The 288,358-nt window shown below is 37.3% G+C and overlaps 1 protein-coding gene across 2 annotated transcripts; it reads left to right on the top strand.

The window, feature by feature from the left end:
* The first annotated feature begins 170,779 nt into the window (after positions 1-170,779).
* LOC130836584 (cadherin-6) lies at positions 170,780-287,725 on the top strand. 2 transcript variants are annotated; one of them, XM_057708861.1, is made up of 12 exons: positions 170,780-170,906; positions 236,770-237,126; positions 261,395-261,689; positions 264,661-264,780; positions 266,780-266,947; positions 269,195-269,382; positions 271,469-271,722; positions 277,299-277,435; positions 280,339-280,460; positions 281,501-281,618; positions 281,745-281,996; positions 287,190-287,725. In XM_057708861.1, exons 2-12 carry the CDS (start codon positions 236,899-236,901, stop codon positions 287,678-287,680), a joined length of 2,373 nt encoding a protein of 790 aa, XP_057564844.1. In that variant the 5' UTR covers positions 170,780-170,906; positions 236,770-236,898; the 3' UTR covers positions 287,681-287,725. The 2 variants fall into 2 exon arrangements, with proteins under 2 accessions (XP_057564844.1, XP_057564845.1); XM_057708862.1 differs by lacking the exons at positions 170,780-170,906; positions 264,661-264,780 and having other exon boundaries at positions 236,907-237,126.
* Positions 287,726-288,358: the final 633 nt, after the last annotated feature.

The following is a 288,358-nucleotide window of genomic DNA, read 5'->3' as shown; positions in this document are numbered from 1 at the left end:
GAGACATGGAGACTAAATGCAATGTGGAATCCTGATTGGATCCTGAAACAGAAAAACGATATTCATTGAAAAACTAGTGAAATCCAAATAAAGTCTGGAGTGTAATTAATAGCAATGCTATTAATGTTACTTTCTTAGTTTTGACAAATGTACCATGAGAGATGTTAACCATATGAGAAATTGGGTGAGAGGCATATATGAACTCTCTTAGCAACTTTAATGTAAATCTAAATTTTTTCAAAAGTTTATTTAGAAAGATAAAATTATAATGATATTTATACTCTTTCATTATATGAGAAGTTATCAAGTTGTCAACCTATAAAGATAATCTGTTCTAATTAGAGTAATAAAGGATATTTACCCCCTCTCTTTATCCAATGGAGGTGTTTCCTTCCATAAGGAATATAAACTTGAGGTAGCGGCAAGATTATAATATGCAAATATTGTTGATGACATATATGTATGTTCAAAAGAGGAACTGCACAGGTAGTTGAAAACAATGCACAAAGCCCAGATTTACAAGCTAGAAGAGCCATCTCTGGGATCTTCATTCCACATTATAGACCATGACATTTCAAGTGGGTTATTTTACTTGGCTCAGTTCTTTCATCTATAAGACTGGAATATAATATGCCTATATGCAAAGTATACAATGGAGATTAAAGAAAATGTACATTCTTGCCAAGTGCACATAGATGCTGGTTGTTTTTGGCACTATTTGTAGAGAGAGAAAGGAAGAAAAAAAGTACTACAACACTGCAACATTGGCAGTGTTCAGTGTTGATGGTGCAGGAGTGATGACAGTGAAGAGGCAACTACCTAGATACTCTCCTTCAGAGTGACAATAACTGAGCCACTAATGACCTTTGCAAACGATTACTTATCCATGTAGCACCCTCCTAGAAATTTCCCAATATCATAACTATTATATATTACATTTTAAAGTTACAGATGCATTGTCTAATTTCAAAAGAAAAAAGAAAAATGGAGTTTTTTTATTTATAAGGTGCAAACAATAGTTGTTTCCAGTGACCAATGTTAATTTTCACAATTCTTCACAAACTATTTCTATTGATCTGTTCAAATACCTTTCTCAGGATACATGTCAAAAATTAGACAGCCTATGAGAAGGGAATGGAAATTATTTCAGTCATTCCTATCATTAGTAATAATATCTTAAATAGCATTAAAAAACATGGGGTTCAAGCCAAGTTAATTATACACTTGAATTAATGTATAGATGAACTTCAATGAACGTGAAGAGAGGGTGTGATAAGAGGCTAGAGAGTTGGAATGGAGACCATAGGGAAACTACCTGTCCATCTCACACACTCACTTTTTCTGGGTTCCCCATGTGGACAAGTCTTTGCGCTTTCCCTCTGCGGGCATTTAGTTAACAATCATCATTCTTCGAGTCTCAGCTCAGAGATTTCATTATCAAGGATGGGTTCCCTGTCAACTGTGAGCTCCTTGCAGGTGGAGACTGTTTCATTTATCTCTAAAACACAAGGTCTAGCATTGGCACATATCAGGCAACAGATTCATCTTGGTCAATCTACAGTGAAACTTTGTGAGGCATTGGTAAAAGGCCAAGTGCTGACTCCTTACCACTGCAGAATTTTATTCTATTTTTCCAACATTTCCTTTCGTGGTTTTGTCTTCCTCTATTATAATCTCTTTGCTCTGCTGTTTTATTCTTACAAGCATTATAGATAAACTTGACCCAATACAAGAATATATAAGATACGTTCCCCACTAAATAAAATAGGTATCCATTTAATTATGTCTTCACCCTGTTTATTGCACTCTGTTGTGATAAAACAAATTTAAACAAAGTAGTTCTATTTCCCAAGATTGCTCCATAAATTTATGGTTAATTTCACTAATTTAAATTTATCTTCAAATAGATGTGCAATGAAGTACCTGTAGGTGAAATATACAGGCATGTGTAGTTGGGGAACTACCTTCACATTCTGCATGAGCCCATACTCTTTTCACTGAGGCTCTTCCAGCCTCTCAAAGAAAATAAAAGGGGGTAGGGAAAATCAGAATAAGGGCAGGCTTTTAAAGAATCTAGTGGGTCATGGATGTGCTGGCCTTCCTGGAATGACATATTCTTAGTTTGCAAAGGATATGAGCGGTAGGTAATTTGCAAATGAATGCATCTGCAAATGAATGAATGCATCAAACACAATGAAAACATTGTATCCAAGATTATGCCATATTGCTCATTGCAGCCACTTCCACAGAATTTGTTTCTCTACCATCTGCACCAGTTCTATTCCACTATCAGACATGAGGCCCAGAAAAATGCAAGCCACTAAGAATATATTGTGAAAGGAGCTGTGTGAACAGTTATTATGCTTGTGTTACTTCCTTAATATCCTTTTTTAATGAAAAGAAGAAACCTACATCAGAAGCAGTTCTTAAAATTCAGTTTGGAGAGGCTTCTGGCCTCTACTGAGTAGCTTTCCCCCTTTATCTCTTTCTTCTTTTTGTTTGCTATCTTAATAATATGTTTAGGATAAAGGGAAGCTAAATTCTCACACCCTTGTCTCCAGGGAAGAGACTACTTTTAAGGGAGTAAATGGATAACTTCATCTAGATTTTACAATGGATATTTTATAAGCATGATATAGTAATATCATTTTAATACTGACATATATTATCCAAAATACACTTTTTTCATTCCAATAAATTACTCTCCTCCTCCTAATTTTCTTATTTACAAGCAACTTAATTCCACTTGTAATTTGTTAAATAATTGTATTTCTTTTATTATTCATATCTAATTTGACAACTATATATCAAAACTAGCCCTAATAAGGCAACTAAAATAGGACTGAATTTCAATCTATTTTGCATAGCCGAGCCCAGATGAACTATATCAGCAAAATGGGAGGAAAGCACCATTAGATGCCATCATGACTCTCATTTTCAGAACTTTTAATGTTTGTTTGCTACAGAACAATGCATCTTACCTCAGCAAACTCCTGGGCTTCAAATCCTGAACTTACATCCTGGGCCCTGAAGGTAAATTTTTTATGACATCTGTGTATTTCTGTAATTAGATCCACAGCATCTGCAACACATTCTTTCCCCTTTGAAATGTGTCTTCGGAAGAATGAATAATACATTGAAAATTAAAGAAAGTATACAAGCATGTCCTGCCATTGCTTTGATAAAACTCCTCCAGGAATCTGGGAAATGGGCTTGACCAATTCATCACAATACCCAATCAAGTCCATGAATAGGCTGAATTTCTAGAAAATTTTCAAAAGTGTCAAAGGGTTTGATGATTTCTAACTGATGCTCCAAGCATTTCCCACTGTTAGTCATTCATTTATTCCTTGATGCTGTCAGGAGACTGGTTATGCAGTGTTCTAACCAACTCAAAACTGTCTCCAGTTATCACACTAACCAAATAGTGTGATCAGAGCATTCATTGAAACATGATTTGTGAAGATGTCATCACCACGAATTTATCCAAGAGAAGTTTATGTTTCTCTGCTATGGTACAAAACAAACAGAGGAAACCCTTGTAAAAAAAAAAATCCATCCAAAGAGACCAGGTCCCCTTTCAACATACGTTTCCTTCCTTGTTGCCAGGTATATTTTCAATTATTTAATAAATGAGTTGCAACCCATGTGCCCCAGTTTGGGTACAGGACATTTCTTTAAACTTTTCCCAGTTTGCTGAAACTTAAATAACTTACACAAACAATAATAACAAAAACAGAAAATGCAGGTAGAGCTGACATTTTCTGCCTTAATCTCAGTTAAGTTTTTTTTCCTTCAAATTCAGTTCAAAGTAGATCCCACTGGTAAATTTCACCAACTCCATAAGAATGAATAATTCTAACTAGGTAGAGGCAAAACAACCTAACAAAAATGTGATTTATCTTTGCAAAATTACCAGTGTGACATAGCATTACTTTATCTAAATTAAACAATTATGACATAATGACTAAAGAATGCTATAATAAAAAAGTCATTCATTCCTGCTATTCTGTAAACACAAGAACACTTTTAAATGCACCCAATATACAATGTTCTAAATCTGTCCAGAGAAACAATTGACCAAATTATGAATTAATTTTAAAATAATGTCATACTCTGCAGTAATGAGGTGCTCATAGAGGTAAACACATGATTAAACAGTAAATGGTCTACTAATTTAGCTCAATTGAAAGAAGTCATATTTTGTGTATCTTTTATGATAAGCAAGTTATAAAAATAGTGTATTTTGTATCACATTAATAAAGCCTCTCTTAACCAAATTTTTATTATTTATTAGTGGAAGGAATTATATAAATTTTACTTGAGAAATCAGGGATCATGTTAAAACAACATTATTTTTAAAGTAGAAAACGTGTGATGAGTGAGTTTAAAAAAGAATGAGAAGGGGGGGAATTTACAATATAAATATGATACTTGTTTCTTACTTTTCCTGTCCATGAAACTAATAAAGATGCTGTGAAAAGGTTAAATTCTCCTGAATACTTAGAAATTATTTTTAAAGTGAGCTAAAGGCTGGTATTTAAGGTAAAATGCATATCTCTTCTTTTAATGCTTTAACATTTTTTACTGACTGCTGTGAAATGAAATTAAATGTTTAGAAGCAAACCCTTTCTTAGTTCATAAATATCTGAAAGTTAAATTTGCTTTGGATTTTAAAAAGTGAAATATACTGTCCTTTTATTTCCAACAGATGTTCTGTTGACTCACTTGGGAATGTGATCAGCACATCTCCATTTGATCAACTTTACATGGGATTTCTGATAAAATCCGGTGGAGCTACTGTTGGATTGCACACTGGAGACGTGGAGACAGACACACCATGCACTGCAAAGGATGCAGTGTCTCCTCCCTGCACAGATGCTGGGACTGTCAGGCACCCAGAACAAGACCAAGGGATCTATCTGTACCCACTGGCTCTCAGCCAAAGAACAAGTCTGGTGTCGGGAGTACATGTGTATCCATTTGCTGTTGTAGCTCCTAAATGAAAAGTTTCACTGTCATTTGCACTCTCTTTATATTAGTTTATATTATGTAAAGATTCATCTTTTTTTTAGCTCTTTATCAGAAAATAATTGCTTTACACTCTTGTACCAGCTTTTGAGGTACACCAAAGTGAATCAGTTGTATTTATACATATATCCCCTCCCTCCCCTGACTCCCTCCCACTCTCCCTGTCCTGGCCCTCTAAGGCATCACCCATCATCGAGTTGATCTCCCCTTGTTATACAGCAACTTCCCACTAGCTATCTGTTTTACAGTTGGTAGTGTATATATGTCTGTGCTACTCTCTCACTTCATCCCAGCTTCCCCTTCACTCCAACAGTAAGTGTGTGGCTCTAAGAGGAACTCATCTGGAAAACCAGAATCCAAAAAGAAACATGTACCACAATGTTCACTGCAGCACTATTTACAATAGCCAAGACATGGAAGCAAACTAAATGCCTATCAACAGATGAATGGATAAAGAAGATGTGGCACATATATACAATGGAATATTACTCAGCCATAAAAAGGAGTGAAATTGAGTTATTTGTAGTGAGGTGGATGGACCTAGAGTCTGTCATACAGAGCGAAGTAAGCCAGAAAGAGAAAAACAAATACTGTATGCTAACTCATATACATGGACTCTAAAAAAATGGTACTGATGAACCCAGTGACAGGTCAAGAATAAAGATGCAGATGTAGAGAACAGATCTGAGGACACGGTGGGGGGGGTAGCAAAGGGGAAGCTGGGACGAAGTGAGAGAGTAGCACAGATGTATATACACTACCAAATGTAAAATAGATAGGTAGTGGGAAGTTGCTGCATAACACAAGGAGATCAACTCGATGATGGGTGATGACCTAGAGGGCTCAGATAGGGAGGCTGGGAGGGAGTCACAGGAGGGAGGGGATATGCGGATACATGTGTAGATGCAGCTGACTCACTTTGTTGTACAGCAAAAGCTAACACAACAGTGTAAAGCAATTATATTCCAATAAAAGGCTTAGGAAAAAAAAAAAGAGGAACTCATCTGACCCAAGTGATCTGGTAACCCAGTGATAAAATAGAAAGAAGTTCAACAAATGCTTCATCCATTACAGTGCAGTGTGTGGAAACATACACAGCACAGGTTCAGTATAATCTGTCATCCGGAATAAGTTCTCTCATGACCTAAGTTGCCCTTAAATAAACCTGCTTAATACAGTCAGGAACTAGGGTAGTGAAAATAGTGAGAACATCAGATTTTCTAACTATAAATTTCAAGTGTCAGCAGTTTAATGCTTTCCCTAAGTTTTATTATAGTCCTTATTAAATCTGACAGGAATAAAGAAATACTAGCAGAGGAATGATGAAGCCCATTGTGTTCCAATGATCTTACTCTTTCTAAACAGTAAGCTTAGAAATGTTTAAATAAAATTTCATCAGTTTTTACTTTTTATTTTATCCCTTTTGAAACAAAAAGAAAAAATCATCTATTCATTCAAGAAAGATGTGATGCATGCCAACTATAAATTTATAAAATGAGTGTCACAACCTCTGCCTTCAGGAAGTCCACTTTTGGTCATCATGATAATGATACGGGTGGTTCCTGACTTCAGTCCACCTCACAAGGAGACCAACTAGCCATGGCCCATTGACAAGACAACCAGGGTTTCTTCTCTAACACAGATAGAACATTCACCAGGATAGATCATACATTAGAATACAAAAAAAGTCTCAACAAATTCAAGAAGATAGAAATTATATCAAGTATTTTTATGACCACCTTGGTATGAAACTAAAACCAATAACAGGAGAAAAGCTGGAAAGTTAACAAAAATATGGAAGTTAAACCACACACTGCTGAACAACGAATGGATCAAAGAAGAAATTAAACATAGAACTACCATACAATCCAGCAATTCCACTTTGGAATGTATATACTTGGAGTCTATATCTGAAGGGAATGAAATCACTGACTCACAACATCTGCACCCTGACCCAACCATTCGCTGCAGCATTGTTTGCAATAGGCAAAACATGAAAACAACTTAAGTGTCCACTGATGAATGTATGGAGAAAAATAAAGTGATATATATATTTTAGCCATAAAAAGGAAGAGAATTCTGCCATTTGCAACACAGGTGGACTTTTGGAACTTGGGGCACTATGCCAAGTGAAACAGTCAGACAGAGAAAGATAAATATTGTATGATACAATTTATATGAATCTAAAGAAATCAAACTCATAGAAACAACAAATTGGTGGTCACCTGGGGTGTACATATTACTGGGAACATATTACTGGGTGTGTGTGTGGCAGGGGGTGGGGGGAGAAGAATTGGTAAAGTTGGTCACAGGAGATAAAATTATAAGATGACTAAGTTCTAAGGATGTAATTTGCAACATGGTGACCACAGTTAACAACACTATATTGCATATTTGAAAGTTGCTAAGAGAATAGATCTTAAAAGTTCTACACACACACACACACACACACACACGCACACACACACAACTGTAGCTATGTGAGGTGATGGATGTGTTAACTAACCTTTCACAGTAATTATTTTTCAGTTTATACATATATCAAATCATTATGTTGTACTCAAACTTACACAATGTAATAGGTCAATTATATCTCAATAAAGCTGGAGAAAAAAGAAAGCGTATCCTCTGGTGATTAAAAACATCTGGAAATATGTAGTTAGCACAGCAGAAACTTCTGTAACATTTTCTATGTTTCAGGCACTGACCTAAGCGCTTATCATTTATTCACTCATTTATTCCTCACAACCATCTGTGACACAGATCCTGTATTATTCGTATTTTACTAGTGAGGAAAAGGAGGCCAGAGAGGTTGTTAACATTCTCAGCGCCATACAGCTAGTAAGTAAAATTCAAACCCATAACTAAAATTCAAACCCATAACACGGGCTCCACAATGGTGTACTGCCTGTCAATGATGTCAGAAACTACAAATATGACACAGCATTATGGGGACATATTGCAGATATATTTGATTCAGGTTTGTTAGAAAAGGGTTGGAGAAGTTATTTTAACAATAATTAATATATACAGTACTAATGCAGAGGGTGCTTATTTACTATGTTCTAAGTAGTTTTGTGTGTTGACCCATTCCAACCTCACAACAACTCCACAAAGTCAGTTCCATTATTATCCCCATTTTACTAAGGAAGAAAATAAAGTTTTGTAACTTATTTAAGGTTGCACAGCAATTAAGTGTTTGAAGCTTCCTTAGTAGACAGAGTAGACCTTAGTCTTAAAAAATTAAGTGGCATTAGCCAAGCAACCAGGTAAGTGACCAGGAGCACGGGCAATGAAGACAACCTATGAAGGTATGTGGGAGCAAAGAGGGACATGAACCACGCAGAACAGTGCAAACGTTCCCCACAGAGGAGGCGCTGAAGTACGAGGGACGGAGTGGGAAGGAAGAGGGCAAGCAGACCAGGCGGGAACGGTGTGCCGTGCTTAGATTTTGACCTGTGCCAGTAAGGGGCTTTCAGGCCTCTTAGACAACGGACTGACAAGACCAAGTTTTGGTTTTAGATGGGACCATGATGATTGTGGATTAATTTGAAAAAACAAAGCCGGAGGCCATAGAGGTTGTCCAAGAGAGGGATACATTTCTAAAGTATGACAGTCGTGGTAGACAAACTAGAAAACTAGCAAAGAAGTAAAACCAGAAAGGTTGCCACTGTCAGTCTCTCCTCTTTCTGAGGAAGAGAATAATGCTTGATTATTCACACCATCACCCACCTGCAGCCATCCTCTTCTCCTTCCTTTCTAATAAATTGGAGAAGTCAGTCTGTTTAAAGCTGATCTCCCTACCTTGAAGGGTTCTCTGCAACTTCTGGTTATCAGGAAACTTGTACTCAATTACTATTTTTAAGGGTTTCACTAAAAATTATTACACTTTTTACAAAAAAAAAGTTAACATAATCAAAAGTTTGAATAGTACAAAAATGGCAAACATTTCCATGGATTCTGTAATTCCCAACTCTGTTTCTTATTCATGTACAAATCAGAGAACGAGTTCTTGCTTTTTTCCCAATGTGTGTAAGGTAGTTTGGGTACAGGAGTAAAGAACCCAACCTCTGCATTTAAGGAGTTTTCATTAAAGTGAGACATTATGTTAACTAATAACTAAAACATAATACAGAAACAAATTTACAGAATACAAAAATACTAAAAAAATTTAAAACATTTTAAAAACATAATACACAGGCAAAGATTGGCATGATTTGCTTCAGGCTGCAAGTAAGCAAAAAAATCATATAGCTTAACCAAAGAGGGATTTATTTTTATGACAAAATGAGAGGTCCAGAGGGAGGTAGATCAAGAAAGAAATAAAGAACCCATGATCTGCCTGCTTTGCTTTTCTAAGTCTCCTTGGCTTTGCTTTTCACCCTCAAGGTCACAAGTGAGCTTGTCTACCTTCAGGCATCTGATGTGTATGCTTTGCATTCTTGGCAAGAATAAGGGGAAAGGACTGGGGCAGGGAGGGTGGGGGGGACTCGAGGGGGGGGAGTCGAGGAAGGGAGGGAACGCGGGGATATGTGTATAAAAACGGATGATTGGACCTGATGTACCCCCAAAAAAATAAAAAAATAAAATAAAATAAAAAAAAAAAAAAGAATAAGGGGAAAGGGAAAAGGTAAATGTCCCTGTCTATCTAGAAAACAATAGTTTTTCCAGAAGCCCACCCCTGCGAATTTTTTATTGCATCTCACTGCCCAGAACTGCTCTTAAAAGAGTCTGGAAAAGTGACTACATTTACCTGTAATATGGTTTGGCCCCATTAAAATCCAGAATCCACTGGTAAAGAAAAAGAAAAAAATGGATATTGAGTAATTAGCAAGATCTGCCACCATGAGAAACACACACATTTGAGGGATGGACAGTGAGAGAACAACACATGAAAGGAGTAGAGAGGAGCATTACAAGAAGCCTGTGAAAGTAGAATGTCACAGAAGCATCAAATGCAGCCTCAAGTTCCAATAAGACAATGACAGAAACACACCCACTGCATTTCACAATCAGGATATCACTAGGGATGTTTGAATATAAATGGAACTATCCTAATAAGGGAAGAATAAAGCTGCGGGTATTAAAATAAACAGCAATTAATATTCCTGATAGAAGGATGTACAAAGAGGTTAAGGTGCTAGTTTATCCCAGGAGTACTGGCAAAAATAACTTTATGGTTCATCCCAAGAGAGTCTGATGTGATGCTCCCCGGGCTACTCTAACTAAGTTTATCAAAATGGCCCCTGATTTATGGGGCTGATAAGAGAAAATAAAGGATGCTCTGTTTCCTTTACAATTTATTGCCCCTAAAGTAGTATCACCATCTCCTGTAGTAACAGAGAATGAGAAGAGGATTTCCCTCTATCAATTATGTATTCTGTAGCCATGTTCTCATCTTTTTGCCTCTGGATTACAGAAACCATATTAACAGCTACAATTGCAAGGCAGGTGGTCAACAGATCAGATAGGCTGCTTTTACAAAATGCACAGCCTGTTTCAACTAGCTCTCATAATTTGTATCCTAAATAATTATTTGAATTTTTCTATCATAGTCTAAAGTAAAAGGCATTGAGACAGTATCACTCTTAGCTCCTGTGAGCATACTGGGAACAAAAAAAAAAATGCTTTTGAGTATTTTAACATCTCCTTTTTGTGGAAAATGAGCAATCTTTTAACAAGGAGAAAATATGCAGAAATATTATACTAATTTTATTCAAGTTATCCTGCATAAAGTATCCTAGCTTCCAAAGCACAGAATACTTGCTATGTTAACCAATTATTCAAAGTCCAATTTGTCACTTCAAGTATATTTTGCACCTAGAAATCCTACTAAAGTTTCATGTTAAAGATAAAAGTAAACTTGCTTTTTCAGATTCTGCTTCAGTACAGAGGCTCAAATATCTCCCCCAATTTTGAGTCAATTAAACTTTATCAAATGTAGAGTATAGGCTTCTTTAGCCCCAAATAGTAGCTAAAATGGAAACTCTGTCAACTAACTGTTTTAAGGAATGCCTATGATATCTGCAATCTGCTGGGTTAAAGCTCTTAAAGTAGCTTTCTGCCCAGAATATATTTTTCCCCTTTACCATATTTAGAAACAAATATCTTGGGACTTCCCTGGTGGCACAGTGGTTAAGAACCCGCCTGCCAATGCAGGGGACAGTAACCACAACTACTGAGTCCTCGTGCCACAACTACAGAAGCCCTTGTGCCTAGAGCCTGGGCTCTGCAACAAGAGAAAGCAACAAGAGAAGCCACCACAATGAGAAGCCTGCACACTGCAATGAGGCGTAGACCCTGCTCGCTGAACTAGAGAAAGCCCGTGCATGCAGCAATGATGACCCAACGCAGCCAAAAATAAACAAATAAATTTATATTTTAAAAAAAGAAACAAAAAAAGAGAAACAAATATCTTGAAAGACAGTATCTTTACAATATCACATTCAACAATTTAGTAGTCTCTTGGGTAAAAATAAATCCAGTTATGAGAAAACAAAAGCTTTTTAAAAAATCTATTAGCTTAAAATCTAGAGAAGTAAGTTTCAGCTCTGTCTCAGCTCAAGGGGCCTTTTAGGGGTTCTAGATACCTTACAATGGGAAAAATAATTACAGAAAAGGTGAACATATCTGACAATGTTCAGATCCTGTAGGGCACTATGTTTTCTCCAAATATTTACAGTATTAAATGGAAGAAAAAGAATCAAAAAAGAAAGGACAGATTTTAGTACACTGAAATTACTACCATTAGAAAGATCCAACCTCAAAATTAATTAAATAGTGAATTCCTTTTCACTTGAAGATTTCAAGCACTTGAAAACCAATTTAACAATGGTTGGTTAGACGATCCTCTATAGGAGAGCCACCTCTGCATAACCCAGAGGGTGCCATTCACATTTCTTTTTTCTGTCTGAACGACATCCCACTGGCCCATCTCTATAAAATAGTTTAGAAACTTATGTCTTTGTTGGGTGAGAAGATAAAGATAATGTGAGTCACAGGAATGCAAATGATAGGGTTTAAAAAGGAGAGTGAGGGGAATTCTCTCATGGTACAGTGGTTAAGATGCTGTGCTTCCAATGCAGGGGTTCCAACCTTGGTGGGGGAACTAAGATCGCACATGCTGCGTGGCCAAAAAGAAAAAAGAAAAAGGAGAGAGTATTGAACAGGGAGAGATACCACTTGAAGACCTAGTAGACTCAGGGTATAAAAGAAAAGAGGTTAGCCTGATAGAATTCCAAGATTTCAAAACTGCATAAACACACAAATAGTGGGCTTCTTACAGAGAGGGGATTTGGAAAAGGCAATTTGTGTTTGGAAGAAGCCAATAATAAATAATGCTATTGGATGATGGCATGAAGTCCCCATGGAAATGTGTGTAACTTTTATCACCCTAATAAGACTTCAATGTTATTGAAAGTCCTGACTCTCTCATACTTTTTAGTCTATCCTCCACCAGTGCTGAAAAAGAGTTCTCACAGATTAGAATTCAAAACACACTTGCTGAGTTAAACTCATCGTGTTTTACATCATGCATTGGTTTAATACAACATACATCTAGCCAGATTCTCAGTGTGTAAATTGTACCATTGGCATGAGAAAGGGACTGGAAACCTGCATTAACTTTTGCCAGCCACTAGCATACCATTCAGAAAATTATAGCTTCCGTGGCTGAAACAAGTTAATATCTTGCCAAATAGAAAGAAATGTGTTCTCTCCATGTTGCCAACAGATTAAGTTAAATGCTTGTGGTGAAGACCACTGAGCCCATTCAATCAGGATTATATTTGACCAAAGTTGAAATTTCATCAAGGGATATTGTAAACAAGAGCACAAGCAAAATTCCTATTAAAACATAATTATAGGTATGCTTAGAAATGAAACTCAGATTATACAAAAGAGAGACTGCAAAGCTTGAGCTGAGTGTGTAATAACAGATGCTTCGAATTTTAACCATGGAATTGTCTTCACTGAAGATATTTGATAGATTTACAAAACATTATTATTGAAGTCAAGTTTGTGTACTAATAGGTACCATAGTTAGTGTTCAAGAAGTATATACTAAATGGATGTATATTTATTCATTTAGCCCACAAATATATACTGCCGATCATGAAGCTTACTGCTTAGGGAGGGAGGTAAAAACCAATCCCATAAATTCATAAATATGTATAGTTACAAATTGTGAAAGGGTTACAGGGTTAGAAAGAGTTAGTATTAGAAGCCAAGTTAGTTTATATCAGGTGTCTGTTCTAGACTTAAAGGGTAAGAGATCAAAGTCTTGTCTTTTCAGATCACAATTATATTTGAGATCACAGCACAGTGCCAGGCACACAATATTGGACTTTGACTGAAACATTTGAAGAGTAAGTAGGAATTAATCAGTTTAAATCTAGTGCTGGGGGTAGGTGCAGCTGAAGAAACTTCCAAGCCAAAGAAATATATGAAAGATTCCAAGATGGGAGGAAAATGATGCACTTGAGGAACCTTCAGAACACCAGAGTTGCTGGAAGAAAGAGCAAGGAGAAAAACAGTAAGAGATGAAGGGATCATGCTTGGCTTTACAGCTCATGTTAAACATTTGGATCATTACCTTGAGAATAATGGGAAACGCTTGAATATTTTTAAAGAGTAAAGAAGCATTATCAGATTTGCTTCTGTAAAAACACCACTCTAGTTACAGGGCAGAAAATACGTGGGTTGAAAGGTAACTAAATGGATGTGGTTAGGAAGCTATCGCAGGCAAGAGATGATGGTAGCTCAGACTAGGTGGTGGCAATGGAGATAAAGAGAAATGAAGCAATTTTGGGACTAATAAGTAAAACTGACTTGTAGTATGTGGCAGACACTATTTTTGACAGTTATGAACAACACAACAAAGTAATTTCCCTTAAGGAGCTTAGATTCTAGTTTGGAGAAAATGCAATACACTTATAAAATATAACATCATAATAGATACTTATAAGCACAAAAAAGAAAAACATCAATATGTAGAGAACAACAGGAGTGGGTGAGCCACTCCTTTAGTTAGGATGCTCAAGGAGAGCTTCTTTGAGAAGGTACCATTAAAATGAGAATTGAATAAAGAATAAGATGGAGTCACAGAAAGCTTTAGAGGCAGGACATTCCAGGCAGAAAAGCAAATGCAGAGGTCCTCTGATAGAAATTATCTTGTTTATTCAAAGAATGGCAGGCAGGCCAGTGTAGCTGGAGCACAGCACAGAAGAAGGATGGATGAAATGTGGTAGAATTCACTGTGATAGGAAATACAGGAGAATAATAAGTTTAGAACAGAAGGTAATGGATGAAATTTTAGACATGTTGAGTTTAAGGCACCTTTGAAACATCTAAAAAGAGATTTCAAGTAGGCACAATGTATATATACAAAATTGGAACTAAGAGAAGTCTGAGATCAAATTACCAATTTCAGAGTCCTTATCAAACAGATGGTAAATTAAACTGTGGGTGTGAATTATATACCCTAGAGAGAATACACGGAAAACAGAAGGGAGCAGTCTTGAGGAATTTCAGCATTTAATGGCCAGGTAGAGGAAAATGAGCCTGTAAAGGAAAGGCGTAGCCCAAAAGGTCAGAGGGAGATCCACATAGCTGAAGTCAAGGAAGTATTTCAAGAAGAGTGGCCAAAAGTCAGCTGCTACTGAGAAGTGAAGTATATAAATAGATTTAGGGATAAGGATTTCACTAGTGGTCTTAAAAGATAACTAATTTGCTGAAGTAAAGAGAGAAAAGGCCAGATTAGAATGGACTGAGGCGTGAATGGGAAGTGATGAAACGCTGCCACTTGGGTAAGAGTCTTGTGAGAATTTTGGATCTGAGGATAAAATTGAAAAAGGTAGACGCTAGAATAGAAATTGATTCTGAGACAGTGTTTTGGGTTGGTTCAGTTTGGTGCTTTACTATGTCTTTGAAGAGGAAGATATTTATGCGTGTTTAAATGCTGAGAAGCGTCAGAATATATGACTAGAGAAATTAAGGCAAAGGTCTTTTACTGATATCAAGTCTTGTCATTGATTAATAACTTTAGCAATTGTTTACACTGACTATATACAAAATCTAGACAAAACCATATTTTATATATCACAAATTCCTATTTGCTTTCATCATTGTCATGATTTAATTTTCTTCTTTTCAAAATATTGTAACAAAATAAGTGAAAAATGTTCACATTCAATATGTACTATAATTATATATACATACATAATGATTCTATATGTATACTTTCTACTTCCTAGTTTCTCCTTTTCTTCAGTAATTAATTTCATCATAATATTTAACATTGTGTATTCATTTTATTTTTAATTAATTAATTAATTAATTAATGGCTGTGTTGGGTCTTCGTTGCTGTATGCAGGCTTTCTTTAGCTGCGGCTAGCAGAGGCTACTCTTTGTTGCAGTGCACGGGCTTCTCATTGCAGTGGCTTCTCTTGTTGCGGAGCACAGGCTCTAGGCTCTTGGGCTTCAGTAGCTGTGGCACACGGGCTCAATAGTTGTGGCTCACAGGCTCTAGAGAACAGGCTCAGTAGTTGTGGCTCACGGGCTTTTGCTCTGTGGCATGTGGGATCTTCCCGGACCTGGAATCAAACCCATGTCCCCTACACTGGCAGGCAGATTCCTAACCACTGTGCCAGCAGGGAAGTCCCTGTGTATTCATTTTATATGGTGAAATTTTATTTAAATTTGCATTCACTTTTTTTCTTTCCTTTTAAAAAGTTGAAAATTATAGAAAAAAAAAAAACAGGGAAAAAATTCTAAATGCATTTCTGCCAGCAGTTTTCATCAAGGAAATTTGAACTAAAAAAATCAGCTCATAGACACAGTTACTACATCTTCATAATGGTTTTATGGTTAATATTACTAAAAATGAATGAATAGGAAAACCAATGAGAAAGAAAATCTCATTCAGTTGGTTCTCAGCATTAAATGTAGTCTGAAAAGAGCTTATATTCAAATATTTATTTACTTATTTATTTATTTTGCTTTTCAAATGCTTTATTTCTGAGTAGTACCAGAATATTTTTACAAAAATATATGTTACTTTCTATGAGGAAAATTGGTAATTTTTTATTAAAGTATAGTTGATTTACAATATTATATTAGTTTCAGATATACAACATAATGGTTCAATACTTTTATAGATTATACTCCATTTAAAGTTATTATAAAATAATTGCTACATTTCTCTGTGCTGTACAATATATCCTGTTGCTTACCTATTTTATACGTAGTACTTTGTTATCTCTTAATCCCATACCACTATCTTTCCCCTCCCCGCTTACCTCTCCCCACTAGTAACCAGTAGTTTGTTGTCTATATCTGAGTGTTTCTGTTTTGTTACATACATTCACTTGTTCTATTTTTTTATATTTCACATATCAGTGATAACAGAGTATTTGTCTTTCTCTGTCTGACATGCTTCACTAAGAATAATACTCTTCAGGTCCATCCACTTTGTTGCAAATGGCAGATTTTCTTTCTCATGACTGAGTAATGAAATATAGATATTTGTATGTGTGTGTGTATATATATGTATGTATGTGTATATATATATAAAGCATCTTCATTATCAACTCATCTGTTGATGGAGACTTAGGTTGCTTCCATATCTTGGCTACTGTAAATAATGCTGCTATGAACACTAGGGTGCATGTTCTTTTCAAATTAGTGTTTTCATCCTCAAACATATGCCCAGGAGTAAAACTGCTAAATCATATGGTAGTTCTATTTTTGGTTTTTTTAGAAACCTCCATACTGTTTTCCATAGTGTTTGCACCAATTTACATTCCCACCAACAGTGTACAAGGGAGCCCTTTTCTCCAAATCCACATTTGTTATTTGTGATCTTTTTGATGACAGTCATTCTGACAGGTGTGAGGTGCTATCTCACCGCAGTTTTAATTTTCATTTCTCTGATGATTAGCATTGTTCACTATCTTTTCAGGTGCCTGTTGGTCATCTGCATTTCCTCTTTGGAAAAATGTGTATTCAATTTTCCTGCCCATTTTTAAATCAGGTTGTTTGTTTTTTTGATACTGAATTGTAGGAGCTGTTCATATATGTTGGATATTAATCCCTTATTAGTCTTATTATTTGCAAATATTTTCTCCCACTCAGTAGGTTGTCTTTCATTTTGTTGATGGTTTCCTTTGCTCTAAAAAACCTTTTAGTTTAAATAGGTCTCATTTGTTTATTTTTGCTTTTATTTCCTTTACTTTAGAAGGCAGATACAAAAAAATATTGCTGTAATTTATGTCAAAATGTGTTCTGCCCATGTTTTCCTCTAGGAGTTTCATGATTTAAGTTCTTACATTTAGGTCTTTAATCCATTTTGAATTTCTTTTTGTATATGGTGTTAGAGAATGTTCCAATTAAATTCTTTTACATGTAGCTGTCCAGTTTTCCCAGCACCACTTATTGAAGAGACTGTCTTTTCTCCATTTATATCTTGTCTCCTTTGTCATAGATTAATTGACCATAAGTGTCTGGGTTTATTTCTGGGCTCTCTGTTCTAGTCCATTGACCTATGTGTCCATTTTTGTACCAGTACCATAATGTGTTGAACACTGTAGCTCTGTAGTATAGTCTGAAGTCAGGGAGTATGATAACCCCAGCTTTGTTTCTTTCTCAAGTTTGCTTTGGCTATTTGGGGGTCTTTTTTTGGGGGTGGGGTCTTTTGTTGTTCCATATAAATTTGGGGATTATTTGTTCTAATTCTGTGAAAATTGTCATGGGTATTTTGATAGGATTATATTAAATTTGTGTAGTATGGACATTTCAACAATATTAATTCTTCTAATCCAAGAACTCAGGATATCTTTCCATTTCTTTGTACCAAGTTCCTTCATCAATATTTTATAGTTTTCAGAGTATAGATATTTCATAACACTCAAATATTTAATATATTATGTTCAAATACCTAAACCATCATTCAAAAAACCCCACAAAGAGTGTGCTATATGTATACGATTCCTATGTAATAAGTATATGACTCAGTATTAGCGTGAATGATTTTTTAATTTTCTCTCTTGCATGGACAAAATGCAAGATAAGATTGAAAATACATATGATGCAAATTATTTTGAAACTTGACTGACAAGATAAGGAGTTTGAATTTGAGACTGTATCACAGTGAAAAACCTCTGAAATGTCTGACCAGCAAAGAGAAGATATATGATAAGGTGTGAGGTTGACTGGCACCATTAAAGATTAATTCAATGTTCATTCATTTAAGAAATATTTATTGAGTGTCTCCTACATACCAGACAAGGTTTAAAAAGATGATTCATGGGCCAAGTGCCCGAAATACCTCTATTACAAATCATGAAAGTCAAGTCAATCCTCTGCATTATAATTTCTCTATCCAAAAAGAAGTGCTGTAGGTATTTCTTGAAAACACTCTATAAGACTGGGATTTAGCAGAAGTGGAAACAGCAGGGAGTAAATATAGTGCACTCGAAAATAAAGGAGTTAGTAAGGCACTGGAGAGTCAAGAAGTAAATACATGACACAAGGACAGCAAAGACTATGTTTGTCAAAGAAACCTGTCAGATTCTCAGTGATTATGTGTGTGCCCTCACAAACTCACATGGCCACTGCTTTGGTTATGATAGCCAGATCTGACCAATTCAGAACTTTATGCACGTATACCACTGATGGGCCGATGTTAAGTACTAGAAGAGCAACTGGATAACTGACTGGAGACATAATAGTGATTTCGAGCAGCCACGGCTTGTATGCCTCACATTCTAAAAGCGACAAAGAACTGTCCTTGAAAAGACCAATCAGGAATGATAAACTCACAGAAGAGAATAAACCTCAGATTCACCAAACCAAAAGATGATTGAGCAGCTCTGCCTACTGAGACTACTATGTGGGTGGCAGTCTGGCCTTGAGGCAAGAGTAAACCGCAAATGGTTTAATGTCTAGTGCCAGAGAGTATAGGGAGAATTCCCCCCTTTCAGGTCTAACATGTTTCCTGAACTATAACTGAGATAAATCTAAATTTGAAAGAATAATTTGAGCTTAGAAACAGAACCTAAATAATTTTTAAATGATGTGGATATAAACAATGAGTGAGTAAAAACTTAACCAAGACCCTTAAAAAAATCCACATATAAAATATTCTTTAGTTGTGGGATATCCTCTCCCAAGTCTGAACCTAGGCAATACAGAGAACGATAGATAAAGATTATCTATCATCATACACCACAGTGAAAATTTTCATGGCTTCCAAGTATTTTTTGAATATTTCTGAAGGATTGAACTGCTTGTCACAGTGTTGACATGAAGTCATTCAAATGTTCTTCTGTAGTAATGAATACTGGCAAAAGTTAAGCACAAAACAATGAACTGACAGAGCTGACATTTCTCTATAAAACTTTCTATTAATCATTATTTTCCTGTTATATATATATACTTATAACTCACCAGTCCAAAAAAAAAATGCAAGCACAACCACAGACACAGGTGATTAATGATAAGCTCAGATATGTATAAGGCGAGAGAACAAATGATAAACCACTTCATCATTGCCCCACTGATTTCGAGAATCATGTCAGTAGGCAAGATTCTCTGAAAACAGACTAGCATATCATCAATTGGTTTCAGGCAAGTTGCGGTCCTGATTATTGATATTTTTAAAAGGTATCAGGTCTAACAAGTGACCTCCAAGGACTCAGTTACTGTGAACCATAGTCTAATTCCCAGAGTGATCCAAATCAGGGAAATGTCTAAACTCTTGGGTAATCTCCAGTGACAAGAGTTGATTGTAAAGAGTGTACAAAGTGCCTGACCTCAGACAATGATTCTTGTTTATAATTTAAGTAATGCAGACATGACAGTTTCTGATGTCAGTGTGTAAGCAAAAAAGAAGATGGAGCGTACTTTAAATGTACTGAGATATAAGATGAAAAAAACAAAAAAAACAAAAACAAAAACACAGCAGGTTTTATGTCTACGGAATTCTAAATGTTCAATTGTACTCTATGAGAACTTTACCGGTCTTCCATATCCAATATGCGTCTGTCTTTGAAATAATCCCATATATTCATACTTTCTCACATGACACTTTTGTGCTATATGCTGTGTATTTTGCTTTCAACTGATTTCACATTCTTAGTTTTTTATGTTGAAGATTAAGACAAATTTTTAAACTAATTGCTACAAGTACAAATTCTAGCCATTTTCAACACAGTCATGCAAACTTTACCAAAAACTTACAATTAATCATACTCTTTGGCTAATATTCTAATGTAGTCTTTCAAAACACTTTAAAGTTTAAATTGACTAGTTACTTACACCAAAAGTTAGTAATCTTCTAGGATAAGATACGGCCAAATTTTTATAAAAATTTTCCCCAAAATAAATAATATACAATTTTTCATTTTATTCCAAGGCTCTAAGTCTGGCCAAAAAGTCAGATTTTATACATCTCTTAGTTGTTTTTAAAGTTTAAAGCTCTTTATCTTACACATAGTTCATCGTACTAGGCTGCCATCCTCCAAGACTGGAGGGTTTTAAGAACTTAACTCAAAATACTTGTGAAATGCTTGGGATTAACAATGATAGCTTCAGACAATAGGCAGAGCGAAAAGGCATAGGAAATAATTTTATTTATGTTTTTATTTCTGTATATACTGCCACCTGGGAGCCCTGGCAGAAGAAAGGTGTTATAGAAATACAATTTATTAATAAAATTTTTTTATAACTCTTTACAGAAAAAAGGGAAAAGGAAAGGATCTGTGAAAAGCCACAAAATTTCCTGAGAAGGTGACTCACTGATGGTGTTAAGTATTCACAAGAATAAAAGGACAGCTCTTATAATTGTTCTTATGACCAAAGAACTGCATTGGTAACTCACAGCCAAGGCTGACAGCTTCTACAGAGCAGACTACACAATTTTCCATAGTAAAAGTTCACTAGACAAAGTTTCTACCTCGCTCAACAAACAACTGCAGATTACCACAGGCCCTTGTCTCCTAAATGCCTTACTCTCCCCTTCACCCCCTACTCATACAATTTCTTTTCAAAAAAAAGAAAAAAAAAAAAAAGAGGCAATCTGATACAAGGATGACTTAGAAATAGTAATCTGAACTTCAGAAACTCATTTATTTGAATAAATCATGCAAGGACCAGAAAATACTTATTTTTTACCATATCAGAAGTCAGTCAGAACTTTGTTGAAGTAGGATATTCAGACTAAAAATGATATGAGGAAGTTCTCGCTGGTCCGTAGATGAATGGCTAAAATGTGAAAAATATTTCCTGGGGGAAAAATTTAAGAGAATTTTGGTGTTCAGCCAAGAGAAGAAAATGTTAAGAATTTGCCAAATTTAAGCATAGATATCATTTTAATTTCTGGGTGAGGGAAGGGGCATTGCTGATTAACTTTTCTTAATTTTGTAGTATTAAATTAGACTTGTTTCTCAACCCTGCCAGCACATCAGGCTGCCAGGGAGACTTAAAACTCCCCTCCCTAAAGCCCATTCCCATATACTCACCCTAAGTCTGTGAAAATGAGAGGTGCCCAGGCATCTACAGTTTTAAAAATCTCTCTAGACGTTTCCAATGTGTAGATAGGGTTGAGAACCAATGAATTAGGGAATATTTACATAGTTGAAACCAGCTGATATTTTTAGGGAATTAAGGAAGACATTTTAGACTAGTTTTTCTTAAGTCAGGGCATCCATTAACATCAAATTCATCTGCAGAGCTGTTCTGAAATACATAGGACAGGCTCACTTTCCCACACCTCTCATCTAAACCCATAACATAACATTTTGACAAAGACTCTCTCTTTGACCAAATGTTAGTCAGTCTCCTCTGAGCCCTGTTCTTGACTAGGCCTTGACCTTGGCCATTGCTGGGTTTGCATAGCCCAATTTTATCAGCAATCCTGTTAAGCCAGTTCAGGGAGAATCCACCCATGTTTAATACCTGATCACCCCTACTCTCTGATCACCCCAGCATGTCTTCAGTAAGAAGCGACTTAGGTCAGTTTAACAAGAAGTTTCCCTATATTTGATGTCTCCTCTTAGTAATTTTCTATCCACCAATTCCCCCAACTAACCTATTCTTTGGCTAAAAAAGCCCCACTTGTTCTTGTATTTGAAGTTGAGCTTCATCTCTCTCTCCTCTGTTTCAATAGTCTTGACACCTATCAGGATAGTAAAATAAACTTTCCCCGCCACTTTAGCAACGGTCAGAATGTCTTTTTCTTTAACACATGACATTCTGAGGTCTTCCTCCTTCTATGCCCAAATTGGGAACCACTCCAGTAGACTACTGAGGAAACATCATTCTAAGATGGGCTACCACACAAGGATTCCAAACTTCTGCTTCGGGTCCCAAGGGAAAAGTGCAGTAGAAAACTATGTATCTAAAGAAAGGATAACTGATTTTCTCCTCAAAAAAGATAAGCTGAATACATGTGGGCCCAGTGGTAAATACTGTAGGAATAAAATCCCTTTGGGATAACAGAAATGCAGAACTGTAAAAATGTATAAACAGTTTGATTGATGGTTTTGTTAGTAGTAACAAGGTATGTATTAAAAAGAGAGAAAAAAAGGCAACAAAATAAGAAACAAACACAAACCAGCACTTTTAAGAGAATACAATTACAGAAAGGGAAAGGAATATTAAAGCTCATTTCCAAATCCATATTACCAGGGGATAATATGATCTGTGGAGAGGAAGCCAGGTGACAGATACATGAATCAGGACATGCAGGTACTAACAGCTTTAATGAAAGTGGATTACCCTACTTTAAATATGTTAACGATTGACCTTGAAATTTAAGATGCAACCAAGCTGTGCTGATAAATACATTCACCTCTGTGACAGACATTAGCTAGTGTTGCATTCTTCCCACACTATGCGCACATAATACATGGAAATCACTTTGTACTGTTTTTCATATAAAATTCTATAAAATAACATTAAAATACATTAACCATTTTAAAATTTTCAAGAATAAAATAGAGAAGGTGACTGTCTATACTTATGAAATTAATGCACCTGAAAGCTGGGGACTTAACCAGGTAAACTTGCAAGGTTTTTTCCATTCCTAAACCTATCTTTCTTTGGTTTGTCAGCAAATTTATGGAAAATCTATTTTTAGACTTATTTTTATAGTTGGAAAAATAAAGGAAGTAATGGCAAATGGACTTCCCAAGGTGTGAGAGAGGATGTCTATCTGAGTTAAAATTATAATTTACAGTCCCTTAATTGCTCAACTAATTATTGAGCCTGCTGCTAAAAGCACTAAGTTATACTATGAATATAAAGTTTGATGCACATTTCCTCTCATATCAAGAGAATTACATCAAATAGAAAGCCTGCTCTACTTTTTATGGGTATTTAGAATTGAATACTGAATCAATTACATGTGGTTTTGAGAAATAAGCTGCCCATAATATGTAAGGTAAGTTGTACAGGACTAATGGACATAACTGTGAATTTCTGGATCTTTGATCTTTATGCGCCAAATTCTATTTCGGATGCATTAAACATACAGAATATACCTGCATCAAGGTAAACCAAGAGCCCTGGAACACCAAAACACATGGTTATTACATGCATTAGATGGAAAAAGTGGACAGAGCTACATTTTATCAAACAGGTGTTGCAAAAATTTGAAGTTTTGAAAGGACACAAAACATACATTCATTCAAGAAATAGGAACTGAGTGCTTTCTCTATGCCAGGCACCAGATGGGAACGTGCAAGAAGACAACTTTGAGCTGAGAAGCAATTCAATCTGACTTGTGTTCAGCAAGGATCACTCTGATTGCTGGCTTGTGAATAGGTTTTAGGGGGTAATATGAGCTAAACTGTATGCCCCTGAAATCCATATGTTGCAGTCCTAACTCCCTGAAGGGAAGCAACAGAATTTGCCACCCCAAAATATGCCTCTTTGGCACATTATTTTGTGCTGATTATCTTAAGAAATAGCAGACACAGAAGCTCTAAGTAGAAGTTACCCTTTTGTAAGAGAAATTTATATATTATAAGGGAAATCTCTGTTTATAAGGATTTAATGGGATCCCTATCAAATTACCCATGACATTTTTCACAGAATTAGAACAAATAATCCTAAAATTTATATGGAACCAGAATTGCCAAAGCAATCCTGAGGAAAAAGAACAAAGCTGGAGGCACAATCTTCCCAGACTTCAGACAGTACTACAAAGCCACAGTAATCAAAACAGCATGGTATTAGCATGAAAACAGACACATGGATCAACAGAACAGAATAGAGAGCCCAGAAATAAACCCATACACTTATGGTCAATTAATCTCAACAAAGGAGACAAGAATACACACTGGGGGAAAAGACCGTCTCTTCAGCAAGTGATGTTGGGGAAGCTGGACAGCTGCATGTAAATCAGTGAAGTTAGAACACTCCCTCACACCATACACAAAAATAAATTCAAATGGCTTAAAGACTTAAATATAAGAAATGACACTATAAAATTCCTAGAAGAGAACATAGGCAAAACATTCCTTGACATAAATCGTAGCAATGTTTTCTTACGTCAGTCTCCTAAGGAAATCAAAATAAAAGCAAAAATAAACAAATGGAACCTAATTAAACTTACTTGCTTTTTCACAGTAAAGAAAACCATTAACAAAATGAAAAGACAGCCTACAGAATGGGAGAAAATATTTGCAATGTGACCAACAAGGACTTAATTTCCAAAATATACAAACAGCTCATACAACTCAATAACAACAACAACAACAACAACAACAACAAAACCCAATTAAAAAATGAGCAGAAGACCTACATAGACATTTCTCCAAAGAAGAAATACAGATGGCCAATAGTCACATGATAAGATGCTTAACACCACTAATTTTTTAGAGAAATACAAATCAAAACTACAATGAGGTATCACCTCACACCAGTCAGAATACCCATCATCAAAAACTCTACAAATAATAAATGCAGGAAAGGATGTGGATGAAAGGGCACCCCCCTACACTGTTGGTGGGAATGCAAATTGTTGCAGCCACTATGGAAAACATTTTGGAGGTTCCTAAAAAAACTAAAAATAGAGTTACCAGCAATCCCACTCTGAAGAAAACTCTAATTTGAAAAGATACATGGGACTTCCCTGGTGGTGCAGTGGTTAAGAATCTGCCTGCCAATGCAGGGGACACAGGTTTAAGCCCTGGTCCAGGAAGATCCCACATGCCTCGGAGCAACCACTGAGCCTGCGCTCTAGAGCCTGCGAGCCACAACTACTGAGCCTGAGTGCTGCAACTACTGAAGCCCACACGCCTAGAGCCTGTGCTCCAAAAAAAGAAGCCACCACAATGAGAAGTCTGCGCACCACAATGAAGAGTAGCCCCCTGCTTGCCACAACTAGAGAAAGCCCATGTGCAGCAACAAAGACCCAATACAGCCTATAAACAAATAAATAAATAAATTTATTTAAAAAGAAAGAAAAGATACATGCACCCCAATGTTCACTGCAGCACTATTTACAATAGCCAGCACATGGAAGCAACCTAAATGTCCAATGACAGATGAAGAAGATATGGTGTGTGTGTATATACATATATGTATATATATATCAAGAGAGAGAGAGAGAGTGGTATACTACTCAGCCATAAAAAAGAATGAAATAATGCCATTTGAAACAACATGCATGGACCTAGAGACTGTCACACTGAATGAAGTAAGTCAGACAGAGAAAGAGAAATATCATATGATATTGCTTATATGCGGAATCTTTAAAAAAAATGATACAAATGAACTCATTTACAAAACAGAAACCCAGACCTAGAGAACGAACTTTTGTCATTAACTGGAGATGGTATTTAAGGTAATGATTAGACACGAACATTCACAGAAGAATACTCACAGAGGAAAGCCCATGCAAAGACAGAGGGAGAAAACTGGCCATCTACAGGCCAGGGAGAAAGGCCTCAGAAGAAACCAATCCTGCAGACATCTTGATCTTAGAAGTCTAGCCTCCAGACTGTGAGAAAATAAATTTCTTTTGTTTAAGCTCCCCAGTCAGTGGTACTTGGTTATGGCAGCCCTAAACTAATTCAGGAGCCACTTAGTGAAAGGACAGAAAAGTGAAACTGTCTAGCTATTCTAAAACTGAAAGGGTAGATGTGAATTGAGAATGTGGCTTTCTTTCCATCATTTCCTTTATTTAAAATTCTCTAAATTAAACAATGATTATACTATCTAAATAAAGTAACAGCAAAAGACTCTACTATGATTATTTTCTTGATCTGATGTATTTTGTTTATGGGATTAAAATTTTCCATATAATAAACATAACAAATGTTTTTGAGTAAAATTTTAAAACCAAGGGAAGAAAATGAGTGGAAACAAAAGTCCTGCAATGAAGAACTACAAGGAATTTCGAAGAAAAAGTATAGAAATGTAATTTCTGAATAGGCCTTTCAAGTACCATGCCCCAGACACTGTCAGTACAGTTGTAGCTGGCAGTGTTACGTTATCAGTATTCTCATCTTTGCTACTTCAGAATCTACCCTACATCTAGGGCCATGTTGTTTATTAATTTAAGAGGTCAGTGGATTACTGCAAAGAATGACTGCCCTAGCAGTTGGTATGGCTCCCGGTTTTCTCTCTTACCTTGATGTGGGCTTAGCTTTTGTCCATGACCTTTTGAATTAGGAGTTTAAAAATTGGGGTTATAAGGGGAAGGATTGGGAAAGTGGGCCCTAGAATGACTCTTCTCTTTGAAGAACCAAAAACTCAAAATCTGAGTCTCCTTTCTCATTATTCGCATCCCTCCCAAATCAACTAATAAAGAAGAAGGGGGTGGGGAAGACATATCCCACACAGCTGGTTATATATTGATAAATAAATCCAATTTTTCTCGCATGCCAGAATGTGACCACTGGGGATCTTCCCAGTAAAACATTAACCAACTCTGTCCTTATTGAAACAAGGCAATGAATAACAAGGGAGGACTTTAGCTCTAATCTGAAGCCATAAAACAAAGTGTATGAGGCATGATAACTCAACAGGAAGGAGATTACTGACCCTTCATAGACTGGCAGCTCTTTAAATTAAGACGGCTCCTAAGAGAAAAGGTGAGGTTTTTACAGGTCAGGCAGCAGGCTGTCTCATTAAAATTAAAGTTGAATATTAGTCCACTGAGTTTATAAGAAAAATGAAGCAAATATAAATAAGGAAGAAAAGAATTTTTAGAGTACTAAAAATTTTGTGGAGTATCACAAAATCAGACAGACTTATGTACGAAGCTGAGCTCAATCACTCTTCAATTGTCAGACAATGGGAAATTAACATTTTTGAGCCTCTGTTCCCTCATTGGATAACATCCACCTCTCAGAGATATCATGAAGATAAAATAATACAACATATAGTGTCTCATATAACGTGTGGCACACAGAAGATACAGTAAAAACTGTCTTTTTATTTCTCTCCTATCTTTACTATGAATCTATTTATAGTATTGTCTGTTATCAACTAATATTTATTGAAAAATATGAAAGCCAGATACACTTTTAAGTTTGTCAAAGTGTTCTCCAAACTCTGCCTTAGGAGGCCAGAGTGACCTGACAAAGATTTCAAATAAATACTTTCTTCTTCCCACTCCACCTTCCTCACTGTTTCTGTCTTTCCTATTTGCTATTGTAGTTTTCTAGAGTAGGAGAACTGGGTCATTCTAGCGGCTGGTAAGAAAGTATGGAAGAAAAAAGAAATGTGAGTGATAATATTTGAAACATTGATATTAATTTCATAAGAAATATGCCTAATCGTCAACTGAACATCAAAATTAAATATAAACTGAATGAAAAGTGTTTATAGCTTATATATTTTTCTTCTATAGTGGCCCTTCTGAAAAATTCTAAGGAGAGAATTTTATATGTACATTCCCAGGCCCCAGTGCTGGGCCTTATAGACTGCAGGTAATCAGAAGCTACTTCAAATGAAACCAAAATTGAGACCAGCAGGAATAGAGTGAATTAAAATAGATGTTCTCCCAGATTTCAGGGGACTTATATGTTGATTTGGGCAAAGCAATTAACATAAGTCCAATGAACAAATAATGACATGTTGAAAAATGCCAAAATGAAAAATGTCTTGGGAAAGAATAAATACTAAAATTCCACCAAGTTTTAGGTCTTGTAGAAGATAACATTAAATCTTACCACTGGAAGAAACGACTATGCAAGTACGAAGAATAAAAGAATGGAACTGGGAGACAGAAAAGTCTAAGCGAGGGCAGCCTATAACAGAAGGCAAAATGTATGTAAATAAAAATGTCAAAAAAGATGAGTTATGTAGGAAAGAATCCACTGGGTAATTTGGAATGGGGGCTGGCAATAAAGATAAGTAGAAAACTTTTTGAAGCTGATAATAGTAGTCAGCTCAAAATATTACTGAGAATGAGAAGGAGACATTAATTTCAGGAAGTTGCTATGGTTGTGCCCAGGGTACCAGTCTGAAAAGCAACAAGAATTCCTGACATTCCGTTATCTCCTGGCAATAGGAAGACAGAATCATGACCTCAGCAGAAAGAGGAGCGTATCCAAGGATATGTTGGTCACTGCTTTACATGAAGCTGACTTCTAGGGATGGCTACATAATTTGCAGGGCCTAGTACAAAATGAAAATCTGTGGTGCTGGGAACAGGGAAGTTGACTTTTCCTTCCCCTGGCCTGCAGCCCCCACCCACAGCAGATAGGTGTACCCCAGTGTATTGCAATTTTCATGTTGTGTTGCACTTGGTACCTGGATGGAGAATGGGAAAGGCTCTGTTCCAGTCAAGGGCTGCTATGACAAGTTACCACAGACTAAGTGGTTTAAATAACAAATATTTATTTCTCACACTTCTGGAAGATGGAAGTCTGAGAGCAAAAGGCCAGCAAGGTCAAGTTCTTCATGAGTGCTCTCTTCCTAGTTTATGGAAGGCTGTCTTCCTGCTGCATCCTCACATGGTACAAAGAGAATTAAGTAGCCCCTGGTCTCTTCTTAAAGGGTACTCATCCCATTCATGAGGACTCTACCCTCATAACCTAATTACCTCCCAAAGGCTCCACCTTCAAATGCCATCACTTTAGGGCTTCAACACAAGAATTTTGTGTAACACAAACATTCAGTCTATTGCAACATTCTGCCAAGATGCCTGCAGCATACAGCAAGGCACTGCAAGCCTGGGACACAGATGGTCATACCCTTAGCCCACTCTAAGACACCAGGAGACATTTGCCAAACCCCCACCTTCCCCGTAACAATGCCTAAGTCTCCCCAGAAGCAGAAGGCAGCAGAAGAATGCAGACATCTCCCACCAACAAGACCCAGAGGGCAGCAGTCTTGGAGAGGTATGCAATGGGAAGGCCAAATGGAGCCCAGAGCACCTACTGGCCAGGATCAGGAGGCCAAGTACCTGTTCCAGGTGGGGCGAGGAGGCAGAGAAAGGGAATCACACTTGAGTCAAGAATCCAAGGCTCCAAGGCTCAGAGCTCCTGACCCACTCTATTATTGCGTTGAACTTCATTTACAAAATACAAATTCAAAAATAAAATGATTATCTTAAGACTGCCACCACAGAGCATTAAACCCCAAGTACATGATGCTGCTGAGCATGGGGCCTTGAGCAACTGCACTGGTCCTATGCTATGAAGCCCAGCCTGCTTGTCACATTCTCCTCGGTGCAGGAACTAGATGCCTGACCATAATCCATTTTGTTTGTAACTCTTTCTAATCTACAGTAGTTGTTTCAGTCTCTAGTCCCCCTTGCATTTATCCATTTCTATTCTCTAATAATGCATCTTTTTATCATTTGCCTTGATCTCTTTCAATTCTGTATGAAAGCTCTGAAATATCTATAAAATTTTTAAAAGAGAGAACTCGATGTTGTGTATACACACACACACACACACACACACACAAATCCATGAGTAAACCTGTGAGGTGGCTACTATTAATTAAAGTCACTAAGCCATGCCTTGGCAAATGTCAATGCTTGGGTTTGAACCTAGGCTACTGACATCTGTCCCTGAGACTTTAACCAGAATAGTAATAGCTAATCCTATTGAATACTTTCTCCATGTTAGGCAGAGTGCTTTCTTTGACCTCACTATGATGAAGAACATGGATTTTTTTCTTTTGGAAAATGAGTTCTTTTTCATCATTGTTACCATTATGAAATCATACACTTGCATAGTGATAGCATCACTCCAATTCTATCTGCTATCCTCATGCAATTCCTCAAAATGAGGTTTTGTTTTCCAATCAATTTTGATTTCATTCTTTCAAAAATATAATTTCTATCATTGCAATGAGATCTTTGGCAGGAAGTGAGACAGATGGACATGCTCAAGTTATGGTCTTGAACCTCCAACTACTTGATTAATTTTAATGTTAATTGGCATAACACCTGGACCTAACTCAGTGCCCCTTTAACATTTGAGTTTCGTAGTTGCCACAAAATCCCTATCAAAATTTTCTCTATTTCAGGCCGGGAATGAGATCTAGTTATAGCTGTGACTTAAATATTATACTTAATTTATGTTAAAAAAAATCTTGAAAGGTTGCACAGTGAAGAAAACCATCAACAACATGGAAAGGCCACCTACTGAATGGAAGAAGATACTTGCAAATGACATATCCATTAAGGGGTTAATAACCAAGTTATACAAAGAACTCATACAACTCAACATGAAAAAAACAACCCGATTAAGAAAAGGGTAGAAGACCACAATAGACATTTTTCCAAAGAAGACCTACAGATGGCCAACAGGCACATGAAAAGGTGCTCAACATCACTAATCATCAGGGAAATGCAAATCAGCACCACAATGAGCTATCACCTCATTGATGATGGGTATTCTGACCTTTTTGATGTCAGAATACCCATCATCAAAAAGACAATAAATAACAAGTGTTGATGAGAATGTGGAGAAAAGAGAACACTTGTGCACTGCTGGTGGGAATATAAATTGATGCAGCCATTATGGAAAACAGCATGAAGATTCCTAAAAACATAAAAACAGAACTACCATATGATCCAGCAATTCCACTCCTGGGTATTTACCCCAAGAAAACAAAAACACTAATTTGAAAGATATATCCACCCCTGTGTTCACTGCAGCATTATTTACAGAAGCCAAAATAAGAAAGCAACCTAAGTGCCCAACAATAGATGAATGAATAAAGAAAATGTAGGATATATACATATATATAGGAATATATATACAGGAATATTACTCAGCCATAAAAAAGAATGAGATTTTGCCTTTTGCCACAACATGGATGGACCTAGAGGGTATTATGCTAAGTGAAATAAGTCAGACAGCAAAAGAAAAATACTGTATGATTTCACTTATATGTAGAATCTAAGAAACAGAACAAATGAAAAAACATAAAATAGAAACAGAGTCATGGATACAGAGAACAAACATGTGGTTGCCAGAGGGGAGGGGGATATGGGAGGGAAAGAGAGAGGTTAGGGAGATTAAGAGGTACAAACTTCTAGTTGTAAAATAAATCAGTCACAGGTATGAAATGTATAGTGTGGGTAATATAGTCAGTAATTATGTAATATCTTTGTATGGTGGCAGATTGTAACTAGATGTATTATGGTGATCATGTTGAAATGTATAGAAATATAACTGTGTTGTGCAGCAAGAACTAACACAGTATTGTAGGTCAATTATATTTCAAAAACAAACTCACAGAAAAAGAGATCAGATTTGTGGTTACTGGAGTGGCGGATTGAGGGGGGGAGAACTGGATGAAGGATGTCAAAAGGTACAAACTTCCAGGTATAAGATAAAGAAGTTCTAGAGATGTAATGTACATGATAAATGAAATTACTATCGTACATTATACACATGAAAGTTAAGAGAGTAAATCCTAAGAGTTCTCATCACAAGGAAAAAAATTGGTTTTCTCTTTCTTTAATTTTGTAACTACATGAGATTACAGATGTTCATCAAACTTACTGTGGTAATCATTTCATGATGTATGTAAGTCAAATCATTATGCTGTACACCTTAAACTTATACAGTGCTGCATGTCAATTATATCTCAATAAAACTAGAAGGAAAGGAAGTATAGACAAACAAAAAAAAATTGAAATGTCTCATTTTTGGAAACAGGCAAAGATGGAATGTGACCAATAAAAGACAGTGACATAGGTTAAACTGACATGGGGGGAAAAACTCATCTTTACTCAGAATAAAAATATTAAAATAAAGTAATTATCACAAGAAATGGAAGACATTTGATTGACTCTAGATACAGAGAGCTAAACAGAGAGGTGGGATAAGAATAAATTATGGAGAAATAGTGATTAAAGCTCTGTATATGTGAAAGTACATTCATAACTGATTACTGTTCAAAATGCCAGACACTGGTATAAAGCAGTTACAATTAGATATAGCCTTATTAATTAACAGCTTACATTTTCAAGGTGCCTCATTACTCTAATTACTCACAATAGATCAGGAAAAAAAAATTCTCACATCTTATAGTGAATCAGCATTAGAAACATAAATTTGAATCCTCAATTCTGTATTTAGTACCATGAACCATTTTGATCCCATATTACTTGAATATACTTCCTTAAAAAACCCAATATATTTATACTTTAGGCATAGAGTTTATATTAATTTGAACATGATCCACATAATACAATCTAGTGTTACAGTTTCGAATGAGTGGACTAATACAACAAGTGAAAGAATACATAGCTTAAGTAATAAATTAATAGGCTAAAAATCAGCAAAATTCTTAGGAGGCCTGTCATTCACTGAGTATTGTAAATCAATGAAATGACAAATATCAAGCTGTTAACATAAGAAAGTTAATGTCTTCTATTACATCATCGTGGGAATTGGGTCTGTCAAGTGTCAAGTGTCTGTGAATTCAGAATTTTTTAAAACCTGGAAAATCTCACAGTTGTGTGTGTGAGGGGGTGTTTTGGTTTGCTTTGTTTTGAGTCAAAAAGCATAGCATCCTACTTTTTAAATAGGAAGTATTCCTTAATAATGAGTACAGAGTCTGGTCAGCATTTGATCTCCAACAAGAGACACCACGACTGGTAGAGAATGAAGCAAATAGTACTTCTCACCACCTTCTACCCAAAAGAGTTTGATCTCGTTTTTTGTTTAAATTGCTAAAGCCATACTTTCATCTTTCTTTGGTCATGTTCCCAGAAAATTCTGATGTATTTAAGCAAATAAGCAATTTGCATCTGTTGTTTCAGAGGGGAGAGGAAATGGCAAAATTAGTCTTTTCCTCTGGGTCAACATGTGCTCTGTGAAAATGGGATAAACAGAAAATGACCTGAACAAAATTTGAGGGTAGCCAATGGAAAAATTTAAAAAGTCCTCTCTTTGATATATCTGAACACTCATTAAAGAGAAAAAAGAAGAAGCACAATGACTAAAAAGTAGCTTGCCCTGCTTCTTCAATACCATGTTTCACTAGGAAGAGATGAATTCTTCAGTGATGAAAATGATGATCCCTCCCATGCCTGAAATATGGAAGTTTCTAAGAGATTCAAGATTTTCAGAAAACCCATTTTAATCTAGTACTGAAATGAGGCCCTTCCTCAACCATAATTATACATTTTTAACTGTGTTAACATCTCAGAAAGACTAATTACATAAAATCTGCCATTTTTGGAAGATTGCTTCAGAATAAGTTTAGATTTGCATTGGTTTAAACTTCACCATGATAGTATAATTTTCTTTGTATTTTTTCAGCTTGTTCCATATCATATATATGGTTAAAATGACATAGTTATTTTACTGGCAATTACTTATTTCTTTTAATATGGTAAAATAGAAATTATGCTTCCAATGATATAGGTCAAATTACTTTTTTAAAGGGTTCTGGTCAGTAGTTAGAATTATTTTTTCTATCTAACATCTACTATAATTTATTTTAGATGAACTTTCACGTGGTAAGGGAGAGAGGAAAATTCAATGCCAGCAGATAGTCCAAGTAATCTATACACATCCACAATTAAAAATGATTTCAGATGACGTCTTAGAATTTAACCTTTTTGTTTTACACATGAGGAAAACTGAGGACCAGGGAGATTATGTAGTGCAACTTAATGTCTCATATCTATTTTATTTAGTTGTAGAACTGAGACTAACAGTTTTGGTTGATAAGCCTTTCCACGAAATCATACTGCACCCCCTTAATTTACAAAGATTAAAAATATATATTAATTGAGATGGAAAAAAATTCAAAGTAACTCAGAACTTCTAAGAAAGAGGTAGATCAGCTTTGAAAAGGAAGACTTTTTACCCACTATATTTCTTATGAAGTCATGTTTTAGATTTTAGATTGAGTAGTTTTTTGTTTTTTGTTTGTTTGTTTGTTTCCCTATAAAGGGTCATGATCAAATTGGTAGATATGCACCATCTAGAATGATTAAGTCCTAAAAGTCAAACTCCTTTGTTTTTGTTCATGGAATGGATGCTCACATTCTAATTTTTGTGGTATCCCAGTTTCCAAAGGATGCTATGGCCATAAATAGATCAATAACCCATTGTAATAAATCATTACCAGGTTTCCAAAAAACACATCCCCAAAAGACCACAGAACCATAGACTAAGAACACAGTTCTTGAAGAACTAGATACAAGAGCAGCAGATGAAAGAAAAGTCCTTCCTTGGGAACATTAAAGAGGCCTTGTCACTGGCAGAACTGCTAGTTGATAGGAGACAACAGGTATTTAAGATAAAGATTCCAATGGAAATGACATACGACCAGAGTCCAAACAAGTCATTCAGCTACAGACAGAAAAAGGGAGCTTACTAAGATTCTGAGCAAAAGAAATTGTTTGGATAAACAATGAGCAGCTGAAAGGCAGTTTACAGAAGAGAGTTCACAGAGAAAGGGGGTAAGGATTAGAAAAATGGCTTGGGACACCTGGTATATCTGCTTTCCTCTCAAGAACCTGTTTTAAATCTCACACTCAAGCATCCTTGTTTCAGTTTTTACTCTCTGCGAAGAGATTTTTGGAGAACAGGGCTCTAATAAGTAAATAAATAATGCAGTGGCTGCAATAGAGACAAAGATCAGCGTGGAGAACAGGAAGCCACGGATTCACTGGAGGAAAAGCTAAGAGGGTCAGAGACCCTTTCCAGCTTAGAAAGTCTATTCGTTCAACTTCTGAAGGCAAGGCAAGATTTTGTGAAATCTAGCAGACTTTAAACCATGAAGAAAAAGAGAGTAATAGCAATAAATTTTATCTACTTTGCCCTTACTGAAAAACCCAAAAGTAAAAACATAATAGAAGAATAATCATGGATTTAATTCAGGAAATCTGTGTAAGAAAAAATATGACAAATATAAAGATAACATCATAGAATATTGTCTTGAAACAAAAATTATCTCTCACATACCTATGATCTGATGAAGATAATATAATTTTTAACCATCCACCAGTTTTTTTGTTTTATTTTTAACCACTGGTTTATGATAGAAATAAGCATTGAGGAGGAACCTCAAACAGTATCTTTGTTCTTCAGGTTTCATTTGAGCAGAGAACTGTGATTTTAATCCCCTTCCCATCTGTCTTTAATATGTAAGTCAATAGAACTAAAATCAAAATTGCTTTAAATAACTGTCTGAACTGTCTGAAGCAGCATTCACAAGCAAAGTGTTTAGCCAAAATGTAAATTAAGTCAATGCAATATCACCATTCTTTGAAATATCTTCTTTATGAGTCATAGTAACCAAGTAGAAAAGCATTTGCAAAATAAAAAAAATAAACACAGAAAAATAAAGAAACTTAAAGGAAGATGATTTTTCCCTGAAATGAATTTATTTCATAATATTTAAAAACATAGAAAGCAGTAGCTCCCAACACACACACAAAAATAACTTTTATTACATAAAAAATATATAAAATAGTGTTCAATGATATAAAAATAAAATAAACACAAGAAATCACTTAAAGAAACAATAAAATTTGATATAAAGTGAGAAAAAATAACGTTTCAACAGTATGAGAAAAACAAACCAAGAATTAGGAGGAGAAAACCAAATGGAGTCAAAAAATGAGAAGAAAGATACCCAGCATGGAGAAGAGAGAAAACAGATATGCAAACTGAAAATAATACACTTCCTTAGAGAAGTTACAAGAGTAAATAATTCAGATGTGATAGCCAAAGACAAAGATAGAAACATTCCACATTAGAACAAAATAAAGAAACTGAATTTTTGCTTAGGCAAATTTAAAAACAGAAGTCAATGATAAGAAATATCCCAATGAAAACTTAAATTTCAAGGATACTTAACTAATTCAAGAAGCATTCTAGAAGGAAAATAAATTAAAATAATGCTAGCTTCAGCCTTCTCCTATGCACAAATAAATCCCAGAATGCAATTATATCTACAAAACCTTCAATTTCACAACAAGTATTTTACTGATTAATTTTATGCTAGCTAAACTGCCCCTTACCTCAAAAAGCAACTGGAAGGTATTCTGAAATCTGAAAGATTCAGGATATTTATCACCGAATTATTTTTCTGGACAAAGCATAATTTTTAGGATAAATATGTTCTATACAATATTTGAGACATACTTATGCTAAAGTAAATTCATTGTTTATCTGAAATTCAAATTTGACTGAGTATCCCGTATTTAATCTGGCAATGTAGATTATAATAAGAGAATTAGATTGGAAAAAGGAAGCAAATTGGTTATGTTAGAGAATTTTTAAATAGCTATGAATTTCAGCTACTCTGTAGAAACCATCATGTTGAAGCCACCATGATGCTACCAAGCTCCTGTTAAATAATTCCAAGCCATCTAAATCCGCTCTATGGTTCCATTCTATCTGGAACTTTTGAGCACTTACAGTTTTTCTGACACATCCAGGGACTGATTAAAGCTTATTTACTCTTATGTCATAATCAGATATCTGAAGCCATGTTCGTAATTTGTTTTACTATCTATGAGACTCAAGCTGTGTCATTGCTTCATTTCAGACAAAATTCCTCAAAGAATCTACTTCTTTATCCAGCACGAGTCATCTTTACTCTAGCAGTTGAAAGTAGAGCCTATACCCTCTTTTCAAGTCAAATATTCCTGAAGTGTTAATGCCTAGCTTACAGTTGAACTGATTCTGCATCACCGGGCTATAACTCCTTTCCCAAAGGACTGAAGTTTTTGGCATCCTTCTGCTTCCTGAAAACTCCCTCTCCCTAAGCTTGAACTCTCTTTGTTCCCAGCATGCACTGAAACACATTATCCTTGCTGGGTGGAACAACTGCTAGACTACAGAAATAAACAAATACAAACTCCAACCAACAACTCAACTACTGCAAAGCTCACTGTGGAATCCATATCATAACAAACAGCATCAAGCATAATGGCAGCTATGAGTGTGCATTAAACCAAGAAAGTAAACCAAAACTAAATTACAAGAATATCATTTAATTAATGTAAAACTAACCTTAGTATTCATACTTTGTTGTACTGTAGGAGAAATAAAGCTCTAATATCAGTTGGTATTTGTATGTTTATTCCGAGATCCTGTTAAAATTATAACTTGAAGCTTTTTGAACTTATAGCTATAATTTAACAGGATTCAAAAAAAAAAAAAAACTCAAGAAAATCAAGGGCTTTCTATAACACTGTACACTGCTAATTGATTAAATAATGATGATACAAAAACTCTAAAATTTTGAAGTTTAATTCACTTGACATATACTGATCACCTGTACATAGAATTATGCTATATTTTAGGTTATCAATACATGGTGCTACAATATAATCTTCCTACAATTACAATCTAATTATCAAAATAAGAGTGTATTACATGATACGAATAAAAAATGTTAAATGTAAAATATCTTCAATGACAGCGCAACGGTTTCTAAATTCTTCAGCTAACTCCAGCTCAATATCTCCTATACATGTGCTTAAAAGGTGTTATATGAGAAAAATTAATTAAGGATGGAATTAGGAATTCAGCGATACACTTGCACCCTGCCATGTTTTCTGCAATGAGCTCTTCCTAATCCTGCTTATGCTTTTCCTCTCACTCCTCTGCATAACCAGGTTTGCTCAAGCCTTAATTACTGCAGAGTTTGCTACATAGCTGCTGTATCTGTATGTACCATTTTTTGCAGCATCTCTCACCTTTTTACAGCTGATGAGTTTGTCTTCAAATGTCTACATTCTCTATTCTGTTCCGTCAGATTCAATTAACTACTGCTGGTAACAATATTCAATCTCATGACCTAGTTGTTTCTCCATCTCCTTAGTGACTGACAAATGGAACAAATACACATAAACAGAAAATAAAGACTAAAGAAGCTATTTGAGCAGAGGATAAACTAAGGGATAATCAACTGCCAAACAGGGTAAGGACAGCATCAGCATGCAGAGAATGCAATAATCCCTCACCAGAACTCCCTTAACCTTTTCTACAGCTTACCTGCCCTCCATGTGCCCATAAGGACCTTCAACATTTTCATCTTAAGAAGCTGCTTTGAGTCTTTCTTAAAATTGAGTGATTCTTTTGCTTCCATCACATTGTCTTTCATCCATATTATCCACCCATAGGTCTATAGAAAAAATTTTAATTGAAAAATCTTCTAGAGAAAAAGGGCTATTGTGAATGAACTGAGTAATTTAATTCTTCGATTTCTGGAAAAGTTTTAACTTTAAGGAGAAATGGAAATGTGCATATGGTGTTTCATGGTGTGATAAGGGACATTTGTCTATGCCCTTCAAAAGTATATGTTTTACAATGAAAAAGAATGAAGCTTTTTCTTAATAGGTCACTTTTATTGCATTGTCTCACTGTGCTCGAATCACACATTGGTTGGTCCTTGTGTAAGTATTCATAGCCAGAAATCCACCTGTCAAGGTTAATATCCCAAATCAATTAAACTGTGAGTAAAACTTGGGCTACACCTTCCTGTGAAGCAGAAAAATATAATAATTTAATGCAATAAAAACTTCATACTTAGCTATAAAACTGCAGAATTTTAAAGTCCTCTAGTTGTTTAATTAATGTAAATAATCAAACGTAACTCAGGGCCAAGCTCCCTCCTTGCTCAACAGTATGATTTTTATCTAAAATATGGTATAACTCTCGGTTCCTCATTTCAAAGTGCTGCTACAAAATTGTATTTAGAAAGTCAGTTTTCACAGTGAGAAAATTTCTAAACTCCTTTGTCCATATTTCAAAGCAAAAAAAGTCAATCTTCTTTGAGAATAACAATTTCTTTTTTAATTTCACACCATTCAAATAAAGAATCATTTAATTTACAGATACATTGATGATATATCAATGTAAAGAGATTCACAGTTTTATGAAAAAGCAAACAAAAGAAACAAAACTAAATAGTTTGCATATTTAAAAAATTATATTTATGAGAGAACTTAAGGGTTATAGACAGAGTCTAGGTTTTGTCCTGACACAAAAAGTTTGATGTAGATTTTTATAAAGTGACAATAAACACAAAAATTTCTACACAGGCCTTTATGTATTATAGTAAAGCCCAAGTGGTTTTAAAAGAAGCAAATCCAGGACTCTCAATCGGTGAAACATTTCTGTTTTGTAAATTTGATCTTTTATTTTTTTAAACAATGGAATATTACAAAGTTCACAGGAGGAAACAAATGGTATTTGAAGCCCTGAACGTCTTTGAAAAGTCTCCCCAGGAGCAGGGCAGAGAGGCACCTGCAAGTACCAGTCAGAGATACCATCCTGCAGTAATGTTAATAAGATGAAAGATACTAGCACAAAAAGACACCGTAATTACGAGAGGAGGTAAATACTTTTTTTATTTCAGGGACTGCCTCTCCACACAGCCTGCACTTTAAGGCAAGAGCTTTTGTTATACAAAATGCACATTCTAGGTAAACACTTCTTTAGAATTTTGTGCTTCACTAACAACTCAGAGAAGAGCTATGATAGGAACAAATCACTGTCGATTGCATGAGATATTAGAAGATGACTGACCTCTAACTTCCTAATTCTTTTGTTCTGGCTTTCAAGAAAGTTGTTTTGCCACCAATTTATCAAATACCTATCACACATGTCAATGCCAAGTGGTTGCCAGAAACAGCATGTAGATTAAAGGGGTAATAGGCTAACTGGACATTTTATATGCACCTGGAAGTAAAATAAGGAATATGGAAACAGAATATACCCAGGGTATTCCTGTAAAATTCGTTTGGCTCTTCATTGATTCTCTTCTGCAGGAAATTCATGTCAGACAAGACATGGAGACAACCCTGGCAATCAGCCAAGTATGAAATTCTGTATTTAGTAATTCTAAATTGTCACAATAATTACATGATTATTTAGCTTATATGGTTTCTTGAATATATAACTGAAAAGGAAAGAAGTGTATTCTGATTTGCTGAATCCAAGAATGTCTGAAATTCTCAAGTTCTTGTGCAGAAGCTTGGCATGAGTATATTTCCCTAAATGTATAAAGTGAGAAGCATAGGGATTGTCAGGAAATAGGGATTTTTTTTTTTTTTTGTACAAAGAGCAAGCGTATATTTAGATCCATGGTTAATTTAACTAATTGGTGTGGAGTGAAGTAAATTAGTGGCCCTAATGCAGACAGTTCAAAGCCTGACAATATGGGAGCATGTAGGTTATGATCTGATGCTACATAATAGTGGCTGTGCCCTAGACACACATTCTGGTAAGAAGTTAGATAAAACAGGCTTGTGTCCCTGACCTTAAGAAGAATCACTTCTAGGACACTGCTTCAGCCCTCTGCATATATGATTTACTTAACATTTGCCTGCTTTCCAGAACTTCAAAAATAGGGATTTTTATCTTCAATGATCGAGAAAGGTTGAACCACAAAGATATAATCTGCTCCAGCTAATAAGTGAAAAGAAGTGCTAAATATGCCATAGACTTTCTCCCACAATTCTTCAGGAGTGTGCTCTGTGATTTATAATTGCTTCAGAGAGTCAGGCTCAAAGGAGAAAAAGGGTGTGTGTGGGGAAGGGGTACACTCAGGGAAAAGAGGTCAAAGGGAAAGCCATTCTTATGGCAAGCTTCTTATTTCACCCTTATAGTAAGGAAAGCACACCCAAACTTAGAGACATAGAGTATGTCCTTAGAATAGAAAATCTGAAAATTGGAAAAGAAAGCAGTGGTCATGTAATGTAATCCCGCCCATGAGCAGAAAATGCCTGGAAAACATCCAGGACTTTATAGCACTCAACATTTCCAGTGATGAAGAGCTCTCTGCCATCGACAGATCCAAACCATCTTTGGACAACTGTGACTGTGAGGAAGTGCTACCTTTTAGAGAACCAATATCTGCCTCCCTGTGACTTCTCTCCATTGGTTTATTCCCTGGGACTTCATCCAAATTGTTGATGAAAGTATTGAACAGGGCAGGGTCAGTGGCCTCCCTCCAGATATGCAATGATCACTTGGTCAACATTCATTTCTTAATCACCTAAGGCTCACCTAATTGTACTGTCCTCTGTGGGAAAGTGGCTCCCTGAAATTCCTGAGCTGCAGCGTAACAACCCAATCAAACTCAAAAGAGGGATTTGGCAAGACCATGCTGAGCAATTTCACTTTAGCTGTGAGTTATTAGCACTTTCTCTTTTAAGTACCAGCAGACCATCTTTTCTAGAATTTGGCTGGGGATAAAGGAAGGGTGCCAAAACTGATTCATACACATCTCAATGCAGTCAGGGCTAACCTTAGGCCTACTTTTTTAAAAAGTTCAAATCTCAACGTCCTTAAAAAGTTATAATTATGCCATAGAGTGAACATTCAAGAGGAAAAACTGATTTGACATTCAGCATCTCCATGGGACAAAATCTCTTATGAGACCATCTACATTTTTAGCGATATCTTAGAACTAACAACAATAACCAAAAAAATGAAAATAAAAATTGTGCTGGAGGACCAACATTTTAAGATATTGTTTAGATATATTTCCCCAGAATACACATATTGATGAATTTTTCTTCAAGCTCTTCCTTTAACTTCAACATCTCTGTTCTCACTTTTAAACTTCTCTGATTTCTCTGTTAGTCCCCTTCACTATCTTCTCTTCCTCCAACTATCCATTATTTGAGGGGTTTTCCTTACTGTCTCTACATTATTTCCTTCAATTATGTCCTCCCATGGCTTCAGCAACTACCAAAAGCCAATAACTGCCCAACTTTATATTTCCAGCTGACCTCCCCCTGGAGACCTGGCTACATAAGTCTGAAATCTCATGCTCTCTCATCCCTGCCTTCGAATCATGCTGGTCATCATGCTGGCCTCTTTATGGGCAGCCCTTTCCTCCTAGCTTTCCTGCTAACATAATTTCAGTTGCTCTTCGTAGTGCAGCATAACTATCCCTTCACATGTGTTAATTGGCTAACGCTTATCTCACTGCACTGTATCTGTTATATGGATGCTTTTCTCATCCCTAAACCATAAACTGCTTGAGGCCCAGAAGTCTATCATATTCATCTTTATATTTCTAAGACTTAGAACAACAAATGAATTATACTAGGGGCTAAATAAAATATTAGTTGAATGAAACGGAATATGAAATGATTTTCTCATGAAGCAGATGAAGTACTGGTGCTTACAACTCAATCCCTGAATACATAAAGCAAGTGCTTTTTCATATGAGTATTTGGTGTGCGTGCCTACAAAGCATGCATGGTTTATCCCGTCAATGGCCTGTGCTTAATGCTCCCCAGGTCCCCTGAGGCATGGTAATTTGTGAAAGCACTACACCAAAGTTAAAATCCTAGCGAGCTTGCCCAGATAATGGCATTTAAAGCTAGACCTTCGCCTTTCTTTTAGAATAATCTGACTACCACATTCTCCCAGCAGAAAAAACAATATTTGTCAAAGTTCATACAGTTTTTTACTGAAATTTTCTGCAAGCTATGAAATCTAGCCACCTCTAAATAAATAAATCATTGCATAGCATCCCAAAGTAAAACTAAGGGAGAACCAGTATCTTTTTAATGCAAATTAACATAGAGCATCTTATGTCCCCCCGTACTTCTTGTGCTTTCTAAATTCTCAAGATTAAATGCTGCAGATGTTTGTTTAGACTGCTCTAGATGTTAGTGACAGCTGTTATAGCAAGAACCATGGTAGCGCACGGAGGATTCCAGGTCCTAAAGGGGTGACAAAGAAATGTGTAATGAGAGTTACAGGGACAAGCTGTGAGGGCAGACACTGAAATAACAAATGGCAGAGATTTTCCAGTATAAAGAATGAAATCAGAGATTTGTGGTGAGAGGACAAGCATAAAAACAAAGGAAACCCATAGGATATAATGGGAGAGAATATCCCTCCTGGGGCATATTATATGTCATAATGGGAAATACATTTAATTTAAAAAGGATAAAAGGACTAGGAACCAAGAACGACCATGATTCAGCTATATGCTGGGCATGGGCTGGGTGCTCTATACACAGGCTCCATTTTTTAATGAATATATTTATTTTGAGAATAGCCATTTTCTCTCTAATAAATTTTGTTATGGACTGAATGCTTATGTCCCATCAAAATTTATATGTTGAAGCCCTAAGCTCCAATATGATAGCATCTGAAGATGGGGTCCTTGGGAAGTGATTATGTTTAGATTAAGCCATGAGGGTGGAGCCCTCATGATAGGATTTGTGCCTTTATCAGAAGAGGAAGAAAACAGAGCTTGCTTTCTTTCCCCTGCGTGAAGACACAAGAGAGAAGGTGACCATCTACAAGGCAAGAAAACGTCTATCACCAAGAACTTGACCATGCTAGCACCCAGATCTTGGGTTTTCCAGCCTGTAGAACTGTGAGAAATAAATGTCTATTGCTTAAGCCACCTAATCTATGGTATTTTGTTAGAGCAAACTGAGCTAAGACAAATCTTATGGATCCTCTTGAATGAACAGCATTCTTCTATAAATGAAAGGAGACAAACTAGTGTTTCTCTGCACCCCCACTTCCAACATGGAAATTCTTGAAAATAATACCCAAATCATGTCATTACTTGTCTTTTCTTCAAATTATGCATGTTTGGATATTGGACATGGAAAGTAAATATGCATAACACAGCAGAGGATGAACATATTTACATGTGAGTAAAAAACATATTCATTAAGAAAAAAATATCATGTAGAATCAGCAATATTAGATGGGAAAATAAAAATGAACATGTACCTACATATAATTAGAGGAAGTATCTCATCTTTCTCCATTCCTTTTGGCACTTACATACACAAGAAATATTCTTTGAAGTCAGTGAATACTGTCTACCAGATGTGAAGGCCATGATGTTGAGAACAACTCAAAAGGAGGTCTAAAGTATAGATGAATGTCTTAAGAATTAATAATACACCACACAACAGGTAAAATGCACAATGTAATAAAAACAGACTTGAATGTGCCATCATCCAGCTTTGGATTTCTAATAAGAATGTTCTTTCTCCAAACCTCCACAGGGCTCAGGTGCAATTAAAGCAGTACTTACCGACAATAGCAATATCTTCCATCCTAGACATAAGAAATAACTAGCAGCAACATAGATGAGGATAAATGTAAAGATTATATCTTAAAGTTTCACATAATGCTTCCCAGAAGGATAGCTTTTTAAAAAATATATTTCAGGATATATAATATGCAAGTGCGTAAACATAAAGCTTTCTGTTTAAGAATGCTCCAAGTGATGAAAGTCAATGCAGCCATCAGCTGTCTGCTCCCACATGACATTAGTAACCCTCTGAAATCTGATGGCGCTGGATTTTTAGAAACTCAATTTTGCCAGCTTTTAGTGGTCAGAAGGGAAGGAAACCCGCATGCCCCCGGACACCTTGCTCAGCCACTGTCATGAGGTGATTAATATGCTCCACTATATTCTCTCCATCCTACCCGTTTCCCACTTCTAAAGAGGAGAGATATAAATGTCCAAGACCAAAGTGAGCATGTCACCTGCTTCTAATCAAGGTGCTTATGGCTTTCTGAAACAAAGACTGACCCCAGTTCTCCCTTCAAAGTGACACCTTTCCTAATCTGCTTGTCATTGTCGAAGGCACCACCAGCTTCTACTACCCGCATCTTTCCTGCACAGGCTGACACCATCTCACAGATAGCACAGCACCAAATCCTTTATGGATTTGCAACAAACATTAAAGAATAATATTCCCATGGCTGCAAGCACAGTGAAGAAGTGCAGATGTTAAATCTCCAGCCCATTGCCATTTCCTTTTACAACAACTTGCAGTTGTGCAAATTAGTATAACTCCTGAATGCCTTGAAAGGAGTAGATATGAGTTTAGTGGGAGTTGTGGCTCATTGACTTTAGTGAGAGCGTATGACTCAAATCCTCTGAGTTTTATAAGGTGATGAGTTAGGTTAGGTTAAAGCAAACCGTGGAGCATAATTTGATTGGTTTTCCTCCATCAGTGACGGATGCTTGATAATCACTTTCTGCCTATTATATCAATAAATCAACTGCAATTCAATTTTAATCTGTAAATAAAGTTAAATCAGGGCTATGAGGATATTACACGCTTGCATTAGCTACTTAGAGGTGTCATTACTGTCTGCGGTTATCGAGCCGAATGTAGACGTTTGAGATTTTAAGTTCTAGTTTTTAAAGAAGCTGAGACGAATATGCTGAATGTTCATATGAGAAACACCATACACTCTGAGAAATTTGTACCTGCCTGAAATTACAAACATAAATTATTTAATATCAGAACAAATAAGGATTTCTAGCTTCAAGCACCAAGTGATATTATCTTCACGTTGTCAGTAGGCATGCAGGGAACACAATACGGAATAAAGTTAAATGCTCCTTGCAAATGGGGGGGGGGGGAAGTGGGCCAATATTCCCTTCTCAGCCTGAGAAATTAAAGCTAGACAAAAACCCAGTCTGTCAATTTGTCGTGCTGTACTGTGCTCACAGCTGGATCCCATCACACAGGCAGTATTACAGCACCTAGCACATTATGGGTGCTCAATAAATATCACATAACACCGTCAGCCAATCCATACACTGGCAAGGCACTGCAGGAGGTAAATCTCTGACATCACGGGACATGTCTATATGAATGCGAAGCACATCAAGCTGGATGAAGGCTAGTGTCAGCCCAGGAGACAGAAAGAGAAGCTGGCCAAATGTGTGTGAGAATGGTGAGAGAAAGGACAGCCCCAAGACAATGGACACCACTGCATTTAGCTCTGTTTGGGACCGCAGATTGATTCCTCAGCCTCCGGTGGCCAAAATCAACTAACAAAATAAAATACCGGAGCATAATTTATACCAGTCATGCTTGACTCACCACACTCTTATGTCGAATTATTAAGAGGTAAATATTCCAGAAAGGTAAATATTTTCCATTTCAGCTGGGTTATAGAAAGTCATGCATGTACATTCTGAATAAGAATATATGTAATATATATATATGTAATATATACATAATATATTCCTATATATATATAATCATACAAATAAAATATATTGAAAGAAATCACCCATAACACCGGTTCAAAAGCTGAACTTAGCACACTTATGCTCCAAATTGAACAAGACTTCATACAGATTAAGATATTAACCAGAATTTACATTAAAAAGAAAAATAAATCTGGACAGACATTGGAGTTTTAAGATGTGTTAACCTTCCTATCTCCTGTTTAACCCTTGTGTTGTCAAAACCACTTCCTCTTCGAATTAATTATTTAAATTAAATCACCAAGCCTTAAACATGTGTTTTACAAGTTGCCTTGGTTATATTATGAGAAAAAGTTATGGAAACTGGGCACCAATGTCAACATACTTAACATCTAATTCCACTGTTAAAGCAGCAAAGAAAACACTGACTCTCTTCTGCAGAGTCCATAGCACAGGACAGGAGAACTAAAGGAAATCAAGGAGTAGGCTTAAAAGAAATTCACATCTGCATCTGCTTTTCTGGATTATGTGTTAATTTGGATTCATGAGTAAATCCTGAGCGCATCTGTTGCAGACAAGTGCTTCACATCTCAAGGTATGAAAAAAAAATAGTGGAAAGAAATGAAAAATCTCTCTATACATATATAAAAATTCAGTACCTGGGTTTTTATGAATCAGTAAAAAAGGAGACAAAGAATGCCGAGATCTATCTATCTATCCATATATCTATATATGAGAGCGAGAGGAAGTATGTATATGTGTAAATGTATAAATATCAATATGTTATATGTGCATATATATGGAGAAGCAGATATATATATGTAGAGAGAGAGATAAAGAGGGAACATAAGCATCTCAGATATAATGATTAAGCAAATTACAAGTTTCAAGTGGCACACTCCATAGCATTTGGGACAGCGTATTAGAAATAGTTGCATCCAGCTTACTCCACAGAAATTCCTGGAGTTAATACCACTAAGTTCATGTTCAGACTCAGTTATAAACATGACCCCCTTTCAAAATTCAATCAAAATAGCCAAAGCCCCCAAACAGCATTTTAAAGATAAATTAAAAACATGATCATAAAAAGGATCTTGAAGCTGTGCCTTCCAAATTATCAAGGTCACATCAGGTTATGAGTTGGTACTGTTTTTAATATCAGGTATATTCAGTTTCACAGACTGGGACACACTGTTAACACCCAAAGCTTTACTAAGCCACTAGTAGGGCGTATGAAACGCCTCATTGCCATTCATCGGTTGGAAGAAGGCAAAGCCCACACACAGCAGAACCACCCCCCCAGCTCCACTCCCTCCAATAACATCCAAGAAATGCATATTGTGTGATTACCATGCGTCAGACTCGGTGCCCAGCACTGTCCACACCTCTTTCGCCCACCTGCAGTCTTAGTCAGCTGTCAAGCCCATCCTAAGATCCCCACCTCTCCACGGTGATGCCAAGTTACGAGAAAACATACCATTCTTCAAAATTAGCCGGGGCCCCTTTGCACATACGGTGATTTTAGTTAACTTTGCCAGAAAACTCCATAACTAACTAATTTTGGAAAACTGGTATTTAAGAAATTCATTCCTATTTTGCTTATCTGGCGTCCCTTACGCTTATGAGCAACCGTAGCTTATATTCAAAATCTTCCATTCTCTTTTCTGGGAAGAGTGCCATAGAGAAAGAATCAATGTACAATCTCCTCTCGGAGGAAAGAATATGATAATGCCCTCTGCTTCGTGACACTAGCCACCAATCTTTGTCAAGTGGGGAGCATTAACGAAAGTGGAAATGTCATGTTCCATCTACAAGACAGAACAAACTGAGAAAGTGTTCTAATTTCTCTTTACCATTAGACATGTGGTCTCTGCCCTGATATAAGAAAGGTAACAAGTAAAGGATATGGAAATCTCTCCATGTGAGACTTCTCTGTTGCCCAAGTGTTTCAGCACCACTATGAATGATGATTACTTGCTTATATCATTAATTTTTCCTTAAAATAATAATAGAACTAATTCATAAACTGAGTAATGGCATCAAATCTTAATTTTTACCAAAGTTGTGGAATTTAACCATTGGAAGGGACTGTAAAAGGGCATCTTTTTCACTCGAATAACCCTGAGTTGTGATTCAACTTGCCTATGGTAGGGAAAAACTTCCCAGAAAAGTCAGTTATATCACTGGACAGCTTTAATCATTAGAATTTCTCTCCTTTAACCAAAATATTAACAGTAGTTACCCCTCGGGAGGTGGGATGGGAAAGAGTTGTAAAGAGAGCTTTCACTTCTATATTAATTGAATTTTTCAGAATGACAGTATTAGCTTGTAACTCAAATAAGAAAATAACAAGTGATTCAAAATCTGACTTCATTTACTTTCCACTGATTTATCCTTGTTTTACTCAATAGGGCCTTCTAAGGAGCACAGATGAAACTCTTTCCATCTGGTTGCATGAAGACAGAGATCCCGTTCTCCTCAGTCTTTGCTTCTTTATATAGACAGCCTCAGTTCCTCCGCAAGACATTTTGCTGGGTGCTGTTGGGAGACAATTCTCTGGAGGTCTCTAACATTTCTGAACATCTTGTGAACAGAGGCCCTTGCCACCACTGTTCCAGACAATTTTTTCAACAATGTTGTATTATGAGAAGCCTTGGCGGTAGAAATAATGTCTCTCTCTGCAATAAAAGGTAAGCATACCTACTACCCATTATAAAAGATTTGGGTTCCTAAGCGTAGGATTCTTCTCCTGTAAAGCAATCCACTGTAAGTGCAGGTGTCACCTGATCCTCTTTGCATTGCCTTGTGGGACATTAGGCTTAGGGAACAGGTGCCAGAAAATCTGATATTCTGGGTACTACTATTGCTTTTAGGAATAAAGTCTTTAACTCTGGTCCAGCATCCATGAAACTGTCAACCTAACAAATGAGCTTGCAAGAATGGTAAAATCTCAGGCCTTTCCCAGTTTCTGACAGGTATCACACACAGCTGAGTTGAAAATATGTTCATATTCACTAGGAGAGTATAATCTAAAAATGTCAAACTTGTAAATTTTTGAATGAGATATAATTGGAGACGCTTAAAACTGTATTTGAGCACTTTAAAAATAAGGTATAAAGAAGGAGCAGAGTTATAGTGGTCAAAAAGTCTATTTAGCAAAAAGTAAAACAGAATTATTGGATATATCAAGGAAAGATGGAGTGTTCTGTGATTGTGACAGGGGCATTTTTATTTCAATTATTTAAGACAAACTCGAAGGGCTTTAGAAACAGCAACGATATTTTATCCCTATAACCTGTAACTAAAAAGCTCCCAAACATCTTGTCTTTTATGTTTGTCTATAGGATTCTCATGAAGCATATCATGAAAAGCTCTTTCTCACCTGCTCTCTCGCTCCACAATCCAGTTACTGCACAGTGGACTGCGCTGGTCTTCCAATGTTTGCTTACAGAGCTCCCACCAGAAGCCATTCCTTAGGGTCAATGTAGTGAGGTGGATATATGGCAATAGTTGATTCCAATGACTTGGAAGACTTAAATTTCAATCACACTTTGCCACTGCTGAGTCATTTCCCTTCTTCATCCAGCACTTGGGGAGCTCAAATTTCTTAAACTAATTGAGCACTTAATATACAGCTATAAATTAATCACATTGAAATTGTGCTAATTATTTCATTAACTCCAAATCAATCCAATCTAAATTGTCACTTCTTTAGAGCTCAACTGCTGAATGTCTTCTGTACTTATTGATTTAAAAATATGCCATGAATTACATATGCAGATAAATAAAATTAAGTTTCTGTCTAACTTTTTGGAAATTCAGCTGAGGGAAGTGTGTGTGTGTTTCTAATCACTGTTTTTCCCTGCAGCATATTCACCAGTAATGGTAATTTGTATCCATGTGAATAAAGTGAGGTCAGAAAAAGATTTTCATCCCACTGGTCCCATGGCAGACTGATGAGGGAGACAGCTCTTTTCTTTCCCTTTTTTCCCTTTCCCCTGAACATCTTGACTGGCAGGCTGGTAGATAATCCTGTTCAGAGTTAATGTGTAGTAACAGGATTGAGAGGAACTGACTTAAGAGGCTTTCATCTGGGTCGGGACATATCGATGCCATATTTAAAGATGTTCTCTCTGTTCACCTCTGTGAAGATAAATGTCTGAACATCCAGCTTAAAAGCAAAAAGGAGAGAGGCACTCAGAGATGGCTGATGAATTGTCAAACTGTGGGAAGAAGCTTTCACCAAAGAGGCATGTTTTCTTTGTAAAGATGTGCAGTGTAAAGGAGAAATGGAGAAAATAATTAAAATGTTCTTCCTTCTCTGGGCTGTTAGCTGGAAACCAAATTCTTAACGGGTATAGGGGAAGCTCAGCTATTCTAACTCATGAAAAGAAGCCCCCTTGAGCAACAAGGATGATAGAATTCATCCTCCTATGCCCAATAAAATGGGCCAGAGACCTGGATGGGCAATTCATTTGGCAATTCATCAGCTACTATCCTGTGAAAAAAGCATCTACAATCATAAAATGCTATTTCAATCTTTTATCAGCATTTAACCTGATAGTTGCTCTTATCTCAAGAGCCATAATATATGAATCTTGAGAGTAAGAGACTGTCTAATGCATCTTTGTTTTCTTTTCCATCAAAGCCTTAGCCCAATATATTTTCATTAAGACGATCTCAACCAGTACATGTCTGTGTGATTTTCTAGTGTCATTTGAGAGTTTGCATGGTGGCCCAATGGTGAGATTTAAGCATTCAATTTTAAGCAGGAAAATTTATAGGTGAGGATATACCCTTCCCTTAAAAGCCTAAAAATTATCAATTATCCACTTGGTTTGTCCAACAAGCCTGGGAGACAGACAGCAATAGGGTGTTGGGGGTTGTGGAAGTGAAAGTGGAGGGGCACCAAATCAATACTCCCTAGTTTCCTTGAGGTCTGGATTCCCTGTTATTCTGACAATACATTTTTCAATCCTACTGAATTAGAATGAAATGTGTTTTTTTAATCAGTAAATAAATACATTAACAGTAATCTTAAGAAATTTCTCCATGCAATAATCTGACCTACTGCATAGTCAGGGTATGTACGAATTTCTCGAATTCTCTAAATCTTGCCATTTTGTAGTTCTCTCACTATTAATATTTGCTCTTAACTTTGGTGACTTTTTTCAAAGAGATATCACTCTCCATTTTAGGAAGTGCATTTTAACAGTGATAATATGCATAAATGTGCAACCGGCTAATGTGCTGCCAATGACATGAGACAACAACTTATCATCATCTTTTTTCACAGGATATACGTTGATTGTACCATAAGCTTCATGAAAACAAGAGCACTCTATTTCTTGTTGCCTCTTAAGAACCAAGCACCTAGAACTGTACTTGAATCATATAAGGCACAATAAATATATACATGAATGGATAAATGAATGAGTTAAACTGACATGACTATATTTGTGATTTTAAAAACGCTGAATTAGTCTATTTTACTGGATAGACTTTTACTATATCTAAATCGTCTTGGGAGCATTTCTGTATAAGGCATTTCCTTCCTGGAATTTCTCCAAAATGCAAGCTCTCTGATTCTGACAACTTCAAATATCTTTAATGATTTCTTTAAAGAGCAATAAAACGGCAGGCTACTAAAAAGGAGATAACTGTACCATCCCTGCTCGTGAATGGACTTAGCAAGCATTTAAGGAGCCTTAACATCAATCTTCCACAGCTAGATTTATAACGCATCCATTTTATGAATTGCTTTGACTTGAATCCTAAAGCCCCTAGGCACAATTTTGCAGGGAGTTCCTATGACACACATACATTAAACTGAGAAGCAGGAAATACGATTCTCCTAGAGGCTGGTATTCACCTACTTTGATTATTCTGCATAGTAAGTCAGGCTAGGTTGGCAGGTCATTATCTGATGGATATTGCCAACTATAGGAGAAAAACAGGGCAAAGGGGACTTAAATCGAATAAACTCAAATGCATCCAAGCCATGGCAAATATTTTATTAAACAAAAGGCAAAAATTAGGGTTAGTGTCTTCAACATTTATTCTGGCTTAAGCACTGTATATTCATTTGTGACTTTTTAGGATATTTAATGAATTCATGCTGTATGAAGAAAATAACACAGTAAAATTAGGTAATAGACTTTTCATTTTGCCGTTGAGATTGCAGATTGATTTGTTAAGGTTCTTAGGTCTCCCTGAATAGGTAACAATTTCTAAAAGACACAGAAGTATTGCCCAAATATGACCTTAAATGAGTTACCTATCACAGTTCATCTCTTAATAGTACACAAATCAAATATCTTTACCACATCTGTACAATTTTTAAAACACGATTTGATACCTACTCCCTGATATGCATATTTGGCAAACCCATCACCACTCCCTCCAAAAATGCTTTACAATTAAATGTAATTGTAAATGAAATCAAGGGGTCATAGAGGTTTATAGTTGGTAGATACCATGTAATCATCTTGCCAATCATTCCTTCCAATGTATCTGTCATTACATAGTGCCTCTGACAATTTCTGTTTTAATTTCCTCATAAACAGGAAAGTGACTAGCAAGATAGTCTACTCCATTATTAAGCAGCAGAAAATAGAAAATGTAATTTCTTATTAAAACAGACTTCCACTTCCACTGCACTTTATGTAGTTTACAAAGTGTTTTTATATCTATCGTCCCATTCTATCCTTATGACACTAACGTCATACAGGAATTACTAATCCCATTTTTCCACATAAGAAAACTGAAGCTCAAAAATATAAAAGTATGAAATAATAGCATGGTCTGACTTTTAAATTTCAAGCTATGTAATAAATCAGCTTACAGATCTGATAAATACATGCCTTTGGGATCTGTCTTCATTTTCTCCAAAATGCACCCCTTGAAGTAAATATTGCTTATTTTGACATTGATGAGGCTCCAGAATTAGCACATCCTTCTTTCTACAGAGCTCAGGAAATACAGTTGGTACCACTGGAACAAGAAAAGTGTCAGAAGAGTTGTTTCTGCAGAGACCAATATGGATTTGGCATGTGTATTTAAGGTCCACAGAGAACATATTAAAGACTTCTGTCTTCTCAACTAAGGATGCTATATGCAAAACAGTAAGCTGAGTAACAGAAAATGCCCTTTTGGGAGGCCCTTTCCAATAACCTTTAAAGCAACAAGCAATAAATAGTATCTCAAGTGCAATCACCATTTTAAAGTAAATCTCAAAGAGTAGATTCCATATTTTATACTATTTTCCATTACCATAGGTATTCCTGAATGTGTAAGTACTGTTCTACCATTCAACCAGGAGCTAAGTATATGAAGCCCAGTCATGAGCTTACTGATTTTCCATCTCAGGATACAAAAGAAGTCATTTCTTCAATTAGAGTACAATGACACTAATGAATGCACTCTGGTTGTTCCCTTTCTTACAAGACTTTCTTATCTGGCAGCTCCAGTGATGTGATGAGAAGCCGATTTGCAAGTCTGATTTGGAAGGTTTTGATCATGAGAGACTAGAGAGTATAAAGTTTCTGCTTACAGTCTTACGGACATTACAGAAAATTAGCTCTAGTAACATACTGAAAGTATTCAAATAGAAATAGACTCTTAACTTTGTGATCCTGCCTTCATAACATGCATAAGGACTGTGATGTAAATGAAAACACTTATGGTTATTCTCTAGAGATTTCTGTTTAGTAACTAAATCTCTTAAAATTTTGCATTATTCAGCTCTCTGGTCAGTGGGCAGGTATAGAAATAGAGATATTTTCAGAATTTCAATATTCTATCCCCCCTCTTAGTGAATTTGAATCAACAGTTCTAAACAAGTTTTAATAATCAATAGCAAGATTTTTAATGCAGAAGAATAAGCTGATTTACTGTATCATTTTGTGCACTCACATAATGGCTTCCATCGTATTTCTCTCCCATATTGTCTTGATTTTAAGACAATGAACATCTTGGAAGTAAAATAATCACTCACATCACTAAAAGAATTGTTATTTCTGGTCCACATATATTAGAAGATAAAAAAAAAATCCGGCTTAAAATGCTATATTAAGCAAGCTATAGCACTAAAGTATTATTCATGAAACTAGACATGATGATAAAGGCAATCTACTGATAATATTATGGGTAAGTAAATGTGGAAACAGTCAGGAAAATATTTCTTTGCTTTATGGTGCAAAACAAGAATATATGCAGCCTATTGGTCCCTGAAAGACAGATGCATATAATGTAGACTGTTCCACTATAGAGCACATTCTATTAGACCAGTGGTGAGGCTGAACCTCATCAGTTTTTGGAGGGGTCACCTAAACTCCCTTTCCATCTGGGTGATTGAGAGCACTGCCAGGTGGAGATTGGCCAGGTGCACTGAAGGAGAATAAGATGTCAGAAAGGCAAAAGGTAATTTGTTTTCTCCTCTGGGGTAACTTGAATATGTTCTTTTTTCTCCAAACTGTTAAGTTTCAAGAAAATATGTCTACACCACATTTTGAATTATTAACAAGTTTAACATCCATGTGCTACCTATTGTAGATGCATTTGGAGGTAGGGGAAGATCAATTTTCTGTTCCTAATTTTTAATTGAGTCTAATGACCAGAAATGACCTAGAAGGCCTTCAGCCTCAGGAGGAAAAGCATTAAGCAGATCTGGGGAATGAGGTACTTCTACTTGCATGAATATTTTTTATTTCAGACTCTGTCCCTGAATCTGCCAACATGACAATGCTCTTCAATAATAAAAAAGACGTGTTCCGGGCTTTTGCAAAGATGACACCTGCTTGACTGACAGCCTATTCCTGCATGCTAGTTCCTCAGCTCTAGTTACACAGCAATCTGTCAGCCACATAGATGACATGGACTCTTTAAGCCATTAAAGAGTTAACGTATTTATATTTTTAATCTCTCCATAATTCTTGGGGTGGCAAAATTGCTCTGCAAAATAAATAACACTGCGTAAAGGTTAATTACTTGATTAATGTTTGTCTTCCTATGACACTTGCTCTTTATTTACACAGACAGAAGAATCTCCCACTGTATATCTTGTTTTAAATCTCTTTATTCACTTCCTTTGTTTGATTCAACAGATAATTTTTCATGAGTTCTCAATAAAGAAGTTAAATATTATCCCACTTTTCTGTTATTGTTGTTTAAAAGATCTGCTTTTATTATTGAAATACAAAGAACTTGATGACTGAAAATGGATGAGCCATTTTTCACTCCCCTCCAGGTGGATAGAGCTGTGAATTATTTCTCATCATTAGGTAAAAAACATTTTACTTTTGGTTGGCATGACAATGACATAAGAGCTCTCCTTGGCTCTTTCTGAGGCAGCTGGAAAGTGAAAACCTTTCAGCTCAAGACACAGAGTCAATCTTTTACATGCTCATTAACATTAAAGGAGACCATGTGGGCAAATCTACATACATAAGAATATGCTTCATTTAGAATCAAATTAATAACTAGTATTGTGTTGCTTTTTCCATAGCAAAAATAAAAACATAAAATAATGCCACAAACTCAGGTTGTATGTTTGGAGAGTACTTACGGGCATTGAAAGCATGATATCATCTATTTATTCCATCTGATGATTTTTACAGGATCAGTGGTAACTCTATGGAAAGACTCAAGATTGACTGTTATATTGTAATCTATAAAATCCTTAAATAAAAGTGGTCCTCCTTTGTCTTCCTCCATCTCCAAAGGTTCTGAAACTCCCTGAAGAGACGGACAACACACATGGTGGTATGAGCAATAAAGGATTGTATTTCTATAAAAAAAATGCTCTATATCACTTGTATAGGATGGATCTTCCAACTAACTGTGGGCAATGGAATAGAATATGGTTAACTGGGGACAAGAAAAAAAATAGAAGAAGCAAAAGATAAGAGGGGAAAGAGTAAAATGAGCAGGAGGGTACTGGACATATTTCCAAAGGAACCAGCAGAATGCGATCACTCATGATAGTGATGCTTTCTCTGTTTTTCTATAACATCTACAAAGCTTTCTCTCTCAGTCTAATAAATCCAGTGATTTTTATTTGCCTAAATATTTTATTTCCTTTTTTTATTCCTTTAAAAAGTAAATAAACTATGTACAACTAAATAGTAAGAAATGAGGGGAAAACCTACCAGCCAACTAAGAAACAGAAGATACTCAGAAACATCTTTTGTAAATAAATATAGAAAAATTTGAGATAATATGTTATCAGGTATTTTAGAAGGACAGAACCTGGGAAACTCTTTTAAATTCGACAGACTAACATAATTTGCATCCATTCATCCTGAGTCACTTTCTAGAAAGAAAAAGAAAGAGAACCAAAAGAATAGGCCACTGATCCTGTTATATTAGTTTTCTCTTGGTGTCACTTATCATCTCAGAGTTTCTGTGGGTCAGTAGTTCAGGCACAGCTCAATGGATTTCTCTACTCTGGGTCCCACAAGGCTGCAATCAAGGTATCATCTAGAGCTCAGGGCCTCTTCCAAGGTCATAGGGTTGTTGACAGAATTCAGTTCCTTCCATATGACTAAGTCCTTCAGCTTTTATAGACCATTAACATGTTCCTTCCACATGACCCTGTCTCAGTCTGTTTGGGCTGCTATAACAAAATACTATAGACTGGGTGGCTTATAAACAACAGAAATATATTTCTCATAGGTCTGGAGGCTGGAAGTCCAAGATGAAGGTGCCAGCAGACTTGGTGTCTGGTGAGCGCTTGCTTCTTTTTTCATAGATAGCCACCATCATTTCTGTTTCCCTATGTCCTCACATGGTAGAAGAGTCAAGGGATCTCTCTGAAGTTTCTAAGAGCACTAATTCCATTTAATCACTTCCCAAAGGCCCATTCCTTTACTTTGGGGGTTAGGATTTCAGCATATGGGTTTGGAGAGTATACAAACATTCAGTCTATAGCAGACTCTCTCCATATGCAGTTCCTACCATAGCAGCTTGTTTCTTCAGAGTCATCAGAAGAATATCTCTACTGTATGCGAACAAAATAGAATTATATATGCATGTGGATGAGACAGAGTGAGAGAGAGAGACAGAGAGAGAGAGAGAATCTAACTGTGGGAATAGCATCCCATCACCATTGCCATATCCCATTGTTTAGAAGCAAGTCACAGGTCCTGCCTACACTCAAAGGGAGGGGATTATACACAGCATGAGCATGGAGCTACCCTAAGGTCTATCTGCCATCTGCCACACCTGTGAAATGAATATTCCGCAAGCTCATTCTACAGAGAGCATTCCTATACGTCCAAGGAGTCATTTCCTGGCAAACAACATCCTAGTTAAAAGCCAAATCAGTTCCACAAAAATACTTACTTCTGGTTCTGACCACTTCCCAAAAACAAAATGAGAAATATTCTAGTGTTCAATGGAATGTAGCTGTTCATCAATGCATAACATTACCAAACAATGGCACGAACCTAGGTGATGACTGTTTCCAAATCACTGCTGCTTGATGATATTCTGAGATATCCTCAGAATGACTCCCTAATGTTTCCTTTCTCTGATAGAAATGGTTTATTATGTGAAGAGAGCTGTAAACATGCAATAAAATGGCCTTATGAGAAAGTTAATGTCTCTATTCAGGGCCAGGATGGTAAAAGGCTAGAACCCAGTGGTGTGCTTGAACAGTTATTAAGGAATGTCCATGCCTCTGTTTAAGTGCTGATGCAGACTTCCTTAATATATGTTGCTCACAAGAAAAACAGCAATGGCTCTCTTATCCAACTCATTGAAACTATCAGTTGATGGACTATTCAAAAGTAAAATTGGCTAAAGCAGGGATCTTTAAAATGATGCATATTTTCCATAACTATTTCATTTAATCTAAAAATAAGTGGGACTTCCCTAATGGACAGCGGTTAAGCATCTGCCTGCCAAGGCAGGGGACAAAGGTTCTATCCCTGGTCCAGGAAGATCCCACAACTAAGCCCATGAACAACTAAACCCATATGCCACAACTACTGAGCCTGCACTCTAGAGCCTGCAAGCCACAACTACTGGAGCCCGCCTGCCTAGAGCTGGTGCTTTGCAACAAAGAGAAGCCACTGCCATAAGAAGCCCACACACTGTAACAAAGAGTAGCCCCCACTCACCGCAACTAGAGAAAGCCCGCGCGAACAATGAAGACCCAGCAGAGCCAATAAATAAATACATAATTAATTAATTATAAATAAATAAATAAAAACAAATAAATGAACATCTTTTTTATTATTTTGATATAAGACGAAGACAACTTTTACTGTATATAAGTCTACTGATTGGAACTTTCCCGTTGTCTTTTATCAATAAATTCATCAATAATGCATTACCTATTATTTCTAGTTTATTTTAAAGCAGAGCAAGAACATAAAAACATTAACAAAGTACAGATTTTAAAGCAAATCATCTAGATTTCACTATTTATTTTATATATATTTTATTCACATCCATTTGGATAGTAATTTTCAGCAACTCACATCTACTGAGTCTTTCAAATGCATTTGATATGATTTTCAAAGAAATCATCTCCCTTACATTTTATATTCATATTTTATTAGTACAATGTAATTAATTTTCAAAACCACCAAACCAATTCACCACAAGTTCAAGTAACATTAACACATTTAGGACCAATCCCAACTAACTTTTGTTAAGGGTCCTATGAGAGCAAGTGGACTAGAGAGTAGTCTACTACCATAGCATTCACAGTGCTTTGGGCAGCAGTCAGCATGCTTTAAGAAGGAATGAAGAGTGTCAGTTAATCCAGAAGACTGCTTAAGAGAAAGTAATCGAAGTTATTTAAAAGAGCTTCTCTACCGACTGTCAAAGATGTAATCAATATGCACACATTCAACAATATTTGTTGAACTCTTACTACATGCTATATTATGGAGGTAGATGCTACCTACCCTACAAAGAAGAAAAAATGTGACAGTTGCCCTTGAAAATTCTAATACAATTACTTTGTGAGGTGCTACTGCATTTAAGTAATGTTTGTAGCATATGAAGCGTTGCTATCTTCTTTAACCCTAAAAAGCTTTGAATGTTAGCCTGGAGTCTGACAGGTACTGAAGAATGGTGAGAAATTCACTGAGTTCCTAAGGTTATTGCTTGATGATTTATGACTCATCAGTACTTAGATGAAAGTGCCCTGTCAAATTCATTTTTTAACACCAACAAATATGAGGTTGAATTGTAAAATAGGTTCCATTTAATCCAATTTCTTTCATGTAGTTATGCTCAAGGATGCATGAAGGGGCCTGTGTTATATGAGAAATTTTTCCAAAGAGTAGCAGAGATGAAAATTTACTCTGGAAAAGCCACAAGGGAATATTTAACTCTCCCCTCCTGCACCCCATATACAGTCTGTCACCAAGTCATGGCACTCAAAACTGTCCATTTCTCCCAACTTTACCATGTCATCAGGTTAGTTTATTCCTCTTAATCTCCCGAAAAATTTCTCTATCTGTTTTCCTGAAACTAAAATTCTACCTCCATCCCATATACATACTGCTTCCAAAGATCACAAATCTGCTTGCATGACTCTCATTTTTAGCACCCACTTTGGATCTCCCAAGAATAGTGCCTAAGCTCCTTCAAGTGGAGCCAAACAGGTCCAAAACAATCTAGATATACCATATTTTCTCAGCATCATCCATGATGGGTCCCTACTCATATAGCCTAGGTCCAGCATCATAAATTCATCTCCATTCCTTCTCCGAGTAACCAAACATTATTGTGTAAGTCTGTATCACTGCAATTCTGTTCTGTGTTTCTGCAGTACCCTTTTTTCTTAAAATCTTGGCAAACTTCCACTCATCCTTCAAGATCAACTCTTTAAACTTTACCCAACTCCTCCACGCAGAGTTTGTCCACGATATTTCAGGCAGCTCTCTTTTATTGTACAAATATTGTTGCATGACTATTTACTGAATCCCAAACACTGGGTGGGGTCCTATGGAGACACTGGTTCACAAGACCATAACAGCATACTGTATTTTTTGTTCATTTACTTGTTGTTCCTATTATGCTATGAACTCCCTGAAAGCAGACACCATATCTTATTCATTTGTATATGACTCCCAATATCTAATGCAGTGTAGACATATTATCAGGCATGTACTTAAGTTTACTGAATGAATGACTGACTCAATTCAATACTATTAAATATAACAATAAAGTAGTTTAAGAAATTTGGTTAGGAAGTTTCCCACACACTGCCCTCGGGGTTTTAGGAAATAAATGAGGGCAGCATTCTAAGTTGAACAGCCTCCCACTACCTTGGACTTTTTGTTGTAACACAATTTTTCTATTCTTATAGAATTAAAATTATATGCCCTTATTAATTTAAAAATCTATGTGAATAAATATGTCTTCATGCTCTTCCCACAATGTGTGGAAGAGCTGGAATATAGTAATCAGTCCACCATTTGGTATTGTGTACACTTGGTAAATAATCAGGTTGACAAAGATTTAAGATGACTTTTTTTTTTTTTAGCGAGCACTCTTATGAGTCACAAATATGCTTCCTAAACCTCCTGTCCAAGATGGGGTAGAAGGCAAACTAATTCCATCTCCTAATACAAACATGAAACTTTTCGTATAAACTTCAACTCAAGAACACACCTAATTTCTTTACTTTTATGCCATGTATCAATTTTACAATATCTAGTATACTGATGGTATACTTGATATGTAGTCAGAACTTGTCTGCTCATTTTTCTTTTAGTCAATTGAGGTTTACATCAAAGCTTTTAAAGATAATTGAAGATCAGAACTTTGTTTACTCAATTTCTTGAAAATCTCATTTACCTTTGATTGTTATCTGGCAAACATTTAATGATAGGTGTTAATTTAATTGTATGTATTAATACCTTGCCATGAGTGCAGCCAGCAGTTTTAAGACAATTCTTTATCTTTCAAAAAGAATAGAAATGAGAAGGGGTAAAGAGCCAATATTCCTAAATTAACCTATTATAAAAATGAATTTTCTGCTACTTGTGAACAATTTGGCAGAAAACTGCAGTGAAACACTAGCTGTGAACACTTAAGATGTTTTATGGACTTGGAAATATATAGTTCCCAAGACCAACCCTGCTCATAAAGTGCAATTCTTCAGGATGCACGGCTTAAATAACAATTTGCTGACTGTTTGGTTATTAAGTTAAATTCCTGAAGACGTTGGGACATTTTTATCATAAGATTTTTCTATGGGCTTCCTAGGTGGCGCAGTGGTTAAGAATCCGTTTGCCAATGCAGGGGACATGGGTTTGATCCCCGCTCCAGGAGGATCCCATATGCCACAGAGCAACTAAGCCCATGTGCCACAACTATTGAGCCCATGTGCCACAACTACTGAAGCTCACGCGCCTAGAGCCCGTGCACCACCACAAGAGAAGCCACAGTAAGGAGAAGCCTGTGCACCACAACAAAGAGCAGTCCCACTCACAGCAACTAGAGAAAGCCTTTGTGTGGCAACGAAGACCCAACACAGGCAGTAAATAAATAAATAAATAAAATTTATAAAATAAAGTTATCTAGTTCTTTAAAAAAAAAAAAGATTTTTCTATGGCTATTAATTTCCCACAGCTTTCCAAATAACTGAATCAGTGTCACATGGACACTTTGAGAAGGAGGATTATAAGAAGATCTAGGATTTTGTTGGGGGCAATGTAAATAATTTGGGAACCCAAGTAGTATATCATGATAGCTATTTGGCAACAAGGGACAGGGTGATTTTTCTAAAAACTACTTTTACCCTGATATGAATAATGTAGTTTTATCTAAAAATTGAAATGCATAAATTATCCTTGTTGAAGATCAAGAACTGGTGAGTCAGAACTAGAACAAGAAATCCTACAATTTGTATGGAAATGCAAAAGACCCCGAATAGCCAAGGCAATCTTGAGAAGGAAAGACAGAGTTGGTGGAATCAGACTTCCTGACTTCAAACTATACTACAAGGCCACAGTGATCAAGACAGTATGGTACTAGCACAAAAATAGAAAGGAAGATCAATGGAACAGAAGAGAGAACCCAGGGGTAAACCCAAGCACATATGGGCACCTCATCTTTGACAAAGGAGGCAAGAATATACAATGGAAAAAAGACAGCCTCTTCAATAAGTGGTGCTGGGAAAATTGGACAGCTACATGTAAAAGAATGAAATTGGAACAGTTCCTAACACCATACACAAAAATAAACTCCAAATGGATTAAAGACCCACATGTAAGGCGAGACACTGTAAAACTCCTAGAGGAAAACATAGGCAGAACACTCTATGACATCCATCAAAGCAAGATCCTTTTTGACCCACCTCCTAGAATCATGGAAATAAAATCAAGAATAAACAAATAGGACCTTATGAAACTTAAAACATTTTGCACAGCGAAAGAAACCATAAACAAGACAAGAAGGCAACCCTCAGAATGGGAGAAAATACCTGCCAACAAAGCAACAGACAAAGGATTAACCTGCAAAATATACAAGCATTTAATCTCCAAAATATACAAGCAGCTCATGCAGCTTAATAGCAAAAAAGCAAATAACCCAATCCACAAATGGGCGGAAGACCTAAATAGACATTTCTCCAAAGAAGACATACAGATGGCCAACAAACACATGAAAAGATGATCAACATTGCTAATCATTAGAGAAATGCAAGTCAAAGCCACAATGAGGCATCACCTCACACCAGTCAGAATGGCCATCATCACAAAATCTGGAAACAACAAATGTTGGAGAGGGTGTGGACAAAAGGGAACTCTCTGGCACTGTTGGTGGGAATGTAAGTTGCTACGGCTGCTATGGAAAACAGTTTGGAGGTTCCTTAAAAAACTAAAAATAGAACTACCATATGATCCAGTCATTAATCCCACTCCTGGGCATATACCCAGAGAAAACCATAATCCAAAAAGAAACATGTGCCATAATGTTCATTTCAGCACCATTTACAATAGCCAGGACATGGAAGCAACCTAAATGCCATCAACAGATGAATGGATAAAGAAGATGTGGCACATATATACAATGGAATATTACTCAGCCATAAAAAGGAATGAAATGGAGCTATATGTAATGAGGTGGATAGACCTAGAGTCTGTCATACAGAGTGAAGTAAGCCAGAAAGAGAAAAACAAATACTGTATGCTAACTCATATATATGGAATCTAAAAAAAAAAAAAAATGGTACTGATGAACCCTGTGACAGGGCAAGAATAAGGATGCAGATGCAGAGAATGGACTGGAGGACATGGGGTTTGGGGGGCGGGGGGTGGGGGGCGAAGGGGAAGCTGGGACGAAGAAAGAGAGTAGCATAGACATATATACACTACCAACTGTAAAATAGATAGCTAGTGGGAAGTGGATATAACAAAGGGAGATCAACTCGATGATGGATGATGCCTTAGAGGGCCAGCACAGGGAGGGTGGGAGGGAGTCGCGGGAGGGAGGGGATATGGGGATATATATATAAATACAGCCAATTTACTTTGGTGTACCTCAAAAGCTGGTACAAGAGTGTAAAGCAATTATATTCCAACAAAGAGCTTAAAAAATAAAACTGGTGAGTTGATGGTACCAAATGGAAAGAAGAATGGAAAAATATGCCATGGATTATTCCCGTAGCATAATGCATACATGGTAGAAGAGCAGGAAAGAGACTGTACATATGAAGGAAGGACTGAGAAAAGCTGACAGTTTCCACGATAGACTGATTATTTAGTTGCATTTAACATCTATCTCAATCTGCCCCTTGGTAGCCATGCAAACATCTGTAGCAGTTTTTTTTTTAATGACTAAATGAAGGACAGCACAAATGAAAGAGATCTTTGAGCAGAATGTTGACAGAAAAAACAATACATACAATTATACCCATATAAAAATATACATATTACATACATTTGTACTTAGCACCTATCCATTATTCTCTAATTAAAAAGTAAAATAATCTCAGAGAAGCTATTCTCCCTAACTTCTTCTTCATGTAGCAGCCTTGAACTATACTCAGATGTTCAAAGAAAATGCAGCTTCTTTCTTTCTTATAATGTATTTGATCATCCCCACAAACTGCTGGACAGTTGGGTCTGGGGACAAACTTTAACTTGCCATTTATAATACCACAAAGAAATCCCTTCAGGATAAATGCTTAGGCTTTTAGATTTCTGTTCCTCTCCCTTACTTTCACTTGTTCCTGTTCAATACGTGGGAGTGGGGCAGAGCGTGATAGCTGGATTTTCACTGGTCCTTAAGGGAGAATGACTAGTCTAGTCTACTTGAAAGACTGGTGGCCAGCCAAGTGGCTGGCCCCACATGAGCAGGGAACATCACATGTACCCAGAGCCATCGTTAATCCACAGTCATGGCTACTTGCCCCATGCAACTTGCCCACACTCTGGAATCTTAAGCCCTACCCCAGGTCTTGCTGGGCCCCTGGCCCTTCCATCAGGCTCATCTATCTCACTGTCTCCTGCCAGAACCCAGCCTTCCTGAGATGCTGGAGAACTGTGAGAGAGCTGCTGTTGAGAAAGCATGCCATTGTCCTACCCAACCTTCAAAAGTCTCACCTTCCCTCCTACTTTTCAAAGTAGTTTAAGCACCCCCATAAGCAAAGGAAAGTGGGGCTCTGTGAGCCTGAGATCCCCTTATTTCTGGTTTTTTTTCCTCCCCCCAATTCTCAGAATCAGGTAGGGAGAAGGTGAGCTTCTCCTTCCTCTTCGATACCTTTAGTTCTTTCTACACTATAGAAGAAACTCTGATATAAACACTGCCTAAGGGAAACATGTCTTGGACCCATAGATTCTTCTAAAATTGCCCTTATTGCAGTCACCATCTTCTGGTCCCCAGTGCATGCCCTAAGTTGTAGCCACCTTAACCCTTGCCTTTCTGTTTGTTATTCCCCCCCCTTTGGGAACATGCCTGTGCAATGCTTTCCCCCCTTGGAATGACTGTTGTTTGTCCTCTGAGACACATCTGAAAGGGACCTCTCCCAGACAACTTTTCTCACTCTATGCAAGCCCAGGCCAGAAGAGCAGCTCCTGTCGAGGCGTCCTGTACTTGCTCTCACAGTGCTAGGGCTGCTGTCTATGACAGTACTGAGCAGTAGAAAGTGTAACACAAGCCACAGATCCAAGCTGCATATGTAAGTTTACATGTTGCAATAGCCAGATTTTAAAAAATTAAAAAGGAATAGGTGAAATTAATTTTAATGATATATTTAACTCATATTAAAAATATTATCATTTGAAGATGTAATCAATAAGAATATTATTAGTGAGGCTGTTCTTGTTGTTCCAAATCTTCAAAATCCAGTGGGCATTTACATTGACAGCACATCTCAGTTTAGACCAGCCATGTGTCAGGGCTCAGTAACTACATGTGACTAGTGGCTACCACACTGGACAGCTGACCTCTATGTGGTAAGAGTCTGGGTAAGCTTGCCTAGCATCAGTAGGCACTCAGGGCATGATTATAGAATGGAGTGTTAAGAAAAGTTACTTTTAAGAAATTTGGGTGAATATTAAACACTTCTGGGAGTTCTAGTTCAAGGAAAGAAAACTGATTCAGTGTTAAGTCATTCATGAAAAAAAAAGTGAGAGAAATCCTAAAGAAAAATTGCAAAGTACAAAATGAGGCTAATATGGTACCTTCACCACTCAAGAAATGCTGTTGAAAAACATTCCGAACACTGAGAGGCTTGGTCTGCTCCAAAGAGAGAGAAGGCTATCTTGTTTTCCTTCATCTTTCTGTTCTGAATTAGAAGAAGAGGAAAATTTAGTGATGTGGCTGGCAAAAATGTGTAGCAAATTAGAAATCTTGCTAGAACTAGCAGAAGACAGTTCTCCAGAAAGGTGTTAGCTCATGTGTGGGGTAAGCTCCTAATTACGGATCTGTTATCGGAGGGAACACACTGGAGCTAGCACAAAAGTCTCTGAACACATGGGAGTTTTCAAGAGATGCATCATGGCCTCTCAGATTTTAAAGTTGTTTGAGGCTATCTTCTGCCCGAGTTACATGAGTGAAACTCTTTGAACCTCTGGACTTAGGAGTGAAAGTGATTCTGACTCTGAAATATTATAAATGATGTGGTCAAATTTCAGTTAGGTATGAATGGAACAGAAGCGAGATGTGATATTAGGGGAGGAGACATTTGTATCTTGGTTTTTATTTTATTGTTCTTACTTTAATGTATGAATTTCTATAACATTTTCCTATTAATATTTTAAAATACTTATGGTATGCAATAAAGTCATACTTTTGTATATAAAAACAAAAAATGAGCAGCATAGAGTGGTTTTATCTGGAGTAGTTTGAGTCTTTTATTTTAAATTCTTCATATAAATAGGAAAAGAACCAGTGAATATGGTGAGTACCCTACTACCTGCAGCTATAATTCTTTACAAGAGTTTAAGGGAAGTCTTAACAAATTGAACCCATTTCACTTCTGGATAACATCACAGAATTTTCTCTAGCAAATGCCCTGCTAATTTTAGTGAAAGTGTTTATTTACTTTGTTCACCAAATGCCAACATTTATTCAATTCAATGGAGGGGACAACAGGCTATTGTTTGAGTATTATGCATTCATAAACAGTTTGATTAAAGTAACTTTATTTTCAAAATGCAACAAGGCCCTTATCTGTTTAAGCATCCACCTTTAAGTTGTTGAGAAAAAAATGAGAACTGAAATAGCATAGTACAATAACATAGTCCAAACAATCTAAAACTTCTCTCTCGCAAAATGTCTGCCATCACTACTAAGAAGCAGCAAAAAGGACCGATTTAAATTCCACCATGGATTTCTTATGGATGCCATTACCCTTATTATCATTGTCCCCATTAGTACAGATAATTGAGAAGTATGTGCATCTCGCTACTAAATGATGAAATCTCATTCTTTACCTCCCACCCAGCACAAACTGCTGCTCATGCTTAGTAAACAGCTATTTACAAAAATGATTTACATGCTTATGCACAAAGCTCCATGCTCTATATTATGGTGACATTCTTTTAAAAATGTTTTTTAAAACTAGTGATATGGAAACTGAAGTAATGAGATTCCTCCCGAATTAGAAGGCTAACTGTTTAAGGGAGATGCTCCCTCGGAAACACGTCAAGGATTTGTATTCCATAAGGCATTTTTATCTGGGATGCAAGGTAATAAGGAATGCAGGACAAAGGAGCAGTATTTGAGTTCCAATGGCGTCCGTGGCAAAAAGGGGTAAGAGGAGGAAGCAGTTAAGTTAGGAAGTTCCTTTACTATGTCGTTCATAATTTTTCCCTAAAAGCTAGCCAACTTAAGTGGTCTTCTCTGCACTAGATATTAGACATGTCCTAGGAATGACAGTTTGTTGGAAGGTCAGGGAGAATGCCAAAAGGTCATCCCTGAGGAGCAATGCCAGAGCCACCTTCTGAGGAGGGGTGCCACACAGGAGTATGGCAGGTCATTGGTGGCTGACAAGACTCGGTTATGAGTGTGTAACAGATGGAGAATCGATCACTTAAGTTCAGGCCTTTGGAGTAACAATAAATCTAGAATATTACTACAAAACATAGGGCTGGAACAGAGGAAATAAGTGAAGAAAAGCTTCCAAGAGACCAGCAAACTAAGGGTCTTACGTAGAAATAGTTTAATTCTTTTTCTGCTGTAAATAACAGTTAGGATCTGACTATCATGATAACTGTTCAAATTTCTTTCAATATTTTATCTACCCACATTCTCTCTCTGATGCTCGTCTTCGAGCTACACAACTGCCATGTCTGACTTTGCCAGAAAAGTTAGGTTGGTATGGTGAAATGAGGCTAGGCTTTGGAGTCGACCTAAAATCCCATCCCAGCTTTGCTACTTACTTGTTCTGTAGAGACTTAAGGCCTCAGTACTGTCCTGTGTAAACTAGGGATACTAATATCGATCTCACAGGATTGCTGGTGGGTTTAAATGACATCCTGCTTATAAATTTCTGGCCTACAGTAAAGGATCCAGAACTTTTTCTTCTCTTCCTTATCTGGTTTATCTCTTTGATGCCTCTATCCTTGTTCTGAGTTGGGATTTTCTACCACTTCAATATCCTCCCAAGACTTGCCCTCCCATCTTTAAAGCAATCCTCCAAGTTGCACGCATTCAGTCCCTAAGGCTTTGCTCAATTAAGTAGATTAGGACCTAGGACCACAGACATTCCTGTCCCAGCACAACCAGAGCCTCCAGGAATTAGTGTCGCCTTTGAATCAAGTGGGATGGTGGCTCTTTCCCTCTGAGTCCTCCCAGCCAGATTAGGACCTTTAAACAAGTGAACCTGAGTAGAAGGTACTAAAGGCAGCAGAGTCTGGGTAAAGGCCAAGACTTTTAATTTTCCCTCCCTCCATATGCTTCCAGCTGTTGACAGGAAATACCTAGGGGGAGGAGTTTTTACAGGTTTTACTCATGAAAATACAGCTTCCCTCTAATAGAATTTAAATTTTTTTTCGGGGTCTGGGGGGGTATGGATAATTTAGCATGTTAACCCGTTTAGGAAGATCTGTCTGCTGAAAGAATTCTTGTCCAGAACTACACATTTCTTAGTGGAATTTCAAATGAATTAGTTCATTGAGTTTTTAGAAAATGCCTGTGTAGGTTTTAAGACTCACAATTTCCCATTCAGATGTTGTGCTAGTTTTAACCTGTCAGGTTATAAATATCCAAGTGAGCTCTTCTCTATTTTTAAATGGAATTTTTTTCAATCAGTTGCCCTAAAAATATAGTATAGTCAGGATACACAGCCAGCAAATCTAGTAAATTCTTCCAGTTGCAGTTTTTCAGATGTCATCTCTTTATAGCTTTTGTATCCATTGTGAATCTGAAATAATCATAAATCCACATAAATGGTATAACTAATGGAGGGTAATTAATTAGATTCATTGACTTATTCATTCAGTACCACATGACGCACCTTTGCAATAAATACTAATTGCCTTCAGAACGTATGCTAAGGGCAAATGGCAAAGGTATAGCTGAAAGTCACTGACACACAAATCCTAATCCTTCACTCCATAACTGTGCTCCTCAGAGTGTGGTCCCCAGACCTGCAGCATCAGCATCACCTGGGAACTTGTCGGAAATGCAAATTCTGAGGACCCAGCCCAGACCTACTAAATCAGAAAAACTCTAGTGGTGGTATCAAGCAATATAGTTTAACAAGGCCTCCAGCTGATTCTGATGCACATCAGAATTTCAGAACCAATACTCTTTTCCTTATTAAAAGCATTTTACTCCTTTTTCTTAATATCCTTCAACTAGATGATAACTACATTTGCGTACTTACCAGAATTAAACTACATAACAGTTTAACATTTCTCTGGCCTCCAGGTAGAACTGGCACGACACCTTCTTCATGAAGCTGTTTCCCCAAGGGCAACTCTGGCACATACCTAAAATCCTGCGCACTTCTCAGGGTACTTCCAAGGAGGCATCCTCACCCCTGATGGACTCTATGGAGTCCTCTTTCCCTGCATTCTTTTACCACTCCTGTATTCATCAAATCTTGGCAGTTACTGCAATTTCTGTTAACTTCTCTGTGCGGATTCAAACTATATATTATTCCCCATTGCATCTCCAGTGTCTACTGTAGTGCTTAACCTAAGTGATCAATATATATTTAATGAATAAATAATGAAAAATGATATAAGCAAGCAGATACAGTCATGAAATTTATAATTCAGGTACAATATAAATGATATAAACTGTTTTCAGAAATTCTAGGATAAGAGGAAATAGAGACTGATTTCAGGAAGAATTTTAATCTGTTATTATTTTCTCTCTATCAATTAGCTGTTTTGTTACTTTTTTATTTACTGTGGCCAGCATTCAAAGATACATTTATTTCAGTGTAATATTTAATCTTGAAAAAATTAGTTTTCCTTGTGGACCTTCAATAATAATTTGAACTAGGACATGGTTTGATTTTATCAACATCAAAAATGTAATGAAAGTGGTACGTATACAATATTTTAAAAATAACACTGGGCTTAGATCCCAAAATACAGATTTCAGTTCTATTTCTAATATTAATAATCTGTCATTACTTTGGGAAAGTCAATTAACCTCAATTATTTCATCTGCAAAATGGGACTCGATATCTATCCACAATAAGAGTTTAGTAAAAGAATCAAAGTAAATGATAGATATGAAATTGCTCTGCAAATTCGAAAGCACGAAACAAGCAAGAGGCATTATTATCTGTTGCCTTTCGGAAAATGGCCTAGTTGAGCAAACCAAAGCTTAATTAGCTTATTAATCAGTAGATATGGAGAGTCAAGACTCCAAATAAAGACAGATACGTTTTCTCTGTAATGCAAGTTATAGCTAGTAAAATGTACATTTGAACTATTTATGTAGAAGACCCAGTACTTACCACGACAAATATAACTGGTCTTCCACAAAATGACATTTTTTCCAAACTTCTAAGTATTAATGTTACCTAAACTTTTCTAACAGTCTTTAATTAGTAACCATAACCCCCTGCTGAGTTTTTAATGAGAATTCTAAACTAAACTAAATAAATGAGTTTTCATTATACTCTAATTTTTTTAAAAAAATCAAGCAGTATAAGTCAAATTATGTCTGAAAGTTATATAGAAACAAGAAAATAATCTGGAATTAAGCCAGAATGTAATTATATTTTAGGTCAAGAAATGACTGGAATCGCTCTTCTCTCCTATCTAAATTCTAACCTTATTTCAAGTTCAGTTTGAGCCCTATTTCTACCATAAATGTTCCCCCAACTCTGCCACCTCATAATGACATTTTCCTTTCACTAAGTCCTTAACGTTTTGCAGCTGAAATTGTTAATGTTCTCCAAACACGAACATTCACCCCATATTTCCAAACTTCCTCGGAGTTAGATTACAGTCAATGAACTCCAAGAAGTGACATGTGGGATATTAGGCTTCCTGCTCTTCTCTCCTCCCCTGATAAACTACCTTGGAAGCCATAGATGGAGTGTCCTCAAAATATCAAAGCAAACTGGATTCTGGAAATCTGAGCAGAGGATAAAAGCCCTAGAAAACTGCCCCAACATACACGGAGTAGGAAACATACTTTATCATGTAAAGCCACTAAATTTAGGGATGTGTTTATTATCACAGCATAACCTTGCCTATCCTTAGTAATAGAAGTGTATAATAGGCACTACACAAAATTGAAGTTAATCATATGTTATTCTGCATGGACTCAATTTCAAAACTTTGACAAATGGATAGCTCAATGTTTGTCTTCAAGGATCTATAGCCTAATAAAGGAAACAGATTTATAAATAAATGGACTGATCATTCAATGTTATACGTGACCATATGATAATAAAAGGAGCACTATGAGAGAGCATTTAACTTTTGCTATAATGGGGAAGGGGATAGATTCCAGAAAAGCTTACTAAAAGAAGTAATACTAAATAAATATTCATTCCATTTTATGATAAAATATGATGCTCATTTGCTTTGTGCCAAATACTAGGCTAGTTGTTAAAATGTGAAGATTAGAGGTTACCAGAAGGAAAAAAGCAAGCAAGCAAGCAAGCATACTAAGCACAGGGATCAGTATGCATAAAGATGAGATCAGAAATAAGCGGGTTTACTCAGAATCTATATACTATATAGTACTGACAGAGTATAAAACATAATGGTAACAGGAAATGAATATGGAGAGGCAACCAGTTCGAGAAGGTTCAACCACAATAAGGATCTTTTATTTTAAGCTGCTGCTAATAGAAAGAAGCAAAAAACATATCAAGTCTATATCTTTAAAAGATCACAGTCTTGTCATTTGTGTTTAGGAGGTGATCATGAAATGATAGCTCCAACCAGGAGGCTATTCTGAGAGAAGATGTGTGAGATTAAGAGATGTGAATAGTATGCTGGCAGTATTCAAGATCTGGCTCTCCAGGGGAAGGAAACTCTGATTTGTGGCCATTTTTAAGCTCCAGTATGATGTCACTGAACAGTGAGTAGGGAAAAGATGCTCATAGTTGTACAAGATTCAGCACAGCTGACACTGAGATAGCACCACTGTAAATTATGAACAAGTGTCTTTCATAATAAACATACTTGTTGAACAAATGAAGAAACAAATGCTTATGGGAATAGAAATAGAAAGGGGAAAGCATATTACAGAAATATTTATAAGTAGAACTGAAACAGAAGGGAAGGGGACAGGAGACAACCTTTAAAAGAAAAACATAGCCAAAGGACACGACAAAAACTGGTTAGAACCACGTAGGTCCAGAATGGGAGAAGATTCAACCTCCAGTGGACCTTGAATCTCATTACCTGCTCACTGTAATGCATCAGCATGCTAAATGACACATCCACAGGTGCCATGACAGTTCTGAGGCCAACCATAAAAGCTCAAAAAGTGGGCAGTGGCCCAATGCCTGGATATCTCCACCCCTTCCCCGAGACAATTGGAATAATCGTCTCACTCATTAACCTATTAAATTACCCAGCCAATAAAAACTAACCACCCCATATTTCAGGGCCTTTTGCCTTCTGAGATGGCCCACACTCTGTCTGTGGAGTGTGTTTCTCCCAAGGCTGTTCTCACCTTTCGAGACGGACCACATTCTGCATATGGAATATGTATCTCTCTCAATAAATCCACTTCTTACTATCACATTGTCTCTCACTGAATTCTTTCTGCAATGAGACTTAAAGAAGCTGAGCTGCATTAAGACCTAAGACCAGGTGTGATCTTAATTAAAAGACCGTGAGTTCAAGTCCCAATCTGGGTTTAGGTCAGGTTCAAGTCTCAGCCCGGGGGTTCAAGTCCCAATCTGAGTTGCACGGTTCATAACCATAAAGAGCAACATTCTCCTAGCATCAACTAGACAACTCCTTAAAAGATAATATTCCTTCTTGATCTCGTAAGGGGCCACAATGACGCTCAGATCTGGATTGTATAAACTGTTAATAATATATCATTTAACATACAGCCCTCTGTCTCAAAAAACATATAACTGTGCCTTGACTTCTAACTGGTGGAACAGTTCTCTGAGCTTTCTGAGATGCTCTTCCTAGGTTATAATCCTCAAATTTGGCTTTAACAAAATTTTCCATTTCTTTCTTGGATCAGCTGATTAATTTTTGGTTGACACATTAAAGAAAATAAATTATCTAAATACTCAGTTGAGTTACAAAGATGAAATTGGGTGAAAAGTCCTAAAATGTCTCTTCACTCCTGTATTCTTCAATTCTCATCCTACCTTTAGAGGAGACTAAGGGAGCCTTCCCATATTTGCCTTCTTCACATAAGAATAGAAACAGTTTTAGAGATAATAGTTTCCTGGGTAGCTGTTCAAAACCAGAAAGTGGGGCAGCGGAGATCCAAGAGAGATTTTTTTTTTAAACTATGCTTATTATAGCCCACCAGGGATGTTATCGGAATGGTAGCAAAAAGTCTTTAGAAAGCAGAGAAATGTTCATTGCTTATTTTATAAATCTCCCCCAAAGTTCCTGAAGGCTAATTCTATTCTCACCCAGAGTTCAAAGTCTGACCACCAGACAGTGTGGTTTGAAGTAGAAAAGTAGGATGGAACAATTTCTATACTTTGAAGTCCAGAGAAAGAAGGATCATTTCAGGGGCTTGAAGCACACACACCAAACACTCTTTCCATCACCACTGCTTTCAAAGAGTAAGGTTGAATGGAACTTTGAAACCTTAGAGGAAAATTATCTTACTGCTTTCATATCTAGATTTGCTTCCTCTCAAATTATAAATTCTTTCCCAATATGTAAGGCCCATTTTCATTGCCCTGAAATATATTTGAGTCATAAAAATGAGTAACTACAAAACATTGTTATTCCTTATACCTGGAGAAGCTGAAATATTTGTGTTGTTTTGTTTCCAAAGGAAAAATAAATAAGAATATATTTTAAGCCCAAGAGATCTAGAAAGTTACAAGTTATAGGTAATGTTACAAAAGACCACAATAATGGTATCACCCTGCAGTTATCCTTCCTACCCTCCCCTGCCACCCCATACAATGCATTGGATTATGTGCTTATCACCCACTATACTGCACAAGGTATCAAGGTCTTCCTGTTTCTCCTCTTACACTCTCCAACCCATCTTTTTAAAGGCAGCCAGAATTATTTAAATTGCACATCTTTATAATTAATGGTTTTAAATTGACTACCAAGAAATTAATGGCTTTCTAGAAACTGAGCGACCATGGTGGGGTTTCAAAAGAATACCTACAGAGACTTCCCTGGTGGTCCAGTGGCTAAGACTCTGCACTCCCAATGCAGGAGCCCCGGGTTCAATCTCTGCTCAGGGAACTAGATCCCACATGCATGCCACAACTAAGGAGCCAGTGAGCAGCAACTAAGGAGCCCACCCGCCGCAACTAAGACCCGGCACAAACAAATAAGCAATATTTTTTTTTAAAAAGAAGAATTTAAAAAAAAAGAATACCTACAATGTATTTGATTAACAGGGTTGGTGGTTTTCATATAAACATATTTGATAGCAGGAATCTGACTGCAGTTTCTTGGATCCATGATATCGTGAAGCCAAGTGCCTTGCACATAACTGACACTCTGTCTTTTAAAGAGATTTGATACCACCACTCAAAACATGACTATGCATTCTTCATTAGTTATTCAGCACCTTCAAGTGCTCACTGCTTATTATTTCAAAAAAAAAAAAAAGGAAAATGAAAAAGTTACTTTTGGCATTAGCATTTATGGCTCCCGGGATCAGAAAATAAAGACAATGACTGAGTTGATAGCTGAGCTAGGAGACGGGTGAAACTAAAAGAACTGTGAGATCAAGTGGACATTAGCACAAAACTTTCAAAGGAGGATGCAATGTTTAAGCAGCATGTGAGTGAATTGTAAGCCTCTTGTGATACATGTTTCCAGAAACCCCACTGATCTCAGCATGATTGACATTTATGAGGATGACCTTAAGGTAGGTGTGAGGCTGATGGTTTTTTGTGGTTGCTTGCTTGCTGCTTCCATGACTTAAAGGAAAGTAGTTTAAGGTGTCAGCTGCTGCACTGCTAATCTTCTCCAGGCCAGCATGAACGGAGCACTAAGCTTGAATTCCTACCTGTCTGACAGATGACTAAAGTAGTCGGCTACACTGGAATGCTGGTGCTTTCAGGTGTAACTTACTCATTTACTGTGTCCTCCACCTTCCTGCCCAGGTCTGCCACTTTGCTCTTCAGGACTAGTGCCAGAATGTTAGCATCAGATCTGCTTAATGTCACCCTCCTGTAAATGGACCACAGTAAACATATTGGGCAGTCTACAAGAAACACTGGAGATGAACAATTTAGACTTACTGTCTGTCAGCGAGAGCCAGGACCATCTGGACGGGCAGTTAATGATCACCATTAGAGCAGCATGCACTGCTAGGCTCAACTGTAATCTCTGGGCCTCAGTTTAACAAATGTACAAGAGCTGAGAGAGGATTTGAGGTCCTGAAAGAATGAGATGAGATTGAGTCTCACCTGGCAGTAACTAGAATATCCATACACGGTCACTCTAGAACCACCACAGACAAGTTTTTTAGGGCAAACATAGAAAAGGATTAAGGTAGCTACAGAAAGAGAGAATGAGAGAGAGAGAGAGAGAGAGCGCGCGAGTGCACTTTTGCCTGAGCTACTCAGATGCCAGAAATTTGCTCTTGACCACAGAGAATCCATAAATCCTTATATGCTTACTGTGGAACAGGCTGGAAAAAGAATCCCTAGTTATAATATTTACTAGCCTCAGCTTTTGGATCAGCTCTAGGAAGAAGAGTGCAGGAGGGGCTGAAGCTTTATCCAGACAGAAAGGAAAGATTGAGAGTCACTGCAAATATTCCCACAGGTCAAAGGGAAATCACAAAAATCCATTTCTAAAAAGTACATTTAATATATCTAAAAATTAACGCCACAATGGAGTTTAGCAGCAGGTTGCTTTATTTATTATGCTGCAATTGAGTTTCAAAAGCCTTTTCTATTTAGGTTTTCTTCAGGCGGAGGAACTGAAGAAGTATCAATAGACAAAGTGTATGTATATCCTGAAAAACAGAGTTTGTCCTTCTATGGGTAATGACAACCCAATGTGGGCTTAATATTTTGGTGGCTTTGTTTTCTTGAAGATTTTAGTTATCAGTATCTTAGTCTAAACAACAACAAAACCCCATGATTTCAAAATTAGGCCAGTATCCTTGGGCTTGAGATGAGGCCTTAAGCTCTTGTGTCTATATTTAACAGAGTGCTGCCTCTGGAGCATTCCAGGAACATTTGTTTGAACTAAACAGCCACATGTCATCTACATGCATCAAGGCTGAAAAACACATTGCTTGCCGGCTGCCACTGTCCCCATGGCACTTCCATCGCAAATTTTATTGACTATAGCCTCTTTCTCAATGAGCTCAGACAGAGCTTCACAATCTTTCTTAACACAGCCACTTCTAATCATTGTCATGTGAGTTGAACATATTCCACATAGGATTTTTGTCAGAGATAGTTTAAGTTCCAGGAAAAGTACTTGGGGGGGGGGGGGGGGGGCGGGCGGGGGGCGCGGATTACTTAGTGCCTGTTATATATAGAATGCATACTTTGTAAATGTTGACAAAGATATTTTGCTTGTACAAATTTTAATCAGGCTCCTACACTTTCTCCTGGGCCCATCTGTGTACTCCCTTGTAAAATCCAGTTTTAGCAAGAACAAGTCAGTCTAACCAAATCCCCCACCCTTCATTGATGAATACACTGCTGCCCAAAATTGCTCCAAAATGAGAAACCCCAGTTCTAGCACAGACTAAGAGCTGAAAACACTTCTTCCGGATACCAAAGAAACTGAGTTTCTCCTTCACATCTTACAGGAGTCAATATCCTTTTCTTTTAAATTTCCTACAATTGTGCCATTTAAATGGAGTGATGTTTCACGAGGTTTGTGCCTTTCACAACAGACGTATGCAAACCTTTACCAGTGAATTATTTTTACAGGTGAGGAATGGAATCTCAAAGAAGTAAGATAGCTTACATGTTGGCTCAGAATTTAAACCCAGATTTGCCCATCTCCAAAAAAAACACATTTTTACTTACAGAATGGTGGCAACCAGACCTCTGTGAACTTTAGAGGTGGACTTTGTCAATTCAAAGATTCTTTGGACTGCCATCTGGTAGCTGTGCTTAAATCTACCCCTGATCAAGTCAAACAAAAGTTATGATTTCAATGTGCCTGCCTTGTTGTACCTTCAAATATAGCTTTAGTACCATAACCATTTTCTGGTTCCTCAAGTACTAACAAATCACATTTGCAGTACTTCATAACTTAATAAAGAAATCTAGCTACCTTATTTCTTAAAAGTGAGGAATAGTACCAGTTTCTTACTGATCAAGAACAAATTAAACATTCCGCCCAAGATTACAGATAAGGAAAAACTAAGACTTGAACCTAAACTTGTGATGACAATTCCAAACTCTCTTTTATTAAATTATGCGGTAAGGTAGAGCTTCATACATGCCAGAAGAAGGAAAAAGATAAAGGGTAGTGAGAGTTGAAAGGGCAAGTTGGGAAATAAGTTATTGATGTGGTGGCATTTGAACTGTCTTAAAGGATGAATAAGGTTTTAACAGATGTGAAAAAGAATGCCAGGTAAAAATGAGGAAAAACAAAAAGGCTTAACAGAAAACATTTTCTGTTAAAAAATACAGAAAAATGTATTTGAGAAGGGACTGGCAATTTCTATGTGTTTATAGCATACTATACATGATAATGTTGGGCAGAAAATTAGTAAAATAAAGTCGTTTGGGGCCAGATTATAAAGGAGCACATAATCTATGCCAAGAAATTTAAATATTTTTTGAGTAAAGGATTCTGAAAGGACAGTATAACGAACAGATTTGTGTTTGGGGAAGATGTCTTATTTGAAGCAGTGCAAAGAACATGTTGGAGACAGCAAAAAGAATGAGGTGTGTGAGCTGTTAATCGGGTAAGGAATTCGAGAGTCTACAACGAACCAGAGTCCCTCTGAGAAAGGAGACACTGGGAAGAATAAACAGTAGTGAAGATGAGAGGACCATGAATGAGTTTAAGGTTCTTAGTTTGAGCATCAGAACGAATGACAACGTAATTAGCTCAAGTAGGAGATTTAAGCAATTGGGGGAGATAATTAGTCATCTTGACTCTGGACTTAATGCATTAGGGGCTTTCATCCCAACTGGTGGTTGGAACCGTCTGGATCAAACGAGAATAGATACATTCTGGAGTCATCACTTAGAGGTGTTAGGTACAGGTAACCAGGAGTAGTGTATTTCACTCTAAAAATGGTACACAGAGGGAGAGCTTGTTGAAAACTTTGAATGTGAAGGGCTCTTTTGTCTTAAAGACCTTGTATTTTTTATCATAGGGAGCCAGTAAAAACAATATTTGGTTGTGGCATTTGGAGGCCAAGCCAACAGTAACAGCTGGAAGAAAGTGGGTTTGGGAGCACTGTGTGAGCACGCATATTAAAACAAGTACAGAAGGTGCCGTGGCTGCTGGCCTCATGCGCAGCCTGCGGGTTCTCCTTCTCTGTTATAATAACAGCACTCAGCCTTGTGGCACGTTTCCATTCTTGGAAAGAAGTTTATTTCCAAAATTAGGTTCTTCATCTGAAAGGTTTTTGAGCCCTACGAGATAATTAGGAAGCCGTGCCTCAAAACAGAATCTGAAGTAACCCACTTTGTTTTCACTTTCAAAGGGTGTTTTTTCAGAGTTTGTCATATTGTCAAACTGTGAGGGCAAAAAAATAATTTTAAAATTTTAAAATTTCAGGGTAAGGACAAATGGTAGGACATTTTATTTCTTACGGCACCTAGCTCAAAACTACTTATGCGTATGTTAAAGAAAGACAAGACAAAGTCGTGATGTTGTTGGTGATGATGAGGGATGGGGAATCTGAAATACCACTGGGCCTTAACAGGGAAACTAGACAGTTAAGGACTAGCTCTAAGACAGGTTTTGTTGATACTGCAAAATGTCCAATTGCTAGAATGTATTTTTTTTCATCTATTTGAAGCAAATGCTAAGTGAAAAGTGACAGGATGCTACGCCTTCTGAGACAAGTCTGTGCCTGTTGGAGAAGAGTCTGCTATTACGGCGAAGACAGCACTTCACCAGCTGAGGCTGGCACAAGAGAGGAAAAGCTGGGCCCCACCTGGAAATGAAGAGTGTGTTTCTCATTAAAATCTCAGAGAAAAGAAAAATACTGCGGTGACCTGCCCTCCAATTAGATTATAAATGCACATTTCCAGCAGCAAAACTCAGGACTCCTCTCAATCTTTGGGACATGACGTGCTCATAATTGCTGTTGACATCTCCTGGCGTCTTGCACTCTCACATTTCTTCCCTTTAAATTCTTAAATCCTCCCCATTCTTCAGAATCTAACTCAATCCCTTCTCATCTGAGATTTGTTTCAACATCTCTATCTATCTTCTCTTGCTCCTTTACCTCTTCATCATTCACCGGATATGAGACCTCATGCATTTGCGCTTTATGAACTAGGCTTTCCAAAGCTTTTACATTTTGCCTCCCCAGTAAGGTTTGAAATTGCTTGAGTGAAATATAACATCTCATCTTATTGTGTACAATACCAACATCCCAGTGAGAACTAAGTGCTCAATTTCTTAATCTCTTTCCTGAGAATACATCAATTTATAAAGAATCATCTATAAAGTTTTTAATTCAGCACCGATGTAAAGATAAATTATTTTTCCCTTGGGCAATAAATCATATAACCACTTTCCAAAATGAATAATTTCTAAAATCAGGTAGAAAAGGGGAAAGAGTCAACCCTCAATGGGCAGCAAGTGGAAGGAAAGCATTTTTTGGAATCTGCATTTTAAACTTTGCCACATTTAATATTTTAGGAAAGAGCTTAATAAAAACTGAAACGAGCTACAAGTAACAGGTAAAATATAACCACAGGAATTGCAGGCTGATTCTTCAAAGAGTCCTGACTACACATGGAAACAGGATGTGGGGTCTATGGGTCCCACCAGCAACTGACTGAGCATTTTTCCAGATTTATTATTGAAGGTCCTAGGAAATTCTAGGACTACGGTATCTTTAAAAGTCCTTTTCAGCTTGACCCTGGCCAAATCTAAAAAATGCTCAATTATAAAATGGAGTTTAATTCTCCCTTTAACAACTAGAATTCACAACCACTTAAGTAAAGATAAGGGGCAAAGAAGCTTCTTTTTTTCCTGTTCTCTCTTCCAATTAATTTGTAACAGAAGATTTTTGTTTCCCTTGTTGTGTTTTGGCCTCTAGCCTCACTTCAGGCCATGCAGGTGAAATGGCTCTGGGACAAAAAAGGGGCACTTTCTATGCCTAATTGTAAGTGAACCTACAACCCACTTCTCCAATCTCTGGTAGCACTAACTAGTGGAGGCCAGCTTCCATTTCCCCGCAGTGTTCCTTAAAATTCATAGAAACAAGAAGAAAGCACAGTATCACTGAAAAAGCCTCAGAGCAATTGTAAAAATTGGAAGTTTACTCTAAAGTTGGTAGTGTTTCTAAGAACTCACAACTATCCAAAAAGGAAAAAAAAAAAGATAAAATGACAACATAATACAAAATTTGTCCAGTTTGAATGAGAAATAATTGATGTACATCACTGTTTAAAGTATAGCATGATGGTTTGATTTACATATACAGTTAAATGATTATTACTACAATAGATTCAACTAAAATTCATTTCATGTAGATACAGTAAAAAGAACAGATAGAGAAAAAAGAAAAAAGGACAAAATTCTCCCTGTGATGAGAATTCTTAGGATTCACACTTTTAACAACTTTCCTACATATCATGCAGCAGTGTTATAGCTATAATCATCATGGACATCTCTAGTACTTATTTACCTTATAACTGTAAGTTTGTACCATTTGACCACCTTCCTCTAACTCCCTCTTCCTCCACACTCTGCCCCGGTATAATCTCTTTTTCTATGAGTTTGGGATTTTTGTTGTTGTTTTAATTTCTTTAGATTCCACACATACATGAAATCATACAGTATTTGTCTCTGTCTGACTTATTTCACCAAGCATAATTCCCTCCAGCTCCACCCATTTTGTTGCAAATGGCAAGATTTCATTCTTTTTGTGGCTGAATAATATTCCATTGTAAATATGTACCATAACTTCTTTATCCAGTCACCCATCGATGGATACTTAGGCTGTTTCCATATCTTGCCTATTGGAAATAATGCTGCTATGAACATGGGGGTGCAGGTATCTTTTCAAGTTAGTGTTTTTCTTTCCTTTGGATATATTCCCAGAAGTGGAATTGCCAGATCCTGTGGTAGTTCTATTTTTAATTTTTGAGGAAACTTCATACTGCTTTTCATAGTGGCTGCACCTACTTACAGTCCCACGAACAGTGCACAAGGGTTCCCTTGTCTCCACATCCCTGCCAGCACTTGTTAGCTCCTGTCTTTTTGATGATAGCCATTCTAACAGGCGTGAGGTGATACCGCATTGTGGGTTTAATTTCAATCTCCCTAATGACTAGTGATGTTGAGTATCTTTTCACGTTATCTGTTGTCCTTTTGTATATTTTCTTTGGAGAAACGTCATTCATGTAATTTGCCCATTTTTTTAATTGGGTTATCTGTTTTTTGCTGTTGAGTTAGATGAGTTCTTTATATATTTTGGATATTAACCTCTTATCAGATATACTGTTTGCAAATACTTTCCTATTCTGTAGGTTGTCTTTTTACTATGCTGATGGTTTCTTTTGCTGTGCAAAAACTTTTTGATTTGGTGTAGTCCCACTTTATTTATGATTTTGCTGCTAAAACAAAGGTATATTCTACTAAAACATGTGTTCTAGTATTTGAGAAACAGAAGCGTGTTATTTCTCTTGTAGATGCTCATTGTGAAATTCAGTTCTTTGATAACTTAGGAAATTAACTGTAATAGTCTCCTATTGCCACTGCAACAAAGTACCACAAATGTAGTAGCTTAAAACAGCACAAATGCATACTCTTATAAGTTGTGGAGGTGATAAGTCTAAAATCAAAAATATCAAGCATTGGCAGGGCTGCACGCCTTCTGGAGGCTTTAGATGCGAATCGGTTTCCAGCTTCTAGAGGATGCCTAGATTCCTTGGCTCACGGTCTCTTCTTCCATCGTCAAAGCACACTATTCCAACCTCTGATTCCATCATCAGAGGTTTTCTTTTCCTCTCTGGTTCTAACTCTGCTACCTAGCTCTTATGAGAACTCTGGTGAGCACATTGGACTCACCAGGATAGGTTTTCTCCCCACCTCAAGAGCCTTAACTTAATCACATCTGCAAAGTCCTTTTTTGCCATGAAAATAATAAAGGATCCAGAGATTAGGCTATGGCTGTCTTTGATGGCTACTTCTTCAGGCTACCACTGTAACCAAATGTAATCTGTGATCAAGCATAGGTAAAAAGAATCCATATAGTGTACAAGTAATCAAGATTTGGGTATAATTAATAATATAGGTCTTCAAGAAAGTACATTAAATGACACTTTAAGTTGCAAAATAAATGCAGCTAGACAGAAAATATCTTAAATATACTCTTCTTGCTAGCACCAATTTTTTTTTCTTTTTCTCATATGTTAGTTTAAGTACAGAAAAATAGAGTATGAAATATAAGGAGAATTGGTCATCTAAACTGATGGTTTGTATGTAGAAGATTCTTCTTCATTATGACTGAAAAAAAAAAGAAAAGAAAGAAAAACAAACTTTCTAAAAGACTTTAATGAAATGTTTCAAACTGCAAAAGCGAAATCTATTCATTTTTACAGAATTGAATTCTCATATCTTTATGTCCTGGGTATTTATTTTTCTAAACACACTGTTGTAGTGGAGATATAAGCTCAGGATACACTAAGCAAATTCCAGCAGATTAGCAAAGGTGATTTAGATATATTATGTTGATTTAGATATAAATGTGCTATGAGAGATTACCTCCACTGATCACAGCAGCTAAGAAGACTGCGTATTAATCAGCTAATGTTTGTAGCTCTTGGGGGGAAAGAGGTAGTAGATAGAAACTAAGAATTATAAAGAGAACAAAAGGAGCATTAGCCAGATAGGTGGGAATAAGTAAACATCATAAATTAGGTTAATAGCAGGACTCTACATCTTCCTTTTTCCTCCTACCTTGAAAAAACCTTAAACTGAAGCTTAATACACTCTGTATATATTCACATATATTCATTTAACATCTGCTGTATTCAATATTAACTAAATCAGTTTCTGCAGTCTTTAAATAAAGTCAGGAAACCTGTTTAAAATGCTTGGCCCAAAAGTCATCATTAGGCGGGAAGGGATAAATTGGAAGACTGGGATTGACACATACACACTACTATATACAAAATAGGTAACTAACAAGGACCTACTGTATAGCACAGGGAACTCTACTCAATACTGTGTAATGGCCTATATGGGAAAAGAATCTAAAAAAGAGCAGATATATGTATACGTATAAGAGATTCACTTTGCTGTACAACTGAAACTATCATTATAAATCAACCATACCTCAATAAAAACTTAAAAAAAATTTGTGGCCTGATCTTTCTGAACTTGTTCTAGTCACTTAGAAATCAGTGTATAATCATGGGAACAGATGGATACCAGAAGACCAGGGCTGTAGGCCTAGCTCTTCTGCAAACTGCTTCCAAGATTACAAACAAAACTTTTATCACAATATGACTCAACAGACTTCTATTAAAATGAAAATTTTAAATTAGTAAAAAATTACATTATTTAATAAGTCAGAAATTGAATATGCATCGTTCTCACTGTATAGTAAATATAATTTCTCCATTGATGCCAATTATACCATCTATTCCACAAAAAAGAATTGGAACATGGTAAAAAAAAAAAAAGGAATTCACTTCTAAGAAAATATACTTGCTTTGGTCATGTAGGAAAACATGAGATGCCAATATAAACATACTAGGTCCCATAAACACGTTACCTAATAACAGAAGTTGGCAAACTACAGCCACTAGGTCAAATCAGGCCCACCACCTATTTTTGTAAATAAAGTTTTATTGGGACACATCCTTGCCCATTCATTCACATTGTCTATGGCTAATTTCTGGCTAATGTGACACAGTTGAGTAGTTGTTGACAAAGATTAGATGGCCTGCAAACACTAAAATATTTATTATCAGTTTATATACAAAAATAGTTTCCTGACCCTATCTAATAAAATAAAATGACAAAGACCAGTGATAAATTCCATATCACACCTTTAAAAAATTTAAGTACAGTTTGGATATTTCTTCACATGGTATATAAAAGGTGATGTCACCTTAGCAAATAGTTTGTGATATATTTCTTTTAGTTGGTTTTCTTTTCTGGGATAGTAGCTAATTTGCTGTTACTTTTATTATTGTTAAATTGAGTAAGGATAGCTAGCATTATGCTGCAGCAATAAACAATCATCCAAATCTTAATGCCTTAAAACAACAAAGTCTTATCTCTCATATCCACTGGGTCAACTGGGGGGATCCATGTGCCCTCTCTCTGGGAATCAAGCTGACAAAGACTCAGCCATTCAGAGAGGTGCCCATCACTGTGGCAGGAGGAAAAAGAATACAGCAAATGGAACAATGCCTTTTAAAGCTTCCACCAGAAATGATACATCCCCTCCAAGCACATTTCCTCCTTCAAAGTGAGACACATGGTCACGTCTAACTTCAGTGGAGCGGTGTAATTCTACCACAGGACCAGAAGGAGGAGAACTAGAATACCTGAGGCAGACTCATGACAGTCACGGTAACTGCCAAAAACAACCTGAAAGAGAGATGATGTTAAATGCCTCTTGTCTGTGGTGACTCTGCATCAAATAAGGCACCACCATAGAAAGTACAACATTTTAATTCCACTGTAATTTACTGAAGTCTAGACTTTCTGACTTTAAGTTCATAGAGTACTGGTAAAAATGCTATACCATTTTTGCAAATCCTATGACAAAGATTTCCTTAGCAGTGTGAAGAAGTATTTCTTCAACTAAAATGTTGTAGTTTTAGTTTTCTAAACTCTTGAGGATTTCCAAATTCCATTTATTTGATATTCAAAGTAATTCCTCGGTCCTTTCCAGCATTTAAAAATAGCAGTTGAAGTTTAGTTGTGAATTCTCTTAATATCTATAGAAATTTACTTGCCACACCGAGCAAAATGTACTTTTTAAAAAATCATTTTCCCACTAATAAAAAGAGCATTTAAATCATGGTCTATTTTAGTTTCTAAAATTACTTCCCTGCGTTTTTTTAAAGAAAGCAAACAATCAAAATAGAACTCACAAGTGATGTACCACATTCTTTTCATTTAAAAACCTATTAAAAGGAAATGAACTTGCTTTTATTTAACATATTATATTTACATATTAGCTGTTTAACAAAATTTTACTTTCTTAGAATGGTCAGACATAATCAAGGAATTTGTGCCAAGCCTCCCTTTTGAAAGCTACACCTTTAAATCACAGTGACTAATAAAATTCCCAATGCTGCACAGTAGAAAAAAAGGATATAAAAATTATAAACCATTTTTAATTTGAAAAAAAGAGAAGGTTTTCATTTAAACTTAGCCAAGTATGGGGCACACAGAATCCATGGCAAATCTCTTATATTTAATGTACACTCTTGAACTCTTGTTACAACGTAATTAACGTTTAGCATGTAGGCATGGAACTATTCTGTACCTTCAGTACACAGTATTTTCTGCAATAATGGCTTAAGGAAAAAAGTGTATCTATAAAATACATACTGCTTTCTTGGTCAAATATAAGTTGATTTTACTTAACACAAGATTATTTTCAGTCTGGGTGTCTTCACTATTGATAAAATAGACTGCGGATGGGCTTCTCTAGCTGGAGGGACCATATGCATAAGAAAATGCTTGCAGCAAAGATGACATATGTCATACCATGTGCCAAATACCATCCTAGATCTGGAAGTGACAATTTTCTCATATATACTGGCACTTGGAGCTCTCTAGCTTTGGATTTGTTCCTTCTCTATAAGAACTCAAGTGACATTATGTGTGTTTCTGAAAAGCTTGGTAGGAGGTTTCCTGGCAATTAGTTATATTACATTTTATATTTTTTATCTGATATCCTTTAATTAATATGCTTTGTGAATTATTTTGTTGTACCTCTTAAATGTCAGACATGAGCTTGCATAATCTGCTCTATAGTCTTTAGGTTTCTAAGGAACATGCAACTATACCCTTGTACACATAAGACAGATGAACTTTGCTCCTTTTTCTAAGAAACTAAGTTTCTCAGGAAAATGGTGTAATTCTACTGTTGCTATGTACCTTACTATTCCAGTCAATTCACAAAAAATCAATATGCTAAATGACCAACTGCCATATTTACTAATGTACCTATTTCTCCAAATATTTGTTTTTAAAAAGCAAATAGTTATAAAATGTATAGCAATTTATATAGGATGGAATGCCTTCTGACATTGTGAGGACTTCTGCAGTTTTAGTTGACTGATTTTTATTTCAGAATTTCACATGGAAATTTTTCAGTTTATGCTAATGTCTTTCCAATTCTCTTCTATGTCATTTCTTCTTTTCAAAAATTTTAAGGTTCTCTTACCAATTTTTCAAGTAATATTTCAACATTAGTATGTGATCTCTAGCAATTAGTAGCCAAAATGTAACAAGTAATGTGGTTGTTCTTGTCTCTGCCTCGTTCAAATACACCCATTTCTTAGCATGTTTAAGGTTTTAATGTTTTTAAGATTTAACCAAATGTATGCTTTTTTATTGTTATTGCTCTTTCTCACTTGAACTTATTGTCTTGTCAATGTTACCACACATGGAAATGATACCTCCCATGCATTCTCACTTCCTTTCCATCACTTTGAATAATTTGTAGGTTTTGTGTTGAATATCTTTTCAAGTCATTGTTAGAAACCAAAAATTTTTGTGTGACTTGATTATTTTGGCCACTTCTTATTTCTATCATATGTGTTTAAAAGCTATTTACTTCCTTTATTTAATTTTAGGTATGTTATTCCTGTGTCAATTCCTTAAATTAACACATAAGCCTTAATTTGTGTTTCTGAAAATATATTTTTAAATTTCAATGTGATGTGATTAGTTTTACCCAGTTTTGAATACCCAAATTTCTGGTAAATGGATAAAATTAGAAAAATTGGCAAAATGGCTATTTGAAGAACTGGCCAATCAGTTAAATGATTATTTATTGTACTGGTTTTGGGTGAGTTGGCCTGCTGCCCCAGATCACAGGTATTTGTAATGATGAGAAAACTGGAGGATGCAAACGTTCTATACACACACACACACACACACATACACACACGAGTTATATTTTATTGCCTATACAATTCAAGCATTCACCCCAAGTTTCAAGTATGATCTTTCTTTAGTACATACTAGGAAAGCAAATTTCTATCTCATTTTCCTACTAGTTGTTCCCTTGGAAGTGTTTCCTATAACAAGTGTACTTCTCCACCACACCCAGTGTCACCTCAGATCATGGCTCACCTCACCACTGAAAATTCCTAGACCCTAGCATTCCAGTATGAGGCTTTTTCTTCTCTGAGAGCTACAGAGATGTTGTGTGGGACAGACAGCACTTCTCTCTACAAGCCATGTCCTTCACCAGGTAAAAGCAATTGCAATGTAGGATGTAGAAATGCAATGCTGGTGAACAGGTGACTACTCTTACATTCTGGGGGTAAAAGATAAAGATAGGAAACTCTTCGGAGAGAGTACTCTTTGGGAATCACACAGTCCTAACCTGGATCCTCATCTTTTAACCTCAGTCAAGTTCAATAACCCTACCCCACTTCCCTTCCAGGTGTTTCTTTAGCCCACTCTTCATCTTCAATATCCATTCCTCTAGTCTGAATTTCAGTCCAGAGCAGTGTTACTCAGCCCTAGCATCACATTCAAATCACCTGGGGAGCATTTTTTAAATGTCAATGCTCAGAACTCACTCAGAAATTCTCATTTAATGGTCTATGGGACTTAGAAATGGGTTTTTAAATTTAAAGTTCCCCAAGTGATCCTAAAGTACAGCTAAGCCTAAGAACACTTATCTAAAGAGAGCTTCCTGAACATTTCCACATCATTTTATATATAATGATATTTGTGAAACACACTGTGGTAAATCTGAAAGGCTGACGGAGGTTGCAGATGGTGTGGTAGTATGGAGGGACAGGAAATAGTGGGAATCTCCTGCCTGACCAGATCACATCCAGCCACCTAACCAAGAAAGATGTAAGGGCTTTGATCTCCATACGTAAGCCATTTTGGGCATCCTCTTTTTTTTTTTTTTTTTTCTTGCAGGAAAAGGGATGCTGTGATATACATCAATAATCAAGGCAGCTTCCACAGGTTAATCAAGGATGGTTATTGGCACCCCAAGTGCTGAGGACTATCCAGCCCAGTACATGGCCCTCCTAATATGTTTCATTTGGAAATCACCCACTGGTGTGAATTATATGCACACACTTTCTGAACTGTCCATGGACTTATCATCAAAGCAAGAACAATCTAAGTTACTTACTATCAAAGGCAGGAACCACGTAAGTGCTCTTACTACCTACCCCAAAGATAGAGCCACAGTACATTTCTATAAACACTGGTTGACTGATTAAAGGCTATGTACCCTGATCAGCTACCATCAGTGAAAGGCCATAATCATACCCCTCAAGCAGTAAAATTTGAATAACAGGTAAAAGACTAGAAGATAACAAGCAACAAATGATTACTTTGGGGACCTGCTTTCTTGCTTGGATGGGCAAGCAAAGCTCAGTCACTCCTCCCTCCTCAGATCAGAAATAGGACGGAGGAATGAAGGTCCAACATTGAAAGCCCAGACATCACCGTTTCACCCAAGAGGAGGGTAAACTAACAGCGCAGTTTAAGAAGAATCTGCAGCAGATTGTCCTGGATTTAAATAAATTGGCTCCATGGAGAGCGGGAACAGCACAAGATCACACATGTGTATGCCAGCACAACAAGCTGTAGAGCTTAAGGCAAGAAATAAAGTAATGATAGTGAACGGACTCAGTTATGTCCTTTTCCCTTAGCCAAGGTTGGGAGGGTAACTTCCTTTTTGTGTTAGGTTCTTGTATATGGTTTAGATACTAACACATGCTAACTGTGTAAGCCAACTCAAAGACTCTTGGTACTAACACTAACCCTGACTTCATCTAGTTTTTTTTTGTCTGACCCATATTTTTACCTATGAGAATGAGTACTCAAAAGATTTTCTGTATCTATGAAGAATTATGATAATTTTTTAACAGTGATGGCACCTGCCTATAGGTACCAGCAAGAAACAAAAGACTGAGAATGCACAGGGTAGCCCTTTTTGCAAGGGATGTTTGACAATGGAATGCATGTGCATCTTTCCTCCTGTGATAAATTCAGAATTTAGTGTCCAAATAGTGTTACCCATATATGCCATCCTAACTTCTAAGTAGTGAAATAATCAGAGCTGGGTTTAGCTGATAAAAAGCTCAGATGAAGAATGTAGCTTACTTGGAGTAGGCAACACCACCTATCATTTTCCTGGTTTCAAATGTTATATAGTTTATTGAAAGTGGAGGGGTCATGAGTCTTGTTCAATCAGGATATTGATCCAAGAAATCGATCCTCTCTGTTTGTTAATGTTGGCCCTTGCCCTGTTTTTTCTAATGGAACTAATGTGGCTCTGGTTGAAATTATTGGTGAATGATATGATAGAAGCAGAAAAACTTTGGTTACTCTGCTACAAAATACAGGATTTCCTGGTGGGATGGAAGTTGATAGCTCTGCAGGATATAACAAAGGTCAAACATGAGACTATCTTAAAACAAACAAAAAATTAGGTGAGGAGAGTGGTGGTCTATGCAGGCTGGCTTAGTCTATTTTTCTTGAGTTCATCAGATTTCAAAGAGAGCAGCATAATGTAAACTGGCATTCTTTTCCAACAGGAAGAAGCTCAGGTTGTAGAGAGAATCAAAACTGGACCTGCATTTGCCCAAGTATAAGAATCCAACTTGGGAAAATGGAAGCAATCCCATGAAGCAGGAGCTCAAGTGCTCAATGATACCTCTTGAAGATGCAATATTATACAACCTAGCTTTTTTTATTCAATTGTTACAATTATTTGATGCGGTTCTTCAGAAAATACTTCTATATTATTATATTTAAAAATGAGCCTAAGGCAGAGGTGGGATAAAATGCAATCCAATTCTGAGTGCAATTATCAGAAATGTGTGGTTGTGATTCTGGTTTCGTTAGCAGGAAGAGCAACTCATCTTACAGAAAGTTGGAATAGTGACCTTAAACATTAAATCTCTGATTGCTCTAGGAGGCTCACAATGCATAAATCTGAAAGACCCCATGGAAAAACCTCTCATCCTAGGGGGTGTATGAAACAATCTCCTCTGAGCTCCAAGGGAAAGGAAGGTAAATTAGAGGTAACGATGGGTAAGTGGCATATCAGAAGTTATCTACTGCAAGAGCAGTACAAATTTACAGTTAAAGGAGCCAATGAATCACAAAGAGTTCACACCACAGGCTGCTTACATTCTAACCAGGTAGCTCAGCCTCTTTTAATTGTCCTGGTCAGAACCTTACTATTGACACTCCTAGTATGCACTGAAATGAAATGGGAACCAGGAAATTTGCCTTTAAATCCCCTGATAGTAAATGGCAAGAAAGTTTAATTTTGGAGGAGCTGTTACACAACTAAAAATGCATTAGGGACACAGAAAAAAACAGGCCTCTTTACACAAGACAGGTACAGAAAGTTCATTGAAACACAGTCTGTATTAATTCAAGACTGGAAACATACTAATTGTCCATCAACTGGCAAAATACATTGTATGAATATTCAATAGAACATGATATAGAAGTTAAAATACACAAATTTGAGCCATGTTTTTCAAAAATCTTAATATTGAGCACCCCAAAAAGTTACAGACTAGCACTTCATAAAATGCCACTTGAGTAAAACACTATATTTTATTTATAGATATATACATTTAATAATGATAAAAAAAAAACATGCTTGGGAAAAATAATAAATTTAAGATGGTGCTTTTCTTAGAAGAGACCAAGACGTGAATAAGAAGAGGCACACAGGTGACATTAATTTTTCCTGTAGTGTTTATTTCCTCAAAATAACTGAAGCAGGTTTGGGAAAAATGTCAAGATTTGATTGAACTTGTTGGTGAACAGGTATTTGCTACTATTTTCTATATGGTTCTGCATGCTTGAAATATGCTGTATAATGGACATAAAAGGAAAAACAGACAGCAATACAATAGTAGTTGAGGACTTTAACACCCCACTTATATGAATGAATAGATCATCTAGACAGAAAAATCAATAAGGAAACAGCCTTAAACAACACATTAGACCAGGTGGACTTAACAGGTATTTACAGAACATTCCAAAAACTATCAGAATACGCATTCTTATCCAGTGCACATGGAACATTTTCCAAGATACATCACATGGTAGGCCACAAAACAAATCTTAATAAATTCTAGAGGGTTGAAATCATATCAAGCATCTTTTGCAACCACAATGGTATGAAATTACATACAGAAAATTGGAAAATTCACAAATATGTGACGATTAAACAACATGTGACTAAACAACCAATGGATCAAAGAAGAAACTAAAAGAGAAATCAAAAAATACCTAAGACAAATGAAAATGTATGTTACACCAAAATGATATGTAATGTAGCATACCAAAATTTATGGGACACAGCAAAAGCAGTTCTAAGAGTGAAGTTCATAGCAACAAATGCCTACCTCAAGATACAAAAGAAATCTCAAATAAACAACTTAACTTTACACCTCAAGCAACTAGAGAAAGAACAAACAAAGCCCAAAGTTAATAAAAGGAAGGAAATAGTAGCAAAGATTAGAGCAGAAATAAATGAAATAAAAAGACAATAGAAAAGATTAATGAAACCTAGAGCTGGTCCTTTGAAGAAATAAACAAAATGAACAAACCCTAAGCTGACTCACCAAGGAAAAGAGAGAACTTAGATAAATAAAATCAGAAATGAAAGATGAGATATTACAATTTATACCACAGGAATATAAAGACCCATAAGTGACTACTTTGAACAATTATATGCCAATAAATTGGACAACTCAGAAGCAATGGATGAATCCTAGAAACACACAACCTACCTAGACTGAATCATGATGAAATAGAAAATCTGAACAGATTAATTACTAGTAAGGAGATTGAATCAATGATCAAAAATCTTCCAACACTCAAAAGTTCAGGACCAGATGGCTTCACTGGTGAATTCTACCATACATTGAAAAAAGAATTAATACTAACCCTTCTTAAATTCTTCCAAAAAGGAGAAGAGGAAGGAACTCTTCCAAACTCATTTTATGAGGCCAGCATTATCCTAAAACCAAAACCAGACACAGATACCACTAGAAAAAAACATTACAGGCCCGTATGCCTGATAAACATAGATGCAACAATCCTCAACAAAATATTGGCAAACTGAATTCAACGTTACATTAAAAGGATCATACACTATGATCAAACGGAATTCATGCAAGAATGGTTCAACATCCACAAATCAATCAATATGAAACATCCTATTAACAAAATGAAAGATAAAAAAATCATATGATCATCTCAATAGATGCAGAGAAAGCATTTGATAAAATTCAAAATCTATTTAGGATAAAAATTCTCAACAAAGCAGGTATAGAGGGAACATATCTCAACATAATAAAGACCATACATGACAAGCCCACAGATAACATCATATTTAATGATGAAAGGTTGAAAGCTTTTCCTCTAAGTTCAGGAACAGGACAATAGTACTCACTGTCACCACTTTGATTCAACACAGTATTAGAAGTCCTAGCCAGGGCAATTAGGCAAGAAAAAGAAATAAAAGGCAGCCAAATTGGAAAGGAAGAAGTAAAACTGTCACTATTTGCAGATGACATAAGTATAAGATCTCTATTTGCAGATGATATGAGATAGATATATATTATATGTATATATATTGCCCTAAAAACTCCATGAAAAACTGTCAGAACTAATAAAGAGATTTAGTAAAGGTGTAGAACACAAATCAATACACAAAAATATGCTGCATTTCTATATACTAATAATGAACTATCAGAGAAATTTAAAAACAACTCCATTTACAATTACATCAAAAAGAATAAAATACCTAGGAATAAATTTAAGCAGAGAGGTGAAATATATTGAAAACTATAGAACATTAATGAAAGAAATTAAAGAAGAAATAAATTAATGGAAAGACAATCCATGCTCATAGATAGGAAGAATTAATATTGTTATAATGTTCCTACTATCCAAAGCAATATACAGATTCAATGTAATAGCTAATAAAATTTCAATGGCATTTTTCACAGAAATAGAACAAACAATCCTAAAATGTGTATAGAACCATAAAAGACTCCAAATAGCCAAAGCAACCTTGAGAAAGAAGAACAAAGCTGGAGGAATCACACTCTCTGATTTCAAGCTACATTACAAAACTATAGTAATTAAAACAGTATGGTATTGACATAAAAACAGACACATAGATCAATAGAACAGAATAGAGAGCCCAGAAATAAACATAGGCATATATGGCCAATTAATTTTTGACAAAGAAGCGAAGACTATATGAGGAGGAAAGGACAATCTCTTAAATGGTGTTGTTAAAATTGGACACCCATATGCAAAAGACTGAATCTGGACTACTATCTTATACCATACACAGAAATTAACTCAAAATGAATTAAAGAATTGAATGTAAGACCTGAAACCATAAAACTCCCAGAAGAAAACATAGTGGTAAGCTTCTTGACATAGGTGTTGGTGATATTTTTTTTGAATCTTGCACTGAAAGCAAAAGCAACAGAAGTAAAAATAAACAAGTAGCACTACATCAAACTAAAAAGCTTTTGTAGATGTAGAGAACAAACATATGGACACCAAGTGGGGAAGGGGTTGGGGTGGGATGAACTGGGAGATTGGTACTGGCATATATACATTACTAATAAGAAAAAAAAATATCAAACTGTACACTTTAAATACATGCAGTTTATTGTATGTCAAAAATAAATAATAAAAAGCTTCTGCACAACAAAGGAAACCATCAACAAAATGAAGAAGCAGCCAACTTAATGGAAGAAAATATTTGCAGGGCTTTCTAGGTGGTGCAGTAGTTAAGAATCCACCTGCCAACGCAGGGAACACAGGTTCGATCCCTGCTCCACGATGATCCCACATGCCGCGGAACACCTAAGCCCGTGTGCCACAACTACTGAGCCCACGCTTTAGAGCCTGTAAGCCACAACTACTGAGCCCATGTGTTGCAACTACTGAAGCCCATGCGCCTAGAGCCTGTGCTCCACAACAAGAGAAGCCACGGCAATGAGGACCCCATGCACCACAACAAAGAGTAGCCCCCACTCACTGCAACTAAAAGAAAGCCCACACACAGCCAAAAAGACCCAACACAACCAATAAGATAGATAAATAAATAAATAAATAAATAAATAAATAAATAAATAAATTTATTTTAAAAAAAAGAAAATATTTGCAAATTACATATCTGATGAGGGGTTAATATCCAAAATACATAAAGAACTCACACAACTCAATAGCAAAAAATAACCTGATTAAAACGTGGATAGAAGATAAGAATAGACTTTTTTCCGAAGAAGAAATAGAGATAGCCAACAGGTACATGAAAAGATGCTCTACATCATTAATCATCAGGGAAATGCAAATCAAAATCACTACAAGAGGTATATCACCTCACACCTGTTAGAATGGGTATTACCAAAAAGACTAGAAATAACAAGTATTGACAAGCATGTGGAGAAAAAGGAACCCTCATGCACTGTAGGAATGTAAACTGGTGCACTCACTATAGAAAACAGTATGAAGTAGCCTCAAAAAACTAAAAATACAACTACCATATGATTTAGCAATCCACTTCTAGATATTTAGAGAAAAGGAAAACACTAACTTGAAAAGATATCTGCACTCCCACATTCACAGCAGCATTATTTACAAATAGGCAAGATATGGAAACAGCCTAAGTGTCCAATTGATGGATAAATGAATAAATAAATTATGGTATATGTATACAATGGAATATTATTCAGGCATAAAAAATGAAATAATGCCATTTGCAATGACATGGATGGACCTCAAGGGCATTATGTAAAGTGAAATAAGTCAGACAGAGAAAGACAAATACTGTATGATCTCTCTCATATATGGAATCTTTAAAAATAAATAAATAAATGAAAACACTAAGTTCATAGATACACAGAACAGACTGGTGGTTGCCAGAGGTGGGGGAGTGGAGGACGGGAGAAATGGGTGAACTATTTTGTTTTGGTTTTTTGTTTAAAAAAATTGATTACTTTTTAAAAAATTTTACACAATCTATTTCAGAAAATAGTGGAGGGAGGAGCACTTCCCAACTCATTTATAATCCAGTATTACCTTGATTTCAAAACCAGACAAAAAATTATTTAAAAAGAAAATTATAAACCAATACCTTCTATGAATTTAGATGCAAAAATTCTCAAAAAATATTGGCAACTGAATCTATCCGTATGTAAAAAGAAATATACACCATGACCAAATTGGATTTATTCCAGGTATGCAAGGCTGGTTTAACATTTGAAATGAATCACTGCACTCCATCATGTCAATAAGCTAAAGGGAAAAAAATTGTATAATCTCATCAACTGATGCAGAAAATGCATTTGACACAAAAAAAGAAAAGAAATAATATGCTGTAAGAAAAATAACAGAAAATAGTATTGTGTTGGGGAAGAGAAGATTGCAGTGAAAGATGGCAACATTTTTAAAATGGAGCAAGAAGCAGAACAAAGTTTTTGACAATGGAAAAAGTATCTTTTTCTGGGTTTAGCAATCAGACCTGGTAGATATGTCACTTTTAGAGGAATAAACTGGAAGAACTGTACTATTATAATAAAAAGTCATACTATTATTTTTATTATTATATTTTAAAGTGCAGTATAAAATAAAAAAAGAAAACAAGGACCAACCAAAAAAAATGTGTTAATGGCATCTTTTTTTTGTTTGTCTCTTTCCATATTTTGCTCTGCATATATAATTTTCTATACATCTTTATTGGCGTATAATTGCTTTACAGTGTTGTGTTAGTTTCTGCCGTACAACAAAGTGAATCAGCTGTATTTACACATATATCCCCCTATCTCCTCCCTCTTGAGCCTCCTTCCCACCCTCCCTATCCCACCCCTCTAGATTGTCACAAAAGACTGAGCTTATCTCCCTGTGTATGCACCAGCTTCCCACTAGCTATCTATTTCACATATGGTAGTGTGTATATGTCAATGCTACTCTATCACTATAGAGCAATCAAATCAGGAAGACCTGTAAAAGTTAGAAGATGTTTCACAGATAGGTTGATTAGAGAGGATTAGAGAGAAATGTATCAGAGTTACTAGAATATAAATGTGTGAAGTTAGTGAATTATATAAAAGTGTATAGCCATGAAGATCTTTCAGGAAAATAAATGTGTGGAGAGAAAGCAAACAAAAGTGTGTAAGTTTTGCATTTGTGCAACCAGGAAAATGAGGTGAGACATGAAAGTAAGGCTGGACACTAGAGGTTTAACTAAATCAGATTCCAGTTTCCCTAAAGGCTATTCTGTGCCTACAACCCTCCTGCTTGCCCTGGCTGGACTTCTCTCCCCCTTTCCACTACATTTTACTAAGAAACCACTTGAAAGGCAGTAACTAATTATACAAGCCACAGAAGTACTTGTTTCAGTTGGCACCACGTTGGAGGAAGGTGAGAGAAACCATTAGTGGGGATTTGTGAGGAGGGCCTTGGCTGTGGGAGCAGGTCATCACAGTGGTCAGAGTTGCTGTTGAGAGACCCTTGGCCTGGTGAGCAGTCACACGTTGGAATCCAGAACAGAATGAGACTTAACATCAGCGCTTCCGCAAGAACTCACATCAGTCCACATCATGCACTCAAATACACGCAGTTAGGAGGGAGAGCCTGTAAAGAAATAAAGAAACCATACTAATCTCTAAGGAAGGGCCCACATCAGTTCCCCCATCATCTTCTCTACTCACTGGTCTTCACTCCCCTTTTCACAAGTAACAGAGCAGAGTGTGAGACAAGAGTCATAGACCTTCATTCCAGCTCCACTGCTATGTGACCCCGAAGCCCAGAAAGTGAGTGACTTGATCAAAACTTCACAAGCAATTAATGGTGGGTCTCTTGTTAGCATTTCTGTAGATATAGATACAGTCATAGACATAGATCTACAGATATAGATATATAGGTATATACACAGGTATATAAATATAACACTACCCCTAAAAGCATCACTGAGGTTTTTTTCTGACACAAATTGATCAATAATTAATTGTCCCCTTCTCTTTTAGGCAAGTGAACTAACTAAAAATAAGTTTTAAGGGTTTTGTTTGTTTGCTTGCTTACTGAATTAGCAAAGAGTCTTTAGGTATATTTTGCCTTTTTTTCTCCTGATGAACAAATTCCATGACACTGCAAAAAACAAGAGATTTTTCTAGAGTATAAACTTCATATCAAGTATATTTTGAAAATTAAAAAGCCTTCTTGAAAATGGCCAAAATATTTTAATTGCATTCAGCACAGACCATAATATGTTATCACATGGCAAAGGCCAAAGTAATTAGGATGGAATAAAACAGGATCCTTACTCTATTCTTTTAATAAAAGATACACCATTGAAAATCTTTAAAAGAATAGAATATTTGAGTCAGGCATTGTGGTAACAAAACACTATTTTGTTTTAGCATTTATTTACTGGTGGTCCTTAATGCTGACTGTATACCAAGGGAACTTTTAAAATATTCTGATGGCAGGGCACTGCCCCCAACCAATTAAAGCAGTCTCTCTAGAGGTGAGGACTAGGCATCTGCAAATTTTTAAAGCTCCGTAGGTGATTCTAAAATGCAGTCTGGGGTGAGAACCACTGATTTAGACATTGCTGTCCCAATTAATATTTAAACAGTCACAGCCCATTGGCTTCACTAATCCATTTGCAATACAACTAGCATATAAAAGATTATTTTTTAAATACCATATGAAAAGGAAGATCAATGGGCTTTTGAGGTACAAGTTACTCTGTAATCCTTCTGATGCACTGTCCGTTCTGGTAGTCCTCTAGTGTTTTAATTCATCACCTGTGTTTTCATAGAACTGAAAGTGTTAATCCTTTCTCACAGACTCTAGTGCAAACCTTAATATTGAATAATCCACTGAGTTGTGTGTTTAAGATCTTTGCTTCATTAAGTCACCAGATATTCCTGGCAGCAGAAGAATGGCAAGATGTCAACCTGAGCTTTGCTGAGCCAAAAGAATTAGCTTTTACCGTACTTCTAAAGATGAATATGCTCTCAGAGCATGTCCATTAGCCCTAATACTCTAATGAGTGTATAGCTTGACAGACACAATAATTGGCATAGTTCAGAGTGTAAGAGAATCAATTTGATGAATCAGAATAAGGTCAAGTGAAAGAAGAAACAAGGATTTAGTTTGCACATATTTCTAACCATAGCAACAAGAAAGATTAAATAGTAAAAAACAAGATTAGGTAGACATTGATAATCCATCAATGTGGGTGGGGTTCCCTCATCTCATTAACACTAATCAATAAAAAGGTGGCTTTGCTATAAACAGTGGCACTTGAGTTCCATAGAAGTCACTGCGTATCCTAGCAATGTTTTTGTGCTGTTTTTTTTTTTAAAGTCTGAGGATCTTATCTATTGTGGCTAATCTCTGGAATTTCTGGCCTTATCTCCTGATTACTACCCCACGAGAAAGCTCACTTAGGATAGTCTGGGATTTTATTTCCCCATGGGTTTACCACCACCAATTTCCCTTTAAAATATCAGCTGTGATCTTAGATGGAGCAGGGCTTTCTCTATTGGCTCTGGAAATATTTATAGCACTCAGGTATAATTCTTCTGATTGAAATATGTTTTGCTTCTACTCTTCAGTGAAACAATAAAGGTAGATTGCAGAGCAGGCCCTTTTATTCCTCCTGAAAGGACCTGCTGTGAACTACAAAAGGGAAATACAAAAGTAAATTGCTTCAAACTAACATGAATGCTGCTCGCTCATGCTGGGTCATACTTAAAAGAGACTTCCCTCTGTTCCAGCAACAACGAAGGGGAGTCTAATTCTTAACCAAGCTTGACATGTGTCTGGGACAAGATGTTAGTCATGCTTGGCTTCATCTTCTCAGGAATCTCTTGTTTAATTTAACTCAGTGACTTTGGACTGTGAAGGAGGAGTTGATCCAAAACTTGAGTTAGACAAAGGAATCTAAATAGGAAACTGAAACCATTTTTACCTCTTCTGGGTTCTGACCTTACCATAACGAAGAAAAATAATTCAAGTTGGGAGAATGTGATCTCTTTCCTTGATAGAATCACAGATTTAAAGGTCAAAAAATGGAATGCATTGTGATAAGCTATTTGGAATTTATGAAAGACATTTCTGATAACTAATAAATTCAAAACAGATTTGGTTTGAAAATATATGCAGATAGAAAATTGATGTATATGCTACTGACAGACAGGGATGGTGGGCAAAACTACTGGATTATAATGCTGCAACAGCTAAAATGATGCAGATTATATTTGATCTTCTTCAGTTACTCACATTTTTATTTTTCGATGGGTCAATTAACAAAAATGTTTTATTTGACTACTATGTTCTCAGCATTACAAGACACACAGAAGCATTATATGACCACTTCTGCTTCAAGGAGTTTAACTTCTAGCTAGGAAGCTCAAAACACCACTAAACAAGTTATGAATTATCGATGGGCAAAACAAATGAGGCTGTGTTTGAGGGAATTATGAATTATGGAGTCTTAACACATTCTATTCTGTATTTCATCTGTTTTCTATTTCATGCAGTTCAGTGACAATGTGACCTTGCCCTTATTTTGGGAAGGGTCCTCATGCACTTGGGAAAATTCCCTCTGTAAATTGTTCTTCATTTTATGTTAGATGAACCCAGTCCAACCCAATCCAATATTCTCTGGTGGCTTTCACAGATTTTTTAACCCATTCACAGCGAGAAATGTATTTTACACGGTGAGAGCAAACACAATGTAGTCATAGAGCTGATCAAAAATTTTATGAATCTATTACTGTAAGTTTTACAATGTGAGACATCCTCTGATACTTTGTATTTGATTCAATTCTATTATATAGCCTTTTTTAAAAAACTGCTGATCATGACCCACTGAATTGATTTTACACCCACCTAATGAGTCTCTCTGCTACAGTTTGAATGGCATCACTTGAATCTAGATCTTTATTTTGAAAGGACTTGGTGAACTAGATCGTGGATTTAAGGTCACACACTTCATATATAAATTACAACTGGCTTTCCAACAGGGGCTTTAAAAACATGAGTTGGCATCATAAGCACCTGTAAGCATGGGTGATAGATATTTGCTTGAATCAACCCTAAATCCATATGTCATACCTGGTGCTTTTTGAGTGGGTCAGAAATTTGTTTTCCCAGCCTCATCATCTTCTGGGTACTACCTCCAATTTCTAATATTGATATTAAACCTGAAGCTTCATTAGGCAAAATTGTTTTGATATCTGGCTTCCACCACAGTTCTGGTGTTGTTACTTTGGGTCCATTTTTTTTTTCAAATGCTCCTGGGCACGAACAGTCCCTGCTGGCTTCCTTTCAGACACCACAAATTCAAGGGCAGACCTCATTGATACACTTCTCCAACATAAGAAGATCTTTAAAACATTTGACCTTAGGATTCTAAAATTACAGCTGTCTATGATTGAAACTAAAAGTGGAGAGATAGAGATTATCTCTATCTAAAGACTGAATATAATACTCAAATGCATAAAATTCATAATGAAAAGGATATCAAGTTACTTTCAGTTTAAGGGCAGTAGAAATTCATTGTTTTAAACAATAGAAGCACATTATACTTATTCTGTGTTATTTCAGGAAAGATACATTTTACCACGATTTACATAGGGGACACAATTAACCAATTTAATTAATGATAGTCCTAGATCTGTTACAATTTGTTTAGCCTCATATCCCAAGTAGAAAATGTAAAGAAGGTTACAATTCATTCAATAAATATTTATTAAGCATGAAGTACATAGCAAACACTATCCAAAGCTCTGAAGAAACAGATGAACAAGACAGGCACAGTCCTCAGTTGTAAAGACTTGCATTTTATTGGGTGCAGGTGGCCAAAACACAACAACAATAAATAAAGGAGATGAGCACCAGAGAGTGGTAAGTGTATGCAGAGAATTAAAAGAGGTGATATGATACAGTGTGGCGCCTTCAGATGGATTGGTTAGGGTAAGCCTCTCTGCAGATGAGACAGTGTGACCAACAGCTTAGTGCCTGTAAGCGGCAGTCCTGGAATGATAGGAGGAAAGAGCACTACCCACCAAGGAATAGGCCTGCTGGAGGAACTGAAAGAAAGCTGGTGGTCCTGGGGTGTGGCGGGCAAGAGGAGAAGCAGTGTGAGATGAGGTCAAGGAGGAGGCAGGGACTAAGTCATGTTTGGATTTTATTTTAAGTATCATGGAAAACCTTCATTGTGTTCTGAACAAATCTGACTCATGCTTTTAACAGGCCATTCCGATTTCCCTGTAGATGGTGAACTGTGGGGAAACAGTGGAAGCAAGGGAGACTGATGAGAAAGCTACTTTGGTGTCCAGGAGAGAGATGACATTTGCTAGAGTACAGTGACACTGGTGAGAGCTTTATTACTTGGCGATAATGGACGATGCAGCTGGTCTTTGGGTAAAGGTAACATGACACTGCATAAAAAGTGATGTGTACAACATGTCCTTGTGTAAATGCCTCAGGAATAAAGCAGAAAACAAACACAAGGGTAGAGGATATTTCGCCTCTCATTTCTGTGTACATTTTCAAGATGCAAATGATTGAAACTCAGGCACTGTCTGCACACTGAAAGTGTAAAGTGTCATTGCCACCATTACTCCTGGGACTTTGTTAAAACAGGGTATCATCCATGCTATGACTCGGGATAAGAATCTTCCACGAAAGGAGAGACTTGGTTCCATAAAGAACTCACTCACCACAATAGACCAAGAGGTTTTAAAAAAGACTGGGAGAACTAAGAGAGGAAAATAGTTAAAAATAAATAAATAAAAGTGTCTAGAAAGTCAAATGGGGGGTGGGGAGAAAGTAAGAAATCAAAAATGTATCCAAAAGCACTGATCAAACCTCTTCTTAACCAAGTAGGCAGCAAATCAATCTATGATTTCTACAATTCAGGATGATACCGTGAAAGGCCTCAGAGATCATCTGGCCCTCAAAAATATTTGAGGAATTGAACTGAATTTTACAAAGAAGAAATCTTTGCCTTTATCCTCCCTAAAAGCTTTATTAGAGATTTCAATTCCATGTTAATCATAAAATTTGAAATATTAAAATAATTTAATTTCAAAAGTGCCTTGAAATATGTATCTGCCATCCACTTGTCTCTACAAATTTATGCTCTGGAAATTTCTGTTTGTGCACTTCTTTTGTTAGTCAATATATGGAGATATACCTTCTTGTTATAAATTAAAATACATTCAGAGTTAAATTTTCACAGTTGGAGGGTTTTGCACCTTAGGTTACTTTAGAAACCGTTACTTAGATTAGGTTTAAGTTTCAATACTGAGTCAAATAAATCATCCCAATTCCCTCCTTTTCTAGACTCACAATTTTATAGTCTGAAACTGCTCTTCCTTAAGGCGTATACTTCACTTTGCCCTAACTTTGGCTGGCTGCCTTTTACCTTCATAGTAAGAGGAATTAATTTTAATCAGAATTTCTCCTCTACAGGTTTTCATAACATCAACATTGTAGTAATGTAGCTTTTTATTCTAAAAAGGAATGCAGTTAAGGTTCCTTAGGCCATGATGTACATAATTTCCTTAAAATAAGCTTTTATAAAAGGCAAAATATTCTATGTCTCTTTTCAGAACTCACTTGATCAAACTGTATAAATACTTTCAGGTCTAATACCATTAATATAACTACATATTTCTTGCCAGCTTCAGCCTGATTCATTGCTCTTGGCTTGTACTTGGGAATAATACCAAAACTTTGAAGAAAGGCATCTTGTTAACACCAAGAGCCAACCTCTGGTTCTTCTCAGCTCTGCTGTGCTTAGTTCAATCAGTATCTCAGGAATTACACATATTAGTTTCAGACCTCTATTCATGTAACTATTCTTAGAAAAAAATCTCTCCCACCTGTTCTTTATGACTAGATCTTCAAAATTCAAAAGTTAAAATTACATAGGGTAAGCCAGAAAGAGAAAAACAAATACCGTATACTAATTCATATATATGGAATCTAAAAAAATGATACCGATGAACACAGTGACAGGTCAAGAATAAAGAGTCAGATGTAGAGAACAGACTTGAGGACACGGGGTGCGGGGGGTGAAGGGGAAGCTGGAACAAAGTGAGAGAGTAGCATTGACATATATACACTACCAAATGTAAAATAGATAGCTAGTAGGAGATTCAACTTGATGATAGGGGATGCCTTAGAGGGCCAGGACAGGGAGGGTTGGAAGGCAGCGTGGGAGGGAGGGGATATGGGGATATATGTATAAATACAGCTGATTCACTTTGGTGTACCTCAAAAACTGTCACAAGAGTGTAGAGCAATTATAAAGAGCTTAAAAAATAAAAAAATAAAAAAATTAAGATATTGCCATTGTATTCAAGAGGTTTATGAGGTAATGCAGACAGACCTGTTAACAAATAATAATACAAGGCAGAATACAATATGTGCTCTAATACAAAAACTAGTTTGTGGCACATGGACATATTTTACCCAAACTTGACCTATCTATCTGAAATGGCCAATTGTGCTTGAGATATATAGATACAGAGATTCCATAGCCAAAGAAATTATTTAATGCATATCAAACATTATTGAAACCTTTTAATTTGATAATAATCTGTGTGTATATGTGTATATACACATATACACACACACATATATGCACATATATATACACATATACACACAAAATTTTTGTATATTTTTTTTGCTTTGAAAGGTGCTCTGTGAAATTTAGAAGGCAGAGGTCCAGTCATAGACATCATTATGAACAGTCCTTGGTGAATGAAAACTTAGAAAATATCCAACTCATTTACTGCTATAGCTGGGGATGATCAACTACAGACAGAGGCTATTGTTATTTTTTTAATATTTTTTAATATATATATATTTAATTTTTGTTGGAGTATAGTTGCTTTACAATGTTGTTAGAGGCTATTGTTATTTGCATGTCAAATAGCTTGCTTGTCTCTTCAATGAGAACCATTACTCTTTACAAGTGCTGACAAAAAATGCACAACGTGAAAAAAAAATTACATAGGGCAAGGATGCTATTCTATGTATAATTTAAAATAAAGGGAATTTGAGACCTAAGTTATCCAATTAAGTGCTTAATTGTTCACTTTCAACTGAGACGGTGACAAAAGAAGAGGGAGGAGGAAAGAGGAAACTCCCGTAAATAAAATACAATTTTTTTAAAACCTGAAAGAGTACTTTCAAAAATAAATCCAAATTTTTTAATTGTCTCAACATCTTGCCAAGAGTATAACCCAAACAAAAAATCTGGAAAAGGCTTTCCTAGCTATACTATAGTCATTCCCTCCCATTTCATGGTCAAGAAGACCTTATCACCTTTGTATAGTTGACCAATGGCAGGTAAAAAATAAATAAATAACCAAAGAAAGTAAAACAAACAAGCAAAAACAAATAGATAAAATCTAAACTTCACCTGTGCTATGGTTTCCAAAAGCATAATGCGAGATTTAGCCTAAAAAACAAACAAACAAACAAAATGACTGCTTCTTCCTTCTAAGGAAGGTTAATTCACATCAGGGAGAAATAACTCACCTGATTACTTCTTTCCCCTTACAGATGGTTGAGAAATTGTCAAGAGCCAGAGCTGATGATCCATTGTCAAGCACAGGGTATGGGTGAGTTTTCCATATGCAGGGCTAGGCTTGGAGAGACCCAGAATGCTTCTCTTCATAAAGTGGAAGAGATTTGGGGGTGGGGGTGGAAGATATGATTCCAGGGGCAAAGAGAAAGGAGAGATGAGTGAGAGGCAAATATCTTGGCGGTTAGAGACTGAAGAATAGTTTAGAGGAAAAAATGAATTGTCTAATAATCAGAAGTTGTTCACGTTACAATGCTTCCTACATTTGCTTAAACCAATAATAAAGGCCACGTGGACTTGTTAGTGAGGAAGAAGTGTGAGGGAATCGAAGAAAAGGAACCTTGTGACATTTGGAACGCCAAGGCATATGATAGGACAACACACTCAGAATGGTAAGATGACTCATAAAGTGACAGTTGCAGCGGAAGCCAAAGGTGAATAAAGAAACATAAGCCATCCTTCAGGATCCCCAGATACCTGAGAAGAACGCTAGAGTCCAATGACATGGGTTGGGGTTAATCAAGCCAACTTCGCTTGAGTCTCTATATTAGAAAGAAAGAAAGGAAGGAAGGGAGGGAGGGAGGAGGGAGGAAAGTGAGAGGAAGGAGGGAGGGGGCAAGGAGAGGGAAAGGAGGGAGTGACAGAGAGAGGGAGGGAGAAGTGGCAAGGGTACCTCTCTGAAATTTGGATTTTATTTGTCTCTAGAATCTCTAGATGGAGTTAGTCCCCTTATAAAATATGACCTCTGTGGCAAGACATCTCACTAAATCCTCATACAGCATTAGCCCAGAGGTGGCCTGGTCTGTTTTAGTTGGTCCCACTTTAATAAGTATTATTTAGGCAAATTGTATGAGTTTTAAATTGTTTTCCAATATACTATTAAAGCATTTCTTTCCACATATTCATTGGTTTCATAACAATAATTCTGTTCTTCCCATTTGGTTTTTCTTACTTTTCAGTAAACGCTGCATTGGGCTTTAAAAGTATGTTAAAAACAAAGTCACTCTCTTCATTTAGCCTATTGTTGCAATAACGGAGTTGAAACGACAAAAAATAAAATTCACAAATCCTACTGCAGAATGACCTTGATTTCCTAAGCCTTGATAGGTGATCTGTATATATACATATAAAAGAAATGTAACATATTTTTCATTTATTTGTTCTACATTAGCTTTGCGGGTTGGGGGATCAATGACGATATAATTTAGCACATGTGGTATGTAGTGTCGTGTTTTCTAGTTTAGCACATGTGGTATGTAGTGTCGTGTTTTCCTATAGCAGGGAAGCTGGCAAACTGCACCCCTTTGAACCAAAATATATAATAATAATTTTTTTGGACTATAGCCAATTCATCCATTCATTTGCTCTACAACAACAGAGTTAACTAGTCTCAAAAGAGACTAAGGGGCCCACAGAGGCTAAAATATTTGCTCTCTGGTCATTTATAGAAAGTTTGCCCACACCTGCTAAAGCACTGTTAAATTAATTTTAAAAAAAGAGACCACTAGACTGAGTTGGCTCTAATGCTGTGGATGTCAAACTAAGCAAGCCAAAATCCAAGCCTGGAAATGCCTCAAGGTTATGAAATCAAAACGCTCAGGACAACCACTCACAAACAGCCAACTAGGCTTTATGCTATAGCCAATCAAATAACTTCCTTTCTTTGCTTCCACTCTTTCTCAAGGTCGCTCTTTCCATGGCTCCTGTTGGTACAGTGCTCCTAACTACTTCTGGATCTATAGTGCCCAATTCAAATGAATAAATGCTCAAGTAAATGCTTAAAATTTTAATATACCTCAGTTTATATTTAATAGCACATCATTACTAGTAGTTATTGTCACAGCTCATGTAGGGGCTCAAAAACATTTCATAAGATATCTTAATTTCAAATTAGTACACTATGTTATATTATAGCATTAATTCTCAACCTGGCGTAATTTTACATCCCCTCCCCTGACTATGTCTGGAGACAATTTTTTATTGTAACAAAACTGAGAGGTGTGGGCGTATGCTACAGGCATCTAGTGAGTAGAGGTCAGGGAAGCTGCTAAACATGGTACAATGAATAAGGCACTCCCCCAAAACAAAGAATTTTCAAGTCTAAAGTGTCAATAATGCCAAGGTTGAGAAACCCTGCACTCTTTACAGGATGATTTGGGGCTGCCACTTTGGGGGACTCAGGTGAGCGAGAAGTTCAGCCAAGTTACATTCCACACACTCTCCCATTTAGAATAAATATTCATACCATGTGGGTGGGGGGGATGTGTTTTCCTACCATTTCAATACTAAGAGGAAAGGTTTTTCATAAATAGGCACATCCTAAATAAGTAAAAAAATAGACAACCATTTAAAAAATTTAAGCAAATAAGTCAAGTTTCACTACCCACTAAACACGAAAGTGAACAAGCAGTTCCAACACCCATTTTAATAATGTAAAAATGGAGAAGAGCAAGTAAGCACACTGTGTTCACCATCACAAAAATTAATCATAACAGAAGTAGCCTCAGTGACTCATTTCATCTTCTTTCCCATCCCCATCCCACTCTCAGTGGCCTTTTCCCCTAAATCCTATAGCACAGGGATGCATTTCTGCTGAGCCATATCACTTCCCACTTTGCCCCACAATTTCACACATGGGCCCTTGCAGCAGTCAGTCAAACAGCAGCAATTTTTGGTTTTTGTGTTTTTGTTTTGTTTTGTTTTGTTCTGTTTTGTCTTTTGCAAAGTGGGTAGACATTCCTCTTCCTACTTTTTGTGTTACATCTATTAGTGTTAGTACCAAAACAACAGTGTATGAGAGAGTCCTAGTCATTCAGCTCTTTCAGCTTTTATTCAAAGTTGTGCTTCCTCACATGTACACCTAGGCTTTTTACACACACACGTCACAGGTCAGAACCCACAGGAACGAGTCCACAGGAGTCTAGCCTGCAAAACAAATCAGCTGCAAACAACAAGACTCCATGCTGAACTCAAAAATCCCTGCTTCCTTCGGAAGAAAGCAAGTCTTTGTTATTGGGTCAAGCTTCACTGTCTCCCTCCTTTCCTCAGAAAGAAGGCATCCTCTCCCAGGACACTTCCTCAGCCCTCAGGCACCAAGTGGACAGTGCCCTGCCGGGCTTCAGACATGCCCAGACATGTCTGCATCCAAGGGGTTCTGCTCAAGCAAGACCCCAGCTATGACAGCACTTATTGTATAATACTATCACCTGACAAATAATCCAAGCCATCAGCTTCAACCCTTCACGACTGGGGAAAGCTGGGTAACAGACCGATGCTCTGGTCACCAAACTCCAGTTCTTTTCAAATAATCAGTATCCAAATATTTAATTATATAAAAATTAGTACTAGACTAGAAATCTCCCAAGTGAACATATTCAATGGAAACTATGGAATATACTCAGAGAAACTAGTCAGATGATTCTGCAGGTAAGTGTCTTTATGGAAGCTGATACTTATTATGCAACTATAGGGGAAAATACAATAAAACCCTATTATGAGATATCTTCCTGTATCACTAATCCAATTATACTGTGGGACAAAATTGTATTTCTGTGTTAAAGTGAAATATATTTTGTTTCTCCTCCTATGATATAGAAAGTATATCGAGTTATTTTCCTTGGTAAAAGTGACTTAATGGTGATGAATCACACTTGACTATCTTAAAATTAATTCCTGATATATTGCATTATTTTTAAATATGTGAAATAAAAGCAAAAACCTATTTTTTACATTAAAAAACTCTTACTTCCTATTACTGTGTTAATGTGCAGAGCAAGAGCAATTCATGTATTATAATTACATCTTTTTCCTCCCTAGTTTCAGCAGAGGATATGCTAAATTTTAGAAGCTCAAACAGAAAGACCTGTGAATAGGTTTAGAACTGCAAAGATGAAATACAGAACTGAATATACAAAGAGGTAAAACTCAGGGTCGTTCTTGGGGTTTGTCCCCTGGGAGTCACTTCCAATGGCACCAGAAAATTTTGTATAAAGCAGTACATTGCACACAAGAGCAGGGTGACTGTCTATGATCATGGAATCTTGGAGACAGTGTGCTGCCAAGGTTCAAAGAACACAGAAAGAGGGCTGTACAATGGCTTACGTTCTAAGAAAGGATGCTCTGCTATACACAAATGTGGATTGAAGAGAAAAGTGGCATTTCAGCAATTTTAGGAAAATGGGACGTATTTAGTAAACTGAGCTCATGTTCTTCTCAGGGTCAGCTAATGTGACTCCAGAAACCATTCTGCTCAGTTAAACATGCATGAAGGAGTTATATTTTGTGTAAATGTACTTCCCAGCATGATTAGAGTTCTTTCAAGGAGATACCTTATTGAATAGGTTTTTCAGCTTCACATGTTCACATTCTTGAAAGACTAATGGATCCTTTATTAAAGAGATCACAGCTTTTCAGGTGTCATGCTTGAAGACACACAATGAATTGGTCATTAAGGAAATTCAGCCATGCAGAAAGGACAGGAGAACAACTGGTTGACTCTTCTAATGACTCAAACAATGTTGGCAGAGCTGCTTCCACTCACAGGCTGGTTTATAGTTGCAGAACAAGCATTAATTTTTCAGACATAACAACGAGGTGAAAGAATCAGCCACCTCAGGAGCAAGTGTCCACCTTCCGGAAAAACAGTTTATATACCGGGGTTTTTATAATCAAAACAGATCTATTTGCACCTACTGCTGTCCCATACTATTTGCCCACAACATGTTACACATCTTAGACGCAAATCAAAGTAATCATACACAGGTAACTACTTTCTCGTTAGATCATATGCATTCAGGAGAGCACACCTTTAAGATTATTACAATATTTTGAAATAAAAGTGCATTTTGCACTTTCTTAATTGCTTCATGTGGATTTGTTTACCTTAGGCTGAGTCAGTTTTGATTTTCTTACAGTGATGAAAGACACGTGACTTGCCCATTGTGTCCAGTTATTCAGGCCTTACCTTGAAACTCTAAGGAATGAGTAGATCTGCATTCCTTCATCTGAGATTATCTAAATATTTGAACTCAAGATTTTTCTGTGCCTGGCTGAAAGGGAGACAGGATTAGGGAGGAAACCCAGTCTCTGGCAGCAATTTCACAATCCCCTTCTCTGACCCTCTGCCACTGTCATAGGGAAAAGATCCTGGTGGAGGCTGTTCTTTCAAGGATAAGCCGACAATTTGCTAAGCCTGTGTAAAAGCACTCTGGTAACTCCTCGATTAATTTTGAGATTTTTTTTTTTCACCTTGTGGTGCTTCAAGGCCAAATGAGCCTTCAAGGAGGTCATAGGAACCTAAGAACATAAGAAATGCCATAATAGGTCAAATTAATGAGCCAGTTACTCTGATAGACTTTCTCTGAGAGAGGCAACAAGGTACATTTTGTGCATGTTGTCAATTTCAAAATATTTGAGGCTATAAGCAGGATTGTTTCTTAGAGCAGATATCTACTTCAAATGTCCACATTCCCTTTATTAATGTGTAATGCATCGTCACCCATAAATTCATTTAAACCTGTCTAAAAATATTTTAATCTTGTACTGCTTTTTATATAGTGAGCTCTATAAATCTGTTAAACCTTTAATTTGGCCTAAACTACCTGCTTCACATTTCCAAGGGTTTCCTGATTGAAATACTGTATGCTGGGAATTGGTAGACCAGTAACTGTGATTGTGCGCACTTCATCTAATTGAGGTCTCTATAATGACTCAATTAGATATTTAAATTCTCCTAAACAAGTGGTCACCAATTGTCGATCTACAACTCTTAGCACTTCTTGCAAGCTTTTTATTGCCCAGAGTCAATAAGTTCCTTCCTATAGCCTATTTAAATATTTTCTGTTGTTTACCCTATTTCCTTCTTTTTACCAGAAAGAGCAAATGATCAAGATTCTCCTCACGAAAAGTAAATAAATAAATAAGCATTGTTTCGCAGGGCTTAACAACAGGAGCTTGACCGCCAAGGAAACAGGACGTGCAGCTGACATGGGTCCATGAGCAGCTGGGCTTGTGAAGATGTACTTTTAATTGACAACAAAAAAAATTAGCAATCCAAAAACTCATTGAAAAGGCAAGAATAAGGAACAAAATCTGTATTGTATTCTTTTATCCACAAGAGTGAAATAACTTTGGTACAAGATCTGTGGCATGTTTCCCATAAAAGAAAACACAATGAAGCAAAATGACATTTTATCAGCTTGAAAGGAAGCAAGTGTTTGCTATAAAACGGATGGGAGGGGCCACCCGTGTCTTGAGTTGCAGAAAGGTCCACATTATGGTCTCTCGGCCCTTGCTAAACTGCCTTGTATCTTGCCTCACTCCTATAATAATTTTTGGTTGGTCTAGAAGAGAATGGCTCAGTCAGAGCGGGAAGGAACCTGAGAGATTTTTTCTTGTTTTATGGATAAAGAAACAAGCCTGGAGAGTTTAAATGGTTCTCTTACAGCCATAGAGCTGTTTTTTTGGCAAAGCTAGGTATCAGACGCAAATGTGGCTGCCACCACACAGCCATGGCTAGCAGGGCTGCCCCTGCTACAAGGGTATGGATGGGACCTGTTTTTTCTTGGGACCACCTAAGGTCACTACAAGGATAATATCTTCTTTTCAATAATACTTTGTTTTCTTCTAAACTCACACATGTGCTTATTTAGTAAGTAATTAAAAACAAAAGGCAGACCAAATACACCCAAATCCTACCTTCATTTCTTTACCTCCAATAAATTATTTACTCTGGGATTACTTGGGTTAAACAGCATTCCCTGCATACTGTATGAGATGTCTTTGATTTCAAGCTTGTTTTAAATAAATAGTTCTATCAAAACAGAATGGCCTTAACTTTCAGCCCTGGGAATAAACAAATAGTTTCAATCAATGACGCTGAGACAACCATTTAACATTTTTCAAGAGGCTAAGAAAAGAAATATTTTCATGCCTACAACATTAAGTCAGAAATAGCCTTTGGCACATATATAGCTTGGTCTTTTCAAAGGTTGTGGGAAAATATGGGGAAAAATATAAGCAAAATTAGCAAGGCTACCATGACAACAAGCAAGTCCTCAGAGGCAGAGTTTAAACTCTGGAAATCTCAGAGGGAAGGAAAGGAGGGTCCCTAGGACAGTTCATCAGGGAAGAGGAAGCAAGCATAAGGAGAATTATTGCTAAATGAACAGATACTGGAACAGATATTTACTGTAATGGATTTCCTGTGGTGCAAAATTTTATCGAAGAGGCACTGTTACTGAGGAGAGACCATTTGCTTGAAATTATGTGTTTTTTGCAGTATTGAACTCAATGTGGAAATATATGTCCTACATCTTTATTTCTGTGGGCTGTCATTTGTTTTTGTGTAATGGACACAAGAAGCTGCATCTTTGGGAGTAAAGAAAAAATACATGGAGAAGTTTTTTTTTAATTGAGTTTGCCAAAGTGGCTGAGTCAGAACCCAGGAGTGGTCATTGAGACTCCCAGTGCTCTATCACAGCATGGGGTTTTTTTCTATTTAAATTGCAAGCCCTAATACATTCTTTCATTCAATCAACCAATATTTACAGGCAATTGCTGGTCTTCGATAGCTGTTGGGAATACAGAGTTGAACAGGAAAGAGGATGTACATTAGTTACATTCTAGCTGAAGGGAGCAAGAAAAGAGAAATAAGTAAACCAATACATAAACAAGAAAATGTCTAGACAGGAGGACCATCAAGTGCAAAGGTCTCGAGTGAGGAAAGGGTCTGGCATGCATCAAGAACAAGAGAAGGCAAGTCTACCTAGGACATAGTCAGCCAAAGGAAAGTATACTTTGTGATAATATTTGAGGTAGGGTTCAGTGCAGTGGGAATTTTCCATTCTTGTCCCCAACTATCTGTTTGTCACACATCTGTCAGTATGGTATAAAAACATAATCTCTCACCTGGATTGTTGCAGTAGAGATAGATTCTCTATTCACAACGAATAACGAAGACAAAGCTGTTAGGACATGATGTGATAAATATCTAAAAGGTTCTCAAAGTCTACCAAGTTATACCAGGAAAAAAAAAAAAAATAGGTACAGACCTATAATTCCTTAGTTGAAATTCCCAAATCCAAAAAGCTCTGAAAAGCTTCAGGGTTTCTATATTTTTGGTTAAAAAAGATCTGACCTGAACTGAAAACAAGCTATTGATTTATTTATCTTTTTATCTTACTCTATTTATCTTACTGACTGTGAACATTCATACGTTTGCTGGGAAAGTATTAATCTGATCTTGGGGGTTTCCCCCGGACCTTGCTAAAAATATTACATAATATATAGTATGTGCACAATATTACCTTTCTAACACTGAGGGGTGGGTGAGACTCTGAATTCGTAAGCATTTTCGGCCCCAAGAGTCTTGGATGGGAGATTTCTAAACTTTTCATATAAATAAAAAACATAGTATTTTTGTGAATTTAAGACTACTTAAGCATTTAAAGAATCTGAATTTATGGAATTCAGTATAGAGCAGAAACCCTACTTTGGAGAAATAGTAAAAAGACCTTTTTTGTAACCTTGTCTTACCTACATCACCAATAGCATGCAAAGACTCCAAGGAGCAAATTAAAGCAAGATATAGTGCCCTCTCTCCAAAGAAAACTGAGCTTTTCTGCTAGCTTCCTTATTTCATCTGGCTTACAACATTAAGCATGGTAATAACCAGAGCTCTTTTGAAAGTCATTTGACCAAGCCAGCCTTCAGATCCCTGGAGTTCAAGCAAAACTGCCCAGTAAATCTATTGTAGTAATTTGGAATATGGATTAAAAATACAAAGGGAATCTACATTTAATCTATCTCTAAAAACCATATCTTAAAATCACTGGAAAGGAGGATAAAGTTTATGGTGCATAATCTTATCCTCCTGGAATTTTGACCGACCATCAAAATACCTTTTGATACCACAAATCTGCTTTAATCTTTAAAAGTTCTGCACTTGACCAGAAAGGTTTTTACGAGCGATGGTGCTGAAACTTGCTGTGCGGTCAACCATTGTATTTGGAGTTCTGCATCACTCACTATGTTATCACCTAAGGAAGATAATGCATTCTAGTCTCTGAGAATCATGACCACGCAAATGTCTCATATCCTGTGTGTTAAAACTGACTCACAATTAAAGAGAGTAAATATAGACATGCACAAATACTAGATATTATTTTTCAACCTGAAATGTGGAAAGAAAAATCTTTTAAAACCTCTTAAGGACAAATAACCTATTAGAAGAGCTGAAAATCTACACATTGCAACTCTGTTTTATTCATCCTTTTGGAACTTGACTGTGGTGAAAACAGGATTAAAAAATAATATTCAATAGTAAAAATGTGGTAATTTTGCTTAGAAATTATTAAAATTTCTAAATTGTATTAGAATTCATGCCAAAGCATCAAATATACTGTGATCAGCCTACCTTCTAAAATATTATAAGTACAGAGAATAAAATATAAGCTTAATAGAGGGCTATGACACAGGGGCTAATTATATTCCCAGAAAAACAAGGTCATAGAGACAGCTCCCCATGAGAATATTCTCTTGATGTCTGTATCTCTACTGTGTGCAAAAATATTATTATAAGGTAATTGATATTCATTTAGGTTTTGTTTCTCAATTTTATTTTCTGCATGAATTTCTAGCAATTACCATTACAGAGAGAAAGGAGGGGAAGAAGGTAGAGGAGGAGAAGGTATCAAGAAGAAGAAAGAGAGCCAATAAAACTCTCCAATTACATACCCTAATCAACCAACGTAAATACTAATGACTGCTTTATCCTGAGATGCTGGGGTTTTTGTTTGTTTCCTTCATCTCACGTTCTGTTTTTCTTGGTTGTGTTGTTGTTTAGTCTACATCTTTATTTTATTATAGACTCTACATCTTCCTAAGAGTAAGCATTTCATCCTGTTTTTTGAATTTCTGGCACTCAGAATCAATAAAAATAAATACCCAAAGAGACTTAGGAAATAATTTCCTAAATATCCTTACCAAATAAGGTTAAAAATAAACAAAAACCAAGAACTCATCAAATGAGATGATGTGTAGTTGGCATTAAGTTTTAGACTTTCAAACTCTTAATTCATTTTTATTAAAGTATAAAATGACCAAAGGTACTAGGGTAACAGGAAGACCAAAAGAAGCTGTTGTTCAGAGATTTACATTTTCCTAGGAGAAAAACATTTGCTTTTCCAGCTCTTCTCATCCAATGTCTTGACAAAATAATGATATGATTTAAGAACATAAAGCTTACAACTCCATTGTCGCAATTTCTGTTTTCATAGTCCTGAGGTTAGATGGAGCTGCCCAAGTTTGCACTGAATGTTATAAAGGACAGTACCCCTGAGGTCAGAGCTATTGCTACAGTTCTATTTTCCAAATTAAGTGGGAAATGCTTGTTTCAGTTAAGCTCACCAATTCTGGTTTCCAGGATACTATCCTTTCATAATTAGACATATAAAAAATTTAAAAATTAAAAAAGCAGAACTAGTAGAAATAATGAAAATATCAGTGGTGCTGCCCCTTTCTGGTTAACATGACAAAAAAATCTGGAGCTGTCAAGAGGTACTATACAGACATAAACGTTTTTTCAGTCCCCAGATAGGAACAGCAAGCAACCTCTCTCACACCCTTTCTCATCCCTTTTTCTCTGGCTACAATACTTTCCGATTCTATTTAGGAGTGTGTTTAATACATTCTTCCAGCTTAGCACAATTTGCCCGAGTCATTTCCTACTTCCCCTCTTGCTGTAAGCAGAGACACACCTCTGTAGGAGTCAGTTGGTCCCCGTGATTATCTCCTTGGAGGGAGCATGTGCAGGTTGTGCTCTGGGCAGCCAGGAGGATGTCTGCTCCTGCTGGGAGCAAGCCTTAATAGGGTGGTAATAAACAAACAGAGGCGGTAACTCAATAACAAAAAAGAATACCTCTCAAGCTTCAAAGTCTTTGAAAAACAAAGGCAACATTTATGAGACAATCCTATTAGAAACTTTTTTGAAGATTTTTGATGACATTTTATAAAGCAGAAGTCTAGCCTAATGCCCTTTGTCTACTGTTTAAAAATCTTTACTGTTGAAATTAAAAGAAACTGGAGAATAAAGGTCAGTTCTTTTTTAAGAAAATAATTCAGAGTACATCCATTTCTTGACTCACTATTCATTATACTTCCATTAAGGGCATTACTTTCCACTTGGCATGTTAGTCACTTTAACGCTAAACTTTTGCTCAAAAAAGCATACGCCCACATTCTTTTTAATTCACACTAAATGAAAATTATTTTATTTTGGCTTAATTTCCCTAAACCGATTTTGAAAATAGGCTTTTTGATATCTACTCAGTGCAATAAAACCTACCTTCCAACCCCGGGTCATTCTAATCCCTTCTCGATAAACTCTCTTAATTGCAGCCATGAGAGTATTGTGGTTTCCATTTTTCTTTTATTCTCTTTCGTTTTTAAAAAAATTTTGAAATCTGTCAGTGAACTGACTGACACCAATGGCAAAATACGAATATATCAAGTGATTATTAAACACACTTAAGATGATGTGATTTTTATTTTGTTGTTATGATTTTTAGAATGTGCAATCAGTTCAAAAGCGAATAAGCATACATATTTTCAGAAGAAGTCAGAGCAGATATGGGGGTGGGCTGTATCTCACTGATTATAACTGAGCTAGGATTATACTGTATCATTCAATCACAGACAATGAAAGCAACAGATACTGATATCCAAAAAAAAAATAAAAGTCCGTTTGACTATCTTAAATTTCACACATGTAATTAAAGCAAACCATTCACCTAATGTGTACAGACATCTCATCGTTCTGTATGCAATAATCATGTATTGCTCTGCAAACAGAGTTCCACATTATTTAGACTTCCCGAAGAAACATACATGTAGACCAAAGGAGTAGCTAGTAACAAATAAAACTTCGTTCTTCATATTCCCCCATCAAGCCTTCCAACTGAAAAAAACCAACCCACAGGAACAAAATAAAAGTTGTTTGTGTGTTTTGCAAACACAGCTTCAGGAAATGGCTCCTAACTTGCCTTTCTAACTGCATTTCCAGTTTAGGGCTATTCGCAGAGACTCTAATTCTCTTTCCAGCCCTGTGGGAGGGTTGTACTTCCTGCCCACCTGGCTGAAGTCTGTCGTGTCCTATGCCTTGCTTTGGCCGATGAAAGATGAGCACAAAGGAAATGTGTCACTTCTCAGGAAAAGTTTTAAGAGCCACATCCTCTTTTCTTTGGGAAGTTCTTGTCCAGGTGCAGCCTTCAATGGCTTTGACCCGTGAGTGACAGTGATGAACAGTGCCTCTAATCTGTCACTCCACAACGAACACACAGCCTGAGCAAGAAAAACTTGGGTGGTGTTAACCTACTGAGATTTTAGGGTGCTTTTTTATGACAACCTAACTTAATGTACCCTAATCTCAGAGAGAAACAAGAACACCCTAGACAGGAGACAGCACAGTCAGCCAACACCATAACAGGTTTATTCAAAATAACATAAATCAAGTTCACAAATCTGTAAAAGGCCACTTGTTCTTTCATTTTAAAATCCAAGTCTTGTGTATTTTAAAAGATGCATCGCTTTCCATTAAAAAAAAGAAAGCTAGGGGCTTCCTAGGTGGCGCAGTGGTTAAGAATCCGCCTGCCAATGCAGAGGTCACAGGTTCGATCCCAGCTCCAGGAAGATCCCACATGCCGCGGAGCAACTAAGCCCGTGTGCCACAAAAAAAAAAAAAAAAAAAAAAACTTGAAAAAAAAAGAAAGCTATATTTTATTATTGTGAGGGTTTCAGCAGTCATAGGGGTTCAAAAAAGTAGTCAGTAGTAAAAGTAATAACATTTACACAGCACCCTAAAACAGTTTAAATCCATGTTTTATGCTGATTTCATTATGATTGAGGGAGGCCTGATTTCAAGTTTCTCAGTTTTATTGTGCATGTCGTATAGGGGATAATATGGCAATTCATATGTCAACACTGATTGAAAATGCACTTTGGAAAACAACAGCAGAGTAAGTGAAAATATTAGACAAATGTTTAAAAGGAAATTAAATACTATCTCTATCAAACAGAGAAAATGGTTTTATTTTAGATGCTTAAATGCATTATCTATAAAAGAAAAAAATAGCTGTGTGTTAAACTCCTTGTCAGAATCCTAGAAATGTCTCAGAGAAATCATTTGGAAGTTAAAGAGCATTAGCTCAAGGTCTCAGTGTACACTCACAAGAGATGACAGCGTTGTAAATCCCTGCTGAATGGTGTGGCTTCATCAGGCCTCTCAGGAAAGTAAAATCACAAAGGAAGTCACCAAACACTATCACCTGTGAACCACGAGGTATGAGAGTGTCATGAAGTGACTGAGCATTCTGCAAAGCTGGACAAATGACACTTCTCAGATGGTTTCGGGCAATCTAATTAACAGAGAAATGTGTGAGAAATACTAGGACACAGAATCATCCAATACCAGTGAAAAATTCAACAGAGGCAAAAAAAATCATACATTCTTTTGGCAAATATTAGTCCTATAGAAATGTGTTTGTGTGAGTGTGTGTGTTTGGGTGTTGTGTGTTCTACTGTATTTGACAAGTATTTATCTAGGGCTTACTGTGTAAAAGTATCTAGACTTGGCAGCGTGGACAATACAAAGGTGTTTGAAAAACAGCCCACGGTCTCCAAAACTTTACGATCTATGCCATGCCAAGGATTCTAAGTCTTAGTGGCATGATATATATCCTCTTCAGCACTTTGCAACCCAGCCCATGCTTTGATTATTATAAAGACTTAAAAGTACTTAGTTGAATGAATAAACAATAGCTGAGAATAAATCCCCTAAATTTACTTTTTATACATAAACTCCAATTTCTGAAAACTTGCCATTCTTCCTTTGAAATATTCACAAAGCCCTCTGCAATATAGGTTCTCTTTACCCCACAGCATGATGAATTTGTTACAGAAATATTGTGCCAACTTTATAACTGTCATGATACTACAATTTAAAGCATTAACTAATGCCTTACATAACAGAAGAGTGAATAGGTGAGTTACAAATGACCAAGAGGAAAAAAGGAATTAATTGGAATCATAATTCCAAGCAAGAACATTGAAATAAAATACCCGATAAGATTTTGATTTTATTGTAAATTTGAAACAGTTATGACAAATATTTAGAATTTTAGTCTTTAATTTGTACACTCTTTCTCTCCCTAAAAATACAATTGGGAGAGTAACATTTATCAAGGCTCAATCCTATAAGAGATGGCATGCATATGTACATATACATGTATATTTACATATTTTTCTTCCATTTATTCCTAACACCAGCCTTATGGAAAATAAAGCATACTACCAGATGTTTTAGGTTGCAAATAACTAACAAGAAAAACCTACTCAAACTGGCATAAGAGTTTATTATCATTTTCATATCAAGGAGGCTTTGTTGATTAATACAACTGTTTGCCAATGTCCTCAAAAACCAAGATTCTATTCAAATTTTCTTTGAGCTATACTCAGCATATCCACTCTTTTTTTATGGTTTCAGAGGCCAACCCTGTTGTCTGCTACTCCAGCAGGCACAAAATCTTCCAACAGAAAAGGAAAAGAGTTATCTCTCCCTGTGTGTTTTCTTGTGAGCAGGAAAATCTCTCCCAGAAGCCTTGCAGCTCACGGGCCCTCCTCCCACATATCGTTAGCTACATGCCCATCCTTAAACCTTTCACTGGCAGAGTGATTGGTTTAATGGTTATGAATTAGCAGCAGTCTAGGGCCTCCTCTCTGAGCACATGGTCACATAGGAAACAGTGATCACAACTCTTTCAAAATTAGAAATTGGCCAGCAAAACACAAGGTGAACATGGAGAGTAGGAAATCAAGAGTATCTGTTATAAACTTATTCTTTTCCATCCACGGGTAACCCTATTATTCACAGAGTCCTTATTTGCAAATTTTCCTACACACTAAAATTTATTGGTAACCCCCAAATCAATATTCACAGTACTTTTGAGGTCATTCACAGGCTTGTGTGGAGCAGTGAAAATTCTAAGTCACCAGATGTGAGCCCATTCCCAGACGAGGTCAAAGAAGGTGACACTCTGCCTTCTCATTTCAGCTCTCATACTACACACTAGTGTTCCTTTCTCAGTCTATTTAGTGCCATGTTTTTCAAATTTTGTGCCCTTTGTTGGCAATTTCACTATTTTAAATGACCCCCAAGAATAGAGCTGAAATGCTGTCTAGTATCTAGTGCAAGAAGGCTGTGATGTGCCTTATAGAGAAAATGTGTGTTTTAGATAAGCTTCATTTAGGCATGAGATATAGTGCCTTTGGCCATGAGTTCAATGTAAATGAATAAATAACATATATTCAGTAAGATGTCTTTAAACAGAAATACACATAAAATAAGGTTATGTACTGATCTGTTGATGAAAATATTATGATCAGAGGCTCACAGGAACCTTACCCTGTAATGCCCCTAGAAGCAATGGTTCAGTATCCCCTAACTTAATGTTTACAGGAATTTTACAGAACATAACTACCATGAATAATGAGGACTGGCCATGTAATAAACTAAGATAGTAACTAGGTCGGGTCATACAACCCTACGTAGCAGGCCAGCCTCAAATCCAAATCTTATCAACACTGTTAAAAACTGTGGACTTTATCCTGAGAGTAATGGGAAAACACTGAAAGGTTATAAGTAGGGAGAAATTTTAACAGAACTGCATTTCTGGAACATCATTCTGGAGAAGGAAGACTGCATTTAGGGAGACCAGATAAGAGGACTATCGCAGTAATCCAGACAAGAAGTTATGATAGAGTCGTGAAAGTGGAGTAAGAGACCATGGCCTAGAGTATAAATTGTCTTCTTCTGAGATCACAGAAAACAGAATCCCCAACAAAGTAAAGAGGAATATAGAAAAAAGAAAGAAAGAAAGAAAGAAAGAAAGAAAGAAAGAAAGAAAGAAAGAAAGAAAGAAAGAAAGAAAGAAAGAAAGAAAGCTGAACTTTGAGAGGGAAAAGCACGCAGAGTAGAGATAAAGAGAGGAAAGAAGAACCAATGTCAAAGTATTGCTGGGTACTAGCTAAGTCTGGCTCAGTTTCAGATTCTCATCTGAAAATCTGAGCAAGAACCTAGTTCATAGCCTCTATTAATATTAGAGCATTAAATTTTAATAAGTGGAAAACAATTCATAAGTTTTCTCAGTTGCAGCCAATAGGGAGTTGACCAGTTGTTTGTGATTTTACACATCTCTTGGTTGAAACAGAGTTACAAATATAGAGTTGAACACTGGGATACATCATGTAAATGTGTGAGTCTCCCTGGAGGACTTTCTGTCCCCAAAGAAATGACTGAATTACAATTGAGTTATAAATATGATAGTCCCATCTGTGATCAACATTAAAATTTTCCTGATGTAGTATTTAAAGTAAATATATCCCAAACCCCCAAAAGCCTTCAGGATTGTTGCAGAACTGAGAAGTTAAGTAAAATAAGAATTATGATTCTTAATTTTCACTATCATGTCACATTTCAGATGGAACATTTTGAAATTTGAAGTCATGTCAAGTCTCCATGGAATTATCTGAGAGAAGTAAAGAGAAAGGAGAGAAAGAAAAACGTCCATGGTAGAGTATGGTGAACTTTAGAGCATGTTAAATCCTTTTCTCTATTCAGTATCAATGTTCAGTGCACTGTAGTGCCTAGTTCTTATGACATGTGAACAATCTTAATTATCTCATGATAAGAATATTGTAATACATTGTGCTACCATATCTAGGCCATTAATGCTAATATACGGCCACAGGCAAACCTTTACATGCTGTGCATTTGAACCATGTGCTATATATATTACATAAATATACACACTTGGATAACCCATTGTACTATACTCCTTTAAAGTAAACTGTCCTTTGAAACTCTTAGCCTTTCAGCAGGTTTATTAAAACTTTCAGATAATACTATCAGTTAAAAAGATTATCAATGAAATTAGAAAGAAGGGAATCATTTTAGAATATTTTCCAAGTATTGAAAAATATTGAATACATGCTTGTATTCAATATTCATGTATTCAACTTGATTCCTACTTCTGCTGATACTTTGCACATGGTTTGTGCTGAGTGTCCAACAACTAGAATGTGATATTTTTCATATTATATTTAGCAAAGTACAATACATGCTAGCTGCAATAATAGGTAAGTCCCAACTTCTCTATGGTTTAACACAATAGAAGTTTACTTTTCACAGCAGAATCAGCCAAGGTGTTCTAGGCTGGGCAGCCTTCCACACAGTCACTCAGGGCCCATGCTTCTTCTATCATCCTTAGGGCTCTTCCATCTTCTAGGTCCTGGGAGTCCTTTTCATTCAGATGATGGATGGTGAAAGAGACCATGGCCCAAGCCCACCTGTTTCTTAATCACACTGGTCTGGAAGTCACTTCACTTTATGTTCCATTGATGAGAACTAGTCACAAAGCCCTGCCTACAACAAGAAAGACACTGAGAGATGCAGTCTCTGGCTGGGCAGCCACTGCCCAACATCATCTCTACACTGGATGGGGCCCATAGACTGTTCAGCTAGGTGTCTCTGCCACATGTCATTTGCATTCCTTGCCAATGTCCATTGCCTTGAAAAATCTAAATTACAAAGGTAGTCAAATCATCATACACATTCCATATACAATGAATCTTTATTGTTATAGAACAGAAATATTTGTTATGCCTCTTCATGATACTAAACGTCCATTGCATCTAGATGTTTATATCAAGTACTGCTGATAATAATAATAAAATTGGAATGAGAAAAATTTCAGCACATACAAAGAATATTTACCCTTTCCTATCCTATTCTGATTTTTTTCTTCCAGTTTTATTGAGATATAATTGACATACTGCACTGTGTAAATTTAAGGTGCACAGCACAACGATTTGATTAACATACATCATGCAATGATTACCACGGTAAGCTTACTGAACATCCATCATCTCATATAGACACAAAATTAAATAGAAAAAGTATATATATTTTTTCCTTGTGATGAGAACTCTTAGGATTTACTCTCTTAACAACTTTCACATATAACACATATCAGTGTTAATTATATTTATCATGTTGTACATTACATCCCTGGTATTTATTTATCGTTTAACTGGAAGTTTGTACCTTTTGACTACCTTCATCCAATTCCCTCTTATCCCACCTCCCCCTTTGGTAACCACAAATCTGATCTCTTTTTCTATGAATTTGTTTGTTTTTGAAGTACAATTGACCTACAACACTATGTTAGTTTATCATACAAAACATAGTGATTCGATATTTCTATCCATTTCAAAATGATCACCATGAAAAATCTAGTTGCCATTTGTCCCCATATATTACATATGACACTTCTGTTGCTCCCATATCTTGGCTATTGCAAATAATGCTGCAAAGAACATAGGGGTGCATATATCTTTTCTAATTAGTTTTTCATTTTCTTTAAACAAATACCCATGAGTGGAATTGCTGGATCATATGGTAGTTCTATTTTTAATTTTTGAGGAATCTCCACACTGTTTTCCATTGTGGCTGCACCAATTTGCCTTCCTGCTAACAGTGCACAAGGGTTCCCTTTTCTCCGCATCCTTGCCAACACTTGTTATTTGTTATCATTTTGATAATAGCCACTCTGATAGCTGTGAGGTGATACCTCATTGTGGTTTTGATGTGCATTTCCCTGATGATTAGTGATGTTGAGCATCTTTTCATGTGTCTGCTAGTGATCTGTATGTCATCTTTAAAAACATGACTACTCAGGTCCTCTGCCCATTTTTTTCCCATCCTATTCTTTTCTCCTTATGATGAGATATATTTCCCCACTTCATAAAAATAAAGTATAGAAATGTTAGGTACTTCTAGAAGGGTATTTAATCCAGCAGGGTCTCAGTTAGCATCTTATAGGCCGAGGTCCAGTAAGATAATTATCTTATTTACTTACATTTTTTTTTCAGATCTTACCAAATGGATAACTAAGATTCATACAGAAATAGCCTGGCTCCACTGATCAAAACACCGTCATTTGCTCTGAATATGACTTTAAGCAGTGGAATCTAAATCTTACATTTTTCCCCACTGCTAGAGAAATTATTCATGAGTCAAGGAAAATAAGTGTTTATAATTTGATTTCAAATAAGCAGGGCAGTAAATAGAAGAGTCGTGTGAACTACAAATATAAAAATTACCTTGAAATGATCAAAAGATATCTTAAGTAAAGAAAAAAAAAAGGATTCCATTTAAGATGAGGCAGAGAATTCATAGAGGCATAGCACAAAGGAAATAACATGCCTTTGGGCTCAAAAGAAATTATGCTGAATTTCAGCAGTGGGACCAGAAGAGAAGAAATAATGTAAAAATATTGATGACCAAACTGCCATGCTTAATAATGTTCTTGCTCCCGAAGGCCGATTAATTTACACAATAATAATTATTGTAAAAGCATAGTAAAGATGCTGTGAAGTTAAGGGGATGTTCCTTATGAGAATTTTTTAATAGACAGCTGGTAGATGACATCAGGTAAGGATTCAGAGCAACTCTAAATATACTCATGAACAGACAACATAAAGTGTAAGGAATATAAAACAAAGCATTTTTCACACTAGCATGGAGGTTCATCTACAGTTCAAATGGAACTCAGATCTACCAGAAAAAAAGGGTAAACCTTAAACTATAATTTTGCCTCCTTCACAATGTCCTAAAATTATTTCAAGCTTTAATTAGAAAATCTGGAAGAAGAAGTTTCTACAGAATAATGGAATTCTGCTCTGTTCAATGGGGCCACTCTAAATATGCCTCATATATTTCCTGGCTAGTGCACAACGAGCATGCAATAGAATACTTTCAGGTTAAAAATGGCATTTACTGGATGTGAAAATAACCTTTTTTTTAACAGCATACTTTGGCATGCATTTGTTTTTAATTTAAAATGAGTTAAAATTAATTTTGTCTTAACATTTTCATGCCATGTTTTGGGATGATTGGAACTACCCTGGAGGGTAATGAAACTGGAGTTGGGAATCAGTTTTAGTCTTTAGAGAGAAAGAAGCAATTTCCATAATTTAAAATCATTTCATTAGTGGGTATATATGGTCTAAAGTTTCAAATCTAGGGAGCTGACCATATGCTCCCTCTCCTCTGAAAAAAATAGTGGCAAATTGCCACCATTCAACATGGAAAGAACTGGAAATGTATAGTAACAGGAGTTAGAAATATGAATATAAGAACACTTCATTATGCATATTTCTTAATATAAATGTTTGGTCTCTGTGGTAATTGCAAAGCTTTTTCCCCCTAAAGTTACAGAGTCATGTGTCCTGTCTTGGAGTTACCAACAGGTCAGCCAGAAGCTGAGTGCAATCAAGAGGGAAAGACTAGAAAAGTAAAATGCATTGCAAAACAGACATGATAATCTACTGGAAAGAGGTGCTCCACAATGTAGGAGCGTTACCTGTGATTTTTATCGTGTGCACTGTTAATAGGACATCAGGTTCCAGTGGTGCCAATATTCGCTAGGGACCAGATTCACTCCCTAGGCTGAAATTAACAGCACAGTCTTACAGATTTCTAAAGAAAGATATATAACAATGTCAAAAGCGCAGCATATTGTGCTTAAATCATGTGTTAGAATAAATCTAGAAATCACAGTAAAAAAAATTTAACTGTAATTGTGCAAAGAAAAACACACATAATTTGTACACTAAAAAACACACTGTTTTCCAAAACAAAATATGCTCTCTATTTAACATTTTTGTATTAAACCATTTTTAAAAGCATTCTTGCATGGAATTCATGGCATTCAAAGCAACTTTCGCACCTGATCTGAAAGCTCACAGCATCCCTGGATGTTCAGGAAGGTAAAATTACATTCTTTTTACTCTTTTATAAAGAAGGAGGCAGTGAGCAGAGAGATTATGTGGGTTATCCAAAGTCACAAGGCAGAAAAGTGGCAGACCCAGGAATCAAACCTCTAATGACCAATGCTGTCACAGAAAGGAGCTGTCAAGCATACAAGTGGTCTAATGTACACTTTCACTTCCAACATGTCTAAAACATGCTTGGCCAGGGCAAACAGAGCCCTAATTCATTCTTACATTTGCAAGGTAATAAGCCTGAAATGAATTAAAAGGCATATCATGCCATGGCCTTGGGAAAAAACATCCTCTCTCATTGCCATTACAGAGAGAGACGAAATCATATCAAAGTAAGCTAGACAGTTAAAAGGGAATAGGAAATAAAAAGGAAGTGGCCAAGCGGTGCTGGTGGCAGCTGTCTGAAAGGGAACATCAGCAGGATCAAATAACAGAACTTTCTTAGTTGATTCTTGAAAGCACAAACTAAAAAAAAAAAAAAAAAATCACACACACACTGTTATGCTGAATCTAAATACATATTCACACACACTCAGTTTAGTTCAGAAGGTATAATGGCGAGCCTCTCACTGGCAGGCCAGATTACGTACCAAAACCAAATGTCTTTGAAGTCAGCCTAGACAGCCACTTACATGGCCTAGTTTGAGATGAGTTGAAAGCTCAAATCTCTTCACGCCTGGCATGGGGCCTGAAATCCCCTCCAGGAAAGCCATTTCTAAGGATTCAGGCTCAAATCCAGATATGTGACAAAGGAGGGATAATTTTAATCTAGAGTTACCCATTAATACAATAGTTTGAGGGAATATCTGAGAGAGAATCAGACATTGTAAGGAACACAGAAGCGAAAAAGGTGAGGAAAGGTCCAAAGGAATTTATTGTGCCTAGAAAAGGTGAGCCTTGCCACTGGGAAGCTCAGGAAATTGCCCTATTTGGTTGAAAGACTGTCAGTTTATGAGGCCTGGAGAATAGCTTGCTAGGTGGTATAATAATGAATTCTAAAGATCTCAAAGGGCTCCAAAGCAGCATATTAAGTACCTGGTCTAACCATATGCAATTGGTTGCCTGTCTAAAATGTTTCTGAGATTTTCTTCCCCTTCACCCTACCCCTCCACCCTCTTACCCCCTTGGCAAAGCCATTATACAGCTGGAGCCTGCTTACCTGCCAGACTTCATCTCCTACCTTTCTCCTCTTCACAGTCCCCCTTCCCTACATACATATACCCTATATTCCAGCTGCACTAAATTTTATGAATATACCATTATTTTCTTATCTCCAGACTCTTTCATCCAAAGTTCCTTCTGCCTGGAATTGATGTGCAAACAAACACGCATTTGGCAGCTCATACTGATTGCTAGAGACTCAACTCAACACCTTCCTCCAGGGAGCCCTCACCCAGGCTAAATAACGTGACCCTTTTATACGTTCCAAGTGCACCATATACACACAGATCCCAGTTAGAACTTTATTACACAAAGTACTTCAGAAAAGTGAACAAAAAAAATGCAGACCAGATACACTCTAATCACTGCACCAACTGACTTACATAGCTAACAACGCACAAAAAGAACTCAAAAAGCGTTCCAAAAAAAAGCAATACAGCATCCCATGATTCAGAAAATCAAAGTAAAAGATTTCAGCCTTAAAAACAGAATCAAAATGCTTGCAAAGGAGCCATGTACAAGTGAGTACCTTCTTCTGTTCTTAGTCTATTCCCAGAACTCTCAATCTTGAGTTGTTAAAATAATGAAGTGTAGTTAAAGATAAGGGGGCTTTTTAATCCTTCACATACTGGCCTTAGTGACAACAGAAAGAAAAATGCAACGTGAAGCTTAAAGTTGGAAAAACATAAGGTTTTGTGCACCTATTGTGCGAAATTTTTCTTCCCTAGAATAGCATATTCAGCCCACTAGTTCCTCAAAAAAAAAAAAAAAAGGAGGAAGAGATTATTGTGACCTTTAAATGAAAATATCGCTTGAAGCTGGGCCTCTAACTTGAAAATAAATACACCAATAGAGTAAAGAGCAAATAGCAATTCACACTGAAAATAATTAGCTAGAACAGCTGGGTTATCAAAGTGACCCTTTCTTCAGGAACAAATCTGAGAAAATGTAAAATACTGTCAATTGCTTAATTAGACTTTTGGTTCTCTAAATAGTTGTGTGTTCTTTTACTTCAATTTATTATTATGCTTCATGACGGTAGTCTGTTTTTTCTACACTTTGTAGAATACACTCTGTACCAAGGAAAAGACTGTTACTTGGAAATTAATGAATAATGACAATTTATTCATTATAATTGATTCTGATTATAGAGAATGATGTAGAGAAGGAACATAGAGATACAATGATCTGGTTTTTATTTCTGACTCTGAATTTGGCCATACACAGTCATTTGATTTAACCAGAATTCTAGTTAACCTATTTTTGAAGTATAGAATGGATAGACCATGAACTGTAACCAACCACTTAAATAAAATTGTATCAGGTAAAGGTGTAAGGAGACTCATTACTGATGCTTGCAACATTTCAAATACACATATCTATTGCTGGGTCTCTTTTTAGAAGTATCAATAGACTCTTCTATAAAATAAAATATTTTATTTCCTTTTGATGGATAGTAAACGGAACTGCCAATATGTGTGAGAAGCAAAAGCTTCCCAAAATTTTGTTATAAAGGCTGAGGAGAGTTAGCTATTGGATGACCTTCACCCACTGGAGACTCTGAATATCTCTGCTTTTCAAGTAGTTTTCTATATCTATAGACACCATCCGAGTTGGAATTAACAGCCTGAACATAGGCATGATTTAATCAAAATGTCCTTGGTGCCTAGTCCAGCATTTCAATTTAAGAATTGAATCCAGTTTCTGCACTTTAAAAAATCAAATCTATTCTCTATGGAAAATTTTTACAAAACATCTTGGCACCTGCAATGTTGGAAATAGATGCAGCCCTAGTTAAGAGAAAATAACAGCAAATCGGGGATTTGCACAATGGCAGTAAAATGCAGTTAAGTGTAATTTGTCAGGTTTTAGTCTAGAGACAGAGGGTTTTTATAGCACATTATAAACTCCTGAAACGGGAGGTTATTAGAGGATCAGTTCCCTAACTGTGTGGTTCTAGCAGGCTCTGCTCTGTTGCACTCTCTATTCTCCTGCTGGGAGCTCTGTCTTCTGAGGTGAAGAGCACATCCATCAGCCTTTTCCAGCTGTTATGGCACTTCATTTATTCTAGTGTTCCCTTTATCTTATTCCCTTGCCTCTGTCCCCATGGACCTCAGAGATCTACAGTTCTCTTTGGCCTCTTAACAGGCATAATGGATCACCAGCTGAACCATCATCACACAGCCCCTCTTGCTAGGAAATTATTTCTCTCCTGCTTCAAATGTTCCTTCCTTTCACTTGGTGAATCCCTTTGCTGCTAGTCTTACTGTGTAGCTGCCTATATGCAAAGAGTAAAACGTGGTCAAAAATGCTCACTTGCCTTCTGAAGTTGTCTCCTGAGTATTACTGGTCCTTTGATCTTTGCCAACAGAAAAAGGAGATAGATACATATAGATATATAAATATATAGATATATAGATATATAATGTGAAAATACATGCTCAAAAAAAAGTAAGTTTTAATATCATCAGGTCTCTATTATTTTGCCCCTAACAGATTACTATTCAACTATTTGGAAAATGAGCTCTATTGTCTTATTAGTATTAGAGTCCTCTCATGTTGAAAAGCATTTCCCTAAATACAATCTTCTGTTTTAGAAAACAAGAAAGCTACGAAATTTTATATGAACAATTAGAGAAAGTGAAAGTTAGCAAAATTCACAAAAAGAGGCAATCTCAAACCCTTGAGATTGTTAATCATCTTGTTACACTAATGTCTGTTTCTGTTCCACACTATTTTTATTAACTAATGATGTATTGTATGGCCTAATACCTCCTGGAAAAACTAAAGTACAATTGACCCTTGAACAACCTGGGGGTTAGGGGCACTGATCCTCTTTGCAATCAAAAACCCATGTATGGCCCTCCATAACTCCAGTTCCTTCATATCCGGTGTCCAGCATTCATGGATTCAAAAAACACTCGATCATGTAGTACTGTAGTATTTACTATTAAAAAGACATCTGTGTGTAAGTGGACCCATATGCAGTTCAAATCTGTGTTGTTCAAGGGTCAACTGCATGTGCTAGTGGAAACACCACTAGGTTGGTGGCTAGAGGACCTGAATTCCAGTCTCAGATCTATGTTGATTAATCAGTTGGCTTTGTGCAAATCACTTTAATTCTTGGGGCCTCAGTACCCTCATCTGCATTAACAGCAGGTTAGAGTCGATCACTCTGATTCATTCTAGGTCTAGTGCTCTACGAAGAAATTTAGACTAGTGTCTCCTTTTTTCATTGTTCAACTCTATCCTTTCTTTGAGGTCCTGCTGGCTCTCTATCATGTCCAAAAGTGAAGGTCCGTCTGGTATCAAAATTAACCTAGCCCACAGAGAAAATAAAGATTTCATGATAGAATTAAAAAGCCCAACAATACCTTGACCCTTCCCTAGTCTTGACTCAAAAAAGTATTATGCAATGGGGAGAATAAAAAAGATATAGTTTATCAATTCCTATTGAAAACACGTAATTAATCTCCAGGAAAGATGGCTCTTGCACTTAGGAAAACATCTTAAGGGTCTTTTTGAATAGGAAAAGGTTGGCTCCTACCATCCATTGCACCAAAAAATAGAGAACTAAGTTGTCTTTGGAAAGGTATTTAAAGTTTCTGCCCCTGAAATAAAAAGGACGAGGGTCCCAGAAATTAAGGAAGAAGGGACACATAGCACAGTTTGAAGAAAAGAAGAATTTCTAAATAATAACAATTTTAAGAAATATTCAGACCTCATGTTGAATGTGTCATATGGATTTACCCCCTTCACCACCTCCATCTTCCGCTGCAACATTCTAAAGCTATAGTAAAAGCCTTCTGCCCATAGCAAGATTGCAGTGGTAATACGTGAGGCAGGAAAAAAAGAGGTGGTGTCCAGTGTGGGGCGAAATAACAAAGCCTCAGGAGCCAACAGTGACAGGTAGTTGGAGCCAGACTGTGGCATGGACCAAGGAAGAAGAGGTATGATCTCTATCACTCAGGTGTAGCCACCCTTCAGTTTTCAACAAACTGGGATGTTCAAGGTCCCTATCAGCGCACGACATGGAATCTGGAATCACTTTATTGCGCTATCAAAGGTTCGAATGACCCCTGAAGCAGCAGGATGAGAGGTCTTGAGGTCACAGTCATTGACACATCGTGAATCCATTCCTTAACCCTTCTGCCTTTCCCCGATGCCTCATTTCCTCCTATTTCCGCCAAAACTGTTCTCTTGATCTACTCAAAAGTGAGCACATTGCTCGAGCAGTTCGATATCTAGTGATCAAGAGAAGGCTGTCTAGCCTCTGAGTTTCTTGTGCCAATTTGTCTACTTTGCGGGTCTCTGGTCATCTCCATTGCATATCAGCACCACTGTAGGAGAAAGGGCTGGGGAGAAGGAATGTGACAGCCACAGTCTTCTACACTAGATGACTGTAAAGCTGTATACAGGATGGGGACCAGCTCTGGGTAAAAAGTAGGATTTAGGTGCAGGTCATAGGCATCAGTTCTCTCCCTCCACAAATGGCAACAAATCACTCTATCTTCTCCATCTTCCTCTCTTCCTTGCCTCTTTCTAGCTTTTTATTACCCTCTTTCACACACACACACACACACACACAAACACAATTATATTAGAAAGATCATGTATATGAGAACATGAAAATTAGTCTTTATATGTTGCTTAATGATAATTTATATCTTTTACTTCACTTTTTTTCAAAATAGAAATAATGTTTTCTGTTTTTTATTATGCTTATCAGTGCTTATCACAAGATAATTAGAAAATGTAGAAATGAATAACAGAAAAATAAAGCTCATTCAAGATGCCACTAGTCAGATAAAATCACCATTTACACTTTAGAGCATAATCTTCCCAGTTTTTTCTTTGTTTTCTTATAAATATTAAATGTTATTCTTAGTATTTTATATCCTTATTTTTCAATTAAAAATATATCATTGATCTCTTTTGATATCAATAGACAGATACTGCCTTCTCATGGCTAAGTAGTATTCCACTTTATAAATGTACATGAAATGTTTAACATCCCCAGTTTATGAATATTTAGTATTTTCTTTCCTATTTTTTCTATTAAAAGTAACAATATTCATCCCTATGTGATTTGTGTGTTTGTTGAACTACTTCATGATGAAAAATTGCTGGAAATGGAATTTTTTTTTAAAAGCTCTTTATTGGAATATAATTGCTTTACACTGTTGTGCCAGTTTTTGAGGTAAACCAAAGTGAATCAGCTGTATTTATACATATATCCCCATATCCCCTCCATCCCGCGACTCCCTCCCACCTTCCCTATCCTGGCCCTCTAAGTCATCACCCATCATCCAGTTTACCTCCCTATGTTACACAGCAACTTCCCACTAGCTATCTATTTTACATTTGATAATGTATATATGTCAATGCATACAGTATGTTTTTCTCTTTCTGGAAATGGAATTTTCATTTCATTCTCTCACTTCGTCCCAGCTTCCCCTATGCCCCCACCCCCACCCCGTGTCCTCAAGTCCATTCTCTACATCTGCATCTTTATTCTTGCCCTGTCACTCTGTTCATCAGTACCATTTTTTTAGATTTTATATATATGAGTTAGCATACAGTATATGTTTTTCTCTTTCTGGAAATGTAATTTTTTTGATCAAAGGGCGTTTAAAAGAATTTTGGTATATAATACCAAATAACTTTCCAGAAAAATTAATCCAATTTTGAACCAAACCAGAATGGAATAAAATACACACACACACACACACACACACACTCACACACACACACTGGTCTACCTTGGACATTGTTAATTGCTTTAATTTCTGCTAATTTTGTTGTAATGTGAATTCATTTGATTACTACTGCAAATGCGATTAAACATCCTTTCATATGCTAATAAGCCATTTTCATGTCTTCTGTAAATTTTTTTCTTTTCATACTAAAAATATTAGCCTTTTTATTCCATGTATTTTGTGAGTACTTTTCAAGGTAACTATTTGTCTATATCTTTATAGCTGTGGAGAAATTTTTAGTTTTTATGTACTCAATTTTGCAACAGTTTTCTCTATCTTCCTGCATTTGGTGCCAAACTTAGAAATGTTTTACACAAATCAAGATTATAAAAATATTCACCTACATTTACTTTTACTCTTTTTCACTTTTCATATTAAAACACTTAATGCCTTTGGAATTCAATTAGTGTGAGGTATAATTTTTTAAATCAAATGGTCAGCAGGTTTTCCCAACAAATTTACCATCTATCTTTTCTTCCACTGTATTAAAATTCCACTTTTATCACAAACTGAAGTAATAAGCTTGTTTGGATCTATTTCTGGAACTCCTATTGTGTTAACCTGTACACAGTTGTTGGAGAAGCAGCAGTAGTAGTGTCTATGATGTAAACTCAGGGTAAGGAGCAGTGGTATCCTCCTGGAAGCGGGTTTTCTAGGTATCCCAGGGATTCCAGAAGGTTCTCAATATCCTTTCCTGCTTAAGCCAGGTCAAGTTGGCTTCTGTTATTTGCAACTGAAAATCCTGCCATACACTTTCCCCGCTGGGATGTTTGAGCAATGAAATGAGAAAAAGCCTGCCTTCTCAGCATTCTCAGTATATTCTCTTTTTGACTCCCCTTTCTACAGCCCCAGCATGAGGTGTGATGAAGAAAGGAGGGTTGGGGAAAGTACATACATATTCCCCTAGTTCCTCCTCTAAAGGCTTACTGTTCACTGACTGTATCCCTCTATTGAGTTGGCACTCCTGATAGTCCTCTCTCTCTGAGTTCTATGTGCCTCACAGATTTGAGAGTCATGGAAATATTGTAATTCTACTCTTACCACAATTCCTTATGATTTTTCCATACCATGGTCACGCATTTTTAAATTGCCCTCATTACTTCCTTCCCAAATTTCCACTTTTAGTATGCTTTCTGTTTCTTGATTAGGCCCTAATATACAAGGAAAAGCTCCTACTACAATGTCTGGCTTACAAGAGGGCTCCAGAGTGAAAATATCAACTGTATTCCTTTTTTCTTATTCCGTTTATGTGGTAATGCAAGGGAGGCAAGAATGAAATTAAGAGTTAATTTTATGGACATCTGCAGCCCTCTGCTGTTTTCAAACAACAGTTAGTGGAGTCTTCTCTCTCCTAAGACTCAGAGTATAAAATCTAGAAGCTAGTTCCTTAAGTAGAAATTTGACCAGTTCATCATCCTCAACAGACACTCAACCAAAGTTTCTCAGACCTTGGCCCGTGCTCATTCAGACCCATCACAGGTGTCAGAGTGTACACACATACACACAAATCCCACCACCACCTTTACCCATGGCCACCCTCAAATTCAGTGGGTACCTATGCTACCCCTCAAGAACCTCCCCGTCCCCTATTCCACTCACTGATGTCAGGTCTGGTTTTGAATGGATCACAGCACTCTATCAAACTGTGTGCAAAATTGTGCAGACTCTTTAGAGCAGCAAAAACTTCCTTTCAACTGTTCTTTCCATGTCCATATAATAAATGATAGTAGATACTACTTGACTGTCCAGTTTTTTTGTATCAATATATGCGTGTGAAGTGCAATTAGCCATTGAAATAAAATTGGTAATGAATACTAATTACTTCATTCTATGGGTTCTGGGGTAATGTATTCCAAGACTTTCCTCATTACTTTGAGAAATTGAGAGGTGGCTATATAGCGATCTACAGAAATTTTGAAAAGTACTTAAAGCATCAGACATTAGCTGGAGCTCTGTATAATTGGATCTGTTCTGCACCCCTTGCAATATAAGTTTTCTTGATGCAGAGCCCTGAATGCATAAAGAAAAGAGAATGTAGAGGGAAGAGCAGCTTCAATCTGCTTTGCTGTCATTTGGATCTTTCGAGTTCTGAATTCTTTTGGCAGCTCTAATATAACAGAAGAGCTTTTCCTTCAGTGACTATAAAATCCCTATTTGGAATGTTCTTCCCACACATTTATGTGAATGTTGCCAATGGCTACTTTTCTTAAAAGTAATTCTCACCCTAGATAATGATTTACACAAGTTTACTGAAGTGCTGATAGTAAATACTAGGAACTGTACAACAGATATCTTTGCCACAGAAGAAAAGTGCTTTCTCTACATACTCATATGTTCAAAAATCACACACAAACAGTTTCATTAGATTGTGAAATATTGAAAAATAGAACTCATAATTTATTATATTCTGTTCTTATCAGCAATTCCTATCATCACAACAAAAGCAAAATGAAATTACATTATAAGGATAGAAAATTTTTGACATAAAGAGGATACTGGTTGTTGGGAATTTAGAGAAAACAGAAAACTTGTTTTCTATCAGATCTGCACCTCAAATAAAGCTAGATTCTGTTTTCAGCTCTGCAACTAACTGACACTGAAAAAAATCACTTGACTTCTCTTGATTTCTGTCATCTGCGAATCAGTAAGTTAGCCTAAAATTATCTCAAGGAGGCCTCCCAGCACCAATTGTTTTTGCAATTTCCCACAAATATCCAGTAAATTTCACCAATGGGAAATCAAACTAGATCAAATCTAAGCCTTCCCATTCTTTAGAAGTAGGAATTTCTTTCAGAACCCCCTTTACTTGAAGGTTTAACTTTTAAGATAATAAATAACACTCTTTAAATTTGAAAGTCCTAGACAGAAATCATAGCTGGCATCAGGTAATGCATGTTTTGCTTTTGTGCCAAGAGTATGGGTCATAGCAGAGACAGAAGACACTTCTTAATAGGTAGCAGCTCCCCGGTGGTGTGCAGTCTCCAGCAGGGACAGTCTGGAAAAATGTCCACATCTTTTTAACTCACATTCTAATCAGAAGATATTATACTCGGGGTCTTGTCATCGCTCTCTAGTGCTGCGAAGTTCATGCGGATCCTCGCAGAAGGGCTGAGGCAGGAGGCATGTGCCCTGACCAGAGTCCCGCCTCCCATTATTTGACTCTGGAATGCCCCAGGCTGTAGATGAGAGACTGCGGAGAATGTAATGCGTGCCCTGTCTGCAGCCTGAGACACCAGCACAACTAGCCGCCTGCTCAGGTCTTCAGGATCGTAGGACAATGAATAGCACAATATGGAGCCATATTCTGTTCTATTCTAGTCCATTTATTTCTGATGAGCTCAGGAGCAAGTGGATTGAATACATGAAGGTCAGCCAGCACTGTGACAGGGTGAGAGAGATGAGGGAGCTGAACTTCAGCTCCCAGCACTAGTTAATGGAAATAACAGAATCAGAAAGGATTGGTAACAGCTTGCAAGGAGTGATCTCACTACAAACTAATACATACGTTTTCATTTCTTTCATTTTCAGCTACTACTATTGATAAATACCTTGAATAAATCCATTAATCCATTACTCTTGCTTTTTTTAGAACCAGAAACCAAAAACCATGAGATTAATTTGTGTCCTCCCTCTCTCTTTCCTTCCCTCCCTGCCCCCCCTTCCCTGTCTTCCCTCCCTCCCTCTTGTTCCTTTCTCTCCCTAAAAACAGAAAACAGCACTGGCAGGAACAGGAGTGGAAAGGCAAGGAAAATCTACTCCAGAATAAATTGGTTGTGCTGAAACATTTGTAATTAAGCATGATAACCAATTACAGAAATACCTGGGGTAGTTCAGTGATTTGCTCTCCCACATCAGAGGTCTCCTAATCAATTCAAAATAACCAGACGCTCCTAAAGAAAATAAGCAAGATCACAGCGCTTGCTAATGAGTCTCAAAAATGGATTTCACTGCATGAAAATGTTCATTGTCAGGAGAGAGACTGTTTTCAGAATCTTGCTGGTCATTTTCATTTGCATTTGATTGGAGAAAAGTCCTTTGTTCTTTTTTCCCTTCTCACATCCTTTAAAACACTACCAATTTTTTTTCTGGTGATTTAATATTTTTGTATCAGTATGTTGTACCAAGCCCTAAAAATACACCAAAACAAATCCTTTTGTGCTGATGTAGCTAGTATCCACTTCAATTATTACTTAATTTCATGAGTTTTGAATGAGTTTCCTTGAATTTAAATTTACAGATGTACAACACAGAGGGAAACTGTTTGACAGAAGTGGCAGTTGTGGAATTCAGAAAGCAACACAAAAGCCCCATGGTGTGTCATATACAGCAGCTTTTCAACGATTTTCAACTATAGTGGAAAAGCATTTTGAAGGCCACCAATCAAAAACATAGGTAGACCTTTAAAAATATGTGATAGCACATTGCAAGCCTGATGAGTATCTGCCTTTTCACAGAAAAGAAACAGGGGCAGAAGAGCCAGGTACTTGAAGAGGAAAGAACATAATACTTGTGATTTTTTAAAAGCATCTTTACCTAAGACATCTACAGGTTTGCACTGGTCATCAATAGATCACGAGTAATCCACTCAAAAACCTCTTAGTAAGTTTATGGTGTAAATATTCTTTCTGAAACCATATTATAAGGGACTCAGTATGTCTCTCCTCTCTCCTTTCTCTTCTGTCCTATCCTAGTCTATCAGTCTCTCCATTATCCCTACTTTTCCCTCCCTCTATTCTCTGTTTTTCACTTCCTTCTTTCCTCTTAGCTATTCTAGATCTCTGGGTGTATTTGCAAAGCCTGCAGGACAGAACATGTTCTATCCCCTCACATCTCACCCAGGACTATAAGAAACAGAAGACATGTGCTCCCACATGCGCACAGCTTGGGCATTTCACAGTGCTTGTAACCATGCCCTTTCGCTGTCACCTCTTTTTTTTTTAATTGGGATAAGGTTGTTTGACAATGTTGTGTTAGTTTCTACTGTATAGTGAAGTGGAGTTCCCTGTACTATAAAGCAGGTTCTTATTAGTTATCTATTATATACATATTATATATATATATATATCATTCCCAATCTCCCAATTCATCCCACCACCAGCCTTCCCTCCTTGGTGTCCATTTGTTTGTTCTCTACGTCTGTGTTTCTATTTCTGCTTTGCAAATTGGTTCATCCGTACCATTTTTCTAGATTCTACATAAATGTGTTAATATACGATATTTGTTTTTCTCTTTCTGACTCACTTCACTTTGTATGACAGTCTCTAGGTCGATCCACGTCTCTATAAATGACCCCATTTTGTTCTTTTTTATGGCTTAGTAATAGTCCATTGTATATATGAACCACATCTTCTTTATCCATTCGTCTGTTAATGGACATTTAGGTTGCTCCCATAACCTGGCTGTTGTTAGCAGTGCTGCAATGAACATTGGGGTGCATCTGTCTTTTTGAGTTATGGATTTTTCAGGTTATATGCCCAGTGGTGGGATTGCTGGGTCATATGGTAATTCTATTTTTAGTTTTGCAAGGAACCTCCACACTATTCTCCATAGTGGCTGTAACAATTTACATTCCCACCAACAGAGCAAGAGCATTCCCTTTTCTCCACACCCTCTCCAGCAGTTATTATTTGTAGATTTTCTAATGATGCCCATTCTAACCAGTGTGAGGTGATACTTAATTATAGTTTTCATTTGCATTTCTCTAATAATTAGTGATGTTGAGCAGCTTTTCATGTGCCTCTTGGCCATGCATATGTCTTCTTTGGAGAAATGTCTATTCAGGTCTTCCACCCACCTTTTGATTGGGTTGTTTGCTTTTTTGATATTGAGCTGCATGAGCTGTTTATATATTTTGGAGATTAAACTTGCGTCTGTTGATTTGTTTGCAAATATCTTCTCCCATTCTGAGGGTTGTCTTTTCGACTTGTTTACAGTTTCCTTTGCTGTGCAAAAGCTTTTAAGTTTCATTAGGTCCATTTGTTTATTTTTGTTTTTCTTTCCATTATTCTAGGAAGTGAATCAAAAAAGATCTTGCTGTGATTTATGTCAAAGAGTGTTCTTCCTATGTTTTCCTCTGAGCGTTTTACAGTGTCTGGCCTTACATTTAGGTCTTTAATCCATTTTGAGTTCATTTTTGTGTATGGTGTTAGGAAGTGTTCTAATTTCATTCTTTTACATGTAGCTGTCCAGTTTTCCCAGCACCACTTATTGAAGAGGGTGTCTGTTCTCCACCGTATATCCTTGGCTCCTTTGTCATAGATTAGTTGACCACAGTTTATCTCTGGGCTTTCTATCCTGTTCCACTGATCTATATTTCTGTTTTTGTGCCAGTACCATATTGTCTTGATTATGGTAGCTTTGTAGCATAGTTTGAAGTCATGGAGTCTGATTCCTCCAGCTCCTCTTTTTTTTTTTTTTTTCCTCAAGATTGCTTTGGCTGTTTGGAGTCTTTTGTGCCTCCATACAACTTTTAAGATGCCTTATTCTAGTTTTGTAAAAAATGCCATTGGTAATTGGATAGGGATTGCACTGAATCTGTAGATTGCTTTGGGTAGTATAGTCATTTTCACAATGTTGATTCTTCCAACCCAAGAACATGGTATATCTCTCCATCTGTTTGTGTCATCTTTGATTTCTTTCATCAGTGTCTTATTGTTTTCTGAGTACAGGTCTTTTACCTCCTTAGGTAGGTTTATTCCTAGGTATTTTATTCTTTTTGTTGCAATGGTGAATGGGATTGTTTCCTTAATTTTGTTGTTAGTGTATAGGAATGCAAGAGATTTCTGTGTGTTAATTTTGTATGCTGCCACTTTACCAAATTCACTGATTTAGCTCTAGCAGTTTTCTGGTGGCATCTTTAGGATTTTCTATGTATAGTATCATGTCACCTGTGTTCCATCCTCTGAAATTTTTTGGAAGAGTTTGAGAAGGATGGGTGTTAGCTATTCTCTAAATGTTTGATAGAATATACCTGTGAAGCCATCTGGGCCTGGACTTTTCTTTGTTGGAAGATTTTTAATCACAGTTTCAATTTCATTACTTGTGATTGGTCTGTTCATATTTTCTATGCCTTGCTGATTCAGTCTTAGAAGGTTATACCTTTTAAGAATTTGTCCATTTCTTCCAGGTTGTCCATTTTACTGACAAAGAGTTGGCTTGTAGTAATCTCATATAATGCTTTGTATTTCTGCAGAGTCTACTATAACTTCTTTTTCATTTCTGATTTTACTGATTTGAGTCCTCTCCCTCTTTTTCTTGATGAGTCTGGCTAAAGGTTTATCAATTTTGTTTATCTTCTCAGAGAACCAGCTTTTAGTTTTATTGAATTTTGCTGTTTGCTTCTACTTCATTTATTTCTCCTCTGATCTTTATAATTTCTTTCCTTCTACTAACTTTGGGTTTTGTTTGCTCTTCTTTCTCTACTTCCTTTAGGTGTAAAGTTGGATTGCTTATTTGAGATTTTTCTTGTTTCTTGAGGAAGGATTGTATAGCTATAAACTTCCCTCATAGAACTGCTTTTGCTGCATCCCATAGGTTTTGGGTCATCATGTTTTCATTGTCATTTGTCTCTAGGTATTTTCTGATTGCATCTTTGATTTCTTCAGTGATCTCTTGGTTATTTAGTTGCTATTGTTTAGCCTCAATGTGTTTGCATTTTTTATAGTATTTTTCCCTGTAGTTTATTTCTAATCTCATAGCATTGTTGTCGGGAAAGATGCTTGATATGATTTCAATTTTCTTAAATTTACCAAGGCTTGATTTGTGACCCAAGATGTGATCTATCCTTGAGAATGTTCCACGTGCACTTGAGAAGAAAGTGTAATCTGCTGTTTTCGGATGACATGTCCTATAGATATCAATTAAATCTATCTTGTCTATTGTGTCATTTAAAGCTTGTGTTTTCTTATTAATTTTCTGTGTGGATGATCTGTCCATTGGTGTAAGTGAGGTGTTAACGTCCCCCACTATCATTGTGTTACTGTCAAGTTCCCCTTTTATGGCTGTTAGCATTTGCTCCTATATTGGGTGCATATATATTTATAATTGTTATATCTTTTTCTTGGATTGATGCCTTGATCATTATGTAGTGTCCTTCCCTGTCTCTTGTAACATTTTTTATTCTAAAGTCTATTTTATCTGATATGAGTATTGCTACTCCAGCTTTCTTTTGATTTCCATTTGCATGGAATATCTTTTTCCATTTCCTCACTTTCGGTCTGTATGTGTCCCTAGGTCTGAAGTGGGTCTCTTATAGACAGCATATATATGGGTCCTGTTTTTGTATCCATTCAGCCAGTCTGTGTCTTTTGGTTGGTGCCTTTAGTCCATTTACATTCAAGGTAAGTATCTATATGTATGTTCCTATTACCATTTTCTTATTTGTTTTGGGTTTGTATTTGTAGGTGTTTTCCTTTTCGTGTATTTCCTACTTAGAGAAGTTCCTTTAGCATTTGTTGTAGGGCTGGTTTGGGGGTGCTGAATTCTCTTAGCTTTTGCTTGTCTGTAAAGCTTTCAATTTCTCCATCAAATCTGAGTGAGATCCTTACTGGGTAGAGTATGCTTGGTTGTAGGTTCTTCCCTTTCATCACTTTAAATATATTGTGCCACTCCCTTCTGGCTTGCAGAGTTTCTGCTGAGAAATCAGCTGTTAACCTTATGGGAGTTCCCTTGAATGTTATTTGTCATTTCTCCTTTGTTGCTTTTAATATTTTTTCTTTGTCTTTAATTTTTGTCAATTTGATTACTATGTGTCTTGGCAAGTTTCTCCTTGGGTTTATTCTGCCTAGGATTCTCTGCATTTCCTGGACTTGGGTGGATATTTCCTTTCTCATGCTAAGGAAGTTTTTGACTATAATCTCTTCAAATATTTTCTCAGGTCCTTTCTCTCTCTCTTCTCCTTCTGGGACCCCTCTAATGCAAATGTTGGTGCACTTAATGTTGTCCCAGAGGTCTCTTAGGCTGTCTTCATTTCTTTTCATTCTTTTTTCTTTATTCTGTTCTGTGACAGTGATTTCCACCATTCTGTTTTCCAGGTCACTTATCCATTCTTTTACCTCAGTTATTCTGCTATTGATTCCTTCTAGTGTATTTTTCATTTCAGTTATTGTATTGTTCATCTCTGTTTGTTCTTTAATTCTTGTAGGTCTTTGTTAAACATTTCTTGCATTTTCTCAATCCTTGCTTCCATTCTTTCCCCGAGGTCCTGGATCATCTTCACTACCATTATTCTGAATTATTTTTCTGGAAGGTTGCCTACCTCCACTTCATTTAGTTGTTTTTCTGGGGTATTATCTTATTCCTTCATCTGGGACGTAGTCCTCTGCCTTTTCATTTTGTCTATCTTTCTGTGATTGTGGTTTTCGCTCCACAGGCTGCAGGACTGTAGTTCTTGCTTCTGCTGTCTGCCCTCTTCCTGTTGCCTCTTTTAAGAGAAAAAATTGCCACACTCATGAATAAATATTCTACTCAGAGAAGCACACAGAGTGTGCTAGATAATTCATGCTCCAAAATTTTTTTAAATTCTAGGATACAAGAAATCTTAACCCCAACTAGTATCACAACTCTTGTTTATCTTTTTTAACTTGACAAAGTAATTTAATTTTTCCAGGTAAGTTAGAAAACTATTCTTCAGACTCATTACACACACATGCACACACAAAAGATTTAAGACCCTTTGACATTCTCTAATACGTTCCAATTTGCCTATATCTCTCTGAAAATATAGAATCCAGAATTGCACACAAGACTTTGGATGGCATCTGACCAACACCAGTGGGGTAACCTTCACCTCCATCCTTCTTTTCTCCAAATAAGTCTATGACTCCATTGACTGTGTGGCTGCCTGATCACTGATGATCCTTCCTGAGAATCTTCTACATGCAGATGCCCAACAGGGAGCGGGTTGTTGTTGTTGTTGTTGTTGTTGTTGTTGTTGTTGTTGTTGTTGAAGACAGGTCTTTATTTTTAACTCTATTGAATTTCATCCTGTTAAAGGAAGCTTGTCAAAATGTTCTCAGATTTTCATTCTGTCATCTAGTATATTTGCTATCCATCTCAGCCTTGGGTCACTTACAAATCTGATAAGCATACATTCTATGTATTCATACACATCATTGATACAAGAATTTAACAAGATGTGGCTAAAAGCAGAGCTCAGCAGCCCAGTGTGAGAACCACCTCCAGGCTAACATCTCCCAGTTAGTCACTAGCCATTGAGTAACTCTGTAATAGGGAAGAACAAATCTGACTCCATATTAGATCTGTTCCTTTTACTTTAACCTTTGTGCTTTGTTGCCTGTGCTTAGTCATGCTGGCTCTGCACTTTTTGTAAAAGAATATTGCCTATAGCCTGAAATATACAGGATGGCCTACTCTCAGGGCTCTGACTTTTAAGAGTCCATTCATATAGAGATAAAAAGTTGCAGAACAGAGAATAACATTTGTTTTGTTGGAGGTTTATAGAAACATTGTGACCTGACCTACATGGACAGATGCAAGAACAAAAGATTCCAACACCAAGAAATTTGCAACAACCAACCCTGCCTCTCCCTCATCTTGCCTTTAAAAATGCTTTCATGAAACCCTTGGGGAAGTACAGGGTTTTGGGGGCATGAGCCACCTGTCTCTTGGCATGGCCCTGCAATAAACCTTTCTCTGCTCCAAACTCCAAAGTTTTGGTTTATTTGACCTCACTATATGTCAGGCACACAAATTTGCATTTGGCAACAACTCTGCAAAGCACCATTCTAGGCACTACAAGGGACATAAAGTGGTCCAGTTTACCCTTCCTAATGGGGAGATTTTCAATGATTTGAGCAGAGGAAAGAAATAAAAGGAGAAGCATTTGTGAAAGATAAGCCTGACTCTGGTGCCCATTAAGAATTGAAGCACCAAAAGCAGTAACTTAGAACACTATTATAACATTATAAAACAGAGAGAAAAAAGCCTAGACTACAATCTTTATTTAAGAAGAGAAATTATTATTCATGAATGAGATCATTATATCAATTTATCTTCCCAATTCCTAATAAAATTAGGTAATCCTACTAAGTTTTCACATGAGACTAGGATTTACTTCTATTCAACTCAAAAAGCAATGGATAATGTGTTTCCTCTGTACCAAATACTGGGTTGGATAATGGGTAAACTGAGGTACAAATGTAACTTTCTTCTTTTTCCCTCCAGTCACACAATCTACCATGACACGTGTGATATGTTATTCTAATAATGTACTAGTAGTCAGGGAATACCTCTCCACAAAAAAAAAAAAAAAAAAGTTGATATTCTACTGAATCAGACACTGGAAGGGTAAAATTCTGCTTAATGAATTAAGATTTTCACAGGTGGGATTCTCTAATTCAATAAATCTATAACATCTATAGTGTTGCCTCAAATTCCAGATAGTAAAAAAACTCAAGCAGACATGCTGATCAAATGTTTCCCTTACTAAATATAAGAATTTTTTGTCCCTAAAGTTGACCAATGCTTAAAAAGTTTAGTGAAAAGAAAAAAGCATTTTTATACTCACAACAAATTAAAACTGCAAATTACATTCTTATGAGGAATAAAGGTAAAAATGAAAAATGTTTGGCTAAAAATAGGAAACTAAATGGAAATTAATGTGTATTCCCTTTCCTGTGTTATATGTCTCTCTTGCAATCTCCTCTTTTTCACGCCTTGCCCTAGGCTAATTTGTCTGGAGCAAAGTTCACTTAGAACATGTACAGAAGAACAAAGGGTGTCATCACCAAGCAGGAAGCTTCTGAATACATTCCTGATGTCCATAAAATCCAAAGTCTCTGGAATGTCTGTCCAGGCAAGTTGTAACTTTCACTTCCTGGGGAGTGCATTCAGAAGAAATGAGAAAAAAACAAGGGAAGGTAAGTCCTGTAGGCCAGCAGGAAAGCAGTAATTCAGACTTGAAAGCCAGCAAGTAAAGCATGCCATTGAGTCACCAAGGATTCAGAGACAAGCTTGTTATTACCAAAGCCATTCATAGACGATTCACTGCTTATCCTCAGCAACTCCTCTCTTCTCATGTTGCTTTTATAAAACTAGTTGGCTGAACTTCTCTAAATACTAAGCACATCAGCACTTAAGCCAGAATACCAGAGCCCTTTTCCCATTGTTGTCCAAACTCACCACAAGATATTTAAACAAAGCCTGAAGAAACCTGTTCAAAAATTTTTTTTAACTATTTGACTCTTTTTCTTTAGTTTCATGAAGTTGGCATTCATCTCAGGCAGGCATTCTGAAACTTAGTCTGATGTTTTTCACATTAATGAACTAATCTGATAAGCATCATTAAGACCAAAAAAATTAATACAATCCAATCAAGTAATTCTATAGATAGCTATTAAATGTCAAAACATTGCTAAATAGCTTAATGCAGTGGGAGAAAACCACAAGAAACATACATTAATCTCCTAGACTTTTACTGAATTTTTCCTGAAATAACATAAAATTATAGAATTTTTAAAATATGTAATACTTATCCCCAAACCGTTTGTTTCCTCTGCATATAATGAATCAATAATCATTTCCTTTTAATCCAATTCTATGTATTTACACAATTCACAGTTAATTTGAATAGTATTACCCTCGTCCATCTTTCACAAATGAGTTCTGGTTAAGAAACATTTTTTTTAAAGACTTCTACAATACTAAGTACCCTCCTAGACTCTAGGCTTAGAAATACAAAGGCAAAGGTCAAAATTTTTTAGCTTAAATAAATTATGTTTTCTAGGAAAAATAGACACATAGAGAGAGAGTAACTATTCAATATGACTTATGAAAAATACAAGAAATATTGAGGTAATACAAAACAAGGAATAATTATCCCTTGATAATGATCAGGACATCAGGGTACTGGGATTTATATAGACTTAATTTTGAAAATTCAGAATACTGCCTTGACCATTCCTGGGCATGATGCATCACCCTTTCTCCCAAGAGTAACCCTAAGCCAGTCTGGTTCATATACTCTCTGGGTGACAGCCCAACCAAAAGGAATGTTAGAGGATTCAAATTAGATTCTGGTTCAGCTGCCCAGATTCTTTTGTTAGATCAACATGGTCTTAGATCACAAGCATAATGAGCATGGTGGTCTAATGACTTTAGCACATACTGCTAATGACGCCCATGTGTACCTCTACAATGCCTTAGTGGGCCAAGGTTAGACATTTGGGGCCCCTGTAAGTTTTATAATGATGTTCTATCTCTCTTACACTTCACAGTTTTGGATGAAAGGTCTGAGAGTAAGGATGATGGGAAAAAGGTAAAGTTACTTGAAGAAGACATAAAAATTTCATGGCAGTGGAGAGAGAACAACTTAGATGCCCGGAAAGGGAGCATCTTAGACCCTGCAAGTTCAGAGGAAAGAGGAGCTTCATGCCTGGAACCTTCCTCAAGAAGGGAAGTGCCACAGTGCAGTTCTCCAAAGCTGTTGTAAGCACCTTAAATTTAGTTAACTGGAAGGGCCTTCCATTCCCTGTGAGTTGGCTCTTTATGTAATTTTCTCACTGTTTCCCCTACTGAAAACTCCATTAGAAACAGCAGATAGCCCTAGATCCTGAACCTCCCATGCAAAATACCTGTTATTATCTCCTGATGTCTTTCCCTCCTCCCTTCCCTAGGAAAATGCCACCTGGCTAGTGGTGTAGACAAACAGGAAATATTGAACTGACTGTCTTCAGTCATTCCTTCTGAAATCAAGAACTAGACTCAACTATTCAAACTGAACTGGGACCCCTAAAACTTAGCAGCCAGTCAGACGACCATTTTGGAGGAACTGTCAACCTGTGTCACTTGGGAGAGCCCAATGGCACTTTCTTTCCAAAGGTACTACATGTGCTCCCAGGACTCTACTGCTTGTGAGGGAGCCAAACATTTACTTGCCTCTCTCCCAAAAACATCTTGACTTGTACCTGAGGGGTGGGATAAGAGACCTGCAAATGTTAGGAAAACACCATCCGTGGATTTTGTAGCCAAAGATGGTTGTGAAGATTTTTCCGAAATGAGGAGGGCCTTGGTTACTCAGGGGAGCTTCCTGGAGGAAGAACTGATTTGTCATCTATGTGGACCTCTGGGAAGCTGTTCCTATTACAGGAGCCATCAAATTAGAAAATCTGTACTTAAGTGATCAAGGACACCATCTCAGGCCTGGAGTGCATCCAGGTCAGCCTCAACTCACTGTCCCGGATTGCTACACATGACAGACTCTCCCTAGACCTCCTCCTTGTGGGCCAAGGCAGAGTCCATGCAATCACTAATTCATCCTGCTGCACCTGGATTAATGCTTTGGGCCAAATGGAAAGTCAATATAGATGTATAAGGACAAAGCCACCTGGCTCTCTAACATAGATCCTGATGGTTTATGGGATGTGTTCACCCAGAATAGCTTTAATCTTATGAATTGAAAGTTTCTATTTCAAACTCTAATTTTGAAGAGACAATTTTTAATCATTAATCTTTACTTATTAGAGCAGTATTAGGTTGATAGAAAAACTGGAGAAAAACAGAGAGTTCCCATATACCTACCTCTTCCCCAAGCCCCCTCTGCACACACACAGTGTCCCTTATTATTAACATCTTGCATTACCACGGCACATTTGCTACAATCCATGAACCTGCACTGACATGTCAACTTCACCCAAAGTCCACTTTTACATCACGGTTCACTCTTGGTGAGGTACATTCTATGGGTTTTCCCAAATACATAATGTCATGTATCCACCACCACAGTATCATACAGAATAGTTTCACTGCCCTAAAAAATCTCCTATTCTTTACCTATTCATTCCGCTCATCTAACTCACCTGCATCCCTGCCCCCATTCCTGGAAACCACTGATCTTTTTCGGTCTCTGTAGCTATGCCTCTCTTGGAATGTCAAACAGTTGGAACCATACAGTGTGTAGCCTTTTCAGACTGGCTTTTTGCACTTAGCACTTAAGTTTCTTTTGTCTTTTCATAGCTTGATAGCTCATTAAGTTTTATTGTTGAATAACATTTCATTACATTGATGTACCACAGTCTGTTTATCCACTCACCTATTGAAGGACATCTTGGCTCCTTACAAGTTTTAGCTATTATGAATAAAACTTCAGAAGAGAGAATTTTTAAAAATCTATCTCTACCTCTCCCTTTCTAAGGACCCTAACTTTCTAGAAAAGCCAACCTAATGGAAAGCCCTATGGAGTTGTGCTTTTGCTGCTGTATTTTAAGCCATGGCAAGGAAAAAATAGAAACTTTTAACAGTAATGCAACTTTCATAGAATACAAAAATTTATTTTAATTTTGAACTCATACTGACAAACATGAGTATCTTAAACTCAATCTGAATTTTATTAGATTGCCTGAACAATTTATATTTCCTTTCTTCTCAGGAAATTTACAATGATGTCCCATAAACTGAAAAAAAAATCTGTCTCATATGCACAAGTGCTCACACATCATATATGCATTTGCAATGCTTCTGTTTGCAAAAGGGAAAAGTATTTTTCTCTAAAAGTCTACCTATGTGTAAAAAAATTAGTAAAACATGCTTGAATTCCCACACTCAAATTGCCACTCTTCCACAAATTAATTACATTAATGTCTAAGACTGGAATTCAAGCTAACAAGTCTACATAATTAGATTTTCATTTATAACTTATTGACAGCCTCAAGTCCTTGTTTGTTCAAGGAAGTTCAACCTAAGGCCTCATTATCCACTATTGATAGTTGTCAATAAGATAACATTATTTTATCTTGTAAGTCTTATATTGATTTTCTTTAACCCCATGTCAGCTCCACTGAAAATACAAGTTCTGAATTAAACTGACAGATCATTTCCTGCCCAATAAACATGCAAACCAGACAAGGGAAGCCTAATTCCTGAGCATGCACAGGAATGTGGATGGTGTGTGCCTTTGCTCTTTGTCTAACCTCACCAGGTACACAGCAGCTTCTTTCCTCATGACTGCATTCCTCCTCTGAACACCTAAAGCATTAAAATTTACTTAGTGCTGTGCAAACCCCAGTAAGCAGGCACAAGGCTCCCCTCTGCATTAGTGGCTGTCACCTTCAGTCCTTCCATAATGAGTGATTTAGCTACACCTTCACTTGTCACTGGGCTGCTCTGCAAGTACATCCCCTTAGCCTGGATCTAAATGTTTCCATAAACTTTGTTATATCATATTGCTTTCCATTTAAAATAATGTCTGCATCATTCCACTATTAAACCACATATAAATTATTTTTCTCTCAAGTCCACTCAGTGGTATCACTTTAATGTCATTCCAACAATTTTCTGCCCTTCCCCCTCTCTTGATTTCTAGCCAAAAAAAAACTGTCCTACTTCCAAAGCTGACATCAAGAACCTTCCTGCCTAGAATCTGAATTACCACTACTACATCTCATAAACTTTTTCCCAAAGTGCTCTTAAAATGGCTAAATTTTACTCCCATGTGTAAAAGTCTTATACAAATATCCACTTATGGGTCAATGTCTTTTGAAATCTGCCTTGGTTTTGACTTCACTTTTGTTAGGGTTTTATGTCTGCTTTTGTCTTCTCTCTCTTTTTTAGAAGAAAGATCAAGAATATTACTGACATGAGGGTTATTTTTCCTTGCAACTTCTCCTTGAGCAATAGGTTAGCTCTTTCAAAGCCTGTCCTGCACCAGGTGGGAACTACTGTTCATCATTCTCCACCCCTTTCAGCTATTAAGGGGTAACAGATTGCAGACAAGGGCAGGGATAAATGTTTTATTTTACTTTGTGAAAGCCAAGAGGTACTACAGAATTAAAATATTAAAGAAGCTTTTTTTTATAAATTTATTTTTTTATTGGCTGTGTTGGGTCTTTGTTGTTGCACATGGGCTTTCTCTAGTTGCGGCAAGCAGGGGTTACTCTTTGTTGCAGTGCGCAGGCTCCTCACTGTGGTGGCTTCTCTTGTTCTGGAGCATGGGCTCTAGGTGCATCAGCTTCAGTAGCTGCAGCACATGGGCTCAATAGTTGTGGCTCACAGGCTCAATAGTTGTGGCTCACGGGCTCTAGAGCACAGGCTCAATAGTTGTGGTGCATGGGCCTAGTTGCTCTGTGGCATGTGGTATCTTCCTGGGGCAGGGATTGAAAACCCGTGTCCCCTGCATTGGCAGGCAGATTCTTAACCACTGCGCCACCTAGGAAGTCCCAAAGAATCTTGAATAACAGATTGGCAAGTCAAAAGCAGCATTTCAGGGAAATTGATCTCCATAATTCCTTCTCCCTAGGTTTTATTACCAAGTTAGTATTGGGCAAATGCCATAATCACTCTCCAATCACTGATTGCTTAAATTAAGATTTTACTTATGATTTTTCTATATTAAAGCAAAAGTGTTTCTTAGAAGAAATGACAACAGAAAAGTTGTGATATAAACAGAAGAAAAGTTCACATACCATCTGGCAGTAAAATATCTTCCACATGGGAGATATCACCTTGACATAAATTGGGATACTGCTCGGGGTAAAAAAAATTTTATTTAAATATAAAAATATAAATGTCTAGTTTGATGTATGCTGCATAAAAGCAAAGAATAAACCTGTTCCAAAAGCCAACAACTGATACAAAAGACAGAAAAAAGGAATATGAATGAGAAATGGAAGTGATTTTAAAAGCAATTTGCTACTTTAAAAACTAATTCCTTACTCTAAGAAATCAGAAGACATATTTCCATGCTGTGGTATAAAAACATGAGAAGGGAGAACAAGTTTTGCATTTTAGTAATTGGAAATTTTGCCACACTTCTTTGAGGAGGCCATAGATTCTTTCCTTGATTCAAATACTAATGTGACAACATGAATTACTAAAACAATTTACAGAAGAAAATGTGGAAAAAAAGAAAAGAAAAAGAAATGATGCTCCCATTTTAAAAAACCTTCATAAGTTATTAAAACATGGTTTAAAAAGACAAACATTTTTAAAATAATTTTTCCAATTGACAATCACTTCACAAAGTTGATACTTAGAGTTATTGATGGGAGGCATTATATTAGCAAAAAAAGGAACCAAAGGCAAATAACTTTGAAATTAAGCATCAGTGGGAGGAAGTCAAACATTCTCCTAACAGAAACTGAAAGGTCACTTTCCTTTTACTTATATCCGAATATTAGGCACCCCTCAAAACCATGTTGGTGCTTTGTACACTCACAACTGCCTTCTCAGGTCGGAATTGCTCCTCTGGTGAGCAGGCTGATGATCATTCTTGCTTCAGTCTTATTGGAGAAATGGGAGTTGACAGGGGCATGCATCATGTGTGGCCATGTAGGCACAAACCTATCTCAGTGAAAAGCCCCAAATTTCAAGTCCAGACAATGACCCATGTTCCCATCCTCTTAAAGTTATTTAAGGAAGAAAAGAGTCCCATCTTGACTTTCCCAATCCCACTCATCCTTTCAACTACTGTAAACTTTTAGCTACTTTCAATAATTAGGGACAGATACTTCTCAATATTTTCCTAAGATTATACAAAAACACACACACACACATTAAAGAATTGTCATCATATTACACATTTTTTCACTCAACAACAAAACACAAATATTTTTTCATGCTAGTAGGTATAACTCTACCCCCATTCTTTTTCATGTTTACGTAGGATCCATTGCAAAGACATGATGCACTTACTGTACCATTTTCTTATTAATGAATATTTATGTTTGTGATGAGCAAAAACATATGCTTTTGAACCCATAGCTATAGGTGAGATTCCTCAGAATGATATTTCTAGGTTATAGAAAATGTGCACTTGAATTTTTAATAGCTATTACCAAACTGATCTCCAAAGGTTTTACAAATTCCCTTTAACACAATAATATATGAAAAGGTCATTTTCATGTCACAGTGTAGCCCCACATAGCACAACACACGTTTCCTGTTTTCTTTACATTTTCCCAATCTAATAGCCAAAAAGGGTATCCTGTTTCAATTTTCATTCCTAAAGGAATTATTAGTACTTAAGTTAAATAACTCATATATTTATCAGTCTTTTCCAGCTCTTCATCTCTAAATTGCCTGTTCATATTTTTTGTCAACTTTTCTATTAAGTGGTTAATATTTTTCCTTGCTATATTAGAAAAACTCTTTAAATACTAGGAATATTTGTTACATACACCTGTTATATACGGTACAAATATTTTCACATTAGCTGTTTGTATTTTAACTTTGGATTTGTTATTATTTTAATGTACTCAATCTGCCCATGTGTTTTCTTTATGGGTTCTGGTTTCCAAATCTTACCTAGGAATGCCACTCAAAACTTATAAATATTTTCTTCAAATAATTTTATAATTTTTATATTTAGATCTCTGATACATCTGTCCTTTTGTGTTATGGTGTGAGGGGGGAATCCAATTTTGTTTTGCTTTTGAATACTCAATTGTCCAAACATCTTACAGATTTTAAATACCATGCTAAACAAATACTAAGTTCCCATATTTGGGGATGTGTATATGTGGCCACAGTCCAGTTGAATTCCACTAATCTGCTTGTCTATTTAACTTCCAGTCTCATATTATTTCATTACAGTAACTCTTTGTCTCCTTCAATATTATTGCATATATCTCATCATTATTAATTCTCTTGGATTCCCTCCCTATGGACTATCAACTTTTTGGATGCTGTTTGGGATTGAATTATATTTTATATTCACTTAGCAGAGATTAACGTCTTTAATTTAATTTTTCCCATCCAAGGAAAATTCTTCTAGACTTTATATAGGACAAAAATTGTAAAAAAAAAACAAACAAACAAACAAAAAAACTATTCTAATGGGTTCTGAAAGACAGGCATTGACGACAGTACATTTTAAATCAACTCTCTATCACAGTAGGATACAACTAAAAAGAAACTATGAAGTTAATTCCATGAATCTTTTAAGTCTGTAGTTTGCTCTGAATGAGCAGAAGCATCTGTCATTTTAAAGACTCTTTTTCTTTTCTAACACTGTTTTTGCTTTTGTTCCCCCAGGGGTGAAGGTGTTAAACTAAATTTGGGATGTATAAGGATTTTGTCATAGAAATAATCAAGAGAATTGAAGACACATCATTTAAGGGAGGCTCAGTTTAACTCAGGTTGCAACAATGAATGGTTTCTTCCTCTCTGCTTGGCCAATGGGATGACCGGGTGCAGTGAGCTCAGTAAATGAGCAATGGTGTGAAAAGACAGAACATTCTGTCACCCTTCCTTATGACCTCTTTAGCCCTGTTTCTGAAACCATCAACCAGGGAGACAATTAGTACCAGTTACATTCTAGTCTTGTGACATGGACAGCTATTCACTAGGAAAGAAACCAATTCATTTCATCCAGGTCGCTGAGCAATCGCTGGATCATAAAGGCTTTTAGTCAATGCCAAAGTGAACTACATTTGAACCACCAGACCCAGTTGTGTGAGTCCATCTATCACTGCCATGCCAATGGTCACCCATACAGACATTGCATTAAATGCAATGGCCTCCAGGATGATTTATAAATTCTCCTTTAAATACAAACCTATGTCTAGATGTGGAAAAAAATCACACAGAAGGGATGCATAGATACTTTTTATGTCTGTTGCCGTCTCATTCTAATCTGTTTTATTGAATGCAACATTATTCAATGTATGCAGTTATAAAACTCAAATCACAGATAATCCTTACTTTTCTGTCTCAGTTTCTCCTGTACCTTACACTGCTTACTTCACATAAACATGACATAGCACACAAAAAAAGGATTCAGAGTTAAAAAGCCTACCATGACTGTCTTACAAAAGACAGAAGGCTGTAATATCTAAAGCTCCAAGTTACAAAAGCTTTTATAACTGGCCTTTTTTCTCTTCTTCAGACCTCGATAAAAGTTCAGTTAATTGTCCATCCAGAGTGGACAGTAAAAGATGGTGGTTGTATATAATAATAGAAGCCTTGAAGAATCTCAGACATTGTGTGGCATTGGCAGAATACATATTTTAGATATTGGCTGTGCTTCTAAATAAGATATGAGGTCTGAATAGAATAAATTTTCTGAACCCTTCTTGAGGAATATCTACCAGTGTTTCATCTTTCTGGGCATTGGGTTTTACTGCCAACCAATACAAATGAAGATAAACCAGTCTTCCAGGTAAAAGAAAAGAACAAAATCTTCTGGGGCTTTTTGGGTTTTGGGGGTTTGTTTTTTTTTGTTTGTTTGTTTTTTTTTTTTTTTTTTTTGGTAGCCAGAGTTAATCTTTAATCTTGAATGGAGAGCAAGTTCTGAAGTAGAGAAGACATATTTACCATCCATCTTCTTCAGTACTTCTTCAGATTATTTATATATTTAAACTCAGTTAATTTCATTTGCTGGTGAAATTAGAGATTGTTCGATTTGGTACAAGTTCTAAATGAAATCATAAGTAGTAGTTTTCTTGTGTCCCAGTAGATGTTACAATAGGAATGGCCAAAGCACTTGCGTATCAGCTGTCACTGTACCATCCACAGCACCCATGTGGATACACTGAGAGAATCAGAACTAGGCAAGCCCACGATGCAGAGAGAAGCGGCCCTCAATCTCCACCAGCCAGGAGAACCCTGAGCAAATTCAGTGTGCAATCAGGCCTTAGCACCAGAAACTTCCAGGGAATAGATAGCATTTTCTCCATTATGGTCATAGTCATATAACAAATCACCCACTTAAAAATGTAGAACTATGTTTATTATTTCCTTAGTTCATCTCAAAGGAGCCCTCTGAGATGACTGATATGATGCAGTTAATCTTTGAAGAGAAAAAAAAACAATCTGCCAGTGACAAGAAAACCCAAATTCAAGAAAGAATTATGAAAATCTAACCCAGCTGTGCTGTATTTTTATAAAATTAAGTTCAAAGAAATAAACAAAAGTTACCCTGTTCAAGAAGAATATGCTTAGAGACTATACATATAAAAATACCATGTATAAACCTGAGGTTTTCAAGGTTCTAAAATACTGTTCCACGTTGCTGCCATGAAAGTAGTGAACAAGTTAACTGAAAGAAAGCTTTTGGTTGGGCATGAAAAATAGCCTTTAGTAACCATTGCTCAGTACAAGAAACAGCATCTACTGAAAAGAGCATAGGATTTATACTATAAATAAAACACAAGCCTCAAATACAAAGCTATGAAAATAGAAAAATAATTTTACCTGCTTAATTGGAAGTATATTCGGGACGTTTATTGTTTTTACGCCTGTTCCACAGAATATATTACTCACGCCTGTGTTCCTGTCCCAGAAGAGAGAGATGACCCTCATCCTAGTGCTTTACATTTTTGTTTCCATCTTCCATAATACAAGAACAAATGCATAAAATGGAAATGAACTTGAATATGCTACATGATGGAAAAGAATGATTTGGAACTGCATAGCAGAAGAACAAAAAAAAATGTATTAATAAGGTGAATTAACTGTCATTGATCACTTCTGATGCCCTAGACACTGTAACAGGCACCTTACATAGATGACCTCAATTTAATTTTTTTAAAAAGGTTTAAAAAATTAACAACTAAATCAAGGTGATGAAAATAGTGCTCATGCAAGAATTTCAGGTACAAAACGGCATGTAAGGACAGGACAAATCACAAAAGCACAGAAAACAAAGTCTTTTCTTTTATCAGGCATGAATAAACTGGGGAATGATTAATTTACAATGTTTACTAGAAACCTACAGCACTGCAAAGGGAATCAAAGCATCTAACTAACCATTAGGTGTTGTGTCATTACAATTGGGAATTAAGACAAGTAAGAAAGGAAGGGCTGCACTATCAAAACACATGAAGAATAGATCAAGAGACATTTTTTACAAACTATAATGGCAATGACACCCAGCAGCTTAGTACCAAGAACACTTATCATCAAAGGCAGATCACTGTTTTAGGGCCAATTGACAATCCCCAATGGATGCCTAGATTTTAGGTCATAATTTCACGTGGTAATTATCCAATTCTTGTCTTCTTTGGCCCAGAGGGGAATTGTGAATTCAAGCCAGTCAGCTGAGAATCCACTGTGCTGAAGAGAAGTAACACTGCTGTTACATGGCTCTGCTGCTGCCAGTCCTGTTAGCTAAGTCCTTCCTGGCTCAGCAATGTTCGGTTACACTATACACAGCTGTAGGGAGAGGATCATGCCAAAAACCAACAGCCCAGGGTGTTTTTAGAGAGCTAACATTTACTGAGTTCTCATAAATGTGCCTGCGACTTTCCTAAGCTCTTTACACAGATTGATCATACGATCCTAACATCAGCCCTGTTAGATGGATACTGCAGGATCCATTCCCAGTTTAACATGAAGGAACTGAAGCAGAGAGACATTGAGAAACTTGCTAAAAGTCACACAGCTGTTAGAGAGAGATGCTGGAATTTATATACAGCATTCTACTGTGACAGTCTTCAGCGCTCCTGGTCGCACATCACTTTTGCTGAGGGCTCACGTTCCCCTCTTGCTTACCGAATATCTGGAACACCAGCTAACCCACTGTCCTCTTCATGCCTACCTCACAGTTATTGGGGATCCTAAGGACTGCATCCCTTCACTCCACTGTCTTATCACAAGTTCTTCCTTTTCACTTCCCCCCATGCTTCATGCCCTCCCTGCACCTGTCATACTTCTCTTAGCTACCTGTATGAAGCCCTGTGTAATCCCTCTGTTTGATCCTCAACTTTTCCTCGACAGTGTCTTCATGGCAAAGACAAAAAAGAATGCATAGATAAAGAAGATAATGGACAAATGCCAAAACACAAAAAGATTTGGCTTGATTAGGTGAGCACAATACTCAGAAATTTCTTAATTGCCATACACCAACATACTCCAAGGGCCAATGACAAAAGAATACTAATATTGCATAAGAGAGTGAAAATAAAGTTAGTAACGAGGGATTTTTAACACCAGAAACACCCTAAAAGCAAGTCTGTGTGACTGCTGAGAGACATGTTGTTCCTGTTTATAAGGATATGTCCCTGATATAGGATATTGCCCCCAAAAGTCACTTTGAAAAATTCTGAAACTGCTTTCCAGACCCATTCATAAAGAGTGTAAAAAATTTACCGTCCACTGCAGTCAGTGTTAATGACTACCAAAGGATAATAAATTCATTCTAATAACCTCCCCGGCTAGCAATGTGGGGTAGACTGCCGGGGAGGAACAGCGCTCAGGCCAGATGCGGCAGGCCGATAGTCTGGGAATATTAACAATTCTCTGGACATAACCTTAGGACTGCACGTTCCCCCATCCAGTTCCTGGCTGATACACTGTTGGATATAAACTCAGAAGTGCAGCCTTGTTTACTTCTGCATTTCTCATCCGGAATGTTCGTCTTTGCCTAGTTATTATCAATTCCACAGGGAATGCAGGTGGCTCCGTAAAATATGCAGGCAGTAGGAGGAGAGGCTGAAGCTGCTGTAGGGTTTGGTGTCATTTCTTCACAAGGTAGGAAACTAGACTTATGACCGTCAGGTTTGTTTTTATTATTTCACTTGTAAGGAAATAAGAGATTGTCAGAGAGGTTATCTATAAATGATCAGTTTTAAAATAGGCTCCGTATTTCCTCTTCTGTTTCACTCAAAATTAAGTATACTGACCATGGAATTATTTAATGTTGAAGCCAGAACACTTTTGGCAGTAAAATAAGGCAATATCAATAATTAAACCAGTACGACAGGCATAAACTGGGACTATCCCCGACAAACTAGGCTGGATGATGACCCTAAAACTAAGCAATCCTCCCACACATTGTTTTTCAACTTGGAACTGAGATTGGTAGAGCTCACCATTGGTGTTCTCCCCAAACAAGGTGGGCCCCCTGGCCAACAGTTTGGTTTATTTCCACATTTGCTACAGCCACAGCTGCTCCTTCACCCCTTCTGCGGTCACCATCTCTTCTTTCCTGTTACTAAGAACCAGAAGCATGGTTATCCATATAGGTATGTACTCACTGGAATTGCATACATTTATTATTTCCCTTACTAACCTATATAACATTGCCAATCATCCTTGAGTTCTCCTTGCATGTAACTAAATGCCATTTAATTGCAAAGTTTATTTTGCAACTACAGTATCATTTACTCAGCAAGCTTGTCATATAGTCAAAAAGAGTGACCAATCAATTTATCTACAGCTAGCAGCATGGATGGAATTTTCCAGTCCATCAAGCTTAGAAGATTCCTATTCCCTGGGAAGGTGAAAATGAAAGTTGGGTGACTGTTTTATAGAATTGAAATAAGCTGTTTGCTTTTAAAATCTTTTCTTCAGTATCCAGAGTATGGAGATAGTTTGAGCTCAAGAAATGAATAAGTGCTTATCCTACATAAAATTCCCACAGTATCTAATAATGTAATAGCCAAGGTTTACCAGAGTACAGCTTACGACCTATAGGCATTTTAACTTTAACAGGAGGTTTGTGAAAATAAAATGCTTTCAAGGCCCAAAGGAATGAATCTCCAGGTGAAAAACTTCAGATATTTGACCCACACCAGTATTTCTTGAATCATTACTACCCAGGGAGGGACAGAGTATTTGTTTGCTTTGACATGACCCAACTCAAATGCAAAGACACCTAATGAACTGCACCACAGGGAATCCACTATTCCACAGAAGTGATTTTTTCAAATTATTGATGCCCACCTATACATTTGCCGAACTGCACTGTCATTCATCGGCTTCTTAAAGAAATCATTACTAGCCTTCTAAGGGAAAGTGACTACACTTTAACTTTTCTTGAACTGTAGAGTCATCTTTGTGAGGATTCATCACTGTATTTCTGTTGTAATACTTTCAATGTCTGCTTTGTTGTGGTGGTTGTTGTTCTCTTGCCACTCAAGGTCAGCTGTCACTTCCACTGTCATTAAACTTCCATCTAATCATGTTACCTCCTGTCCTTCTAATTTATTGCTGCAAAACTGCTAAGTGGTCAAAAACTAGATATCGAATATAATTAAGGATAGTTCGTTAAGAAACAGTCACTTGGATACTGAGTAAGCCTTTTCTTTACTTGCTTTGGATTTGGAACTAAACTACCAAGAGTTCAAAACAGACCTTGTGCGTGGAATATGAATATCACCCCCTACTAAGGTTTCCTTCCAGCCCTTTCCATGAAAAGATGTGATTTTCTTCTTCGCTTATTCATTAGCCATTGCCTATCATTTTATGATTTTATATTCTCTCTTAGTAGTTTACTAGCAGTTAGTTCTTTTCCCTTACTTTTATATATTATGTTTTAAGGACGTCACAAAAATAAGAAAGTCAAAACACCAAGCAGGTAAAAAAATCATTTCCAAACATCTGGTCTATTCAGAAAAACTGCACACAGTGAATTGTGTTTTCCTATGCTGGGCTTCAAGATGGTTTGAGAGACGAACAGGAAACATGCATACCACAGCCAAGTGCTCCATTTCACTCTCGTGTTCCAAATTTTAAAATTCCTGTGCTTGAGGCAAAGTCATGATAAAGTCCCTAATGTGCTTATATGAGGCATTCCTGAGTTACTTTTGTTAGTAAGTTATCCTGACAATAGCATTATAGAAGGTCCAAAACACTAATCAAAATAAAATAATGATTGGCACCCCCTGGCTGACTTACACAGATCACAGGACTGCCGTTCCATCACATGAACGTAACTGTCACCATCGTCTCTCCCAATACACTCAAACCAGAATGTCATCAGCAAAACAAAGCAAAGTGCAGAAGTAATTACCCGACTAATTCGAACAGAAATAAATTTCTTTTGTTTCAGCTATGTTATTGGGGGAATCCAGGCAGAAGTGTCTCTGCTACCTGGATTATCTAAGCAATTACCTCAAACTTCCACTTCATTCTGAATCCTGTCAAAGAACATCCACTCTTCAAATTTATAAACAATGGTATCTCTAAGCAAATTACAAAGGTAACATTTAAATCCAGCTGTCGATCCCTCCAAGGTAAAATTCAGAGCATTTTATTCTACAGCTAGCTAGGCAGAGAAAGGAAATGGCTGAGAGAAATGCTAAAATCCCAAGCACAAATTTGCTATAGAATTAATACCACAATTTGTCACTGATAATGAAAGCATATAAAACAGGTCCTGACAGCACGTTATTTCTGTTGCAGATCATTCTTTATAAAATCCAAACGAGGTTTTCCTTTGCAACTGTGAAATGATTTTTTCCCCTAAATGTACAAAGCAAAATAATATTAATATTGTGGTTAGTAGCCATCTGCTTCATGAGAATTCTGTGCAATCATTAGTCTAAACTGATGGCATCGTGGCAAGCTGCCACATCCCAAGAGGCCAGCCTCTAAAACCCATCAACATCTTTGCATCAGTCTCAACTCTGAGAGGGTAAACCACAAACCAGGAAACTTGCTTTATGGGAAGATCCAGATCACTAAGCTCTGTTTAGGTCTTGAACCCCCAAATATTTTCCCACCCCACTCTATATTCAGAGGCGTGCATCAGAAGGGCAATCAAATGGAGCCACTAGGCAGCAAGGAATAAACATGAGGCATTCGGGTCGAGTGCCAGGTCCAGCAGAGCAACTAGGAACCTGTGCTCCACTCAACAACAGTGGTTTTCACTACAAAGTCAGGGAAGGATCAAGCTGTGAGGAGTTCGGCTTATCACAAAATCTCACTGAAGTCACTGTAACTTTTTAGTAAAACGCTGCAGAGGCAGCAACATGCAGAGGCATTCAAAGGAGGTGTGAACTAAGTAATATTTCTCACACAGTTTCCACCATAAAAACTTGCACCAGAAAAATCTGAATTTAAATGTTATCCAATAAGCCTATGTACTCTCTTGCCATTTTTAATAGCCTGTTCTAATGATTTTCATTTAGAAATGCAAAAGGATGCTGTATTTTTAATGTTTAATCAACCTTCAAGAACTCTGTATGTTTGTAATCACAGGCCATACGAATGCTAGCAGAATAAGATATGTGACCCAAAATGATTTAGTAAGACACACCATAACTACTTTTCTCTGGTATCATAATCACATAATCATTTTCTTTTTGGATAGCCTAGATGCTCCAAGCAGAGGGTGGAAAAAGGGAGGAAGAGGTAGTATGAAATGAAGGAGTCAAACTAGAATGTTAAATGCTGTCTTGCGATACTTATGCAACTAATTTTGAATTCCCCCTATGTATTGCCTCATTTTATGGGAAAGTCCTCAGTGCAGGAGCAGAGAAGTGACATATGATGGGGTTGAGGTCTGACTACACAGACGCATGAAAACAAGTCACACTTCAAGAATCTACTGGTTTTCAGTGCAAAAATGTTGTTTCAAATAAGTTTTGATAAAAACTTAGATGAAGGTTTGCATACATTCGCAAATAAATACACAAATAAAAATAACAAATGAAATTGCTATCTTTAAGCACACAATATAACTTGTATGCACTTATCCAAAACCCTCATGGATGAACTGTCACAGATGAAACATGCCAACATGAAAAAAAAATACAAGGGCATATAACATTGCACTATTTCTCAGTCTAATTTTATGTGTATCACCATTTATTTAAAATGACACCCTCTGAGGAAGGATCATCAATTTAATCTTGAACTGCTATGTAATCTTATAAGATCTGCCCCCTTTCTAGCAGCATCTCCAAGGGGCTGAAGGGACTAAGGAGAGGCAGGCTTGTGCTTCCTTCTCCTTCCACTCTGCCGAGCATCATATTCAAATAAACAAAATGTGAAATGGATCTCTAAAAATAAAGGACTGAGCTGTGAGGATGAGGCAGAAGACAGGAAGATTCCACCAGCCAGTGCTGGGAGTAGTGTTAACATTAATAGACAAAACTGGATATTATCGGGGCTTCCCTGGTGGCGCAGTGGTTAAGAATCCGCCTGCCAATGCAGGGGACACAGGTTAGAGCCCTGGTCCGGGAAGATCTCACATGATTCAGAGCAACTAAGCTCGAGAGCCACAACTACTGAGCTTGTGCTCTAGAGCCCACGAGCCACAACTAGTGAGCCCACACACCACAACTACTGAAGCCCACACACCTAGAGCCCATGCCCCGCAACAAGAGAAGCCACCACAGGAAGAAGCCTGTGTACCACAAAGAAGAGGAGCCCCCGCTCTCCGCAAATACAGAAAGCCCGCACGCAGCAACGAAGACCCAATGCTGCCAATCAATAAATCAATAAATTTTTTTCAAAAAACTGGATATTATCACATCAGTAGACAGTGCTTGCATTCCAACTCCTGTGATTCACTGTTCAGAGGTAGTCAGTCACTCCAGGACACTGGCCCCAGTATATCTTATGATAAGATGGCTTTGGCTTAAGCTTCAACCAAAAAAAAAGATCATACTTTGCAAACTAAAGATGACCACCAGAAACCTGACCCTCCTCTTCTAATCGCATGTACTTATTCACATCCACAGAAAGCCACAGTCTTCCTGCCTCACCAGTTGCAACTTGGGGCACATTTATACCCAAGAATAGAAACTGTCACCACAGCTATTTCAAACAAATATGATACATTGAACCTCATTAAGTATACTGAGTTCAAGTTATACTCAAGATTTGGGTTCAGATCCAACTATTTGCTGGCTGTGTTATCTAGAATGAGTTATTTAATCTCTCTAGGTTTCTGTTCCCCATCTGTAAAATGAGGTGAATACTGACCTTAGAAGGTTGTCATGAGGAATCAAAAAAGGCATTTTATAAAGCACTGACTGTAATTCCCAGCACCTAATAGGCATTTGATAAATGGAGTGATTATTGATGTTCAAAAATGGGAAATCTGAAGCTTTCTGAGAATTTTATGATCTTGTCTTTGAGTTAGAGACAACTAGACTGTAAGCATAAGCTTTTCAAAACCAAAAGCTCAGAAAGTAGACAATTTCATCCCACCCCCAGATTCTGGTTCTAATAGTTGAAGATAAAGTACTCTTGTTTCTAAATGCATTCTGTCGAAGTCCAGCTGTAGATTCCTGTTCAGCACTCTGAACCTTTCTGAGCCTTCCTGCGCTGCCTGAAAACACAAAGGCTAAAAATATCTGCACCCTCTACTGAAAAGAACTGTAGTAAACACACAAAGCAGTAATGAACATGAAGCATTTTATTATCCAGAAGAGCAATATAGCACAGGCCGTTACCAATATAGCTGTGGATGAGTAGCTGCCACTTCAATGTTTGAGTGCCTGGGTTCAAAGCTCCACTATGCTACAGGCCAGCAGTGTGGCAGGCATGGTAATGAAACTCTCTAAACCTTCATTTACTCATGGGCCTGATAAAGTAACTACTTCACAGAGTTGTTGAGAGAATCAAAAGAATATGAACACAAGCTTTTAACACATTGCCAGGCATATAACAAGTGCTCAATAAATCTTAGCTACTAAAATTGCTTTTAAAGGTTATTATGTATTCATGGACCTTTTTCAGTTACAAAACAGTCAGTTCCCTTTCAACTTTACAGTTGGAAATTTCTTATTTGTGTTGCTTTAGTTTCTGAAAACATTAACTAATTATTACCAACTTTGATAACCACTAAAAAGTTTCAAAATATCCTTTAAATGTCTTTATCTGCATTCTTAAAACACTGTGGCTAGTGACACCTTTCAGAAAGGCTTATATCCGTGATTCTTAATGGGCTTAGTGAAATCTCTTACATGGTAATGTTCGTGGAGATACGTGATTATAATTACAAAGACTTTAGTGGTCATAGAAATAGTAATAATCATTTTCCTCAAATTCTCAAATATTACAAAGAAGTACTAGTTCATATCATAGTTTAATACCAATTAATAAGAAAGCATTTTAAAATATTCTCTGTCTCATTAAGAAAAACCAGCTTTCCCTGTGGTTGTTCTTCAAGACCCATTATTCCAAATTAGTAATGGGAAGCAAGTTTCAACAGAAAGGCCTTTCCTTTGTCCCCCTAGTGGCCACACAAAGAACAGCAACATGAAAAGTAAAGACTTTCAGAATAATGACTGAAGTCATTATTTCAACACCAACTATTTCAACACCTTCATTTTATACATAAACAAACCAAGGTCAAGAGACAAGGGATTGGTCAAGACTACACAATTTTTCAGTAAACTACCTGCAAATGAAAATATTTTTTGATATATATTGATATTACTTTGAATATTATGATGTCTGGAAGAGTATCCCCCAAAATGGACCTAAGTTTCTTTTAAATTTTTTCTTATCAATTGACACCCAGCAGCTTTTTTTCCAGCTTTCTTTCTCCTTCTAGAGAGACAATAAGTATAGTTTCCCAGGGGCAAAGAGAGGACTTCAGCTGTGACCAAGAATTCTGCCTGAATTCTCTGCATTCCTTTTGAGGAATAAAGACTGCCCCCTGAGGGTTCAGAAGTGCACAAAGATGGCCCTCCTCAGAAAAAAAAAAAAAATAGGAGTCAATGTATCTTGGCCAAGGGCCCACAATGAATAAAAAACAAAGATCAGGAAATAAGTTAAATACTGATTTTTCTCAACGTTGTGGTATCTCTATGTAGGAAAAGAGTAGGAGTAGGCATGGGTTAGCTACATACACAGCAGAGAATAAAACTGAATTTTCTTCATTTGAGAGGTAAATTACTTTATCAGTTTCTCAATAAGCTTTCTGGTGGCCCTAAAATTTAACAAAAAACTTAAGGTTTTGTTTGAACATAAATGCAACAGATAGCTGAAACCATTATCCAGATACCTTGGGGCAAATAATAAAAAAAGATGGTAATAGAACAGCCAAAGCATGTTTATCTTAAAATAAGAAATTTCATACTATGGCAGGTTTTGATTTTCACATCACTGAATATAGATTCTGCAATAAATTCTGTGAATCTGTAAGCCCGTATACAGTGATTAAGAGTATAGGAACTCACTTGAAAGTGTATGTCTGAATCTTAGCTCTGACTCATACTAATTGTGTGACTCTGAACAAATTACTTTACCTCCCATTCTTCAGTTTCCCCATCTGCAAACAAGAATGATGATAATACCTAGCACATGAGCCATCACATGGATTAAATGTGATAATACATGTAAAGAACAAGTAAATGACACGTCGTATACATGCAGTAAATGTTAATTATTGCTCTTACCAAAACACTGTATGTACCCATTTTCTATACTGCAAGCCTGAAGAGAAAACAAGGAAAAACAGTAAATGAAAGTAGCTTCATATTGGAGTACAGTTGATTAACAATGTTGTGTTCATTTCAGGTGTAAAAACTGAGAGGCATGGATAGACCAATCTTGGTCTCAAATAAGATGTGTGACTTTGGATAAAGCACTGAAACTGTATTACCCTTGTTTTCTCATCAACAAAAATAAGAGGCTCAAAATTCAAGAATCTCAAGTTTGACAAAGATGTAAAAGATCATTCAATCCGAAAATTGATGAGCTCATTTATAACAAGTGTTTGTCCAGTCTGTGATTGAATGCCTTCAGGAATGGGACCCATTGCTATGCTGAAGTTGCCAGTACCTTTCATCTTGAACAGAACTAATAAGAGTTTGAAAATTCTTCCATATATTGAGCTGAAAATCTACCATCTGCATGTCATCAGATTGAAGATGCCAATGGTAGTAAGTTGTACAATTATTTTATGTCATTAAGAAAGAAGAGACACTGCCAATTATACCATGACATGATCCTTTCTTATCATGTCAATTTTAAGAGGCATCATAATTCCAGAGATGTTAAAATGGGAAAATATGGGTGTCTTAGAATTAACAAAATGCAGTATCTTCCCGTGGCTTCTCCAGTTGATACTAATTGAAGCTTCTGTCACATTAAAAGCCAGTCTATTTTTCTTCCACACAACAGTTCATCAAGTATTTGAAAGTGCTCCTGGCCAACTTGAACCTTCTCTTTTCCAGTCTTGTCACCTTTAGCTTATAAATGTGATCCTAAGTTTATGAATCATCTCCAGATTCTGTCTGCTATATCAATTCTAGTTTATCTAGATCTCTACTTATTTATACATGTAGGCACCAAGCATTTTTTTTCAAGCACCAGGAGCTAAAATGATGACCAAAACAGGCAAATGCTCTACCTTCAGTAATTCAATGGATATAAGTCTGGTAGATGAACAAGAATATGTAAATAATGAGGTCTAGCTAAAGTACTACAGGTATTTTACAAAGTACAGTGAAAACAAGAGAAGGGGCAAAAAAGAAAAAGGTACTTAAGTGTGGTACCTAAAGAGGAACAGAAGGTTCTAGGTGAAGTCTGGTCTATCCTAAAGAGAACACTTATACCTACACAAAGGATAATCTTCTCGTCTTTGTCTTCTTTCGACAAAAATTTATGAAATTTTAATACGCTCACTATATATATGTGTGTGTGTATATATATAAAAAACCAAAATATTTTTGAACATGTGTTATTATATTGTCTTTCCCATTCCAGCCTGTCATTATTCCTATCAAGTGTTTCTATAATTGGGAGAGGGACGAGTAGGAGAAAGGAATTATTTTTCCCCCTAGATGCAAGTGTAGGATTTTCAGTTTATTCTGGTCTATACCAGTTATTTAAGAGAATATGCTGACAACCTGCATGTCCTCCTAACGGGCTGTTTCTTCTAAACCAGGACATGCTCCTTCACTGACATAGTACAGTCTACCAAACTTGAGTTGTAGATACCTGATCAGAGAAGTTTGGATTCTCCCACTAAGCACTGAAAAAGATATAAAAGAATTCGGCAAATATTGAAGTCCCCTCTACCAACCTGGAAATGCCCAGAGTACTAAAATGTCCTGTGTAGGTCAATAACATTTTGCTGCTGTGCATTTATCTCATTTGGAAATCTCCTGGCTGTTATAATCTACCTACAGTGATGAGTCAACTATAATGATCAAAAGGGAAATGTCTTAATGCATCCTGGGATCCAACCCATTTTAAATACAGTATTGGAAACTCTCCCAGGATTAGAAAACCTGGATAAGCACATGAAGTTTGTGTGAATTTATTTTAGCTTGTATTGAGATGTCTATGGCTCTCACAAAAGAGGAATTCCATTGAGGTTTCCTGTCTCCTTTGTTTCAGTTCAATAACACCCAGGGTGGTTAAACCTTTTTTCCCCCTTAAACTCTGGTGTGTGTGTGTGTGTGTGTGTGTGCACACATGTGTGTATGCATGTGAGCACATGTGCACACACACACAGGGCAGAGGTGGGAAATAAGCACTCATTGCTCACTGAAATCTGTCCACTTGTGCACACCATGATGATTGAGTAATGAGCACTGTAACGTGTGTACTTTTTCTGGTACCAGCACATTTAAGGTAAATTTTAGATGGAAGATTTGGACGAAGAGAAACTACCCATGCCAAGATTCTTAATTAGGCACATGGATTTAAAAGTTAACTTTTTCTTCTAATCAAGAATAATTGTTGATGATCATGAAAATGTTTTTATCAGATAATCATTGCATACAGATGCATATTATTGAAAAGAAAGTCAGAGAACTTGTAATTATTTATTTATATGCATCCCCATTATAAGGATAATATAGCCTCTTAATCATCTGAAGAGAGATTTAGTGGAAGTTGAAAAATCCCTCATCAAAATTAATATCCCTAGTAATGGTCTATGAAGAAGTATTTTTTTTAAATTGAAACTTTGCAAGCTGTTAAAGGAGAGAAGTACAAGTAATTTTGACTGAAACATATAAAATAATGAAGTAGTCTAAAAACTGATGAGATACTTCAGCTGTATCAAATTACTAAACAAAACAAGAGAATGTGTGCAATGGGACACTTTTTGGAATGTATTCCCAGTTTACAAGGGCACTCCCTAGCTGCTGCCCCTTATTTGGGTCCTGGAGTGGGGGTAGGGGGAGAGGGTAGGTAACCCTGCTGCCCCACTATGCACCAGCCCCAGTCCCAGCAGACTGGTCCAGGGGAACACCTGACCAGTTAGAGCTGCTTTCCAAGAAATTGGAAATGGAGCAGAAAAAGAAACACTCTTTCCAACAGGTAAGCTCTGGAACTCTCTCAGTGGTACTGCTCTGAAGGTCTGACTGAATGACAGAGGAAGCCAGTGTGAAGGCAGACAAAACAGAAGCAGAAGCACAGTGAGGACAGGAAAGTAGTACTATAGGCAGAGTACTGGTGGCTTCTCAGGGTTTGCTTCCAAGTCTCTCCAGAAGCCCTGAACAATTTCCACTCTTGAGTTTCATGAGAAGACCCTACATGATGATAGCAAAGACCCTCTCATCTGTTTAACTATCTCTAATTAGCTTCTGTTACTTGGTGGCATGTTTTTGTGTGACAGAGAATAACCTGGAAACAGTACTTATATGACACTGGATAATCATTTAACCTTAGTAACTCTCAGTTTTTTACCTCTGAAATGAGAATGAAATAATTCTGGATATTTATATCACTTGTGCAATTGAAAATTAATAATGATTGTAGTAAATATTGCTAGAAATCCTCAAAAAATCACACAGAAATCTTTTTTAGTATTAAAAAGTGCTATCCTTTATGTAATTTAATGTTGCCACTTGAACTGTTCCAAGCAAATTGATTATTTATCCAATCTTAATAAAAAGTAGTTGTTTTAACCACCTCTGGTATGAAGCTAGTGGGGTTGGAACAGTATACTGCAAACAATTAGAGATTTCCTTTGTGAGATACAAACTTGTTCAACAGGGAGAACATCAATTTCACTATTATCCCACTTTATCATAAAAATCAGTTTTCTGCATGTCTTTCTTCAAAAGGCTGCCTTAAATGTGGCTTATTTTTATTCGCATACACACACACACACACACACACACACACACACACAGCCTCAGTTTTACCAGTAATATTTCTGACTCTTCTGCTTACCAGTTTTTATTGCCTCGGACATGTTATTTAACCTATGCAATCTCATCATTAATCTGCTTCCATTGTCCTAATGGAGAAAAATCAGACCACTTGTTGAAAGAAGAATTCAATAAAATAGTCTGTGAAAGTACTTTGTAAGCAGTAAGGGCTATACAAACATAAGGAGCTAGTATTTCCAATTAAATGTATAAGAATTCATAATCTGAGGAATGGAAGTAGCTTTCTTCTTGCCTCTCCTTTCCCCACAAGAGTCTGAATAGCTGTAAGAAGAGAAAATGTTCAGCCTCTTTTTGTAAGTTGGTGGCAATTCTTCATTAAAGGAAGATCTTTTCAAGAAAGAAATTCAAAGTCTTTCCATCTTCCATGTGTGGAACATCTGTGCTAAAACCATTCCATGCACACTTCTTTGAAGCACTGACTGCCTAGAGGAAATACTTTGATTTTGGCTTTATTTAAATGCCTGAACTTCTATTGGAGAAACAAAAGATTTTCTAGTAAGAGCTCAGTTGGGAAGGAGACCAACCTCCAACCAGTTTAACCACTCAGAGGCCAAAGCAGCCTGGATTTTTTTTAGCGCACCATACAATGGAAATCTCCCCACAACTTACAACATACACAAACAGCTGGTTTGGGATGCTACTGACCCCGGGTGCAATCACTGTGGTAATTAGATTTAATTTTCCTAATCTAACAGTGCCTGGCTCCATAATGTCTATATCTTCTATGTAGAAAACCATTCCTCTCACTTAATAATACATTGACATGCTTAAGACTTTTGCAGCTTAGTTCCCTAATATTAGAAATCACTTTTTTGGTCACTGTAAATATAGCTATGCAAACTGCTATGTGTACCAAAGAGTTTAATTTGGAGGTTATACTTCAGGAACTTTCAGGAGAGATCTTAAACCGTTAAGCAGACCTGAAGATCATCATACATTCTTCTGCAAGTCTTTTGTATCCTTGTATTAACTCATTTAGAAATATGAAATCAGCCATAAGTGAGTGGTGAGCCTGAAGGGTTTGAGTCTTGAATGTTTCTGCAAGCCCAGGGAAGCATGGCTTCATTCTACAACATCCTGGGGTTACTCCGAAAGAGTAACAGAGATCATAGGACTATGTGAAAACCTGTCTCCATGGAAGGAGGGAAAGAAAGAGGCGTCTGAATCTATTTCTGCTTTCGTCTGGAGAACGCCTGTTTATGTTGTGAAGAAAAGCCGTCAGTATTGTTATCTCAGGAGACCGGGTTTGTTTTATATGTGTGCATGTTACGCGTGCTATAACACGAAGCTGGCCAACTGATAGCGCGACGAGGTACTGTGTCCCTGGGAATTGTAATTGCTCGGTCGGTTAAAAAAAAAAGAAAAGAAAAGAAAAAAGAATATCCAACCGTTACTGATAATAGCACAAGGTGCATTTTGATAGTATAAAGGAGGGAACAGACGAAGTCACGCAAGTTCTGAGTATGTCTTAACCCCCCAAAAAATAAGAAAGGAAAAGAAAGGAAAGCCTGGGGCGGAGGGAGTGTTACAGGGAGCGAATCGCTCAGGACTTCAAACACAGGGAGTCATTCTGTCAAGGGGAGGGGGCGGGCGGGGGCAGGCACTGGGCCTCTCTAACAAAGTCCTCCTCTCTTTGCTCCCTCCCACTTCATTCACTTGCAAATCAGTGTGTGCCCACAAGAGCCAGCTCTCCGGAGCCCGTAACCTTCCCATCCCGAGAGCTGCAGTTTCAGCCGCGACAGCAAGAACGGCTGAGCCGGCGACCGCAGCGGCGGCGGAGGCAGGAGCAGCCTGGACGGGTCGCAGGGTCTCCCCGGGCGCAGGAAGGCGAGCAGAGGTGGGTTCGATCTCCGTCGGCGACGGTGCATGCCTTTTCTTTTTTTAATTCTGTAGCGTTGATGGAAGCCAATCAGAAAGAGAGCCCTCTCCGCCCGGCGGGTGCCGCACGCTGGAGTTGGGAGGGATGCTCAGCCTGCGAGCCTGGGTCGGGGCGGGCGCGCGGGTCCGGCTGCGCGGGCGGCGCTGCTGCCGCTGCCCAGAACAGGCGCCGGTTCCCGGGGAGCTCTGGCGCCGCGCCTCCGCCTTCTGGTAAGACCGCGGTGGGGCTTGGTGGGGGCATGTGTGGCGGGGCCGCCGGGAAGAACCCGCTGCCTTTCTCTCCGCCGGCAGAGGCTGCCAAGCGAGCGCCGGCATTTGCAAAGTTGGCTGGTCAATTACCAAGGGCGCTGGTGCGTGCAGGACCGGCCGAGCCGTTTGGAGCTTGATTTATTTCCACCTGCCCACATCACAAGGGTCTGTCAGGGGCTGCTTTAGCGGAGTTACATTTCTTGGTTTGGGGGCTAACGCAGAAAATTAGGTAGCTTCAAAACTCTCGAATGCTCCCAATAAGGAAAACTTAGGCTAAAGAGGTGATTTGCCTCAGAAAAGAAGCTTTAAGAGAGAAAAAAATATATACATTAGCTTGCACGTTGGGGGCAACGCCTGACGGCTCACACAGGGCAGAAATGCTTAGGTTGCAAGGAAAGTCCAACATTGGACTCCGAAAATGGAGCACACCGTCCAGGGAAAAGTCATGTGGAAGACGGAGCTCGCTCGTGCTCTTCCAAGGCTGGCCAGGAACAAATCTGGAGGGATAACGCCTCCCCCGGACTGGTTGGAGAGCAAAGCAAGTGCTCCTGGTTTTAGGTGTCCGATGCAGGACAAGTGGAGCCCCCGATGCGTTAATTCCGGAATTTAATATGAGGGAACGTTGCTGTGTTGTGTATTGCAGAGCTGGGATTACTTCTGTAGTTATTCTTATGCCAAGAGTTATCGGAGATCTCGAGATGGGAGATGCTGGAGAGGTCAGCGTGGTGCTGAGAAGTGTTGTCACTGCTGCAATAAAATCCATATTTTATGGGGAGTTGCATGCAGGTCCTTGTTAGTGCAAGGGGCTGTTCACCTGAGTTAACTATAAAGAACGTCCAAGTACCAAGAAGTTTAATCGTCTGGAATAGCCACACATTTCTCTCTCCCTCTCATTTTTTTTGTAAAGACATTTTAATTATGATATTCACAGTGTGAGGTGTATCATCCCGTGTCTCAGCCAATCTTCATTTCCACTTACTGAAGCACATAATGTAGGAAAGAAGAGGGTTTTTTCCTGCAAAAAAAATGTTGCTGTAGTGGCTGATGTATACATGTCTGGCTGCTCTGGAGGGGTGCAATGCAAAATATGGGCTTTCTGAGTGGTTATAATCCAGGCGGTGCAAAATTCTCCGTGTGTGGGAAAAGAAACACAGGGATATACCATGTTAATGCACAACTCTTCTAAGAATGAAGAACAAATAAGCTTATACAAACGGTGACCAAGGATTGCTTATTTCCTTTCTTGCTGATGCCTGTACCTGAAAAGGAAAACCTTTAGGATTCTACTTTAGGAGGAAAAAAACCTCTTCTAGTTTGGCTTGAGCATCATCCTTTGTGTATCAGCACTTGCATGGCTCTGTGTTGGCTATTTTTTTTTAGAGAGCCAGAAAACAAGTTGTGTGAAGAAAGGGGATATGGTGAAGCAGATGTCTTCATTATGTCATAGGAGGAGGGCAAAGTTTATGCCAGAGGCCAGATTTTCAATGCAGAACTCGGAAACTTAAAAGAAATCCAACAATTTACTGGAAAACGCAATCACACAGGACTGTATCCTGACCCCTTTTGCTCTTTGGTTTGTTCTAATTAAAAAGCTATTGGGCGAAAATAAAAGGCAGATATTTTTCTACCTGTTTTGATGGTTCTTGGCATACTTTAGAGGCAGAGGAAATAACCAATTTCTTCAGAAAAACATGAGAAGCAGCATTACATTTCTGAAGGAAAATAGCAATGGTTTAGTTCTACTGTACTTGTCTACAATTATCTTTTGCTACCATTATAAGTGACAGACTGGTGTCTCTGTAGGGACTTTTAGTCCCTTTACTATCTGGCTTTTACATCAATTTATTGCAATTACATTTCTTAATGCTAAGTCTGCAAAGATAATATATAGAAACATAATCATTTTCTACCAAGTTGCCTACTATCAGAAAATGTGTATACTACCTCTTCCACCCACCACTTCCATCAGCTTTGCAAGTAAAAACTTACTCTGAGGCACTCTTCCTTTTCAACCAAAGATCTATCTTGCAAAATATTGCTCTGAGACACTTGAAACAGCTAATATCTCTAGAAAGCACAACTATAGCTCCAGGACATCAAATGACACTTTCTTTTTACAAATGTATCAATAACTTGGAACAACAGTTTCTGAATATCTAACTAGAGCTAACTGATTGTGCTACATAAGGATAAAAAAAGAGAATATGACAAATAATCTGAGTGAAACCATGCTTCTCTTTAAGTAAGTAAAATGTGCAGTCCCCCCTTCTGGCCCTTACTTGCTTTGCAGTCATTCATGCCCACTTACTAAGGCTGAATCCTTTGAACTATGGAAACTTTTTTAGTTGGAAGGGACCTCTAGTGGGTCACGCCATGCATTTCTCCCTGCAGTTCAGTTGCATCATGGATTTTGTTATCTAAAATAATAAGCACATAACAGCTTTCCCTTCATAGACAAGACAGTATTCTCCAAGTCCTTTCTTGACATTTATGCCAGGTCAAAACCATTATCATCGCTGTCATTTGTGTAGTTCCTCTAATTTAAGGAACTCAAGAGTATCTGCACAGTTTCTGGGTATCTAGACTTTTGGTAACTTTTCTATGATTCCAAATGAAAGCATGGCCAATTAATAAAGAATTCACCACTATCGATATAAGATTTTCCTTATTTCTGACCTTGCCAAGACTGTACTTCCTTCACTCAAATTTACCCAATAATAATAATGGCACTATAGTTATGACTCAAAAAGTTCCACATGAAGAACCCCACCATGAGGGTTCACGCAAATATACAAAGCAATATTTGCAGATAAAAATTAACCTTTCAGAGATCTGTGAACATTCACAAGTTATACTGAATCAGAGGCTTCTAATTTAAAGAAGGCCCCATTCAAATAAACATATATTAAAATCCAAAAGATGCTTAGATGCATGTGTCACTTTTAATCCAGGAAGTGTTTTTTATTTCTCTCTTTGATGTATCACAACACATTTTAGGTAACCTAATCCTTAAAAACACTCTGCCTGGAACCTATAGTAAGATAAGTTCTATAGGGGTGAATCAGCCTCTTCTGCTGACAGTCTGCAGGTTTCAACTTCCAATTTAAAAATCTGTTCTAAAGTTTGAAATGTGTTCCAAATGAGATAACATCCGGCAGAAGCCAGTTGCTTCTGCTGCTAGCTTAGTCACAGTAGCCCATTCTTTAGGGTCGATCAGATTTAGGGTCTCGCTTATAAGAATGAGCAGTGACTCAGTCTGAATTCCATTTTTTAATAGTGTTTCAGCCTAGCTAGTGTCTACTGAGCTTACCTTATTTGCTTCACAAAAAAGGTGAAAACGTAGATAATCAAACCTTCCCTGGTTTAAATTTTTTTCTGAATAATGATTCTAAATACAAAGACTCAAGAACATCATGCTAATAGGGAAATTGCTGAAAGAAGAAAATTAAAATTCACACATACACAGAGCACCCAGTTGTGACACTGTTCAAATAATATTAGAGAAGAAATAAAGAAATGCAGGGTTTGGGTTGATTTTTTTTTTCTCTTCATTCTTTTCTTTTTTTCTCTCCATTAGGATTTTTTGTTTTATTTGGAACATAGATGAGAGTTTGAGGCACTTTCCTAGATCTAAACACTATTTTGGGTTGAGCTTTCCTTTTATGAAGATTAAACTGGCCTACATTTTTAAAAGTTCCTATTTCTAAGGAATGCTCCCCTTTTCAGAGTAATCACATGAGACACTTCAAGTTTTCCCTCATTAAGTTATAGAGCCAAAAGTATATAGTCTTTGTAACCCCACTACTCACAAAGTAGAGAGATAAGGTAAGAGGGGAAAAGTATAAATAACCCGTCAAAAAGGTGGTGCGCCTTCATTTACTACAGATGTAAATGGAGTAAGGCTCTTTAAGCCAAAATGACTGGGTCCGAGGTGACCAGATACAGTCTGTATACTAGCTGTTCAAGACTGAACTATCCAGGAAATTTTAAACTCTTCTAACAAAGAAAACTAACTGAAGAATGAATGCTGGGAGTGCACATACATAAACGTAGGGTGGACACATATGCAGAGGGCTGTGTCCCCCATCCCCACAGATTATTAGAGACTATTTTACCTTGTTTCCTCTGTTTAATATCATTACACTAACACTGTTGGGCGCTCATTTCCTCTATTAATCAGATCACCTTGCTGAGATTTATAAGAGGAAGAGTTTAATTAAAGCCAGAATGTTACCCTTAAATTTGATGTGCAGTATATATGGGCAGCATGGGCCCTAAGCTTTTCCTGCCATATGCAGTGCTACCTTGTGGAAAAGAACAACTTAGGAAGAAGATGAGAAGGTAGCCACCACAGGGTATAATTTATCTTCATATTTCATCACTTGAAAAAGCACTGTGTTTTTCTCTTTCTATCATTCCCTAATTTGGTAGATCTGCCCAAAAGATATTCAGGAGACCTAATAAATTATAGGAATGCAAAAGAGCAAGAAAAAATTAAACTTAGGAGGTGTCCAAAGTGAGTAAAATGAAAAGAGATGAGGAGATGAATTTTTACATAAGAGGAAAACATAAGAACAGAAATAGAATTAAAATTGCCATTTTTATACAGGGTGCGTTTTCCACTTTATAAATACTGCTACTATTAATTACAATTTTATAAATATGATTACATCATTAACACGTTTATAAACACTACACTTTTCTACTATGAAATGCAAATTTGGAAGTTATCCTTTAAAAAATCACCATCTAAAGGAAATGATCCTGCATGGATCATAAAATAAGCAGAGGAGTATATTTTTAAAAAGTGGTCTGAAATCTCAGTAGAATCAAAGACAGGTTTTCTTAGTGTTTTGAAGAATATGGACCCTTTTCCTTTTATTATCTTTGTTGCCCCACGAGCTACATAGATATACTGTGCGTCCTTCTGACACCTGCAACCCAAAGTATACAAAAGTGATAAAGATCAAATATGAGTCATTCATTTGGATTCTTTATGTCGCATGAAGAAAGACTGAACTAACAAGACAGCACACCCCCCACCCCATACATGACTGATAACAAATATGGCAAATATATTTTAAAATGTGTATGTGAATATATATATATATATTCAGCCAAGATTTAAAAAAAATACTGACCAGTAAGCTCAGAATTTTTATACATCCAAATAATGATGATGCTAATTACAAAGTAAACGATAATAAACCTTTACTTAGCTTTTCTACGTCACACACTGTGCTGTCTTTTCCATGCATTCCGTATGTTAATAATTACACAGTAAGTCAAAAGGAAGATGTTATACTATATCCTCTTTATTTAGCCCTTTTTTGGTTTGAATTTCTAGGAAATTTGTTTGAGTCAAGCACTTAATGAATGTGCTGTTAACAAACACTTCTATCTTAGAAGTAAAGTGTGACTCTCTGAGAAATACAGCACAGCAGAGGGCATGGGAGTGATTTGATTATTTTGACCAGAGCAGTGCAGATTTCTAAGGCTGAGGAAAATGTCTCTAGGTTATTCACTTTTTAAAAACCACTTGGAAGCATGCATTAGAGTTTATAATTGTAGTAAAAAGGATTGTGTGGGCCATTTTTCTGAGCATAATAATGGTACTTTTTATACGGGAATAAATTATCTTCTCTTACCTTCAGAGAGAGACTCAAGTTGGAGGGGGTACTTCAGGAAGGTAACTAAAACTTTGACAACCATTTATTTCATTGACAGAGGGCTTCGCAACCTCACTGAGGGCCTCAGTCCTTTCTTAGTGCATTAACAAACTCACTATATGCATAGCTTTGGAGACTGTAGGTAGAGTTGAATAAGATGGTATTTATTTCCTTCCTTATTTGATGGTTAAAAATAGTTATTTTCTTCTTTTATGACCACAGTTTTGTTATTTCATTCCCATCACTGTTGTTTTGTTATGTCATTCCCATCACTGTTCAGTATTTGTTCTGAATGATGTGTTTACCAAGTAAAATTTAACAAGAAAATGAGCAGGCCGGGTGGGGGAGGAAAGCAGGAAGGAGAAAGGAAGAAAGACATCCACTTAACAATACAGTAATATTATATATCGTTGACAGTGGTAAGTCATTTTCATTAAACTTTATTATTCTATTACCACCATTCAAAAAGTCATGTGGTTAATCCAGACTTCATGGACAGTTTGACAATCAGAAATATAATCAAAGAATGGGAGACACAGAAAGGTTAGAAATGACTTTACCCAACACCCATCATTTACATCTGAGATACCTGATGACCAGAGAGATGAAGTGACTTGTCCATGGATAAACTAAATTTATTTTGTTCTTTCTCTCTCTTCTGTAACTTGACTTCTAATTGTAGAGTACTATGACTTTTTATCATCTCCACTCAATTCTGGCATTAAAAATTGAAAGAGGAAACTGAAATCTATAATACTGTTATTTATAAATATACTATGAAGGAGCAGGCATGGAAGCTTAAGGAGAAAAGAAGGATTTAGACTTCTTTAGGAATTTTTTGTGTTTGTACCTTTTTGTAAAGCTCCTATTGCAAAGAAGAACTAAAATTTTCCTTCAAAATTTTGACCACTACTTGGGGCACATGATAAAAATGTAGGTTTTTGTTTTATTTGTGATGGCTTAATATTAGTGTTGAATGAACTTTATCTAAATCAGTATTTCCTCAGGCTATCCAAAGTCAAGTGTGCATCTTTGCAAAGAAAAAAAAAAGTTTTTTGGTCAGTGATCAGATATGAAACATGATGACAACCTATTTGTTGTGTTTTTCATAACTCTCAATTTATTCAATTTAAGGACTCAGGCAAGGACTTGACCTTCCCACTTCTTTGGAGTTATAATGTCAGTATTTTCATGAAAGTGTAATGGATAAATTATGTTGTTTTTTTCCCCCTTGACAAAATTAAAATCTGCAAGTAACCCAATGTCAACCCTCCCTCCTTTAAAAAAATAACTCTTAATGTTCCATGAAATCCAAAAGTCTGAGGACCACTGGGTTAGATAATGAATACTGTAATGTTGAAAAATGATTGACTTAGTTCTTTTCCTTGTTTGGATGAATAAAAAGTAAATAAGCCAAATAGAGGGCCCAAAAGATAAAGTCATTCAATCAAAAGGTATCTTTGGATCCCTTAATTAAACTTTAGAGAAATTAATAATAACATTTGAAATACTAATACAACCTTTGACTATATTAATAGGTTCTCCGAAATTGTGCTTTGCCAGGGTCATGGCCAGAATGTGTCATGAGCAATGAGTTTGCCTACTTGATTACACAGTAGATTATGCAGTGGAAAACAAGAACTTTTAAATTTGTATCTACTTTTGTTAAAAACCCAGCTCAATTTAACCATGCACATTATTAAAGGGGTATCTTTTTTTCCTAAAAGTGAACTATATATAACTGTGGACAAACAAATTTTATAAGGTGTTAATTTGTATTTTAAGGTTTGTTACTCATTGTTGTAACAAAAAGCAATTGCCTTCTAGCTTATACTACAGATTTCAGTCACGAAAATGAGCTTATTGTATTTTTAGCTGCAAAGCTTAAACCACCTTCGCAGGATTAAAAAAGAGAGTTTTATTAATCTACTATCATCCATTTTATAAAATGTTTGGAACTGCTCAATTTCACATTCAACTAAAATATTCTAAGCTCTTCTTAGCAACAGGTTCTAATTTAACACTGATCAAAACCGTGTGGTCAGTCTAAGTAATCACCAATGCAAAATGATAAAATTCACCAAGACTGATATATTACTGCTGATTCTAATTTGAATCAAGTAGGGCTACTATATCTTTCAGCAATTATTCACTAGTAAATTACTTGTACAAAAGTATCTAGTTGGGATTTTGTCAGTGTTTCATAAAGAATTAAACTCTATGAGGGAGGCCTTGTGATAAATATCAGTGCCACAGTTTTACTCTCTTTCTGACTCATCCCTTTTTATCAAAAAAGAAATGTTTGGGGCAGGCCCTAATTCAGACAGCAGAATGGAGGTGTCATTTACTGGTTAGTGCCATCAAGAGGAGGTGGTCGCAAACCTCCAGACCCAGAAAGTACCAGCTCTACAATAATTTCTGCATTCAAGGAACGTATATCTACCTGCAGGTAAACTGCCTCTGAAGTATGTGCAGGCATGCCAAATACACGTCCCACATTTTAAAATTTTGTCTCACAATACTTCCCTTTCTTCCTCAATGTGCTTTTAATTCTCAGATGCCACATTCCAAAATATCTTTACAAATAGCACCGTGGTTTATTTTTTAACTCTCGCCCCTTGAATTTAAACGTGTGTGTACTTTGTGTTCTTAAAACACAATGCAAATAAGTTTAAGAGATGACCCAGTAGAGGGAAGGACACTGCTAGATGTCTAGTGATAGTGTGACTAACCACTTTCTCATCAAATAGACTGCTAAATAGGACAGTTACTTTATTTAAAATATGAAGTTGAAAGCTACATAAGAGTAAAATGCTCTCAAGCGACTGAGTTTAATGTGATGTAATGAAAGATTTTTATACAGTGGGCAGAGAGGGGAGAAATTACTGAAACCCTATGCCGGGTTAATTGTGCACCAAAGAACAAGAAGTTTGCTTTGTACCCTGAATGTTCTAAACATTAATAGAGCATATGTTTGCTTCCCCATTTGTCAGTAAATTAAAGTAGATTTTTAAATTGCTTTTTTTAAAATTTTTTTTCCAAATGATAACTATGGCTGTTTAGAGAAACCAATCGTGAAAACAAGAGCCAAACCTGCCCTGCTTTGTAATTAAGAAATAGGCAATGATATCCATGATGTTATCAAGAAAGACTTTAAAGCAAGTGAAATTTGGGCTCAACAATCCAAAGAACCATCCACAAGGCTCCGACTCCTCAGAAGACAGTACACTTGTCAAATACTTTCCAATTTAGTTCTCACCTGATTGACAAGTGCTCCTAAAAACAATGCCAAGACTTTAGGAAATTTTCTTGATTCCCTGCACAGCAAAAGCCCACATGATGCCTTGTGGAATGAATAAATACAGGTTGGGGAGAAAGGAGAAAATGGTTTAAAATATCACTTCTTCCATCTCAAGATCACAGTTTTAAAGGCATCACTAGCAAATGTAAGCATATAGTGAAGACTCAATAAATGCTTACTGTGAAATTCTCATACAAGCTGCAAAAGATTCTCTTAAATAAATATTTCTCCAATTTATTTCCTTTCCAAGTTTACTCACACCAGTGAAAAAATATAACTTTTCTATCCTGTGCTATAGTTTTTAATAATTCTGACTCCTTTAAGGAGCCAATTTCAAAGGAAAGCCTATCAATGGTGTCCTGAGAGCTAGAGGGACTAAGTATGTAAACAGAGCTGCCCAGCTTTCAAAATTGGCCACCAGACCTCCTCTTCCTCCAGGCAGATTTTTATTAAACTTGGTATTAAACAATGTTGCCTGGAGCCTGATTAACAATTTATGCCTTCCTAAGCAGATTAGCAGAAGTCTGTCATTTTGATTTTTTAATTCTTAATTTGTGTTTGAAAACAGGATGTACCTCTGAGTTTACACTTTTAATTTACGTATTTTATTTTTCAGAATTCAAACCTAAACTAAACATGGTTCTTTCTGCATTTTTTTTCTTTACAGTTTTAGTATCCATGTGTGCTACTATATATTTTCTACGATAAATAAAGCTGTTGCTTTTTTTGCTAAGTGACTTTTTTTTAACCTCTCATTCAAATAATCCTAAATGTTCTTTTTAAGGTATTTTGAATCTGTTACTCGAGAAAAAATAAGAAAGATTATTGGGAAAAATGAGTAGGATAATAATAAAAGCTAACACTTGGAGAGCACTTACAATATTTTAGGCACTATTTTAAATGGTTACATGACTTTAATATTCACAACAATGTTCTGAAGTAAATACTGTCACTCTTCCAATTTTAAAGACAAAACTGGGAGAGCACTTAAGCAACTTGCCCAAGGTCACACAGCTAGTACTTGTCAGAAGTAAAATTAAATCCTGACAGTCTTGATAGCCCATACTTTTAAATATTAAATTCTTGTGCCTCTTATGCTTAATATGTATGTATGTATATATACCCAAATAGATGGAAGATAGATGGATAGATTCAAACGTTTGTATCTCAAATCCAAAAATAATGTCAAAAGTATAGGGATATATATATCCATATACATATATGCAATGTATGTAATGTACATTTTTCTCAGGACTCAAAAACATCTTTCCCTTTCATGCCTCAATGAATTTATCAGTATATCCCCACAACAAGTTAGATCAATTAATTATAGCCCAAAGCAGAAGATATCAGCCTCACAAAGGCCTTTTAGCTTTAGGCCTGGCTTTTCACTTTAATTTGAGTCAGTCTTAAAATCACCTACTGGTCCCAAGGGGAACCTGGCAAGAGTTTTTGGAATGTTCAGACTCATCATTCATTCATTTATTCATTCTATAATATTTATTGAGACCCTCCTGTGCCCAATGCTGGAGAGACACTGGGTGATAAGGCAACATATGCTAGCACTTTGGGGAAAATAGATTTTTTCCTCATATTCTATACAAGATAAATCCCACAAGAACTAAAGATTAAGAGTACAAAATAAAACTGTAACTTTAGTGACAATTAGATAAATATATATTTATAATCTTGGGATAGTAATGGACTTCCTAAGCATGAAGCCAGAACTTGAAAACAAAGTGAAGGAAGACAGCAAAGTGAAGGAATGCATACTCTGGTAACAACAGGTCCACAGTGCCAGCTTTGTATAAAATGAATAGGACGTTCAGAGTTGATTATATTTGTCTTCTCCCCATTACATTTGACTTACATCTTACATGAACATAGAAATTAGCCTTCAGTTTCAGTATATTATGATTTATAGAGTCTCTATTCATTTTCAGGTTTGGTTTCTGACCTCCTGCCCTAGCTTAGAAAGAACCACCACATCGCTCTTCACTACCAAACTTATTACAGTTTTATTTTCAATAGTATGCCTCAGAATATTTTCATTGTTTCTTTCACTAATCCCTACAATTCCCCCAATGAGTTTGTGGTACAACATAAAGTAGAGATACTTTTCAGCAAGAAATCATTCTACAGAAGAAATTTAAGATTTAGATGATGGCATTTCAATTTAATTCAATAACCTTAACATTTAAGTGCAAGGCATTGTGTTGGGTGCCATGGATAACACCATGACATCCAGTTGGCTGCAATGTGTATTTAATACAGGCATACCTCAGATTTTTGCAGGTTTGGTTCCAGACAACAGCAATAAAGCGAGCCACATGAATATTTTGGTTTCTCAGGGCATACAAAAAAGTATGCTTATACTATACTGTACTCTATTAAGTGTGAGATAGTATTGTCTTAAAAATGTACATATGTTAATTTTTTATTGCTAAAAAATGCTAACCATCACCCAAGCCTTCAACAAGTAGTAATCTTTTTGCTGGCAAATGGTTTGAAATGTTTCGAGAGTTACCAAAATATGACAAAGAGACACAAAGCGAGCAAATGCTGTTGGAAAAATGGCACCAAAAGACTTGCCTAACACACAGTAGCCACAAACTTTCAATTTGCCAAACAATACACAGTAACTGGGAAGTGCAGTAAAGTGAGGTGCAATAAAAGGAGGTGTATATGACTGTTGGAGATGGCCATTGTGGAAACTTATTCAATGAATAGATAGATATTCTGTCAGGATTGAGTCTTTCAGTCATGAAATAGATTAGGGTCTACCATTGCTAAATCTAGACTTTAATATATTGACACCCAAGCTCAGGACCAATATTAATATTCAGCTGGTAGATGCCAGAACAGCTATCCAGGTTGCTTACCTCCAGTGTCCCCACTCATCTTCACTGACCAAATCTCACTGGATATTCAGGGAAAAGGCCAAGAATCTGTTTGTCTAGGACACTGTCCCTGACTTCTACTCACCTTTCCTGCCCTTGGCTTAGATTTTTTCACTGCATGATCCTATAATAGCCTTTACTTAGCCTCAGTGCAAATGTAAACACGTTGTTTCAGAAGTCTCTGCAAGATAGTGAAGATCTCACCTGTCACACTGTAAGCACCTAGAAGGCAAAGCCTCTGGATCATATATTTATCACTAAATGGCTAGCACTGTTTTCGACAAATGGTAAGAACACCTTATATGTCTGATGAAAGAAGAAATGGAGAGTATTCGTTACATAATTCTGGACTACATTTATATGCTTTTACATTATTCATGTTGAATGTTAGTTTATGTTTCTTGTAATCTGGTTTCCTTTGAACATATTGTAGGAATACACTTAAGAAGTAAGAAAGGTCAGTGCCAGCCTCCTAGACAGCCCAGACCAAATGGTATACCCAACAGAAGGGTGATGTCTCCCGGATGACCTTGGTGCCTTCAGCCAAATGTCTGAAATAGAGTTACAGACCACATAACTGATGGGTATCCTAATACAATCCTTGAATTTTTTATTTGGAATATTTTCTTATTTAAAAGTTGCGATTTCTTTGGTCACTCTACCCCAAGACATAGAATTGTTTAGAGTTTTTATTAATATGTTCAGGTTGAAAACTGTGGCTGTGTATATTTTTTCTCTTTGGTGTAGGCTAGCATGATAAACCTTGGTTATCACTTGGTTTCTTATCCACAGTAGTACATCAAATGGAATCTACAAAACAATCTTATGTACATGTTTTATGAGCAAAATCATTTTTCCCTGAAATTCCTACCCTGGACATGTTTCTTGAGGTTCTACAGGAAGTCTAATATCAGATTTTACATTCCTTGTTATAACATTGAACACAACTGCACAAAATAGATTGAGTTAAATTCAACTGATTATATAGTCCTGTTTCATTCCTTAAGTGACAGTCAATACCTGGAATGGGATCTTCATGAATATTATTTGGCAATGAAATATGCAGTTCAGCACAGCTCTCTCTGAGAATGCCAAATGTTTTGTAAGGTTTGAGATGAAGTGGGTGAGGTCTGGATGATGTTTTTTATACTTCCTCTATTTAATGTGGTATCCATCAGGCTGAAGTCAAAGGTACATGGAGAATTTTAAACTTACTAATCAACAGAAGTTAGTTTGTTTTACATAAGTGGATTTCCTAGAGTAGAATAGATACCATGTTACCGTTCTGGAAATTTTGTCCCTTATATCTCACCACTATGGGAAATTGTAACTTCCAAGGAAAGGGAGTAGAACTGTGGATTCAGAAAAGTTAGGAAAGTGATTCCCAACATTGCTTCTCTGTCTCTGCACCATTCCTTTGGTTAACACTTTCAATCAGTAACATCTTACATTAACACAAGTAACCTAAACTCTGTAGGGGCAGCCTCTCCCACGCTTAACATCCCCAGCTTTAGAATGATAAGTAGAGAATTAAAGGACTTTCAGGAGCAATTAAGCTATGGTGGGGGAGAGAAAGCCAATAAGTAAGCCTATTAACAGAGGAAAGGCGATCAGAAAAGTAAGCTACAGTAATTCATGCTCGGCATCCTAAAAATCTCATCACTTCTTACTCATTCTCACCAAGTATTTTCAGCTTGTGTAATAGGATGCTTTGGGCTATGGGTGAGAAAAAAATTCCCATTTCAAACTGGAAAGAAATAAATTATATTTTACAAAAGAGACATTCCATAGAAACACAGGTTCCAAGTGATCCATAGATGAATGGAATGATCAAAAACTGTATATCTTTCTGTTTATCCCTCCTGCCATCTTCAGCATCAACAACACTGAACCAATGATTTCCCTCAAAACCTTAAGATGATTGCCAGTGGCCACTGGGGCTACATCCTTCCTTGTTATTCTCTAGCAGAAGAGAGAGAAAAACCTCTCTCACAATCAAGGATTAAGGGTAATGTCCTTCAGTCACACTGAGCCAGTTCAGGACGTATGACCACTCAATATATTATTAATTGCGAGGAAATCCCATGTGCTTATTTGGCTTTTTAGACTAAAGATCTATTCTTGGGATCAGCTTCCCTTGATTTTATTTCTGTGTATGTGTGTGTGTGAGTGGAGGTGGGGGGAGGAGGAAAGATACCTACACAAAACTGGGACTCTATCAGGAAGAAAGAAGATAAGAAATGGACATTGGGTAGTTAACAAACCCTGTCTACTACAATTCAGCCCGAGAGTCAGTATTACTCTAAGTGAAAATCTAAGTGTCATGTAGGTGAGGGATTCAATGGAATTTGGTTTCATAAACAATAGCTTTAGAGGTAATAGATACTAAGACCAAAATCCAGCTATTCCATTAAGTGAGGGTTACCTCCAAACTGGCAACTTACAGTGATACTAAACCATTTTAATGACCTCTGTTCCTATCTTTTATTTTACTCTGTGCATGAAGCAAGTTTTTGGTGTATTTGTTTTGGGAATATACTGACTAGAAATACATCACTGTCCAAAAAGAAAACATTTTTTTCATCCAGGGAGTTGAGGCTTAACTAGCTGGAAGGGAAATATAATTTCATTTTGTTCTCATAGTCTCATTTAGAAAATAACCTTAAGAGATTCAAAGGACATCATGCCATGTGAGCACTCTCCTTGCTCTCGAGGGGCTTGGCCTGGGCTTTAACTTTTCTAGCATTTTCTGAAGTGTTTTCTTAAGCAACATTTTTGCCTTTAGCACTGTCCTAACCACTGGAGCTTTAAGAAATCTTTAAAAAGTGTGGTTTAAAAATAGCATCACAAAACAATTTTCTTTTCTCTGCCTTACTAAAAATAACCCAAATCTTTCTTTAAGAATTTTTTTTTTCTTTTAGGTTTTATTTGAAAGGCAACTAAGCTGAAATACAGATGCTTATCTAAATCCAAGTCAAAACGGTATGAGAAATAATTACAAAATATAAAAATGAAAGCTCAACAGAGTGCTGCCCCTGCTATCTGGGTAATTTAAGGCAAAAGTGAGGTTCTGGGGTTGCTTTTTTACAAATGCATTTATGTGGATGTGCTGTATGCTACACAACAGGATGTTCCTGAAACATCCTGTAATGAAGTCTAAAATCTTACATTTTTTTTCCCTCATCTTATTTGTGTTCCCTTAGAGCTAACCTTGCCACAGTGTGAGTTTACTCACCTCTGCAAATGTTTAACTGCGACAAAAATGTCTTTTTTTGCCGAGCAATTTAGGGGCAGAATTAAGGAGCCATGAACATAAAAGCTTCGAATTTAATTAGGAGATGAGTTATTTGTGAAATTTTGAGGAAAGGGGACACTGAGCCCTCAAACCATCCTACTTTGCATGACAAAGGGAGTCCCAGGTTGACCGTGTAGATACAAATACTTCCTGGTTAGACAGATGACCCTGTAGGATGTTTCTCTTGGGGCGTTTTTCTCCTATAAATGAGGATAATGGTAGTTTCAACTTCAGAAGGGTGTCATGAGTCATAACTAAGATAATACTAAGCATGAAGGAAGCACCCCCAAAATGTTAGGTGTTTCTGTTGCTGCTGTTATCATTATCATGATATCTTCCAAATAATCAATTTGAGGGTCTTGGGTATTTTTAATATGCTACAAGTTTTTTGTTGTTGTTTTTGGGTTTTTTTTTTTAATTTCACTAATTGGAATGATGCACATTTTTTATGTCACCAATGTAATGTGCCACTGGGGGCAACATGCCCATAATTCTACTCACTGAAACGTGTTTTGGCTGACACAGTGAATGTGCCAAATGTGGCTTAAATTCAGAAAATCCTCAAAGCCTTTTCAGCACTGTTCCCCAGAAAATCTGCAACCCGAGCTGGGCTCCTCACTTGGGTTTGCAAAGGTGTGAACTAACTGCAGCCAAAACGAAGTAAAAATGGTAGATACAAACTCTGTTCAGCACATTGTTGTCTTGGGGATCTTATTCGAATCTGACCGCCAGCTGCCCTTGTCCATGTGGCAATGAGTGGAGGAAAAAAAGCAAGAGATCACAAATGGGGCATCAGACACACATGGCGCTGGCATGAGAAGACACACATGCACGTACACACACACACCACACACACGCTGTCATAAGACACACATGCACGTACACACACACACACACACACACACACACACACACACACCAGCTCCACAGCCAAAAACACCTCAGACAAACGGGAATGAGGTTCTGGTTCAAGATGGCGACGACAGAGAGTCCCGACCTCACTCCACCCACGAACACAGGGGACCCACCGCCACATGCAGAACTACTTCCTCTGAAAAAAACAAAAAACAAAAAACCGAAAACCTAGCTGGGCAGCTGCTACCAGAGAAGGCCGACATCCGAGCAGGTGGGAGAGGTGGCGGCACCATCCCGCCATAAACCCCAGCCGCGCGCGCGGCACATCGGGAGGGAACTCAAAACCGCAGCTCCTCCCTGAGGAGCCAAGGGTTTGAGCCCCACCTCCCGCACCTGCACCTGAGGCAGAGCCCCCACAATATCTCTGCAAACCAACCGGGCTCCGGTCCGACCAGACCACAGGGCTGACCCATCCGAGAAACAGGTCTTCCGCGGCGCACGGGGGCAGGACTCACCTGCCGCAGGCCCAGCGCAGGCGGTGATGGGGGGCGCCGGCCTCGGCGGCGGAGCACTCACTTGCTTGCGCCTCAGCTTCTGCCTGAAGGGCAGGCGTCTGATGGGACACACACGCTGGGGGCCGTTGGGGAGCTCCGCCAGGGAGGCTGGCAGGCGCGGCCTCTGTCCGCCGCGCCCCAGCCTCGGCGCCGTCGTCCCGCCGTCGTCCCGCCGTCGTCCCGCCGTCGCGCTGCTCTCGCCCGCTCTCCGCGCCTGTCTCGGGACCCGCGGGAGCTTTCACACGCGCCTGGTGCCCGGGCTTTCGAGGCTTGCGCCCAGGGACCCCGCCCAGGATTGCCCGCCTCTGGTGGCGGGGCCTTGCGTTCCTGGGTCTCGGGGACAGAGACAGTTCTTGGCAGGCTGCCACCCTGGGTACCGCGGGGACAGAGCAGGGAGACCCCTCACCCCCTTCTAAGAAAGAGGCCCATTTGCTTGTCTTGGAACTTGGGCCGAGGGGCAGGCTTGAGATTTGGCCCAGAACTAGGGGCCCAGGGCCCCTGCTCTGAGGGAACAAAGGCCGGTGCAGGCCATCATCTCTGCACTTGACCTCCGCCTCTTTACAGCTGGCAGTATCTCCCAGACACGGCCTTATACCCTCATCTGGAACCCGGATTTCTGGCTGCCACCCAGGGGACCCCTCTGGATGGCCTGGCACTGAGGCCAGCGGGGTTTATGCTTGCAGTCCCATAGGGCTACATTTATGTGTATGAGCCTTTTTCATATAAAGTGTACTTTTATGTTTATAAATATAATTATGTAACTATAAAAATTTGCAGTGTAAGTTGCTTTCTGTCATAAGAATAATAGTAAAGTCTAGTCAGAATAAAATTAGTATTACTTAGAGACATACAGAAAAAATGTTATTGCAAATTTCAATTCATATACATAATTTTTGCAAAGTATATGGGATCAATATGACATTCAAGCATAAAAAATTACATTAGATTAAAATATGTGGGGGAAGTTGAATGGAAATGAGTTTATAACAAAAGGAATGGTATAAAATTTCAAACTGTTAAAATGACCTCGTTCACATGTTTTTAGATGAGGCATTGTGGCTGTTGAACTGTTCTTGTATTAAGATTCCAAAATTTTTAGAATGATTTGATAGTTTGTTTTAGTGTTAATATTTACAATTGGCCAGAAATTACGTTATTTTCAACAACTTAAACTTATAGTAAAATATTTTTAACTGTTAACAAAATGGAAGAAATACTAGATTTTTTCAGTATTATTTTGATTAACATGCAAACAAAAAGTTTGAGGTCCTCTATGGTAGGCCATGGAAGACTAATGTGTACATATACCACTCCTATTGGTAGAACTTTAACTGGCATGCTTTTGCTCGAAGACTCTGGTTCATTCCTAAATTCCTCAGTTGGGGCACTTTTGTAGCTGGCATTAGATTTCCCAGAAATCTAGTCCAGGTAGCTCTGCACCAAGCCCAGGCTGATTCCTTTGCACAGTCATTCCCCTAACATGAGTGGAGAAATCGTCAGACCTGCAGGTCTCTCCTGGCAGGTTTCCAGTTTTAAGGTCTCCTGAAAACAATATATTCATCAAAACTGACACACAGACACAGACCCAGCTGTGTCTAATTCTCTATTTCTCTAACTGTAATATGATTTTACTAACGATACACTTGCTTTCCATTATTAAACATAATACTTACTCTAATACTTTTCAAAATACTAATTCAGATTTAAGGGGTTTTACAATTTTTTTCTAAAAACAGTGGGTGGCTACATGTGGTATATTAGTATTTGGGGACTGCATCAGATGCCGCTCATGCACCGTTTCAGATCTCCTCATTTCCCCTGTCTCTCATACCAGCCACTGCCGTGACAACCAGTTCTACACAAATTCTGACCCGCTATTTGCAAGTGCACACCTTGCTTTCCGCCCTGGGGCTTCTCTGTTGACACCACAAAGTGAGACACTACAGGAACCTGTTCCATGCTAATCCCTATACCACCCAAAAGTGCAGGCGATTTGTTCCAGGAGGTGAATCTTTGACGAATCAAGGGTTGGAGCCTATGGAGAAGTGTTTCTCCCTTTCTTCCCCAGGAGAGATGGTCCCGAGATGCATTTCATAGGGTTTCTAGGAAGATCCCATGAAGCGGTGGCCAATTTGATACTACTTTTTTGTAATCAGTTCTCCTTCTTTCTCTCTTTGCTGCCCCAAAATTCTGCTCTCAGGAAAAACACACTCGCCCCCCCATCCCCCAGAAATTATGCATATAAAAATGGGGGAAATGAGTTACAATTCTAAAAATCAAGGCTACCAGCTTGTTTTTCTAGCCCAACTACATGCCCCTTAACACCTCCCTTTGCCATTCCCAACTCCTGTTCTTCTGATAGTCACCATTCATTCATATTCACTCATTCATTTATTCATTCTTATTTTCAGCAAGTATTGAAGGCTGCCTACTATATGCTAATGATGGTAGATACAACGATAAGCATAACCCCTGTTTCCTTCACTGAGGACTTTACGTCTCCAGGCAAATTCTCAAAAAGGCCTGGTAGGGGACTCTTTGAATGCATTTTTCTCAAATCTGAAAGCACAGATGCAAGCTACTTCACTGGCTGGGTAATGGATAATGGGAAAGAACATTAGAACCCAAAAGATGAAAGCACAGAAGAACAGTTACAATATACCCATTGGAAAGTCTCCAAAGCAATACAAGTTTCAGACATTCAGAGGTGAAGCAGTGTGTAGTTTACTGCAAGGATGAAGGGGCTAAAATGAAAACTACATCTCCAGACCACACACAGGGGAGCTAGATCTTGGTGTCTCCATCCTGTATGGAGCTCAGCCGGAAAACAGAAGTGCTGCTTAGCTGTGGGGTGAGGGCTCTGAGAGTAGGTGTTGGGGTGGTGGGTATTGGAAAACAACAGACTGTTAAGTGGAAGAAGCCCAGCCTGAGCAGTAAACTGCTGCTTAAACAGGTTTATGCAGAATGTGATTGTATGTCTTTTTAACAGCCTCTAAAAGTCTTTTTTTAAAAGCTTTTCGGAAGTAGTTTCCTCTTTTCCTGTTGTACTGTCAGCTGGCAGATGCCTCTGGGAAAGGGGGATCTGCTTTCTAAAAGGATCTTAAGTAATGTTGGTTAAAAATTATTTGTAAAGCTATCTGCTGGATAGCACCTTGCCCTCTTCCTCTGGCCCTCCCCAGTGCCTCTCTTTTTCCCCAGCCTTATCTGATTTGCCAACTACTTTCTTCAGAAACCTCTCTCTCATCCTCTTGACACCTGTGCTGACAGAACATCTCATCCTGGCAGGCAACTGCCAATTCTCTTGGGAAAATGATTGCTAAACATTTCAGCACCAGCTCACAAGAAGAGTTTCCCCCTCTGCCCATTGGCACCATAGAAACCACCATTATTCCTCATAACTGTGAGTCCAAGCCCTTCTCTTTGTAACTGTCTACCCCTGTGGCCTTCCTAGGTTCTGCAACAGTGTGACAGGGGAGGACCTATCTTCAAAAGATAGTGGCTTCCCAGAGGGTGCCTTGAGGGCCAGCAAGGTGCACAGAAGGAATCTGTGCCTTAACAAAAAAAGAGAACAACAACAATAACTGGACAGCACAGAAGGCTGGGAAAAGCCAGGCACATTGGGCAGTGCTGGTGATTTCAGAAAGAGGTCCCGGGGCATATCAAACAACTAAGCCATTCTTGTTTTTAACGTTTTTCAGGATTAAGTCCTTCAGGCCATTTTCATACATCTTAAGGAGAATAAAATATCATGCATATATATTTTTAAAAGGCATTAGTTACGTTTAGCTCTGACACCCAAGAGTAATGGTCCCTGACCTGAGCCCTAACCTCCAACTAGGGATTTTGGATGAGGCTAATGGTTGTTGCACACTCAGATCTATGTCGCATATTGAATATAGGTCAAAGGATGACCACTCCCCGCAAAAAACAAAAATAACCTTTCTAAGACACCATTTCATATTAGCATAGGCCCATATGTTCAGGATCAAAAAGAAATTGTGTTGTATCTAAAAGAAATCACATTGGGAGAAAATCACATTTGAAGCTTAGGCGTTTGGCAATGGAACTACATTTCTGTAAGCCTTTATTTACAGATTGCAGATAAATCTTGACCTGAAATTAATGAAAAATGTGAGCATGTCCTAGTAAAGTTTTGAAAACTCATATAAACTGACAACTTTGAGTGATTTTGTACTATGATTTTCCTCTTACTGCTTTCAAAATGTCTAGCATCAAAAAGTTTGAAACCGATGTAAAAAGCGTTACAGATCATATTAGCTCATTCCTAAAATCCAATGGAAATGGATCAAGTCACACATACGAATTAGATTTAATTGTTTTTTATCTAGTTGTAACAATTGAAATTATAGTCCTGCTGCTGAGGAGATATTTTACCCAATTTGGGATAAATTGGCAAAAATGGGAGCTATAAACTCCTTTCTACTATAATTCTTTCTGAGTGTTCTCTAGAATGATGTTTGTCATTAACTTTAATATATTTTAACTATAATTACAGGAAAAATCCTTTGTTAAGCACCAATCAACTAGCTAGTGATGTTTTACATAATACTTTACTTTGTTATTGACAATATTTAATGAATTTGTAAATCCTTTAAATACAATATCACATAGAATCAGGTATTACATTTATTGAGCTATAATAAACTGCCACAAGTATGAATATTATTCAACCCATTCTTCAATATAGTTCCTACACCAGATTCCTAAAATAATTTAAAAATTTAACTTTATTAATAAAAACATGCCATTAAGAATGAAGTGAAAGTGATAGGTTTTGGGGAACCATCAATATTTAGGCAATAGAAAATGTAAAACCAAATAGCTTGGGGCCAGTTCAGTTCCTGCATGTAAAATAATACGGATTAGAGCAAATCAATGTTTTGAAGATGTAGCCTAATCAAATGTAACTCTAATAAAGTTAGCTAAATTGAGAATTCCACATATGGTGTGCAGAAGACTCATTACTCATTCCAAAACAAGGATTTTAATGTTTCCAGGTCTGAACTAAAGAGTGTTGCCGCATATAAGCAGATTCAGGGAATGATTCAGTTAAGTTTAGGAGCCAGTCTAATGTGGATTCCCATTATACATGTGATCTTCAGTAAATCATTCAATCACTATCTTTTTCCCTCAATGTCCTACTTCTTTAAATTATTGTGAGGATTAAATGAAATGTATTGTAAGGTGGTCACACACCTCTTGGCTCACAATAGGTACTCAATAAATCTTGGCCACTTTGATTAGTAGTATTATTTTATGATGATGATGATATTTGATTATTATTCTGTAGAAGTAAAAACATGACTCCTGAATCCTCACAGTCACATTCTCTCTCTCTCTCTCTCTCTCTCTGTCACACACACACACACACACACACACACACACACACACACACACACACACACACACACACACACACACACGGAAACCGGCCCGTTGTCTTTGTAAAATCAAACCTGTATCATCAAATTTGAAAGTCAAGAAAGAAGCTCCACATGGGAATCAGGAGACAGATGACCTAAAACCTGTTTTTTTCCTGACAATGATTACACTGTAAAACACAGTTACCATTGTAAAGCCAAAGGTAGGCTTTTTTATTTTTCAAAATCTGTGCCTTCCTACACTAGAAGTATAAAGAGATTTTACATGTTTGCAAATTCTACCAGATAGCCTACCATATTGTTTAAATAATTCCTTTATGTAAACTTGCAACACATTTTTAAAACTTATATCTGACATTTAAAAAAAAGAAAAAAAACGAGGTTTAAAAATATAAATAAATGAGACAGTTTCTGGGCTTAAGAATTTGTTTGCAACCTAATGTTTATTTTGTTGATTCAGTTGCACAAAACCATTACAGTAATGCACAAAACATTTCTCTTGGGAAAAAGTATGTTGTTGCTTTTAATACAGGAGTCAGCAATCTAAGTCTCTCAGGCCAAATCCAGCCACTGCCTGTTTTTGTATGGCCTGCAAGCTAAGAATGGTTTTCACATTTTTAAATGGTTGAAAAAAAAAATCAAAAGAATAGTATTTCATGATAATATAAAATTTAAATTTCAATGCCCGTAAATATAATTTATTGCAACAAATCATTTGCATATTATCTATGGCTGCTTTCACACGGCAATAGCAGAGTTGAGTAACTGCAACAGAGACTGTGTGTGGCTCACGAAGTCTAAAATCTTTACTCTCTGGCTCCTTAGAGAAAAAGTCTGCCAACTTCTGCTCTAATATAGCAAGCCCTACTACCAAAAAAAATTTTTTTTTTGTATAAGCATCCTCTAACTTAGGAACAGGTTTTATACTAAAAATTCATTTGGAAGTCAGTTGTCCATGAGAACCCAATGATAAATGACAGTTTGATTCCTAGGCTAACCCACAAATGCTGATTAACTTATAATTTATTTTGACTGTAGTACTAAGAGCCTGAGTTATGAAATTTGGAAATAAGTGGCCATAAGTTGCAGGAAAGAGGAGGAAAAAATGTCCATAACCTTTTCATGATTGCAAGGCTGTAGGTGGATGCTCTCATGCTGTTTGAGCAGAGGGACTTCATATTATGTATTTTTATATTCCTCACAGTACTTAAACAAAGGCACTTATAAGTGCACAGTATATACTTGTTAAATGACATGGGATCCATTTATTTCTATGTTATGTGTGCTGAATAGTCGACATGGCCTCAGTTTTCCCCATTTTCTCTGCCTCATTATTAGGCATAATGTTCTTGAATTTGGATCCTTTTGTTAAAAAAAAATAGTCTTTTTGACTTTAAAACCCAGACCAACTTTTCAACTTTTTCCATTGCAAAACCACATACAGTGAGAGAGATATTTTGCTTACATCACAACCAAATGCACACATTCATGTATATTTAAATCCTAAAAGTTTCATCAAAAAAAAGAGAACCTTTTTACATGCAAAGCTATCTTTTCTATTATAGTCTACTCATTTAATTGTTTTTAAATTCTCTTCAGACTTACTAAAACTAATGGGTCACCATCCATAGTTCAAAAAGCTGAGTCTGTGATATTCAGAATAAATAGCTGAATACTCACAAATGAATTGAGTTCTTTCAGGACTATGAATTGAGCACCTTAATAAGGGCTTGGTCCAGACACCATGCCAGACATGGAGATGTTGTGATCAATAAGACACTCTCCCTCACCTCAAAGGACTGGATGCTTTGGTTGAACAAAGCTCAGTTCAGCCAAGGGTACACACAGGTTACAGTATCAAGTTCCCAGCAGCAATTAAAGAATTCCCAGTCCGAGGCCTCTATTATGTTAATATTTTAATTAACTTTGGATTTAGGACACAGCTTCCTGTTCTGCTATTTGGATAGATCTAATTGCTCCCTCAAAATTTAAAACAATTTTTTAGAGTAGAAAAAACTTTAAGATATATTTAGCTTACATACAAATACAAATTGAGTGTAAGTATAGATGATACTGGAACTAGGCATTTAGAACTTTTCTTTCTTACGTAGAGAAGGCATTTGTTTTTTCCATTGTCATTGAAGTCTTTTAGGTTCATTTTAATTCATTTTTATAACCAAATTACTAAATAATAATATTATTATAATACAGTTGAAATTGCAGAGCATTTATAATTGTGGAAATACCAACTTGAAATATACTTGCAATATCTTTTTGTGACTATTACTATTTTAAGCTTAATTATAATATATTATCCAGTGATGCAATTAGACATTTTATAAGCAGAGAAATTCACAAAAACAAAAAAAGTACACAATACCCAATTGTTGTTGTATTTAAAATTATAGCTAAAAGAAAACCGTACCTGAAAGAGGTTTATCTCACATGTCTTAAAGATTTATAGTTAATTAAAGTAAAACATGGGTAGGTAATTCCAAATGTACTGCAATTTCATCCATTTAACAAAGAACCTATTTTACGGGTATAAATTACAGATTGTGAAAACACAGGGTGTTTTTGGTTTTAAAGACATTATACCCACTCTCATTTATTTTGAGAGAAAATTCCGAAATATGTGCCTCCCACTCTTTCCCATCTTACTGGGCCCTTTGAGTTAGCCACACATTTGGTCCACTAGCATCCAGTCACATCTGCTTCCCAGATATGCCCAGAATCCTTCTGCTTCCCTCTCTCTCCACTTCCAGAACCTAAGTCCAAACCACCATTTCCTTTTGCCTGAACTGCCACAGAAGCCACCAAACTTGTCTCCTAATTTCTCTCTCCTGCTCCTGTGACATCAAATCTCTACACACGGAAAATCATCTGTAAAATTTAAACCAGAATGTGACACAGCTTCAAAAGCTTCAGTGCTTCCCACTGCACTTAGCCGCCCTCATTGTCCAACACCCCTTTCCTTGTACACTGTGCTTCAGTCACATTTAACTTCTTTTTCTTTCCCAACCGTGATGGTTAATTTTATGTGTCAAGTTGGTGGGGCCACCATGCCCAGATAGTTAGTCAAACATTACCCTGGATGTTTCTGTGAAGGTGGTTTTTGGATGGTAGTAACTTTTAAATTGGTGGACTTTGAGTAAAGCTGATTACTCTTTGTAACGTGAATGGGCCTCTTCCAATAGTTGAAGGCCTTAAGAGAACAGAGATTAACACCTCCTACCTTCCCCTGCTCACCCCCCAGCCAAAAGGAATTCTGCCAGCACGCAGCCTTTGGACTTGAACTACAACTCTTCCCTGAGTCTCCAGCCTACCAGCCTAGCCCATCAGATTTTAGACTCACCAAGCTTTCACAATTGCATGAGCCAATTCCTTAAAATAAATCCAGATTTATAGGTAGGCAAATATCTTGTTGAGTCTGTTCCTTTTGGGAACCCTGACTAATACATCAAACATAACAAACCTTTTCTCACTATAACACCTCGACACCTATAGCACTAGAACACCTTTGCTCTTTCTAGTCTCTGTCTCTGGAACACCCTCCCAAGACTCAACGTTTAACTGCCTCCTTCATATCACTCAAGTCTCATTTCCCAGTAGTTCACCCAGATACCCCATTACATCACCTCATTTCATTCCCTTCATGGAACTTCTCATCCTAAAATGATCTTTACTCATTTGTTTGCTTGTATATTCTTTGTTTCTCTCTGACTGACTCTATGAGGGGAAATACCTACCTCTATGAGGGAAAATACCTATCTTGTTCCCTGTTGAGTCTCCAGCATTTAGAACAATGCCTGGGACACCGTAAGCAGTCAGTAAGTATTTATTGAGTAAATGAATGAACAAATTAATAAACAAAGCATTTTTGTTAAAGTTCAAATTACTTCCTAAGCACTCTCTATCAAGTCTCAGAATCTGTTTAGTCCAGGAGATCATTTTCCACCTAGAATCCATATAATGAAATAGAAAGCTGGTTAAATATCTTATGAAAAAGTAGCAGTTCCCCTGTTAGTTTCCACACATAACCGTGATACTTAAGTCTTAAATAGGAAACCTCAGATATATGCTAAAATTGCCTAGATCTATATTTCTTTTTTTTTCCAAAGGGCAGTCTATAATAAGTATAATTAAATCAGAGTGAGAACATTATTATTCCTTGGTAAACTTCCATAATTAAAAGGAGTTCTTTGTATTTCCTATTATAAGTCATTCCTTTTGGAGAGCACCAGGGGATCTTGTCAGGGTGTAGACCTAGTACTATGTACTAACTAGTTTCTTTTTTCTTTTTTGAATTGGGACAGTACTGTCCATATTGCCAAAATTAAACTAAATGCTGATTTTTTTTAATGTGAGAACTCAGGAAACAGAACCAACTCCAATAGATATGCTAAATCCATTTAAAAGTGTTTAGAATATGTTAACTTCATAAATACTTTCCAGCACAATCCTAGGGTCTCGTATTATCACAAAGAGTTAATGTAGTTGATTAAAGTGAGGGTGGCCAAATTCTCTATTCATTTATTTTCTCATCTGTTCATTCATTTCATTGTAAAGCATTGCTAAGCACCAGGTACTGAGCTAGATGAGTATACATTGGTGAATAAGAGACATAGTCCCTGTACTTGAGAACCTTACAGTATAGACGAAGCAAAAAGGGGTAAGCAAATATATAATTCAATAGGTAAACATGTTATTTAAACACTATAATATGTGCTATGAAGGAAACAGTTCTGAGTGGAATGACAGTAACTGAGGGAACATACACTCTGATAGGAAAGTCATGAAAGGCCTCTTGAAGTAGTGATATTTTACTCCCCAACCTGAAGGATGAAAAGGCGGAAGCCCAGAGAAAACAGAGTGGGGAGATGGAGATGGATAGAGGGTACCAGGAAGACAGGCAGTATGTGTAAGGACTGAAGGGAGGAATGTGCTTGGTCCAGTTTAAGAACTGAAGGGATCTTTTTCCAGGAAACATCATCCTTAAAATCTTCTGGATTCTTTTCTTTGCTTTAGTCTCTGGCTAAGATATGCTGCCTAGCCTGAATTCTCACCCTGTCCTGGATAGGCAGTGTGCAGGGGGAAAACATTTAAATGGAAACCATGTAGTTTGTCATGCAAATTGCATCTCTTGAACAGAATTCGATTTAATAGATGTCCTGGTTGTTCATTATGCAAGCACAGCCTGGCTGCACTTTGACGAAGTCCTTTGTCAACTGCAGCTACTCAGTTTGTCCCCAGTCACTCCTCCCTCACTAGTCAAGCTCTCCAGCTCACTGCCTTTAGAAAGTAAATGCTTCTGATTGGATGAATTGAGTCAATAGTTTTTTTCCTTACATATCAATAGTGTTAATTGTGTAGGCCAAAGTCAGAAACACGTTATTGGTCTTGCACTCAGCCCACATACGTTTAGGTCATCTGAAATCAACTTTAATTCTGTTGCAGGAAGAGTGGGCTCTTATCTAACACTTGGAAATGAATTGTCTGAAAAGATACACGCGCTGACAAAGCAAGAGACTTTATTGGGAAGGGGCACCGGGTGGAGAACAGCAGGATAAGGGAACCCAGGAGAACTGCTATGCAGTCCCGGGTTTTATGGTAATGGGGTTAGTTTCCAGGTTGTCTCTGGCCGATCACTCTGACTCAGGGTCCTTCCTGGTGGCACATGCATCACTCAACCAAGATGGTTTCCAACAAGAAGGATTTTGGGAGGTTGGACACAGGGACTGGAGTCTCCTCTCTCCTTTTGACCTTTCCCGAATTCTTTCATTTCGTGGTAGCTTCCTTACCAGGACCTCCTGTTGTAAGTTAACACATGCAAGTGGCCACTAGGGTGCCTGGTGCCAGCGGTTTCAGTCAGTAGTTCCCCTAACAGTTCTATGCTGAAAGAATGAACCAGAACATCTCCAAGACATAGAATCCTGTAATTAAGTGGGAATAGTCCTCCAGATTTTTAGAAAATTCAACTCATTAATGAAGATTTTACCTTTTTGAATATACTTTTATTGACCTTTATTAAACATTTTATTGAACACACTTGAGAGAAGGCAGTCATCATGGACTGGTGACTTGTGGAAGGAATTGGAAGGAATCAGAAGGCACGACTGAGTCAGGATAGAATTTGATGACTGTGTGCCATCTTGCACTTGGTTCTTTTATTCATCATTTGTTCATCTATAAAATGGAATAAATGCCATCTCTCTGATGAAAAGCATGAGTTAACAGATTCAGGAACATTAATCACTTAATAAGAATGTTTGTTGTTTGAGGTATTGGGAGAAGGGTTGTTAAGGAAAGGCAGCATAATGTGGTAGGAAAAGCTTGAGTTGTAGAGTATTATACAGCTAACTGTTAAGCTTCCAAATTGGCCAGTACTAGTTATGAGTCTTTGAGAGAGATGCTTCCTCATGTTCTTTAAACTTCAGTTTTTTCATTTATAAAAATAGAGATCACAGCTGCTAGATTTTTTTGTGTGGATTACATGTAAAACCGTATCCATCGAGGATGCTTCCTCTCAGATAGTAAGCTTTCAGTATATGTAATTTGCCTTTCTTTTACCTATAAGCACTTTCAAAAAAACTATGAAATATCTTTTCCTGTTGTATTTTTAAGAATAGAAAATACTTTCCAAACCAGATTTTTTGTAAAATTCCTTACAAGAGAAATAAATCTTAAAATGACCCAAATAACTTTTTTTGGCTAGGAATATTCACTACTTCTAGGGGTGTTTTAATATTTGAAATATATAGCTTTTAATATATACAGTGACCAAACTCTGACATCCAGCAAATATTCTTCAAAAGCAATTTTTCCTTACTCAAAGCATGTAATCCTGCCATCTTGTAAAAGTGATTGATATAGATATAAAAGTTAGCCCTGCACATAAATCAGAGAGCACGAATTAGATGTAAGTCCCTTATTTTTCCATTGTTATTCATGTCAAACTTTATGCATTTTTACTTTGCCTGGGATAATGCCACATAAAGTTTTTTAATTAAAAAAAAATTCCAAAAGAGTACATTAAATTGGGCTTAACATGAAAGTGTTTTCTTTTGATGACTCAGATAACTGTATAATAAGAATCACCTCCTGGGTGCCAAGTTCAATGCTAAGACTTTGGTACACTTTATCTCACTTAATCTTCTGAATATTTATAAAATTAAATATATGTGTTTAGATTCATTATACAATTATATAAAATTGAGATACAAAGAAGTTAAGAAAGTTACTTAAGGTAGAACAATAGTTGATGATGGTTTTATAACTTAAAGTCTAATTCCACATAGCTTCTATTCATGAATTGCACATAGCAAAAATTAAAAGTAAGCCAATCTAATATAAATTTTAGGTCACTTTCTGTTTTTATTATTTTGTGCATTATCCTGATTAATGCCATGATCGTTAGATATTCAAGAGACTATACTCTCTTGCAAAGTCCTGATTTTTTGAGATAGTGAAGTCCTTTGTTCTTCTGGAACACCTTCCTCTCTCTCTCTCTCTCTCTCTCTCTCTCTCTCTCTCACACACACACACACACACACACACACACACACACACAGCTTTCTTCCTAGAATCTCTTCACTCCCTTAACCTGTACAGTATCTTTCAGCACCTGAAAAAAATCCCTCCCATTTTCTTTCCCAGTTGACTTTCTGCAAGCTCATTGAGACCATCTTTATCTTTTGAGTAGCAGAAATTTGTTTAGAAGCCCTTTTGAAAATGAACCAGACTTTAAGGACATAGTTTCATAGTGAGGGATAAAAATGGCTCTTAAGGCTTCCTTAATGTATTTTCATCTCCTTTTCTTTAACTGCTTTACTCACATGAATCTGGCTGAGTATTTATTTCTCCTTGAAGAATTTGTTGTCACAAAAATTAATTACTTTGCTGCTAATAAAATTAGGATTTCGGAAAAACGAAAGCTTTGTAACATTATCCCTCCTTCTGGGAAACATACTTGTGCTCTCTAATGTGGAACTTAGGAGTTTTATAAATCCACTACTTTGTTTAAATAGTTTAATGAGATTCCTATTTTATTCTTTTTTGTAATTATTTGTAGAATGTGCAGCTCTCGGTGATTTAATTCTTAAAAAACTAATTAGTGTGCTATGGAATGATTTGTCTTTCGTTAATTTCCATTAACATTACATTTTGGTTTTGGTGGTGTATGTTACATTGGGTTCCCTGTGGGCATCTCTGGATGAAATGCATATTTAACTGTGTCCAATATAATGATTACTAATGAATGAATGAGTCCAAAAAAAAAAGGATGGATACTTTGATGAGCCTTTCATTTAGAAGGCTGAAGTTTGAAATCCTGTAAAGGAGTTAAAATGTATTTTCTCAAATAATTCTTTTTTTAAAGCTATACTCAACTGTTGAGAAATACTGCAGTGCTGCATAGAGAAAGGCCTATCAATGATGATGGTGATGATGGTGGTGACAGTAGTGGTGATAAATAATAATGAAAAAACAATTACCAACATTTCCTAAGTGCTTCAGTGGGCTCGACATCTTAACATTATCTCATTTAATCCTCACAATGACCTGTTATTATTCCCATTTCATAAGTGAGAGAACTTGAACTTTGAGAAGTTAAATAAATTATCAAAAGTCACATAGAGAACTAGAGGTAGAATGAAGTTCCAAGCTTCCAGAGACAAGCTTTTAACTATTCCCACTAGCATTTTTAGTCTTTATGAATATAACAAGTAACCTCACAACATTTATATTTTACTCTAGTTCTCTGTATTTTTTACCTCATCATTTTAAGGCAGTGGTTCTCAGCCTGCAGTGATTCCCCCTCCTCACCCAAGGGAACATTTGGCAATGTCTGGAGGCATTTTTAGCTGTCACAACTGGGATGTGAGTGCTACTGGCATCTAGTTGGGGAGAAGCCAGGGATGCTGCTAAACATCCCACAATTCACAGGACAGCCGCCACAACACAGATTATCTGGCCCAAACTCAATAGTGCTGAGGCTGTGAAACCCTGTTTTAAGGAGCTGTCCAGTGAATGAGTTTCTGGTAATCATGTCTTTATATGGCTTGATGTCTGTTCTAACGGCTCTGTCTTGATGAATAAATTACTCTGGGCCTTGTGTTTATAGGAGAGACGGAATAAGACAAATGCAGAGGGCTTACGTAATCCCTTAGAGTCACGGAGGGTATTAAGTGATGTATCCTTTGAGCTTGATGATATTATTACTGCTGTAGACACAACACAAGAGTCCATTCTAGACATACACTGCATCAACTGTGTTACATATTCAGATGCTTATGATGATAATGTGTAGTAGGCATGATTTTCTCCATATTGTGTATAAGAATCTGAAGAGGACAGAGGTTAAGTAGCTTTCCTGAAGTTGAGTAGCTCCTAAGTAGATGGACCAACATTCACATCCTGAACACTGACTCTGTTCACCATACCCCAGATATAATTAATTAGTAAGAGAAATTTACAGTCCTGAGTTCTGCTCTAATCCTTTGCTGTACTAAAGTAGGGTTGTTCCTCAAATAAAGTCTAACACTTTTCAGCTTAGATATAATTGAGTGGCGTACTGGATATGAGAGTTTGAAAAGAAATATTCTCATTTTACTAAGAAATACACTCTGGTATCTCATAAACAGGATATAAAAATAGATTATTTCTTAAGGATAGGATATGAGGATCATCTCTTCTAATGAGTTGTTTCCCTTCTTAAAAAGGAAGCAAGGCACAGAGAGCTTGTATGACTTAACTGTGTTTGCATAGCAAGTTGGGAGCGGGGGATGTCTGTGACCAGGGCCTAGCTCTCCGAGTTCAAGTCCCTTTTTGCTTCTCCCCACAGTGCACCCACGTCCTTGACCTGTTTCTCCATTCAGGGGGCTGATGGTAGGAAAGCTGTAGGTTTATCCTCCTCCTGAACTGGTGAAATGCTTTTACAGAGTAGGGACACAAACTCAATATCCTCATTATTTTCAGAAATTGTTTAGGACAGCAAATATGTTATGGAAAATTAATCCTTTGAAGAAGAAAGATGAGAATGGTTAAATCCCACAATTCTCATTATTATGCAGTCAAATCACTCTGTAAAACTAATTCATGATTTTGCACTATTTTATGCTCCTCAGAATCAAACGTGAAGAAGTAAGATCTCATGACTTTCATAAGAAAACGATGAGTCTGTTCATAATCTCAAAACCTGAAAATTGCTCCTCCCTGGAAACTGTGCCCCTTCTCTCAGCATAGTATGTTATGTGCAGACATGCTTCCCTTAAGCAGGGCTTCTCAGCCATCAAAAGTCACAATCTCTCTACCTAGGTCATGTGTTCATGCAAAAGAATGCAGTTTTCATCTCACCCTTTCCCACCTTACCCCATTTCTTAAACTAAATTGGGTAAGAAACAAGGAAAGGAATATATGAAGGGAGGCACCCTCTACCCATCAAATCATGTTTTCCCACACCTCCTCCATGCTCTACACCATTCCACAGTGAATGTAGAAGATAATCTACCGGAGTTTGGGAAGAGCATGTTTGAACTTCTAAATTAATTGCCAGTAACAAAGCTGTATGATCTTATGCATGTTATTTAACCTCTTCATGAATGTTCCCTCACCTGAAACATGGAGAAAATCATGCCTCATAGAGGGCATAAAAATGCAAAAATACCTGGCATAATGACAGACCTTTAGTAGGTGTTCAATTAAGGTTAATTCTTTTCCCATTCAGATGCTATAGCTCCAATCTCATGTAATACTAAATAGCAATTGTATGGCATTTCCAGGATTACCAACTGTTCTAACCGCGTTATTTTTTTAATCTACATGGCCATCTGTGAATGCCATCCAGTTTCCAAAAATTGAGTCTAATGAAAAAGGTTAAGGGACTTACTCAGTGATAAAGAAAGAAGGGGCAAAGCAAGGACTGCAAACAAAGTATTTTGACTCCAAGCCCTGTGTTTTTCTATTCTATATCACAGACCTCTTTTTCTCCACTTCTGGTCACCATACTGGTTAGAAATTAAATGTTTGGCCAAAATAGATTGGTGTGTAGGAAATGAGGCATATTGCCTGTTATCATCGTGAAGTTTGTGGAAAAGCAAGGCAGATGAGAAACTGTAGGCTCAGGAAAATATTTTCTCTCTGGAGCTGTTAGGCATTTGTAACAAGTTTTTAAGGCAGCTTGGCTCTTATGACTGTATGGCTGGTGCCAATTTGAAAGCTTTTATAGGTCTCTAGTCCCCTGATATTGTTGGCTAAACCAATAAATGTGGTTAATTTTTTTGTGTAAAAAGAATTGTTACTCTGAAAATACTTGTGAGAATTAAAGAAACTCCAGAGTTCCACCTAAGGGTTTCTTATCGAAGGTATTAACTATGAGAAACTATGAGACTATGAGAAAGAGAAATATAATTGCCTACAATCATAGTAACTGAATAAATATTTCCCAGTACTTAATGTTTCAGAACATAAAAGGAAGTTTCTATTTGTTTCTGTTGTTGTTGTTCCTAATTGGGATTATTAAAGTGCAATGTAATTATGGTCTGATGCTTTTTGCCTTTGGTGACGTAAGGTGCTTTGCTATCCACTGTCCTGGCTGGTGATTAACAGCCCCTTGACTTGGACCCTGGTGTGACAGTTAGGATGGAGTAGTGTCATCTGTTTCATAATTAAATCTGTCTTCCATCTCCTTTGAACTCTGTATTGGAGTTTAATTGGCTGATACTGTCTCTGCTGCCACTGTGGCTTGTCTCCACAACAAAGTCAAGATAACAATGATCCCACTCATTGCAGAATACCCCAACTGAAGAGAATTCGCTTTCTCTTTTGCACAGAAAGCCCTGAAGTCCCAATTTAGAAGCAGTAGTTAAGAAGCCTAGGGCCTGTGTATTCCTCCAAGTACTCATTCAGGGTAATGTTCAGGGTCTACCGCTGCAAATCAAAAGATTAACTCAGCATACACAAGAAGAAAGTCCTCTCTGTCCAGTTGATAACTTCTCCTAAAAGACATAGAGAATGCACTAAGGGATGATGGATATTGTGTAAACAGACTGTGCACAGGCTTCTCTGTGTAGCCATCACAGACAGAGAAAAATCTCCAAAAAGCCTGGCTCATTTCCACTTGCTAGAGAAACAGCCTCTCGGAGTATGTATTAAACTGTTTATGTTAAACACCATTAAAATATGCTTCCAGTTTATTTCTTTTAAGAGAGAATACAGAAGCATTAGGCTTCCTCAACAGGCATATCATCTTGTTTAATCTTTAAGAAAGCAACAGAAGGTGTTTAAGATCATGAGGTAATGTACTAGTGAAAAATGAGAGAAGAAACTTACAGCCAAAGCAAAAAGAAACAAATGCTCCATGAAAAATGGAAATGACCAAAACAAAACACAACAAAAATGATTTTAAAAACCATCTGCAGGATAATCCTGGTTCTGTTCTCAAGTAGCACAACAAATCCGTTCAATTCAGTCAAAATCAAGATAACACTGACGGGAAATTTGAGATGCATACAAAAGTAGCTTAGCAATACAGTATACCACCCAGGTAAAAATATTGTGTGTTAATTAATAGAGAAACAATTGTAGGAGATTTCACGAAGTGAGAATGAAAAGATTGGCATGAATCTTTGTGCAAATGCTTAAAGCTGTGTGAACACAGACAAACTTTAGAATTTAAGATCTAAGCATATAAAGAATATGCTGGCAGCCTTGTGTGCTGTTTTTAATTTACTTCTAATCATATTATTATATTTTAATTATAGTTTTCATTTGTTGGAAGTATATTCTAATACAATATTTTCCTTTTCTTTTGGGCAGCAATCTCTATTGCCTTGTTTTCTTCTTTAGATGATTCACCCTATAGTGATTTAGGGGCCAAATGATCAGACTTTTTTTATCAGTTCACTTATGATGCAATTAAAATTAAAATAAGTGCATAAAGTTGATATTTTAAGCAAATCATTGTGTTTCTATATAGTGGCTTAGAATAAGGAGAAGAAGAGTGGCCTGGAGCCCCTGGGATTGTGTCTTCACTGGGCTTTGGAAATTTCTTTCACTTTTGATATCCTTAATGGATGGCTGTTCTCTGGGCCAGAGTTCCCATGAACCGTATTTAAAGTGATCCCAGTTCATTTTGGATATTGCATGTATACTTCCTTTGTAGCTGAACTGATAACATACAGAGACAAAGGGGCATTATCATGTCCAGTTTTAGAACTCTGCCCTGAGGAAAAATATTCGTTTAGGAAGGAATGATAGTAAGCCTATCATAATTATATTTCTTTGTATATCATCCTGATTTGTTTCTCTTGTTCCACGGGGATTCTTTTGTATCTTCCCATTCTTGACCCTTTTGTCAAATGACTTTTTCACACCCCACAACTTAGACATTCCCATTTAGCTCTTATTTCTGGTCTCATACTACTTTGTTTCCAACTCTTTAATTAGAAGTGGTTAATTTGACTTCTTGTCTTAAGGCAAGGAGAAGATGAATCTTAAACAGTATTAAGCTCCCATAAATATTTCACTTTATGCTAATTCCTGTGCTTCCCGCTGAGCTGTTTGCAGTTCTCCAAAAAGTGTTTCTGTTCCCCACAATTAAATACATAACTGGAAAACAGTAAAATAACTATCAGTTTTACTACTCGGTACTTTTTTTCCAAACTTTAACTCTGGACATTTAAATTTTTCCTTCCACAATGCATGTAACCCAAGCCCAGTGTCGTGGCGCCCAGTCCCAGGGCTGAAAAGGCTGAGAAGACCAGGGTTTTGAAGAAATCTTGGAGCGCCCTCAAGTGGACACATGTTTAATGCATCCTTAACCTCTAGAAAACATTTTTGACTGCACCTTCTCTCCAGGACAGAAACACTTAATCTTCCCAATTTAGAAGCAGAAGTGTCCTCTTTAAGCTTGAAATATTCCAAAAATAAATGGGAGTTCAAACTAGTATTCCAAATATATGAATACGAGTAGTCAAAGAAAACGTTATTGTCAACTTTTTGATTGTTGGTTTTGCTTTTGAGAGTGTAAATTGAAATTAAAAATTATAATATATTCTAATAACTTGGATAAAATGCTACTTGTTGAGAAAATTATAAAAGCAACAGTTACATATCACTTATACTATTTGCCACATATACTATGTGCCAGCCATTGTTCTAAGAGCTTTATATATATTAATTCATTTAATTCTCACAACATCCCTCCAAAGTAGGTACTGTACTAATCCCCATTGTACAGATGAGGAAACTGAGGCACGCAGGGGCTAAATAACCTTTCAAAGGTCACAGCTGGAACATGGAAGAGCCAGTATTCATACGTAAGCAATCCAAATTCCACTATGCCATGCTTTTAACATTCAGTGAACAAATGAATATACACCTACATGCATATGCACACACATATATACACAAATGCATATATGCATGTGATGCATCTGTACGTATCACACATAAATACACACATACAAACACAGATATGCAAACAGAAGTATATATTATAAGGAGCGTATTTTATACCAAAAAACTAATCTTTTAAAGTATGAGAGTGAGTCAAAAATTATCTGCACTCTGGCTGTAGACTTTATAGAAGTTTTACTATAACTGGAGTGCAGATAATTTTGACTCACCCTCATATAAAAGCTAAGAGAGGATAAATATGTTATAAACATGTTACCAAACTTTGCTTGTTCTATTTCTTAATGATTACTTATTGTTACTGAGTTCAGTCTCCGATCATCTCACCTCCTACTTCAGTTACTCTGGCCTTGCTCTATTAAGACCGTTGAAAGTTTGCTTTCCTCCATGGCCGTAGCACTTGCTGTTGCCTTTACTAGAAATTCCACCCGTTCTTCCTATGACTGGCTTGTCATGACTCCACTCTTTTCACAGAGAGGTCTTCCTTGACTTTACAGAGTGAGCCTCCCCTCACTTTGTAACTCAGTATCCTTTTACTCTGCCCATTTTGTCTGCATGGTCTTCATCAGTGATCCAAAAATATGTTACTTACTTATCCATTCACTTGTTCATAGTGCAGCTGTTCCACTGGAAAGCAAATTCCACCAGGCGGACCTTTGTGTCTGGGGCATATTAGGAACTCAAAAATAATTCTCAATAAATTATTGAATTATTAATTTTCAATTCTTATAGCTTTTAAGTGAGTCATAATGATAGTATCTCAAAATTTCTTTTTTCATAATGCTATTCTGTTTGAAGTGTGTCCTTAATAAATATTTTGATAAAATATATTTTAAGGTCTGGAAGTTTATAAACCTCCAGCCTAATGATAATTGTATTTAAGGGTATATTTTTATTCTTTATTAATATGTTACTTTTGTCCAATGTTGTAACAAAAACTGATGAAGCATTAGATTTTTAAATACATGCTAAGTTTATGCTAAAATAATACCAGAAAAGAAAATATGTAGATTTGTAAATTTCTATACACCGGGATAAAATTTTTTAAAAACTGTTTCTGTATTTTATAATGGATTGTATCGTGACTTCAGAGTCTTGTCACATACATTGAGTGTATGTGTGTCTGCTAATTAAATCATATCTTTAAATTCAGCAGAACTATCACAGAATGAGAATGGGAACATCTCCATAGAGTAATGACACCAAAAGAAAGTTCCTAATAGCTAAGATGCTATTTTCCTAATGTCTGCCATTCAGAATCCGGTACAGCTAGAAGGGAAAGGAAGCTGGATGGGGAATCACATCTCCCGTCCACCACTGGGTTCCCTGTCAGCTTGGGGATCTCACTATAAATCACTGAATGTCAGCATTTGTTCCTTCCCACTCCTTGTTTCTCTTATTCTGTGACACCCTCCCCCACCCCCGTCCATGTATTGAGTCAGAGTTTATAAACACGTCTTCTTTTCCAAGCTCCAGGTCTTTTTACTTAAGCTTCTATTATTATAATGATTCTGTTATTATAGTGATTAACCCAAATTACATATACCTGGCATTTAACTCAAATTACATTTGTAAACAAGTCTGTGTATATATATACATACATACACACAAATATACATACATCTATATACATATGTGTATATAGATTTGCACACATACAAGTATATACTCTTTATGTATATTTATAACTATACCTGTAGTTATATATACTCCTTATGGTTTTGCAGCTGCATAAGAATTGTTTTCTTGTTCTATTAGACTAAGTAACCTGAAGCATCCCATACCCAGGCACTCCATTATCCACAGGTGTGCAATACTGAGAGGGCCCTCTCAGTATCGCTGGGGGGAGAGGAGGCTTGCCACACTGAAGTCAATGACCCACTGATTGATTGCTTGCTCGCTTCAATCTATTGTATTTAGACTTTGAGATGCTGAGTGAGCTGCCAAGTGTCAGAAACCAGTAGAGGGAACCAAACAGGGGAAGAAAATGTTCCAACCACTTAGTCAATCCAAGGTTTTACTCCTTGGTAATCTCCTTCATAAGGTTTAAAGATATTTTTATCATACGCCATTCCCTCATTTTTTTTTTTTTTTACTTTATGTGTGCCATTGTTTCAAGCCCAAAGTTAGAAAATTTTCACTTTTTCAGTCAATACATTATACCAGAGCCAACAACAACAACAAAAGAATAATTCTGTGATTTGAGTGGCTCCTCTGTGCCTATATATTTGTGAGGAAATATTGTCCTGTGATTTCATTTCAAAGTGGACAGTTTTATTGCTGGCCGCCATCCTGGTACATTTAGAGTTTTCCTCTATTTGATTTCTGTGATTCTCCCTTATTCTTCTGTCTCCAGTTTGCAGTAATGACAATGAAAACTAACGACTCATGCAATTTCTCTGCGAACAGCTACTAGACTAAGTGGGGGGAAATAACAAATTTTATGCACGACTGATTTGCATAAACCCTTCATTTTAGAGAAAAAAGCCTCAAATGAGTAATTTATTTATAGCAATGAAAACCAAATAAATAATTTCTTGTATTCAAGGAGCAAATGAAAGACAATCTCATTTCCAAACATATTTTCTTTTTTTAACCCAAAATGAAAGGCCAAGAACAGAATATACTGTAACACATATTAGAAGTTATACTTTAGTATTAGGATATTAATTAAGAAAAATATATAATTTAAATGTATTATAAAATGCCTGTTTTACAGTTTTATGTTACTTTGATCAGAATAAGGGAATTGTGGACATTTGGGGATGTTAATTCACCTTATTTGTATTACTTTATGCCTGTTGTCTGTACTAACAGAATTGATATTTGTAGTATTTCTTGCTTATAATTGCTAAAAATTTATTCTTTTTGCCATTCATGTTTTGAACTATGGAGAACATTTTTCCAGTGTTTTAATAAGAAGCAGATGTCTAAAAATAGGTAACAATTTATTATGCAGTATAAATTTTATTGATGGTTTAAGTATAAATAGCAGTTTTATACTTTGACAAACCATTTTTCTTTTGTATTTTCAACTGGCTAAATGTAAGTAATTTTCTTTAATCACAGGAAAATTAGTGGGAAAATTTGAAGACAGCACTAAATAATGATAGCACTCTTACCAATTATCCTCATTGTACTTTATAGTTTACTAATAACCACCTCAATCAAGGTGTCTTTCGCTGAAACAAATCACTCAACTTTATTTCTGTTATAGTTTGTGATGACCCATTGAAGTATCATAATGTACTCCCCTAATTAAGAAGTGATGTGAACACAATATGAATGAAGGTGATGGGGAAGCAGGGGGGAAAGATGCACGTTTCCATCTGATCTACTTGGTTCTCAGGAATACATGATCCGTCCCTGCTTGGCCACGTGGTGAACTCTGACAGGGTTCAGATTGCCACATGGTCTGTCCTACCACAAACACCGTTAAATTCCCTCGAACTTCTCTGGCTGGCTTTGTTGCTTTTATTCTACTGGAACACTTTGGGAGATAAAGAGGAAGGCCCTGCTTGGAAGGGATTCCCCTCGCCTCTCCCCCTGTCTCCTAGTGTCATTTTGTCCTCCGTCTGAACTTGAGTGTGCTGGCTGTGCACCTGTTTTGATCAGCAGAATTATAAAATCTGGCCCCTCGTGCTGGGACTGCATGTCAGTATTTGTGCCCAGCATCTGAATGGAGAAGAGGGTCCCGATGCGCCACTCCCTCCCCAGTTAGCGCAGTATTCAATGTGATTTCTGATGTTTGGGGAGTACTGTGGAATCATGCTGATAAGATGGTAAAGAACAAAATTTATATCATTTGGGGAGGAAATCCACATAGATCTGTATATTTAAGACTACAGTGCCATTTAGCCATCTTATATTTTTAAACATGCAGGAAAATAGCTGTTTGGCAAGATAGCATGTTTAAGAATGAGTGAACCCAGTTTGTTTATTTAAATCGTGCCTTGTTCCAGAGCAGAATTAAGGCAGCTGAACAAGGTAGGTAAGCAGAAGAAATAATGTTTAATAAATGGTTAGCAATCACAGACATGTCATTTGGAAAAAAATGAATCAGACACAGGGTTTAGGGTCTTATGTTAGCCACAAGGCAAAAAGGAGCCCTTTGTAGGCCTCTAAGGATGTTATATGACTTGAGCAAATCTGTGCCCCCAAAAGGACAGAGGTGTCAGCAGATGGTGATAACCACATGATCACCACACCGGATCAGCACCCCAGAATTTATGGCATATGCGATGGGCCACGCTATCCACCAGCTCTTCATTTATTGTCCTAAAAGATCATTCTTCACACTGTTCACCTCAAGGTCAAGAGCAGGCTGGAAGCAAAGAGATTCCAGTCTCTGTTTTTTTGTGTGGATGTTCATTCCTCCCAAATAGTAATAAATCGAGCCCCTCTCCATATTTAATCTCCAGCCCTGAACTCAGCATTTTTGATAGGTTAGCCCCCAGTCAACCTTACCCATATAATTAAAATTGACTTTTCATTCCTGAGACAGAGGTAAAAGAATGAATTTGACCTTTTTTTCCCCCGATATTTCTTTGGGTGTGAAATACGTTTCACACCCACAATTATTCTCTTCCACACAATGTGCTTCCTCTCACATTTTCTCTGGGAAACAAAGCAGGAGAAGCAGCAAGGTTAAATGGGCTTTTAGGTCACAAGATACCAAATCCATTTCTGACCTTCTATTGCTCACCGTGCAAACGTGAGCAGCTGATGAAACTTCTCGGAAACCCCTGAGTGTCAGTTTCCTCATCCGTCAATGGAAATGATAATGGCCACCCCACAAGATTGTTGCAAGAGTTAAAATTCCATCGATATTAATTCCCTCCTCCCTTTCTTTCTTCCCTCCTTCCTTTCTTCCTTCCTTTCTTTTTCTCTTCCCTTCAGTGAAAACTTGAAACCAAAGTGTACTCTGAATTTAGGACCACTGAAATCTTTATTCAGATATTCCTGTATTTGATTTTTTTTAAATAAGTAACAAATTGATTTTTATGGAGGCTTTATTAAATAGGCATGATTAATTCTATTTTTGGTCATTGGAGATGTTTAAATTATCTTAAACTTAGCATTTAAGGATTTTTCAGTCTGGGATATGGCTGTCAGATGGTGACAACTGGCTTTAAGGTAGTCAGGTTCTATTGTACATTTTAAGTATTCTAAAAGACAATCAATTGGGGAAGTTAGATTTCTATCGAAGAATCCTGTGCTCTCAGGCTGAGAACAGAAAGGTACCCATTGCCAAGTACTATTTCAAAGAAAGAAAGAAAAACCATGCATAGAAGTGGCCTTCACTCCCTCTGTGTGCCCACACCCTCCTACCCCAAAGCTGTTCTACTTTCCCCCAACCCAAAGCAAGCTCTCTTGGTTCATGTGTCTCCTCGAAAGTAGACAGGATGAGAGGTAGGCTGTCTCAATTCTTCCTCTCTTTCCCTTTTGTTTTCACTGTTGTAGGTCAAAACAGTTACTGTAATCCTCGCAATATGTAAGAAGGTAGTGAAGGAAGCACGTAGGTCTTACAGAGAATGAAAATCCTAAGTCTGAAGTGTTAATAAACATAAAAGATGTAAATCTTTGAAAATGTGCCAAAGTCCTCTAAAGGGCCACGTTGAGGGTTTCCATCTCCTTATACTGCTTCTTGGGTTGAGCAGAATTAACTCAAATATAAATAATTGGAACAAACAAACAAGAAGATTTATTCTTTTATTTTATTTTGTTAAATTACTGTTACTTCAATGGTATTGTACTGAACTATTTTCATTGCTTATACATAATATTTAAGCTTTAAGGGTTGTATATGCTTTAGAGCTGAGCTGGGAAAGTAACTAGTCTTTCATTATATTATTTTGATGTTAAAAAAAATTGAGAGAGAAGTGACGTAAAAATTTAGAACAGAACCTTCTTAAAAGTTTGGAGCTGCTTATATTGATTAATCTTCCTTTGGGGATAAAATAGAATTCAGTGTTGATATCTAAAGTGTTCATTAGCATGATAGCATCCCTTAGAATAGTGCTGTCCACTAGATATTTAATGAGTCATATATGTAATTTTAGATTTTCTAATAGCTATACTTTAAAAAGTAAAAAGAAATAAGATTAATTTGTAACCTAATATATCCAATATGTAACCCAATATGTAACCTAATATATCCAAAATATTATCATCTCAATAAGTAATCAATATATTAAAAATAATTAACGATATATTTTACTTTTTTTTTTTTTTGCACCAAGTCTTCAACATCTGGTATGTGTTTTACCTATATCTCAAGTCAGACTAGTAACATCTCAAGTGCTTGATAGACACACAGAGCTGGTGGCTCTGTATTATAGGACAGCACAGCTCTAGACATTTTTGTCTCTTCTCTGTTCTATGAGTATATCAACTTTTTCCTAATTTTGTACTTAATCATGTTGTAGGATATTCAGAAGTTAAACGTTAATCTGAATTTAGGGTCATACATTTATTTCTGTATATACATTTAGGGGGAAAAAAAGACATGCTTAAGTAGCCAAATGCCCAAACACAATTTTGACTGATGGCTAGAAGAATGATGATGTTTCATTCATCCTTTATAAAATATGGGGTATGATATTGCCAGTTAGGTCATCTGTTTCAGTGTACCATGGGTGTATGGTTCTAGAAATCATAACTGTTCCTCTGCAGGGCATCACAATGATGGATACATATTGAAATCTGCTAAATGTGGAAATTTAGGAAGAATAACAGTATGAGAATCATAGAATTTTATAGCTTCAAAGGTCCCTAGAGGATATCATCTCCAGCCCTTTCATTTTACAGTTGAAGAAACTGAGGCCTAAAAGAAGTGAAGAAACTTGCCAACGGCCACAGAACTTATTAGAAACACAGAAGATAAAGAAACTAGGTTTCCTGCCTCCAAGTTCAGACTTTTTTATTTTATGAGTAATGAGAATTGATTTAGTTATTGCTCACATATTTTAGGTGATTACCAAATCCATATTTCTAATCCATACTATTTCAGTGGAAGATTATTTCTCCATTTATGTTATGAGTTTTTTAAAAATAAAATTTAGCTCATTAGAATCATTGATATAAAGATGTGAAATGGTAAAAAGGAGAATTCCTGGAAGTATATGGAAACAGATGTTTATAAATGTGGTTAAGAAACCCAACTTTAGAAGCAAGGTGAGTTTTAGGGTCTGCCTTGATTAGAGTAAAATGTGTGACTTGCATGTTCTGCTTCTCTTATCCACATGGGCAGTTTAAAGGTGATACATGTGATGCAAAGTGGAAAATCTGACAAGGCAAAAGCATAGTATTCATTTTAAAACTCATTTGCATGAAAATTATATATTAGAATAGTCACAGAGGAATTCATCACTCTTTGGCATTGGGATGAAACATGCATTCCTGTTTCACTGGCCTTCACTTCATCAAGGGAAAATCTGCCCTCTCTCTCTCTAGTCCAGGAAAAAAACCACATAATGTTAACACAGACAATTCTTCAAATGGTCTTTTAGATAAATGAATAGGATTTCACTAACTTTCTCTTGTTATTCACATCCATTCATTACTTGAGAATTTTTCTGCGCAAGGAGAAATGAATTGGATCAGCAGGTCTCAAAGTATGGGCTGATGAACATTTAGTCCTCTAAGACAATCTGGGGTAAAAAGAGGTCCGTGGACTTAGAAGTCTGTGAAATTCTGTTCTCTGTGTCTCTGCCATGAGCTTCACCGTACACGTTAGCATAATAAAGCCTGTGAGAACTTCTGTGGTAAAGAAAAAACTCTTCTCCTTTTTTTAATCCAGATTTACCCAAGTTATTTGATCAAAGAGATTTTTTTTTCCTCTTTAGCATCTATAAGTATCCCATGGAACTAGATTCCTGTGAAACACACTTTAGGAAATGCTAATTTGTGTATTTCTTTCTTCAGCTTGGGGGAACGAGGTGGAAGCAGTTGCAGTGTGCCAGACCAGAAGCAGTGGTTCACAGAGCGCAGTGAGGGAATATTTCCACTACCATCAACACCTGAGGCATCTTGACCTTCACTTAGAGACAAAGCGTGGTAGGACACAGCCAGATCACTTAGGTCATTCTTGGATCAGAAAATATGATGCTGAGTAAATGACTTCATCACCTTAATCCCAAGAGCAGCAGCTCCATCAAGAACTCCTCCATCCCTCCCTTATGAAAACCTCCGTCTTCTCAGATAGCACACCAACTGCCAAGAAGCAATACAGCCATTTTTATTTATTAATATGAATTGGTTTCTCCCACAATTAGAAAGCATAATGGTAGGATTCATTCTGACTCTTCTGCATGCTTATCTGGCGACACGGAGTGAAAAGTAGAGGGTGTGTGACTATAGTGCAACTTCGTCTAAGTCGTGCTTAATGGAGTCGAACGGCATGAAATGGGTTTCTTTTTCTTCAATTGCCAATTCTTTCATGCTCTCTTGAATGTCTCTTTCCCACCCTATTTATCTTGGGCACATTCTATAACTTTCTGGTTGCCTTGTTATTTTTATAGTCCACTCTAGTCCTGTCCAATTAGAAGTTCCAATGTCAGATTTGACCTAAACCGGTCTCATTTCCTCAGCCTCAGTCAGGTTGCAGCACCAGAAACTTGTTTTGGAGACAGGTTGTTTCCCTTCCCCTTCTTCCCACCAACCTTCTAGTTATTGATCTTCACTACTGGGTGCAGATAAGAGAAGGATGGACAAAGCAAGTGTCTCTTGTCTTACTTGTCATGGTGTCCCTTGGACATCAACACTGTATGGCAGGCATTCAAAATAAAATTCTCATGTGTGAACCAAATATGAGTTTTTCTGGCATCCAACAAGGGCCCTTCAACTGCACGGTTTCCTAGGATGAGGTGAAAGAGAGAGAGGTGAGAGATCCACTTCAACCCAACCTCTTCCAGCTTTTGTGTTTGGATCTCCTTGTGGTCTCTTGCTGTTTGGTTCCCTTCATCCAGAAAGCATCCCTCTTGCATAGAATACAGACGTAAAGGCATGTGGGCAGTTTCTCTTCTGAAGTATATCATTGACTCAAGGGAAAAATCATGCTTTTAAGGGGTTTGTAATTAGTTGGGGTAATGCCAGTTGCTATAAAAGATAAACCTGAAATTTTCAGTGGTCTAACCCGGGAGATGTTTATTCCTCTTTCAAGTAAAGCCCAAAGAAGATATCTTTGGTCAAATAATGGTGGCCTTCTGATACACTGCCCACAGGCCTTTTATCTTATATGCTAGGCCTGCAAGTAGCATATAATGCTCCCCTCACAGTCCATTGACAGACCACAGTCACATGGTCACATCTAGCTGCAAGGCAGGCTGGGAATTATAATCTAGCCATGTGCCTACAAGGAAAAAGGAAATGTGTTTTGGTCATTATATCTCCGTCTCTGCCATAGAGTTGTTTCACTCTTCCCTTAACTTTTACCACCTTACATGGCAGTACTAGGTATCATTCAAGAGGGTCCCTGGGCTCCTCTTAACTCCTATGTTAAAGCACCAACCTTATTTCCCCCTTGATAAACAGGATGAATCCTACAATATAGTGACATTCTTTTTCCCTGTTGGCCCGTGGCATGCAGAGCCCAATAACCAGGTGGCAGTCTCAACATTCAACTAAACGGACCCCTTGCTATGTCCCCTAGTGGAGGTAGTTTTCCGTTGCATCATGAGATCTTTAAACCAGCAAAGCCCCAGTCCATGGAATTGAGAAATAAAATATTTACAAGTGAAATTTAGATGTAATAATGAGAGCTGCCATTCTACCCCCAGGGATTCTGTTTATGGAGAAACTGTACCATTCACTAGATCAGAGCATTGTGTTGGACAGTAACCCAGTCTCTCAATGTTGTCTTCTAGCTGTTGCTGCAACTGAGCCAGTCCACTCTTATTGAAGGCCAGTTGCTTCAGGATAATAAGGCACATGGTTTAAAACAACAACAACAACAAAATCAGAGAATCCCATGGGCATTCACCCATTGCTTTGCTTTTTTTTTTTTTTTTTTTCTGGAAAAGTTTCTTGTTCAGAGCAATGTTGGGTGGCTTATTAAGACAGTGAATATGGCAATGTAAGTCCGTAGAAGGTAGCAGTGGCAGAATCATGGCATTCAGGGAAAGCAATTCTATATCAGTCTATTCCAAGAGGAAAGAGATCTGATAGAACTGACCTGTAACCAAGTTGCTGCCTGGTCCTTCCTACAGAATAGTAAGAATTTCTTTGAATTTTTTTAGACAATATATACCATATTTGAACATGATGCTCCAAGTCTCTGCTTAAGCTGTAAGGCTTTGAAGACGTTCCAGACAAGCAAAGGCCCCCTAATCCTAATAGTTTGCATGGCGACTCAATTTTACCACCCCCACTGAGAAAATAACCACATTGTGTGTTCCCATCGGGCCCACTGAGAGGTGGGCTTGACCCAAAATTCCATTTCCGCCTTGACTTCCAAAAACTCCCATTGTGACCAGTGTACCATAGTGCTGTCTGGATCCCAGGATTATCCTCAGCTCAGAGCCACTGTCCATGTGGCCACCCCAACTCAGTTACTGAGTATGTCGCTGGAACTGATAAACCCAGGAACTGAATTTCTGCTTTAGCTCCCTGATTCCTGGTATGTGAATGTTGTAATAGAAACAGTCAAGGGAAAGTTAATGAAGATCCTTCTCTCTAACAAAGTAAACCAAAAGGAATACCTTACCAGTAGAGTTTCAGAGACATGCCACCATTAAAACTGTGAAGAATTTGGGGCCTCCCTTTCCTTGTACACAGTAACTCTGATAAATGGCTTAAAGTTCTTTGGGGAAGGCTAGGGTCTCTAAAGGGTCTACTCTCAAAGATTCCATACCTCTTCCTCACTCACAGTTACTAGGTCTAGGAATTGTGTCAAGTCTTAGAATTCGGTTAGTGGCTTGATCTCCATATGGGATGCCTCTGTTAGCCAAATCTGGAGTTTTCAGCTCTACAGATCAAAGAGGACCTTAGTGGACTGTCTGTTTCAGTCCTAAGATCTCCATGATCCATGAGCCACCACCAAAGATTTCTGCAGATCGTCCCTCTTTGATCACCATTCTGGCTGGGGTGTCTGTTATAACACAGTGCCCACCTTGCCTCCTAAGGTGCCATGTTGCGCGTCACCTCTGCCATCCTGGCAGCATGTAGTCACTGTGGCAGCTAAGGAGCCCATTTCAGTGGTAGCATCACCATATTCTTCACCAGCCTACAGAAAACAACTCTTTGGCACTTTGCAAGGATGCTGGTATATTTTCTCAATGTGTTAATGAAGGGAGTGTTCTCTGGAGGCACCCGGAGGGGGCCAGGAGACTATCTAGTTAAGGTGGATGAACAGTTAAAATAGCCGAGTCCACTCCAACTTCCTGTCTCCCTCAGCCTTTGGATTCCTTCTACTATGTGACACCAGTGAATCTCTGGCTTCTTGACTTCATTCAACGTGGGCCACTGCTGAGGCAGATTTTGAGTCAACCAACCAAGGAAACAGAACCAAGAATATCTGACAGATACACACGTGCTCCATCTAAAACTGTATTCCCCCCTACCTGGTATAAAATACTTAGAATCCATTTGAACACATATTCCTCAAAATCTTGCAGTTCGTTTCATGTGAGAGCCTCCTTCTCCTGGGTCTGAGTTTGTAGTTGGCCTCATGGAGGCTGCTGAGTCTGCTGCTAAAGGGGTTAATAACGTGAGGACATGAGGAGAATTGGCATCCCCTTGCAAGGTAACTACCCCAGTTTGGGGTTACTAGGCTGCTTTCAAGCGAGACCATATCAGTCTCAACAGACAGAGGAGGAGCTGCTTCTTTCATCCAGGAAGGCATAAAGGAGCAGTTGGGGTTTGGAGATATTTACGTCATCTGAATCTTCAGCATCCCTGAAGACTTTAGTGAAAATAGCTCTTTCAGTTTCTCCTTGCAGCCCTCTCCTCCCTAGGACTCAGACCTGAGTCCCTAAGGGGACACTTCCAAATGGCAGCATCATAGTGTGCTCAGAATTGTCCCTCCCATGTGATGGCTGAGGCTTCATTACAGGTTTAAGCTTGTCTGCTTGACACTTCCCTCCCTGAGGACGGCTGCTCTCCCGGGAGGCATCACGGTGTCTCATGCTCACAGACTCTGGGCAGCCTGACCCCAGGAGTCCGCCAGGCACATCTAGACCCGCTGGAATCCCAGAGGTAGACACAGCTCATGCCCAAAGCTGGAACCTTTCTACATAGCTTTAAAACAAACCAGTATCTTATCCACTCTCTAGTCAACATCTTCAAAGGCATCACGTGAAAATGTGCAAAGGAAATGTTTGCTTCAGATTTTACTTATAGGGTTGGCACCAAGCCTATAAATACCACTTTTAAAGGAAAAGTTCATGATAGGGATTTGATGCAGTTTTAAGTTTGCTTCTTTTTATGACCATTTCGGACTGATTTTGTGCAGACTTGTTTTTATAGTCAAATCAAACTGTAAGTGCTGGATTACCTGCCAGAAAAGTTAAATTCATTTCAGTGACATTTTGGCACCATGTTCATATATTTTTTTAATTTTAGTTATCATAAGAGTTTGCTTACTTTTCCCAAATGAATTAAGCCAGATTTGTGTATAACAAGGATGAAGACTCTTCCTAACTCTGTTGAGACTGAGTTACCAAAATAATATGGGCAACAAGGATGTGGATTCAGCTCCTCCAGTGTGCAGAATTTATAAATGGCATGAAGGACAGCCTCACCAGATGGAGAAGCTAAAAGGGAGTCAGAGTGAGGATTTGGAGATGAGATTACTGAAGGGCTCTGTCGTTGCCTAGTCCCCACCCTCTTTTGTAAGAAGGGCTGCTACTTTCCAATCCTAAAACTAATCAAGGGAGGTTTCAGTATTAAGAGAGACATCAATGGGGCCAACCCAAACAGCTGAGAGATGTTTCTGCCTGTAGTTGCAAGACACAGAAGGGGGACTAGTTCCTGACTCGCACTGCAGGGAGGAAAAGCAGGCTGTGAACTTGGGTGTGAGAGAGGGGCTGATCACTATTTAAGTGACAGACCCGGGGCAGTCTGCCTCACTGGGATGGACTGGAGTTTGTCACAATATGAATGTATGAGTGTTTCCTGGGAACACAAGTGAGCCAAATGGGAAAGAACTGGTAGGGAGTCATCGGACTCTATCCAATAGGGAGGCCTGGAGGAGCACAGTGACTTCAGCAGAGTCTAAAAATGTCCACGTGCTGTGGAAGGTGTCCTCTTAGGCCATCTTGAGTAGAATCATATATGCCTGGAGCAAGGGAAATGTAGAAGAGGGGCCAGAGGTGGGGAAGCTTTGAGGAGTCCATCAAAGTGCCCCAAGAGGGGAAAGTTCATTTTAATCATATAGCTGAGTTATCCAGAAACATCAGCTTGAACAATTTGACTGGCACAGAAAGCAGAAAGAACTGTCCCATTACCTGTCCCTTCCTCCCTACTAATGACTTCAGCATTGACAGGGAGCAGAAACTAAAAGTAAAGAACTGGGGACCGGTGGCTGGGAGAGGGAGCAGGAGAACCATATCCCTTTCTAGCAGGAAGCAAGCCCAAGCTGAGGGGGGAAGATTCACACTACGTCGAGTTTGGTTTGATCATTGTATGTGTCTGACACAGTCTCATCACCAAAATGAGACAATAGCCCATTTATGAAGTAAGAAAGGCCCTGGGACTTCCCTGGTGGCCCAGTGATTAAGAATCCACCTGCCAATGCAGGGGACATGGGTTACATCCCTGGTCTGGGAAGATCCCACATGCCGTGGAGCAATTAACCCCGTGCACCACAACAACTGAGCCTGTGCTCTAGAGCCACAAGCCACAACTACTGAGCCCTCATGCTGCAACTACTAAAGCCCACATGCCTAGAGCCCATGCTCCACAAGAGAAGCCACCACAATAAGAAGCCAGTGCACTGCCACAAAGGGTATCTCCCGCTCACAGCAACTAGAGAGAGCCCACACACAGCAACGCAGACCCAATGCAGCCAATAAGTGAGTAAGTAAGTAAGTAAGTAAGTAAATAAATAAATAAATAAATAAACAAATAAATAAATAAATGTGGTAGAAAAAGTAGGTGATCAATATTTAAAAAAAAAAAAAAAAAGGCCCAACATGTCATGGGCCCCAGGAGCAAGTAAATATAACTTCTGGTGAATGAAATGTAAACAGACAGTGGGAGATAAATTTACATTTTTGCTGTTATTATTCCTCTCTTTCCCTCTCTCTCTTGTCCTCCTTCTCTCCCGTCTACATTATTGGCCTTTCTCCAGGATGAAATGGTAACAAGCGCCATCCTACCCCTGTATGTTCTCCACCTATGTGTCCCAGCTCATGGGGTTAGAGGGCTGCAGGTGAACAGGGGATATTATGAGGTTTTATTTTTAAGTGGAATAGTTGGGTAACCTATCAGAGTGACAGAAGTTTGAGGACAGTTAGAAACAATCATTTTATTATTTATAGCATGTTTTATTTATTTAGCAATGATTTACAATCTCCTGGATTTTTACCTATAAGAAATGTTATTGAGCCTAAACAAGGAACCCAGCTGTCTCCATAGCAAGCCACCCAAAGCATGTTTTTAATCTTCCCTCTCACTTAATCTGCAAAGTTACCTACCAATTTTCCATGATTCATAGAATGCGAGATTCAACCTCTACTGAGCACGTGCTGTAATTTCTAAAGCAACCAACTGTAAGTCTATTCTAGTGTCTTCTCAGTGGACTCCAAAATAGGGATGTGGGAGGGGCAACATAGATTGGCATATGTTTTACTGTTTATTATCTTAATTTTTTTCACTAAGGGGTAGAAATTTGTTCTCTCCATCCTCTACCGCCACCCCATTTCTCAGCCAAATCAGCTAAAAATTTAAATTAAAATGGTGAGGATAATTCATGCAGGAGAACCTACACTGCCTATGTTTCACTTTGGAAAGACAGGGGTGCTCAGAGAGAGGGCCCTCCCCCCGTCACCTGAACAAAGGCACCAGAAAGCAGAGTTTCAGGAAGCCTAAATTTCCTGGTCTTTTCCCAGTGTGCCCCATACTGGCCATTCTTATTCCTGACATGGTGCTGGAGGGCAGGTAATGCCACAGTATGAAGGTAACACCAGAACATCAGATTTACAAGAAGATTTAAGGGGCAAAAATGATTTTGCTAATAAAACAGTTTAGATCTGTTACTGAGTAGAGCACAAACAATGCATAAGTGTTTAAGATAAAACTGAAGATTTCAATAAATTTCACACGTTGGGTCCTGCCTTTAGACCTCCCAGGAATCTTTACTTAGGACGTCTCTGCAGAAAAGATTGAGGGTTGGCTAGCCACCATATCCGAAAAGCCATTATGACAAAGAAAAACATCTCAAAAGTCATCAAGTCACCAGACCGTCATCAAAAAAATGACTTAATAATAGCTACTATGTATCTGCTCCTTCTGTGCACCCTGTCATTCAATCTCCACTCTAATAGCCTGGAACCTGCATATAATCATCCTCAGTTTAAGGTGAAAAAGCTAAAACTTTAAAAGGTTATGTAACATGTCCAAAGTCACACAAGTAAATAAAATTTTCACCCTATAATCTGACATTGCAAAACCCATTCTCTTAGCCAGAATGCTCCAGCCTCTTCTTTCTGGTGGCATACTGGTTTCCTATCCCCACGCTGACTGGAGCGGATTGCCTTGGACAAAAAAAAAAAAAAAAAAAAAAACAGCCAGGGATACTGTGGCAGGTGGCTTGATGTCTCATAGGGCAATTGCAGTAACAATTTCTCATCAAACAGATAAAGTGCCAAAGTCATTTCTCTTTAGTTATAAGCAGTGAGAAATGTCATGCATGTAGACAGCAATCTGTTGAGCTCTGAAAAGTAGTGATGCATTCAATATTTTTTAACTTTTCATGAAAACAAATATTTTTCAGTTGTTTGGAGCATTTCAAGATGTGGAAAATATCAAAGCACTTATCTTATGGAATTGATTACCAAGTTACATAATGACTTCTATCTTGTTCTTGGGAGTTTTTCAGATTTATAGAGTGTGGCTTACTCTAATTGCATGAGCAAAATTAAGGGTCCTGTAAAACAGACCTGCATCCTAAACAGATATAATGAGAAAGACATCTGTGAAAGGTTATTTGCTAAAATATTATTCTAGAGATTCTTTCATGTGATTCAATGTAGTTTAGTTTTTTAAAAACTAAAAGTCTATCTTATATAAACAAAAATGCTTAGCCAACATAAGGAAATTGTTTTAAAGGTTTTTATTAAATATGTATGCCATATATTTCTTCTTTTAAGCAATTACACTATTCACTCTGGCCTGGGAGGCTTTCTTCCTAATGATATTAACACAAGGAAAAAGATTCATTGGCATGAATACGATATTTAACTGTTCAAATTAAAAGCAGACCTCAAAGCAGTCTTTCAAAGAGAGTATTTGAAATAACTTTTCTGTGAACTAAAGCTGGTAATGACTTGGGGGTGGGGGGGAAGAAACACCTATCTGTCCTTTCTCCACTCATATCCAGCTACTCTGAGCCAAAGGATTCCCTACTAATCATGCATATTTTATTTTCATCCAACTTGCTAGGCACCTTAATTTAAAAAAGAATCCCATAGTAAAGTACTTGCTCAACACGATGAAAGTTCCCTTGCTTGTGCAATTTCTATTTCATGACAGCCCTCCCTTTATATAGTTCTTTTCATCTCTTTACTTTAAGGACTTGTTTTAGACTATAATTATTCTTGACACTCTGGGTTAACACAACCATTAAATCTTGTATAGGTGGATGATAAATTGGGAAGCTAACAAGTTGTACTGATCTTTTTCTCAGAATTCTTCTTGTTTGAACTCAACCACCAGAAAGCAACATGAAGAAATATCTACATTTCAGGAAGCAAAACGTACACACACACACACACACACACACACACACACACACACACCAGAAAATCTAGATATTATGAAAGGTTATGGATAGTATCTTGAAAATAATTCATTTCTATTAGCCTCTTGGCAAGTAATTTAATTGGGGGAAAACTTCTGGAAAGGTATGTCATAGTTTACAAATTTTACTTTTGGTAGCTTTAACCATTTTAAAAGATCTTAGTCTTCCCCCTCCATCTCTCCAATGGGAAGTCATTGAATTGGCATTCCCTTAAAATAGAGGCAACATAGAATGCAAAGGGGTTTTTTTTTCCCTATAAATAAAAATCCTGACATGAAAATAATCTTGTTTTCATTTTCAAAAATGACACTTCAGAACTTTATCAAAAATTCCGGAGCAAGCAAAATAGAGATTGTACCCAACACCCTCTTTTCCCATAAAGCTGAAGCTGCATTCTATAGATATTTCAGCCCATACCTATCAAAAAAGAAATTCTGGGACAAAAATCTGTATTTGGATCCTCTGATGCTGACCCTTTGCATCTTAATTAATGTTTGCCCATGACCTGGAGTACCAAGTATTGCACTTCTGGCATTATTTGTAGTTGGCTGAGATTCAATTAATTGAAATTTTTTGCTGTTGTTGAAGAAAATGTGAAATGGAGTATTTATAACCATGGATACCTGATTTTCATTTACAGTCATCTGAAAGAAATTTTACATCAGTGACAGAGCTGCAACATCCTAAGTTCAGGATGTCAGAAACACTCGACTCTCGGATGCTTTTAAAATGTTGTCAAAAACATGTATATAATATGTACTTTTTTTCTTCATATGGAAAAAAATGCTCACTTGACAAAAACTTTCTACTGTGTTGTGGGAAAAAATAAAGTTACTTTAAAGTCCACTAATCAATTGCTAATTAAATAACAATTCCTGGTGCTCCAAGTGGAACTATAGCTGAGTTTGACAGTATTTTATAGAACTAAATTATATTTTGGCTTAGTTTTAATATCCGAGGAAACTCATTTCGTAATTGGTAGATGTGTAAATATGCTGGCACTTCAGGTTCTTTGTTTTATTAGGAAAAATATATTAAGAAATCCTATTTCCCCTGCCAACTGAAATTACAGAGCAAGTCAGCGTGCTTAAGGACCAAGCACACCTTTTTCTAAGTATAAAGAAAAATCATATGTAGAAGGAAAGAGTCTGTTGTTTTGTTGTTTAAGTAGGTTACATTTTATGATGTTTTTCACCAATATTAAGTGGCCCAAAGACCGCAGACTGTTTTCTGTGCTATTGTTGCACTGCATAAGATCTGCTCTTGATAAGCAATGGTATCAAAAGCAACACTGGCTACTATTTATTGCCTGCTTAGTGGCAGTGTGGTAATTGTTTTACATACTGTATCATATTTAATTTTTATAACAAATCAGTGAGGCTTAACTTAGCTGTCTGAACTGACCTGGCCAGGCCCATCAGTGGAATTTCAAATGGGCCATCTAAGGGAGGCCTGCTCCTAAGTCAATGTCATTTCCCAGACTTGGTTGCGGCTTCTTAGAGGATTTGAGAAATTTGATGATCAGCTTCAGCAATACAGGAACAAACTATAATAGGACTGATGTAGGACATGCTGATTAAGAGAATAGTTTCCTTAATAATGGTGATGTGAATAGCCACCATTAATGGGGTGTGTGCATTTTCTTTCTCCAAAAGATTTCAAAATTGAATACTTTTTCTTCTGATTTTTCATAAAGCTACTGAGATAACGGACATATTCCAGGAAGATTGATTTCATTTTATTTTTCTTGTAGGTTATCAACTGTTTTCCACTATCTGTCTCTACTAACACAAGCAGTATGGTTTACATCAACAGATGAGGAAAACAGGGGTTTTGAAAAGATAAGGCTGAAAAGTTGGTGGCATATTGGAATTAGAACTAAAAACTCAGTATCATCAAATTTTTTCTTTTTCTACATAGTATGCTCTTTCTATTGAAAAGTATTTTTCTGTAGCTTTAAGTAAGTAAAAGGCCATATCACTGACCTATTAAAAAAGTAACGTGGAAAAAAAAAAAAGTAACGTGAACACTCTGATTTTCTACCATGGAATAATTAACAGATGAATGAAATTGAAAAGCACTTGATTTGATGACTGCAGAACATCAAGTAACAATGCACAATTCTGAACCGCTTGCACTGAGAATTAGCTTTCTGCTGGCCTGCGTTGTGTTCTGGTGCCCCATTGTTTATAATTACACATATGCACTGTGATAGTGCACTCGTTAAATTAGAAACTGAACTTCTTTGACAACTGCTGTGAAACTTGACAAAAGATGAATGTGATTTTTTGTTTGTTTCCCTTCTTCTTCTTTCACTTATTTAAACATGTATTAATTAACTTGTTCTGGCAAGTGTTTAGTAAACATTGAGCAAGGGCATTTCTTTAGTGGTATAATTAAAATTCCCTTTTAAAATGTTTTGCATGATATTTTATGCACAATTTGACTCAAGTAAACAGAGGTTCTGATTAAAGTTTTTAAATGAAGGCAATCAAAATCGATAAAACATCCAGCAACCCATTCAAGCACATTGTCTTCCTATCTAGTTCAAGTCTAATTTGATGGTCAGTTAACATTAGCCTGAATCAGTTAAGATGTCCCCAGCGTCACAGGCCCCCTTCTACTGCAGTTAGTCTCAGGGAATAAACCTTTAAATGTTGCAGTACCTCTTGAAGTTGTTATACAATATTTATTCAATTAAATTTCTTCAAAGTTATTACACCAGGATGTTATGAGAAGGATCTCATTTAGGTTATGGATCCTCTGCAAATAAAGTGTTGCATAAAACACACTGAGTGAATGAAGCTATCCAAATAGCAAGTGGGGCTTCAATTACTTTTTCCCATTACAACTTGGTGTAAAAGGTTACACCTCTGCAAATAGTACTATCCTTTTCGGTGAGAATAACCACTGTAGCTTTTCAATGTTAACAGGTAAATGTCCAAAGCACATCATCCCTTTTTGCCATATTTCTCTGTGTGTGTTGGGGGAATGGGGGTGGTGGGAAAGGTGAAGAGAGATGGAAAGGAATTCATTTTGCCTGTGATACATTGATTGACCTGAAGTGAGAGAGATTTTAAGGGAAGCTTTAAACTCCCAGTCTTTAAATTATTCATACTTTTTTTCCTTTTAGTGATGCTAGAAACAACTCCAAAAAGCAAAGTTTTAAGTACAAGAATTGTTGGTAATTAATAAGTGATTTACTGGCGCTCAAGATAACTGATGGCTCTAATGATCTTTTTTAATTCATGGGGATTAAAACAGATTCTGCCCGATCACTTCCTTCAGACCTCCAGGTTCTGTACCTGAGCTGGCCAGGGGTGAGAGCAGAAAGTCATTCCCTCTGTCTCTGAACTGTAGAATTGGAGCGTGCTCTCCGGAGGTAGCAGCCACTTCTGCTTTCGTAAAAGAAAAGCAAAATATAATGTAACCCTGACTCCACAGGGAGTCTGCCTAATGCTGGGTTTGCTTAGCAAGCCACTAGGCTCTCAAACTAGGCTACCTTTCCAATCTGGCTTTTTTTTTTTCTTTAGTAATAAAGGGGATATTTTGCTGTCTAACACTCCTCAGTTATTGTTGTTGTTTTCTTAATTTCTTTGACGTTTGAGAGAAAGAGAAATGCTATGTATCAGGTGCCGCCACTAAGACCCTAAAACTCTACTATTCCCACTCTGAAGATGAGGAAATCGAAGCACAGAATATCAAGCCGCTTGCCCACTTCTCAAGACTAATAAGTATCCGTGCTGGGATACATGTGGCTGAACTGGCTCAGAGTGTGCTTCTAACCACAGTGCTGTTCTACCCGTGGGTATCAGCACACCAGCCCTAACGTCACACATGAGAAACAAAAGCTCAGAGAGGTGGAAGAGCTTGCCTGAGATAAGTACCACACAGAGTAAGAGAGAGAAAAACAGCGAGGCCTAAACCCCAGCGCTTCTAAGTTCCACTGTTGCGAGAATTGCCTGGCGGTCCAGTCGTTAGGACTCTGCGCTCTCAGTGCCGAGGGCCCGAGTTCCGTCCCTGATCAGGGAACTGAGATCCTGCGTGCTGCGAGGCATGGCCAAGTAAGTATCGCTGCGGTAACTTGTGACAGTCAGATCGCTTGTGTTTATTCTGCATAGCCGTGCCTTCTCAAACCACACATTGAGGAGAACTTGGAACTCTTCTTCATGATGCAAGGTTATCCTCATGAATATGTATGTACTGGATGTCCTCAAGTGCTGCGAGGTATTCATATGTCCGTTCTCACAGTCATTAGTCCCACCATCAATTCAGGCATTTAGTCATCCTTACATTCAGTTGCTCGAGCCTTCATCCACACACCCGCTTATTTTACAGATGTGTATCTGGTGTCACTCACGCAGCCCCTGTTCTGAGCATAGGAACACAGTGTCGCCTATCCCCCAGGGCCAGCTCCTTACCCTGTTCATTCTGTCTCTCGTTTTATGCCTGCCTTTTGAAGCCTTTCTCTGTGCCTCTCAGCCACCCCCTCCTACCAATGGGACTTCAGCCTCCAGCATCCTTACACTGTCTCTTTAATTTGCTGGGGATTTAGAAACCTGATGATAAATTTGTTCAAATTTTGTCTGAAATGAGAGTAAATAAAACCTAGATGCTGTTTCCATGAGCAAAATACAAATGAGATAGTGAATGTTATGGTTCAGAAGGAGCCTCTAGATGAGCTGGGCTTGATCCAAGTTCTGCCAGCCACTAGCTGTGCACCCTTGGGCAAAGCATCTGGTCCCTCCCAGCCTATGTTTCTTGTCTCTGGAGTGAAGGATAAGAGTGATGGTCTCCATTTCAAAGGATTGTTGTTTAAGACTACATGTTTACAGAACGTTCATCCCATTATGTGGCACAAAGCAAACTTTGTTTGCTGTTGTTATTTAGCTCATACATTTTGTGACAACTATTTTTACCTCTCAGAGACCTGTATTGTTGTTATATTTTTAGGGAAGTTGTGAAGATTCAGTTGTAAGGTCACAGCTATTTTGGTCCGAGCAAGGACTCCAGAGCCTGATGCCAGGGCTAGAGTCTGGCTTCCTCACGTACCCATTACATGACCTTGGACAAGTTACTCAGTCTCTCTAAGCTTCAGTTTCTCATGTGCAGAAATTATAAGAATATTATCCACCTCACAGATTGTCATGAGAATTAAATGAAGACATATTTGTCATATGCTTAGCATGGTGCCTAGTACATAGTAAGTTAAAGGATAAAGCACAGCAAATTTAACTATTATTGTTATGAGCTAGACTTCATATAACTGATAAAGGCGAAGACGTTATATCAGCAAGAGGCCATACAGCCTCTCTACTCCTCATCGTACTTTTCATGAGGATAAGCCTTTAAAAATCATCTGTGATGTGCCAGGTTTCACAATGACATAATGGTAAACCCAACCATAGTTTGAACTCCTCAGCCCCGCTAAGGTACCCTTGTGGCTCCCAGCCAGTACACTCAGGCTGCCCTTTCATTGAGCTATTGAAAGAAGACCAGACTCACTGAAATCATTCACACTAATGTGCAGGTGGGTTTTGACATCTTGAGGTCTTGTTCAAGCTTCGTTGTCTTAAATGACTATGCGTCCAAAAGAATTAACAAAGCTGCTGGAGAACCTAATGTACAAGCAGGGAGTAATATGACACCAAGTCTTTCATACATTTCTACAACCTAAACATATAGTTTTACAGAAATGTTTAAAATTCATGCCATGAATCGCTAATTAAAGGCATAAAATGCTTTCTCTTCTCCTTTGTTCACACTAGTAAATCTTTTGGGAAAAGACAGCATCCACAAGCCCAGAGGTCCTTAAGGAGCCAGGCAATACGCACAAAGGAATAAAGCGAGCAGGTTTAAGAAAACTGCAGAGAAGGTGAGACAGCAGAAGACAACTGAGTGGCAATTGAACACACAGTGGGCAGGCATCAATAAGAGTCTTGGGGAAGCGTCAGCACTGATTTAGGAGACAGCTACCTCCACTCCAGAAACGCAGATGCCACCAGCACTTCTGTGGTTTCTAGTTAATCCAGAAATAGGCACGTACTGATCTTTAAAGGTGCGCGACTGACCCAGTTCCTCAGTTATAAAAGGCAAAACAAGAAATGTGCAAGAGGCAGAGTGTGTCCTCTGCTGAGATATTCTCTGACAATTTAGGTAATTGTGACCACCTTAATAGCTAAGACCTCATATGGATTCATTCATTTTATCCTCACAGCCATCCTACAAGGTATCATTCCATTTTATAGATTAAAAAATTGAGACACACGGTCCCCTACTTGCCCAGCCAGTGTCGGGAGGGGCTGATTTTCTAACCCAGACATGTGATGTGCCAGAGTCTGTTCTTACCCATGTTCTGATACCTCCTCTCATGATAAAATACTTTGGAATACCCCCACACCCACCATGTAGAAAAAGAACTGTGTCTTTTTGATTCAAGTTTTGGGTTTATTTGTTTTGTTTTGTTTTGTTTTTTGTCCCAAGTGAGTATTTCAAGTCAACAAATATTCCTTGAGCCTCAACTACATATAAAACACCATTTTATGTGCTGTAACACATTTGATTTTATCTTCATTAATGCAATGTCTGGAATATGATTTTAGAACAAGGGTAATACTATTGAAATAGCTTCATCTGGAAACACATCAGTTTGCAAACAGATTGGCATATTATCCACAAATATAAACATTTACAAAAAGTTAGGGCATCATTCGATGGCGGTTGCCATAATGATTCATTGGCACAAGAGGAATGCTACGTGTTGAAAGATGCCAAGGCTGTTTGACACATTTCAGTGGAGTTCATTACACACACGAAACAGAACCAATTTTACTCAACAGTGACTTTGACATTTACAGAAAAATGAAATGGAGGTTTAGAAATGAAGACTTCATGTGCAATCTCTACCAAAAATTTTAAATTGGTTCTATCCTTATGTCACCACTTCTAGAATATCAGCCATGTACTATAGACTTATTTTTATTCACGGCAGGTGGCAACCTATTCAAAACAAAGTTTCCTTGGGTGATCAGAAAATCGAACAAACTTAATTGGCTGTAAAACTCTTCTCTCGGAATAAAGAATGTATATATATATATATATATATATTTTTTTTTTTTTTAAAGATTTACTTGTAGGAAATGTGTCCCTTTGGCGTCACTCTTTAGTTCATCCTGATATCACAATCCTGTTTCTTTGATTTGCTAGATTTTAATGGACTAAATACCATCCTCTTGCCTGTTGCACCCAAAGATAGTGTGGGAATGGAGAGATTTCAGGCTCAGAGTTGGAATACAATAGGGTCAGAAGAAATGTTAAGTTGTTGCAGATAACCAGCTGTTTTCTACCTCATTGATGAGATGGAATGTGAGAAGATGTACCAAAAATTAGGAAGGGTTTTATGGTACATATGCTAAAAGCATTACTAATGGGTTATGCCAGTGGGTGAGGCTGACTTATGGGTAGATAATATTTTCAGAAAGGTTTTCTGGGAGCAACATCATGCAAAGTGGTATGCTATGGTATTTCTGTGCAACACTATTTATTTGAAGAAAAATTTCATAACAGATTTTAAAACATTCTCTTACTAAGGTAAATGGTTCAAGTATATTAATAATGTTGCTTTACTGAATGCTTGCCGTGCTTTCAATGCCAAAGTTAAGGCTCTGTATGCCAAAGAATGAATGTACTTGGTTTAATTTGTAAGCCTAGATGGCATTATAGTAATATTGCACTGATTAGAATTAATCAAGAACACCAGAACAAATGTATGCTAAGTCTGAATTGTAAAACTTTGAAGAAATAATTATATTGCTTTTAAATCTAATATTTATTCATTTGTCTGTAAATAGTATAATAAAATCAGTATCTCAAAACCAGATCATGTAGTCGAGTCATTCAGACTGTTATCAAACATAGGTCACTGGAGAAGCAATTCAATCAATAAAGAAGTTTTCTAATTAGCATATTAATTATTTGCAAATAAAAGGTGATTCCAAAGTACTCCAGGGAACTTGAAGACATTGTAGTTTGTCTTCCCATTCTGTATATCCTATGAAATATCTTTGCATTATTAATTTCCAATAATCTAATGGAAAAGATTTTGCTAATCAAAGGAAAACTTCAGCCCAGCTTCTGCATTAATTATCACATATTCTAAATTGGTAGAACCTGAATTAATGAGGCCCAGGCTTCTTCTGACTGTCATGCATTAAGTAAAAACTGGACTTGACTATGTACTCTTGTGAAGATTGAAATATATATGCATATTGGCTGCCAGGCAAATAAATTTTCAAAGTATGCAATTATCAATGCTATGTGGGCTTTGCCCCACTATCCGAAACGTCTTAATTACCTTTTACACATCACTGAAAAAGGCTTCTGCAAAGATTCAAACTACTGTTCTAGAGCAACCCATTTGGCATATCAAATTTCAGAGCATACAATTGCCTATAAGAAACAGAAATCCCCCCCCCAAAAAAAACAAGTTTCAGCAAAAAGAAAATAAAAAGTAGAGACTTGGTCTGTTAAGTAATCTTTTAAGTTCGTTGCTAAATTGTCATTGGGCTGTAATTAGGCAGGTCAAGTTTTATTTTTATAGAGTTTTTGATATTTCTAACTGATTTGCTATTAATGCCATGAGGGGGTGGGGGCAAAAAGATAACAATATCCATGCTGTTTTGTACTCTTTTTCCTTCCCACTGTCTAATCTTCTGCTTCTTTCCTACTTGAATAACCATACCTACTATTTTAGAATTCAGTGTCTATGTATGCCCTTACTTTCTTGTCATTTTAGTTTACTTTCTGACACCCACAGAATGAGCCAGCACATCTGATTACTACTTGCCATGTGGTTTTCCTATATTTTGACAGCTCAGAAGTCAGTGGCTTTCCCACACTTCTTAAAGTTGTGCTACTCCAGGCCCTTTCCTTCCTTTCCTTGAACTTATGGCCATTTAGCACCTTAAGAATCCTGTTTTTTTGCATCTCAGGTCAGGTTTGGAATATAGGGGGTTTTTTCATTTCATATTTTTAGATTAAAATCTAAAACATGTATAGCATTCATTTTAACTATATCAAATTCTTATCCGATATAATATCAGCATGTTAAATTACAAGAAGACATGTTTATTACTATTTTTGCAAGGGCAAGGTTACTACATTGAATCTAGTTCTGATTTTTTTTTTCACCTGAATAAAGATGATTTTCAAAACCTTAACAAAAATGGAAAGAGGAAAAAAAACACATAGATTCTATGAATGAGTCTGTCCTCCAGTGAACATTCCTTTTTGCCCATATTCTTCTGGAGGCCGACAGTGGGCACAAAGCTTCTGTCTTCTCTGTTTCTACACCATTACTGTGAAATCTGAATTGAAGTCTACGCAAAGCAAAACAATTAGCAAATGGACTAATTCTGATTTTTAAAGTGCTTCTAGTCTTTAAGAGCATTTGACTGGCTTGGAAATGCTTCTTGAAAAATAAAAAAGTATTTAAAATGTAAGAGGCAGCTATGCTATCCTTTGCAGACTTTTATAAGCTGCTGTAGATGGATTCTACACTTGCAATGCAAATAATAGTAACAATAACAATAGTGGTAATAATAATAATAACAGCTAATACTTATTAGGACCTTACTAAGTGCCAGGCACTGTTTTAAGTGCATGTAATGACTCATTTAATCCTTATATAACACCCTTTGAGGCAGTTACTGTAATCACCCCCATTTACAGAAAAAGAAACTAAGGCGCAGTGAAATTAAGCATTTTCCCAAATTCACAGCAATTTAAACCCAGGCAGCCTGGCTCCAACATTGATAATCTTAACCACTATGTAACCCTGACCATTAAGAAGTATTTTATGAGAATTGCTAAGTTATATATTCAACAGTGTAGTTTGTTGGAGTTTTTTTAACTATAGAATTTCACAGAGAAATCTATCCCTCTAAACATCAAATTTGAGTGGAGCATAGTAATTTTCGTAATTTTGCATATTGAGTTTTAACAAGGACATACCCTGCCAAGTTGATAGAAAAAGAGCTGGGTTATAGCAAAACTAGATGTTCTACCATACTTGGAAACACTGCTTAAATTTGTACCACTTTTAAAAGCTTATTACCAGTCAAGCAGAAGAAAAAAATATGAAATACTTGACATTTTGGTATCTGTGATATTCAAAAGAACTAATATTTAATATTCAAGTGGCAACAGCTGGTAGAGTTTGCACACAACATCCACAGGGATCGATTTTTCTTTAAAATGGCCTTTTGGAGTCTGCCTTTTAAACAGCTGACACCTCCATTCTCTGCATCCCTCTTTCCTGCCAGCACCGTGGGGCACGCACTGAGTGCAGCAGCAGACGTGTAATTCTTCACTGCAGGATTTGTCTATGCAAATAATGGAGAATGTGGGAAATTAAGAAAAATGTAATTTCCACTGAATCATCCTCAGTGTAATCTTACTACTAGAAATGAATAGATGTCTTTAGAGGGCTTTTCTCCATATGGTCTCTCAGTACCCTTTATGTACCATCCATGAGAAGAAAGAAGTGTCGTTACCTAATTGGTCATCAGTCATTCCACACCTGTACCAAGGCCACGTGATGACAAATATACTGTTACCTGGCGTTTTTCCAGCATGACTAATTGTCACAATACTAATTCACTCACCTGTGGAATTTTCAACTTCCCCAGCCTGCTGTCAAGAAGATGCATAATAATGGAAAAAGTTTTAAAAATGCTGAACATTATGAAATATTTCACTTATATTCCACCAGAAAACTTCCACTTAAACATATGTTGGGTAGCTATAATTATTCATTGCTGAAGTTAAAAAAAAAATGGTTATATATACATCTACCTGGTAGAAAAATAGGAGAGAAGGGAATAAATCTTTTCTGACATAGAGGAAAAAAAATACTGATCAGATTACCTGAAACCTCTTTCTTTATCTGCATTTATTTAGTAACTGTACCAGCTTAATTACTACTATGTTCTACATTACAAAGCTCTTCATTTTTTAATTAGTTTTATTTAAGAAAATATTTTTTCTATATCAAATAGTAAGATGGAGTAATTTGTTGCATTTTTTTTTTCAAGAAATGTAGAAAGGTTTAGCAGTGAAATATAGGCATGTATTGCTTTAATTACATAAAATATTAAACCCAATTGTGACATCTTTGCCAAGCACTCTGGCCCGAGGATTTTTTTTTAAATGCTAGGTTGTGTTTTTGAAAATTAATATTTGTCATGGAAAATCATTACCCGCGATTATAATAGCTGACTTTTCTGAAGATCTTGCCGTCGATTGCCCTCACTGTGGTATTGAAGTTATGTTTGCTGTACCTGTGAAAATTACATAGAAACTGTTGGACCAGTTTTAATGTATATACTTACTTGCCTTTGATACAAGTAAAATTTAGTGATAAAAGCCCACCAGGATTTTCTAAAGAAATTTGAGTAGAATTCTTCACTTTATTCTTTATTCTATTAAATACAAATTCCATAGTTTGTTCATTAACCCATCCTGTAGTGTTAATTGGGTCCTATGAGGAAAAAAAAGTTTCCTGGTCTAGTTTGGGAAATACTGGATTAAATGCAGGTTTATTATCATTGCTGCAAAATTTCACTTCGGAAACGTCAGTGTGCTAATGCAGATTCTGAAGAGAAGGCATGAGGTCTTTTCCAAACTTATTTGACCCAGGCTGTTCCATCACAACACATCTCCAAAGCCAAGAGTCTGCAAAACAGGCTTCTGCCTCCACATCACAGGTGCTCAATATACATTTTGCTCAATAGCAAAATTTCAACATTATCCACTTTCAATTGAATAGAAATTGTCTGTGATATTCCTTCATGAGGATAAATATACAAATAGAATCAGAAACACAAACTCATTTCTTCTAACCAGATCTCAGCCCACATACTCAGAGGTAAAACAGTAGTGAAATAATCCACTCTGGCATGTTGACCTACAGCGATGCTATTACTTAAAATAGGATTTTTAAGTGATAGAAAAGGAGAGAGGAAAACAGCAGCTTCCGACTCAGCACACACCTCCCATTTAGAGTATCTGAAAGACCGTTTTCCTCATTTCAAAATTGATGGCCAACATATTTTTTGTTGTTTTGCTCTTCAAATTTCTGTCCTCTTTTTTTTCCAGAGCTTATTTGCTCTAACACTGAATTTTAAGCATCTCTAAAAATGCTTGATATGTTATTATCCTTTCCAGATATCCTCTGAGAGCCCAGCCAAGAACATTAAGGAAGAAAGGAGGAATGAGGCTGGATACAGTGCAGTGAAAAAAGACACTTCAAGGAGAGGGGTCCCCACCACTCAGAGACTGGACTGTGTCATCAAAATGAGAACTTACCGGTACTTCTTGCTCCTCTTTTGGGTTGGCCAGCCCTACCCAACTTTCTCAACTCCATTATCTAAGAGGACTAGTGGTTTGCCAGCAAAGAAAAGGACCCTGGAGCTCTCTGGAAACAGCAAAAATGAGCTGAACCGTTCGAAAAGGAGCTGGATGTGGAATCAGTTCTTTCTCCTGGAGGAATACACAGGATCCGATTATCAGTATGTGGGCAAGGTAGGATTCTTGGGCTCTTTGACACTATGGTTTTAGAAGCCTGAAGAGGTTACTTCTCATAAACAGACAGGGAGGATGTGAACTATTCCCCAATTACAGTAAGAATTGTTGCTTATCTGGTAAGACTTTTTTTTTTTTCCACTTGAGTAGTTTCGGGAAGAAGACTGTAGCAAGAAGCTGAGAAAGGTTAGCACTGCAACAAAGAAAGAGAAGTGCTTCAGTGGAAAACGAAACGCCCACAACCATCCACATAGGATTATCATAAATCCTTTAATTTTTACTTTAGCTTGAAAAATGTGGCCCAGCTATTCTGTAACGTAGGATGTATTAAAAATAGGAATAGAGCAATTAAGCTGTAAGGAAAGGAAGTTTCCTCTTTCTCATTCTGAAAGGAAACATTCTGAGCTTTAGTCCTTTGGCCAGGTTCAAATTAACTATTTTTTAACTCTGCTACCTACAGCGCCATCCATTCTCTGACCAAATGGAGCCCTTTGTCCTCAAAACCCACCGCTGCCTTAGATTTAGCTGTTACTGCCGCTGCTGCTGTTTTGTCTTGTCTCCAATAATTGGCAAGGGCCAGGCATTTCAAAAGCTTATGATTTAACTGTGGCAAGGTTCACAAAAAAGAGAAATGGTCATGTAAAGGTGCTATTTCCAAATATCATCTGACCATTTTATTGACTCCAGAAAGTAAAATGAGGAGGTATCGCTTATTCCAGCCCTTCCAGATTACTGGAGCTGAGTCAGGGAAACAGCTTGGTTATACTGTCATCATGAGTTTCACTGAAATTTTATCATCAGCCACATTCCCATTGCAGAATAGCTGCATCCTGCAAAGAAGTGAAAAAGACAGGGATACAGGTTTATACTTTGTAGGTTCTCTGTTTCAGAACATGATATTGATAAGAAAAATAATTGTCACACATCCTTTACATAAACAAACTGGGGAGGAACGTAATAGAGATGATAAAATGTCTTCATTTATGATTACAGCTACAATTTTAGAACATCTATATTTGGATATCACGCAAATAGCATAAATTTTAGATTCCAAGGGCTGCATGTTCACACTTCAATCTGTTATCAAATATCCCTGAATAACCCTGTGCAAATATTCTCTTGATGCATTTAGCACGATAAAGGAAGGAGAGCCATCCATGGCTTGGGCTGAGGTAACCAGGCATCATTCCAGTGAAGTGAATTATTGATGTGGAATAAAGTAGGAGAGGAAGTATTCAGTGAAGGGGTGAACATCAACATGAATCCCCAGGGGTCTGGCCTTGTATTTGCTCTGAAATGCACACGCTGTGTGACTGCTGAAGAAAGACAGTCCACTTACTCCTGCTTCACTCCATTTCCTTTGTGAAATTTGAATAGCACTACACTCATAGGGCAATTTTTGTAAATAATAATCTTATAATCTTTAAAGCATTTTCTACAATACAAATAACATTATTGTCATAGAAGATTAAGGTTTTTAAAGTGCTGTATTTAAATAATTGATGCCCCCCCTTTTTTCTTTTCTTCTTTTTCTTCTCAAGTTGTCATACCATTTTATATTAAAACTACCATGTATTTTTAAAGAAAGGCCAGATATTTCTAAATACTAGAGGCAGCGGTGGATAAAACCTCAGAAGAATCAGTTTTATGATTATAATTGTGAGAGGTAATATTGCCTTGGGGAAAAGTTGCGAGCTGTGGACTCAGGCAGATCTGAGGCTGCATTGCTGTGCTGCTGGTTGCCAGTTCTGTGGCCAAGGGCAGGTTATTAACCTTTCTAGACTTAAGTTTCTTCATCTAGAAAATTCACGGAGCAATGCCTACCTATGTCATGGAGCTGCAGTGTAAAGTGAGACAAGAACTAGTGCCTGGTACATAGTAGGTGCAGAAAGAAGTTATTGAGGAAAACTCCATTGTACACACTCTATTCAGTCTATCTGTAATGCATGGAAGTGGATTATTGACCTTTATACCATTGCAGTAAAATGATATAATTAAGTGATCTCTCAGTGCATGGCAAATGTAGAAGATTGTGGGAAAATCCCTTCACAATCACAGCTTCAATTTGATTCATTGGATATTTTATTGGCAGCAAGATAAATTTCCCTTCCTCCTTATCTCCTGCCCTCCCCCACCTTCTTGAGGTGATAACCCATAAAATCATATCCACTGGAAAAAAAAAAGTCAAAGGCAACAATTGAAGTTATGGGTGCCAGCATTGCTACATCAGATGTATGTAAGAGGTGTTCCTGAACTACAGATGAGGCATTTTCCTGAATCTGTCTTTGGACTTTACACTTTATCAACAGACAGAGGGATTAAACTACAATTGATTTTTCAGCACAATTAAAAGTAGACAGAAAATAAATATTTAAAAAGAAAAAAAAAAGTTTGTTTCTCAAGTGGCAACAGGTTGGTCCACTTTTAAAAGATTTGGAGTAAACAGATACCTGATGAGATTATCCAAATCCACAAGGTCAAGAAATTTGGGGGGAAAAAAATTAGATTATAGCAGAGGTTCCAAAACTTTCTTGGTTCACAGTGCGCTTAATGTCTCAATAACTTTTTCACAATGCCCTTAGGCCAAAAGAAATAATTAGTCCCAAGCAACTTAATATGTAGTTATGGTCTAACCAATAAGTAACAAAAAACCCAATTAACAGAAAAAATATTTTTATTTTATTTTTAAATAACCAGTTACTTCCTAATGGAATGTGGGCACTTACTGGGCACTGCACAACTTCTCAGATTGGATACCAACCTCTAGTTTCCTCTTCCACATTGATTTTTGCCCAGTACTTTCTTTTTAACACGACACTGTGGGAAACCCAGCTTCATAAACATATGACATCATTGAAAGGAATGTGGCACCACCTGCTGTTGAAACTGTGAACTACTCTGAGCTAGTAATTCGCAAGATGTCTGGTAGCCCAAGCGCTGCTGTATTGCCCTCAAATTTTTAAAATATTTCCTGGTGCTGCAGTGAGTTCCCCGCTACACCCCAGGAAGCCTTGGTGTACACTCTGGGAACCTTGGGACTGTAGTTAGTTTGGCATATAAAGGTGTACAAAGGCAAATAGAACCTTAAATTGTGCCATTTAGCCCTACTAAATAATAACTGCTTAGAGCCTATTCTTGAGACCTAAAACTGAAAAGATTGATCTGTACATGTAATGGATGGAAGCATTAACTGAGGAAAAGTAATGCAGTTGAGCAAATACACCTAAAATAGAAGAAAGAAGTTTTTACATTATAAGCCTCTGTTTGTATTTATATGTGTGTTCCTTGGTACCAGTTCTGTGGGGGTAAGTCAATAGGGATGATGGTTATGATGGAGGAAAATGTGAGAATGGGTGTGGGAGCAAGGGGCTACCAGGTATAGAAGGAGAAAAAAGAAAGTCACATAAGCAACCAAGAAACAGCAGAAGATGGAGTCTGGAGGCTGGGGTGACAGGAAGTGAATATACAAGATCATGTTTTAAAATGGAAGCACGAGCAAAGGTAGCAAGACCATCCTTTTCGTGCTGTTTTAATGCTCCTCAGCATTTCTCTGTGGCCAGTAAGATTAACACAGAAACATGGACATGGCATGGCTGGGGAGGGATGCACTTGTTGTGAATAGAATTGAGGAAGGCCAGCTGCAGCCAAAATATTGACAACCCAAACTCTGATTTATGAGACAATTCTCAACGCCTCTACTCACCTGAAAAGGTACTGGCAGGTAGGGGTATCAGAGTAGAAAGACGTGGTCCTATATTGGATTAAAGTTTGTGAGCTTAAGATATAGATGTGGATACAGATACAGATAAGGAATATGCTATTTTCTAAAATACATAACCATTTGTGGGGACTTTTATGCTGATTTAGCATAAAAAGCATCTATGTCGTCTGGGAGCTTGTTAGAACTGTAGACTCTTAGGTCCCACCTGAGATCTACTGAATCAGAGTCTGCTTTTTAACAAAAGCAGAATTTTAGGTGAATTTTATGTATATTAAAATTTAAGAAGTGCTGCTTTTAAAAATAGGTGCATTGGCCTGGGTCTCACTTCACCAGAGATTCTGATTTAGTTGGTTTTTAATTAAGTATTTATGAGTCTAGTATGTGGCGAAGCTTGGGAACGACTGACCTAGGAGAATATTATTGGCAGTAATTATAACTAGATGTGGCAAGTTCAGTGATAAAATGGACATCCCCAAAGTATGGTGGAAATATAAAGGAGAGGGGCCAACTGGGCTTGGGGGTTCAGCAGGTCTTCCTAGAGATGGTGATGGTGCAGGACCACATCTTAAGGGAAGAGCAGGTGTTAGCCCACCCAACAGAGGGAGAATTACCAAGACTTCTCAATTAACTGGATACAGAAGCCAAAGGAGAGAAAGCAGGAGGCTGAAAAAGTCAGAAATTTCAAGATAGAACAATCAGGATAGTGAAAGTGTCACTGATGCTGGCATTTAAAACAGAAAGTGGTACTATATTTTCTTGCCAAGGGCTAAGGGAAAGAGATTTGATTTTATGCAGAATCACTTAGATTATCTTTGGCTTTATGTAAACTGAATAGCAAAATGAGAGGGAATTGTAATTCCACATTTTCAGAAAATAGGTGCCCCTCCTTCCAGCTTTACATAATATAGCAATTCCTTGACAATAGCTGGTATATAGTCTAAAGATTAAATTCAATAAGAAAAGAACATAGGTAGATAGAGATTAGATTTTGAAGACATGGTTATTCATTGATACAAGATGAATATATTTAAAATCTCAAAACTATGCACAATTTTAGGCAAAAGATTCTCATATTCTCATTAAACAGCCCACAGCAATATTTAATTCCCTTGTCTCCTCCATTTTATCCTTCACAATTTTCTTAATCATCTCCTTCCACACAATGTATACGTAAAATTAGTCTCCATTAGAAGCATTCGAGATGCTTCTATTTTTAACATGTCAAAAGATCTGTTTTTGTGGAATTTGATATACTGGATATTTCATAAATATTTTCTGACGTTAGCTTTTTGGGAGTTGGTGATGGTTTTCTTTGGGGGAGTTTTTCCAAAAATTGATATGCTGTGCTTTTTTAAATATCATGAAAATTGTGTTCTCTTTGAGGCTCTAATGTACAGGTCCTCCTACTCTGCCTTTCTCTTGAGTCTTTAAAATTAATGTCTACCCAATTCAACAAAGCCACTAGTCTTAGGATAATTAGACAGTAATGTTTTAACAGCCCATAAAAATAAATAAAAGTTGTCAGCCATATACACCTTTAAAATTAGGGATGAACAATTATTTGTTCCTATAATTACATGATCCAAATTCAGTAAACACAAAGCAATATTTTTATTCATTCAGAAAGACCATTTAAAAGATGCTGTCATTAAAAGATTGCTTTCTTATATTCCTTTGTTTTTGTTTTTGTTTTGAAAAGAGCATAAGCTTAGGAGTAGAGACCTGGTACTAATTTGGAGGGAGATTCAGAGACTGTTTTAACCACTGTTGCTTAAACAGCAGCATCAGATTAAAGCATCATCATAGCTGATACTTACTGAGTATTGCTTTGTTCTAGACACTCTGCTAAATTCTTCAGGTGTACTGTCTCATTGGAGCCTCACCAGTGAGGTTCAACCCTAATGCCTAGATAATATTTATATCCCTGTTTTACAGAAGTGTAAACTAAGGCTCATATTGGGCCAGTACTTTAGCCCAAGATCTCAGACAGCTAGAACTTGGCAGTCAGCCTCTGTCTGACCTCACAAGTACTCAGTTATATCTCCTGCCCTGTACATCCACTACTTCACAGAGCCATTTTGAGGCACAAATGAAGAAACAGTCCTAGAACATGCTTTGGCATTCAATGATTGCATTCGACTCCATACCGCAAATACCGACTGAGGACCTGCTGTGTGAAACCCAAGAGAAGAGAGAAAAAGAAACATTTTTAAAGACTACTTTTAAAGCATTATACAGATGTGTTTACATTATTATGACACACATTCTTTTTCATTTTTCTTGATTTTAATTTGCAGAACACATCAGTGTCATCCAAAATAGCTATAGGTGAGCTTTTTTAAATTAGAATATGCAATTAGTGGTGTTTCTGGTCATCATGATGAAAAAATGACTTTTCTTTTTATTTCCCTTGATAACCTTCTCTAAACTTCTGTTCTGGTTCAGTCACCTGCAATAATCTTTTCTCCTTGTGTCAGGTCAATGGCCTTGGGCACATCTTTCTTCTTTATCATTTAAATTTAATGCTCAGGCATTTAACATTTTCATATTTCAACTAGTTAGTGTATTTAAGAGAACATGCCTTCACTTGCTCCTTGAATGTACTTTTAAAAAATATTTCAAGAAGTAACTTCCCAACTCAACTGACTTCACTTTTATGACAAAGGCTTCAATTTGCTATCTTATGCTTAAGAAGATGTCCTGTGTGACAGCAATTCTCTTTCTGGGTCTCGACCTGCCCTCTCTACAGTCACTCATATGGAGAGCAGAACAGTTAGAATGTCTGACCTTGGTCGTAAACCCAAAGGCACTATTTGGCTGCCTGGGTCACACAAGTAGAGTGAAGTATAGAAAGCCAAACAAGGACCCAATCCCAAATCCTCCAACTTCCATGTTATTATGCCTGTGGAATCCTATATCCTTCTGCTTATAATTCAATTTGTTGAAGAAAATGGAGGGATCAAGTTGAATAAAAGGGAGTTAAAGGTTCAAATCCTTTTTGTTCCCACTAAGCTATTTTTCCTCCATGCTCCACAAGCCACACAGAACTAGAGGTTGTCAGAAGGTTATAGAGACTCTGCATGCTCATTATACCAAATCCCCCAGAATCTAGCCTATAGACATTGTGAAGTATTTCTTTAGTCATCACCTTAACTTGTTTGTACTTTTATGAAACCATGTAAATATTTGATTTGCACAAGAGTTCTTCATTTTTTGCCATGTTATGGGTGCACCCTAGCAGAATAGGAAAATAGATATACAGAATGCCAGCATCCCAGTTTACATGTCTTTTAAAATCAAAATGCCTAATTATCATTTTGACTGACTCATTTCAAAAATCAGATAAAAATCCCTGACTTATTGGTTGTCAACGGTCAACAGTGGTCTTAAACCACTGATTTTTTTTTCATTTCCATTGATATGAATGACAGAGTTAGTGCATTATTTTAAATATAAGAAACTAAGAATATATTGTAAGCAGAATTATAAATTTAACTTTTAGAGGGCCCTACCTCTCTAGTCAAAATTAAAAGCTACCCTTTTCTACCAGGAATAAACGTGTTTTTGTAAGGAGTCCTGCCTTCAACAACCTTCATCAAATTTAGAGATTATGTTTAGATGTTAATGTATCATTGGAAACTCAAGGAGTCAACTCTTTGTAGAGATGTAGGCCACTGGTAGCAAGCTCCGTCTTCCTACAACTTTTTATGTTGTCGGTTATTAAAATGACAATGTAGATTACATTGTCATCATATATATCATATCCTCATGAGCATGCTAAATATATCAATATTCTTTGCAAACCTATCTTTCCGTCTAGAATTGAAGATGTTGAAAGTAAAGACTTCTCCATAAGAGAATTAGAGATTTTTTTCTTATTGCCATTATTGATGAATAAGTGAAAGTAACAACAGCTATTCTCAAAGGTCAAATCTGAAATTATGTGACCTGGAATAAGAAGAAAAGCAGCATGCCAGAATGTTTCACAGGAAAAATATGTATAGTTTCTTCCAGTTTTCTATTCATAGAGAATACATATGCCCAAGAAAAGGGAGGCATTTTAAAAGATTAAAATGTATACATGTGTGAAATATATGGATAAATATTTTAGATGAATTGGTGTGTTTCAGAAGACCTGAGGGCAGTAATGAAAGCATAACAAAAAGCCTTAAATATCAGTCTGGATGTGGGATTTAATGCTGACTAGAGGGAACGGAGATTGGAGTTAAGAAGGCAGTTGAAGAAGTTATCTCGGCTGTGGCATTTTCAAATACATTTGGAGAGAAAATGCTTTTCATTCATTCAACAATTATTCACCAGAGACTGTAAAGTTAATAGCACGGGCAGCCTGCCTATGTTTGAGCCTCAGCTACACTGTGACTACCTAGGTAATATCGAGCAAGTTATTTAACCTCTCTCTGCCCTCCATGTCTTCAGCTGTTAAATGAGGGGAATAATAAAGTTGTTGAGGTGAAGATTAATTAAGTTAATACATAGAAAGAGCTTAGAATGGGGCGAGCATATTGTACTCACTAGTAAGGCACTAAAGGAAGACCAGTATAAGGAGGGAAGGCATCCTACTACCAAGTGCATCTTCAGAGAACAGGAAAGGTGCAGAGAAGGATGAACCAAAAGTGCCCAGGTGATGATTCCACTAATGTCCAGTCTCCGTCTATGAAGTCAAGTTTGATGGGCCAGAAGATGGTGCCAAAGCAGCGAAGGCAGCTGCAAACACAACTCATCAATAGCAGTTCAGAGGGCCAAGTATAAACAACAGTACACAGTTTTCTTTATGACCCCAACCCAATTAAAAATAAAGTGAGTGCTTCACTTTATATAATTTGATGATCCTGGTAATTTGTGTAGATTCTCCTATTAAAGCTATTTATCATTTCATGTTAAAACATCATTCCTTAACACCACAATTTGGAATTTAAATTATTGAGTATTTAAACCACTGTGAAATGTTAAGATTCTGGTTAGGTCTGGTTATTTTTACAATCAACTTCAGTGCATCTAACAATCAAAAATGACTACTGCACTTAGGGTATAATAATGTTTTAAATTGTAATTATCATAGGAAAGTTGTTAAGTTGGATTTAATATCATGAGATCTTTATATTATTGAGCCAAGTTTATTATTGTGGGAAAATTACTTTTGATGTAATTGTTTTACTACATTTTTAAGAGCAAAATAATTAATTCTTTGTTTAAGTTTAAACTTTGACCTTTAATATATTGAGTACTGTTTTATACTGGATCCTAGCGCTAGTCTTTCAAATTAGTACTTTAGATATTGAATTTAAACTTTTGAATACTTATATCTTTATAAACTCTGCAAGACCCTAGACTACACATCTCACTCATATTTTTATCCTTCAAGATACCTCGCACAGATTTTGCACATTGGAAACAGTCAAATATTACTTCAGTTAAGCTGCAGTGACCACAAAAGATTTAAAAAACTGCCATGTTGTCTAAAAACTGCCTCCCAATTTATTGATCTGGATAATTTGATATGGATATCATAGATAGTGTTTTGTGTTGTTGACAACTGAAAATCTAAAGTCTTTAAAGTTCGAGGATATATTAGATAGTAAACACATAAACCAAATTCATTATGAAATCTTTACATAGAAACTACCTCTGGAAATTTCACATCAAAATGACACAGGTATTTTATGATATAATAGGAGAAACCTCGAGCTTCCTTAGTGCAAACCAGAGAAATTAAAGATAACACAGTTGTATGTGCATAAACTAACAGGCAAGATAAAAATGAAAATATATAGCAAATAGTATCATATCATAAAGGTTGGTTCCTTTAAGACTTTTACAAATGAAAAATCAGACATTATTTAAGATCTCAGTAGAAGAAAGTTTGAAACAAAATAGGAAAAAGGCGAAGTTCACTAATAGAAAACAAATTTTTTCTTAAAATTCTTAAGCTACACTATGCAGATAATTCAAGTGCTCAGTAAAAGAGGAATCATTTAAGACCTGAGAATGTTGATTGTAGTGATTCACAAAAAAAATCAACTATACAGAAATATGGGATAACACAGAGAAAAATTCTGTATAACGATTCTTTTTGTACCAACTACATATTCTTCTAATCAACATATTTTGATATTTTCACAGGAAAAACAATCATTTCTAGAAAATAATCTCATCTTAACTCTTTCTACTATTTATGAGCACAATTCAGAAGTGAAACATGAAAGAGGAGATGCAAAGAAAGTTCTGCTTTAAAACAGTTATGCAAAACTTTAGCATGCTTTATTCTTTTTTTTTTTTTTTTTCATAAATCATGAAGCATAAGAACCTGGCTTGTTTACTTAATCTACATCCTAGGGTTTCTTTTTTGTTTTTCCAATGAAGATAAATACCCTCCAGGAAGCAAACTTTCCCTTTAGAAATTAAGTAAAGCAATTTTTGTCTTTGCATCTTCTCTAAGTTTGAGATTATTGCCAAATTGTGTTTAAAATTTTTAAAAAAAGAAATCAATAAAGCAGAGTGTATTATAAGAAATTAATTTATTATCCATTTGTACCTTGAGTGTTCTATCTACCCTTCCAACTGTGTGTATTCTGTGAAAAGAACAAAAGTAGGGAAACATTCACCTTGTGTGAAAGCTATGATCTTGGTGATTTGCCAATCTATCTGTCTCTTAAAGGGAAATATAGTTTTAAAACTCAAATCAAGAAAATTGGGCGACTTGGGCAGACTTGAGTGGCAGTACTTTATTCAGTTTTATCGCCTTTTCAACAGTCTAGACATCACTTACTTGAGTTTTAAAATGATAATGAGGTAGTCAGAATTTTTACTGCAATTCAAACTATCAAGTAACTTCAGAGTAGGGGAGGGCACCAAATGGGGAGGGACAGAACGGAAAACACAACACAAGGGAACGTGGCAGGCGAAGAGGCGTCTCAGATTGTTTTTTAGCAGAGTTTTATTGCGGAAAGTTTGTAATGAGACAGGACCGATGATATTTTCCCACATTTTATCAAGTACTACAGTTTATGAAGTGCTTTCGCATGTACAGGCATTCCTCATGACCCACCTAAGCACTCTTTCGGGTTGAGCAGGATTCAATCATTTTGGGTGTGAGGAAACAGAGTCCCAGAGGGGTTAACAGACCACAATGCCATTGCCAGCAGAGTGCCAAAGCTGAAGCTGGAGTGCAGCTTTTTCGATGTGGTTTAGTTTGATACTCCTCCATTATACCACATTATTACCATGTTCAAGTGGTAGAGAGTATTTCAGGCATGGGGGCAAATGCAACAGTAGCATAAGGGCTTAGGAGCCCTCGCGTTTAGGGAGCTCACGTCACCATGAGAATACTTTCCTTAGCGTGGCCATCCAGACAGAGCACGTGTCTCCTCTCTGATGGTTTCCCAGTTATCCCCTTAAAACAAAAAACAAAAACAAAAACAAAGCTGTTCAAATTATTTAAGAATTTATAAGCTGTTCCTATGCAAGTAAAACTAATTAATGAACTCAATCTTTTCTCCTAGAATTGCTCACCATTAATTCCTTGACTGTATGAGTGGGTTACAGAAGTCAGTTTATTGGACATGTGCAGGATACTTGAGAGTTGTGAATTTGAATAAGAAATAGTCTCTCCCTAAAGTAAACTACTTGTTTTATAAAGATATGGCAGGACTGCCCTGGTAGTGCAGTGGTTAAGAATCCACCTGCCTATGCAGGGGACACGGGTTTGATCCCTGGTCTGGGAATATCCCACATGCCGGGGAGCAACTAAGCCCGTGCACCACAACTACTGAGGCTATTCTCTATAGCCCGCGAGCCACAACTACTGAGCCCGTGTGCCACAGTTGCTGCAGCCCACACGCCTAGAGCCCATGCTCAACAATAAGAGAAGCCACCGAAATGAGAAGCCCACACACTGCAACAAAGAGTAGCCCCCACTTGACACTACTAGAGAAAGCCAGTGCCCAGCAACGAAGACCCTATGCAGCCAATAAGTAAATAAATAAATTTTAAAAATAAAAATAAAGATATGACTTTAACTTTTTAGATCCTAAGTAAGAATCAACATAAGAATATCATATCCAATATGTTTTTTACCTGTGAAGAAAAACATATTTGGGGAAAAGTCCATTAACTAGTGAGCAACATAATTTTTTTTTAATTTCTGCTGCTTGAGTCATTAGGTCTCAGATGTCTGCATTTATCTATTAATATTTTCTTCCAAAGTGTATATGTCAGGGAGAGAAAGAGAGAGGGGGCAGGGGGAGAGAGTGTGTGTGTGTGTGTGTGTGTGTGTATCCTTAGATTTGACAATTGAAGAAGAGATTACACGGTAAGGCCAAAAGTAGCATTGTAATTGGTGAGTTACAATGCCTTACTAAATCAATTTTTGACTGGGTATCTGGCTCTCAGCTTGATTTACCACTGGCTTTTTGAAAATGAAAATGTTAGACTAAGCAGGAGCTCAGACTAATGTCTCCATCTGCCAAAGACCTTGGACTTCCAGAGCCAAGCAAAAGGCAGTAAACAGTGCCTTTTTTGGGTAAATAACGTCATGCAGTGAATAAACCAAAATGCATTTGTTTAATTGATAAATCCCAAATGAACAGTAACACCTATTACAGATTGTATCATTTGTGCCAATAGAATTTACAAATAACTTAGCCTGGGGACTAATATAATAAATAGAATGAATCCGGAAGCATTTATAATCATGGTACGGAGTGCTGTTTGGTAGTATGCTGTGACGTGAATGAAGAGACTTTGGAGTCAGGCAGATCTTGGTAACCTCCCTGGCTCTGCTCTTAACTTTGGATAAGTTACTTAACCTCCCTGACCTCAGTTTGAAAAAAATGGAGAAAAGAGCTTATTTCCCGGAGTCATTATGAGTATTAACTGATTAACAAATGAAGCATTCCTGCAGTACCTAACACAAAGTCAGTGTTCACCAAGAGCTAATTTTCTTCCTTCTTTACTGAAATTCTTCAACTTTTATTTTATTTTTATTTTATTTTATTTTTTTGGCACACGGGCTTAGTTGCTCCGTGGCATGTGGGATCTTCCTGGAGCTGGGATCAAACCCGTGACCTCGGCATTGTCAGGCGGATTCTTAATCACTGCGCCACCTAGGAAGCCCTACTGAAATTCTTGAGTGATGACATGCAGTTCCAGCTCACCTTGAATTCCAAAGATAATGCACTGCCTTAATGGGACTCCCCTGGTGGTCCAGTGGTTAGGACTCAGTGCTTTCACTGCCATGGCTCCGGGTTCAATCCCTAGTCGGGAAACTAAGACCACCCCCCCCCCCCCAAAAAAGCTACCTTAGTTTCCTATTCCTATTTCCACTAATTACCACAAACTTAGTGGCTTAAAATAGTACAAGTTTACTATCTTATAGCTTTAGAGGTCAAAACTCTGAAATGGGTTTCGCTAGGCTAAAATCAAGGTGCCTGCGAGGTATCTTTCTGGAGGCTGTAGGGGAGGATCCATTTCCTTGCCTTTTTGAGCTTCTAGGGCCTGCCTACATTCCTTGGTTTGTGATCCCTTCCACTGCCTTCAAAGACAACAGCATAGTATCTTCAAGTCTCTCTCTATCTCAGTCTCTCTCTCTCTGACCTCTGCTCCATCGTCACAATTTCTTCTCTGACTCCAGCTCTCCCCTACTTCTTTCCCTCATAAGGACCCTGGTGATTACATTGGGTTCACGTAGATTATCCAGGCTAATCTCTCTACTTCAAAACCTTTATCTTAATCTGTATGATTAAGTTTTTTTTGCCATGTAAGGTAACATAGTCATTGGTCCTGGGAATTAGGACATGAACATCTTTGGGAGAGCCTCAATTCTGCTTACCACAACTATTATAGCACTACAGTTTTGTTCATTTAAAGTTACTCTGGTGCTTTTGACGTTAAATTCAAGGTATTGAGTGTAAAAGATAAATGTCAAGGGATTTAATACATTTCTCCTGAGTTTAGATTTAAAATTCTTTTGCTTTTAGCACTTTTGTCAGAAATTCTTCTTCATATAACACAAGATCTGTTTCAGTGGTTATTAAATCTAACAAAAGATAAAAGATTGAATTGAGTCGGGTCACGTGGAATCTCTGCCAATGCAGAACACTTTTGGTATTATATGAACATATTTTTAAAGTTACAACTTACACAATGAGAAAAAAAGATGGAAGGATAGATATAGATAGATAGATGATAGATAGATAGGTAGGTAGATATAGAAAGATGATAGATATAGGATTTGATTAATGGTTCTCAAAGGAGGCAGTTTTGTCCCTTGGGGGGCCTTTGGCAATGTCTGGAGTCATTCTTGGTGGTCACAACTTGAAAGGTGCTACAGGTATCTAGTGGGTAGGGGCCAGGGATGCTGCTAAACCTCTTATAATGTACAGAATAGTTACCCAGCCTAAAATGTTACTAGTGCAGAGGTCAGAAAATCCTGAATTACATAGATCTTTGTAACTCAGCACTTAAAATACTGTTTGGTACATAATAAACCTTTAATGAATATGGTAGAACTCAATGTAAATATCCAGAGAAAATATTTACATTGTAGTTAACAGACTAGACTGTGGTGTCAGACAGCCTGGACTCAAATCCTTCTCCTGTGGGTTGTATGATGCTGAGAAGTCACTAAACTCTTACCTTGCCTCAGTTTCCTCATCAGTTGAGATGGTAGGAAGAAGGTCATAATAAGTAACAAATTATATAATCTGTGTAACACGTTGCAGCACATTTCCTGGCCCATAGTATGGGCTTCACAAATGTCTGCTGTTATTATTTTCCCAAACCCCAGACAGACCAATTGCCAAATGATTAATCTTATAAGAGAAAGCTTTAAAGATAAAATACTTCTACTCTTATAAAAAATCAATCAAATTATTTTTATTATATATAATAGTTTTTTTTTTTCTATTCATGATAAGAGGCAACATGGTATAATAGAAGAACATGGGCTATGGAGACAGCCTGATTCTAGGTTTTGTCAAAGGAAAAGAGATTGTCCAGATTCTTTTAGAGCCCATTAAACACAGCAAGGGATGAGTCTGGCCAATTTGAATAAAGCTTGTGAATTCCATTTATAAATGTAGTTACCAGGAATTATTGGTGTCTGGCTCTGGGCTACAGGTCATTCTGCCTCCCCAATTATCGTCTTAGTTTTCATAGTGGGAATTGACACTTCCTCCCACCAAAACTTAAGTGGTGGTGTATTCCTGAAACCGAGGGAGGGATTTCACATCCCTGGCTATTAGAGACACAAACACACAGCCCTATGTGTATCTAAAGTCATTTCTACTTCCCCGAGACAGTGTATCTAAAGTTCAGAAAAGGGGACAGTGGGAAGCAGCGGCAGGTTTGTGGATAAAGGTGAAAACAGAGTGGGTTTTTGCCCATTTTCCCTTTGAGGCAATCATGTGGTGGCGGAGAAGCTCCTTTTAGCTCCTGGGCTTCTCCAGGGCGAGAAAAGGGTGGATGATCTCATTGATGGTACCTACCAGGGACAAAGCAACCCTGTAGTTAAGTCCACGTTTGCCAAGGGCAATGAAAGAGTGATAGTCAGACATCAGATCGTTTGTGATACCAATGAGGCAGACAGGATGGGGCTAATTACCTCAGACCCTGAAGAGCTGAGATCCGTGATTCCACTTGCCAAAACCATAGATGCCCCTGAGGAAAGTAATGGATGAGAGCTGTTATCTAGAGACCAGTGGACCAGAGGCAGTGCAAGACTGCCCTTGGCTCCAAAAGCCCCAAATTTCCCTCTGATTTGGGCCATGTGGGTCTCTCCTCTTCATACACCCAGATGTCATCTTGGACTGAATCAGGGGCAAAGGGAGAAAGCAGAAACTGGAAAGACTGTGATTTATTTAAAAGAGTTATCTAAAGAGACTGCATTATTGAATCAGGCAGACTATTGGACTGCACTAAATTATTGACTGAATATTCAACCTAATATCAAGTTCCTAATACTCAATGGGATTAGAGCTATTAAAAAAAAAAGAAATAATAAGGAAGCTGCATCTTCCAGTACACATCGTCTGAGTGCAGTGTGAGAAAATATGTGACCGTGCACCTCAAGGGAAGGATGCTTCTATTTTAGCTGACTTTATTGCCTTTATTACTGCAGGCACACACTCAAGGCCTCCTCTGATTTTCTCCCACAGTGAGTCTTGAAACCATGCCACGTGCTCACACTGGTTGTCAAGCCATCTTTCTCCCCTTCAAGATCCAACCTTCTCCAAGAAGTCTTCCTAAACCATCAGAGCTAACACATCCCCTAACTCCACCTTGTCCAGCACAGAAATTCCCTCTGTGTTCTAGCATTTCCCTTACCTTGTTCCTAACTAGTACTTCATAGGAGTACTGAAGTGTCTAATGTCTGCTTTTATTTGCTTTCTTTTATATATGAGTCAGTATTTCCAAGCCTAACTTGCAAATGTATAGAAGGCAGGTATTAAGTGTTTTTTGTTCATTTTCTTATGCAGCTCTTCAGGCCAATAAGTGTTTTAAAATGGCCTTGGTTGACAGTTAAATTATATTTTAATAGAATAATGTTACTGTGAAATGGAGCATTTTCCATTCATTTTCCATCAGCTTCAGCAATAGGATGATGCTTGACATATGGTTCCGTAAAATCTTGAAGCTTTTCACCCTTTACAGATGACTTCTGTCTCAGCACTTATAATGGTCAAAGTACTAAGGTACCTATAGCATCTGCTCTTTTCAACAAATCCAGTATAGGTTGGCTTTATTATTGAGGCTTAGCTGGTTAGTAAAGAAAATTTTTTAGATCTGAGGCAGTAACTTGAATTCCTCTCTCAGATTGCTCATGTTAGACAACGTGTTTCGTGTTTGGTAGTAATTGCTAAATTATCTGGCAACTTCAGGAACACATTTTTTTTTTTAATTAATTAATTAATTTATTTATTTATTTATTTTTGGCTGCATTGGGTCTTTGTTGCTGCCTGCAAGCTTCCTCTAGTTGACGCTAGCAGGGGCTACTCTTCACTGCGGTGCGCGGGCTTCTCATTGCGGTGGCTTCTCTTGTTGCAGAGCACGAGCTCTATGCATGCAGGCTTCAGTAGTAATGGCATGAGGGTTTTAGTAGTTGTGGCTCGAGGGCTCTAGAGCACAGGCTCAGTAGTTGTGGCACACGTGCTTATTTGCTCCATGGCATATGGGATCTTCCTGGACCAGGGCTCGAACCTGTGTTCCCTTCATTGGCAGGCGGATTATTAACCACTGCACCACCAGGGAAGTCCCAGGAACATATATTCTTGATACATAGAATTATCCTAAAATCAAGTGAGAAATGGGGTGGAGAACACTAAGATTTATTGATTACCTTCTATGTTCCAGAAGCCTTCACTGATTATTGATATTTTATCCAATTTTATCCTTATAACATTCATTCATTCTCTCTTTGTAATCATTAATTAGTGAAGCTCTGTAATGTGCCAATATGTTAGGTGCTGAGAATACAGAAGTGAACCAGACAGGTTTGGTGCTTTTTTTTTTTTCGTGAAATTTGCAATCCAGCTGTTTGCTGACTGAAACATGAAAACAGGTCTGAAATTCTCAAAAGAAAAAATTGTGAATGTGCTGATGGCTAACTGGGGAAGAAATTGGGAATGTATAGCAGGAGAATATACAAGGGTGAGTCAAAAATTATCCGCACTCTGGATGTAGAATTTACAGAAGTTTTGTTGTTGTTTTTTTTAAGAACTTTTATTGAGATACAGTTAACATACAATAAACTGCATATATTTAGAGTGTACAATTTGGTATTTTTTTCTTATTAGTAATGTATATATGACAATCCCAATCTCCCAGTTCTTTCCTCCCCAACCCTCCCTGCTTTCCCCACTTGGGGTCCATACAGAATTTACAGAAGTTTTAATATAATCAGAGTGCGGATAATTTTTGACTCACCCGCATAACTTAGACTAGCAGCTTAGGGAAGATTTCCCTGAGCAGATCAAGATTACAAAGACCTGTTGTATAAATTGGATTAACTAGGTGAAGGTGTTCAAAAGGACCACATGTGAGGAGGCGTAGATATGGAAGAGTCTAACGTATCTTCAAGAAACTGCAGTAAGTATGATACACTAGAACAAGGGGCGTCAAGGACGGGATGGTGGCTGATGAAGCTAAAGAGAGGGGCAGAGACTGTGGTGGGTTTTGGAGGCCATGCTGAGTGGAGATGAGGGCCTTATCCCAAGAGTAAAGAGAAAACACTGAAGGATTCAATCTGAAGAGAGTGGTATCTTCAGAGTTGGCGCTGGTGCTTTTTAAGTTGGTCTAGTTACAGAAAGGAAAATAGATGGAAAGGAAGCAAGACTGAGTGTGTGTTCAGAGAGCCTCATTGCAATAGACCAAGGAGACATGGTGGTGACTTGGACAGGGTGGCACCAGTGGGAATGGCGGCAAGTAGGTGGTGAGTTAAGATATAGGAGAGAGGTGGAATTGGCAGGAGTTGGGAGCCTGATGAATGTGGATGTGGAGGCAGAAGGGCAATTCTAAGGTGACTCTCCGGTGGTCCTTACAGAGATGGGACATACAAGAGGAAGAATGGTTTGGGAGAGAAGGTGAGGAGGTCAGTTGGAAAGTACTGAGTGTGAGTTGTCCAAGAGACTTGCCTGGGAATCAGGTGTATCCTTGACTCTGGATCTCAAGAAAATGTCTGCCCTGAAGTTATACAGAGATTTGGACATTAATGACACAAAGATAATAGTTGAATCCATGAAAACATATAAATAATCTCACTTGGAGAGAGTATGTGAAACGAGGAAAGACAAGGACCTAAGACATAGGCCTAAGGAATATCCTCATTTCATGGACAAGTAGAGGAGGAATATCTGGCAAAGTTAATTATTTTGAGTTTTGACTTAAAGATGACAGCATGAAAACTATGATAATTTAATTAATTTAGTTGATTAATAAGAAAGTCAGAATTCAGACCCATATCTTTCCATCTTCTGAATCCTTCACATTTATGATATAATTTATTGATGCATATCTCTGAGCTAGGCCTTCTGTTAAGCATTTTGCATACATTGCTTTATTCATTTTCAGAGCAACCTGCCTGTAAACTTAATATCAGTATTATTCTTATATATCAATAGGTGAGGAAATAAGACTTGGAGAAATTAACTAAGTTCCCCAGGGTTACCCGACTCCTACAAAGCATGAATTTATACCCATTTTTTTCCCTTGCCCGAGACCATGCATGCTTTTAACATTCTGATTGTACTAGTTAAGGCAGTGATTCTCAAACTTGAGCACTCATCAGAATTACCTGGAGGGCTTCTTAAAACACAGATTGCTGGGTGACACCCTCTGAGTTTCTAATTCTAGCAGTAGATGGGGCCTGAGAATTGGCATGTCTAGTTCCCACAACCTGTCCCAATGATATGCAGCCATCAGCATTTTAACTTGTAAAAAAATTATCATATAAATTAGTTGACTCATAACCATTAACATCCAAATACAGCATATTAAAATATGTAATATAAAATTTTATTAAAAGATATTTTATTTACCTAACCCTATGATCTCTAAAATAGAATCTACTTCTGATCCCTGCCATGTACGTCAGTCCCCTGATATAAACTCTCCTTAACAAGCTCTGCACAATTTTTACAATATTAAGCACATTTATTAGCATTATGTAAACATGCATTATGTAGAGAGATGCCTGTATATACACACTCATGTATACATATACATATCAAATTCAGTTAAGCTTCGATTTGTCCTAACTTAATTGTAAATGTATTTTCCCAATTTAAAATAATATTCAATCTATTAGCACAAAGGTGTTCTCTCTGCTGTAACTCCAGTTTCTGCACTTCAGTCCCGGTCAGACAACATCTTTTCACCACAGCTGTTCTCTGATTGCCTTACGACATCTCAGATTAGCAATCATCACATTTCTTAAAGGGCCACATTGCACTCTATGAGCATATTAGCCATAATCCAACTTTTTATTTCAGCAAAAAAAAATCACATAATTCCTTCCCCGAGTCCCTTTCAGGCTGTTGTAGGTATTTCCAGATGTGCCGTGTGGGTAAGCTTCTGTTTAGACTCTGCTTTCTTGTCTCAATGATGCATCTGCTTAGAAGATTCAGTTTGGTTACTGACTTAGATAAGTGACTCAGTGACACTAGGGAATGGGAGGAATAGGGCAGCATTAACTGGCTCCATAAACCACTAGAAATCTGTACAGTTAGTGTTACACCTTTGGATTAGTGTCAAAATCCAGTTGGGAGGTGGCACATGTAGCAGGTAAAAAGAAACTGGTACTGCTTTGGTGACATCTGCCATGGGGCCATGTGTACAACCCCAAATCCCTGTGTTTATTTGTCAAGGTGCTACACTTAAAAAAATTATGATAAGTCAACAGAAAAACAAGCAAAGACCAAGAGCTCCTTCTGCAACAAAATGCTCCAGGTACAGTAGTAATAAAGTCCTGCGAGCCCCGGATGAAATGTGACTTCTGAGGGGAGTGGATAATTTTTACTTGATGGTGAATCGTTGAAAGTGAACCAGATGATTAAACTTAATGGAACAGCCACATTAAACTGAAATTAGTAAAAACATGCCTCCGGCAGCCTACAACCTTTTATTTGTTGTTGTTTAACTTCTGCCTTTTACAGTGGCCATGATGAATGACATCACAAAAGAAAAAATCCAATTAAAATCTAAGAGCTCAATAAACCCCTAATGTCTGCTTGTCACCACTGCTTTCACTTGCACTGACGTCTTATGTTTCTTCTTTTCCCCAAGAAGAGAAAAAAGAACCAGCCCCAGGGGAGTTCAATGGAAGGGGAGCAGAGTAGGGAAAGAGCACACAAAGGCTTCTGGAGGTTTCTATTCTGTGTGCTCCATCAGATGCAGACACTGCCCGGGGAGAGGGATGAAGTTCAATTGTTTTATTATCATACAGTGCCTGAGTGAAGAGATGCATTTTCCCACTAGTTTTTAAATATTGATAAATCAGAATTGGCATCTGCAGAACGATCCCTATTCCTGCTCTTAGCTGGTGTCTCCGCTGCCCTTTATATCGTCTTGGTGTTTGTTCTATAAGTCACCGAAATGGTCTCTCCTGACAGCTAAAAATAAGTTTCTGATTACTTTTACCTGAATAAATCTTGTGACCAGATGTGGTATTCACCTACTAAGTGTACAACAATTACATATTGAAAGTGATGAAAGAACCAGCCAAGGGGAGTCTATAATCTAATGGAATGCAGAATATAATAAATCACGTGGAAAGATAGCAGTTGCCACCCGGTAGAAGAATACTGGCTTTTGATAACATATTTTACCTTAGAGATACTATGTGTTTGTAAAATTGGGTTTTCAACATCCTCAAAAAAGTTCTCAAAGTCAAAATGAAGCAAAAACCTGTTTATTACGAACTAAGAGCTAATAATAGTAACAATATCTTAAACTTGAAAGATACTTTATAATGTATAAAATGCACACTTTTATCGCATATTTATGTAGGAATTAACATGGTATTTGTATATAGTCTCTAATTAGTGCCTCACGACAGCCTTGTCCTGTAACTCCATCATCCTCATTTTCTGATAAGGATCCTGGTGCTTGGAGGTTAATTGAGTCTCCTACGATCTTATACTTGGTGAGTGAGAGAGAGAATGAACAAGGCCCACACTTGGGACTCCTGGTGTGGTGCCCCCTGCACTGTGCCAGGCTGCTGACCATGGCTGCCGTAGAGCCAGATCCAATGGGCAGTGACATTGGTTTCGTTACTCATGAGTTAATGAAATAGCTTTTTTAAGAGCTCTCTTCAGTCATTAGAATTTGATGATGGTGAGTTCAAGCTTTCCCCAGTGGCTGTTTCTGTGTAATCAGGGTTTCCACATTTTCTTAGCATACCACATTACACAAATCACGGAGTGCTCTTGTTTTACATTTCTTATTGCGTTTGTCTCACTTGTAAGCAATTTCCTCCTTGTTCGCATTTATCTTGCATTATTTCTGTCAAATTGCTTTCAAGGCTACTAATTGTATGAATCCTATTCTCTTCCTCAAACTCTGCTATTAACTAGGGGTAGCTGTGTAGTGTTGGACACAGTTTATCTCTCAAAACGAAGAGGCTGCACAGAATAATCTATAAGCCTCTTCTTGCAGTGAAGTTCTACTCTGACTCTCACACGAGCCGTGTGATTTGGGAAACACTGTATACAGTGGAGCGTCAGTTTTCTTGACTCTGCGATGATAGATTCAATTAGCTTATGTCTCCCAAAATGCATTTCTTGGAAAACTGTTTGGGGGAATATCAATATGGATCACACCCAAAAAGGATTCATTACATAAGAAAGTTCAGGAAAGCTAGATTAAATGATGAAAAGTACAGTTTTGGACTGTAGATACTCATAGCCTTTCCTAAGTTAATGGGCAGTGGGCGACTCCAAGAAAGAGGCAGAATATAAAGTATTTCCCAAAATTATTGAGCCACAGAACCCTTCTCCCTCAGTATTTTGTATAAATGATATTCCATGGGACATACTTTTAGAAAGGCTGGTTACATATATTTTAAGTCCCTTTTTGCCCTGAGATTCTATTTTCAAATGTGTCTGTAGACATTATTCTGAATATTCCATACAGTGTTAATCAAGAGGACACAAAGTTGGTTTACCTGTTGCTGTTGTTGCCATTACTGTTGTAACATAGCCCATACTCCACTTAGACAAAGTTGAAATAAGGTAGAAATTGTTACCAGAAAGAACTTCGGTATGCTCGTCTGCTGCACAGCAAAGCCTGTTGTGACTGACACCAGGTTGTAATGAAGGAGAGTATAGCATTTATTGCAGGCACCAAGCAAGAATGGGCAGCTCATGCCCAAGAGACCCAAACTCCCCAATGGTTTTCAGGAAGGGGATTTTGAAGGCAACATTTGGTGTGAGACTTGCAGCTTATGGACCTTCTTCTGATTGGTTGGTGGTGAGGTAACAGGGTGATGTTTCAGGAATCATAATCATCAACCTTCTGGTTGTAAACAGTCTGGGGTCTACATGCTTGTGGTAGCATATAATCACCATCCTTCACCTTGTGTGGGGAGCTTAGTTTCAGCAGAACTCAAAAATATGTGTCAGATTGTTACATATATCCCTTCAGGAGGAACTGGGACTCCCTTTTCTCACTGAACTATTTGCTTTTCCTTTGTCCGCATACCCTCACTTCCCTAATTAGTAACTTCTTGAGTCTGCTCTTTAGAACTCAGGAAAGGCCTAGGAGACTAAAGCTTTTACTTACAAACAAGAAACAGGAAACACAGAGGGGCTTTTGCACCCAGGAGGGTCCCACAGGGTCCTACTAGGTTTCAAGATTCTCAGCCTTTCCACTAAAGCTAACTTTTCTGTATGTAGCTGATATTTGCCACTGAGGTCTGAAAAAAGCTCTCTTTGATAAAAAGCACTCTTTGAAAAAAATTTGTGAATAGGCAAATTTTATAAATTACCTAGTCAGGGGGGTGTCAAGGCATTGTCCCTGGCAGCACTTAGATTATCAGAAGACCTATGAGATAACTGCCTAAACTTTTTCTGAGGTGGGGAAAGGGGAACTAAAAAAACAACAGGGATGTAAAGTTATATCCAACACAGTGGATAAAGTTCAGGTTAAGTAACATGGGTTACTTTTCCAAGTTAGGATCACCCTCTTCACTTCAGTGGTATCATCACGTTCATTCCCACAACCCTTTACCCAGACCCATTTCACTGGCTGTCAATCTTATCAGAGCCTTTGCTTGCTTATCTTCAGGAGCAGAGAATCCACTACTTCATAAGGAAGACTATTCAGTTTTCGGCTGGCTATACTTTTTAGGAGGTCCTTTCCCATATTAAACTAAAATATGTGTTAAATATTCTTATTCCAAGTGATCTTGTAAATTACCTAGTCGGGGGGTTTCAAGGCATTGTCCCTGGCAGCACTTAAGATGTTTCTCAAACACTTTGAGTTGAATTTCATAAATAAATAAATTTCTCATCTTCCTAGAAAATTAGAATCAAGAAGATTGACTAGCTTCCCTAAATTCACCAAGATAGCAAAGTGTCGAGGCAGAATGTACTCTGATTCAAAAAACAAAATCCTTTCCTCAATAGCACATTGCTTCTCTAGTGTGTCTGTAGGTAAAAGTGAGGAGGAGAGTGTATTAATAGAATCTGAACACTGTAGTGAAAATAGGAAAATAGTGAAAATAGTTTCATTCCAGCCAGGCTAACATGTCCTTGGCCATTTTGCTATTGCTCTGGCCCTTAGTTTTCCATTCTTCAAAGTAAGGATTATTAAATGTTATCCCAGCTCTGTTCCTCTTCTGGAAATTTCTGTGATTATAAGGAAACATGTTCATTAACGAATGGTATTTACTATTGAGGATTTAAGTAAAGCAAAAAAAAAATCTGCAGCGCTTAGACGTGAATGAAAATTAACATAGCATCGCATTATAAAGACAAACAGTTTCGGACCACATGCTTAACTTTTACTTTCTTTAATTTTTTTTTTCTACACTAGTTACATTCAGACCAGGATAGAGGAGATGGATCACTTAAATATATCCTTTCAGGAGATGGAGCAGGAGATCTCTTCATTATCAACGAAAACACAGGGGATATACAGGCCACCAGGAGACTGGACAGGGAAGAAAAACCTGTTTACATCCTTCGAGCTCAGGCCGTAAACAGGAAAACAGGGCGACCTGTGGAGCCCGAGTCCGAATTCATCATCAAGATCCACGACATCAACGACAATGAGCCAGTATTCACCAAGGAGGGTTACACGGCCACTGTCCCCGAAATGTCTGACGTCGGTGAGTGAGACATGTGATTCAGCCCTTTCCTCTGGTACACCAACTGAATAATGACTCCTATGAGTGAAATTTGCTGAATTGCATGAACTTAGATGCTAAATTCCAGAAGCATTGTGTTTCAAACAACCCACTTATGTAAGTGCACCAGTGTCTCCTGATATTACTCGTCTTACTGTTTTTAAGAAAACAACATTTCTTCTAGGGATTAGGGTATTAAAAGTGGCAGGGTGAGAGGGAGAGGGGGGAGAGACCATCTCATCTACTTCCTTTCCCATTCAAAATGCCCACTTTATTTCTTGGACTGAAAGGCAGCAGGCCTCTCTATTTCTCTTAGCCCATAGTGGTATTAGGCTTCAGGTAAGGATCTCCCCAATGGAAAAGAAAAGCCCTGAATTTACAGTCCAGACTAAAGAGTAATTATGTTTGAGAAAGAGACTCAAAGAAAACTTTTTTAAAAATCCATAAACAATATGCAGATGATGTTTAGGGGATATGTTCTTTACTAAGTGGTAGAAATTAAGAGACTTTCGTGACATTAATATGGTGAGTTAATATTTTGTGCACAATTATACTACCAATTTTGAAGTTAATATGTGTGCATTTAACTTGCTTAGACTGGGAAAAGGTGAATAGAATTTAAATTAAGCAAAATATCCTCCTGACATCACTGTTAACCACATTAAAACACTTCAGGGCAGACAGTGACACATTTTCAGCTACTTGTGTAAAGGGTTATTTTAAGTTATATTCAGTGTCAAGTTCAAAAGGGCTAAATTACATAATTAAAAAAAAAATTTCCATAATTCTGTGAGTCAGATATCAGAGACATTTCAGTTCCCAGTTCTAAGACTTGGAAAATACCGAATCTACAGAAATGATTATAAAACATCTCAATTTTTCTCAGGAAGAAGTTACTCATCTCATTACTTGAAGTCACTTTTTGTTTGAAAAGTCACAAACCATCACCAACGTTAAGAGGAGGATTAGAATTCTTTTAAGAAGAAGATTTGTTAGGAAAAATGTTTTTCCTCTGAGTGGTAAAGGGCAGGAAGAATTGACGAAGGACAGCCTGATCATCAGCACCATGCAGGGTGACTAACCGGAAGTGCAAAGTGTAACTGCACAGTATGAGGGGCAGCATTTACTTTTGAAAGCATTATAGAATTAAATATGTTTTATAAATATTTGGGGATAGCTGGCCGTAACACGTCTTGAGGAAGAGAAAGCTTTTTCCAATCTGCACACAGGCACAGTTATGTTGACATTCAGCATTATCATAAATTAACATGTCATTATTGTGACAGTAAAGGCATCCGAAAGGAATTACATAAAGGTAGTGGGACAACAACAAGGTGGCAAAAGCGGACTTTGGTGTCAAACAGATCTGAGTTTGAAACTATCCTGACTAATAAGCAGCAGTGTGGCCTTAGGTAAATAAATGACTTGATGTCTCTGATCCACCAGTTCCATATCTATAAAAAAGAAATAATAAGCATCAACTCCTAAAACCTTATCAAAAGGATGAAAGGAGAAAACAAGTGCAGAGCCCCCAGTACCACATCTGGCAACTAATAGGCACTCAAAATACCCAGATAACCATATTCTAAAAGCAATCAAATTTTGTATTCATGTCACATAAGAACATGTTCTTATTTTAGAGCTGCTAGCTCTAAAATCACATGCTCTCATTCTCCCCACATCCCTTGTCAAATTACGACAGATGTTCTATCTCATGCATCAACATGCTACATCCAGAGCATCCAACAGTACAGTATATGTGTTCAATAAATGGAATTGGTTAGATATTACAAAAGCAACGTAAAAATTCTAATATTCCCTAACTGTGACTTCCCTGCCCTGTTCATGGACAGGAGAATTCTAGTAGTATGTTTACTCTTTGTTTAATATGAATACCAAAAATCAGCCATAAAATGATCTTATTCAGAGGGTTTTACCCTTTTTGGAAGTCACAGACCCCTTTGAAAATCAGATAAAGTCTATGGAACTTCTCCTCAGTGTAATATACATGTAAGCATACCCATAAAAATTTGCATGGAATTTCATGGGGGTTTGGGATACTTTGAAGATTATTATTAACTGGTCTCTAAAATAAGAATGCCAATCTAAAACAACATAGCCTTCTTTGTACACTTAATTATAATCATCTTTTGGGATTATAAATTCTGGATGTATATCCTCTGCTATTCTAATTAATTCTTTGTTTAATCCAAAACTACTTCTCTTAAGGTTCAAGATCTTTCAATCTCTTAGAATTATCAGATAGATTTATCACTTAGGATGCTTTTATTTATAAGTAATAGAAAACACAATTCAAATTACTTTAAACAGTGGAAGTATTTATTGATCACATTATTTAAGTCCAAAAGTAAAGTGGACTTTGAACATAGTTTGATTTGAGTTCTAGCTATTTCTCTGTAATTTTCTGTCCTGTTCAGCTTTGTCCTCAGGCTGGCATGGCTAAGATCACAAAATGGTGCTGCGTTTACAGGTCCACAGCAGCATATTACAGTCCAGGAGTAAAAGTACCTATGATACAGCAAATTTCCAGCAAAATCACCAACTGATTGAACAATACCTACACTAATCCTTGTAGAAAAAATAGTGCAAGATGCCAGTGGATTTAGGCTTAGATAACTTAAAAGAATCACCATAGCAAGAATCAAATCAAACCTCACTCTTGGAGATGGGTTGGAATCAGTTCCACCCAAAGTCATGATCATTCCCATGCTTCCCTTTAATTTAATCCTTACAATATTTATTACTGTTGATCCCATTCCTTTAGAGTGAGAAATCCAAGACTTTTTAGCCTAGCATCCTGCTGTAGTTCTCCACTCCCTTGCCATGATAGTTTTGTACAGCAGTAAGACTGTGCTTTTTCCTTATGTGTGGGCATCAAGGATCTGTAATGAACCCTTAACTTATTTTCAATTTCATGTTTCTGTCATTACAGGCACATTTGTTGTCCAAGTCACTGCAACTGATGCTGATGATCCAACGTATGGGAACAGTGCTAAAGTTGTCTATAGCATCTTACAGGGGCAGCCCTATTTTTCCGTTGAATCAGAAACAGGTTAGAATTCCTTTTGGATCTTCCTTTTACACTCTGTAATTTTAATTGACATGCTCAGCTGAGCTAGCATATTTTTTAATAAAAACAATCAGTGTGATTGAACTTGCTTAGATTCATCTCCCAAACCCCAGTGATATACTTGTAAATATGACATCCAGGTCATTTTAATCAAGAAATCTGACAATGGATTTTTCATCCACCACGTTTATACAGAGGAGACAGGAAAATTACGCATCATTTTATTTTTTTTCTCCAGTTTGAGATAAAGCTAAAAGGCCAACCCCTTCTGGTAGCTAGTAGGGCTGTTTACACATATTCCGATTCTTCTTTTTCTAGTTATTTAGTAGGATTGCATCTCTCTACCCTGCTGGGAAGTAGGTGTAGCTATGTGATGTATTTGGACGAATAAAATGTGGCAGTGATACGAGTCATTTCCACGCAAAACTTTTAGGCCTGCTGCACAATCCACCATGTTCCCTTCCTCTTGCTGCAGTGATCATGGATGGAAATCAGGATCGAGTGGGTCTCCAGCCTGAATGTCTAAGGGTTATCATGAGCAGAGCTTCTTACTAGCCTGCACAGAGCACTTCACTTCTGTTAAACCACTGAAATTTTACCTTGTTTGTTTTCACGTTGTCTAGCTTATCCTAACCAATACCGCCCTAAAAACCAAAATGGATTGCCTTAATGGAATCCTTTTTTCAACATCTCAATTTTCTGCCCTATCTCCACAAGGTAGCATACTATCTTATGATGAATTTTTTAAATAAATATCACTTGTATTTTATAGTAAATTCTACACATATTTTTGCTATCATAATAGGAGTCAAGTTCCTTTTATACAATTTTTAAGCATCCATTATTGTTAGTAGAAATCAAAACCTTTCTAGGTTACTACATCCACTTAGAAATCAATGTAAGAGGCACAATGAACTTGGAAGGAATCCCAAGGAGAAAGAAAATGTTGAGTTTAAAAACAATGAGGATGAAAAATTAGAATTATTCAACTTAAAGGACAACAGGCTAAGGTGATCTCCTGTATTTAAATAGAGAAGGACTATTATTTGGAGAACTGAAAGCAGCTTCACTTTCACTAAAGCCAACACTGTAGGGATGAAATGGACCTGTTGTCTGAGGTATTCTTGTTAAAAATAAAAAAAGATATTTTCAGCTTCATTAGTCATTAAGCCCTGGAATGTGTGACCAGAGAAGGTTATAAAGCCTTCTCCAGTGATTTTTGAAAGAATGGTGACAATTTAAGCATAAGCCTTACCTAGAAATTAGACAAACTTTTAGAAGTTTTTTAAACTAATTATTTTATAACTACCTAACAACAGAGATGAATTTTACCTAACTGAAGAATGTTGGTCACTGCTAGGACCTGTTGAACTAAAAGTTCTCATCAGCTTTAGGGAAAAAATTCTCTAGGATCATACAAGATGATCATTACGAGAGAACTGATGCCGTGTTTTCATAAGATCATAGTTTTGTGGTTTAGAAGATCCTCAGAACATTCACTATGGTGGGTTTCTTTGATGAGGAATTAGTTAATTCAGTAATGTGACGCTCAAGAGTCAGTTCAAGTATATATGACTTTCTTAATAATTTCCTCTTAATGTACCTAGTGTCCTTTATCAAGCAGCTACATTAGTGTACCATTCCACACGCCCAGTTATATTTTGCTGTGTTATCTTATAACACATATTTACACTACTTACAATCTGCACTATTGCACGATATAACTTATACTTGTTTTCATTCTCCTTGTGTTATAGGTGTGTGTGTTTTTTAGTCTATCTATGTATCTACCTCCCCTATGTGGATTTAATTTCCTTCCATACAAAGGCTACCTATAGTCTATCATCTTCATGGCCACCCATGACATCTGCAAAGCGTTATGTATATTGTGGATGACAATCTATGTTTGTTGGCATAAATAAATGATTTTGTAAAGTATTTTTAATACATCCCTTTCCATTTCTGAACTTCATATCCATAGGAATCATCAAGACAGCCTTGCTCAACATGGATCGAGAAAACAGGGAGCAGTACCAAGTGGTGATTCAAGCCAAGGATATGGGCGGCCAGATGGGGGGACTGTCTGGGACCACCACAGTGAACATCACGCTGACGGACGTCAATGACAACCCTCCCCGATTTCCCCAGAGTAAGAACATTTGATCGAATGAGTTTCTTCAGTGTACTTTTATAAAACTGTAACTTTAAGAATGATATTTATTTCCCATTATTGTTATTAATTGCCAAAGTTAGTGAACTTAGTAAGAAGTGGCACATTTATTAAAAGTGGGTTGACAACACTAATGCTCAGTAAATGTGAACATTTATTGGTAATTAGCTGAGCGATTGTCTGATTGGCTGTTATTGTAAAAGGAACATCATTGTTTTATTTTTCCTTATTAATAAGACTGCCACAAACATAAATATGCTTGTGCAGAACTGTATACAAGTATGCTGCTATTTGTTAGGAAAAATTTGACTGTATATTTTTGATTTTAATCGGGTATGTAATCTTCTTTAAGTCCTCATGAGGCTTTGCAAGGGAAGGATTTATCATTTTACTCTTTCTAAAAATACAGCTGTGGAAATAACTATGTATTGGGTTGGACAAAAAGTTTGTTCTGGTTTTTCTGTAACATCTTACGGAAAAATCCAAATGACCTTTTTGGCCAACCCAAGTCTTAATCCATTTGTGATCATAAATGGTTTTCTACATTATGGTTAATTGAGATACTGAAAGTCATCGCTAAAATCTTCAATGTTTGAGATTAGGTAAGAAGGAAGATAAAGGAGAAATAACTTTCATAAATGCCCACTCTGTCTCAAGCAGTGCACGTGACCCTTTCACTTAGAGACCTCAAGTAGGTACTGGTTTTAATGTCATTTTTCTTCTAGGATCAAAATTCCTTTCTGACCATGATCTCCTAAGAAAACTCCCTGAATCCTGTCTTCCAGGAGCAAATAGCTGCCCATCATTAAATAGAAAACCCACTTACTCAGGCATGGCCTTTTTTTAAAGATGCTCAGCTAATAAGAGCTTCTTTTATAATGGAGATACACAAGAATCAGCAGGGAATAGTTTTATTTTCTTTACTTTTTTCAAGTATTTAATCACAGTGAGTTAAATGCAAAAACAAAATAGATCACTACTTTCTGATTTAGTGAGTAGAAGAAAGATTTTATGAAGCCTAAAACATCCCCCACAGAGACCTGAAATGAAAATATCAGGATCACCCATGCTTTTCCCCAAAACTTCCTTTTCCATGTGGAGATGCCTTGGGGAAGGATAACAGAAGGATTTACCCACACCTTGGTACCATGGGACCTTCCCCTTCTCTGCTCTTTCCTTGAATAGACTGTGATCTTTACTGTGTAATATCCTGAGGCAAGGGGCGGGACAGGAGAATATAGAACGGGGCTGGAGGCACCCAAAAGCGAAGTGGAATACACTAGAGAGAAACTTGGCCTGTTTTATCATTTTACCAAGGATGAGCTCAATACCTAGTGGATTAAATGTTATTGAAGGACTATATTTTAGTAGTGTCATAGTCTAAATTTTTTTTCCAAAGTAATTTGTGTTGGCAAAATATAATGGATGAGAGCAGAATAAGTTTTGTTTTTACTGTTGTATTTTTTTGGTCCTATGCACATGCCGGCCTGACAGATCTAACTGAAGCTCACATGTAGTCTCCTTAAACTAATTTTCCAACATGAGAAAAGTTCCTATGTCTAGGAAATATAGTTTTTTAATTAGTAATATAAATGCAAGAATGGGAGAAATCTATGCATAGTAAAACACTAGTAAAATTTAAAGGAAAAAATTAGCAAAAATGTAGAGCTTTGTTTCTCATTGTATTTATCTATATTCCTAACTGCAACTAGACCAGCTCCATATATGAGTGAAGAAATCTCTCTACCTGGATACATTCCTCAAAGTGCTGTAATTTGTTTTCACCTTTAGTTATCATTAGCAATGATAGAAAGAACTCTTTTAAAGCGTAGCTAGTAATTGGCTTAAAGTCACAGTTCAGATTAAATTCTTTTTTATTCTTTCTGCTAGATTATGTTAACAAGGGGCTTCGAAACTTTCTGCGCCCTCCTCTAACAGCTCACACTTTCTCACAATCACACCATAAACTTGGAAGCCTACTTACAGGACAAGAAAAGTGTCATGCCTTTGCCAAGAGACAGGTCATGAAATAAAAGAATATTCTTAACAATCATGAAAGTAAAAATGTTAAGGAGACTAGGGCATGGTGAATTATTTTAAGGAAAGCAGAAATCTGCCTGCATCCATGGTAATGTCTGAACGAACTGCTAGAAAATGGGTTTTGTTTTTATTACGATAGAGTGTAATTAGTCTGTGTCTGACTTATATCTGTCTGGTGATTAATAGGTACATACCAGTTTAAGACCCCTGAGTCTTCTCCACCTGGCACACCAATTGGCAGGATCAAAGCCAGCGACGCCGACGTGGGAGAAAATGCTGAAATTGAGTACAGCATCACAGAGGGAGAGGGGCTGGACGTGTTTGATGTCATCACGGATCAGGAAACCCAAGAAGGGATTATAACTGTCAAAAAGGTAACGCATTTTTTAAAATACCATACAAATGAAGGCATTTACTTGTATCTGGTCCCCAAGTAACTGAGAGCAATTACGTCTCACATGAACGTTCCTCTCAAGTCTTGTTTTATTAATTTTTTTAAAGACCTAGCCTAATTACATTGAGAGTTCCTTGGTTGGCTTTCAGGGGTCCTCAGTAATCTTATACATTCATTAGTTCCATACCATCAATAAATTTTTATTAAAAACTTCTTAAGTAAATAATATAAATAAGTGATATACAACAAATACATGAAATAAATAATGTAAGTGAAGAATACATTTAAAAACAGTGCCAGACACTGTTCTGGATGCTGGAGGTGCAATAGCACATTCAACAGGATGGCCTCTGCTCTCATGGAACTGCTCTTGTGGACAAGAAAGCAAATAAACAAAGCAACATGTATAACTACAAATTGCCTTACATGCTTTGAAGGAAAAGAATAATACAGGCAGTGATAAAGATGATTTGAATTAGAGAGAGAGGATATATAAAGGCCACAAAAATAAAGTAACAAAATTTCTTGCAAGTTCTTAAGCTACTTTTTGGACTGCAATAATAAAATTTTTGTATTCGAAATTGTTTTTCCCTATGTAGTTATTCATTACTTTGGAACACAATAATAATTTCTTTATATTCTGTATTCTTGTTTCTCCCCTATGTTCTTATTTCCATAGTACAATTTACCCCCCAAAATTACCTGGCACCACAGAGCAGTATACTAAAATACGGCAAAAATTAAAAACCAATAAACGGTGTGCGTCAAAGCTAAAAATAATACTAGTTTTGGTTACTTTTTTTTTAAGATTTCACTTTTATCATGTATGGTGTAATATTTTCTCTCGCATATTGTTGTATTTGCTGGTAAATATAAGCATAAGTGGATGTAAATAAGAAAAAAATTTTCCTCTTAAGCTTTGGATCACATGTCTCAATATCTGGAAACACAATAAGACATGTTTAAGTGACATTCAGATCAATGTTTTATGCTATAATATAATTAGGAAGCCCATTAGCGTGCATTAACCTTTTTAATTTTCTTGGTGCCTTATCAGATTCAAGCTGAAACTTTGCCTAGCCGACTACATCACATTCACTAACATCTTGATTAATTGTGTTTCTAATGAGTCTTGTCATATTATCATCTAAAACTAAAAGTCAGCAATAAGCATTTGGGTTCCCTATGTCTCCAAAAGCAGAGATACTTCTCCTAAAGACCTCTGACAAAAATGATCCTTCCTTTCTTTGGCAAGTAATTAGCCAGATGCCCTTATCAGGATATCACGTGGAGTATTTTATCACCTCAGGCGAAAAAAAACAAAAAACAAAAAACAAAAACCCATTTTTAATCTATTTTATCTGAATGAGGAACAGGGAATCATGCTGCAAACCGGTGGCTCTCCACCCTGGCTGCACAGCAGAATCACTAGGGGAGGTATTTAAAGTATAGCTTGCCATCCCCACCCCAGATATTTTGGTTTAACAGTCCAGGGTGGAGCTCAGACATTGGCAACTTTTTAAAATTTTTTTAAAAAACATTTTGGTGGCTCCACACAGTGTGTGGGATCTTACTTCCCTGACCAGGGTTCGAACCTGCACTTCCCTGCATTGGAAGCACAGAGTCTTAACCATTGGACTGCCAGGGAAGTCCCTTGGCAAATTTTAAGCACTCATTGGCTGTTCAGTTAAAGCCAAATGTGACAACATCTGACACAGAAGGATCTACTACATATTTGCCAACCTGCCCCTGGCGTGGCTCCCTGTAGCCAAACATAAGGATTTTGTTTTAAAGGGGGCCTGTTCTAGGTCCCCTCCTGCTTCTAGGTTCCCTCTCTTGCCCATCATAACTTGAATCCCTGGTGCATGATTTCAGCCCACATGTTCATCAGGATTGTGTGGTATCTGAAGCCCCAATATCACGCTGTGTAGTGATGTCTCAAAGCAATGGGATCACATTCATTTATCAGTGATGTGCACTAAAAATGGCTTGTGCCTTGGCTTTCTGTGTCTTAGCTGCTTTAAATATGTCACTTCTTCCTCCCCCCCACCCCCTCCCCCCACAAGCTCTTGGACTTTGAAAAGAAGAAAGTGTACACCCTCAAAGTGGAAGCCTCCAATCCTCACGTTGAACCCCGCTTTCTCTACCTGGGTCCATTCAAAGACTCAGCCACAGTTAGAATTATGGTGGAAGATGTAGATGAGCCCCCTGTCTTCAGCAAACTGGCCTACATCCTACAAATAAGAGAAGATGCTCAGATAAATACGACAATAGGCTCAGTCACAGCCCAAGATCCAGATGCTGCCAGGAACCCTGTCAAGTAAGCACACTCTGTGACATGTCTCTTCCACAAGTTTGTTGAGTTGTGTTCAAATATTCGCTTATAAGTTGGAAAAGATGAATCCTTTGTTTCCAGTTAGTTTTATCTTCCCTCAAAACTAGTTTAAAGTACCTTTACTAACTCTGCTCTCCTTGCTCAAGATAAAATATTACTTTAGCAACTACATAAACCTAAAAAACTCAAAATTTGGGGTGAAAAAACATAAAATGATCTATAAGGAGGTTGCTGCTTACATGGAAGTGGTACAAAGTAATGCAGCTGAATGGCCTGGGAGTTGTGTTTTTTTGGTTTTTTTGTTTGTTTTTTTTTTGTGTTTGGTCTTAGATTTGTCGAGAAAGCATTTTTAACAAACAAGGCACTGGGCTTGAAAGTCTGTTTTTCAAGTGCAAAAGAACCCACCATATAACACTTACAGGCAGAATTATACTCCATTTGGATGCATAATTTTTTTCTTCTGCAGACATGGATAAAAACAAGCACTGTTTCATTTCATAATATATGTGTCTGTGAAATCCTAGGGAAATTAATAGAGCTGAATCCAAATATATACTATGTAAGCAAGCTCTATTTTCCCTGTACTTTCCTTACATCTTCGTTGTAAATCATGTTATAAGAAAGCCTCATTGCTGTTTGAGACCACCGATGCTTAAGTATTCTAGAATCTTATCATGAAAGCATTGGAATCAAAAACTTCGACCCTTTACCAATTGACTAGAGGAGAGAAGTGCTAAACCAGAATATTATTGTGTAAATTATTCTTCGTAAAGAAAGTAAACAAGACTGAGAAGCTGTGCCAGAGAATCTACGAGTCTATTCTGATCAGGGCACTTGCCGTGTGCCAGGCATATTCTACGCACTCAGGATACGACAGAGAACAGCACCAAGTCCTGATCTCATTAAGCTTGCGTTCTAATTGAGGAAGACAGAAATAAGCAAACAATAAATATATGCTATGTCAGGTGAAACTAAAGTATAAGCAGTAAGATAAGAAAGTGTAGAATACAAAGGGTATCTGGGGTACTATTTTAGATAAGTGTAGTGGGGCTTGACCTTATTGGAAATCATTTGAGTAAAGATTTGAATGAAATGAAGGGATGAACCACGCTGATATCTGGGGGAAGAACATGCCAAGAAGAAGGAAAAGCAAGGATAAGGTCTGATATCAGAGCTTGCTGGGCATGTAGGAGTAGAGGCCTCCGCAGCTGAGAGAGCAAGGTGGCGGAGGGTGGTGAGGTATGAGGCGATGGGGAGGTTTGGTAGGTGGTTTGGTGGGTGGGGTTTGTAGGCCCTGGTAACCGCTGGATTTTATTCCAATTGGAGACCTTTGAGTAGAAGAGTTAACTAATCCAAAACTACTCTCTAAAAGGATCACATTGGTTGCTGCCCAAAGAATATTGCAGATGAAAGAGTCTGAGGCTCTAAGGCAGTTGTTTTCCAACTTTTTAGCCATTGAGCCCTTAGTTCAAATGAGACCTCGTGGCCAGTTCCACATCTAAAACACAAAAATGCCTGGCTTCTTTTCAGGGAATAATTTTAAATCTTTGGGAAAACAGACTCTGTTTTATCACTCTACTAGAATACCTGTAGACTCCTCAAATTGGATGACGGGCAACCCAAGGTAGCCACATGAGACCCCCGTGGGTCAAGTGTTCCTCCACATACACTTAACATTATCAGTAAGGAAAATGAATGATGGCCTTTGCTCGTATAACACAAATAATCTTAAATACTTTCACAACACACTTTCACTCAGAGTCTGTTCTGCTGCATAAGAAAGAAATCTTAGCAAGTCCATATCAAGACCAATTTAAAAGTGCTAATGCTGGAAGTTTATAAATATGAGCTTCGGTTACCTCTTTGATCAGTCAACATGTTTTTAATTGAAAGAGATAATATCTTCTGGGAATATAGGCTGCATTTTTATGTTTGTTTTACTTCTTATACCAAATACCACTTTTACCCATTGCATTTATTTTATGTTTTATTACAGGAAGTCGTTAGCTTGTCAGACTAAGTTGGCTGTCAGCTAATTTTAAGGTTTTTTTCTGCCAACCTTCCCTTGGTACATATAGATGTCATGTATAGATATAGATTTCAGGATAAAAATACACACAGATATATTGGTATATAGATGCATATTCCAGTGATTTCTTTTATAGGATACACTGATTCTTATATTCATAAATTACAACCACACACAGTTTTTAGTTATTTGAGATATAAATATTGCACAAGTAAGTGCTAGATACAATGTTAGGTGCACAATTAATACTAGAGAATTCTTCCCCCAACATTGATTTATCATTATGTAAGCACAAATTTTTAATTCTTTAATCAATAAAATAATTTTCTTCTAACAACTGCATATCATGTGTCCTTTGATTTCCTTGAAAGTCTTATAAAATGTCACTCTGAATACTTATGATGAAAAATTTACATGCAAAAACATCTTTTCCTGACCTACAAATGTCCCTTCAGGATACATGAGAAGACAAATTATTGAGTCACAGAATACAATAAAGTTCTAGGGGGAAAAAAAAGAGGTACCTAGCAGAATGATCTGCTGTAATCGTGAGATTGATTACCTTCTTACTCATCAGTTATTATTACAATTAATGTGACTGCAGAGTAAATTTCTGGATATAAATAGAAGTTACTTTGGAAAGAAAAACAACAAGCAAATGAGGCTTTATGTGCCTCAAATGAGATATCTTTCCTAAACAATGTAGACATTTTAGGTTTTCTATTAACTTTTTTTTTTTTTGTCTGCGTTGGGTCTTTGTTGCTGCACACAGGCTTTCTCTAGTTGCGGCAAACAGGGGCTACTCTTCGTTGTGGTGCGCAGGCTTCTCATTGCGGTGGCTTCTCTTGTTGCAGAGCATGGGCTCTAGGTGCGCGGGCTTCAGTAGTTGAAGTGCATAGGCTCAGTAGAACTCGTGGGCTCTAGAGCTCAGGCTCAGTAGTTGTGGCGCGTGGACTTAGTTGCTCCACAGCATGTAGGATCTTCCCAGACCAGGGATCGAACCCGTGTCCCCTGCATTGGCAGGCAGATTCTTAACCACTGTGCCACCAGGAAAGTCCCAGTTTTCTATTAATTTTTAAATCTTCCTATTAAGGAAAGAAAATAATATACATTAATGGTATTTCGTAAATAGTCCTCTCTCTTCAAAATTAAAAGTTACCTTCAACTAAAAATTTCTCACCCCTTACCCTTTATTTCAAAACTTGATTGGAAAATATGATTACTCATAAAATAAAACTATAGCAGGAAGAAAAGAGACAAAGAACAAGAAAAGATTACTGCTGTCTATAATTCTTTTTTTTTTTTTTTTTTTTTGGCACACGAGCTTAGTTGCTCCGCAGCATGTGGGATCTTCCTGGAACTAGGATTGAACCCGTGACCTCTGCATTGGCAGGCGGATTCTTAACCACTGCGCCACCTAGGAAGCCCCTATAATTCTTAACAGCTTATAAAAGCAATAAGCAGCATGTCTTAAGCTTGACATTTTCATGAAAGAAAAAAATATTTCCAGAAAATTATTAAATTCTTTACAAAGGCAATGAATACTGAGATCTCCTTTTTGATAATTATGTCCTGTGTAAATATTTATCATTCTCAAATTAAAAATGAAGAAAAAAAATGAAGAAAGATGATCAAGCAAGTTCAATGCAATTGGCTAAATTCTTAATAAATGTTGATTCATGACATAAATGGCAAAAACAATAGCTATTTCATCTGTTTCAACCCTTTGGATAATAAAACGCTAGATTTATGTAACCTGAAACTAAAATTCCAGGCTGACATATATGTATCCACTGTGAACTTCATTAATTCTCTTTAAAATCAGGTTTAAATAGCCTACAATAATGGAATATCTATTTTTTTAGACACCTGCCAGATGATAAAAGTAGATTTTATTAAGATAACATTGTTTATTATGATTCACTAGTAGTACTTTAAAATAAAGTAATTAATTGAAATAGAATCTTGGAACATGGTACACTATTTGCAAGTTAGTAACAAGAGTTTTTTTTAAAGCATTCATAATAATACCACATGTCAACTAGGTAGGACATTTGCTTAAAATATATTTCTACTGAGCTGACATTTTAAAATCTCCTATCATGATGTACATTCTGAGAATCCAGCTAAAATAGGCAATTTTTGTTTCTAATGGCCCTTGCATGTCAACTTTCTTCTGAGTTTTGTCTTTAATGCTCCCTCCATAAAACAGGGTGTATACATATTTTCCTCTTACATATGGCTATTCCAGAAACTAGTAATAAATTTATAAAGAAGGTAACATTTCTCAAAATCTACTAGTTTCATCGTTGAAGACTTTGTCCTATTTTGGTTTGTAAAACACCTCTTGGTTTTCTTTGAATTCTCCAAACTCTTCTTTATAAATATTTATCAAATTCCTGCTCTGCTCTGGGCACTGTTCTAGTCCCTGTGGGTCTCCGTTCTCCCGTTCATCCTTTAAGCAACTCCGTTCTTCGCATTTTTACCCCTTCTCTTACTAGACAGTTGAATAGGAAATCTAGATTTTTCAGTCCAGATGTTTATCTTGAGCTTCCTGAGCTTTCCTCAGGCACCTCAGCCTCAACATATCAAAATCAGAACTTATGATCATCTCCAGATCCTATCATTTGTGACAGCACTGTCCAACCATTCTCCTCAATCCAGCCAGTAATCTTTGGTTTTTTGCTTTTTGTTTTTGTCTTTTGTATTTTGGCTGCATTGGATCTTTGTTGCTATGCGTGGGCTTGCTCCAGCTGTGGCAGTATCTTCAGGCACTTGGGCTTCAGTAGTTGCAGTGGGGGGGTTCTAGGGCAGGCGGGCTTCAGTAGTTGTGGCGCACGGGCTTAGTTGCTCCGTGGCATGTGGACTCCTCCCAGACCAGGGATCAAACCCACGTCCCATGCATTGGCAGGCGGATTCTTAACCCAGCCGGTGATCTTTGTTAAACGTGAGTTAGATGGTGACACTCCTGTGCTTAAAATCCATTGGAAGAGCCACATCAAGTTCAAATAAACTCCAACTCCTGCCCACAGCCAGCCCATCCTTCTACAATCCCAACTGTGGATCCCCCCCTAAGCTCATCTCCTATCTCCCTCCCCAGATTCACTAACCTCAGCCACATTAACCGTCTTTTGCTTTTTCAATGTAATGATATTTTTAATAAAATGGATAATAGAAAAATGGCCAATAACCCTACTTATACGCACACACACACATTAAAGTACTAACTAAATGTCTAAAATCTGAAGTTAAAATGTAACTATATATACCTGATTTAAATTACATTTTTAAAAAATGAAACTTTAGTGATGATACCCAAAATCATGCAGCTTGTCTAGTGGGTGTACTATTAAGACCTCAACTGTAAAGAAATAATTTATCAGACTATCTTGCTTAATATTAAGTTACAGATATTCAAATACATGATACAGATAGAAAAAAATTCATGTAAAAGATTTTCTGGGAATAGTTTTAGGATTTGAGAATAGCAAATACAAAGAAAACCTTTCTAAATTCTACTCTGCATTTTCAGGTATTCGGTTGATCGGCACACAGATATGGACAGAATATTCAACATTGATTCTGGAAATGGTTCCATTTTTACATCGAAACTTCTTGACCGAGAAACACTGCTGTGGCACAACATTACAGTGATAGCAACAGAGATCAGTAAGTCCACCCTTTTACCACTGCTGTCCCCACCTGACAGAGCATCTCAGCAAGGGCTAGGGAAGTGCGGCTGAAACTCATCACCAGGTATTGATGATCCTGCTGGATACGTATTGAGGGAAAGAGCTCTGTGATGATTTGCACTAATGTTTCTTCTAGACACGTGTTCTTTCATTCATAAATGCAAAAGCAACTGTGAAAGTTCTGCAGTTTGGGAACAATAAAGCAGGAATGCATCTCCCAGCCCAAGTTGAATTGGAACATGTTGGGTGTGATTCTTATAAATCTGAACATTACAGAAGAAGCTAAAAGAAATGGGCTCACAGACGTTGTGTGTGTGTGTGGCAGTGGGGAGAGGGTAGGAATAAAGTATATTCTAAGATGTGGGCATTGTTTAGACATTTTTTGGATGTTCATCCTTTAGCTTTCTGTAGAATGTCTATTTCAAAATCGTTGCAGAATTAAGAGATATAAATTGTGACTCTTCCATGGTCCACAAAAGTGAGTCATACTAACCACCAAGTAATCCACACCATGTTTAGAATGAATTTTATGGCAGTCCCCATGAAATTTAAGGCAAAGAAAAATAGTGCCAAAGGAATACTTCAAATAAAATGATTAGACACAGTGAAAACTGTGTAATGTAAACACAAAGTGTAGACCTCAGTAGATGAAAGGAAAAGGATCTTTAAAATAGCATTTAGATATTTGAAAATAGGCTTCTAAATTATAGCTCATTTTTTAGTTTTTGTTTTTGACTGTAAAAGTACAAATGTTTTTAGCTCAGTTGGGTTTCTAGTGTGAAATACTCCGTATCAAATGGTATAATATAGTAATATTCTTTGTGAACATAACTCATGAAATTTGAAGTGGCTGAAAGATATTGAGTAGAATAATAAATAATTGATGTGGACAAAATGAAGCATTGCTTTTTTTTTTTTAATTAATTTATTTATTTAATTGACTGTGTTGGGTCTTTTTTTGCTGTGCGCGGGCTTTCTTTGGTTGCAGTGAGTGGGGGCTACTCTTCGTTGTGGTGCGCAGGCTCCTCATTGCCATGGCTTCTCTTGTTGTGGAGCACAGGCTCTAGGCACGTGGGCTTCAGTAGGTGCAGCACATGGACTCAATAGTTGTGGCTCATGGGCTCTAAAGCGCAGGCTCAGTAGTTGTGGCGCACGGGCTTAGTTGCTCCACAGCATGTGGGATCTTCCTGGAGCAGGGATCGAACCCATGTCCCCTGCATTGGCAGGCAGATTCTTAACCACTGTGCTACCTAGGAAGCCCCAGAGAATTGCTTTTTGATAGTGATAAGAACTCCTCATTATACATTTGTTAGGTAGGAATTTGATTTTCAGAATTTATGTGGAGGGACTAGTGTAGATACCAATGACAGAGAATATGTAAAGCTTTAAAATTACAAAATTATTTCCCACTGAAAAGATCATTTTTTATAACATCATGAAATTTTATTTTTTACTGAAGTAGTCATCACTTGTATTTTAAGCTTTGTACCTAAAAATTTGTTTTTAATATTTAATATTTCTCTGCTATCTTTGAAAGTACTAGTGATAAAGACCTTTTAAAACTTCATCTCCTGCAGCTCTAACTTTGGAAGAATAATGTAAGCAAAATTTTAGATGCAAAGGAGCCTAAGAATCTTATTGTCCAAGCTTCTTAACTACCTTTGATGTCAAGAGCCAAGATCTTGTATTAAACCACCTCTCTCCCACTCCAGGGCCATTGCACTTGCCATTTCCTCTACCTCAAGAGCCAGAAAGATTCACGTGGCTTCTTCCTTCTCTTCATTCATGTCTCTGTGCAAATGGCATCTCATCACAGAAGCCAGTCCTGGTCATCCCATACAAAGCAGCACCTCCATCTCTCTCCAGTCCCTTTTACCTGTTTAATTTCTCCATAGCATTTGCCACCTGGCACATTATATATTTATGTGTTTACAGTTTGCCTACCCCCATTAGAACAAAGCTAAGGAAACAGGATCTCTGTTATGTTCCCCAAGTATCCCAGCACCCCAAGTAGTGGCTGGCATAAGTTAGATATTAGATGCTCACTAAATATTTATGAAGTGAAGAAATAGACATGAGTGACATGAGTGAAGAGACCTGAGGGGAGAGACTGCAGCTCCTGATTCTTAGAACAGGAATCTGTCTTCCATACCACCCAAGAGATTATCGGAGGTGACAGCCAAAATACTTCATTTACGTCAGCTCTTCAAACACGGGTCCCGCTCTATCGTTATCCTGGATGAGCCGCCTAGGCTTTGCAGTCAGACAGACCCAAGTCTGAATCTAGGCTCCACTCCTTCCTATCTCTGTGACTACGGACAAATTAGCTGACTTCTCTGCGCCTCATCTGTAATATGATGCGTTTCCTCATCTGTAATATGGGGGCAATCATGTTTATCTCCGAAGTTTATAAGGATTAAACAAAACAATATAACCAAGTGCTTAGCATCATGTCAAGCTCTCAAACTGAAAAACTAAGACCGTTCACAATCATTATCATCCCATCCTTTTTCCTTCTGTCCACATTTTTCCCGTCTGCCTACTTCCTTGGCTTTCTTTAAAATCTGTTTCTAAAATTCCTCTCCTGGACAGCTTTTCTGTATTTTGTATTACTCTGGGGTTTATAATACAATTGCACTGTATCACCAGAAGTAGTTTTGTCTCCTAAATAGTTCCATCGGGTGTATCCAACTCCAAAAGTACCAAATACTCTAATTCTACTTTTTTGTGACTGTGATGATACATAATGCGCTGTGGTACTCACAGGAGCCTGGGGGAATCTGTGTATAAATGAGAAAGAAAGGAGTGAATAACCATCATCTAAAAGGGACTGGCCATCAGCATATAAATGCCTGTTCTTTTCTCTTTGGCATTTTGCAGATAATCCAAAGCAAAGCAGCCGAGTACCTCTATATATTAAAGTTCTGGATGTCAATGACAACCCTCCAGAATTTGCTGAATTCTATGAAACCTTTGTCTGTGAAAAAGCAAAAGCAGATCAGGTGAGTTTCATGAGAAAGTAAATTCATTAACTCAGATTCATTTAGATCTTCTAATAATTCAGATGAAGCACAGAGCTGAGAGCAAGTTTTGAATTATCTATGAAATAAATGCTAACAAAATTAATACTATAAATAAGAGCCAGGATGAATGTTTAACTTGCATAAGAGAACAAACGGTTTTTAAGAACAGGAAGCTCATCAGTCTCAAAAGACTGATGCTGATCTCAAATCAGTCTTAAGTTTTGATTAAAATAGATTAGTCACAGCTTTATTGGAAAAATCTTTATTGGTGAGCAGAAACTTTTAATTAGCATATATACTGGAAAGTAATAGCTAGAACATATTTTACAATTGCCTATAATTCATAGTTTCAGTTACTTACATTGTCCATCTGTACAAGTAATACAAATTCATGAATGTTTGTCCCCACCTGAAATCCGTCTTTTCTGCCAGTGATATAAAAACTGTGTTACAGTTTGTCAAAATAGAAGTGCACTGTTAAAATACATGTTAAAATGGGAAGCTGAAGTTGTGTGTTTTATATTCAAACTAGTTTTTTTGCAAGTTGATGGCTTATGTATATGCCAAGATTGTTTTTCTGAGCAGGCTGTCCAAGGAGTGCCTCCATTTGCCTAAGTTGCAATGTTGTCACACATCATTGTGTTATTTTAGAGCTTGGTATCACTCTAGGACCGTGTTTCTCAACCCAGGTGATTCTGCCCCCCAGGGGACATTTGGCAATGTCTGGGGACATTTCTGACTGTCATAAGGAAGAGGGAAATACTGGTTTCAAGGGAAGCGACAGGCTTGCTGCTAAAAAGCCTACAGAGCACAGGACAGCCCCACAACAAAGTATCACCCCAGACTCTATTTCCAACCCATTAGTTCTTTGCATGGAGTGGATTCATTGTAAATTTTCTAGAGGCTGTCATTTTAAAAGTAAAATTAGAAATCCTTTGATCAAGCCATTCACTGCAAAACTGTAAGAAACACCTTTGAGTTAGCAAAACTTGATGGCAGCTTTTCGGTTTCAATTTTAGTTGATTCAGACCCTGCGCGCCGTTGACAAGGACGACCCCTACAGCGGGCACCAATTCTCGTTCTCTTTGGCCCCCGAGGCAGCCAGTGGCTCAAACTTTACCATTCAAGACAACAAAGGTAAACGAGCCCAAGTTGCTTTGTCTGTCTCTATATCCACGTCTACATCTGTCTAGTCCCATCACAACTGATCCAATACGTAACATGGTTTCCACTGGCATTCACCACTTTGCTTTCCGGTTCCAGACAACACAGCGGGAATCTTAACTCGGAAGAATGGCTATAATAGACATGAGATGAGCACCTACCTCCTGCCTGTGGTCATATCAGACAACGACTACCCAGTCCAAAGCAGCACTGGGACAGTGACTGTCCGGGTCTGTGCATGTGACCACCAAGGGAACATGCAGTCCTGCCATGCGGAGGCCCTCGTCCACCCCACGGGACTGAGCACAGGGGCTCTGATTGCCATCCTTCTGTGCATCGTGACCCTACTAGGTAAACTGCTTCTCCCTGCATCCTATCTCCCCATGCTGAGGGGCACACACTGTTTCTGTGGCTCTCTAGATTTATCCGCCTCCCCCATTAAGGCATACGGCCCGATCTAGGTGAGTAGAGTTATATGCTGAGAGTCTTATGTTGTTCACCCATGAACTAGTTTTTGCTTGAAAATGGCTTTGGAGAATGAACCGTTGTGAAACTTGCCCATGTATTTCCCTACCCAGGGAGTCATTCCACCAAAAGAGTCTCTTGTCTATTGGAACTGGGAATGAATCGCAGGGGTGCTTGAGGGCAACATAGATATGGCCTTTCCGTTTTGTTCGTTGTTTAATATTTAACCTGGCAAGTGTTAAATTTTCAAAGAGCAAAAGTTTGGGCATGCAGTATATGATGAAGGCCATTTCTACGCAGGTAAAGTTTAAAGATCAGTGGGAAAGTGAAAAGAAAAATGTGATGACTTTTTTTCTCTCATACAGGAAAATAAATGGTGGTGACATTTTCTTTAACTCAGCAAACTTTTTTGGATCCACCCACTTCAATAACTACCTTCTTAGCGTTGCTCTCTGATTGCCACATACACAATGTCTGTTATTTCTCAGGCTCTCAATAATAAATAACTTCTGTGACTAAGGAAATAAATCTGGAATCTAAAAGAAATGAATGTAATAAAAGTGAAAATCAAGGTCTAACAATGATTCAAAGGAAATTTTTACCCCCAACCAACGAATCAAGCACACAAGTTGAGCTCAAAATGCTCAAAAGTCCCTTGACTGTTGTAAATTAAGAAATCAAATGTTAGCTCATGCAGCCCTTCGAAAAATAAAAGTTAAGATTTGAGAAGCTTGCCTACACCATGTGAGGGAAAAGTCAGTCAGAATTAACCTGGATTCCACAAAGAGAGAAAAAATTTTTTAAAAATAACAATACAGTGACTTCAAGAAGAAGAAAGGAAGACCTCCATCTCTCCAAGAAGAAGAAAGCCTAGGGATCCCTGCTCAAGAGTTTCACATTTCAGATCAACTCTGCTAATTATAACAAAGCCTTGAAACTCAGCTACAGAACTGTGATTCTCTTTGTCAGCTAAGATTTGGGGGAAGTATTTTAAGATATGAGGATAAATAAAAACTGACAGTATGCAAAGACAAATCAGTGTTCTAATGGTGTGAGTCTGTAAAAATTGTTTTCCAAGAGAAAGATATGAATATTCTTTTCGATTTAAAAAAAAAAAGGTTATTTTTAGAAGGGCTAGACTGGCAGGCCGTACTCAGGTAGAATTCCATGGACTCATGGTCTGTGGAGGAAGAGCCAGCCCTCATCTCATAGAGGTCATGCTTCCCTTCCCTCATCATCTACCCACTTTCTGCCACCTCTTATTTTCCTGCTAACCAGCTCCCTGTGTCCATTCTTTTCACCTCCTTCCTCCAATAAATTCACTGTCTCCTCATTACTCCTAATTTGCTTCAGTGTTTCCCACATCTTGTCTAGTCTCTTTGGAATTCTGTACCTAATTAAAAAGGAGAAAAATGGGATGTAATCTTTACTGGGCTCACATCATGGCTAGATACTGGGCAAGATGCTTTACAAATGTTTTTCTCACTTAATCCTCAGAACCATCTGGTCCATAGTGATCTGCATCTTACATATGAAAACTGAGGCCCCAGGATGTGAAGCCAAGTCACACAGCTAACAGGTGGTAGAACTAAGTTCCAAACCCAGGTCTTTACCCACCCCCACCCCCTCCTCCGACCTCTGGTGCTTCCACACTGTACTCTGTTTTCTTCATGAGCTTATAGAATGCAATGCAACTTTCAGGCTGAAAGAGAGCTCGAACTAAAAATGAGATGATTGAAGAAAGTGGCAGCAAATCTGAGAATTGGTAAGAGAAGGAAAGCTGCACTGATACAGGAGGAAATCTGCTGTCAAGACTGGATCGTGTGGCATCTGTTTTTGTCAATAAAGCAACAGTAAAACACCTACTACATCTCATGCCTCTTTGGTGCTTTAGGGTTGGCATAGCTTTCACACTGGGCAGTGTGTTATTGCTTCTCTTTTACAGAGAAGGAAACTGACTTAGAAAGATCACATTGTTTAAATGAACCTAGATCTGCTGACCTCAGAGGCCTTGCTACCTTCTAGTTTTATGATGGGATTTGAACACAAATTGGTCCAAGCACCCTGGCCCCAAAATCTCACTACCGTCCTCTGGTCTCAAGGGGGTAGAAAAAAGCGAAGGGCTCAGTTACAGGGAAGACAGCATTTTACTTTCTCAGGGTGTTTTTTTCCATGTGCTTAGAATTCACATTTTCAGTTTATAAAAGTTAGCTTTGAAAAAGATCTTCCTTTTAAACAGTTACACTCTCAAGAAATTCTGTTCAGATGTGCAGTGGACCAATAAGAAAAAATATAGGCAGTTGTAGCAGTAGGAGAATTAGGCAGTGCACAAATGCCTTTAAATTACTGAATGTTCCCTCTGTCTCCTAGACAATTGTACTTTCAGGTGTGCACAGGAGTAAAAGACAAGATATAGGCACCTTAAGCTGGGGAAAAATTAGGAAGTGGTAAATGCCTGCTATCTTGCCTTGAATGATGGAATGAACCTGTGTCCATCAGACTTTATTTCTTTGAGAGACAGTTAGTTGATTCTATTCTCTACCCCAAAGGCTGTCCTTACTTACAAGCTTCTGTTTTGCAAATCCACGTCACACTAGAAACCAGAATAAAAGGTAGATTAACAGCATCCCACCACGCAAAGCCCTGCAATTTTCCATCCTTGTAAACCCCAGGGTAAAGTGAAGGCAAACAGAGCATCCACAGCCCCACTTGACATGGCCCTTCCTACTCCTCTCCTCTCCCCAGCACCTCACACACTCCAGGCACATCCCCACTCTGTGGCCTTTCTCCTAGCTCTGTCCTCTTCTCCAGATAGCTCCTTGGATAACTCCATCTCTTTGCTCAAATGTTACTTCCTCAATGATGCAGTCTCCCCCCAAAAAAACATAGACAGCCTGTCAAACATACAAAGAAGTCCTTCCCATCCACCTTCCTTTGCCCTACTTTTTCTTGTTTACATTGCACTTATCACCTTCTACTAATTTCCCTATTTATTACACACATTGTTTTTTTCTCTCTCCATCTACCACCACCACCACCCCTCCCTGCCTACCTTATTCAGACAGGGCTCTTGTTCAATTTTTTTCATTGATAATGCTTAGAACTATACCTGGCAGAAAGTTGGCACTATTTAGTAATAAATACCCTGAATGAAAGGGATAAATAAGGCATCAGGATATTCTCTGGCAGCAAAAGAGAATGTGTACCATTATACAACCACATGCTTGAAAACAGCCAAACTGCATATCCTTTAGAAGTAATCTATAATCTAAACATGCTTCAAAGCATGGTAATTAATAGTACAGGCTTTTCAGTCTGACTGACCTGGATTTCAATTGTTTGTACACATGCCATCTCTAAACCTCAATGTCCTCTTATGTAAAATAGAGTTATAATGATGGTACCTACTTTGTAAGGCTATTATGATTATTAAATTCGATTCGGTATGTAAAGCCCTTAGCACAGTGCTTGGCACTTAGAACTGTCTCAATAGATAACCAATTATTAATACTATTAACATCTGAAATGTTAAACATATAGATACCTGGGTGTGCATATATCCATTAATATGTAGATAGATATACACATCCACCAAAAGCCATTATTCTGTAATTCTTATTGTGATAATTCAATTTTCATGGCTCATGAAAACTGGACCACGTTATGGATGACAGAATAAAGAGAGGTTTCTGGTACTAACCTCCCCTGGACAAACCCAGGTTACCAATGCATTCTCTGCCCTGGATGGCAGTTTTCTCTCTACGCTGTCACTAAGTTTTCACTTTCCCATCCATATGTTCATTCGTAGATGTGTCTCTCTTTTTTTTTAATTAATTTATTTATTTATTTTATTCACTGTGTTGGGTCTTTTTTGCTGTGTGCGGGCTTTCTTTAGCTGCGGTGAGTGGGGGCTACTCTTCGTTGTGGTGCACAGGTTCCTCATTGCTGTGGCTTCTCTTGTTGTGGAGCACGGGCTCTAGGCACGTGGGCTTCAGTAGTTGCAGCACATGGACTCAATAGTTGTGGCTCACAGGCTCTAAAGCACAGGCTCAGTAGTTGTGACACACGGGCTTAGTTGCTCCACGACATGTGGGATCTTCCTGGATCAGGGCTCGAACCCATGTCCCCTGCATTGGCAGGCGGATTCTCAACCACTGCGCCACCTAGGAAGCCCCATAGATGTGTCTCTTTAGAGGTGGCCAGTTGTGTTCTACCCAACCAGCTGTGAAGAAGCATCAGGAGCTATTTAAACACAGTTCTTGCTTTGCCTCTAATCTGAACTAGGAAAAGTCAAAAGAACGAATAGTCTGGTCAACAAACTTATAGAACGTGAAACTCTGAGAGAGTTTTTAAGTTCCCACATAAATGTGTTTATTTTGTTTAGCCTAAACACAAATAATCTGGCATGTGTACTATTACCTGCCCCCTTCACATTTGCTGATCTTGAAGTCCAAAATGGCTTACTGAATTGTATCTGGGTCTCTGTAGGTATTATCTGTACTTATATGTAAGAAAGGTATGCAAACATCCACATCTCTACTTTGGTTTTTAAACTAACTTTACACTTTTCTTGTGGAAAAAAAAGAAGGCATCGTGCAAAAGTTATTTTAGAAGTGGAGTTATGCAAACCCTTCAACACATCCCCGAAGGTGCCAGCCTTGTGCTTATAAGCAGTTTCAGAGCATTTCGGGTGTTCAGCATAATTTTCACTCTTACTGCACTACTCTCACTGTGGTTGAGCTCTTTTTTATCATTATTTTTGTTCCTTACCTTGAAACTAGCCTGCCATTTCAAAGCAAAAAGGAACTACTGACAAAACATGAAGGTGTTTTATCCTCTACTTAAATCCTAACTTACTTTCAAATAGTCACTCCCTTTGGAGGGAGTTGGGGGGCTGGGGGTGGGGTCCTGATTTGATCACGCGTGAAGGCAAGTGCAACCTTAAAGAAGCAAAAGTTGAGTCTCCAGTAGTTTCCTCGAGAACTTTGAAAACTTCACTTTGGAGCAGTATTTCTTCCTGACGTTAATTGGACGGCAAATTAACTCTCCCTTCCCTTGCTGTTTTGTTTCTGCTTCCAGTGACAGTGGTGTTGTTTGCAGCTCTCAGGCGGCAGCGGAAAAAAGAACCTTTGATCATTTCCAAAGAGGACATCAGAGACAACATTGTCAGTTACAACGACGAAGGTGGCGGAGAGGAGGACACCCAGGCCTTTGATATCGGCACCCTAAGGAATCCGGAAGCCATAGAGGACAGCAAATTACGCAGGGACATTGTGCCGGAAGCCCTTTTTCTACCCCGACGGACTCCAGCAGCTCGTGATAACACCGACGTCCGAGATTTCATTAACCAAAGGTTAAAGGAAAATGACACGGACCCCACCGCCCCGCCCTACGACTCCTTGGCTACCTATGCCTACGAGGGCACCGGCTCCGTGGCCGATTCCCTGAGCTCGCTGGAGTCGGTGACCACGGATGGAGACCAAGACTACGATTACCTTAGTGACTGGGGGCCTCGGTTCAAAAAGCTCGCAGATATGTACGGAGGGGTGGACAGTGACAAGGACTCCTAATATGTTGCCTTTTTCATTTTCCAATATGACACTGACACATGTGAAGTGGCTATTTCTTTCTATTTATCCACTGCTCCGTGAAGGGTTCTCAGTTCTACCCGGTTCCACAAGTCAATGGCTGCAGTCCGTGTGGATCCAATGTTAGAGACTTTTTTCTAGTACACTTTTATGAGCTTCTGAGAGGCAAATGTTTATTTTTTAGTGCATCCAGTTAACCATGTCAGCCCAACAGGCGCCGTGCTAGAGGAGAGGTTGGGGAGTAACCTTTTCCCCTGCTCTCTTAGTGCAAGTTTGGAACAGGCTCAATTCCTCTGGCCTGGTCTCTTTACCACATGGCATTGACTCAAGGTCAGCTGACTGCTCTGTACATTCCACATGCTAATGGGATGAGGGGTTGTGCTTTAATTATAAAAATATAGTTTTAGTAAAGGAAATGAGGGGGGAACCACTGTTCCTGGTCTATCAGCTCACAAGGAGATGATGAACTATATATGGGTGTGTATTTCTGTCACAAAGAATTTAAAATCATATTTGCCCATCCTGTTTGTCCTTCACAATCTTTTTTTGGTACCAGTGACTATTCAAAACATCCAATCCACCGGTGTTTTGAGATTCTCCTTCTTCTTTAGGAAATGGTGCCAATTAAATGGTAACATTCAAAAATAACAACCAAAAAAA

This window comes from Hippopotamus amphibius, chromosome 15 (assembly GCF_030028045.1).
Source record: "Hippopotamus amphibius kiboko isolate mHipAmp2 chromosome 15, mHipAmp2.hap2, whole genome shotgun sequence".
NCBI classification, from domain to species: Eukaryota; Metazoa; Chordata; class Mammalia; order Artiodactyla; family Hippopotamidae; genus Hippopotamus; species Hippopotamus amphibius.
Note: the sequence above shows the minus strand (reverse complement) of the source record. Positions and strands in the feature narration are given on the sequence as shown.

Excerpts from the sequence above, each read along its gene's own strand:
- LOC130836584 (XM_057708861.1), top strand. The coding sequence starts at position 236,899 with ATGAGAACTTACCGGTACTTCTTGCTCCTCTTTTGGGTTGGCCAGCCC. Across the intron at positions 261,690-264,660 it reads CCCCGAAATGTCTGACGTCG|GCACATTTGTTGTCCAAGTC; the intron begins GTGAGTGAGACA and ends CTGTCATTACAG. Across the intron at positions 271,723-277,298 it reads GCTGCCAGGAACCCTGTCAA|GTATTCGGTTGATCGGCACA; the intron begins GTAAGCACACTC and ends CTGCATTTTCAG.